The sequence below is a fragment of the Lycorma delicatula genome, chromosome 6 (assembly GCF_047948215.1).
Source record: "Lycorma delicatula isolate Av1 chromosome 6, ASM4794821v1, whole genome shotgun sequence".
Classification (NCBI taxonomy): Eukaryota; Metazoa; Arthropoda; class Insecta; order Hemiptera; family Fulgoridae; genus Lycorma; species Lycorma delicatula.
Genome location: NC_134460.1, coordinates 148,501,127 through 148,705,799, shown reverse-complemented (window position 1 = coordinate 148,705,799; position 204,673 = coordinate 148,501,127). Strand labels below are relative to the sequence as shown.

The following is a 204,673-nucleotide window of genomic DNA, read 5'->3' as shown; positions in this document are numbered from 1 at the left end:
TATTAAAAATTAAATGAGTTTTAAAAATTCAGTATATAATAATAAAAGAATAATACCTTTTACCTTCTTTAAACTTTCACTTTTGTAATAGTTGCAAATTCAAAATCTTGAAATAACATATTCTGATTCCAACTTAAAAAAGAACAAAATTTAAAGAATTTGATAAAAAATTACTATTTTTTTGTTCTTTGAAGCCACAAAAAGGATAAAAAATAAAGCTAACTTTATTTAAAAAGTTATTTTTAAGCAAATGGGGACTAGGTCTAATGTGTACAGCACAATAATGACGAAAGACTGCCTAGAATGCAGAAATTTTTATTATTTTTTTACTTAATACTTCTTACTAATTTTCTTAAATTAATTTACATTGAAAATCAAAATTACTAGAGCTATGAGCAATTTTTGCAGTAATAATTTAATATCAATTAACAATGATAAAAAAAAAAAAAACATATATGATACATTTAATTTTTTATTTAGAAAATTTTCCATTGATTATTGCAAAACCTTAAAAAAAATTCATGTACAAAATAAAAAACAATATTCAGTTGTGAATAATGCTGGAACACAAAGTTAAAAAATGTACACATAGGTAGAGCTTGAATCTTCTTTTTTTTAAATTACAGTTTTGATCAATTCATTGATCACACCTGATATTTGTTTATATCATAAATATAAAAAGCCATGTAAGCAAAAAGTTTACAATTTATTTCAAACAGTACCAGCTGAAAACTGTATAAAAATCTACAGAGTAATGGATTCACCTAAGTAGATTATCATAAGAGATTTCTATTTTAAATTAAGAAGCAGTTAATCTGTGAAATATAAGACTGTTGAGTAAAATGACGGTACAAGCTCATGAATATTTTTCACAAAAATAAATAACTCATGCGTTTTCAATTCGGTCACGGTCAGTTTTTTTGATTAATTTTAATTAATCTGTGCAAAAGTGATTTCAAAATTTTTATGTTTCAAGTAAAAGTTTGTAATTTATTTTTTATAAAAACTTTGTTTACTGTTAGTACTCTGTAATGGATATTCAGCAGATTTCTACATAGGAACAGTTGTTTTAGGAATGGTTAAGCGTAGTGCTGAAATTTCGACTCTACTAGAAATACCTACAGGTTTACTTGTATAGAAATAATGAACCTGATCTCTTAATACATTCCAAAATGGCGGCCATGTAAACTTTTTAATTGTTAATATCTTTGCAGTCAATGGTTTATTTAAATTATGTTATAAAAAAAAAATTGTTAAAAATTTTATGACAAAGAATATGACACCTTATTTATTCATATCCGTTATTTTTTTTTGTCTTCAGTCATTTGACTGGTTTGATGCAGCTCTCCAAGATTCCCTATCTAGTGCTAGTCGTTTCATTTTAGTATACCCTCTACATCCTACATCCCTAACAATTTGTTTTACATATTCCAAACGTGGCCTGCCTACACAATTTTTTTCCTCTACCAGTACCTCCAATTTTATTCCAGGATCCCTAAATATGTGGCCTATAAGTCTGTTTCTTCTTTTAACTACATTTTTCCAAACGCTTCTTTCTTCATCGATTTGCCGCAACACCTCTTCATTTGTTACTTTATCAACCCATCTGATTTTTTAAATTTTCCTGTAGCACTGCATTTCAAAAGCTTCTAATCTTTTCTTCTCAGGTATTCCGATCGTCCAAGTTTCACTTCCATATAAAGCTACGCTCCAAACATATACTTTCAAAAAGCTTTTCCTGATGTTTAAATTAATTTTTGATGTATGCAAGATATAGTTATATCTCTGACTGAAGGGTCGTTTCGCCTGTGCTATTCGACATTTTATATCGCTACTGCTTCGTCCTTCTTTAGTAATTCTACTTCCCAAATCAAAGTAGAAATAACTTCCTCGTTATTTCTACTAGATTTCATTACTTTCGTTTTGTTCTTGTTTATTTTCATGCGGTAGTTCTTGAGTAGGACTTATCCATGCCGTTCATTGTTTTTGTTCTAAATCCTTTTTAATCTCGCTAGAATTACGATATCATCAGCAAACGGTAGCATTTTTATCTTTTCACCTTGTACTGTTCCAAATCCGTTCATAAATAACAAAATTATGGCAAAGTTTCTTGAAGCGAGTCACTCGAGATTAAAAATTTTATTAATGTTATCGTGTAATAAATTATAATAATAATGTAATAATATTGAAAATTCGAGAATACTTTTAATTTAATTTTTTCTGTATTTAACGTCGGTTGAAAATTTATTTAAGGGTTTCCATGTTCTATTAACACCCTAAATATCATTTTAAAAATTGTATCTCTAAGTTTTAAATATATTAAAAAAATCCAAGTACGGTCGTATACACGATACGTTTAATCAAATTTGTTGACTTCTTTATATTTTTTTCCGTTGCTGTGCAATAATTAATTCTGCACTAATAATAATGCAACAGTGTAAATATCAGAACGGTAGTGAAATATTGTTTGTCACACTTTGTTGACAAAAGGGTAACTTCACATTGTTTAATTGATGATATTGCATTAGTTAGGAATTGTAACCAGACTGTGCTACAGCTGGAGGGTGGGAGGTCGTGAGAGACAAACTACGTTAACATTATTACAGCGTATAATAGAAGTCAGGAATAAGTGACCCCTAGACGTAACAATACGGGAAGATTTACACGCTTTCAACTCGCCTTAGACGTAAACCTGGACCTTCGTCCTACATAATACATATATTAGGAATGAGATAAAACCTCATTCCTACAAAATTCAATCAGAGCATCAATCGAAGATGACGATAAACACGCCATTATAATTTTTCCGTGGACATTCTTGATGAAGTGAACAAAGATAATGCGTTTTTGGAGATAGTAATTTTTCCGATGAAACTACCTTCCATGCTTCTGGTCACGTTAACCATCATAATTATCGGATTTCGGGTAGCAAGAATCCTCATGCCGTTCGACAAACACAATCTGATAATCTGAAAATTAACGTTTGGTGAGCGCTGACTGCTTATGAAGTGATTGGATCATTCTTCTTCACCAAGCCAACGGTTACTAGCGTTACTTATCTAAACATGATAACAGGAGTATGCAGTACCACAAATTGAATAACGGCGACCAAACGTTAATTCCAATAAGATGGTGTTCCACCACACTGAAGTTTACATGTTAGGGACTACCTACATCAACGATTTCCTCAATGTTGGATTGCACGTGATGGACCGATTCCCTGGTCAACTCTCTCTTGACGTTACCTCATTCGATTTCTTTTTTGGGGGGCTTTGGAACTTCCGGATCCACCGTTAAGCATTCTTCAGAGGATGAGATGAATGATTTGTAGCGTGTGTGAAAATACCATGTCTGACCGGGATTCGAACCCGGGACCTTCGGATGAAAGGTCGAGACGCTACCACTCGCGTCATGGAGGCCGGCTTTTTTGGGGGTTTGTCAACGTCAAGCTGTACGCAATGAAGGTTGTCAACATCAATGAAATAAAACGAAGAATCGAAAGTGTGATTAATGAAATAACTCCAGATACTCTTCGAAATGTATGTTATGAAACTGAATATCGTCTAGACATTTTACGCACCACAAAAGGTTCTAATGTGGAACTTGTTTGAAGTTAATAAATATATAAACAAAACTGTTTGAAATGCACAGTTCAACAATAAAACATGCGTGTAAGTTCATTACTTTATTATTTTTTTTTATTAACACCTAAAATGCGCTGAATAATTTATAATAATCCTGTAATATAAAGAGTGAAGAAAAAAATCGGTACAAAATTATTTCTAATTCTCGTCTAGACCAGTGGTCTCCTTTGTGTGGGGTGCGCCAAAGTAGTATAAATATAAAATAATTTAATTTTAGACTACACACTCGCGCACATACAAATATAACATATATATATAAATATAAATATACCATCCGGCCTGTCTAGCCAGAACCTGGACCTTCGGGACTCAGGTCAGCTCAGGCGAATCCCAGAGCCAACAGAGGCTTATATGGCCATCTCGGCTTCACAGCTCGCTTCGATCGCCATTCTCATTTACCAAAGGACTCCAACCCCTGGACTCTAGCACTATACGTTATCCTCATGGTTAACCTGAAAAATAGACTAAATTACAAAATACAGAATAATAGTAACTATGGTAACAAAGTACACACACCTTTGACGACGAAAAATTTTCATAACTTGTTTCTTTGCCGTGCTCGCAAAAATATAATAGTGAAGTAAACGGATTAATCTATTTTTTCCTTAATGAATATCTTTAATTCACAACTTCACCTTCCTTGGGGGCGAAGGAATAATGAGTATTTTTAGCATCTTAACCTTCATGGGAGCTAGGATTTCGGTCGATGGCTTAAAACCTTCCCTGGGATAACACGAATCTATCCAAGTTTGAAAGCAATCGGTCAGTTGGTTTTCGTGTGATGCGATAACAAACAAACTATATATAGTGATCTATAACCTAAGTAAACTTATATATATATATATATAAACATTTTATGTATATACATATACATTGATCAAGAGTGATCTGTTACATAGAGATTGTACTGACGCATGCAAAAGTTAGCCTTCAACCTAGTAACAAATACCCCGTTTGAAATCGGACGATTGTTTGCAGAGATATTATAAGATCATAACATTGAACCTCCCGAAAGAGCGCCCCAGGGGCACCCCTTGTTAACAATTTACGGTGATTATTGGTCTAGCCTCCCACAAGGGGTTCGCATACTTCACCAGTCTTGCCTCACACGCAGTCCCCACGGGAAGCCGATTAGTATTAAAAAAAAACCATTATTGTTAAAAAAAAAATTAAATTTTTTCAGTATTATTTTAACGTAAATATAATTCTATTATTTTTGTAATATTATTCATACAATTGATTAGAATTATTCAGTTCAAACCCAGCTCAGGCAGTGATAGACTCACAGTTCACAATTTATTAATTCAATTTTTTAAGTTTGTGCTGCTTCAACCGGCAAATACATGTTATATATATTATACGGGATCCAACTTATAATTATTTCCGTCTAAGGGATACGCGATCAAAAAAGTGTGGAGATCGCTGGACTAGACTCAAACTAACGTTTTCCATTATAATTCAAACGCTTGAAGTCCGATTTGAAAAAAAAAACAAGCGTCATTTTGTTTAAAAAGCATTTTATTATAATTGTAGCACTTTGTGTTTTGTAATTTTGTTATAATTTTAGCTAAAATCAGCTAACAATCAATTATTTCCTAATACTATTTCTTCTTGAGTTATTGTGAAGTGAAAAATTAAGATGGCCGCCACTTGGAAATTTATAAACGCATAAAACTTTCATATTTATTTATTTCGTGGAGAATTTTAGTTTAACCCGTCCGTCATCCACAAATGACAGACTGACGGTAAGGGGTCGATCCCAGACTGTTTATAGGAACTGTACTGTACTGTTGGAAGAGACTATTTCTCTAATATTACTGGATGAAATCATTCGTATTTCCCGTTTTAAACATTCATTATCTAATAATTACTGAGCATTAGATGTTCAAGATAAAAATTCAAACGGTTCAATTTAATTGGTTAAAGTCAAAATAAAATTTTTTATTAATAATATCATTTTTTCAGAATGCGAAACTACATTAGATACGGCAATAAAGTGTCTCATAAAATAACTCCAGCTAAAGGAAGTAAGTTTTAACACAAAATGTTCACCGTATCAAGTACAGCGCTCCAAATAAAATTCCAAACTGGGACAAAATGCACATCATAAAAACAGTTTGTAATTTTATGTAAAAAAAAAAAAGTTATAAAATATGTTTCAACTGTTAACTTGAAAAATGGTTTCAAAATACTTCAATCTGTAATCTTTTTATTTTAGCGTCATATACTGAGATAAAGCTGCCGGTACATACAATAAACTACGTACAAGATATCGTTAAAGCTTAGTGATTACTTTAATACAAATCGGCTATAAAAATATAATTTTTATATTTACAAACAAATGTTGAAAGGTATTACGCGAAACATAAAAAAATTTAACGATTTTTGTTTACTGTTAGTAGGATTTTGTTAATCACGTCAATCGTGTAATTGAACGCACGATCTTCTTACAGGTACTATTTCTTTCTGATAAGAAACGTCACATCAAATGAACTTAAAGCCGCTTACTTGATCGCGTAATATGTTGCTCTATTTTTCGATTTAATAAAGTCCAACCCAAAAAAACCTTAGTTGATACCTTTAATAAATTTATCGATATCTTAAGATTATTTTTTAGATATTCCTCTAATTTAAGTACTCCAAGCGAAGTGTTTTCTTGTGATCGTCTTTTAGCAAATAAAAATAAATAATCTGCTGTCTCTTCACAACTTAATTGTTAAAAAGATAATCTTTTTTACATTTCTACAGAAGATCGTTATTGTATATAATGAATAGAGAAATTGGAAAACAATAACCTTTTTATAATCCTAAATTTATGTTTGCTTCCTTTTTATTTTTGTTCTTAATTAGGCACATACCTGTACAAATATGTATACATTAAAAATTATTTTCAAAGCGTGTTTAGGGTCGATGATAAGATGACTAGATCATTTTAAATCATCTAAAAAAAATTAAAAGAAAAAATCTGATGTGGACAACACGTGACTTTCATGTACGCCTATTTAATTACATTTACATATTTTTTTTGTTTTTTGTTTTTTTTTTTAAATGAGGAGCATATACGAGTAACATTTTTTCATTAAAAACTTCTGATATTTTTTCATATTTTTTTTTTATTGTTATTATTGAATTATTATTCATCGTAAATATTTTTTTACAATGACAGGTTAATAAATATTAATAAATCAATGTATTTAAATTAAAAAAAAAAGTTAAAAATAGGAGACGAAGTATGATTCGAACCGATGTGCCTCCTCTAAGATCCAAATATTTCATTAATTAAAATTTTATTTGGTTATAACTCTGGAACCAATAAAAACATGTAGCACTTATGGTATATCGTTGAAAAACCCTCAATGAGGGCTTACTAATGCAGTTAAGAAGAAGTCCAATTCAAATTTCTTTTGGATTTGGGCTTTTTTGAACACTTTTGGTTCAGTCGATTGGAATCAAAAGGGGCGGTATACAACCCCCCCTGATAGATGTTATACCAGTCGTAAATCCAAAATGTCAACATCCTACGGCTAATCGTTTCTGAATTATGCGAAATACATACATACATACGTATGTACGTACAGATGTCACGCCGAAACTAGTCTAAATAGATTCAGGGGTGGTAAAAATGGATATTTCTGTTGAAATCTGGAAACCGAAATTTTTCGCGATCACAATTCTTTCTTTACTTCGTGCAAGGAAGTAATAATACATATTCTGTACACCAAAAGTCTTAATTCACACTTGGTAGTAATTTCCTTATGTCGTTCTTTTTTACTTTTATCAAGACGCAGTAATACGGGGTAAGTAACTTTAAACCGAACCGCTACAAAATAAACAAAGTTGCGACTTGTAATATTTTATCAAGGAAATGAAAGCGTAAATTAAATTGGATTTGTATTTTAATCAGTAAAGATTTACGTTTTACAAAACGAACAGTTTTGTTCGAAAAGTCGGTTTTACAAAAACTGTTCGAAATGAACGCTACTTTTGTGCACGAATGATAATATTTAGTCAACTGACACAAAACGTTGTTGTCATTGCCGTCGTCGATTTCTTGTCGACTGTTCCGCTTCAGTTTATCGGTAGATGGGATTTGATTCATAAAATATCCTTTAAATAGCTCTGAAGGAAAAAGAATACCAACTAGACAAATCTGTGGAACGCGGAGGCTACCGCTCTCTGCCCGACAGCTCATTAACATCCGCAAGAACGCGTGCTAGTGACAAGTTGTCTTTTTGGAAGAAGATGTACTATTTTTCACGATCTGTTAACCGAACGTAGAATTCTTCGAAAATTGTAAGGGTCCACTTCTGTATTGACAGTTCAGTCAAAAAACATCGCCCCACTATACGATTACCAGAAACAAAACGCTATACACAGATTTTCTCATTGTTAAGCGGACGCTTAACTTTTGGCAAGTCTTTTCAGTCATCCGATACCTAATGTTGTGCGAATTAACATACCTACATAAATAAAACCGTGCCTAATCTGACATGAAATACAGTATCAGGTCTATCTGTCCATCGAATGTTTTTGAGATACCAGTCGCAATAATTATGACGTTTCTATTTGTCTGTTCTCTTAAGTTGCACAGTTGAAATTAAGAATAAAATGAGGCATTATGTGTATTTTACACCGCTTTGTTGTGATAATTTACATATAAATTTTTTCAAACCGGCAAAATGCTTCTTTGAATACCAGCTATAGACTGTACAGTCCTAACGGAAGGTTTTTAACCATACCATTTTTAACCAAATTGGGTACGGTACACTTTGTTGGGATTATGATATTAGGCAATTTGTCGGCGAATATTTGATTCGTTTCTTAAAAGGATTTAGAAATTCCACTACAGAAATCCTTTCCTCGATCAAATAAGCCATTTAAGAAAAACGCGACTACAAAAACTAAACTATTCTGCACTGAACGATGAACAACTTACAATTGAAGTATAGGCAACAGTATTAGCATACACAACCAATAGCTAGAAGTAGTAGCAACTCAAATAACTGTAATTCAAGCTGGCTCAGTTCGGTTTTTAGTTTCCCATCCATTATAATACTATTATAATATTTTTTCTCTATCCGTACTTTTAAAAACTAAAACATTAAAACCTACACAACGGCTGCATTATTAAATAGAAAAAAGCTAACAATTCATTTTTTATATTCAATTCATCGAATGAATTCATTTTGATTATATTTAAATGTTTTAATTTTTAAAGTCAAGACGCTGAATAAAGAAAAAGCAATAACCAAGATTTTTTAATATAGTATATTAGAATCACAATTTCGAAAAATATGTTTTCAACTTATTGAAAATTTGCGGCTCAAGCATCAGGAGGATTTTTTAATGATTAAAACATTCACTAAAATTGAATTTAAATAAAATAAAAATTTGGGAGCTTCCCCATCAAGGGTATAAATTATTTTAGTGACTTCATTATTTAACAAAATCGTTTTGAGCATTAAAAATGTGAAAATCTGAATTTTTTTTCATTTTAAGAACTACCATATTCAAGGAAAAACATTAAATTAAAATTAATTTTTAAGGTAATAATCCCCAAATGATAATAAATTTAAAAAAGTTTTTTAAAAAATTGTTTAAAAAATAACAAAGATACAACCATAATTCTAAATAAACAACGTTGCCATTTTCTAGTAAGGTACTGAAACTTTTTGGCTATATTTTTTCTTCAAGATATACTAAAAAGTAAGGGATATAAAAAAAAATTAGGATTTTTACATTTTACATGCATTGCGTAACTTGCAAGATGGATTTAAATATAAAATATATTTAAAAAAAAATATTTTTGTTATCAGAGATCATTGAAGTGAAACGGGCAAAAAATCTTTTATAGTGGTTTAAAGGACTATTGTGATGTAGAGAATTTAGATGAAAAAACTTCCATTAACTCCTTTTTTGATGCAAAGTACAGCTGAAAAAATAAAAATACACACTCATTTTTTGGAGAATAGTGAATAAAAATTTTTGGTAATTTGTAATCTCCATAAAAAACTTCAACTCTTGTAAGAAAATTTTTTCTTAAATGCCCAAATGGAAATTTTTAATTTTACTTCGGCCAAAACACCTCAACTCCTTTTTTCAACTTTTTTAAAAATTTAACTTTTTCCACACCAAAAGCAATACATGTTTACAAAGTTTAAAGAAAACCGGTCAACGGGGTCCAGTTATAAGATCAAATAAGGGCCAACAAATATACGAATACATACCCTCAACCGTCCGTCTGACAAAAATAAATTTTTTGGACTTGGAGCATTGGAATAAAAATTTTAATTGAAAATTATTTATAATTTATTTCAATCTAAATCTACTTTTTGTTTTTAAAAGAACTTTTTTTTAAATATCTCCTTAAGGCACAAAATGAAAAAAACAATTCTTTTAGATTCTGTTTTGACCGGTCTATACATTTTCCCGTGACAATTATAGCACCATTATCGCAATAGCTGGGAAAGTAAAAATAATACTTCTAAAATCCTTTTTTAAGTTTGAATTTTATGAAGAGGTGCTAAATTAACAGGTAGTTATTTTTAAAGGGACCATCTTTTGAAATTCAAAATAAGAAAAAGTATTATTCTCTTTTTTCATTGCGCTTTTTAAAATTAATTTTATTATTTTTTTTTAAAGTTTATATTATTTAATTTATGGTGGAAAGAGAATTTTATTTGAACTAGAAGAAAAAGAGGAAGCAAAACATTTTATTCGGTTTCTTGTTTTTAATTAAAATTCAGCATATAATAAATAATTTGATTTATTATTTATAATAATTTGTCCAGTTTTAGTAACAAAAATATGTTTTAATAAGGTCTAAAAATAACTAACTTTTGTCTGCAACTTGTGAACTAATTCTGACTCGGAAAATTCGTACCGCTTTTAACACTAATATTAAAATTACGGTAACTAAACAGAATTAACTGATTTGTGATACAATACAATTAATCTTATAACGTGTGACGCATTAATAATATGAGTTATAAAGGGGGTTTGACAGTTATATGTAAGGGTTTGTACAGGAACGAGCAAACGAACGGGATTCAGAGTAGGACGAACAAGAATTACAGGATGAAGATGATGAAGAGTACAGCCATCACCGCATCACCAATAGTGATCGCAAGTTCCAGCATACAATGAGATGAGGAGGGATAGATTTTGATGAGATTACGAGAGAACTGTGGAAGCCAATCAGTGCTCTGTTTTAACCACTTCCCCCGAACTAAACCGACCAGATTATTTCATAATGAATAAACAACCGGGAGTATAACCTCACTGATAAACAATAACAATATATTTCCAGACTATAATGTAATATTATTTGTACCATAAATGAATACCAAACACTATCGTTCCACGTTCAAGAAACCTGTGATAAAGTGACATAGCGAGAGAGAGAGAGAGAGAGAGAGAGAGAGAGAGAGAGAACAAGAGAAGTTTCTACATTGTATATATAAAAGTTTGTCTGTACAAGCCAGAATCAACCAACCGATTGATTTGAAATTGTCAGGATACATTCGTGTTATTCCAGAGAAGGTTTTAAGTAACAAATTGAGGCCCTAGTCCCCTTGGGATGAAGTTGTGAATTAAAGATATTCATTAAAGAAACAAAAATGAATCTTTATATTTCTGTCACCATGGCAACAAAAATAAAATTACTAATTCTTTTTTCTTTATTGAATATCTGTAAAATATTTAATATTCTAAAAACCATAAGGATAAAGAATGCGTCGGGGGCCCAGCGGTCCCCCTACAAGATCGGGCGAGCGAAACGGGAGCCCTGACTGGCCAGAGTATATAGGGTGTTTCATTTTAATCGCTCCAGGCGATTTTTTCCCGTAAAATACGCACAATACAAACAAAAGATATAAATACAATTTATTCAGACTGAAAGGGGACACCTTACGGTTAGTTACCTTGAACTTGACCATGACTGTTATTTCAAGGTTAACACGATTTTATCGAATGACCTATTTTTGATCCCACCTATGAAAAGAGCAGAAAATTATACCGTTGGAATATGTAGTGACACATATGACCTTGGACCTTTTTTGAACGTCATTACGACTAACAATGAAAGATAGTGTAAAGTTATTTTTATGCTCTTACCCATAGTTTGCGAGATAAACGGCCTGGAATATAAATATTTCAGGAATATTTGATGACCTTCAAAAATATGTAACTGTATAACACTATCTTTGATGGTTAGCCGTATGACCTTCAAAAACGATACAAGCTAATATGTGTGACTAGATATTTCAATGTAGAATTTTCTACTCTTTTCAGTGGTGGGGTTAAAAAACAGGTTATTCCATTTGAAAAAAATTGTGTTAATCTTGAAACAACGTCAAGGTCAAGTTAAAGGTCAAATACAAGGTCACCGTGAGGTATCCCTCTCCAATCTTATTAAAATAAATAATAAATCCGAAAAATAAAATTTGTTATTAAAAATCCGAATACCAACTATAAAGTAAGAACTTTTAATTATATAAATAGGGTTTATTCAGAAGAGGATCGTAAAGCAAGATTATTAAGAATGACTAAATATTGGGAGAAAGTAAAACTTTAAGCTAAGAACTTAAAGGCCAAAAGATCGGCAAAAAAAAATTGAATTATTCTGACTAAAGTGGTGCTTTGCGGCCTTAGAAGTAAAAAAAAAAAAAAAAAAAAAAAAAAAATTGTTACATTTAAAGTAAATAATATCAATTGATGTAGCTGTTTAATTTCTTGTGTTGTTAATTATTAGTTATTGTTTACTATTATTAACATTATTATTATAGCACTGTTCGTTATTGTATAAATTATGAATGTAAAATGCAATAAAAGTGTGCATGCGCCGCGTTTTACCTAGTTTTATTGTTAACGTGATTTTTTCGTCATTGCAATTTTTATGTTTATAACTCGATAACGAAGGCATTAACAGAAAAACAGGTTTCACCATTATTTTTCTTGTAAAATTTTAAATCGAAATCACGTGTCATATGTCCACTTTCCTATTTAATAAAATTAAGTCTGATTCAATATGGCGGAGAGAAATTAAAAACCTACCATAATGCAGATTTTTTAACTATGCAGAACCCCATTTCTTTCTGCCTCCAAATACCTTTCAAATATGCAGAATAAAGCTGTTCCCATATTTAAATATCACCCTGTGATATAAACAAAAACACGCAGTTCATCAAAAATTGACAAAAAAAAGTCGGCAGTGACGTGGTTATTAATTTTAATAATTATAATTTTTGGAAGTAAGACGTTTTCGTATCTTTTTGTTAAAAGTGCTCATACCTTATACAAAAATCAAATACTTATATTGTATCGAGATTTTAAAGCATTATAATAACGATAAAAAGCGTTTCAAATCCTCGGAATTGTGTATATCAAACGACAAAGCCAATATTTCAGTCGCTAATATCAAGACTTCACTTTGTATTGTATTTTCACGTTATTGAATTTCAACAATTTTTTAGATTTTCTTTCAACAGTAGATTAAAACATTTTCTATAATATATTAATAAAGAATAGCATTATTAACATTATTAATTTAATCTCCTAACAATTAAATTCAATAATAAAACAATTATAAATAAATAAAAAATTAATAATCTAAAAAATTGAATTTTCTGAATTTATAGTTCAACAAATAAAAGTAAACATTTCATTAAATTTTTTTAGTAATTTTTCTACATTATTTATTGGTTGTAAGATTACATATTCAATATTATTACAGAAGATAGCTCTACCACCATCAATAAATATAAAAATTATATAACTTTATTTATAAATATACACATAACCATAATGAATAAATATTTTGGCTAATTAAGAATACAGTGTCCGGTAAATTATATTCAATTATTACTCCATAAAGCTTAGAAAGCTCAATTGATGGAATGTTTTTCTGGACTGACGGGAATTCATGTATACATAAACGTGAATGTACTGTACAGCGAACAATGATTAATAACATATACGGTCATCAGGAAAAATTATCGATCAACTGCCCGTGAAATGTCAGAAGACGTGAAGATTTGTGAAAGTTTGTGTCACTTGCTGCTGATCTAAAAACTGAACGTTATGGCAAAATCTTTACTACAGCTGCTAACAAAACAAAATAAAAACGACACAATATATACTGTTGTGAACGTTTGAATAAGTGAAGTGACAAAAGAATGTTAATAAAAAAATGTCATAACAGATAAAGAAACACGGGTATAGAGTTGGGAAAACTATCCTTTCGGTCAAAAAATAATTCGACCAATCATTCCAAAATTAAGGTCATATTGCCTTCATATTGTTTATCAATTCAACGACAAAAAATCTTATTTAACCATTATGTATAGGATATGACAACAAATGAAAAAGAAATCTCTTGGAAGGCAATGAGAAAAGGATTTAGGAAGATGAAACAACATTTGATGGGTAGTTTACCAACATTTTTTTGCAAAATACAATGCAACTGTTATTCCTTAATTCTCCTTCTCTGGATGAATCTTTTCCCGTAACATTTTTTTAAAACTTAAACTTCAAGGCTGCTATTTAAAAAATAGAGATGCAACGTGAAGGGCAGCCATTGCAGAAGTGGATGAAGATCTTCTCATTATCCATTCCTTAAAATACCTTTATACTTACAATTAATTAAATTAAGTTAAATCAGCAATTGCGACTCTCTCCGGAGAAGGGGGCGCATTGCTCCCTCCAAACAATTAGTGCCCCGTTGTGGCGTATTCATGCTAGCCTATGAAGCGTTAGCACTGAAACGATAATTTCAGACCGAAGTGGACAATTTGAAGAGGAATTACGTCGGGAGGACAGGTTTTAAAAGTCTAGCCTCCCGCGGTCGGACCCAGAAATGAGTTTGAGAACGCTGGTACAAACGGATATGGAATGCTAATAAATCCGTCCGTAAAATATAATAAAACATTAAAACTTAGACCCGTTATTAAAAATAAACCCTTAAACACGCCCGATTACAGAATAATACAGCAGCAAGGGACACTGTCCAGGCTCTGCGATTCGAAGGGAGAATTTGTGAAACTCCCGCCACATTTGCATTCCATTCCAGGAAAGTTACCAAAGATAAAAAAGAAAAATTGCTAAAAGTGTGATAATAGCGTCGGGAAGTAATTCGAAACAAGACAAGCTGGAATAACAAATTATCAAATATTTAAAAAATGAAGTTTGGTTTACTAATTGACATTTTGTGGAGAGGAAAAGCAAAAGTGAACGACAAAGACTGGAGAATGCGTGAAACAGATAAGTGATAATGTTTTATATAGAATATATATTGAGATTAAGGTTAATACAAAACAGAAAGGAGAGTAAGATTAAATCACTTTAAATGACAGGTGATCTAAAAGAAGATTTTTACTGCTGTTACTCACTCACTTCTGTGATTAACAACATAAATGAAAGTGGAAGTAAATTGTATGATGAGATAAATGGCCACAATGAACATACAATGTCATATTAGCTTGATACTATATATAAAATATGATTCAAAAAAATTAACAAAGAAAATCTTTTTTAACGATGTTTGCAGTAACATAGCAACTGTCTGATATTTTAATATCATTTCTATTAGAACTTCCAGTAATTTTATCTGCTCAAAATCAAACCATCTCACAAAGCTTTCTAGATTACTTTCTCAATTAACGATTAAAATGATGTTATGTTTTAACAAATTTCAATTGAAAGTACGAAAGAAAAATGAATAATTGAACGTTAAAAAACGATTGCTGCCGCGCCTTTAATAAGCTGTTGAAATCATCAGTGCCAGGAAGTCGCCTTGAATTACGAACTCAACTTTTGTTTTTTGTTTACGAGGTAAAACCAAAGGTGAATTTCTTATGAACTACGAATGCACTAACATTATCAAATGGCTGTATCGCGTAATACTTCGTCTCATCAAAATTAAGTATAGTGAAAAATACGTATAAATTAACGTACGGTTCAGACTTAAAATTAGAAGTATTTGGGGGAATGGGAAGAAATTATGTAAATTGTTAAAGTTTTAACCGTCTTTAGGATCTATATTTAATACAGGCTTTCTTCACCCGCCTGCAAGAAGGTATCTTTTTTCCTATTTATAACCAAAATCTATCGTACGGGCAAATAAGTTTACTTTTCATAAACGAGAAAAGAATCTGGTGGAATCTTTAAAAAAAATCGTAATTCTTCATGATCTTGGGTAAGTATTTTATTATTTATTTTTCTTACTTTTATTTTCTATACAGATGTAGCTAAGACAACGATAAAGTACATTAATTTGTAATAAAGATATTTTATATTAAAATATAGCCGTTACAAACGAATAAAGGAAATTTTTGGACAGAAAGAGTGAACAGAAAGATTTCCTCTAGAAAAAGAAATACAACTTAAATAGCTCTTGTGAACAGTAGACATCACTAACTTTGTACCGAATTAAAAAAAAAATTGAACCCTAAAACAAAAACTGAATTAATAAGTGAAAATAAATTATAAAACGGAATATTCAGAAATCGTAATTAATTTTGAAATTTTAGTCAGTACCAGAAATAGCATCTTTTATTAACGACATCATACATTAAAACGTAAAGAGTGAAATATCCAACTGCGGGGAGACAGAGTAGAAATGCTACGGAACAGAACATAACACGTTTGGCAAGAGGTGCGTTACTCTCTCTCTATATGTATAGTAGAACCTGGATATATGTCCGTTTAAGTGGATAAGTTTATATGGATTAACTGACGGGCATTCATACTGTTTAAGTGGATGGATAGTGTCATTAAGTGATAGATAGTGCCTACCTCCGTGGCGCGAGTGGTAGCGTCTCGGTCTTTCATCCGGAGGTCCCGGGTTCGAATCACGGTCAGGCACGGCATTTTCACGCTCTACAAATCATTCATCTCATCCTCTGAAACAATGCCTAACGGTGGTCCCGGAGGTAAAAAAAAATGTGGCCGAATAGGACTGATTTTTTAAAGTTATAGAACCTTAAGGTAGAACCGTAGAAGTTAGTAGAACCAACTACCCATGGTAGTTATAGAACCATAGAATTTAAGGTTATGCAATGGAAGAGTTAAAAACGTTTCACTATTCTCCCAGCCCTCTTCCTTTTCAGTACATTTAGTCGTTTTAATGCTATAACCTTGGACGGTCTATCAGGAATTAATCTTATTAGGTTATATAATCTGTTCACGATGAGAGGTGAATGCGGTGGCTGAAGGTCCGTATGTGGAAGCTGCCTGTCAGTAAGATTTGGGATCATTAGGGACTGGTAACCACAACGTTGCGTTGTCAGAAAAGTGGTAGCCGAATGAATGATCTTTTTATAAAGGAGTAAGGAAAGGAGAGTGTAGTGGAGTTTGAAGAAGGGAGCACGCATTGGGGTGTAACAGTACGGTAACGATATCAACACCATACACCATGTCGGTTGAAGGTAGAACCAATAAGACAGTGCAATTACTGAACAGTGCCTATAATACCCGTTAAAGAGAGCCTAGTGGCTAAGGTCATGTCAGGAATGAAGAGGGAACCGCATGGGCGTTGGTTTGACAATGGCAACTTCCCATGGCCTCTACGTCACTAATATTATAAGATAGCAACCGCCATTGCTTATTAATAGCGATATTGAAAAATCGTTAATACGTTTATGATTACATTTTTCTGCTTAATATCATGGAATCTTTCCGGGAAAATCTCATAATGTTCGGAAAACTGTTTAATGAACACAAATACCAAAAGATCGAGTTAAAACAGACCCCACGCTTCGCACGTCAATAAGTAACAAATAACAACATTAAATAATAATAATAACCGATACAATTACACAAACACAACTCTACGAGGTGTGACTATTAAATAACGAGGCTAATGCTGCTAAAAAACTGTGCATGCGCCAATTCGTAACACCGACAGCTGTTAGCGTGAAACCTTCTCTTTCGATTGTTGCCACTCCAGTTTCTGTAGACATATTAGTCTAGCTGTGGCCTTCGTGTGGATAACATCTATTTTTTTTGTTTTGCCAAAAAAATAAGTGTTTTATTAGAACAAAGAATTGTCGTGAAATTTCGTATGAAACTTGGAAAAACCGCTACTGAAACTGATCATTTATTAAAAAAAGTTATGTCAATGAATGTTTATCACGTGCACGGTTTTTTGAGTGGTTTAAGCGTTTCCAAGATGGCCGAGAAGCCGTTGAAGTGATGTTCGTTCGGGTCGCCGTTCCATGTCAAAAACGGATAAAAATATTTAAAAAATTGGTAATCTGACCGTCGGTTAACTATTCGTGCGATTGCTGAAACTATAAGAACTAACAAAGAATGCGTAAGGCAAATTTTAACATGCAAAAAGTGCTCGCGAAAATGATGCCTAAAATTCTCACCATCCTAAAACGAAGCTCGTGAACATGTTTGTTCTGACACTTTGAATGACACCGAAAATAACCCAAACGTCTTGGAAAGAGTGATAACATGATGAATTTTGATTTTTCACTTATGATCCAGAAATTAAGCGTCAATCCCTGCACTGGAAGGCCCGAACTTTACGGAGAGTTTAAAAAGCTCGAATGAGCTAATCAAAATTCAAAGAGTTGAAGATTGTTTTTTTCGATATTAATGCAACTTCACAACTTCATTAGTAGTTGGAGGATTATAGCGATCCCTATGCTGATTAACAGTTACAAGAACAGCATTACCTAATTAATTTATAATCTACCGCATTACCCAAAGGTATGTTGCCAATATTGAGAGAAAGGTATGTTGTCAATATTGAGTGGGGGGAGGGGGGATTCAAAAACGTAGAAAACAAAAATAACTTGTAAAAAGAGATTTTTATCGTATAGAGAAAATTATAAGAAATAATCACAAAAATACGAATGAAGGAAACCTTGAACGAAGAATAACATTCTTCTCAAAGCAGTTAGTTGATCAGAAGTAAAAGTACTACTCCATAATATAAACGTGATGCACTAATGGCGTATAATTATGTAAGAATAATTTTATAGAAATTATTGTAAAATATAAAGAACTCGCAGTTTTTAAAAATCATATGAAATTATATCCGTAGAAATTCAGGTGAATTTGGCGTAGGTTGGTTTTCAATTCTGAAGAATAAAGCAGTTGAGAGGCAAACAGGTCTGAAAGAATACAATTTATAACTTAATAAAAAGACCAAAGGATCTGAACGATGTAAGAAACGTTCAAAGAAAAAAAAAATACGCTATAAATGTAATAAAAGAAAACTTTTTAAACTTGAAAGTTACATTTTTTTTTAATCTTCAACAAAGTTTAACATTTGACGAGTAAAGGAATTAAATGGTTATTAAATGAAAATTACACATTTAAGGTATTTTTTAGTAAAAATTGTAACTTTATAAAATCTGAACAGAAAACCTTTTTTTAACTCACTGAGAAGAGATTTTCGTATCAAACACCAGTGATCGGAGATACAAGTAATAAATAATGTTAGGAAATATTTAAATTATATTTAAAAATTTGCGCCGGGGTGGGGATAAGTATGAATGTTTATAATTTTTTCCCTGAATAATAAGCTATTTCCCTGATTTTTTATAGAAAATCCATACAAAAAATTTTGTTCACTTACTACGACTACTTAAAATTTTGACTGCAAAAAAAGTCAAGTAAAAAACTGATAATTTTTTAAAATTTTTAGTGTATTTTTTAAGTCTGTTAATATTTAACAGAGTTATACATGGTTTGTTAAACGTGTTTAATACAATCGCGAATAATTTCAGTTTTCAGATTTCAACAGAAATATCCATATTGACCATCCCTGAATCAATTTTGACTATTTTCGGCGTGACGTCTGTCACGAATGTATGTATGTCACTATATTCGAATGTATGCACATACAAAATTTGGATTTTGGACATTTTAATAACTTCAGATAAGCCCTGATTAAGATCTTTTCAACGATATATAATAAGTGTAAAATTTTAATTAATAAAATATTTGGATGTTACAAGGGGAAGGGTACATCAGTTCGAATCCGACTATGGTGCGGTTTCAGTAATTCATAGGAAGATTGTAGGGAAATTTCTAGATGTTATATTGGTATCCCTGAAAGCCTCCAACCCAAAAGTTTATCAGCAGTTGTAACCACTACGTCAGTTCTTGTATTGTTGTTGCGGTAAGTTTAGCGAGTTACTATGTTCTCGGAAAGACAAAGCAAAGTGTGTTTTATTGATGGCTGAATTAAAATCCGTAATTTTAGTTCAACGTGCGTTTCGACGTGAATTCGGAAGAGATCCACCGCACAAAAATAACATAACACGTTGGTTCAAACAATTCGAAGAAACCGGATCGGTTAAGAAACAGAAATCAACCGGCAGACCAAGTGCACCAGACGAAACAGTTGAACTAATTAAACAATCGGCAATTAGAAGTCCTGGGAAGTCCATCCCCCGACGAAGCGTCAAATTAGGTATTCGAAAATCAACGGTTCACAAAGTTTTACATAAAAAACTGAAATTACACGCTTATAAAATCCAGATACTTCAGGAATTGAAACCCGATGATATATAATTTTTACAGACGAAGCTACATTCCATGTGAATGGATGTGTTAACAGACACAATTCACGAATATGGGGCTCTGAAAACCCACACGCAATTATTGAGGAACAACGCGAGTCGCCTAAAGTTAATGTTTGGTGTGGTGTGATGAAAAATCGTGTAATAGGGCCTTTCTTCTTTGCTGTAAAAACAATTAATGGAGTTGTGTAACTTGACATGTTAACCAATTATTGCTTTTCTCAGCTGGATGAACTCGAAAACATTCATCGACTTTATTTCCAACAAGATGGTACTCCTCCGCACTTCAATGCATCGGTCACGGACGCTTTGAACGAAAAATTTTGAGTTCGATGGATAGGCCTGCAAGGACCCATACTTTGGCCTCCAAGGAGTCCAGACCTGACACCTTGCGATTTTTTCTTGTGGGAGTACATCAAAAGCGTTGTTTATACACAAAATATTCGCGACCTAAACCGCTTAAAAAACAGGATTAATGAAGCAATGATAACCATTAACGAAGAATTGTTAACTAATGTTTGGAGAGAAGTTGAGTATCGTTTGGACATTTGTCGAGCGACTAAGGGCGAACATATTGAAATTTATTAATTATGTTAAAAAAATGTTTGAGACGACAAATTTGAAAAATAAAAAACAAACTGTTTGTAATTCTGTTTTAATTTAAACCATGTTCAAAACCGCACCATTCTTTTATGATAACTCTGTATAATGATTTATTAATAATTATTAACTTCTCATTGTAAAAAAACGATTTACAATAAATAATAATTCAATAACAATAAAACAAATATGAAAAAAATCAGGCGTTATTAGTGAAATAAAATGTACTTTTCATTTTGATTCAAACATTTTTACAGAAGTAAATACATAAATATTTAATATAAAATTATCACAATAATTTTATAAATCAAAATGTACACGGTCTACTTATCACGAAATCAATCATTTTTGTGATAATTGAGCAATCAAATTTAAAATTAAGTAGATCGCCATTAACAGAAACCAAATAATTTTCAACCAAAATTAATAAAATTAGTACTGCAGATAATGAAGGAATGAAATTGAAGATTTTTAACAAATAAAATATTTATCAGGTCAAAAAAAAAAAAGGATAAATCGTATGAAAACAGCGCTAAAGACATTTGACATTATGAAAACATAACAGAATTACCAAAATTAAACAATTTAAGAATAGGTAAAAGAAAGGGAAAAGTAATGAAATAGACGATGAAAAATATTTGAAAATAGAATTTGATCCTTGGAACACTCAGCAAGGAAACGTTTCACTCAGACAAAGTGACTGGGTAAACACAAACAAGATTGATCGAATTGCGATCTTGATCCCAGCTCCAAAATTCTAATGGTATTTACAGGAAAAAGTAGAAGAAAACGCATAGGAAAAGGTTTTTGTTTCATCTTCTTTACGTAAGATTTATCTTGTTGGAAACCAATATTATTTTAGATTTACAGTCTTATGTTGACTTTCTATCTTTTCTTTGAGTACCCTATGATCTGCTTCTCAAAATTCGACCTCTACAAATCACAATATAGTCTTTCTTAATCGATTTCTGTTTAACCGGCCACTCGTGGTCGGATAACTTTTTTTACCTGTTGCTTTGTTAGATTTTATTAAACATCTCATTATCGAGTTTAACAATAGAAATTAAACTGTTCTACAGCAAAAAATAATTCGATTTTATTTCTATAAACAAAACAAAGAAAATAGATGAAAAACGAAAATGTTTAACCGAAAGCTTTTACAAGAAAGCTTTTTCTTTAAAAGAACTTCATAAAATAATATTTTAATTACAGAAGACATACGTAACAAAAAAAAAATTGTTTTTTACTTTATGAATTCATTCTACGCTAATGTATACTGCTTACCGACAAGTTACTATAGTACGTTCATAAAAACTCCCTGCCGGAAGGGGGAGGTAGGATTTCACCGGTGCTAAGTAGGAAATAAAAAAGATTTCCACCTTAAAGTTTAAGAAAAACTTCAAATTTACTCAAGTGGACTAACGATCACTTTAAAACGATTCGATACTGTGCCTATTAAGGGACGTATTTTTTTGTCTTCGAAACCTCATTTTTTTCCATCCTCCGAGTTGGTGATTACAAAAAACTTTACTTAGATAAGTTTTACTATCCGAAGAATAGTAGGAACTATAACGAATTGGATATTTTACTTAATAAGAAAGTTACAGCGATATTTTGTTTTTTTCGAAAAAGTCCCCCATTTCCAATTCCATGGCCCATTAACAAATTCTACCGAGATTTTGGGTCGTTATATTTTATGTATCAATTTGAAAGTGATTGTCGAAAAATTACAGCAGTTATCGTGTCCACATGAAAGTGAAATATATATATAATTCTGATTACCACAATGTTTTTATAGAAATTTTTCTCGATAGAGCAATACCAAATAAATCTTATTATTTTTCATTTAGTCTAGATTTCGTGGAACAAAAATGTAGAGGTTGTCCGTCTATGTTACATGTTGACAATTTGAAGATTCATAAATTGTTTTTATGTTCTCGAGGAAAGTCGTTCGTAAACCTTTTCGAGAAACTGGAATTAAAAAAAAAAAACCTGATGTGGACACAACATGACTTCCTTGTACGCCTATTAAATTATATATACATAGTTTTTTAAAATGAAAAGTACATAAAATTTTATTTCATTAATAACTTCTATTTTTTTTATGGTTATTATTGAGTCATTATTTATTGTACAATTTTTTTAGAATTATTACTGCAGTTAAGAAAAAGTACAAAATCCAATTTTTTTGGATTTTGGCTTTTTCAACACTTTTTGGTTCAATTGATTACAATAAAAAGGGGAGATGCACAACTAAATGTTACACAGTCCTAAATCCAAAATTTCAACATCCTACGGCTAATCGTTTTTGAGTTATGCGAGATACATACGTACGTACAGACGTCATGCCAAAACTAGTCAAAATGGATTCAGAGATGGTAAAAATGGATATTTCCGTTGAAATCTGAAAATCTAAATTTTTCGCGATCACAACACTTCCTTTATTTCGTACAAGGAAGTAAAAAACACAAGTTACGTCCGGACTGAACGATGAACGGGTAGCGCAAGTTGAAAACCTAACTTTAATAGACTATATAAATATTGAAGTTGGTTCAAATTTCGTTCGAGATGGTGAGCACGTTTTGCATTATGTTTTTTATTCAGGTAAAGCGTAGTTTCATGTTTTTTTTGTTTTTTTTTAACATTTAACAGACAAAACTGGAGAGTATGGAGTTCAGAAACTCCTCACATTTATCATAAAAGTCCACTGCGTTGGTGTTCAATGCGCGCGAATTCGCAACGAAGAGTGATCGGGTTTTATATATACTCGTATGTATATAAAATAATCTATCCACCAGAACCTTTACATTCATCAGAAGATTAATTCTATAAAATAAAAAATTACTAAATGATATATTCAAAAAGAATTTTCTCTCTCACTCGATTCGCAAAAGTAAATTTTTAAGAGATTCTATAATACGCAGGTGTGAAATTATACAAAACCTTTATTCTGATAATTTGAAAAGGAATATGTAAATGTAAACATTTACATATTCCTTTTCAAATTATTCTTCCTTAAGTACAACACACTGCTCCCAGCGTTTGATCAACTTCTCAAAACGAAGTACAGGCCATCTTTGGAAAGTATTTTGAATTTCGCCTCCACAGCTTTTACGACTTGTAGATTGGTCTCAAATTTTCGCTTTTTTAAATCCTTTTTCACATCTGGAAACAGCCAGAAGTCGCACTAGCTAGATCCGCGCTTACGGTGGATGAGGAAAGTTTCATTTTTTTTTTTCAAATAATTTTTTTTGATTTTTGTTTATAAGACAGCATTATTTTCAGTACAACGATGTACCAGAAAGCATCTACAGTCATCCAAGTAGGTATCTGAGTAGGTAAGTAAATCCTTCATGATGAAAACCGATGACCATCATGATTATAACTGCGCTGGGTGAAGATTTCGCTTTTGTCGGAGCTGATGAAGACGTCAACTTCCATCGGGAACTTTGTTGTTTCATCTTAGGGTCATAATATTGATTCTATTGATATTACGAATATCTCCAGACTTATAATCCAGGATTTGTTGTAAATTAGAACCGCTAACCACACGAGAACAATAAGATTAATATAGTTTTGGCAAGTTTACTTGTAATTGGTACATCTTTATTTTATATAGGTTGTAGATTCGTTACTGCGTATAGTAAATTTCAAAACGTTTTTAAAACTTTTTAAAGACGATGTATTATTTAAATACATACTTAATATAAATATAAATAAGTAATAATTTAATCTAATAATTATCTCTTTGATAACATGGTTCCGTTTGGTTTCATTTTAATCCAAGAGAATACATACATATATTCCTTCAGTAGTAACTAGCAGGACCGGAGGACAGTCATGACTGTTTTTAAATTTTAACTATGATTTTTAAAACTTTAACTTTAATGCATTAATTTTAACTCCTGACGATGGCTTCCAAGTAAGCCGAAATATGTAGAGAACCTATCATCAACGTGCTGGTAAAGTGGGTTACATTAATTGTTTATTTATTTATTTAACATATCAGCGGTACCATGTTTGAGAAATTAATTCCTTTATTTATTGTATTTTGTAACGCTTTAAATTTATTAATATTAGAATCGGTGGCCCAGTTAAAACGAACATTCGTTATGACTAAAACTAAAGTACAACTTAGAATTTCATTCCATTATATTATTAATAAATGGAAATAAAATTCAGAATAATTGCATATTTATTAAGTTATGATATATTGATTACACAGATTTACTTGTTTTAATAATAGTAATAATAAAAACAACAAATGAACATATTATATAATAAGTGGTAAATGAATTAACTATTAACATAGATTATTCAGTTTATATGCTACAGAAAATAACGTAAAACCCTATCCTATAAATTCAATTACTCTAGTCACATTAAAATTTGATTTAAATAACTGAAAATAAAGGAATAGTTACTATATATCATTTATGCGACCTCCATTAATTAATCATTTTGGGATCGGCTCAAATATTTCTATATAAGGGGCATTGATCACGTTATTTTTTTCCAAAATTCAGTGAGCGGGTGGGAGGATATCAAGAAAAATCAATTTTGATTTTATTCAGAAACAATTTGGAGAAAACTTTATTAAAACAAAAGTAGTACGGAAATGGTGGTACTGTCGCCTTTTGTGACGTCATTCCAAGATGGCGGCCGTCCGCCATCTTGGAAACGTCACTTCTGACGTCACTAATTCAAGATGGCGGTGGTCAGCCATCTTGGATTGTGACGTCATTGGCGCCGGTACCCCGTCAGTGTTGCCAACTTGATTTATTTTGTGTCGATGTGAGTCAGTGTTACCAACTTGATTTATTTTTTGTTGACATGTTTATATATTGAAGAAATATTTCAAAGGTTGGTATCACTGTTGTGTGGCGGTCGATTTGAATTAAATAAATAATATTTAAAGTGAAAAAAATTCTGTCGGCTAGAGGATTCGAACCCGGTCATGACGGGACGCGACCGACTGACGCCTTAAACCAATCGGCTGCGGTGACTCCCTGATGTAATGAGTGAAAAATGTTCTACGTAAGCTGTGAATTTTAACGTAACATCAGCCTGTACACACACACACACACGCGCACACACATACATATATACACACAAGTGAATATAGACGTACCTCGAGGATGATCCTGGTCGTCCAGGCGATGGCGTCGGGAGGCGTTACAGGTTCTCGTCGTAGATCGTGCACCGGGAGGCGGTGGCGGTAATGTCTGCTACGACACACACACACAAACACACACGCACACACACATACATATACACACAAGTGAATATAGACGTACCTCGAGGATGATCCTGGTCGTCCAGGCGATGGCGTCGGGAGGCGTTACCGCGACGGAGAGAGGTTCTCGTTGTGGATCGTGCACCGGGAGGCGGTGGCGGCGATGTCTGCTGCAACACACAAACACACACACACACACGCGCACACACATACATATACACACAAGTGAATATAGACGTACCTCGAGGATGATCCTGGTCGTCCAGGCGATGGCGTCGGGAGGCGTTACCGCGACGGAGAGAGGTTCTCGTCGTGGATCGTGCACCGGGAGGCGGTGGCGGCTGTGTTTGCGTGCGTGCGTCAGCGGAGTGACGTAGAGGTGTTTACCGTGCGAGATGCGGCGCTCGACTGAAGAATTGTGGGACCGACGTGGTCTGAAGTTGTCCGATTGACCAATCGCAGCGTTGGAATTCGAATCGGCGCATGCGCACTAGCCGTTAGTGCGTACGTGCGAACTCGAACGTCGTCTCTAATAAGAGCGGATTCGATAAGGAAAATATTTTTTTTTAAATAATTAAAACCACAAGCCAATTATTTTTTTTTGTTCTTATCGACACGATAAATAATTCCACGAATCGTATTTATTTTAATTTCTTACCTATAACTTGCGTCGGTTAAATCCGGTTGTGTTTGTAAATAAGTGAAAAAATTTGTGTGATTTCATCATTCGCAATCTGTTATTGAAAGTGAATACATCGATCGGAGAGAGATCATTACATTTTCATCTTAATTAGCAAGGTAAGTTTTACTTTAATTAATTAAAAAAATAAATACTAATGGAACAGTATGGTATTATCAAATAACTTTCAATCAAATCAAATCAAATAAATTATTTAATTAAATTTAAAAAAAATACTTTATAAATTAAAAAAAAATAAATACAATTAAAAAAAAATAAATACTTTTAAACAATTAAAATAAATACAATTAAAAATACTTTATATAATTAAAAAATACTTTTAAACAAATAATATATATAATGAAAAAAATGTCTTCTTCTTCTTCTGTTATTCACTGACACACACAAAAAAAAACAATGTTACGATATATGTTATTTTAATTTGTTTCAGATATTACAAAAAAATGGTATCACCGGTAGTTATCCATGCAATAAATAACAACGTCATCCGTCTTCGATGGGACCTGTCTGACTCTGAGGAGATGTATCTCCTTTCAACCCTTCTACGGTATCAGAAGAACATCCTGAACTGTTTGAAGGAAGAAGGCAGACGCTTTGATGGCAACATAAAATGGTAATTAAAAAAACGTTAATATTTTTTTTTTGTAAATGTACTGTTTTTTTTAAAAGTAGTCAATATGTACTAAAATTATTCTGTTTCTACAGGTACGTTGCAGCAAATGTTGAATTGATGAAGCGGACACATCTCGAAGACGGAGTAGAAACAACATTCATCAATTTGTACTTGCATGGAAAAACTAGAACGGTGATAAATTTGGACGATAACACCGACGTTGTTGAAGAATCATGGATAGAATCAGTGGAGAAAATTATAGAGACACTGACCAAATTCATCAACAACGGCAGCGGATGGGTAATGAATAAAATAATTTATATTGATTTAAATATTATCCGTTACCGTCCGTTATATGGCGCCTCTAGTTCATTTATAAAAACACCAAAAAAACTTGTAAAAAGAGAGGCAATAATTAATGTAAAAAATCCGCATGATGAAAAGTGTTTCCTATGGTCCGTACTAGCATACCTGCATGACCAACCAGGGCGTCACTATCGTCAGAGTTGGTATGGACGCTTTGAACATGAAATTAACATGACCGGGATATCATATCCAGTAAAGGTAAAAGACATTGATCGCTTCGAGGTGTTGAACCCCACAATAAGCATCAATGTCTACGGATATGAGGAAGATAACGATCGCGTGTACCCGGTGCGTGTTACCGAAAACCGCGATCGTACCCACTGCATACACCTATTGCTGCTTGCAGGGGAGACGAGAGATAAATTTCACTACTGCCTTATAAATACCAAACCAGGTAAAAATGGGCTATCTCGTCTCCTTTCAGGTCTTACAAAACATGGCGGTAGCAGCCAATATTGCCCTTACTGTTTGCACCGTTTCAGTTCATCAGACCCACATGTCGCTACACAAAACCTAAACCAACATTTGATCGAGTGTAAGCGACACGGTGCACAAAGGATAAGAGTACCCGATCCCGCTAAAGAAAAGGAATGCGTGATGAAGTTCAGGGACTACTCGTCCACACTACGCGTTCCGTATACAGTGTATGCAGACTTTGAATCATTTGTACATCCGATGGACACTGCCACCCCTAAACCCAACACTAGTTTTACCGATAAGGTAGCCCATCATCTTCCGTCCGGTTACGCCTATGTAATCGTCGACGAGGAAGGGGAGATTTGTGAAGGTCCTGTAGTCTACCGAGCAGGAACCGATGGTGAAAATATCGTTGAAAAGATGCTGGATGAATTGCCCGATCACGCCGATAGATTGCACAAAATTATGATTTCCGAAAAACCGATGGTGATGACTCCCGAAGACACTGAAACATTTCAAAGGGCTACCGAGTGTTTTCTTTGTCATTGTGAGTTGAACGACGATTGTGAGTTGAACGACGATCGTGTACGTCATCACTCGCATACCACAGGACGGTTTCTCGGTGCATGTCATAACGAGTGCAATTTAAATTGTAAGCGCACCGAGCATATTCCAGTATTTTTTCATAACTTCCGCGGTTACGATAGTCATCATATAGTTCAAGCTCTGGGAAAATATAAGGACGATGTAAAAATAAACTGTATCGCCAACACCTCCGAGCGATTACAGTCACTGTCTGTCGGTCCGTTGAGGTTCTTGGACTCTTTACAATTTCTTTCGTCATCGCTCGAAAAACTTGTGGAAAATCTTGTAAAAGATTGTCAGGACAAAGACACCGTATTTAAACGTCTCACAAACTGTTACCCGCTACCCGAGAAAAGAGATTGTTTAATCCGTAAAGGCGTTTACCCGTACGAGTACATGACCCATATAAACAAGTTTTTCGAAACCCAACTTCCACCGCAGACGGCATTTTACAGTACGCTAAGAAGAGAGAACATAACGGTAGTTTATGTACTATTTTTTAATTGCAGTGTCAGCGATAACAAGTACGCGGTTACCAATTAATTTTATACAAAAAAGAAATATTAAGTAAACTGCAATCTTATCAATTTAGTTTATGTACTGTTTTTAATTGCAGTGTTAGCGATAACAAGTACGCAGTTACCAATTAATTTTATTAAAATACAATTTTAACTGCAGTGTGAGCGATAACATTTATGCGGTTTTGATAACACTTCTTATAACAAACAAATATAATTATTATCATCAAGAGAGAGACGTAATGCATTTCATAATAAAGAAATAATTATTGCACATAACAATAAATAAAATTATGAAAATAAACTAAATTTTATATAACTTATCAGCGGAAGTTGCATTCAGATAATAAATAATTGGAAAATAAAATAAATTGCATACGATAATTTAATCGCGGTTACAAAGTCAACTCTTTGTATAAATTTTATTTTCGGAACTTGCATTCAGATAAAAAAATAATTGGAAAATAAAACAATTTAATTTTATAAGAGATAAAAAATATTATTCGAAACTTTATTCATTCTTGCGTTAACACTCAATCATAATGGAACGTTCTTTTTATGATAGAGTCCATACATTTTACAGGGTTACTAGAAACGGTAACAAAAAGATTTATACACCCTTATGGCCACATATGGACAATCCGTTACTTTCCCCCCTGATCCTAGCTATGCATGGATTCAGGTATGAAGGTATCGACGATGTGGTCAGATGTGACTATTGTCGTATACGTTTGTTTAAATGGGAAGAGACAGACAATCCGTATGTGGAACATACACGGCGTATGCCATCTTGTCCGTTTTTTCGGTAACCGTTTAAAATGTAAAACGACCCTTTATGTAAAACGGTCCTTTTCAGGACCACCCTAAACCCCCCGAATCGATCACACATTAAATCTTTAACCGATCTGTACATGTGCAGATCGATTAATGATTTATCATTGTTATCGATACGGCCGGTGCCAAGGCCGGGATATAAGAGTGGTGAGGCGGGTAAAAAAAAAAAAAAATAAAGAAATAAAGATCCTTTTTTTCTCTTCCTATTCCTATCCAAACAAACACACACGAAATACGGTCAGTACAACAATGAACGTCAAGGCGTCAATAGCTAAAGAGCTCCATCGACAGGCGCGTCGAAACTACCCCACAAGACGCGTTGAACTTAAAGGTATTTCAGACCTATATCAAGCTGACCTTGTTGAGATGATACCGTATGCTAAATCGAACAAAAGTTATCGTTACATACTGACGATGATAAATTGTTTTTCTAAACTAGCATTTGCCGTACCGATTAAAACCAAAACCGGTACGGAGATCGCTAAAGCCCTCAAACCCATATTGGATAAACACAAGATGCGACATTTTCAAACCGATTTGGGTAAAGTTTTACAATCCGTCGGTTAAACGACTATTACAGTCGTACAATATAAATCACTATTCCACACATTCGGATAAAAAAGCGTCGATAGTCGAACGGTTTAATCGAACACTGAAAACGATGATGTGGAGAAAATTTACCGAACAAGGAACCTACAGGTGGTTAGAATTACTACCGAAATTGATCGCAAAATACAACAACACCAGTCACCGGACTATCGGAATGAAACCGAAAGATGTAAATAAGCGAAACCAAGCCGCTGTTTTACAGCGGTTAAATACGGTACTCTATCGTAAACCTACTTTACCGAAATACAATGTCGGCGATCGAGTGCGTATAAGCAAATTTAAAAAGACATTCGCCAAAGGATATCTACCGAATTGGACGAATGAAATATTTATCGTACATAAGGTACATGATAATACGCGTCCGTGTACTTACACGTTGATCGATGTTCACGGTGAGGTGGTGAGCGGTAAATTTTACGCTGAAGAGCTCACTAAAACTAACGTTACAAATAATGTTTATTTAGTCGAGAAAGTCTTACGAAGAAAAGGCGATAGGCTATTTGTAAAGTGGCAAGGGTTCGATGGAAAACACAACAGTTGGATACATAAGGCGGATTTGGTGTAGTGAATCGATCAGTCATAAACATGAAGTTGGAACGTCAACAGGTCGGTAATATTACGCTAGAAAACTTCGACGAATATACAGGAGCCGGGTGTGGAGAAGGAAAACGGACTCGTCATGGACCTCTTCTACCGAATACAATCAGATGTATTATCTGTGGACCGTCTAATTGCGGAAAAACAAATGTTCTATTCAACTTGCTGTTCTCACCGGACGGTTTACGATTCAGAAATATTTACGTGTTTTCTAAATCGCTGTACCAACCGAAATATAAGTTTCTAGAACAAGTCATGACTGGTGTCCCGGAAATCGGCTTTTTTGCATACTCAGAAAACGATCATGTGATGGCACCCGACGAAGCGGAACCGAACTCGATAATGATTTTCGACGATGTAGCTTGCGAAAAGCAACATAATATTCGCAAGTACTTTGCGATGGGGCGACACAACAACATAGATAGCTTTTATTTGACACAGACATATTCCAGTGTCGGGAAGCACCTTGTACGGGACAACGCAAATCTCCTTCTTATATTCAAACAAGACGATCTCAACTTACGTCACTTATATCAAGATCATGTAAATACCGATATGAAATTCGATCGGTTTAAAAGTCTGTGTGGTGTTGCATGGAGAAAACCTCATGGATTTTTGGTTGTGGATAAGGAGAGCGATATCGACCGTGGACGATATAGAGTAGGCTTTGATGTTTTTGTAAAAGAGATCAGTTGATAGTCGGTAACAATGGCAAGCATACACACCTACGAGGACGGAACACCGTACGCTAACGCGATACGTTTTAGGCAAAAACCGCAAAACAACTTGTGTTCCAAATATTTTAGCGACCGTCAGAAGTTTTGCGGTAACTACGTCTGTCGTAAAGTGAACTACTGTGAAAATAAAGACCGACGATGTTGGCGACATGTAAAAAGAATGAATCGTGACTATCCGTTGGTCGTTCTGTTGATGATTACTAGCGAAGGTACGATTTTCAATAAGCGTATATGGTTAAAATTTTTAGAAGAATGTGACAAATACGAGATGCCAATTGAACTGGTGATATACGATAAAAACATGTTCAACACCACAATTCGACACGGATGGAACTTTATTTCAAGATTTAGACCCTCTCCGCTTGTGTACAAAAAGCCTTTATTGGAACTTCGAAACCGACATGCATCTATGGACTACACAAACGTTTACATGCACATGTTGGAATACGGTAATCGTCTAGAAGGAGCGAGATGCTGTATAGTGATCACGGAACGAACTATTCCGATCAGGTCGCCAAAAACGTTGTACCGCTTAGCGTTATCATACGGTAGAAAATGTTTTGTGGACACGGCTTACGGAGTACAATTTACCGACGACGTACCGGAAACATTACCGATAAGACGAGGAGGATTACCGTTCGACATCGTGAACAACAGGGCGCAGGCGCTCTTTTCTGGCGAATTTCTAAATGAAGCGCTACCTACGTTGCGATTATACGCCGATTCGTTCGGATTGAGGTACAACGAACGACGCGAACTGTTTGAAATCCAAAACGAAGATCTGCTGCGAAAATGGTGCGAATATGCAGGAGCGAAACCGGACGAATTTTGGTTGTTGAATAGCTATCTGTTGCATTTACATTCGGAAGGTGACCGTCATCCGATCAGACGACTTTCCACACGGTACTTGACAAAGGTACCACAACGCGATCACTCAACGGTTGTGGATATTCCGCTGTGGGTTGGAAATGTAAAAAGGGCTGCTGTCTTTAAAGACACAAGCACGAAACTCATGATACCGTCTATCGATCAGGGTGTGACACAATATTACCGCGAATTGTGCAATACCAATCGTCGTCTGACAAGAATGAATGTTTCGTTAATCGATGTTATACGTTTTCTACGCAGAACCAAAAAACATGCAGTGTTCTTTAGATCGGTGGAACTAGGATGGTGATGTGATCGACTGTTTTCCGATCATTCGTAACCACGATGTCGAACAAGAACGAGGTCGATATGCCATCCTCATCGTCGTCTGCGAAGTTGGTAATGAAAATCGATAGAATACGAGATTCGATTAAACGAAAACATCGCGCTATTACGCAAGGAATAACAGAATCGGAACAAGTTATTGAAAAGCAATTTAAGCCTATTGTCGAACCGCTCCGAGAACTTAATCAATCGTTTAAACAAAAGTACGATGTTAAAAAAGAACAGGAAGAGAATGCAAAGGAGGAGGTGGAAGAGACACCAACGGTTATGAGAAGACTCTTTAAAACACCGACGTCGGAAAAACAGTTCGTTAAACCTGTAGACCCGTCGACACCGAAAACGATGGGGTATCGTGCAAAACAATTCTTGGATCTTACCGTAACGGATAAAGGTAAAAAAATAGACAACGTCTACGGAGTTAAAAACATTGACGATCAATGGATGATCGGAACAAAACCACTCCAGTTCAAAGGAAATAAAATAGTTATCGACAACAAGACGTATAGCGGTTCCAAAGGTTTATATCAATTGATTTTTTTGAATGAGCCTGTAGATTATACAACCAAAGATTTAAATAACTATAAGAAAATATTAGAAACTACTGAGGCGCATAAAAGTCAAAACACCGGTCGCATAATTTCCAGTCGATCGTTAAAGTACAAGAATATTATCAAAAGACTGTTTCCTCGTACGCATCTTTCGTCGGAAAGCGGTCATGACGACGAAAGTCCAATAACCGGATCGGGTCTGTTGATGAGAGCGAAGAAAACGGCTAGACCGGATTACGTTTACTGGGACGATCCGAATGAACTGTGCGATAGACTGCGACTTTTATTGGCTTCGAAACGTGCGGGTCATACCGGTCATAATAACGAAATAGTTTCAATCGTAGAAGAACTGCAAGAAGGCGGATACATAAAGGAAGGTAGTACAGGGAACCTTTTATTTTAAACAGTCTGAAGATGAGTATCGACAAGTTCGGACGTTCTCGCGTTGGGAGTGCAACCGCCCAACCACCACCAACTCGGATTGTTGAAACGTTTGACAAAACCGCCGATGGAGATTTCGATATCAAAAAAAGACGTTTGTGCAACGTCGGACCGCCTGTTGAAGATGATGATGGTGCAACAATCGGTCACGTTAAGAAAATGTTCGTAAAGCAAAGCGAGTTGAATAATAAATACTTACCGACGGTTTCACCGATGGACAACAACGCACTCTACTTTTCAAAGAGGCGATTGTGCGATATCGCCGATCCAATTGTAAAAACAGACGCCGTAACTGTCGACTATTTACGGAAAAACCTTTTCGGTACAAATGAGAGAATTAACGCGAGAGGGTGCGTTATCGCAAATGCTGGTGCACCAATTAATAGCACAGATCTCACTACAAAGTCATACGTAGACAAATTGACAAATGGGATTTTAACGATTAAAAACGGTGTTGTGGATATCCAAAATAAGCGAATATGTAGAGTCGGTGATCCTGTCGAAAAGACGGACGTTGTTACTGTCAACTATTTACAAAAAAAAACTTTTCGATGAAAAGCAAATAATTAATTTGCTTTTAACACGCGCACTATTTAATTTTTACAAATTTGTATTAAACATTAACGACAGCGCTAACAGAAACTTAAATCAAATATCGCTTATGCGTATATTAACCGCTGACAATCATCACCAAAGCGATTCCGCAAACACAGATCTAAATAGTAAAGATACAAAGGAGAATGAGGATGCGACAAAAAATATGGTGCGTCCTCCAATCGCTGATAAGACAATGACCGCTGACAATCATCACCAAAGCGATTCTGCAAACACAGATCTAAATAGTAAAGATACAAAGGAGAATGAGGATGCGACAAAAAATATGGTGCGTCCTCCAATCGCTGATAAGACAATGAAGAATGATGATGTGAATAAAAATATGATACGTCTCCCGGTTTCGGAGGACGAGGATGTGACAAAAAATATGGTGCGTCCTCCGATCACTGATAAGACATTGAAGAATGAGGATGTGAATAAAAATATGATACGTCCCCCGGTCTCGGATGATGTGAATAAAAATATGGTATGATTGTCGAACATGGATCCAATGTAAGATGGTAGAATGTTGTAAACAAGTTCATTGTCTATCCGACATGGCAAGAGTGAGGAGGTCAAAATGTTCTCCCGTTCAAAAGGGTACGGTGAGAAGATCTAAACGAATAGCCAGTCTTAAACGAGGCGGTGGACTGTTAACAACTCTAACAGCAGGAGCTGCAGGAGCGTTAGGATCGTATATCGGTGATAAAGCATTAAAAGGTGTCAAAAAGGTGGTGGGTACGGTCGTAAACAAAGGGGTCGATTTATTACCGATAGAGTTACATATTCCGGGATATCAGTACTGCGGACCTGGAACGAATTTAAAAAAACGATTAAAGAGAGGCGATCCCGGTGTAAACAAGTTGGACGCCGCTTGTAAAGAACACGATATCGCATACGCAACGTACAGCGACAACGAAAGAAGAGCGGCAGCAGATCGTAAATTAGCCGATAGCGCTTGCCAAAGAGTTAAAGCTAAGGATTCGAGTATCGCGGAAAAAGCTACGGCATTGGCGGTTACAAACGCGATGAAATTAAAAGCAAAGTTCGGCGGTGGAAGAGTACGAAGACGAAGAAGACGAACAAAAAGGAATAATATAAAACGCCTTGTCGAAATGATGAAACGAAAAGCGGACGCTGCAGGGCAGGGATTATACCTTAAGCCCTACCCTTTGACCGGATCGGGGATGGGCGGTAAAAAAAAACGTCGTCGCCGTCGTCGTCGTCTCCAATAAAGGGAATACCAGTGCGACCACTATCGAACATAGAACTAATGTGGTACGCGAGAAGACTAAATATAACCGATTTTCGAGGGGTCATCATGTTGGACGCATTACCTACACAACCGAAGATTAACGAAACTGCGATAGTTAATCTTGACCGCAGTACTGGTCATGGAACACACTGGGTATGTTATAGAAAACGTGGACGGATGGTGGACTATTTCGACAGTTTCGGTAATCTGCGTCCACCTAACGAATTGATACGTTATTTTCCACTCGATTCGATTATAAATTTCAATTATAACGCCAGACAGAGTATAAACACGGTTATCTGCGGTCATTTATGTCTTGAATTTCTCAGTCGTGATTCGTCAGCCTACAGGTAAACATGTTTTGCATAAGTGGAACTACGTCGTTCTTACACGCTACATTCTTTCCGCCATTGGATTTGTCTGATGGCGATTGGGAATTGGCGTTGATAAACAACCACATACAACTCGATTCCAAATGTCGAAGAGGGAATAAACAACACATTTACTGTTATACCAAAGAAACCTCAAAAACCGATTAAGCTGACACTAGCGACCGGATCGTACGAAGTGGATGATATCGCCAAACGCTTGAGCGATGAACTCAAAGACAAAAGCAAAATAGATTTACTTATGCGTCCGAATAACAACACGTTAAAATGCGAACCTTAATGCAGCGCTGCCATCGATTTGACATCAACGGATAGTTTAGCACCGTTGTTGGGGTTCGAGAAAACTAATCTGACGGCGAATATATGGCACGAGTCATCGAAGCCAGTTGCCATTAACAACGTGAACACCGTACGGGTCGAATGCAACCTTATACGAGGCTCCTACACGAACGGATCAGAGGGACACGTGTTGCACGAATTCACGCTAAGCGTACCGCCTGGTTTCAAAATAATCGAATCGCCGAAGAATATAATCTATCTACCGGTGAATACGAAGAGCTTAGACGATATCGCTATAACGTTTACCGATCAAGACGGAAAACCGATTAATTTTCGCGGTGAAACCGTTACGGTGAGATTGCATTTACAAAGGAAAACGAAGTAAAAAAGAAAGCCAATAGATGGGGTTAATATACAACAGCGTTGGTACTAGTAGCGAAACGACACGCAAACCGATCAGTCGACGTGCAAACACCAAAGCGTTAACATCGCGTAACGTGTTGTTTCTTCGTAAACTTGGTTTTACAGTTTGGGTGAACAGTAATGGCAGGAGCGAATATGTTGGACGTCGGTGAAAGTGTTTCGTTCGATAACACGATCACACAGTACGAATATCATACCCATCTACCGTACGCTTCGTCGACTTACAACAACAACGATGAAATCCGGATTCCGATACACCAACAAGATGTGTACACTTTACCGCATAAAAGCTATTTGATGGTCGAAGGTGCGTTAACTACTAAAGCAGGCGATAAAAAGGCAACGGAATCGTGGTTAACAAACAACGCGATACCGTTTCTCTTCGAAGAGATACGATACGAGATAAACGGTACGGAAATGTGTCGCGTACAAAAGCTAGGAATAACGACAACGATAAAGAATATTCTTTCGTTGCGTAAAAGCGAAGAAAATATTTTGGAAAATTTCGGGTGGAAGTTCAAAGCGTCGGATAAGTTCGATTTGGAAGAAAACACGGGAAGATTTTGCTTCTACGTACCGCTGCGTATGCTTATGGGTTTCGCCGAAGACTACAGACACATAATATTGAACGTCAAACAAGAATTGGTTTTGCTTAGATCTTCCAACGACGTGAACGCATTAGTGTCTTCAAAAGAGGCGCCTGATTCCAAGTTGAAAGTGACTAAGATAGCGTGGAAAATTCCGTATGTTCACGTTGCCGATACGATGCGATTGCATTTGTTGAAGGTAGTAGAACGAGATAGACCGTTAGCTATTGCTTTTCGTACATGGCAGATCCACGAATATCCGGCTCTACCACAAACAAACATACATTCATGGACGGTAAAAACATGTGCGCAAACGGAGAGACCGAGATACGTGATATTCGGTTTACAGACCGACAGAAAAGATAAAGCTACAAAATCATTGACGAACTTCGATATGTGCGACTTGGTAAACGTTCGTCTGTATTTGAATTCGCAGTACTATCCGTACGACAATCTACAGGGAGATGTGAATATGATGTATGAAATGTTCGCCAGCTTTCGGACCGGGTATTATAACAAACCGCTGGACGAATGTCCCGCTTACAGTTTGGCGGATTTCAAGACCAGTGTACCGTTAATAGTTATCGACTGTTCCCGTCAGAACGAATCGCTTAAAACAGGAACAGTAGATGTACGTATCGATTTCGATACTAAAAACAATATACCGGCCAACACGACTGCCTACTGTCTCATTATACATGATAGCATCGTCACGTACACTCCGCTCAGTGGAATAGTGAAAAAACGTATGTAATGCCGGTAGTATTTGAGATGGATCAATTAGGTGGTGGACGGGGAGAGGAAGGTAAAAAGCAAATATTAGCTACGTGGCGACAGTTTACGAAATGGTTGATAACATTTAGCATATTTAAAACGGGTATTGCAGTTGGAATAATCGTAACACTGTTACTGGGCGACTTTTCGCATGAATCTTGTACAACGATCAAACCGATACGGTGTAGAGTGACTTTTTCTACACAATCACCGGTTAACATACCGTTAGTATGGTGTAATTCATCGTCTGTGGAGGTGTTGTCCATTTTTTACAACGCTACCGTATCACCACCATCATCTTCAAAAAACCTGTCTGCTGACGTAGTTAGCAACATCACTACATCGTTACCTTCAGCGAAGACGACAGTATTACCAAAGGTAATCATCGACAAAACCGCATTGAAGAGGAAAAACATAGTGAATGTAACATCATTACCTTCAGCGAGGACAACAGTGTTACCAAAGGTAAACGCTACCAAAATCTCATTACGTAACATGACGTTACATGCACATGGTGATGATGACTATGATGGTCCTCTAAACGAGGAAGAAGAAGATGTGGAGGGGGTAACCCCCACCACTTCTTTTTTGAAAGTATAAAAAGGCTTAATCCGACTGCGCGCATACAAATCAGTAGTTGTTGAGCATCCGTCATGGAAGGAAGTGGTGTATATTCGCCAGACGACGTTCAGTCATTTCTATTCATGAACGATTCTTTGCATAACATCAATCACCATCCTGAAGTTACGAAACCGACTGAGAAGGAAGTTAAATCGAAACCAACGAAGATCCGCAAAAGGAGAAATCCGCGTAAAAAATCTTATGATAAACCTTCTTCAGTTGAACACACGATCACAAAGACCAAGACCAATAAGAAGCAGAAGAAGAAGGACAAAAAGTAGGCGGATAAGGGGAACGAAGGGATATCCCCCACCAACATTGTGATTTCATAGACATCGTTGGTGGTTACATATCGCCATCCTCATACACGGATGAGCGATCGTCATGGAAGGAGTTATCGAGTATCACGGCTTTCTCGGCAAACGAGGTGAGTTTATAGTTAAAGAACTTGCTGTTGTCGGTGATGGAAACTATATGATTCTTCACTTTCGATCACCGTACCCAAAGTCTGAGTTGACATCTAAATACAAACGGATGGTCGGAGAGGAATTTTCACAAAATCGATTGGAATTACGGCGAAGTCGTATACAACGACGATATCATGAAGGCGTTATGTTCGCAGTTTGCCACAATACACACCAAAGGGTTGGAGAAAGTGGAATTTTTGCGACGGTTTCATAACAATGTTCGTCAGATACCGGACGGCGCACCGAAACCTAATTCAAATTATATCGTAAATTGTCCGTACCACACGCACAAGGAGAGTGGAAAATGTGCGTTACAAACCGGTTGTTTCTACATGGAGTGGTTGAAGATGTGTAAAAAGCCGTTGGATCTGGTGAGAGAAGCCGATCGATTGCGATCGTTTGCGAACACAAACGCGGAAAACAAAGAGGAATTGGCAAAAAACGGTTATTACTATTCCTTCAACGAATTGTGTGTAAAATGTTGTTGGTGTAACGAAAGGATGGATGTGCATCACCACTCAACTCGTTGTCAAAACTGCATCAAGGAAAACGTACCGCTTTCGTTTGAACATGTTGTTCCACGTCGAATACCGCTGTAGAGCTCAATCTGCTGCAAGATGTATATGAAAAAAAAAATATATAAAAAAAATAAAAAAAAAATATATAAAAAAAATAAAAAAAAAATATAAAAAAAGATTCGAGTGTTTTACAGTAGGCCTATTGGGGAGAGATTTCACTCATGTAAAAAAAAAATCTCAACGCGCCATGGTTGCTACCTCGTGGGTGGTGTGGAAATGTAACCGTTTTTTTAAATTTAAAATAACAAGCGGGAAATAACAGGAAGTACAGGGTCCATAGCGCTGATAAGGTATATATATTTGTCGCTCTGCTCACTACATCATTCATTTCACAACACAGCTGCACATCAGACGAACATGGGTGAGAGAACATCGACATCATTCGAACTTGCTAAAGCAAGAGTGGTTACCAGTATTAGAAACTTGGTGCGTAGTATCTCAAGTGTGAAGGGTGCAGATGTACCCTTTTTAGAATCGCTTAGTGAGGCATTAAGAAATGTGAAATGTGCAGTAGAACGAGGTGTTATACGGGATGAAGATTTGACCAGTACACTGCGATGTAAAATATGTCTGATTGCACGTGTAGGAGCAACGATACTACCGTGTGGTCACACATTCTGCATAGATTGTGTACGGTATTTAATACAACACAACCTTCCATGTGGGATGTGTAGACAAGCGGTGACTGGCTATATAAAAATCTATTTCAACTAGTCACCTCATCGTCTTTCCCAAACTGTCCTTTTCAGGACAACAACACATTACACAAACAACACAAAATTACACGTGTAGACAAAACAAAAAACACTTTAAACCCCCATACAATAAATTGTAACTAATTATTGTTTTTTTTAATTTAAAAAAAAACGATATTTATTTACATTTATTGAATGTAGTGGTTCCAAGGCCCGTGACACGATATGATATTGGATTTATCCACTATCAATTGTGTTACAAACGGTGAGGAGAGTGTTTTATAGTAAACCTATTTTTTCCCCTTAAAAAACCTTCCGATGTGTAATTCCATCCGCAGTTTAGCGATGGACGTTGACATAGCCGCATCGGTGTGGACGATTAGATTTTTTCCAAATCGTCGCGTAAGAACGTTGCGTCATCTTATGAAACTTACAATTGCTGCGTTTCCTCACGCAACAAGTATTACCGCAGACATACACCGTTTCAATACGGTTAGAGTGGTTTTCAATTACGACGCCACTTACGCTGAACTTCACGACGGTTTACAAGAATATTTAGACAGTTTAAAAATAGATACTGTAGACGGCTTGTGTAGACATTATATTCACTATAGTGACGACCCGATATAGCAGCGATGAAAACGTTTAGCGATTCGGTAAACGAATTGAGGTTTATTGCATCGTATATTTGCAAATATTGTTTTATGATGCTTACCACCCACTACGATGTTAATGATGAAATACATGCTTTCGATTGTAAGAAATTCGACTACTGCGGTCGTGGTCTACCAGAATACTTATGTTCGTGCGAATTGATTATTGAAAACGTGAAAAGAATGCACGCTATGGTACGTGCAAATAAATACGAAGTGTTATGGGAAAGTCCGTTCGCCTGTACAGTTATCGATCGTAACGAACTCTATCGGTTGTTTTGCAAAATTGTCGTGGAAATAGGGGGTAAGAAGGTAAATCACACTTGTTATTGCCATTCGAGTGTGAGCACTGCGAATGTTAAGATGGACACCGTAGCGTTTATTAACATTTTCAACGATGAATATTGTTTTCTAAAGAAGATACCGTTCAGGAGGTTGACCGATCTTGATATCGGTGTTAGCTACGTACTGTTGGAAATGAGAAAGATATTTACTCAATACGGCGAACTCCGTATTTGCGTAATATTGTTCGACAGCGAATCGGATGAACCGGACAGCTTTCAAACCTTATTACCAAAGACGTATACAAACAGATTTACCGACGATGAATTGAACGTTGTAAAAAATCATTCGATGAAATTAACTTATTATGGAAAGAAAAAACTCGCCAACGGTGACGTTGACGAGTTCAACGAGGATATAAAAATCAGTTTGTAAAATTTTGCACGAGTGTTTGTAGGCCTATTGGGGAGAGATATCACTCGCATAAAAAAAAATCTCAACGCGCTGCAGTTGCTACCTCTTGGGTGGTGTGGAAACGCAACTCAAACAAATGTATTTTTTTTTTTTGGTGGTGGTAAATGTTTGTTTATTTGTGATTACTGTTTTATAAGGAAAATATAATTTTTAATTGGCACGTGGGATTATTTATCGTAACGATAACAATAAAAAAAAATATTTATAGCGATGATAAGAAATAAAAATAATTTATGGCTTTGATAAGAAAAAATAATTGGTTCAATTCGCGGAATTAATTATAATGACGATAACAATAAAAAATTATTTATAGCGTTGATAAGAAATAATTGGCTCGACCGGATGTGATTAGTAGATAAGAACTTAAAATAAAAATAATTTATGGCTTTGATAAGAAAAAATAATTGGCTCAACCAGATGTTGTTAAGCAATTAAAATAAATATTAATTGTCGATTTAAAATAAAAAATAATTTATGGCTTTGATAAAAAAAAATAATTGGTTCAATTCGTGGAATTAATTATCGTGATGATAACAATAAAAAATTATTTATAGCTTTGATAAGAAATAATTGGCTCGACCGGATGTGATTAGTAGATAAGAACTTAAAATAAAAATAATTTATGGCTTTGATAAGAAAAAATAATTGGCTCAACCAGATGTTGTTAAGCAATTAAAATAAATATTAATTGTCGATTCTTGGAATACCGATTGCGGATGTTGATAAGCAGATGTGTGGGTATAAATAGCCATTTGTAATCGCTCTAGTCTCATTCTAAAGCTAACGTTTGAAGAAATAACATCATCATCATGACTGACGGTAACAGAAAAGATTTTATTCATCAATTGAATAAGCGACTTGTTGCAACCAACCTAGAGACGAAGAGCGTTGGTGATCTTACGATTGGGAAACCGTACGAGGTTGTATGGTTAAGAAAAATTTCAACGCGGTATGGAAAAAGTATCGTGTGTCGTTTACGTGAAGGTGAGGAAACGATGTTTAATGTTTACTTGCCGAGACGGTTTGCGGAAACATTGAAAGAGGACGAATTTGACACAATAACTGAAATGAAGCTGAAACTCGTCTTCAAAGGACGCATCGGAAAAGCCTTCGATGTGGTATTCGAGTAATACCAGGTAGCTATTCAAACTGTCCTTTTCAGGACAACAACACATTAAACAAACAACACATTAAACAAACAACACATTAAACAAACAACACAAAATTACACATACATACACAAAACAAAAAACACTTTAAACCCCCATCAATAAATTTGTAACTAATTATTGTTTTTTAAAAATGTTTTTTTTAAAAGTAAACAAGATAGAAAACGATATTTAGTTACGTTTATTGAATGTAGTGGTTCCAAGGCCCGCGACACGATCTGATAATAGATTTATCTACTATCGGATTTTGTTGCAAATGGTGAGGAGAGTGTTTAACAATAAAATGAAAAATTGTAGCTTCAAATCATACAAAATGCACTTGTCAGGATATCACCATACCTATCAGATGAATATTTTTCGAATTGTGGAGGGGAGGTTGTGACATTCTGATTCGTTGATAGTAGGGTGTGGTAGTTGTGGTGGTGGGGAGGAGCTTATAAATACAGTGTAACTGAGTGAAGCAGTTTATTTGTTGAGAAACGTTCGAGTTGTAAACATGATTCAGTTTAGTGAAGAAGATGTACGCGTGCGCGTTGGTGACCAACAACTGACGACTATGTGTTTTAAATTAAAACACAGTTACGTATATATTGTCGATTTATCTGATCATGATTTTGATAAAAACGGTGATAACTTGACCATAAGAGTGGTTTTCAATGATGATGATTTTGGATATGGACGAAAATATTATTGCGAATTTGAATGCGGTGAACAAGCTATCGCACTTATTCACAGCAAAGAAGTACTGTTTTCTGGATTCTACGGTGACGACGGTAACGTAAAGGCGTTCAAATTAAATCGTTCGTCGAATATGAAGTTGAATGCGTCCGTGTTAAAAAATCTCAATACGTCGCATCGAAAAAATAACGTACTCGCTGTAAACGTGTTTGCTGCAAACGAAAGAAGAAGAGTAACAGCTAATGTAGCGACGGACGGAGGACTTTTCTTCAGAGGTCGTGATGAAGTAGATTGTTCTGCCGATGGTTGTGACGATGATACCCAACCGCTGTTGGTGGCGTACGACACAAATGAAAATTCAGAATTCGATTACGTTAAAACCAATCGATATATGAAAGGACGTCACATCGCTTCTCTTTATTTTATTTTATACAAGAATACGAAACGCAAAGAAGAGTATAAAGAAAACCGTCAACGAATTTTTTAATTTCTACGATGTTTAAATAAGTCCTTTTAAGGACTACAACATAAATTAGAGTTATCTTGGGATTTTTTTTTTGTTTAACATAGATGTTCTTTCTTGTAAAGAAGTATCATGAAGACGTTTCTTAAGATATATATATAGTCGAGTGTTTTGTAGGCCTACTGGGGAGAGATATCACTCTAAAAAAAAATCTCAACGCACCGCGGTTGCTACCTCTGGGGTGGTGTGGAAATGCAACAACACTCTAAACCCCCATACAGTAATGTAAAACTATTTTTTAGAAATAAAATTTAGTCGATCGGCATTACTGGATGAAGGTTCCAAGGCCTGCGGTGTAATCCGATGTCAGATTCACCATCTGTTGTCGAATTACACTTGCGAATGGTGAGGAGAGTGTTCCAACACATAAATTCATTTCATAACTTTTTTTTTCCTTTTACAGATCCAGACACAACCGGATTTAACCAGTTACAACAACTCAAGTCACTTTTGTATTAGTGATCCGATAATTATTAAAAAAAAAAAAAAAATTTTCCTTATCGCATCCGCTCTTATTAGAGACGACGTTCGAGTTCGCACGTACGCACTAACGGCTAGTGCGCATGCGCCGATTCGAATTCCAACGCTGCGATTGGTCAATCGGACAACTTCAGACCACGTCGGTCCCACAATTCTTCAGTCGAGCGCCGCATCTCGCACGGTAAACACCTCTACGTCATTCCGCTGACGCACGCACGCAAACACAGCCACCACCGCCTCCCGGTGCACGATCCACGACGAGAACCTCTCTCCGTCGCGGTAACGCCTCCCGACACCATCGCCTGGACGACCAGGATCATCCTCGAGGTACGTCTATATTCACTTGTGTGTATATGCATGTGTGTGCGCGTGTGTGTGTGTGCGTGTGTGTTTGTGTGTGTGTGTCGTAGCAGACATTACCGCCACCGCCTCCCGGTGCACGATCTACGACGAGAACCTGTAACGCCTCCCGACGCCATCGCCTGGACGACCAGGATCATCCTCGAGGTACGTCTATATTCACTTGTGTGTATATATGTGTGTGTGCGCGTGTGTGTGCGCGCATGTGTGATTGTGTGTGTGTGTGTGTGTGTACAGGCTGATGTTACGTTAAAATTCACAGCTTACGTAGAACATTTTTCACTCATTACATCAGGGAGTCACCGCAGCCGATTGGTTTAAGGCGTCAGTCGGTCGCGTCCCGTCATGACCGGGTTCGAATCCTCTAGCCGACAGAATTTTTTTCACTTTAAATATTATTTATTTAATTCAAATCGACCGCCACACAACAGTGATACCAACCTTTGAAATATTTCTTCAATATATAAACATGTCAACAAAAAATAAATCAAGTTGGTAACACTGACTCACATCGACACAAAATAAATCAAGTTGGCAACACTGACGGGGTACCGGCGCCAATGACGTCACAATCCAAGATGGCTGACCACCGCCATCTTGAATTAGTGACGTCAGAAGTGACGTTTCCAAGATGGCGGACGGCCGCCATCTTTGAATTTGACGTCATTTTTGGCGCCGTACCACCATTTCCGTACTACTAACAAATTTGTTACCTACAACCATCCACTTATATAAAGATTCAAAAAACGTTTTTTCCCAAAAAATCAAACCCTCCTTGATCGTGGTAAAGGAAAACAAAATTATGCAATACTTTGCCAGTTTTTTTATGTACTTATGTACCGATGATTACGAAATAAGATCGATCTGATCTCACCCTTGATCAGGATATATGGTAAAGATGCATATAAAAATTACTGATTTTAAATAAGGGTTCCATTATAATTCACACAACTTCCACAAAAAAATAACTAAAATAGGTTAATTTAATTTTAAAAAACAGATCAGAACATCTGACCGATGGACACTTGATTAATAAGGACACATTATCGACAATTTTGTATAAAGGATTTTCAGTGTTCTTTAAGAGCGATTTTTAGGCCGTTTCTCATAGTCATATATTATTGTAGATATTATGAAAAAGCATTTACAGTTTACGAAAAGTAAAAGTAAAAATTTAATTTTTATTAATTTTCGTGTATATTCCTTTACCTGTCAAAAGTTATTAGGTTATTTAAGTAAAAATAATGCAAAAAAATATTCTTTTCTTTCATCAATGAAATATATGTCCCCCTCGGTCAAACGTTAATTAATCATCTTAAAAGAAAAACATGAAACAACAAAAAATAAAGAATAATGCCTAATCATTTTTCAATTTTTTAAATCGAAGCAAAAAATTTCAAGCAACAATCTTAATTTGGCAGCGAATTAAAAAATATGATATTTTAAAAAATATTTACAAAGGATATAATTTTTTTTTATTTTAGTGTTTTTTTAATTTATCTTAAAATATTCGTTTTATTTTTAATTTACAAAAAAAAAATGTTTTTTTCTTCATACGGTCCCGTATGAAGAAAAATCCATTAACAACAAACGAAAAAGGTGAAAAACCCATTTAAAAAATAGTTTTATTTTATTAATAAGGGTGATCAGTCATTATTGTGTGAAAAACCGTGACCAACATAATAATATACCACAGACAAAAATGAATTATAATGTAAAACAAATTTAATGCAATTAAAAACATATAACATTTCTAATATACGAGTACAACCCCAAACAAAATTAGAGGTTGTAAAAGAACCCCGACAAATAAAATAAATTCAACCATGATAAGTGAAATTCATTATGAAGAAAAATGTAAATTAAAAAAAAGTTGGCAATTCGTTACGTGGAGTTCTTCATTCTATATATAACTCTGGCTACCAAGGGCTTATCCTCGATGTCAATATTTGAAACGAAAATTAACTGCAATATTAAAGCATGCAATTAAGAATTATCTAAAAAAACATTTACCTATCCCAACGACTCGTATTCAAAAATCATAGTACGAAAAATTTCATAACTTTTAAATCAGTCTGAAGATATGAAGTAAAATGGTAACCGATGAAAAAAGCAATGAAATAGAAATAACACTCTCATCTCTGAATGATATCGCCCAATAAATAAAGTTAAATACTACCGTTGAGTTCACAGACGACAAAAAAAATTTTGTTCCTCCTTTTTATTGTGATTTGCATAAGACCAAACGTCCGATGCTTACAAATATATTATCTGATATAACGTAACCGAATATTTTTAATATTGTTTTTCTTTGATACGTTGAAATGTAGTAAAGCATTTGTTGCATTAGGTAGATTTCATAAGAAAGTTACCTATTGTAATGCGTACCACGATTCGACTTCCGGAAAATTTCGACATATCTTAGCGTTTCAGATCCCCCAGAACCCCAAAACCACCGTCAGTTCAAAAGTTTATATATATATTTCACTTTCTTGTGGACACGATAACTGTCGTAATTTTGCGCCAATCACTTACAAATTGATAAATAAAATATAACGACCCAAAATCTCGGTCGAGTTCGTTAATAGGCAAAATCGGACTATGGGAGGTGGAAGTGGGAGAGCTTTTACGAAAAACCAAAATATCGTTATAACTTTCCTGTTAAGTAAAAATTCGAATTCGTTTAAAGTTCCTACAAATCTTTAGATAAGGGCGTAAAACTTATTTAAGTAAAGTTTTTTGATATCACGAACTATTGGCCAGGGGGTGGAAAAATGGGGTTCGAAGATAAAGAAAATTTTACCTCCCTTAATGGACACAGGATAGAATCGGTTTAAAGTAGTCGTTCGACCTCTAAACATAAAATAAAACTGTTTTCTGAAACAATTTTTGATATGACCAACCCTTATGGCAAGGGATGACCAAAATGTTTCTGGAATTGTAAGCTGGCGCTGCTAAACATGTGAAACTTTTTTTTCACATACAACCAATGTCATATTGAGTAAATTGAAGTTTTTCTTAATTTTAAGGTGGAAATCTTTTTTATCACCTATTTAGAAACGGTGAAATCCGTTACCGGCGTGCCGAAAGGGATTTTTTTATTGTATATAAAGTGGTGTTGTATTGGCACGATTGATATAGTCGTTTCAGTTAAAGACGAACTAACTACCGATTTATATAGTCTATTGAAAATGCTGATTTAAATTTCCAAGAGAATTTATGGAAACGCTTGTATTTACATATAAAATTAATTGTAAATGATTATATTACTTAATGTTTAAATATATAATTATTTAAATAATACCAGTGAAAATACAACATTTGTTTGTAATTAAAAAAAAAAAAAAACTTAAAAGTGAACAAGACCAATACACTTATAACTTAAAAGGAATTTACTGACCACATGATCGAATGAAGTCAGGGAATCTGACCTCATTCTAATTTAAATATATTTATGCGCAATACTCTGCCCGTAGTGCGCATAAATGCATTTAAAAGAGCGCGTTACTTTTTGTTCGGCAGAGATTCTGATTTGAAGAGCACTTGTGATACGACATAGACTAAAACTCCGATAACATCGATTTTGAACGTTCGCCAAGTCCAATATTATGGAATATTTGTTACTATACTTAAAAATAAATTCTGCATACAATAAGTTTATTGTGCGCGTTTAGCCTAACAATATCAATTTTATTAAAACAAACATAATCCATTATGGAAATATAAAAGGAAACAAGTATACTTGCCACTCTCATAAGCAGTATTTTTCAAACTATCATCTCATGATATCATAATCGTAAAAATTTAGTTACCTCGAGGGACCAAATTTGAAACGATACCCGTGAATTTCCGCTTTACACCACAAGAAACTAAACTACAAAACAATTTATACTAAGTTTATTCTAAAAGTAAAACTAATAAGCGACTTAAATATCCACGGAAAATTATTTTACGTTGGCAAAACCGGTTATCCAACAAGAATTGAGGTTAAATATATTATTATCATCATTGTGTTTAGGTAAGTTTTTATTTTAATAAATTATAAAAATAATGAAATAAAATATTCAGTATTTTACAAGAATTGTCGAGAATTGAGTCAAGCAAATTCGATCGAGGCGAAGGATCAATACAGATTCAAAAAACTGTTTTATCATAGTTAAAAAAATAAAAGTTTCTCGGTAACTGATATGAAGACTGGGAAAACTACGGCATTCCTAAAAAAAAATCCTATAAAAGCTTTTATGCAGTACAGTGCAACACGTTTCGCAAAAAGACAAATCTTTTTACTTCCTTGTATGAAGTTAAAAGAAGTATTGTCATCGTAAAAAATTTAGGTTTTCAGATTTCAACGCAAATATCCATTTTCACCATCCCTGAATCCATCTTGATTAGTTTCGGCGTGACGTCTGTACGTACGTATGTATCTCGCATAACTCAAAAACTATAAGCCGTAGGATGTTGAAATTTTGGATTTAGAACCGATGTAACAACTATTTGTGCACCACCTCCCTTTTTGATTGCAATCGACCGGGCCAAAAGGGTCCGAAAAGCCGAAAATCCAAACAAATTTTGAAGCCCTCATGAGAGCTTTTAATCATAAGTGATACTTATTTTGATTGGAGTTATAGCCAAATGAAATTTTAATTAACGAAATATTTGGATCTTACAAGCAGAAGGCACATCGGTTCGAATTCAGACTTCAAATATTGTTTTACCTTATTTTTTAAATTTAAATATATTGATTTATTAATAATTATTAACCTGAGATTGTAAAAAAGGTTTACAATAAATAATTTAATAATAATAATAATAAAAAAATATATATATATGAAAAAAATCAATAGTTGTTGCTGAAATAAAATTTTATGTACTTATCATTTTAATTCAAAAGATTAATAAATCATTATATTTAAATTAAAAAAAAGTATATTTATATGAAATCGGATTCGAACCGATGTGTGCATGATTACGGATCCGACACGTTCTCACTTACACACATAACTAATTATAAAATACACATAACTAATATAAAATGTTGATACGGGTACCAGAAAAAAATGTGATGCAATGTGGTGTCCACCACCAATGCAATTGTGTAACTGTCCACTTTATTGAAGAATTGGAGGATCGTATCTCACTTTCAAATGAAATAAGTTTAAATGTAGTGCAGCAAAAAATGTGTATATGTAATTTAATAGGCGTACAAGGAAGTTATGTGGTGTCCACATCAAAATTTTTTTACAACGTATATTTTTCCTAATGCCGTTTTCTTTAATTAGATCTTTTTTTCATTACCAAAAAATCGAAATTATTTAAAAACGAAAATTATTATAGAATAATAGGTAGATTTTACTACCAACAGCTTTATAGTACAGTACGTCCAAGAAGTCCCCGTACTTCCTCCGATCTACATTTTGATATTTTAAAAGTCGCGAGATATTTTTAAGAAATTATTTCTTTCTCGCAATCCGTAGGTAACCCTCCTCTCACAAGGGCACAAAGGACATTTATTCGTTAAATTTCAGTCGCAAAGCCATTAAACTAATATTTTAAGTAAGAAGAAGAAATAACAAATGAAATAAATAAGAAGGATCATGACTATATGATCGAACAAGGAGAATCCTCACTTTATATGTTTGTGAAACGGAAAGGAATCCATCCACATGTCATACTTGTTCGTACCATATTTTTCCATAGAATACGCGACTCTTATTTGGAAATGTTCGAAGATAGTTAATACTTTGACTTCGAGAAAAGGGTATCGCGGAACATGTTAGGGTACAGCAAGACAAAGCCGCAGTTCATTTTCCTTTTCGAGAGAGCGCAATTTCCAGGCCACTGGATCAGCCGTGGTTCACAATTATCACCGGCTCATTATAATTTTTTTTTTTTTGTTTTTCCGGACGAAAACACTTCAGCGTTATCATCACCCGAACACGATGTTTTAAGAACTATATAAAAAATTCACAATTAAAAATTTAAAAGAAACGCCCAGAAAACAAAACATGTAATATAAAAACAAAACAGTAGTATAAAAAAAATTAAAACAGCAAAAACTGAAAGGAGAAGTTTAAAAACAAAATCAAAATAAACTAAAATATTAAAATAAAGACAAAACAAAAATTTACATTAAATGTTAAAACACAAAAACATACTAATACAAAAAAACTACAGTATTAAAAAATGTGTAAAATATTAGCTTCCCGAAGAAATAAAAAAAACACCGGTCTAAAACTTTTTTATTGCCCAGGATTTGACGAAAATTTCCGGGAAATTAAAATTTACGACGCAAGGCCGCATATCGTATGCATTCCACAAGAATGTGGCGCACAGTCAAGCGGCAGTTGCATCGCATGCGTAATGATGCGTTTACTGCTGACATCAGATACCCGTAGCTCTGGTATGCCCTATTCGCAATTCGCAGAGGATCACTTCGTCTCGGCGAATTTTCCTGCGGGAAGAATCCCATGGCCACAGAGCATCTTTAATCCAGTCTTGCCACCTCGAGCGAAGTGCGTGTTCGATATAGTTAAGTCGGATGTAGTAACACGGGTAGTGAAGGATGGTTGCCTACATGCGTCTTTAGCGGCGAAATCTGCACGTTCATTACCCGGAATACCCATATGGCTAGGAATCCAGCAGAAACTCACTTTGTTTGTTGTGAAGGTTCAACTCGACGATTGCATTCTAGATTTCGATGACGATAGGATGAGGCTTGCAGAGCACTACTCCAGTCGCTAAAAATAAGGATATGACTATATTTAGAGTTAGCGATATTTAAAGCCTTATGAATAGCGTACAGTTCAGCAGTAAACAAACTCGTAAGACCGGGTAGACCAAACATGTAGGTTCGGTCATCAACAATAAACGCGCATCCAAAGGTATCGTGCTGCTTCGAACCATCTGTGTATACTACCGCGTCAGTGTTCGTCTCGGAGAGAATATGGTAAAACATTTACTGAAAGAAAACTGGCGAAGTTGATTCTTTATTATACATAGTGAGGTCAAAAATAATATTAATGAGGTTGATTCTTCACGGAGGATACGAACACGGATAAATCGGGAAAAATGGAAGGTGCGTTAACATTTATAAGGCGTAGGAAACGCCGGGTACGAATACCTACAGGTGCAGTATAACGTGGATGGTTTTCTTATCTTTGAAGATAAGGATTTCCAAGGACTGCGTCAAAAGCCGGGTGATTTGGTCGTCCTTTAAGACGGGCCCATTGTAATGGCCACCACGAAGCCCCGACCTTACCGACACAACTCATTATGGTAAATACGCAAAGCGTATTTACGACATGGTAAATGGTATGTCGATAACATCTTTAGGAGGACGGTGATACATAGCTCTTTAGGTTTAGCACGATAGAGCACGCACAGATTTAATAGATAACTTACTCCTAAGTATAATTTATAAAATAATGATTGATGAAAGAGTGGATTCACTGAGAATTATTTTGGTAGCCGGAATTCCGTTTCGCTCGCGCTAGAATCTCGAGAACGGTTGGACCTAGATGCATGGGACTAGGGGACCTATCGTTCCGGGTGATCGCAAAGTACTCTTTGGTTAAGCCTTTAAAAATCTCTAGGACGCACCGTTAAATTAAAAAAGGAGATTAAGTCGGATTTGAACGGATGTGCCTTCCCCCTGTAATATCAAATATTTCATTAATTTCATTAGGCTATAACTATGAAACCAACGAATATAAGTAGTACCACTTATTACATATCGTTCAATAGCTCTCAATGAGAGCTTGTTACTGCAATTAAGAAAAAATTAAAAATCCAGATTTTTTGGATTTTGGGCTTTTTTGGACACTTTTGGTCCAGTCGATTGGAGTCAAAAGGGGAGGTGCACAACTAGACGTTATAACAGTTCTAAATCCAAAATTTCGACATCCTACAGCTAATCGTTTTTGAGTTATACGTGATACATACGTACGTACGGACGTCACGCTGAAATTAGTCAAAATAGATTCAGGGATGGTCAAAATGGATACTTCCGTTGAAATCTGAAATTTTCTATGATCACAATACTGCCTTTACTTCGTACGAAAAGTAAAAATGAGAGTATCTTGCATTCCCATTTTAATAAAAAATATTGTATTAGAATGATAAAGTTAAAAAATATACAAACATCCTACATGAGTTAAATAACCAAAACCGGCTTGTATTGAAAAATTTGAAATACAATAAGCTAAACAAAAAATAATGTATATAACACATACGTAGATTAAAAAAAAAAGAAGAAAATTCAACTAGGTTACCGAACCCCCTCTCAAACTCTCTCTTTATTTTCAATAAAAATGACATTGGAGGTTATATTAATTAAATGTGAAAATAGACTAGGTTGCATAATATTAACAGATCAAAATTATTTAATAACTTTACAAATAAATTAAAAAAATAATAACCATTTTTTTATTATATAAGAGAATACTTATGTTTATGATAAAACACAAATGTTGAAATCAGATGGTGTTATATTCAAAAGCTAAATATTTTTTATAAAAAAGAAAATTGCGAACAAAATCGGTAAAGAGGATACGATGTAAAGATTTATTTTTAATATAAAATTCTACGATAATCGATTAAAAAAAAATAATCAAGGCAAGTGGAAAAAGTCGTCGATTTCGGAACAGTTTCTACGAGACGTTTCTAAAATTCTGTCTCACTGGAAACCACATACTACATTCATTCCAAAAAAGTGGATTATAACCCCTTTAAATCCCCGATTCAATAATTTTTTGGTTGTGTGTATCAACTACAATATAAAATTAATTTTTCAGCAGATTTTTTAACATTGTCACGAGTCATTACCCACAATTGAAGAAAAAAATTAATATAACCACACTACATTAAAACTGAAAATAATATTTGAAATTTAATTAATTTTTAGTATAATTAGGTCTAATTAATTAATTTATAATAACACAATAAGAATTTAATACCTTTATGTAGATAGTTCTTTAGATGTTAGTTTACCTTTATTGTGTACAATACGTAAACTGCCTAAAATAAATTAAAAAGCATGAAACATATGACCGTAGTAGGTTACCAGGCTAAACTGATTACGGTATTTCTTCGAAAGATGTATATTTTAAAAATATTTTTATTTAATATTGTTTGCTATTTATATTTTTAATTTTATTTATTAAATTTTCTATTGTAAAAAAAATTAATATTACAAATAATTGTACACGTTAAGTAAAACTAAATAATTGTAAACGTTAAGTAAAACTGATGAAAAAAACAGCTGTTTCTATTATTCCAACTTTGATAGATTGATATTTAAAATAGTACCTATTTGTGTGAATAAATAAACAAATAAATCTACTAACTAATTATAATTAAGACATTAATTAATATATATTATTTAGTTGTATTTAAAAATATTATTTATTTAAGAGTTATAAACGTATTTCTAAAAAATTAATGTAGTAAACAAAAATAGTTAACCGCGGACGATTATTACGCGACTCAAATCGTTTGTCGACGCACAAACCTGTTGTAACACGTTCATATTATACCATGTAAATGAAGTGAACAGATCAGATCGTTTTGTATTAGGTTAAATTGTTAATTTCCTATTTTAAGGTAAAATTGGGTAATTTTATTGAAAAGCGGCATATTTATTCGAGGAATAATAATTTGTAAGTATTTAAATTAATTATACAAATTAATATTCAGTTTTGACTGGTTACTGATTATTAATTATAAAGCCACGTGCTGTGCCTGTGTAGTAATGATAAAAAATTAGAAAATTTATTTTTCTGAAATAGGTAAATCATTTAAATTGTGTATTTAATATAATATTTATTGCTATGACATTTATACTTTAATATAATTTTCTCATTTTTAAAATTTGACATTATTTTTATAAAAAATGGTTTATAAAAATGCATGGTTTGTCCATGCCTTCATGGCCACATTTTAGTTTTTATAAACTGAAATCTCTAATCATTTTTTAATTTGTTAAATATACTGCTTTTGTTATTTAGATACTATGATTGATATTCTAAAAAAATAAAATGAATTCTCACAATTTAAAAAAAAAAATGATGCAATCGGTTGAAATTTGCTACAGTATAAATTAGGTGAAGATTATGCAATATAGTCTATTGTAAAATGCCAGTTATTTTTACACGGATTTGAATACTAGATCGTGGATACCGGTGTTCTTTGGTGGTTGGGTTTCAATTAACCACACATCTCAGGAATGGTCGAACTTCATTTACACTCATACATATCATCCTCATTCATCCTCTGAAGAATTATCTAAATGGTAGTTACCGGAGGCTAAACAGGAAAAAGAAAGAAAAGTCTATTGAAAAATAGCCATACAATCTAATTTATTAGTAAAACGTTTATCAATTTATTTATTAAATAACTAACCGATAATAGTAAAATGTATGCATTAGGGATTATGGCATATACTGAAAAAGGGTGTGTGTAGAAAGATTAATTAATGTTGAAATTAAAAAAAAGCATGCACCAAGGATTATTGCATACACCGACTATTTCAGTTAATGTAATGAACCAATTTGCATTGACAGCTTTCATATCAAGGCAGTTGTGAATAAACTGCTGCTTGAAACTTTGATGTGCATCTATAGCTTGAGAATTTTTTTTGGAGTAATGACTGGTTCATTTCCTCAAAAAAAAGAAAAAAATTAATTATTCTATGTATTTAATCTGGGATCCATTGTTCTGGATCTACTTCTGAGAATATTTCATCTATTTCTTCACAATTGAGTAATTTCCAAAATATTCTGCCAGGTTTTTATATTCCTTTTTTTGTTATAGATTTAATTAATTAATACATTATAATTGACTGAGGACATAAATACAGTTTAAATATAATTTTTGGTGGCATTTTTATCCAACAATTGTTACATAAGACACTGCTTCTCTTAAGTAATTTTTTTGTTATATCTTATAAGTATAATTTCAACTTATCCCTTTGTTTTTTATTATTATATGGCCAATAAAATAACAGTTCTTTTTGTTTTCCATGAATGTCCTGATCTGTTAGTAATCCAATTTTGTGGTTTTTTGTATAATTTATTTGTACTTACAAACCGTTCCTGTAAGTTAAAATTTTACAAATTGTAAGAAATTTTTATATATTGCTATATATTTTTATTGTCTTTTTATTAAGTGTTAATTGGCCAGTTTTTGTAATTTTGGTTTGAATCAACATTCTCAGATTATATAATTGACTATACATATATATATAATAATTATTATTTAACCCCTCAATCAGATTAAATTTTTAATTTCTTTGGAGAAAAGTTGTTGACTGCTATTTTCTCTATGAAGTGTTTAAAACAATTTTCTTTGCTTAATTATGGTTACATTAATATATACATAAAAAAATCTGTGTCTTGACAACTAACTACTAATCATATACTAACTTGCTAACGATTAATCATTAACATTAACAATTTGGGTACTAATTATAATAATTATAAACAAATTAACTGGTGGTGGATTTTTATGTATATTATTTATGTTGCTATAATAATATTTAATTAATAATAATAATTATTTTTATTTTTTGTTACAATAATATCTAAATCAAATCATTAAGTTTAAGCATAACTATTGGTGAATTTATTTGCTGATCAACAAAGTATTCAAAGAATTAACTAAAATCTGATTGTTTGAGGTTATGATAAATTAATTATATGAGAAACAGTTTGAGGGATGTTTTCTTTTTTCCCTTATTTGGATCACAAATCCTTTAATGTAAAGGATTAAAATCCTTTAATGTAAATTGGAAGAACAAGATTATCTTGTTAACTGACTGATTTCTTTATCTAAACCATTAATTTAGATTATTTCTTAGAAATATTTAAATTTATTAACTTTGTTGATTTTCCATATTTTGAATTGAATCTTTGTCATGAATTGGTCATGAATTCCGCCTTATTGAACAAAATTTTTAGCTCTACTTTTTCTGCGATTTCTTTTATGTGGTTTGTTGTTCTGCTACTGTGAGAGATTTTTTGAGAAAATTGCAGTGTCATTAGCAAAGGTTTGGCAGTTAATTCAAATAATTTTCAATTTCAGACCTAGTTTTATTTCATGATGTATTCCAATTTTTTTCACCTTCTTCTCCCATTCTCTTACTTTTTCTAAGACAAAGTTAAAAAGAATTGGTGATAAACTATCCCTTTGCTTTACTCCTGTTTTAATTTTAGATTCTTCTGAGAATTCTCCTATGAACATCTCTTATGAATCTATTTGTACAAATTATTACCCTTATTGTACAAAGTAAATGGTTGTATTTATTTCAGAATAATTACATGATATTTGAAACTGTTTTGAACCAGTTCCTATTATTGAATGTGTTACATCGTATTACAGGCCAGTAATTCTTTCAAATATATTGCCCAAGTACTCGTTTAATCTACCAATATATTTCAATATTACTGGTGTTATCAACCCCCAATGCAACAATATTCTTTTGTTCACTTCTATTCTGATACGGTGAATGAATTATATCTACTAATATTATTATAAAAATATTTTTGCTACTGTTAATAATTTTTTTGTCTTCATAATTTCATAATTAAATTGTGCTTTAATTTATGTTACTTTTCATTGTGAATCACCTTCAGCCTACTGTTGTAGCTCAGAAGTTATAACTTTCATTCTTTTTTAACAGTCAATTTAATGTATTTATGTTGTGGAATCAATCAGTTCCAAATCTTTAGGAAAGCATTTTCGAAAAATGTTTAACCTGTTTTCATCATGTTGGTTTGTTTATTGTTCTGAGTGTAAATTTAATAAAATTTTATTATTTTTTCAAAATCTTGTTCTGTTTCATGCCATTTTATTACTACATTATCATTTCTGTTTCATTCTTATCACAGAGTATATGGGTTTTATCTTTTTTCTAGATATTTAAATAATAACATTGAGCTACAACTTTTCTAACCCAGTAAACTGACTGTCTGGGAAATATTATATTGCCCTATATCTTTGCTCGCCTAATAATTTTAAGAAGGGAATATTCTTCCTTCTTATAGTATTACAGTTTTCTTACTTTAGCTTATGTAGATAAAATATATTATAATAAAAATTCATTTGTTCTTAAAATATATTGTAGACATTGTTATTTGAGGAGAAAATTGAAACGATTTGGGTGGCGATGCATGAAGCTATATTTGAAAGCTTCAAGAATGACTGGAAATGTTGAAATATAAAAATATAAATTTATTTTTGATTAGCAACTCCCTGTATAATATATTGATACGAGTACCATATTTTCATAGTATAACTTCTGACAATAATAATATCTACTTCTACATGAAACATAAAATAATACTTAGAAAATTTCCATGTGATGACGAATGTATAACAAAATAAAGATGAAAAACTTAATTTCAACAAGGTCAAGTGAAGATGATCAGTTTAACAATAACAGTATCAACATCTAAATGACATAAGTGAGTAAAATTTTCAATTTATTAGATTATAAAAAAAGAATATAAAACCTTATGATCAGATTTCTTTATGTAAAAAATTGAAGGATTTTTTTTTGTTTAAGACAGTATTAATTTTGACAACATTAATGTTACATCATTTCATGGAACTGTGCATTAGAGGTTTTAATAAAAACGATCAATTATAGTTATTTATCCTTAAACATTAATAAGAAGCTTTTTGTAAACTTTTACTACATTGAACATTTTTTTTTTCTAAAGTTGAATCAATGGTATTAATTTTATATTTAATTTTTAATAATTATTTGTATATGATTTGGTTCGTGTTACTATATTTCTAATAGTAAATCTTTTGTTGTATTCTCTGTAGACACATTATGTTTATCAAGCAACATATCTAACCTCAATTGTTGTAACCACTGGACCAGTTGTGTGAGCTTCTAACCACCAGCTAAAATATTAATCTGGTAAGTATTTATTTAACAAAGTCACTAAATTATCTCTTACACGTAGTCGGTTATGGTTTGCATTCTGTTGCAAGAGTTTTTTGTTAGTATTACATTAAAGATTTCTAATCTGAGAAGAACTTTTTATATATTAACCACTGTATACGTGAAAACATAACTGATTTTTATTGAAGTATATCAAGAAAAAAAAAATTATTAATTTATCTTTCCCTCCTTATTGTTATGAATGTTTAATTTGCATATTTTAAAATGAAGTTAGGGAAAAAGTATGGGCTTTGCAGAAAATTTCTGCAGAAAACTTTATACAGTCCCCTATACAAGGGATTCATTAATCATGGTATTCTGTATATGACATAAACAGTGTGAAAATAAATCTTTTTTTAATTTTTTTTGTAAAATGTGATTTAAAAAAAACATTATTCACTTCATTGACTGGCCATTGAAATCAATGTCTGTGTTTTATGGTCAGGATAACACCTACTTCTACAATTTATTTTGTGCTTCCATGCAATAAAATTTCATTCCTGTTCTTGATCGTTTGATACTGTAAAATAATTTATGATCAAAGCACACTCTCTTGTTATTCATTCAAAGAAGTCAAAAGCAGTGGTTCCTAAACGTTTCAGACTCGCGTCGCCGTTTTTAATTACATTTTCCTATGTGCCATTCGCAACGAAAATCTATGACTGCCCGTAAGTAAGGGATTAAAATAAATACAATCTATTATGGGTTCATTGCAAAAATTATTAACTATAAAAATCTTTTAAAATTTTATTATGAAACTTTAACAATATTGCGCGACAAGCGAGTGAAGAAGCATCTCGTATCATTTGTTGCAGGTACGACAACGATTAGATAAGTAGGTTTAGAGTGAACAGCATTAATATGACAACAATGAAATTGATAATGCAAATTGAAAGGAGGATGGTATTATATTGCAACAGGTTCTCCATTTTTAGTAAGATTAGTTTCTTCTTCAGGTAATTATGTATTCTTTATTGGATGCATGTGCATAGTGGAGTAATTTAGCGTGTTAGGACATTGGAAAAAATCGCATTTTTCAGGTAATCATCTCAGTAGTTAGTAAATTTTCTTCATGTTAACTGGGTCATTAAGTATTATAAGTTAGAGATATGTTCAGTCGCGTTCCCATTCCATAACCCATCATCTCGCTGCCCCTAAAACGGTTGTAATTGTTTTTTAATTATGTTTATTACTGTTTCATTATGCATTTTACTTTGGAATTAGTTATGCTAATTCGCGTTCACGTCCCGAAATACCCGCCCCAAAGGTAAGTCTCTGTGTATGTTGTAAATGTTTTTAATTATGTTTTTGCATGTTGTGTTTATTACAGGTGTATTTTGTGTTTTAGGTTTTGACTTGTATTTTTTTAAGTCGCGTTCACGTTCCATAAACTAATTCCCCTTAAGCCCCTCAGTGGATTTTAAATGTATTTTATGTTATGTGTTGTATGTTTTTTGTAGTGTTTTTGTGTTTCATTAGAATTATTTTTGTTTAGTATGTTGGTCATTGTGTTAAGTAGTGTTATATGTGTTTATTATTTTTACAAGTGCATTATGTTATTTAAGTTAAAATTAGTTATGTTTATTGTCCTCGCGTTTCATAAACGAAACATCAAATCTCCCTATTTTGAACTCCGATATAATTTTAAAAAGTTTTTGTTACTTATATTTAAAATTAAAGTGAATGCTCGGAAGCCAGGTAAAGGTATGGGTAATTTTCCTATGTTTTTTTAAATTTTATTATGCAATATATTTTACATACATGTAACCGTGTTTTTACGAATTGATTTGATATTTTTAATAATTTTGTTTCAGATTGTTAAACTAATCAGGGATAAAAACTATGGTGTGATGAAGAGAAGAAATGAATAATTTGATTCCAGAAGACTTAATATATTATTAGTTTGTTAATTTATTTTACAATTTTTATACTAATATTATTTTAATTTGTTTCATGGTTTTTTCAGGCACAAAAATATTTGTATATTTAAAAATTAATGTTGGAACAAGAAAACTAAAATAATACTTAGAAAATTTCCATGTGATGATGAATGTATAACAAAAAAAATATGAAAAATGTAATTTCAACAAGGTCAAGTGAAGATGATCAGTTTAAGAATAACAGTATCAGCATCTAAATGACATAAGTGAGTAAAATTTTCAATTTATTAGATTATAAAAAAAGAATATAAAACCTTATGATCAGATTTCTTTATGTAAAAAATTGAAGGATTTTTTTTTGTTTAAAACAGTATTAATTTTGACAACATTAATGTTACATCATTTCATGGAACTGTGCATTAGAGGTTTTAATAAAAACGATCAATTATAGTTATTTATCCTTAAATATTAATAAGAAGCTTCTTGTAAACATTTACTACATTGAACATTTTATTTTTCTAATTGAATAAATGGTATTAATTTTATATTTAATTTTTAATAATTATTTGTATATGATTTGGTTCGTGTTACTATATTTCTAATAGTAAATCTTTTGTTGTATTCTCTGTAGACACATTATGTTTATCAAGCAACATATCTAACCTCAATTGTTGTAACCACTGGACCAGTTGTGTGAGCTTCTAACCACCAGCTAAAATATTAATCTGGTAAGTTATCATTTATTTAACAAAGTCACTAAATTATCTCTTACACGTAGTCGGTTATGGTTTGCATTCTGTTGCAAGAGTTTTTTGTTAGTATTACATTAAAGATTTCTAATCTGAGGAGAACTTTTTATATATTAACCACTGTATACGTGAAAACATAACTGATTTTTATTGAAGTATATCAAGAAAAAAAAAATTATTAATTAATCTTTCCCATATTTTAAAATGAAGTTAGGGAAAAAGTATGGGCTTTGCAGAAAATTTCTGCAGACAACTTTATACAGTCCCCTATACAAGGGATTCATTAATCATGGTATTCTGTATATGACGTAAACAGTGTGAAAAAAAAGCTTTTTTTAATTTTTTTTGTAAAATGTGATTTAAAAAAAACATTATTCACTTCATTGACCGGCCATTGAAATCAATCTCTGTGTTTTATGGTCAGGATAACACCTACTTCTACAATTTATTTTGTGCTTCCATGCAATAAAATTTCATTCCTGTTCTTGATCGTTTGATACTGTAAAATAATTTATGATCAAAGCACACTCTCTTGTTATTCATTCAAATTAGTCAAAAGCAGTGGTTCCTAAACGTTTCGGACTCGCGTCGCCGTTTGTAATTACATTTTCCATTGTGCCATTCGCAACGAAAATCTATAAATGCCCGTAAGTAAGGGATAGAAATAAATACAATCTATTATGGGTTTATTGCAAAAATTAATAACTATAAAAATCTTTTAAAATTTTATTATGAAACTTTAACAATATTTCGCGACAAACGAGTGAAGAAGCATCTCGTATCATTTGTTGCAGGTACGACAACGATTAGATAAGTAGGTTTAGAGTGAACAGCATTAATATGACAACAATGAAATTGATAATGCAAATTGAAAGGAGGATGGTATTACATTGCAACAGGTTCTCCATTTTTAGTAAGATTAGTTTCTTCTTCAGGTAATTATGTATTCTTTATTGGATGCATGTGCATAGTGGAGTAATTTAGCGTGTTAGGACATTGGAAAAAATCGCATTTTTCAGGTAATCATCTCAGTAGTTAGTAAATTTTCTTCATGTTAACTGGGTCATTAAGTATTATAAGTTAGAGATATGTTCAGTCGCGTTCCCATTCCATAACCCATCATCTCGCTGCCCCTAAAACGGTTGTAATTGTTTTTTAATTATGTTTATTACTGTTTCATTATGCATTTTACTTTGGAATTAGTTATGCTAATTCGCGTTCACGTCCCGAAATACCCGCCCCAAAAGTAAGTCTCTGTGTATGTTGTAAATGTTTTTAATTATGTTTTTGCATGTTGTGTTTATTACAGGTGTATTTTGTGTTTTAGGTTTTGACTTGTATTTTTTTAAGTCGCGTTCACGTTCCATACACTAATTCCCCTTAAGCCCCTCAGTGGATTTTAAATGTATTTTATGTTATGTGTAGTGTTTTTGTGTTTCATTAGAATTATTTTTGTTTAGTATGTTCATCATTGTGTTAAGTAGTGTTATATGTGTTATATGTGTTTTACAAGTGCATTATGTTATTTAAGTTAAAATTAGTTATGTTTATCGGCCGCGCGTTTCATAAACGAAACATCAAATCTCCATATTTTGAACTCCGATATAATTTTAAAAAGTTTTTGTTACTTATATTTAAAATTAAAGTGAATGCTCGTAAGCCAGGTAAAGGTATGGGTAATTTTCCTATGTTTTTTTAAATTTTAAAATGCAATATATTTTACATACATGTAATTGTGTTTTTACGAATTGATTTGATATATTTAATAATTTTGTTTCAGATTGTTAAACTAATCAGGGATAAAAAGTATGGTGTGATGAAGAGAAGAAATGAACAATTTAATTCCAGAAGACTTAATATATTATTAGTTTGTTAATTTATTTTACAATTTTTATACTAATATTATTTTAATTTGTTTCATTTTTTTTTCAGGCACAAAAATACTTGTATATTTAAAAATTAATGTTGGAACAAGAAAACTAAAATAATACTTAGAAAATTTCCATGTGATGATGAATGTATAACAAAAAAAATATGAAAAATGTAATTTTTCATATGAAAAGTGTCAAGTGAAGATGATCAGTTTAAGAATAACAGTATCAGCATCTAAATGACATAAGTGAGTAAAATTTTCGCTTTTATTAGATTATAAAAAAAGAATATAAAACCTTATGATCAGATTTCTTTATGTAAAAAATTGAAGGATTTTTTTTGTTTAAGACAGTATTAATTTTGACAACATTAATGTTACATCATTTCATGGAACTGTGCATTAGAGGTTTTAATAAAAACGATCAATTATAGTTATTTATCCTTAAATATTAATAAGAAGCTTCTTGTAAACATTTACTACATTCAACATTTTATTTTTCTAAAGTTGAATAAATGGTATTAATTTTATATTTAATTTTTATTAATTATTTGTATATGATTTGGTTCGTGTTACTATATTTCTAATAGTAAATCTTTTGTTGTAATCTCTGTAGACACATTATGTTTATCAAGCAACATATCTAACCTCAATTGTTGTAACCACTGGACCGGTTGTGTGAGCTTCTAACCACCAGCTAAAATATTAATCTGGTAAGTTATCATTTATTTAACAAAGCCACTAAATTATCTCTTACACGTAGTCGGTTATGGTTTGCATTCTGTTGCAAGAGTTTTTTGTTAGTATTACATTAAAGATTTCTAATCTGAGGAGAACTTTTTATATATTAACCACTGTATACGTGAAAACATAACTGATTTTTATTGAAGTATATCAAGAAAAAAAAAATTATTAATTAATCTTTCCTATATTTTAAAATGAAGTTAGGGAAAAAGTATGGGCTTTGCAGAAAATTTCTGCATACAACGTTATACAGTCCCCTAAACAAGGGATTCATTAATCATGGTATTCTGTATATGACATAAACAGTATGAAAATAAATCATTTTTTAATTTTTTTTGTAAAATGTGATTTAAAAAAAACATTATTCACTTCATTGACCGGCCATTGAAATCAATGTCTGTGTTTTATGGTCAGGATAACACCTACTTCTACAATTTATTTTGTGCTTCCATGCAATAAAATTTCATTCCTGTTCTTGATCGTTTGATACTGTAAAATAATTTATGATCAAAGCACACTCTCTTGTTATTCATTCAAAGAAGTCAAAAGCAGTGGTTCCTAAACGTTTCGGACTCGCGTCGCCGTTTTTAATTACATTTTCCTATGTGCCATTCGCAACGAAAATCTATGACTGCCCGTAAGTAAGGGATTAAAATAAATACAATCTATTATGGGTTCATTGCAAAAATTATTAACTATAAAAATCTTTTAAAATTTTATTATGAAACTTTAACAATATTGCGCGACAAGCGAGTGAAGAAGCATCTCGTATCATTTGTTGCAGGTACGACAACGATTAGATAAGTAGGTTTAGAGTGAACAGCATTAATATGACAACAATGAAATTGATAATGCAAATTGAAAGGAGGATGGTATTACATTGCAACAGGTTCTCCATTTTTAGTAAGATTAGTTTCTTCTTCAGGTAATTATGTATTCTTTATTGGATGCATGTGCATAGTGGAGTAATTTAGCGTGTTAGGACATTGGAAAAAATCGCATTTTTCAGGTAATCATCTCAGTAGTTTGTAAATTTTCTTCATGTTAACTGGGTCATTAAGTATTATAAGTTAGAGATATGTTCAGTCGCGTTCCCATTCCATACCCCATCATCTCGCTGCCCCTAAAACGGTTGTAATTGTTTTTTAATTATGTTTATTACTGTTTCATTATGCATTTTATGCATTATGCATTTTTTTTTTCGCGTTCACGTCCCGAAATACCCGCCCCAAAAGTAAGTCTCTGTGTATGTTGTAAATGTTTTTAATTATGTTTTTGCATGTTGTGTTTATTACAGGTGTATTTTGTGTTTTAGGTTTTGACTTGTATTTTTTTAAGTCGCGTTCACGTTCCATACACTAATTCCCCTTAAGCCCCTCAGTGGATTTTAAATGTATTTTATGTTATGTGTAGTGTTTTTGTGTTTCATTAGAATTATTTTTGTTTAGTATGTTCGTCATTGTGTTAAGTAGTGTTATATGTGTTATATGTGTTTTACAAGTGCATCATGTTATTTAAGTTAAAATTAGTTATGTTTATCGGCCGCGCGTTTCATAAACGAAACATCAAATCTCCATATTTTGAACTCCGATATAATTTTAAAAAGTTTTTGTTACTTATATTTAAAATTAAAGTGAATGCTCGTAAGCCAGGTAAAGGTATGGGTAATTTTCCTATGTTTTTTTAAATTTTAAAATGCAATATATTTTACATACATGTAAAATATATTGTGTTTTTACGAATTGATTTGATATATTTAATAATTTTGTTTCAGATTGTTAAACTAATCAGGGATAAAAAGTATGGTGTGATGAAGAGAAGAGATGAACAATTTAATTCCAGAAGACTTAATATATTATTAGTTTGTTAATTTATTTTACAATTTTTATACTAATATTATTTTAATTTGTTTCATTTTTTTTTTCAGGCACAAAAATACTTGTATATTTAAAAATTAATGTTGGAACAAGAAAACTAAAATAATACTTAGAAAATTTCCATGTGATGATGAATGTATAACAAAAAAAATATGAAAAATGTAATTTTTCATATGAAAAGTGTCAAGTGAAGATGATCAGTTTAAGAATAACAGTATCAGCATCTAAATGACATAAGTGAGTAAAATTTTCGCTTTTATTAGATTATAAAAAAAGAATATAAAACCTTATGATCAGATTTCTTTATGTAAAAAATTGAAGGATTTTTTTTGTTTAAGACAGTATTAATTTTGACAACATTAATGTTACATCATTTCATGGAACTGTGCATTAGAGGTTTTAATAAAAACGATCAATTATAGTTATTTATCCTTAAATATTAATAAGAAGCTTCTTGTAAACATTTACTACATTCAACATTTTATTTTTCTAAAGTTGAATAAATGGTATTAATTTTATATTTAATTTTTATTAATTATTTGTATATGATTTGGTTCGTGTTACTATATTTCTAATAGTAAATCTTTTGTTGTAATCTCTGTAGACACATTATGTTTATCAAGCAACATATCTAACCTCAATTGTTGTAACCACTGGACCGGTTGTGTGAGCTTCTAACCACCAGCTAAAATATTAATCTGGTAAGTTATCATTTATTTAACAAAGCCACTAAATTATCTCTTACACGTAGTCGGTTATGGTTTGCATTCTGTTGCAAGAGTTTTTTGTTAGTATTACATTAAAGATTTCTAATCTGAGGAGAACTTTTTATATATTAACCACTGTATACGTGAAAACATAACTGATTTTTATTGAAGTATATCAAGAAAAAAAAAATTATTAATTAATCTTTCCCATATTTTAAAATGAAGTTAGGGAAAAAGTATGGGCTTTGCAGAAAATTTCTGCATACAACGTTATACAGTCCCCTAAACAAGGGATTCATTAATCATGGTATTCTGTATATGACATAAACATTGTGAAAATAAATCATTTTTTAATTTTTTTGGTAAAATGTGATTTAAAAAAAACATTATTCACTTCATTGACCGGCCATTGAAATCAATGTCTCTGTTTTATGGTCAGGATAACACCTACTTCTACAATTTATTTTGTGCTTCCATGCAATAAAATTTCATTCCTGTTCTTGATCGTTTGATACTGTAAAATAATTTATGATCAAAGCACACTCTCTTGTTATTCATTCAAAGAAGTCAAAAGCAGTGGTTCCTAAACGTTTCGGACTCGCGTCGCCGTTTTTAATTACATTTTCCTATGTGCCATTCGCAACGAAAATCTATGACTGCCCGTAAGTAAGGGATTAAAATAAATACAATCTATTATGGGTTCATTGCAAAAATTATTAACTATAAAAATCTTTTAAAATTTTATTATGAAACTTTAACAATATTGCGCGACAAGCGAGTGAAGAAGCATCTCGTATCATTTGTTGCAGGTACGACAACGATTAGATAAGTAGGTTTAGAGTGAACAGCATTAATATGACAACAATGAAATTGATAATGCAAATTGAAAGGAGGATGGTATTACATTGCAACAGGTTCTCCATTTTTAGTAAGATTAGTTTCTTCTTCAGGTAATTATGTATTCTTTATTGGATGCATGTGCATAGTGGAGTAATTTAGCGTGTTAGGACATTGGAAAAAATCGCATTTTTCAGGTAATCATCTCAGTAGTTTGTAAATTTTCTTCATGTTAACTGGGTCATTAAGTATTATAAGTTAGAGATATGTTCAGTCGCGTTCCCATTCCATACCCCATCATCTCGCTGCCCCTAAAACGGTTGTAATTGTTTTTTAATTATGTTTATTACTGTTTCATTATGCGAATTACTGTTTTACTTTGGAATTAGTTATGCTAATTCGCGTTCACGTCCCGAAATTCCCGCCCCAAAAGTAAGTCTCTGTGTATGTTGTAAATGTTTTTAATTATGTTTTTGCATGTTGTGTTTATTACAGGTGTATTTTGTGTTTTAGGTTTTGACTTGTATTTTTTTAAGTCGCGTTCACGTTCCATAAACTAATTCCCCTTAAGCCCCTCAGTGGATTTTAAATGTATTTTATGTTATGTGTTGTATGTTTTTTGTAGTGTTTTTGTGTTTCATTAGAATTATTTTTGTTTAGTATGTTGGTCATTGGGTTAAGTAGTGTTATATGTGTTTTACAAGTGCATTATGTTATTTAAGTTAAAATTAGTTATGTTTATCGGCCGCGCGTTTCATAAACGAAACATCAAATCTCCATATTTTGAACTCCGATATAATTTTAAAAAGTTTTTGTTACTTATATTTAAAATTAAAGTGAATGCTCGTAAGCCAGGTAAAGGTATGGGTAATTTTCCTATGTTTTTTTATATTTTTTATTATGCAATATATTTTACATACATGTAACTGTGTTTTTACGAATTGATTTGATATATTTAATAATTTTGTTTCAGATTGTTAAACTAATCAGGGATAAAAAGTATGGTGTGATGAAGGGAAGAAATGAACAATTTGATTCCAGAAGACTTAATATATTATTAGTTTGTTAATTTATTTTACAATTTTTATACTAATATTATTTTAATTTGTTTCATTTTTTTTTTCAGGCACAAAAATACTTGTATATTTAAAAATTAATGTTGGAACAAGAAAACTAAAATAATACTTAGAAAATTTCCAGGTGATGATGAATGTATAACAAAAAAAATATGAAAAATGTAATTTCAACGTGGTCAAGTGAAGATGATCAGTTTAAGAATAACAGTATCACCATCTAAATGACATAAGTGAGTAAAATTTTCGCTTTTATTAGATTATAAAAAAAGAATATAAAACCTTATGATCAGATTTCTTTATGTAAAAAATTGAAGGTTTTATTTATCTAATTAATAATTATTTGTATATGATTTGGTTCGTGTTACTATATTTCTAATAGTAAATCTTTTGTTGTATTCTCTGTAGACACATTATGTTTATCAAGCAACATATCTAACCTCAATTGTTGTAACCACTGGACCAGTTGCGTGAGCTTCTAACCACCAGCTAAAATATTAATCTGGTAAGTTATCATTTATTTAACAAAGTCACTAAATTATCTCTTACACGTAGTCGGTTATGGTTTGCATTCTGTTGCAAGAGTTTTTTGTTAGTATTACATTAAAGATTTCTAATCTGAGGAGAACTTTTTATATATTAACCACTGTATTCGTGAAAACATAACTGATTTTTATTGAAGTATATCAAGAAAAAAAAAATTATTAATTTATCTTTCCCTCCTTATTGTTATGAATGTTTAATTTGCATATTTTAAAATGAAGTTAGGGAAAAAGTATGGGCTTTGCAGAAAATTACTGCAGAAAACTTTATACAGTCCCCTATACAAGGGATTAATTAATTATGGTATTCTGTATATGATAAAAACAGTGTGAAAATAAATCATTTTTTAATTTTTTTTGTAAAATGTGATTTAAAAAAAACATTATTCACTTCACTGACCGGCCATTGAAATCAATGTCTGTGTTTTATGGTCAGGATAACACCTACTTCTACAATTTATTTTGTGCTTCCATGAAATAAAATTTCATTCCTGTTCTTGATCGTTTGATACTGTAAAATAATTTATGATCAAAGCACACTCTCTTGTTATTCATTCAAAGAAGTCAAAAGCAGTGGTTCCTAAACGTTTCGGACTCGCGTCGCCGTTTTTAATTACATTTTCCTATGTGCCATTCGCAACGAAAATCTATGACTGCCCGTAAGTAAGGGATTAAAATAAATACAATCTATTATGGGTTCATTGCAAAAATTATTAACTATAAAAATCTTTTAAAATTTTATTATGAAACTTTAACAATATTGCGCGACAAGCGAGTGAAGAAGCATCTCGTATCATTTGTTGCAGGTACGACAACGATTAGATAAGTAGGTTTAGAGTGAACAGCATTAATATGACAACAATGAAATTGATAATGCAAATTGAAAGGAGGATGGTATTACATTGCAACAGGTTCTCCATTTTTAGTAAGATTAGTGTCTTCTTCAGGTAATTATGTATTCTTTATTGGATGCATGTGCATAGTGGAGTAATTTAGCGTGTTAGGACATTGGAAAAAATCGCATTTTTCAGGTAATCATCTCAGTAGTTTGTAAATTTTCTTCATGTTAACTGGGTCATTAAGTATTATAAGTTAGAGATATGTTCAGTCGCGTTCCCATTCCATAACCCATCATCTCGCTGCCCCTAAAACGGTTGTAATTGTTTTTTAATTATGTTTATTACTGTTTCATTATGCGAATTACTGTTTTACTTTGGAATTAGTTATGCTAATTCGCGTTCACGTCCCGAAATACCCGCCCCAAAAGTAAGTCTCTGTGTATGTTGTAAATGTTTTTAATTATGTTTTTGCATGTTGTGTTTATTACAGGTGTATTTTGTGTTTTAGGTTTTGACTTGTATTTTTTTAAGTCGCGTTCACGTTCCATAAACTAATTTCCCTTAAACCCCTCAGTGGATTTTAAATGTATTTTATGTTATGTGTTGTATGTTTTTTGTAGTGTTTTTGTGTTTCATTAGAATTATTTTTGTTTAGTATGTTGGTCATTGTGTTAAGTAGTGTTATATGTGTTATATGTGTTTTACAAGTGCATTATGTTATTTAAGTTAAAATTAGTTATGTTTATCGGCCGCGCGTTTCATAAACGAAACATCAAATCTCCATATTTTGAACTCCGATATAATTTTAAAAAGTTTTTGTTACTTATATTTAAAATTAAAGTGAATGCTCGTAAGCCAGGTAAAGGTATGGGTAATTTTCCTATGTTTTTTTAAATTTTTTATTATGCAATATATTTTACATACATGTAACTGTGTTTTTACGAATTGATTTGATATATTTAATAATTTTGTTTCAGATTGTTAAACTAATCAGGGATAAAAAGTATGGTGTGATGAAGAGAAGAAATGAACAATTTGATTCCAGAAGACTTAATATATTATTAGTTTGTTAATTTATTTTACAATTTTTATACTAATATTATTTTAATTTGTTTCATTTTTTTTTTCAGGCACAAAAATACTTGTATATTTAAAAATTAATGTTGGAACAAGAAAACTAAAATAATACTAAGAAAATTTCCAGGTGATGATGAATGTATAACAAAAAAAATATGAAAAATGTAATTTCAACGTGGTCAAGTGAAGATGATCAGTTTAAGAATAACAGTATCACCATCTAAATGACATAAGTGAGTAAAATTTTCGCTTTTATTAGATTATAAAAAAAGAATATAAAACCTTATGATCAGATTTCTTTATGTAAAAAATTGAAGGTTTTATTTATCTAATTAATAATTATTTGTATATGATTTGGTTCGTGTTACTATATTTCTAATAGTAAATCTTTTGTTGTATTCTCTGTAGACACATTATGTTTATCAAGCAACATATCTAACCTCAATTGTTGTAACCACTGGACCAGTTGTGTGAGCTTCTAACCACCAGCTAAAATATTAATCTGGTAAGTTATCATTTATTTAACAAAGTCACTAAATTATCTCTTACACGTAGTCGGTTATGGTTTGCATTCTGTTGCAAGAGTTTTTTGTTAGTATTACATTTAAGATTTCTAATCTGAGGAGAACTTTTTATATATTAACCACTGTATACGTGAAAACATAACTGATTTTTATTGAAGTATATCAAGAAAAAAAAATTATTAATTAATCTTTCCCTCCTTATTGTTATGAATGTTTAATTTGCATATTTTAAAATGAAGTTAGGGAAAAAGTATGGGCTTTGCAGAAAATTTTGCAGACAACTTTATACAGTCCCCTATACAAGGGATTCATTAATCATGGTATTCTGTATATGACATAAACAGTGTGAAAATAAATCTTTTTTTAATTTTTTTTGTAAAATGTGATTTAAAAAAAACATTATTCACTTCATTGACCGGCCATTGAAATCAATGTCTGTGTTTTATGGTCAGGATAACACCTACTTCTTCAATTTATTTTGTGCTTCCATGCAATAAAATTTCATTCCTGTTCTTGATCGTTTGATACTGTAAAATAATTTATGATCAAAGCACACTCTCTTGTTATTATTTCAAAGAAGTCAAAAGCAGTGGTTCCTAAACGTTTCGGACTTGCGTCGCCGTTTCTAATTACGTTTTCCATTGTGCCATTCGCAACGAAAATCTATAAATGCCCGTAAGTAAGGGATTGAAATAAATACAATCTATTATGGGTTTATTGCAAAAATTAATAACTATAAAAATCTTTTAAAATTTTATTATGAAACTTTAACAATATTTCGCGACAAACGAGTGAAGAAGCATCTCGTATCATTTGTTGCAGGTACGACAACGATTAGATAAGTAGGTTTAGAGTGAACAGCATTAATATGACAACAATGAAATTGATAATGCAAATTGAAAGAAGGTTGGTATTACATTGCAACAGGTTCTCCATTTTTAGTAAGATTAGTTTCTTCTTCAGGTAATTATGTATTCTTTATTGGATGCATGTGCATAGTGGAGTAATTTAGCGTGTTAGGACATTGGAAAAAATCGCATTTTTCAGGTAATCATCTCAGTAGTTTGTAAATTTTCTTCATGTTAACTGGGTCATTAAGTATTATAAGTTAGAGATATGTTCAGTCGCGTTCCCATTCCATAACCCATCATCTCGCTGCCCCTAAAACGGTTGTAATTGTTTTTTAATTATGTTTATTACTGTTTCATTATGCGAATTACTGTTTTACTTTGGAATTAGTTATGCTAATTCGCGTTCACGTCCCGAAATTCCCGCCCCAAAAGTAAGTCTCTGTGTATGTTGTAAATGTTTTTAATTATGTTTTTGCATGTTGTGTTTATTACAGGTGTATTTTGTGTTTTAGGTTTTGACTTGTATTTTTTTAAGTCGCGTTCACGTTCCATAAACTAATTTCCCTTAAACCCCTCAGTGGATTTTAAATGTATTTTATGTTATGTGTTGTATGTTTTTTGTAGTGTTTTTGTGTTTCATTAGAATTATTTTTGTTTAGTATGTTGGTCATTGTGTTAAGTAGTGTTATATGTGTTTATTATTTTTACAAGTGCATTATGTTATTTAAGTTAAAATTAGTTATGTTTATTGTCCTCGCGTTTCATAAACGAAACATCAAATCTCCCTATTTTGAACTCCGATATAATTTTAAAAAGTTTTTGTTACTTATATTTAAAATTAAAGTGAATGCTCGGAAGCCAGGTAAAGGTATGGGTAATTTTCCTATGTTTTTTTAAATTTTATTATGCAATATATTTTACATACATGTAACTGTGTTTTTACGAATTGATTTGATATTTTTAATAATTTTGTTTCAGATTGTTAAACTAATCAGGGATAAAAACTATGGTGTGATGAAGAGAAGAAATAAATAATTTGATTCCAGAAGACTTAATATATTATTAGATTGTTAATTTATTTTACAATTTTTATACTAATATTATTTTAATTTGTTTCATTTTTTTTTTCAGGCACAAAAATACTTGTATATTTAAAAATTAATGTTGGAACAAGAAAACTAAAATAATACTAAGAAAATTTCCAGGTGATGATGAATGTATAACAAAAAAAATATGAAAAATGTAATTTCAACGTGGTCAAGTGAAGATGATCAGTTTAAGAATAACAGTATCACCATCTAAATGACATAAGTGAGTAAAATTTTCGCTTTTATTAGATTATAAAAAAAGAATATAAAACCTTATGATCAGATTTCTTTATGTAAAAAATTGAAGGTTTTATTTATCTAATTAATAATTATTTGTATATGATTTGGTTCGTGTTACTATATTTCTAATAGTAAATCTTTTGTTGTATTCTCTGTAGACACATTATGTTTATCAAGCAACATATCTAACCTCAATTGTTGTAACCACTGGACCAGTTGTGTGAGCTTCTAACCACCAGCTAAAATATTAATCTGGTAAGTTATCATTTATTTAACAAAGTCACTAAATTATCTCTTACACGTAGTCGGTTATGGTTTGCATTCTGTTGCAAGAGTTTTTTGTTAGTATTACATTTAAGATTTCTAATCTGAGGAGAACTTTTTATATATTAACCACTGTATACGTGAAAACATAACTGATTTTTATTGAAGTATATCAAGAAAAAAAAATTATTAATTAATCTTTCCCTCCTTATTGTTATGAATGTTTAATTTGCATATTTTAAAATGAAGTTAGGGAAAAAGTATGGGCTTTGCAGAAAATTTTGCAGACAACTTTATACAGTCCCCTATACAAGGGATTCATTAATCATGGTATTCTGTATATGACATAAACAGTGTGAAAATAAATCTTTTTTTAATTTTTTTTGTAAAATGTGATTTAAAAAAAACATTATTCACTTCATTGACCGGCCATTGAAATCAATGTCTGTGTTTTATGGTCAGGATAACACCTACTTCTTCAATTTATTTTGTGCTTCCATGCAATAAAATTTCATTCCTGTTCTTGATCGTTTGATACTGTAAAATAATTTATGATCAAAGCACACTCTCTTGTTATTATTTCAAAGAAGTCAAAAGCAGTGGTTCCTAAACGTTTCGGACTTGCGTCGCCGTTTCTAATTACGTTTTCCATTGTGCCATTCGCAACGAAAATCTATAAATGCCCGTAAGTAAGGGATTGAAATAAATACAATCTATTATGGGTTTATTGCAAAAATTAATAACTATAAAAATCTTTTAAAATTTTATTATGAAACTTTAACAATATTTCGCGACAAACGAGTGAAGAAGCATCTCGTATCATTTGTTGCAGGTACGACAACGATTAGATAAGTAGGTTTAGAGTGAACAGCATTAATATGACAACAATGAAATTGATAATGCAAATTGAAAGAAGGTTGGTATTACATTGCAACAGGTTCTCCATTTTTAGTAAGATTAGTTTCTTCTTCAGGTAATTATGTATTCTTTATTGGATGCATGTGCATAGTGGAGTAATTTAGCGTGTTAGGACATTGGAAAAAATCGCATTTTTCAGGTAATCATCTCAGTAGTTTGTAAATTTTCTTCATGTTAACTGGGTCATTAAGTATTATAAGTTAGAGATATGTTCAGTCGCGTTCCCATTCCATAACCCATCATCTCGCTGCCCCTAAAACGGTTGTAATTGTTTTTTAATTATGTTTATTACTGTTTCATTATGCGAATTACTGTTTTACTTTGGAATTAGTTATGCTAATTCGTGTTCACGTCCCGAAATTCCCGCCCCAAAAGTAAGTCTCTGTGTATGTTGTAAATGTTTTTAATTATGTTTTTGCATGTTGTGTTTATTACAGGTGTATTTTGTGTTTTAGGTTTTGACTTGTATTTTTTTAAGTCGCGTTCACGTTCCATAAACTAATTTCCCTTAAACCCCTCAGTGGATTTTAAATGTATTTTATGTTATGTGTTGTATGTTTTTTGTAGTGTTTTTGTGTTTCATTAGAATTATTTTTGTTTAGTATGTTGGTCATTGTGTTAAGTAGTGTTATATGTGTTTATTATTTTTACAAGTGCATTATGTTATTTAAGTTAAAATTAGTTATGTTTATTGTCCTCGCGTTTCATAAACGAAACATCAAATCTCCCTATTTTGAACTCCGATATAATTTTAAAAAGTTTTTGTTACTTATATTTAAAATTAAAGTGAATGCTCGGAAGCCAGGTAAAGGTATGGGTAATTTTCCTATGTTTTTTTAAATTTTATTATGCAATATATTTTACATACATGTAACTGTGTTTTTACGAATTGATTTGATATTTTTAATAATTTTGTTTCAGATTGTTAAACTAATCAGGGATAAAAACTATGGTGTGATGAAGAGAAGAAATAAATAATTTGATTCCAGAAGACTTAATATATTATTAGATTGTTAATTTATTTTACAATTTTTATACTAATATTATTTTAATTTGTTTCATTTTTTTTTTCAGGCACAAAAATACTTGTATATTTAAAAATTAATGTTGGAACAAGAAAACTAAAATAATACTAAGAAAATTTCCAGGTGATGATGAATGTATAACAAAAAAAATATGAAAAATGTAATTTCAACGTGGTCAAGTGAAGATGATCAGTTTAAGAATAACAGTATCACCATCTAAATGACATAAGTGAGTAAAATTTTCGCTTTTATTAGATTATAAAAAAAGAATATAAAACCTTATGATCAGATTTCTTTATGTAAAAAATTGAAGGTTTTATTTATCTAATTAATAATTATTTGTATATGATTTGGTTCGTGTTACTATATTTCTAATAGTAAATCTTTTGTTGTATTCTCTGTAGACACATTATGTTTATCAAGCAACATATCTAACCTCAATTGTTGTAACCACTGGACCAGTTGTGTGAGCTTCTAACCACCAGCTAAAATATTAATCTGGTAAGTTATCATTTATTTAACAAAGTCACTAAATTATCTCTTACACGTAGTCGGTTATGGTTTGCATTCTGTTGCAAGAGTTTTTTGTTAGTATTACATTTAAGATTTCTAATCTGAGGAGAACTTTTTATATATTAACCACTGTATACGTGAAAACATAACTGATTTTTATTGAAGTATATCAAGAAAAAAAAATTATTAATTAATCTTTCCCTCCTTATTGTTATGAATGTTTAATTTGCATATTTTAAAATGAAGTTAGGGAAAAAGTATGGGCTTTGCAGAAAATTTTGCAGACAACTTTATACAGTCCCCTATACAAGGGATTCATTAATCATGGTATTCTGTATATGACATAAACAGTGTGAAAATAAATCTTTTTTTAATTTTTTTTGTAAAATGTGATTTAAAAAAAACATTATTCACTTCATTGACCGGCCATTGAAATCAATGTCTGTGTTTTATGGTCAGGATAACACCTACTTCTTCAATTTATTTTGTGCTTCCATGCAATAAAATTTCATTCCTGTTCTTGATCGTTTGATACTGTAAAATAATTTATGATCAAAGCACACTCTCTTGTTATTATTTCAAAGAAGTCAAAAGCAGTGGTTCCTAAACGTTTCGGACTTGCGTCGCCGTTTCTAATTACGTTTTCCATTGTGCCATTCGCAACGAAAATCTATAAATGCCCGTAAGTAAGGGATTGAAATAAATACAATCTATTATGGGTTTATTGCAAAAATTAATAACTATAAAAATCTTTTAAAATTTTATTATGAAACTTTAACAATATTTCGCAACAAACGAGTGAAGAAGCATCTCGTATCATTTGTTGCAGGTACGACAACGATTAGATAAGTAGGTTTAGAGTGAACAGCATTAATATGACAACAATGAAATTGATAATGCAAATTGAAAGAAGGTTGGTATTACATTGCAACAGGTTCTCCATTTTTAGTAAGATTAGTTTCTTCTTCAGGTAATTATGTATTCTTTATTGGATGCATGTGCATAGTGGAGTAATTTAGCGTGTTAGGACATTGGAAAAAATCGCATTTTTCAGGTAATCATCTCAGTAGTTTGTAAATTTTCTTCATGTTAACTGGGTCATTAAGTATTATAAGTTAGAGATATGTTCAGTCGCGTTCCCATTCCATAACCCATCATCTCGCTGCCCCTAAAACGGTTGTAATTGTTTTTTAATTATGTTTATTACTGTTTCATTATGCGTTTTACTTTGGAATTAGTTATGCTAATTCGCGTTCACGTCCCGAAATTCCCGCCCCAAAAGTAAGTCTCTGTGTATGTTGTAAATGTTTTTAATTATGTTTTTGCATGTTGTGTTTATTACAGGTGTATTTTGTGTTTTAGGTTTTGACTTGTATTTTTTTAAGTCGCGTTCACGTTCCATAAACTAATTTCCCTTAAACCCCTCAGTGGATTTTAAATGTATTTTATGTTATGTGTTGTATGTTTTTTGTAGTGTTTTTGTGTTTCATTAGAATTATTTTTGTTTAGTATGTTGGTCATTGTGTTAAGTAGTGTTATATGTGTTTATTATTTTTACAAGTGCATTATGTTATTTAAGTTAAAATTAGTTATGTTTATTGTCCTCGCGTTTCATAAACGAAACATCAAATCTCCCTATTTTGAACTCCGATATAATTTTAAAAAGTTTTTGTTACTTATATTTAAAATTAAAGTGAATGCTCGGAAGCCAGGTAAAGGTATGGGTAATTTTCCTATGTTTTTTTAAATTTTATTATGCAATATATTTTACACACATGTAACTGTGTTTTTACGAATTGATTTGATATTTTTAATAATTTTGTTTCAGATTGTTAAACTAATCAGGGATAAAAACTATGGTGTGATGAAGAGAAGAAATGAATAATTTGATTCCAGAAGACTTAATATATTATTAGATTGTTAATTTATTTTACAATTTTTATACTAATATTATTTTAATTTGTTTCGTGGTTTTTTCAGGCACAAAAATATTTGTATATTTAAAAATTAATGTTGGAACAAGAAAACTAAAATAATACTTAGAAAATTTCCATGTGATGATGAATGTATAACAAAGAAAATATGAAAAATGTAATTTCAACAAGGTCAAGTGAAGATTGCAGTTTAAGAATAACAGTATCAGCATCTAAATGACATAAGTGAGTAAAATTTTCAATTTATTAGATTATAAAAAAAGAATATAAAACCTTATGATCAGATTTCTTTATGTAAAAAATTGAAGGATTTTTTTTGTTTAAGACAGTATTAATTTTGACAACATTAATGTTACATCATTTCATGGAACTGTGCATTAGAGGTTTTAATAAAAACGATCAATTATAGTTATTTATCCTTAAATATTAATAAGAAGCTTCTTGTAAACATTTACTACATTGAACATTTTATTTTTCTAAAGTTGAATAAATGGTATTAATTTTATATTTAATTTTTACTAATCATTTGTATTATGATTTGGTTCGTGTTACTATATTTCTAATAGTAAATCTTTTGTTGTATTCTCTGTAGACACATTATGTTTATCAAGCAACATATCTAACCTCAATTGTTGTAACCACTGGACCAGTTGTGTGAGCTTCTAACCACCAGCTAAAATATTAATCTGGTAAGTTATCATTTATTTAACAAAGTCACTAAATTATCTCTTACACGTAGTCGGTTATGGTTTGCATTCTGTTGCAAGAGTTTTTTGTTAGTATTACATTAAAGATTTCTAATCTGAGGAGAACTTTTTATATATTAACCACTGTATACGTGAAAACATAACTGATTTTTATTGAAGTATATCAAGAAAAAAAAAATTATTAATTAATCTTTCCCTCCTTATTGTTATGAATGTTTAATTTGCATATTTTAAAATGAAGTTAGGGAAAAAGTATGGGCTTTGCAGAAAATTTCTGCAGACAACTTTATACAGTCCCCTATACAAGGGATTCATTAATCATGGTATTCTGTATATGACATAAACAGTGTGAAAATAAATCTTTTTTTAATTTTTTTTGTAAAATGTGATTTAAAAAAAACATTATTCACTTCATTGACCGGCCATTGAAATCAATCTCTGTGTTTTATGGTCAGGATAACACCTACTTCTTCAATTTATTTTGTGCTTCCATGCAATAAAATTTCATTCCTGTTCTTGATCGTTTGATACTGTAAAATAATTTATGATCAAAGCACACTCTCTTGTTATTATTTCAAAGAAGTCAAAAGCAGTGGTTCCTAAACGTTTCGGACTCGCGTCGCCGTTTGTAATTACGTTTTCCATTGTGCCATTCGCAACGAAAATCTATAAATGCCCGTAAGTAAGGGATTGAAATAAATACAATCTATTATGGGTTTATTGCAAAAATTAATAACTATAAAAATCTTTTAAAATTTTATTATGAAACTTTAACAATATTTCGCGACAAACGAGTGAATAAGCATCTCGTATCATTTGTTGCAGGTACGACAACGATTAGATAAGTAGGTTTAGAGTGAACAGCATTAATATGACAACAATGAAATTGATAATGCAAATTGAAAGAAGGTTGGTATTACATTGCAACAGGTTCTCCATTTTTAGTAAGATTAGTTTCTTCTTCAGGTAATTATGTATTCTTTATTGGATGCATGTGCATAGTGGAGTAATTTAGCGTGTTAGGACATTGGAAAAAATCGCATTTTTCAGGTAATCATCTCAGTAGTTTGTAAATTTTCTTCATGTTAACTGGGTCATTAAGTATTATAAGTTAGAGATATGTTCAGTCGCGTTCCCATTCCATAACCCATCATCTCGCTGCCCCTAAAACGGTTGTAATTGTTTTTTAATTATGTTTATTACTGTTTCATTATGCGAATTACTGTTTTACTTTGGAATTAGTTATGCTAATTCGCGTTCACGTCCCGAAATTCCCGCCCCAAAAGTAAGTCTCTGTGTATGTTGTAAATGTTTTTAATTATGTTTTTGCATGTTGTGTTTATTACAGGTGTATTTTGTGTTTTAGGTTTTGACTTGTATTTTTTTAAGTCGCGTTCACGTTCCATAAACTAATTTCCCTTAAACCCCTCAGTGGATTTTAAATGTATTTTATGTTATGTGTTGTATGTTTTTTGTAGTGTTTTTGTGTTTCATTAGAATTATTTTTGTTTAGTATGTTGGTCATTGTGTTAAGTAGTGTTATATGTGTTTATTATTTTTACAAGTGCATTATGTTATTTAAGTTAAAATTAGTTATGTTTATTGTCCTCGCGTTTCATAAACGAAACATCAAATCTCCCTATTTTGAACTCCGATATAATTTTAAAAAGTTTTTGTTACTTATATTTAAAATTAAAGTGAATGCTCGGAAGCCAGGTAAAGGTATGGGTAATTTTCCTATGTTTTTTTAAATTTTATTATGCAATATATTTTACATACATGTAACTGTGTTTTTACGAATTGATTTGATATTTTTAATAATTTTGTTTCAGATTGTTAAACTAATCAGGGATAAAAACTATGGTGTGATGAAGAGAAGAAATAAATAATTTGATTCCAGAAGACTTAATATATTATTAGATTGTTAATTTATTTTACAATTTTTATACTAATATTATTTTAATTTGTTTCATGGTTTTTTCAGGCACAAAAATACTTGTATATTTAAAAATTAATGTTGGAACAAGAAAACTAAAATAATACTAAGAAAATTTCCAGGTGATGATGAATGTATAACAAAAAAAATATGAAAAATGTAATTTCAACGTGGTCAAGTGAAGATGATCAGTTTAAGAATAACAGTATCACCATCTAAATGACATAAGTGAGTAAAATTTTCGCTTTTATTAGATTATAAAAAAAGAATATAAAACCTTATGATCAGATTTCTTTATGTAAAAAATTGAAGGTTTTATTTATCTAATTAATAATTATTTGTATATGATTTGGTTCGTGTTACTATATTTCTAATAGTAAATCTTTTGTTGTATTCTCTGTAGACACATTATGTTTATCAAGCAACATATCTAACCTCAATTGTTGTAACCACTGGACCAGTTGTGTGAGCTTCTAACCACCAGCTAAAATATTAATCTGGTAAGTTATCATTTATTTAACAAAGTCACTAAATTATCTCTTACACGTAGTCGGTTATGGTTTGCATTCTGTTGCAAGAGTTTTTTGTTAGTATTACATTAAAGATTTCTAATCTGAGGAGAACTTTTTATATATTAACCACTGTATACGTGAAAACATAACTGATTTTTATTGAAGTATATCAAGAAAAAAAAAATTATTAATTTATCTTTCCCTCCTTATTGTTATGAATGTTTAATTTGCATATTTTAAAATGAAGTTAGGGAAAAAGTATGGGCTTTGCAGAAAATTTCTGCAAAAAACTTTATACAGTCCCCTATACAAGGGATTAATTAATCATGGTATTCTGTATATGATAAAAACAGTGTGAAAATAAATCATTTTTTAATTTTTTTTGTAAAATGTGATTTAAAAAAAACATTATTCACTTCATTGACCGGCCATTGAAATCAATGTCTGTGTTTTATGGTCAGGATAACACCTACTTCTACAATTTATTTTGTGCTTCCATGCAATAAAATTTCATTCCTGTTCTTGATCGTTTGATACTGTAAAATAATTTATGATCAAAGCACACTCTCTTGTTATTCATTCAAAGAAGTCAAAAGCAGTGGTTCCTAAACGTTTCGGACTCGCGTCGCCGTTTTTAATTACTTTTTCCTATGTGCCATTCGCAACGAAAATCTATGACTGCCCGTAAGTAAGGGATTAAAATAAATACAATCTATTATGGGTTCATTGCAAAAATTATTAACTATAAAAATCTTTTAAAATTTTATTATGAAACTTTAACAATATTGCGCGACAAGCGAGTGAAGAAGCATCTCGTATCATTTGTTGCAGGTACGACAACGATTAGATAAGTAGGTTTAGAGTGAACAGCATTAATATGACAACAATGAAATTGATAATGCAAATTGAAAGGAGGATGGTATTACATTGCAACAGGTTCTCCATTTTTAGTAAGATTAGTTTCTTCTTCAGGTAATTATGTATTCTTTATTGGATGCATGTGCATAGTGGAGTAATTTAGCGTGTTAGGACATTGGAAAAAATCGCATTTTTCAGGTAATCATCTCAGTAGTTTGTAAATTTTCTTCATGTTAACTGGGTCATTAAGTATTATAAGTTAGAGATATGTTCAGTCGCGTTCCCATTCCATAACCCATCATCTCGCTGCCCCTAAAACGGTTGTAATTGTTTTTTAATTATGTTTATTACTGTTTCATTATGCGTTTTACTTTGGAATTAGTTATGCTAATTCGCGTTCACGTCCCGAAATACCCGCCCCAAAAGTAAGTCTCTGTGTATGTTGTAAATGTTTTTAATTATGTTTTTGCATGTTGTGTTTATTACAGGTGTATTTTGTGTTTTAGGTTTTGACTTGTATTTTTTTAAGTCGCGTTCACGTTCCATAAACTAATTTCCCTTAAACCCCTCAGTGGATTTTAAATGTATTTTATGTTATGTGTTGTATGTTTTTTGTAGTGTTTTTGTGTTTCATTAGAATTAATTTTGTTTAGTATGTTGGTCATTGTGTTAAGTAGTGTTATATGTGTTTATTATTTTTACAAGTGCATTATGTTATTTAAGTTAAAATTAGTTATGTTTATTGTCCTCGCGTTTCATAAACGAAACATCAAATCTCCCTATTTTGAACTCCGATATAATTTTAAAAAGTTTTTGTTACTTATATTTAAAATTAAAGTGAATGCTCGGAAGCCAGGTAAAGGTATGGGTAATTTTCCTATGTTTTTTTAAATTTTATTATGCAATATATTTTACACACATGTAACTGTGTTTTTACGAATTGATTTGATATTTATAATAATTTTGTTTCAGATTGTTAAACTAATCAGGGATAAAAACTATGGTGTGATGAAGAGAAGAAATGAATAATTTGATTCCAGAAGACTTAATATATTATTAGATTGTTAATTTATTTTACAATTTTTATACTAATATTATTTTAATTTGTTTCGTGGTTTTTTCAGGCACAAAAATATTTGTATATTTAAAAATTAATGTTGGAACAAGAAAACTAAAATAATACTTAGAAAATTTCCATGTGATGATGAATGTATAACAAAGAAAATATGAAAAATGTAATTTCAACAAGGTCAAGTGAAGATTGCAGTTTAAGAATAACAGTATCAGCATCTAAATGACATAAGTGAGTAAAATTTTCAATTTATTAGATTATAAAAAAAGAATATAAAACCTTATGATCAGATTTCTTTATGTAAAAAATTGAAGGATTTTTTTTGTTTAAGACAGTATTAATTTTGACAACATTAATGTTACATCATTTCATGGAACTGTGCATTAGAGGTTTTAATAAAAACGATCAATTATAGTTATTTATCCTTAAATATTAATAAGAAGCTTCTTGTAAACATTTACTACATTGAACATTTTATTTTTCTAAAGTTGAATAAATGGTATTAATTTTATATTTAATTTTTACTAATCATTTGTATTATGATTTGGTTCGTGTTACTATATTTCTAATAGTAAATCTTTTGTTGTATTCTCTGTAGACACATTATGTTTATCAAGCAACATATCTAACCTCAATTGTTGTAACCACTGGACCAGTTGTGTGAGCTTCTAACCACCAGCTAAAATATTAATCTGGTAAGTTATCATTTATTTAACAAAGTCACTAAATTATCTCTTACACGTAGTCGGTTATGGTTTGCATTCTGTTGCAAGAGTTTTTTGTTAGTATTACATTAAAGATTTCTAATCTGAGGAGAACTTTTTATATATTAACCACTGTATACGTGAAAACATAACTGATTTTTATTGAAGTATATCAAGAAAAAAAAAATTATTAATTAATCTTTCCCTCCTTATTGTTATGAATGTTTAATTTGCATATTTTAAAATGAAGTTAGGGAAAAAGTATGGGCTTTGCAGAAAATTTCTGCAGACAACTTTATACAGTCCCCTATACAAGGGATTCATTAATCATGGTATTCTGTATATGACATAAACAGTGTGAAAATAAATCTTTTTTTAATTTTTTTTGTAAAATGTGATTTAAAAAAAACATTATTCACTTCATTGACCGGCCATTGAAATCAATCTCTGTGTTTTATGGTCAGGATAACACCTACTTCTTCAATTTATTTTGTGCTTCCATGCAATAAAATTTCATTCCTGTTCTTGATCGTTTGATACTGTAAAATAATTTATGATCAAAGCACACTCTCTTGTTATTATTTCAAAGAAGTCAAAAGCAGTGGTTCCTAAACGTTTCGGACTCGCGTCGCCGTTTGTAATTACGTTTTCCATTGTGCCATTCGCAACGAAAATCTATAAATGCCCGTAAGTAAGGGATTGAAATAAATACAATCTATTATGGGTTTATTGCAAAAATTAATAACTATAAAAATCTTTTAAAATTTTATTATGAAACTTTAACAATATTTCGCGACAAACGAGTGAATAAGCATCTCGTATCATTTGTTGCAGGTACGACAACGATTAGATAAGTAGGTTTAGAGTGAACAGCATTAATATGACAACAATGAAATTGATAATGCAAATTGAAAGAAGGTTGGTATTACATTGCAACAGGTTCTCCATTTTTAGTAAGATTAGTTTCTTCTTCAGGTAATTATGTATTCTTTATTGGATGCATGTGCATAGTGGAGTAATTTAGCGTGTTAGGACATTGGAAAAAATCGCATTTTTCAGGTAATCATCTCAGTAGTTTGTAAATTTTCTTCATGTTAACTGGGTCATTAAGTATTATAAGTTAGAGATATGTTCAGTCGCGTTCCCATTCCATAACCCATCATCTCGCTGCCCCTAAAACGGTTGTAATTGTTTTTTAATTATGTTTATTACTGTTTCATTATGCGAATTACTGTTTTACTTTGGAATTAGTTATGCTAATTCGCGTTCACGTCCCGAAATTCCCGCCCCAAAAGTAAGTCTCTGTGTATGTTGTAAATGTTTTTAATTATGTTTTTGCATGTTGTGTTTATTACAGGTGTATTTTGTGTTTTAGGTTTTGACTTGTATTTTTTTAAGTCGCGTTCACGTTCCATAAACTAATTTCCCTTAAACCCCTCAGTGGATTTTAAATGTATTTTATGTTATGTGTTGTATGTTTTTTGTAGTGTTTTTGTGTTTCATTAGAATTATTTTTGTTTAGTATGTTGGTCATTGTGTTAAGTAGTGTTATATGTGTTTATTATTTTTACAAGTGCATTATGTTATTTAAGTTAAAATTAGTTATGTTTATTGTCCTCGCGTTTCATAAACGAAACATCAAATCTCCCTATTTTGAACTCCGATATAATTTTAAAAAGTTTTTGTTACTTATATTTAAAATTAAAGTGAATGCTCGGAAGCCAGGTAAAGGTATGGGTAATTTTCCTATGTTTTTTTAAATTTTATTATGCAATATATTTTACATACATGTAACTGTGTTTTTACGAATTGATTTGATATTTTTAATAATTTTGTTTCAGATTGTTAAACTAATCAGGGATAAAAACTATGGTGTGATGAAGAGAAGAAATAAATAATTTGATTCCAGAAGACTTAATATATTATTAGATTGTTAATTTATTTTACAATTTTTATACTAATATTATTTTAATTTGTTTCATGGTTTTTTCAGGCACAAAAATACTTGTATATTTAAAAATTAATGTTGGAACAAGAAAACTAAAATAATACTAAGAAAATTTCCAGGTGATGATGAATGTATAACAAAAAAAATATGAAAAATGTAATTTCAACGTGGTCAAGTGAAGATGATCAGTTTAAGAATAACAGTATCACCATCTAAATGACATAAGTGAGTAAAATTTTCGCTTTTATTAGATTATAAAAAAAGAATATAAAACCTTATGATCAGATTTCTTTATGTAAAAAATTGAAGGTTTTATTTATCTAATTAATAATTATTTGTATATGATTTGGTTCGTGTTACTATATTTCTAATAGTAAATCTTTTGTTGTATTCTCTGTAGACACATTATGTTTATCAAGCAACATATCTAACCTCAATTGTTGTAACCACTGGACCAGTTGTGTGAGCTTCTAACCACCAGCTAAAATATTAATCTGGTAAGTTATCATTTATTTAACAAAGTCACTAAATTATCTCTTACACGTAGTCGGTTATGGTTTGCATTCTGTTGCAAGAGTTTTTTGTTAGTATTACATTAAAGATTTCTAATCTGAGGAGAACTTTTTATATATTAACCACTGTATACGTGAAAACATAACTGATTTTTATTGAAGTATATCAAGAAAAAAAAAATTATTAATTAATCTTTCCCTCCTTATTGTTATGAATGTTTAATTTGCATATTTTAAAATGAAGTTAGGGAAAAAGTATGGGCTTTGCAGAAAATTTCTGCAGACAACTTTATACAGTCCCCTATACAAGGGATTCATTAATCATGGTATTCTGTATATGACATAAACAGTGTGAAAATAAATCTTTTTTTAATTTTTTTTGTAAAATGTGATTTAAAAAAAACATTATTCACTTCATTGACCGGCCATTGAAATCAATCTCTGTGTTTTATGGTCAGGATAACACCTACTTCTTCAATTTATTTTGTGCTTCCATGCAATAAAATTTCATTCCTGTTCTTGATCGTTTGATACTGTAAAATAATTTATGATCAAAGCACACTCTCTTGTTATTATTTCAAAGAAGTCAAAAGCAGTGGTTCCTAAACGTTTCGGACTCGCGTCGCCGTTTGTAATTACGTTTTCCATTGTGCCATTCGCAACGAAAATCTATAAATGCCAGTAAGTAAGGGATTGAAATAAATACAATCTATTATGGGTTTATTGCAAAAATTAATAACTATAAAAATCTTTTAAAATTGTATTATGAAACTTTAACAATATTTCGCGACAAACGAGTGAAGAAGCATCTCGTATCATTTGTTGCAGGTACGACAACGATTAGATAAGTAGGTTTAGAGTGAACAGCATTAATATGACAACAATGAAATTGATAATGCAAATTGAAAGAAGGTTGGTATTACATTGCAACAGGTTCTCCATTTTTAGTAAGATTAGTTTCTTCTTCAGGTAATTATGTATTCTTTATTGGATGCATGTGCATAGTGGAGTAATTTAGCGTGTTAGGACATTGGAAAAAATCGCATTTTTCAGGTAATCATCTCAGTAGTTTGTAAATTTTCTTCATGTTAACTGGGTCATTAAGTATTATAAGTTAGAGATATGTTCAGTCGCGTTCCCATTCCATAACCCATCATCTCGCTGCCCCTAAAACGGTTGTAATTGTTTTTTAATTATGTTTATTACTGTTTCATTATGCGTTTTACTTTGGAATTAGTTATGCTAATTCGCGTTCACGTCCCGAAATTCCCGCCCCAAAAGTAAGTCTCTGTGTATGTTGTAAATGTTTTTAATTATGTTTTTGCATGTTGTGTTTATTACAGGTGTATTTTGTGTTTTAGGTTTTGACTTGTATTTTTTTAAGTCGCGTTCACGTTCCATAAACTAATTTCCCTTAAACCCCTCAGTGGATTTTAAATGTATTTTATGTTATGTGTTGTATGTTTTTTGTAGTGTTTTTGTGTTTCATTAGAATTATTTTTGTTTAGTATGTTGGTCATTGTGTTAAGTAGTGTTATATGTGTTTATTATTTTTACAAGTGCATTATGTTATTTAAGTTAAAATTAGTTATGTTTATTGTCCTCGCGTTTCATAAACGAAACATCAAATCTCCCTATTTTGAACTCCGATATAATTTTAAAAAGTTTTTGTTACTTATATTTAAAATTAAAGTGAATGCTCGGAAGCCAGGTAAAGGTATGGGTAATTTTCCTATGTTTTTTTAAATTTTATTATGCAATATATTTTACATACATGTAACTGTGTTTTTACGAATTGATTTGATATTTTTAATAATTTTGTTTCAGATTGTTAAACTAATCAGGGATAAAAACTATGGTGTGATGAAGAGAAGAAATGAATAATTTGATTCCAGAAGACTTAATATATTATTAGATTGTTAATTTATTTTACAATTTTTATACTAATATTATTTTAATTTGTTTCGTGGTTTTTTCAGGCACAAAAATATTTGTATATTTAAAAATTAATGTTGGAACAAGAAAACTAAAATAATACTTAGAAAATTTCCATGTGATGATGAATGTATAACAAAGAAAATATGAAAAATGTAATTTCAACAAGGTCAAGTGAAGATTGCAGTTTAAGAATAACAGTATCAGCATCTAAATGACATAAGTGAGTAAAATTTTCAATTTATTAGATTATAAAAAAAGAATATAAAACCTTATGATCAGATTTCTTTATGTAAAAAATTGAAGGATTTTTTTTGTTTAAGACAGTATTAATTTTGACAACATTAATGTTACATCATTTCATGGAACTGTGCATTAGAGGTTTTAATAAAAACGATCAATTATAGTTATTTATCCTTAAATATTAATAAGAAGCTTCTTGTAAACATTTACTACATTGAACATTTTATTTTTCTAAAGTTGAATAAATGGTATTAATTTTATATTTAATTTTTAGTAATCATTTGTATTATGATTTGGTTCGTGTTACTATATTTCTAATAGTAAATCTTTTGTTGTATTCTCTGTAGACACATTATGTTTATCAAGCAACATATCTAACCTCAATTGTTGTAACCACTGGACCAGTTGTGTGAGCTTCTAACCACCAGCTAAAATATTAATCTGGTAAGTTATCATTTATTTAACAAAGTCACTAAATTATCTCTTACACGTAGTCGGTTATGGTTTGCATTCTGTTGCAAGAGTTTTTTGTTAGTATTACATTAAAGATTTCTAATCTGAGGAGAACTTTTTATATATTAACCACTGTATACGTGAAAACATAACTGATTTTTATTGAAGTATATCAAGAAAAAAAAAATTATTAATTAATCTTTCCCTCCTTATTGTTATGAATGTTTAATTTGCATATTTTAAAATGAAGTTAGGGAAAAAGTATGGGCTTTGCAGAAAATTTCTGCAGACAACTTTATACAGTCCCCTATACAAGGGATTCATTAATCATGGTATTCTGTATATGACATAAACAGTGTGAAAATAAATCTTTTTTTAATTTTTTTTGTAAAATGTGATTTAAAAAAAACATTATTCACTTCATTGACCGGCCATTGAAATCAATCTCTGTGTTTTATGGTCAGGATAACACCTACTTCTTCAATTTATTTTGTGCTTCCATGCAATAAAATTTCATTCCTGTTCTTGATCGTTTGATACTGTAAAATAATTTATGATCAAAGCACACTCTCTTGTTATTATTTCAAAGAAGTCAAAAGCAGTGGTTCCTAAACGTTTCGGACTCGCGTCGCCGTTTGTAATTACGTTTTCCATTGTGCCATTCGCAACGAAAATCTATAAATGCCCGTAAGTAAGGGATTGAAATAAATACAATCTATTATGGGTTTATTGCAAAAATTAATAACTATAAAAATCTTTTAAAATTTTATTATGAAACTTTAACAATATTTCGCGACAAACGAGTGAATAAGCATCTCGTATCATTTGTTGCAGGTACGACAACGATTAGATAAGTAGGTTTAGAGTGAACAGCATTAATATGACAACAATGAAATTGATAATGCAAATTGAAAGAAGGTTGGTATTACATTGCAACAGGTTCTCCATTTTTAGTAAGATTAGTTTCTTCTTCAGGTAATTATGTATTCTTTATTGGATGCATGTGCATAGTGGAGTAATTTAGCGTGTTAGGACATTGGAAAAAATCGCATTTTTCAGGTAATCATCTCAGTAGTTTGTAAATTTTCTTCATGTTAACTGGGTCATTAAGTATTATAAGTTAGAGATATGTTCAGTCGCGTTCCCATTCCATAACCCATCATCTCGCTGCCCCTAAAACGGTTGTAATTGTTTTTTAATTATGTTTATTACTGTTTCATTATGCGAATTACTGTTTTACTTTGGAATTAGTTATGCTAATTCGCGTTCACGTCCCGAAATTCCCGCCCCAAAAGTAAGTCTCTGTGTATGTTGTAAATGTTTTTAATTATGTTTTTGCATGTTGTGTTTATTACAGGTGTATTTTGTGTTTTAGGTTTTGACTTGTATTTTTTTAAGTCGCGTTCACGTTCCATAAACTAATTTCCCTTAAACCCCTCAGTGGATTTTAAATGTATTTTATGTTATGTGTTGTATGTTTTTTGTAGTGTTTTTGTGTTTCATTAGAATTATTTTTGTTTAGTATGTTGGTCATTGTGTTAAGTAGTGTTATATGTGTTTATTATTTTTACAAGTGCATTATGTTATTTAAGTTAAAATTAGTTATGTTTATTGTCCTCGCGTTTCATAAACGAAACATCAAATCTCCCTATTTTGAACTCCGATATAATTTTAAAAAGTTTTTGTTACTTATATTTAAAATTAAAGTGAATGCTCGGAAGCCAGGTAAAGGTATGGGTAATTTTCCTATGTTTTTTTAAATTTTATTATGCAATATATTTTACATACATGTAACTGTGTTTTTACGAATTGATTTGATATTTTTAATAATTTTGTTTCAGATTGTTAAACTAATCAGGGATAAAAACTATGGTGTGATGAAGAGAAGAAATAAATAATTTGATTCCAGAAGACTTAATATATTATTAGATTGTTAATTTATTTTACAATTTTTATACTAATATTATTTTAATTTGTTTCATGGTTTTTTCAGGCACAAAAATACTTGTATATTTAAAAATTAATGTTGGAACAAGAAAACTAAAATAATACTAAGAAAATTTCCAGGTGATGATGAATGTATAACAAAAAAAATATGAAAAATGTAATTTCAACGTGGTCAAGTGAAGATGATCAGTTTAAGAATAACAGTATCACCATCTAAATGACATAAGTGAGTAAAATTTTCGCTTTTATTAGATTATAAAAAAAGAATATAAAACCTTATGATCAGATTTCTTTATGTAAAAAATTGAAGGTTTTATTTATCTAATTAATAATTATTTGTATATGATTTGGTTCGTGTTACTATATTTCTAATAGTAAATCTTTTGTTGTATTCTCTGTAGACACATTATGTTTATCAAGCAACATATCTAACCTCAATTGTTGTAACCACTGGACCAGTTGTGTGAGCTTCTAACCACCAGCTAAAATATTAATCTGGTAAGTTATCATTTATTTAACAAAGTCACTAAATTATCTCTTACACGTAGTCGGTTATGGTTTGCATTCTGTTGCAAGAGTTTTTTGTTAGTATTACATTAAAGATTTCTAATCTGAGGAGAACTTTTTATATATTAACCACTGTATACGTGAAAACATAACTGATTTTTATTGAAGTATATCAAGAAAAAAAAAATTATTAATTAATCTTTCCCTCCTTATTGTTATGAATGTTTAATTTGCATATTTTAAAATGAAGTTAGGGAAAAAGTATGGGCTTTGCAGAAAATTTCTGCAGACAACTTTATACAGTCCCCTATACAAGGGATTCATTAATCATGGTATTCTGTATATGACATAAACAGTGTGAAAATAAATCTTTTTTTAATTTTTTTTGTAAAATGTGATTTAAAAAAAACATTATTCACTTCATTGACCGGCCATTGAAATCAATCTCTGTGTTTTATGGTCAGGATAACACCTACTTCTTCAATTTATTTTGTGCTTCCATGCAATAAAATTTCATTCCTGTTCTTGATCGTTTGATACTGTAAAATAATTTATGATCAAAGCACACTCTCTTGTTATTATTTCAAAGAAGTCAAAAGCAGTGGTTCCTAAACGTTTCGGACTCGCGTCGCCGTTTGTAATTACGTTTTCCATTGTGCCATTCGCAACGAAAATCTATAAATGCCAGTAAGTAAGGGATTGAAATAAATACAATCTATTATGGGTTTATTGCAAAAATTAATAACTATAAAAATCTTTTAAAATTGTATTATGAAACTTTAACAATATTTCGCGACAAACGAGTGAAGAAGCATCTCGTATCATTTGTTGCAGGTACGACAACGATTAGATAAGTAGGTTTAGAGTGAACAGCATTAATATGACAACAATGAAATTGATAATGCAAATTGAAAGAAGGTTGGTATTACATTGCAACAGGTTCTCCATTTTTAGTAAGATTAGTTTCTTCTTCAGGTAATTATGTATTCTTTATTGGATGCATGTGCATAGTGGAGTAATTTAGCGTGTTAGGACATTGGAAAAAATCGCATTTTTCAGGTAATCATCTCAGTAGTTTGTAAATTTTCTTCATGTTAACTGGGTCATTAAGTATTATAAGTTAGAGATATGTTCAGTCGCGTTCCCATTCCATAACCCATCATCTCGCTGCCCCTAAAACGGTTGTAATTGTTTTTTAATTATGTTTATTACTGTTTCATTATGCGTTTTACTTTGGAATTAGTTATGCTAATTCGCGTTCACGTCCCGAAATTCCCGCCCCAAAAGTAAGTCTCTGTGTATGTTGTAAATGTTTTTAATTATGTTTTTGCATGTTGTGTTTATTACAGGTGTATTTTGTGTTTTAGGTTTTGACTTGTATTTTTTTAAGTCGCGTTCACGTTCCATAAACTAATTTCCCTTAAACCCCTCAGTGGATTTTAAATGTATTTTATGTTATGTGTTGTATGTTTTTTGTAGTGTTTTTGTGTTTCATTAGAATTATTTTTGTTTAGTATGTTGGTCATTGTGTTAAGTAGTGTTATATGTGTTTATTATTTTTACAAGTGCATTATGTTATTTAAGTTAAAATTAGTTATGTTTATTGTCCTCGCGTTTCATAAACGAAACATCAAATCTCCCTATTTTGAACTCCGATATAATTTTAAAAAGTTTTTGTTACTTATATTTAAAATTAAAGTGAATGCTCGGAAGCCAGGTAAAGGTATGGGTAATTTTCCTATGTTTTTTTAAATTTTATTATGCAATATATTTTACATACATGTAACTGTGTTTTTACGAATTGATTTGATATTTTTAATAATTTTGTTTCAGATTGTTAAACTAATCAGGGATAAAAACTATGGTGTGATGAAGAGAAGAAATGAATAATTTGATTCCAGAAGACTTAATATATTATTAGATTGTTAATTTATTTTACAATTTTTATACTAATATTATTTTAATTTGTTTCGTGGTTTTTTCAGGCACAAAAATATTTGTATATTTAAAAATTAATGTTGGAACAAGAAAACTAAAATAATACTTAGAAAATTTCCATGTGATGATGAATGTATAACAAAGAAAATATGAAAAATGTAATTTCAACAAGGTCAAGTGAAGATTGCAGTTTAAGAATAACAGTATCAGCATCTAAATGACATAAGTGAGTAAAATTTTCAATTTATTAGATTATAAAAAAAGAATATAAAACCTTATGATCAGATTTCTTTATGTAAAAAATTGAAGGATTTTTTTTGTTTAAGACAGTATTAATTTTGACAACATTAATGTTACATCATTTCATGGAACTGTGCATTAGAGGTTTTAATAAAAACGATCAATTATAGTTATTTATCCTTAAATATTAATAAGAAGCTTCTTGTAAACATTTACTACATTGAACATTTTATTTTTCTAAAGTTGAATAAATGGTATTAATTTTATATTTAATTTTTAGTAATCATTTGTATTATGATTTGGTTCGTGTTACTATATTTCTAATAGTAAATCTTTTGTTGTATTCTCTGTAGACACATTATGTTTATCAAGCAACATATCTAACCTCAATTGTTGTAACCACTGGACCAGTTGTGTGAGCTTCTAACCACCAGCTAAAATATTAATCTGGTAAGTTATCATTTATTTAACAAAGTCACTAAATTATCTCTTACACGTAGTCGGTTATGGTTTGCATTCTGTTGCAAGAGTTTTTTGTTAGTATTACATTAAAGATTTCTAATCTGAGGAGAACTTTTTATATATTAACCACTGTATACGTGAAAACATAACTGATTTTTATTGAAGTATATCAAGAAAAAAAAAATTATTAATTAATCTTTCCCTCCTTATTGTTATGAATGTTTAATTTGCATATTTTAAAATGAAGTTAGGGAAAAAGTATGGGCTTTGCAGAAAATTTCTGCAGACAACTTTATACAGTCCCCTATACAAGGGATTCATTAATCATGGTATTCTGTATATGACATAAACAGTGTGAAAATAAATCTTTTTTTAATTTTTTTTGTAAAATGTGATTTAAAAAAAACATTATTCACTTCATTGACCGGCCATTGAAATCAATCTCTGTGTTTTATGGTCAGGATAACACCTACTTCTTCAATTTATTTTGTGCTTCCATGCAATAAAATTTCATTCCTGTTCTTGATCGTTTGATACTGTAAAATAATTTATGATCAAAGCACACTCTCTTGTTATTATTTCAAAGAAGTCAAAAGCAGTGGTTCCTAAACGTTTCGGACTCGCGTCGCCGTTTGTAATTACGTTTTCCATTGTGCCATTCGCAACGAAAATCTATAAATGCCCGTAAGTAAGGGATTGAAATAAATACAATCTATTATGGGTTTATTGCAAAAATTAATAACTATAAAAATCTTTTAAAATTTTATTATGAAACTTTAACAATATTTCGCGACAAACGAGTGAATAAGCATCTCGTATCATTTGTTGCAGGTACGACAACGATTAGATAAGTAGGTTTAGAGTGAACAGCATTAATATGACAACAATGAAATTGATAATGCAAATTGAAAGAAGGTTGGTATTACATTGCAACAGGTTCTCCATTTTTAGTAAGATTAGTTTCTTCTTCAGGTAATTATGTATTCTTTATTGGATGCATGTGCATAGTGGAGTAATTTAGCGTGTTAGGACATTGGAAAAAATCGCATTTTTCAGGTAATCATCTCAGTAGTTTGTAAATTTTCTTCATGTTAACTGGGTCATTAAATATTATAAGTTAGAGATATGTTCAGTCGCGTTCCCATTCCATAACCCATCATCTCGCTGCCCCTAAAACGGTTGTAATTGTTTTTTAATTATGTTTATTACTGTTTCATTATGCGAATTACTGTTTTACTTTGGAATTAGTTATGCTAATTCGCGTTCACGTCCCGAAATTCCCGCCCCAAAAGTAAGTCTCTGTGTATGTTGTAAATGTTTTTAATTATGTTTTTGCATGTTGTGTTTATTACAGGTGTATTTTGTGTTTTAGGTTTTGACTTGTATTTTTTTAAGTCGCGTTCACGTTCCATAAACTAATTTCCCTTAAACCCCTCAGTGGATTTTAAATGTATTTTATGTTATGTGTTGTATGTTTTTTGTAGTGTTTTTGTGTTTCATTAGAATTATTTTTGTTTAGTATGTTGGTCATTGTGTTAAGTAGTGTTATATGTGTTTATTATTTTTACAAGTGCATTATGTTATTTAAGTTAAAATTAGTTATGTTTATTGTCCTCGCGTTTCATAAACGAAACATCAAATCTCCCTATTTTGAACTCCGATATAATTTTAAAAAGTTTTTGTTACTTATATTTAAAATTAAAGTGAATGCTCGGAAGCCAGGTAAAGGTATGGGTAATTTTCCTATGTTTTTTTAAATTTTATTATGCAATATATTTTACATACATGTAACTGTGTTTTTACGAATTGATTTGATATTTTTAATAATTTTGTTTCAGATTGTTAAACTAATCAGGGATAAAAACTATGGTGTGATGAAGAGAAGAAATAAATAATTTGATTCCAGAAGACTTAATATATTATTAGATTGTTAATTTATTTTACAATTTTTATACTAATATTATTTTAATTTGTTTCATGGTTTTTTCAGGCACAAAAATACTTGTATATTTAAAAATTAATGTTGGAACAAGAAAACTAAAATAATACTAAGAAAATTTCCAGGTGATGATGAATGTATAACAAAAAAAATATGAAAAATGTAATTTCAACGTGGTCAAGTGAAGATGATCAGTTTAAGAATAACAGTATCACCATCTAAATGACATAAGTGAGTAAAATTTTCGCTTTTATTAGATTATAAAAAAAGAATATAAAACCTTATGATCAGATTTCTTTATGTAAAAAATTGAAGGTTTTATTTATCTAATTAATAATTATTTGTATATGATTTGGTTCGTGTTACTATATTTCTAATAGTAAATCTTTTGTTGTATTCTCTGTAGACACATTATGTTTATCAAGCAACATATCTAACCTCAATTGTTGTAACCACTGGACCAGTTGTGTGAGCTTCTAACCACCAGCTAAAATATTAATCTGGTAAGTTATCATTTATTTAACAAAGTCACTAAATTATCTCTTACACGTAGTCGGTTATGGTTTGCATTCTGTTGCAAGAGTTTTTTGTTAGTATTACATTAAAGATTTCTAATCTGAGGAGAACTTTTTATATATTAACCACTGTATACGTGAAAACATAACTGATTTTTATTGAAGTATATCAAGAAAAAAAAAATTATTAATTAATCTTTCCCTCCTTATTGTTATGAATGTTTAATTTGCATATTTTAAAATGAAGTTAGGGAAAAAGTATGGGCTTTGCAGAAAATTTCTGCAGACAACTTTATACAGTCCCCTATACAAGGGATTCATTAATCATGGTATTCTGTATATGACATAAACAGTGTGAAAATAAATCTTTTTTTAATTTTTTTTGTAAAATGTGATTTAAAAAAAACATTATTCACTTCATTGACCGGCCATTGAAATCAATCTCTGTGTTTTATGGTCAGGATAACACCTACTTCTTCAATTTATTTTGTGCTTCCATGCAATAAAATTTCATTCCTGTTCTTGATCGTTTGATACTGTAAAATAATTTATGATCAAAGCACACTCTCTTGTTATTATTTCAAAGAAGTCAAAAGCAGTGGTTCCTAAACGTTTCGGACTCGCGTCGCCGTTTGTAATTACGTTTTCCATTGTGCCATTCGCAACGAAAATCTATAAATGCCAGTAAGTAAGGGATTGAAATAAATACAATCTATTATGGGTTTATTGCAAAAATTAATAACTATAAAAATCTTTTAAAATTGTATTATGAAACTTTAACAATATTTCGCGACAAACGAGTGAAGAAGCATCTCGTATCATTTGTTGCAGGTACGACAACGATTAGATAAGTAGGTTTAGAGTGAACAGCATTAATATGACAACAATGAAATTGATAATGCAAATTGAAAGAAGGTTGGTATTACATTGCAACAGGTTCTCCATTTTTAGTAAGATTAGTTTCTTCTTCAGGTAATTATGTATTCTTTATTGGATGCATGTGCATAGTGGAGTAATTTAGCGTGTTAGGACATTGGAAAAAATCGCATTTTTCAGGTAATCATCTCAGTAGTTTGTAAATTTTCTTCATGTTAACTGGGTCATTAAGTATTATAAGTTAGAGATATGTTCAGTCGCGTTCCCATTCCATAACCCATCATCTCGCTGCCCCTAAAACGGTTGTAATTGTTTTTTAATTATGTTTATTACTGTTTCATTATGCGAATTACTGTTTTACTTTGGAATTAGTTATGCTAATTCGCGTTCACGTCCCGAAATTCCCGCCCCAAAAGTAAGTCTCTGTGTATGTTGTAAATGTTTTTAATTATGTTTTTGCATGTTGTGTTTATTACAGGTGTATTTTGTGTTTTAGGTTTTGACTTGTATTTTTTTAAGTCGCGTTCACGTTCCATAAACTAATTTCCCTTAAACCCCTCAGTGGATTTTAAATGTATTTTATGTTATGTGTTGTATGTTTTTTGTAGTGTTTTTGTGTTTCATTAGAATTATTTTTGTTTAGTATGTTGGTCATTGTGTTAAGTAGTGTTATATGTGTTTATTATTTTTACAAGTGCATTATGTTATTTAAGTTAAAATTAGTTATGTTTATTGTCCTCGCGTTTCATAAACGAAACATCAAATCTCCCTATTTTGAACTCCGATATAATTTTAAAAAGTTTTTGTTACTTATATTTAAAATTAAAGTGAATGCTCGGAAGCCAGGTAAAGGTATGGGTAATTTTCCTATGTTTTTTTAAATTTTATTATGCAATATATTTTACATACATGTAACTGTGTTTTTACGAATTGATTTGATATTTTTAATAATTTTGTTTCAGATTGTTAAACTAATCAGGGATAAAAACTATGGTGTGATGAAGAGAAGAAATGAATAATTTGATTCCAGAAGACTTAATATATTATTAGATTGTTAATTTATTTTACAATTTTTATACTAATATTATTTTAATTTGTTTCGTGGTTTTTTCAGGCACAAAAATATTTGTATATTTAAAAATTAATGTTGGAACAAGAAAACTAAAATAATACTTAGAAAATTTCCATGTGATGATGAATGTATAACAAAGAAAATATGAAAAATGTAATTTCAACAAGGTCAAGTGAAGATTGCAGTTTAAGAATAACAGTATCAGCATCTAAATGACATAAGTGAGTAAAATTTTCAATTTATTAGATTATAAAAAAAGAATATAAAACCTTATGATCAGATTTCTTTATGTAAAAAATTGAAGGATTTTTTTTGTTTAAGACAGTATTAATTTTGACAACATTAATGTTACATCATTTCATGGAACTGTGCATTAGAGGTTTTAATAAAAACGATCAATTATAGTTATTTATCCTTAAATATTAATAAGAAGCTTCTTGTAAACATTTACTACATTGAACATTTTATTTTTCTAAAGTTGAATAAATGGTATTAATTTTATATTTAATTTTTAGTAATCATTTGTATTATGATTTGGTTCGTGTTACTATATTTCTAATAGTAAATCTTTTGTTGTATTCTCTGTAGACACATTATGTTTATCAAGCAACATATCTAACCTCAATTGTTGTAACCACTGGACCAGTTGTGTGAGCTTCTAACCACCAGCTAAAATATTAATCTGGTAAGTTATCATTTATTTAACAAAGTCACTAAATTATCTCTTACACGTAGTCGGTTATGGTTTGCATTCTGTTGCAAGAGTTTTTTGTTAGTATTACATTAAAGATTTCTAATCTGAGGAGAACTTTTTATATATTAACCACTGTATACGTGAAAACATAACTGATTTTTATTGAAGTATATCAAGAAAAAAAAAATTATTAATTAATCTTTCCCTCCTTATTGTTATGAATGTTTAATTTGCATATTTTAAAATGAAGTTAGGGAAAAAGTATGGGCTTTGCAGAAAATTTCTGCAGACAACTTTATACAGTCCCCTATACAAGGGATTCATTAATCATGGTATTCTGTATATGACATAAACAGTGTGAAAATAAATCTTTTTTTAATTTTTTTTGTAAAATGTGATTTAAAAAAAACATTATTCACTTCATTGACCGGCCATTGAAATCAATCTCTGTGTTTTATGGTCAGGATAACACCTACTTCTTCAATTTATTTTGTGCTTCCATGCAATAAAATTTCATTCCTGTTCTTGATCGTTTGATACTGTAAAATAATTTATGATCAAAGCACACTCTCTTGTTATTATTTCAAAGAAGTCAAAAGCAGTGGTTCCTAAACGTTTCGGACTCGCGTCGCCGTTTGTAATTACGTTTTCCATTGTGCCATTCGCAACGAAAATCTATAAATGCCCGTAAGTAAGGGATTGAAATAAATACAATCTATTATGGGTTTATTGCAAAAATTAATAACTATAAAAATCTTTTAAAATTTTATTATGAAACTTTAACAATATTTCGCGACAAACGAGTGAATAAGCATCTCGTATCATTTGTTGCAGGTACGACAACGATTAGATAAGTAGGTTTAGAGTGAACAGCATTAATATGACAACAATGAAATTGATAATGCAAATTGAAAGAAGGTTGGTATTACATTGCAACAGGTTCTCCATTTTTAGTAAGATTAGTTTCTTCTTCAGGTAATTATGTATTCTTTATTGGATGCATGTGCATAGTGGAGTAATTTAGCGTGTTAGGACATTGGAAAAAATCGCATTTTTCAGGTAATCATCTCAGTAGTTTGTAAATTTTCTTCATGTTAACTGGGTCATTAAATATTATAAGTTAGAGATATGTTCAGTCGCGTTCCCATTCCATAACCCATCATCTCGCTGCCCCTAAAACGGTTGTAATTGTTTTTTAATTATGTTTATTACTGTTTCATTATGCGAATTACTGTTTTACTTTGGAATTAGTTATGCTAATTCGCGTTCACGTCCCGAAATTCCCGCCCCAAAAGTAAGTCTCTGTGTATGTTGTAAATGTTTTTAATTATGTTTTTGCATGTTGTGTTTATTACAGGTGTATTTTGTGTTTTAGGTTTTGACTTGTATTTTTTTAAGTCGCGTTCACGTTCCATAAACTAATTTCCCTTAAACCCCTCAGTGGATTTTAAATGTATTTTATGTTATGTGTTGTATGTTTTTTGTAGTGTTTTTGTGTTTCATTAGAATTATTTTTGTTTAGTATGTTGGTCATTGTGTTAAGTAGTGTTATATGTGTTTATTATTTTTACAAGTGCATTATGTTATTTAAGTTAAAATTAGTTATGTTTATTGTCCTCGCGTTTCATAAACGAAACATCAAATCTCCCTATTTTGAACTCCGATATAATTTTAAAAAGTTTTTGTTACTTATATTTAAAATTAAAGTGAATGCTCGGAAGCCAGGTAAAGGTATGGGTAATTTTCCTATGTTTTTTTAAATTTTATTATGCAATATATTTTACATACATGTAACTGTGTTTTTACGAATTGATTTGATATTTTTAATAATTTTGTTTCAGATTGTTAAACTAATCAGGGATAAAAACTATGGTGTGATGAAGAGAAGAAATAAATAATTTGATTCCAGAAGACTTAATATATTATTAGATTGTTAATTTATTTTACAATTTTTATACTAATATTATTTTAATTTGTTTCATGGTTTTTTCAGGCACAAAAATACTTGTATATTTAAAAATTAATGTTGGAACAAGAAAACTAAAATAATACTAAGAAAATTTCCAGGTGATGATGAATGTATAACAAAAAAAATATGAAAAATGTAATTTCAACGTGGTCAAGTGAAGATGATCAGTTTAAGAATAACAGTATCACCATCTAAATGACATAAGTGAGTAAAATTTTCGCTTTTATTAGATTATAAAAAAAGAATATAAAACCTTATGATCAGATTTCTTTATGTAAAAAATTGAAGGTTTTATTTATCTAATTAATAATTATTTGTATATGATTTGGTTCGTGTTACTATATTTCTAATAGTAAATCTTTTGTTGTATTCTCTGTAGACACATTATGTTTATCAAGCAACATATCTAACCTCAATTGTTGTAACCACTGGACCAGTTGTGTGAGCTTCTAACCACCAGCTAAAATATTAATCTGGTAAGTTATCATTTATTTAACAAAGTCACTAAATTATCTCTTACACGTAGTCGGTTATGGTTTGCATTCTGTTGCAAGAGTTTTTTGTTAGTATTACATTAAAGATTTCTAATCTGAGGAGAACTTTTTATATATTAACCACTGTATACGTGAAAACATAACTGATTTTTATTGAAGTATATCAAGAAAAAAAAAATTATTAATTAATCTTTCCCTCCTTATTGTTATGAATGTTTAATTTGCATATTTTAAAATGAAGTTAGGGAAAAAGTATGGGCTTTGCAGAAAATTTCTGCAGACAACTTTATACAGTCCCCTATACAAGGGATTCATTAATCATGGTATTCTGTATATGACATAAACAGTGTGAAAATAAATCTTTTTTTAATTTTTTTTGTAAAATGTGATTTAAAAAAAACATTATTCACTTCATTGACCGGCCATTGAAATCAATCTCTGTGTTTTATGGTCAGGATAACACCTACTTCTTCAATTTATTTTGTGCTTCCATGCAATAAAATTTCATTCCTGTTCTTGATCGTTTGATACTGTAAAATAATTTATGATCAAAGCACACTCTCTTGTTATTATTTCAAAGAAGTCAAAAGCAGTGGTTCCTAAACGTTTCGGACTCGCGTCGCCGTTTGTAATTACGTTTTCCATTGTGCCATTCGCAACGAAAATCTATAAATGCCCGTAAGTAATGGATTGAAATAAATACAATCTGTTATGGGTTTATTGCAAAAATTAATAACTATAAAAATCTTTTAAAATTTTATTATGAAACTTTAACAATATTTCGCGACAAACGAGTGAAGAAGCATCTCGTATCATTTGTTGCAGGTACGACAACGATTAGATAAGTAGGTTTAGAGTGAACAGCATTAATATGACAACAATGAAATTGATAATGCAAATTGAAAGAAGGTTGGTATTACATTGCAACAGGTTCTCCATTTTTAGTAAGATTAGTTTCTTCTTCAGGTAATTATGTATTCTTTATTGGATGCATGTGCATAGTGGAGTAATTTAGCGTGTTAGGACATTGGAAAAAATCGCATTTTTCAGGTAATCATCTCAGTAGTTTGTAAATTTTCTTCATGTTAACTGGGTCATTAAGTATTATAAGTTAGAGATATGTTCAGTCGCGTTCCCATTCCATAACCCATCATCTCGCTGCCCCTAAAACGGTTGTAATTGTTTTTTAATTATGTTTATTACTGTTTCATTATGCGAATTACTGTTTTACTTTGGAATTAGTTATGCTAATTCGCGTTCACGTCCCGAAATTCCCGCCCCAAAAGTAAGTCTCTGTGTATGTTGTAAATGTTTTTAATTATGTTTTTGCATGTTGTGTTTATTACAGGTGTATTTTGTGTTTTAGGTTTTGACTTGTATTTTTTTAAGTCGCGTTCACGTTCCATAAACTAATTTCCCTTAAACCCCTCAGTGGATTTTAAATGTATTTTATGTTATGTGTTGTATGTTTTTTGTAGTGTTTTTGTGTTTCATTAGAATTATTTTTGTTTAGTATGTTGGTCATTGTGTTAAGTAGTGTTATATGTGTTTATTATTTTTACAAGTGCATTATGTTATTTAAGTTAAAATTAGTTATGTTTATTGTCCTCGCGTTTCATAAACGAAACATCAAATCTCCCTATTTTGAACTCCGATATAATTTTAAAAAGTTTTTGTTACTTATATTTAAAATTAAAGTGAATGCTCGGAAGCCAGGTAAAGGTATGGGTAATTTTCCTATGTTTTTTTAAATTTTATTATGCAATATATTTTACATACATGTAACTGTGTTTTTACGAATTGATTTGATATTTTTAATAATTTTGTTTCAGATTGTTAAACTAATCAGGGATAAAAACTATGGTGTGATGAAGAGAAGAAATGAATAATTTGATTCCAGAAGACTTAATATATTATTAGATTGTTAATTTATTTTACAATTTTTATACTAATATTATTTTAATTTGTTTCGTGGTTTTTTCAGGCACAAAAATATTTGTATATTTAAAAATTAATGTTGGAACAAGAAAACTAAAATAATACTTAGAAAATTTCCATGTGATGATGAATGTATAACAAAGAAAATATGAAAAATGTAATTTCAACAAGGTCAAGTGAAGATTGCAGTTTAAGAATAACAGTATCAGCATCTAAATGACATAAGTGAGTAAAATTTTCAATTTATTAGATTATAAAAAAAGAATATAAAACCTTATGATCAGATTTCTTTATGTAAAAAATTGAAGGATTTTTTTTGTTTAAGACAGTATTAATTTTGACAACATTAATGTTACATCATTTCATGGAACTGTGCATTAGAGGTTTTAATAAAAACGATCAATTATAGTTATTTATCCTTAAATATTAATAAGAAGCTTCTTGTAAACATTTACTACATTGAACATTTTATTTTTCTAAAGTTGAATAAATGGTATTAATTTTATATTTAATTTTTAGTAATCATTTGTATTATGATTTGGTTCGTGTTACTATATTTCTAATAGTAAATCTTTTGTTGTATTCTCTGTAGACACATTATGTTTATCAAGCAACATATCTAACCTCAATTGTTGTAACCACTGGACCAGTTGTGTGAGCTTCTAACCACCAGCTAAAATATTAATCTGGTAAGTTATCATTTATTTAACAAAGTCACTAAATTATCTCTTACACGTAGTCGGTTATGGTTTGCATTCTGTTGCAAGAGTTTTTTGTTAGTATTACATTAAAGATTTCTAATCTGAGGAGAACTTTTTATATATTAACCACTGTATACGTGAAAACATAACTGATTTTTATTGAAGTATATCAAGAAAAAAAAAATTATTAATTAATCTTTCCCTCCTTATTGTTATGAATGTTTAATTTGCATATTTTAAAATGAAGTTAGGGAAAAAGTATGGGCTTTGCAGAAAATTTCTGCAGACAACTTTATACAGTCCCCTATACAAGGGATTCATTAATCATGGTATTCTGTATATGACATAAACAGTGTGAAAATAAATCTTTTTTTAATTTTTTTTGTAAAATGTGATTTAAAAAAAACATTATTCACTTCATTGACCGGCCATTGAAATCAATCTCTGTGTTTTATGGTCAGGATAACACCTACTTCTTCAATTTATTTTGTGCTTCCATGCAATAAAATTTCATTCCTGTTCTTGATCGTTTGATACTGTAAAATAATTTATGATCAAAGCACACTCTCTTGTTATTATTTCAAAGAAGTCAAAAGCAGTGGTTCCTAAACGTTTCGGACTCGCGTCGCCGTTTGTAATTACGTTTTCCATTGTGCCATTCGCAACGAAAATCTATAAATGCCCGTAAGTAAGGGATTGAAATAAATACAATCTATTATGGGTTTATTGCAAAAATTAATAACTATAAAAATCTTTTAAAATTTTATTATGAAACTTTAACAATATTTCGCGACAAACGAGTGAATAAGCATCTCGTATCATTTGTTGCAGGTACGACAACGATTAGATAAGTAGGTTTAGAGTGAACAGCATTAATATGACAACAATGAAATTGATAATGCAAATTGAAAGAAGGTTGGTATTACATTGCAACAGGTTCTCCATTTTTAGTAAGATTAGTTTCTTCTTCAGGTAATTATGTATTCTTTATTGGATGCATGTGCATAGTGGAGTAATTTAGCGTGTTAGGACATTGGAAAAAATCGCATTTTTCAGGTAATCATCTCAGTAGTTTGTAAATTTTCTTCATGTTAACTGGGTCATTAAATATTATAAGTTAGAGATATGTTCAGTCGCGTTCCCATTCCATAACCCATCATCTCGCTGCCCCTAAAACGGTTGTAATTGTTTTTTAATTATGTTTATTACTGTTTCATTATGCGAATTACTGTTTTACTTTGGAATTAGTTATGCTAATTCGCGTTCACGTCCCGAAATTCCCGCCCCAAAAGTAAGTCTCTGTGTATGTTGTAAATGTTTTTAATTATGTTTTTGCATGTTGTGTTTATTACAGGTGTATTTTGTGTTTTAGGTTTTGACTTGTATTTTTTTAAGTCGCGTTCACGTTCCATAAACTAATTTCCCTTAAACCCCTCAGTGGATTTTAAATGTATTTTATGTTATGTGTTGTATGTTTTTTGTAGTGTTTTTGTGTTTCATTAGAATTATTTTTGTTTAGTATGTTGGTCATTGTGTTAAGTAGTGTTATATGTGTTTATTATTTTTACAAGTGCATTATGTTATTTAAGTTAAAATTAGTTATGTTTATTGTCCTCGCGTTTCATAAACGAAACATCAAATCTCCCTATTTTGAACTCCGATATAATTTTAAAAAGTTTTTGTTACTTATATTTAAAATTAAAGTGAATGCTCGGAAGCCAGGTAAAGGTATGGGTAATTTTCCTATGTTTTTTTAAATTTTATTATGCAATATATTTTACATACATGTAACTGTGTTTTTACGAATTGATTTGATATTTTTAATAATTTTGTTTCAGATTGTTAAACTAATCAGGGATAAAAACTATGGTGTGATGAAGAGAAGAAATAAATAATTTGATTCCAGAAGACTTAATATATTATTAGATTGTTAATTTATTTTACAATTTTTATACTAATATTATTTTAATTTGTTTCATGGTTTTTTCAGGCACAAAAATACTTGTATATTTAAAAATTAATGTTGGAACAAGAAAACTAAAATAATACTAAGAAAATTTCCAGGTGATGATGAATGTATAACAAAAAAAATATGAAAAATGTAATTTCAACGTGGTCAAGTGAAGATGATCAGTTTAAGAATAACAGTATCACCATCTAAATGACATAAGTGAGTAAAATTTTCGCTTTTATTAGATTATAAAAAAAGAATATAAAACCTTATGATCAGATTTCTTTATGTAAAAAATTGAAGGTTTTATTTATCTAATTAATAATTATTTGTATATGATTTGGTTCGTGTTACTATATTTCTAATAGTAAATCTTTTGTTGTATTCTCTGTAGACACATTATGTTTATCAAGCAACATATCTAACCTCAATTGTTGTAACCACTGGACCAGTTGTGTGAGCTTCTAACCACCAGCTAAAATATTAATCTGGTAAGTTATCATTTATTTAACAAAGTCACTAAATTATCTCTTACACGTAGTCGGTTATGGTTTGCATTCTGTTGCAAGAGTTTTTTGTTAGTATTACATTAAAGATTTCTAATCTGAGGAGAACTTTTTATATATTAACCACTGTATACGTGAAAACATAACTGATTTTTATTGAAGTATATCAAGAAAAAAAAAATTATTAATTAATCTTTCCCTCCTTATTGTTATGAATGTTTAATTTGCATATTTTAAAATGAAGTTAGGGAAAAAGTATGGGCTTTGCAGAAAATTTCTGCAGACAACTTTATACAGTCCCCTATACAAGGGATTCATTAATCATGGTATTCTGTATATGACATAAACAGTGTGAAAATAAATCTTTTTTTAATTTTTTTTGTAAAATGTGATTTAAAAAAAACATTATTCACTTCATTGACCGGCCATTGAAATCAATCTCTGTGTTTTATGGTCAGGATAACACCTACTTCTTCAATTTATTTTGTGCTTCCATGCAATAAAATTTCATTCCTGTTCTTGATCGTTTGATACTGTAAAATAATTTATGATCAAAGCACACTCTCTTGTTATTATTTCAAAGAAGTCAAAAGCAGTGGTTCCTAAACGTTTCGGACTCGCGTCGCCGTTTGTAATTACGTTTTCCATTGTGCCATTCGCAACGAAAATCTATAAATGCCCGTAAGTAATGGATTGAAATAAATACAATCTGTTATGGGTTTATTGCAAAAATTAATAACTATAAAAATCTTTTAAAATTTTATTATGAAACTTTAACAATATTTCGCGACAAACGAGTGAAGAAGCATCTCGTATCATTTGTTGCAGGTACGACAACGATTAGATAAGTAGGTTTAGAGTGAACAGCATTAATATGACAACAATGAAATTGATAATGCAAATTGAAAGAAGGTTGGTATTACATTGCAACAGGTTCTCCATTTTTAGTAAGATTAGTTTCTTCTTCAGGTAATTATGTATTCTTTATTGGATGCATGTGCATAGTGGAGTAATTTAGCGTGTTAGGACATTGGAAAAAATCGCATTTTTCAGGTAATCATCTCAGTAGTTTGTAAATTTTCTTCATGTTAACTGGGTCATTAAGTATTATAAGTTAGAGATATGTTCAGTCGCGTTCCCATTCCATAACCCATCATCTCGCTGCCCCTAAAACGGTTGTAATTGTTTTTTAATTATGTTTATTACTGTTTCATTATGCGTTTTACTTTGGAATTAGTTATGCTAATTCGCGTTCACGTCCCGAAATTCCCGCCCCAAAAGTAAGTCTCTGTGTATGTTGTAAATGTTTTTAATTATGTTTTTGCATGTTGTGTTTATTACAGGTGTATTTTGTGTTTTAGGTTTTGACTTGTATTTTTTTAAGTCGCGTTCACGTTCCATAAACTAATTTCCCTTAAACCCCTCAGTGGATTTTAAATGTATTTTATGTTATGTGTTGTATGTTTTTTGTAGTGTTTTTGTGTTTCATTAGAATTATTTTTGTTTAGTATGTTGGTCATTGTGTTAAGTAGTGTTATATGTGTTTATTATTTTTACAAGTGCATTATGTTATTTAAGTTAAAATTAGTTATGTTTATTGTCCTCGCGTTTCATAAACGAAACATCAAATCTCCCTATTTTGAACTCCGATATAATTTTAAAAAGTTTTTGTTACTTATATTTAAAATTAAAGTGAATGCTCGGAAGCCAGGTAAAGGTATGGGTAATTTTCCTATGTTTTTTTAAATTTTATTATGCAATATATTTTACATACATGTAACTGTGTTTTTACGAATTGATTTGATATTTTTAATAATTTTGTTTCAGATTGTTAAACTAATCAGGGATAAAAACTATGGTGTGATGAAGAGAAGAAATGAATAATTTGATTCCAGAAGACTTAATATATTATTAGATTGTTAATTTATTTTACAATTTTTATACTAATATTATTTTAATTTGTTTCGTGGTTTTTTCAGGCACAAAAATATTTGTATATTTAAAAATTAATGTTGGAACAAGAAAACTAAAATAATACTTAGAAAATTTCCATGTGATGATGAATGTATAACAAAGAAAATATGAAAAATGTAATTTCAACAAGGTCAAGTGAAGATTGCAGTTTAAGAATAACAGTATCAGCATCTAAATGACATAAGTGAGTAAAATTTTCAATTTATTAGATTATAAAAAAAGAATATAAAACCTTATGATCAGATTTCTTTATGTAAAAAATTGAAGGATTTTTTTTGTTTAAGACAGTATTAATTTTGACAACATTAATGTTACATCATTTCATGGAACTGTGCATTAGAGGTTTTAATAAAAACGATCAATTATAGTTATTTATCCTTAAATATTAATAAGAAGCTTCTTGTAAACATTTACTACATTGAACATTTTATTTTTCTAAAGTTGAATAAATGGTATTAATTTTATATTTAATTTTTAGTAATCATTTGTATTATGATTTGGTTCGTGTTACTATATTTCTAATAGTAAATCTTTTGTTGTATTCTCTGTAGACACATTATGTTTATCAAGCAACATATCTAACCTCAATTGTTGTAACCACTGGACCAGTTGTGTGAGCTTCTAACCACCAGCTAAAATATTAATCTGGTAAGTTATCATTTATTTAACAAAGTCACTAAATTATCTCTTACACGTAGTCGGTTATGGTTTGCATTCTGTTGCAAGAGTTTTTTGTTAGTATTACATTAAAGATTTCTAATCTGAGGAGAACTTTTTATATATTAACCACTGTATACGTGAAAACATAACTGATTTTTATTGAAGTATATCAAGAAAAAAAAAATTATTAATTAATCTTTCCCTCCTTATTGTTATGAATGTTTAATTTGCATATTTTAAAATGAAGTTAGGGAAAAAGTATGGGCTTTGCAGAAAATTTCTGCAGACAACTTTATACAGTCCCCTATACAAGGGATTCATTAATCATGGTATTCTGTATATGACATAAACAGTGTGAAAATAAATCTTTTTTTAATTTTTTTTGTAAAATGTGATTTAAAAAAAACATTATTCACTTCATTGACCGGCCATTGAAATCAATCTCTGTGTTTTATGGTCAGGATAACACCTACTTCTTCAATTTATTTTGTGCTTCCATGCAATAAAATTTCATTCCTGTTCTTGATCGTTTGATACTGTAAAATAATTTATGATCAAAGCACACTCTCTTGTTATTATTTCAAAGAAGTCAAAAGCAGTGGTTCCTAAACGTTTCGGACTCGCGTCGCCGTTTGTAATTACGTTTTCCATTGTGCCATTCGCAACGAAAATCTATAAATGCCCGTAAGTAAGGGATTGAAATAAATACAATCTATTATGGGTTTATTGCAAAAATTAATAACTATAAAAATCTTTTAAAATTTTATTATGAAACTTTAACAATATTTCGCGACAAACGAGTGAATAAGCATCTCGTATCATTTGTTGCAGGTACGACAACGATTAGATAAGTAGGTTTAGAGTGAACAGCATTAATATGACAACAATGAAATTGATAATGCAAATTGAAAGAAGGTTGGTATTACATTGCAACAGGTTCTCCATTTTTAGTAAGATTAGTTTCTTCTTCAGGTAATTATGTATTCTTTATTGGATGCATGTGCATAGTGGAGTAATTTAGCGTGTTAGGACATTGGAAAAAATCGCATTTTTCAGGTAATCATCTCAGTAGTTTGTAAATTTTCTTCATGTTAACTGGGTCATTAAATATTATAAGTTAGAGATATGTTCAGTCGCGTTCCCATTCCATAACCCATCATCTCGCTGCCCCTAAAACGGTTGTAATTGTTTTTTAATTATGTTTATTACTGTTTCATTATGCGAATTACTGTTTTACTTTGGAATTAGTTATGCTAATTCGCGTTCACGTCCCGAAATTCCCGCCCCAAAAGTAAGTCTCTGTGTATGTTGTAAATGTTTTTAATTATGTTTTTGCATGTTGTGTTTATTACAGGTGTATTTTGTGTTTTAGGTTTTGACTTGTATTTTTTTAAGTCGCGTTCACGTTCCATAAACTAATTTCCCTTAAACCCCTCAGTGGATTTTAAATGTATTTTATGTTATGTGTTGTATGTTTTTTGTAGTGTTTTTGTGTTTCATTAGAATTATTTTTGTTTAGTATGTTGGTCATTGTGTTAAGTAGTGTTATATGTGTTTATTATTTTTACAAGTGCATTATGTTATTTAAGTTAAAATTAGTTATGTTTATTGTCCTCGCGTTTCATAAACGAAACATCAAATCTCCCTATTTTGAACTCCGATATAATTTTAAAAAGTTTTTGTTACTTATATTTAAAATTAAAGTGAATGCTCGGAAGCCAGGTAAAGGTATGGGTAATTTTCCTATGTTTTTTTAAATTTTATTATGCAATATATTTTACATACATGTAACTGTGTTTTTACGAATTGATTTGATATTTTTAATAATTTTGTTTCAGATTGTTAAACTAATCAGGGATAAAAACTATGGTGTGATGAAGAGAAGAAATAAATAATTTGATTCCAGAAGACTTAATATATTATTAGATTGTTAATTTATTTTACAATTTTTATACTAATATTATTTTAATTTGTTTCATGGTTTTTTCAGGCACAAAAATACTTGTATATTTAAAAATTAATGTTGGAACAAGAAAACTAAAATAATACTAAGAAAATTTCCAGGTGATGATGAATGTATAACAAAAAAAATATGAAAAATGTAATTTCAACGTGGTCAAGTGAAGATGATCAGTTTAAGAATAACAGTATCACCATCTAAATGACATAAGTGAGTAAAATTTTCGCTTTTATTAGATTATAAAAAAAGAATATAAAACCTTATGATCAGATTTCTTTATGTAAAAAATTGAAGGTTTTATTTATCTAATTAATAATTATTTGTATATGATTTGGTTCGTGTTACTATATTTCTAATAGTAAATCTTTTGTTGTATTCTCTGTAGACACATTATGTTTATCAAGCAACATATCTAACCTCAATTGTTGTAACCACTGGACCAGTTGTGTGAGCTTCTAACCACCAGCTAAAATATTAATCTGGTAAGTTATCATTTATTTAACAAAGTCACTAAATTATCTCTTACACGTAGTCGGTTATGGTTTGCATTCGGTTGCAAGAGTTTTTTGTTAGTATTACATTAAAGATTTCTAATCTGAGGAGAACTTTTTATATATTAACCACTGTATACGTGAAAACATAACTGATTTTTATTGAAGTATATCAAGAAAAAAAAATTATTAATTAATCTTTCCCTCCTTATTGTTATGAATGTTTAATTTGCATATTTTAAAATGAAGTTAGGGAAAAAGTATGGGCTTTGCAGAAAATTTCTGCAGACAACTTTATACAGTCCCCTATACAAGGGATTCATTAATCATGGTATTCTGTATATGACATAAACAGTGTGAAAATAAATCTTTTTTTAATTTTTTTTGTAAAATGTGATTTAAAAAAAACATTATTCACTTCATTGACCGGCCATTGAAATCAATCTCTGTGTTTTATGGTCAGGATAACACCTACTTCTTCAATTTATTTTGTGCTTCCATGCAATAAAATTTCATTCCTGTTCTTGATCGTTTGATACTGTAAAATAATTTATGATCAAAGCACACTCTCTTGTTATTATTTCAAAGAAGTCAAAAGCAGTGGTTCCTAAACGTTTCGGACTCGCGTCGCCGTTTGTAATTACGTTTTCCATTGTGCCATTCGCAACGAAAATCTATAAATGCCCGTAAGTAATGGATTGAAATAAATACAATCTATTATGGGTTTATTGCAAAAATTAATAACTATAAAAATCTTTTAAAATTTTATTATGAAACTTTAACAATATTTCGCGACAAACGAGTGAAGAAGCATCTCGTATCATTTGTTGCAGGTACGACAACGATTAGATAAGTAGGTTTAGAGTGAACAGCATTAATATGACAACAATGAAATTGATAATGCAAATTGAAAGAAGGTTGGTATTACATTGCAACAGGTTCTCCATTTTTAGTAAGATTAGTTTCTTCTTCAGGTAATTATGTATTCTTTATTGGATGCATGTGCATAGTGGAGTAATTTAGCGTGTTAGGACATTGGAAAAAATCGCATTTTTCAGGTAATCATCTCAGTAGTTTGTAAATTTTCTTCATGTTAACTGGGTCATTAAGTATTATAAGTTAGAGATATGTTCAGTCGCGTTCCCATTCCATAACCCATCATCTCGCTGCCCCTAAAACGGTTGTAATTGTTTTTTAATTATGTTTATTACTGTTTCATTATGCGTTTTACTTTGGAATTAGTTATGCTAATTCGCGTTCACGTCCCGAAATTCCCGCCCCAAAAGTAAGTCTCTGTGTATGTTGTAAATGTTTTTAATTATGTTTTTGCATGTTGTGTTTATTACAGGTGTATTTTGTGTTTTAGGTTTTGACTTGTATTTTTTTAAGTCGCGTTCACGTTCCATAAACTAATTTCCCTTAAACCCCTCAGTGGATTTTAAATGTATTTTATGTTATGTGTTGTATGTTTTTTGTAGTGTTTTTGTGTTTCATTAGAATTATTTTTGTTTAGTATGTTGGTCATTGTGTTAAGTAGTGTTATATGTGTTTATTATTTTTACAAGTGCATTATGTTATTTAAGTTAAAATTAGTTATGTTTATTGTCCTCGCGTTTCATAAACGAAACATCAAATCTCCCTATTTTGAACTCCGATATAATTTTAAAAAGTTTTTGTTACTTATATTTAAAATTAAAGTGAATGCTCGGAAGCCAGGTAAAGGTATGGGTAATTTTCCTATGTTTTTTTAAATTTTATTATGCAATATATTTTACATACATGTAACTGTGTTTTTACGAATTGATTTGATATTTTTAATAATTTTGTTTCAGATTGTTAAACTAATCAGGGATAAAAACTATGGTGTGATGAAGAGAAGAAATGAATAATTTGATTCCAGAAGACTTAATATATTATTAGATTGTTAATTTATTTTACAATTTTTATACTAATATTATTTTAATTTGTTTCATGGTTTTTTCAGGCACAAAAATACTTGTATATTTAAAAATTAATGTTGGAACAAGAAAACTAAAATAATACTAAGAAAATTTCCAGGTGATGATGAATGTATAACAAAAAAAATATGAAAAATGTAATTTCAACGTGGTCAAGTGAAGATGATCAGTTTAAGAATAACAGTATCACCATCTAAATGACATAAGTGAGTAAAATTTTCGCTTTTATTAGATTATAAAAAAAGAATATAAAACCTTATGATCAGATTTCTTTATGTAAAAAATTGAAGGTTTTATTTATCTAATTAATAATTATTTGTATATGATTTGGTTCGTGTTACTATATTTCTAATAGTAAATCTTTTGTTGTATTCTCTGTAGACACATTATGTTTATCAAGCAACATATCTAACCTCAATTGTTGTAACCACTGGACCAGTTGTGTGAGCTTCTAACCACCAGCTAAAATATTAATCTGGTAAGTTATCATTTATTTAACAAAGTCACTAAATTATCTCTTACACGTAGTCGGTTATGGTTTGCATTCTGTTGCAAGAGTTTTTTGTTAGTATTACATTAAAGATTTCTAATCTGAGGAGAACTTTTTATATATTAACCACTGTATTCGTGAAAACATAACTGATTTTTATTGAAGAATATCAAGAAAAAAAAAATTATTAATTTATCTTTCCCTCCTTATTGTTATGAATGTTTAATTTGCATATTTTAAAATGAAGTTAGGGAAAAAGTATGGGCTTTGCAGAAAATTTCTGCAGAAAACTTTATACAGTCCCCTATACAAGGGATTAATTAATCATGGTATTCTGTATATGATAAAAACAGTGTGAAAATAAATCATTTTTTAATTTTTTTTGTAAAATGTGATTTAAAAAAAACATTATTCACTTCATTGACCGGCCATTGAAATCAATGTCTGTGTTTTATGGTCAGGATAACACCTACTTCTACAATTTATTTTGTGCTTCCATGCAATAAAATTTCATTCCTGTTCTTGATCGTTTGATACTGTAAAATAATTTATGATCAAAGCACACTCTCTTGTTATTCATTCAAAGAAGTCAAAAGCAGTGGTTCCTAAACGTTTCGGACTCGCGTCGCCGTTTTTAATTACATTTTCCTATGTGCCATTCGCAACGAAAATCTATGACTGCCCGTAAGTAAGGGATTAAAATAAATACAATCTATTATGGGTTCATTGCAAAAATTATTAACTATAAAAATCTTTTAAAATTTTATTATGAAACTTTAACAATATTGCGCGACAAGCGAGTGAAGAAGCATCTCGTATCATTTGTTGCAGGTACGACAACGATTAGATAAGTAGGTTTAGAGTGAACAGCATTAATATGACAACAATGAAATTGATAATGCAAATTGAAAGGAGGATGGTATTACATTGCAACAGGTTCTCCATTTTTAGTAAGATTAGTTTCTTCTTCAGGTAATTATGTATTCTTTATTGGATGCATGTGCATAGTGGAGTAATTTAGCGTGTTAGGACATTGGAAAAAATCGCATTTTTCAGGTAATCATCTCAGTAGTTTGTAAATTTTTTTCATGTTAACTGGGTCATTAAGTATTATAAGTTAAGGATATGTTCAGTCGCGTTCCCATTCCATAACCCATCATCTCGCTGCCCCTAAAACGGTTGTAATTGTTTTTTAATTATGTTTATTACTGTTTCATTATGCGTTTTACTTTGGAATTAGTTATGCTAATTCGCGTTCACGTCCCGAAATACCCGCCCCAAAAGTAAGTCTCTGTGTATGTTGTAAATGTTTTTAATTATGTTTTTGCATGTTGTGTTTATTACAGGTGTATTTTGTGTTTTAGGTTTTGACTTGTATTTTTTTAAGTCGCGTTCACGTTCCATAAACTAATTTCCCTTAAACCCCTCAGTGGATTTTAAATGTATTTTATGTTATGTGTTGTATGTTTTTTGTAGTGTTTTTGTGTTTCATTAGAATTATTTTTGTTTAGTATGTTGGTCATTGTGTTAAGTAGTGTTATATGTGTTTATTATTTTTACAAGTGCATTATGTTATTTAAGTTAAAATTAGTTATGTTTATTGTCCTCGCGTTTCATAAACGAAACATCAAATCTCCCTATTTTGAACTCCGATATAATTTTAAAAAGTTTTTGTTACTTATATTTAAAATTAAAGTGAATGCTCGGAAGCCAGGTAAAGGTATGGGTAATTTTCCTATGTTTTTTTAAATTTTATTATGCAATATATTTTACATACATGTAACTGTGTTTTTACGAATTGATTTGATATTTTTAATAATTTTGTTTCAGATTGTTAAACTAATCAGGGATAAAAACTATGGTGTGATGAAGAGAAGAAATGAATAATTTGATTCCAGAAGACTTAATATATTATTAGATTGTTAATTTATTTTACAATTTTTATACTAATATTATTTTAATTTGTTTCATGGTTTTTTCAGGCACAAAAATACTTGTATATTTAAAAATTAATGTTGGAACAAGAAAACTAAAATAATACTAAGAAAATTTCCAGGTGATGATGAATGTATAACAAAAAAAATATGAAAAATGTAATTTCAACGTGGTCAAGTGAAGATGATCAGTTTAAGAATAACAGTATCACCATCTAAATGACATAAGTGAGTAAAATTTTCGCTTTTATTAGATTATAAAAAAAGAATATAAAACCTTATGATCAGATTTCTTTATGTAAAAAATTGAAGGTTTTATTTATCTAATTAATAATTATTTGTATATGATTTGGTTCGTGTTACTATATTTCTAATAGTAAATCTTTTGTTGTATTCTCTGTAGACACATTATGTTTATCAAGCAACATATCTAACCTCAATTGTTGTAACCACTGGACCAGTTGTGTGAGCTTCTAACCACCAGCTAAAATATTAATCTGGTAAGTTATCATTTATTTAACAAAGTCACTAAATTATCTCTTACACGTAGTCGGTTATGGTTTGCATTCTGTTGCAAGAGTTTTTTGTTAGTATTACATTAAAGATTTCTAATCTGAGGAGAACTTTTTATATATTAACCACTGTATACGTGAAAACATAACTGATTTTTATTGAAGTATATCAAGAAAAAAAAAATGATTAATTTATCTTTCCCTCCTTATTGTTATGAATGTTTAATTTGCATATTTTAAAATGAAGTTAGGGAAAAAGTATGGGCTTTGCAGAAAATTTCTGCAGAAAACTTTATACAGTCCCCTATACAAGGGATTAATTAATCATGGTATTCTGTATATGATAAAAACAGTGTGAAAATAAATCATTTTTTAATTTTTTTTGTAAAATGTGATTTAAAAAAAACATTATTCACTTCATTGACCGGCCATTGAAATCAATGTCTGTGTTTTATGGTCAGGATAACACCTACTTCTACAATTTATTTTGTGCTTCCATGCAATAAAATTTCATTCCTGTTCTTGATCGTTTGATACTGTAAAATAATTTATGATCAAAGCACACTCTCTTGTTATTCATTCAAAGAAGTCAAAAGCAGTGGCTCCTAAACGTTTCGGACTCGCGTCGCCGTTTTTAATTACATTTTCCTATGTGCCATTCGCAACGAAAATCTATGACTGCCCGTAAGTAAGGGATTAAAATAAATACAATCTATTATGGGTTCATTGCAAAAATTATTAACTATAAAAATCTTTTAAAATTTTATTATGAAACTTTAACAATATTGCGCGACAAGCGAGTGAAGAAGCATCTCGTATCATTTGTTGCAGGTACGACAACGATTAGATAAGTAGGTTTAGAGTGAACAGCATTAATATGACAACAATGAAATTGATAATGCAAATTGAAAGGAGGATGGTATTACATTGCAACAGGTTCTCCATTTTTAGTAAGATTAGTTTCTTCTTCAGGTAATTATGTATTCTTTATTGGATGCATGTGCATAGTGGAGTAATTTAGCGTGTTAGGACATTGGAAAAAATCGCATTTTTCAGGTAATCATCTCAGTAGTTTGTAAATTTTTTTCATGTTAACTGGGTCATTAAGTATTATAAGTTAAGGATATGTTCAGTCGCGTTCCCATTCCATAACCCATCATCTCGCTGCCCCTAAAACGGTTGTAATTGTTTTTTAATTATGTTTATTACTGTTTCATTATGCGTTTTACTTTGGAATTAGTTATGCTAATTCGCGTTCACGTCCCGAAATACCCGCCCCAAAAGTAAGTCTCTGTGTATGTTGTAAATGTTTTTAATTATGTTTTTGCATGTTGTGTTTATTACAGGTGTATTTTGTGTTTTAGGTTTTGACTTGTATTTTTTTAAGTCGCGTTCACGTTCCATAAACTAATTTCCCTTAAACCCCTCAGTGGATTTTAAATGTATTTTATGTTATGTGTTGTATGTTTTTTGTAGTGTTTTTGTGTTTCATTAGAATTATTTTTGTTTAGTATGTTGGTCATTGTGTTAAGTAGTGTTATATGTGTTTATTATTTTTACAAGTGCATTATGTTATTTAAGTTAAAATTAGTTATGTTTATTGTCCTCGCGTTTCATAAACGAAACATCAAATCTCCCTATTTTGAACTCCGATATAATTTTAAAAAGTTTTTGTTACTTATATTTAAAATTAAAGTGAATGCTCGGAAGCCAGGTAAAGGTATGGGTAATTTTCCTATGTTTTTTTAAATTTTTTATTATGCAATATATTTTACATACATGTAACTGTGTTTTTACGAATTGATTTGATATTTTTAATAATTTTGTTTCAGATTGTTAAACTAATCAGGGATAAAAAGTATGGTGTGATGAAGAGAAGAAATGAACAATTTGATTCCAGAAGACTTAATATATTATTAGTTTGTTAATTTATTTTACAATTTTTATACTAATTATTTTAATTTGTTTCATTTTTTTTTTCAGGCACAAAAATACTTGTATATTTAAAAATTAATGTTGGAACAAGAAAACTAAAATAATACTAAGAAAATTTCCAGGTGATGATGAATGTATAACAAAAAAAATATGAAAAATGTAATTTCAACGTGGTCAAGTGAAGATGATCAGTTTAAGAATAACAGTATCACCATCTAAATGACATAAGTGAGTAAAATTTTCGCTTATATTAGATTATAAAAAAAGAATATAAAACCTTATGATCAGATTTCTTTATGTAAAAAATTGAAGGTTTTATTTATCTAATTAATAATTATTTGTATATGATTTGGTTCGTGTTACTATATTTCTAGTAGTAAATCTTTTGTTGTATTCTCTGTAGACACATTATGTTTATCAAGCAACATATCTAACCTCAATTGTTGTAACCACTGGACCAGTTGTGTGAGCTTCTAACCACCAGCTAAAATATTAATCTGGTAAGTTATCATTTATTTAACAAAGTCACTAAATTATCTCTTACACGTAGTCGGTTATGGTTTGCATTCTGTTGCAAGAGTTTTTTGTTAGTATTACATTAAAGATTTCTAATCTGAGGAGAACTTTTTATATATTAACCACTGTATACGTGAAAACATAACTGATTTTTATTGAAGTATATCAAGAAAAAAAAAATTATTAATTAATCTTTCCCTCCTTATTGTTATGAATGTTTAATTTGCATATTTTAAAATGAAGTTAGGGAAAAAGTATGGGCTTTGCAGAAAATTTCTGCAGACAACTTTATACAGTCCCCTATACAAGGGATTCATTAATCATGGTATTCTGTATATGACATAAACAGTGTGAAAATAAATCTTTTTTTAATTTTTTTTGTAAAATGTGATTTAAAAAAAACATTATTCACTTCATTGACCGGCCATTGAAATCAATCTCTGTGTTTTATGGTCAGGATAACACCTACTTCTTCAATTTATTTTGTGCTTCCATGCAATAAAATTTCATTCCTGTTCTTGATCGTTTGATACTGTAAAATAATTTATGATCAAAGCACACTCTCTTGTTATTATTTCAAAGAAGTCAAAAGCAGTGGTTCCTAAACGTTTCGGACTCGCGTCGCCGTTTGTAATTACGTTTTCCATTGTGCCATTCGCAACGAAAATCTATAAATGCCCGTAAGTAATGGATTGAAATAAATACAATCTATTATGGGTTTATTGCAAAAATTAATAACTATAAAAATCTTTTAAAATTTTATTATGAAACTTTAACAATATTTCGCGACAAACGAGTGAAGAAGCATCTCGTATCATTTGTTGCAGGTACGACAACGATTAGATAAGTAGGTTTAGAGTGAACAGCATTAATATGACAACAATGAAATTGATAATGCAAATTGAAAGAAGGTTGGTATTACATTGCAACAGGTTCTCCATTTTTAGTAAGATTAGTTTCTTCTTCAGGTAATTATGTATTCTTTATTGGATGCATGTGCATAGTGGAGTAATTTAGCGTGTTAGGACATTGGAAAAAATCGCATTTTTCAGGTAATCATCTCAGTAGTTTGTAAATTTTCTTCATGTTAACTGGGTCATTAAGTATTATAAGTTAGAGATATGTTCAGTCGCGTTCCCATTCCATAACCCATCATCTCGCTGCCCCTAAAACGGTTGTAATTGTTTTTTAATTATGTTTATTACTGTTTCATTATGCGAATTACTGTTTTACTTTGGAATTAGTTATGCTAATTCGCGTTCACGTCCCGAAATTCCCGCCCCAAAAGTAAGTCTCTGTGTATGTTGTAAATGTTTTTAATTATGTTTTTGCATGTTGTGTTTATTACAGGTGTATTTTGTGTTTTAGGTTTTGACTTGTATTTTTTTAAGTCGCGTTCACGTTCCATAAACTAATTTCCCTTAAACCCCTCAGTGGATTTTAAATGTATTTTATGTTATGTGTTGTATGTTTTTTGTAATGTTTTTGTGTTTCATTAGAATTATTTTTGTTTAGTATGTTGGTCATTGTGTTAAGTAGTGTTATATGTGTTTATTATTTTTACAAGTGCTTTATGTTATTTAAGTTAAAATTAGTTATGTTTATTGTCCTCGCGTTTCATAAACGAAACATCAAATCTCCCTATTTTGAACTCCGATATAATTTTAAAAAGTTTTTGTTACTTATATTTAAAATTAAAGTGAATGCTCGGAAGCCAGGTAAAGGTATGGGTAATTTTCCTATGTTTTTTTAAATTTTATTATGCAATATATTTTACATACATGTAACTGTGTTTTTACGAATTGATTTGATATTTTTAATAATTTTGTTTCAGATTGTTAAACTAATCAGGGATAAAAACTATGGTGTGATGAAGAGAAGAAATAAATAATTTGATTCCAGAAGACTTAATATATTATTAGATTGTTAATTTATTTTACAATTTTTATACTAATATTATTTTAATTTGTTTCATGGTTTTTTCAGGCACAAAAATACTTGTATATTTAAAAATTAATGTTGGAACAAGAAAACTAAAATAATACTAAGAAAATTTCCAGGTGATGATGAATGTATAACAAAAAAAATATGAAAAATGTAATTTCAACGTGGTCAAGTGAAGATGATCAGTTTAAGAATAACAGTATCACCATCTAAATGACATAAGTGAGTAAAATTTTCGCTTATATTAGATTATAAAAAAAGAATATAAAACCTTATGATCAGATTTCTTTATGTAAAAAATTGAAGGTTTTATTTATCTAATTAATAATTATTTGTATATGATTTGGTTCGTGTTACTATATTTCTAATAGTAAATCTTTTGTTGTATTCTCTGTAGACACATTATGTTTATCAAGCAACATATCTAACCTCAATTGTTGTAACCACTGGACCAGTTGTGTGAGCTTCTAACCACCAGCTAAAATATTAATCTGGTAAGTTATCATTTATTTAACAAAGTCACTAAATTATCTCTTACACGTAGTCGGTTATGGTTTGCATTCTGTTGCAAGAGTTTTTTGTTAGTATTACATTAAAGATTTCTAATCTGAGGAGAACTTTTTATATATTAACCACTGTATACGTGAAAACATAACTGATTTTTATTGAAGTATATCAAGAAAAAAAAAATTATTAATTAATCTTTCCCTCCTTATTGTTATGAATGTTTAATTTGCATATTTTAAAATGAAGTTAGGGAAAAAGTATGGGCTTTGCAGAAAATTTCTGCAGACAACTTTATACAGTCCCCTATACAAGGGATTCATTAATCATGGTATTCTGTATATGACATAAACAGTGTGAATATAAATCTTTTTTTAATTTTTTTTGTAAAATGTGATTTAAAAAAAACATTATTCACTTCATTGACCGGCCATTGAAATCAATCTCTGTGTTTTATGGTCAGGATAACACCTACTTCTTCAATTTATTTTGTGCTTCCATGCAATAAAATTTCATTCCTGTTCTTGATCGTTTGATACTGTAAAATAATTTATGATCAAAGCACACTCTCTTGTTATTATTTCAAAGAAGTCAAAAGCAGTGGTTCCTAAACGTTTCGGACTCGCGTCGCCGTTTGTAATTTCGTTTTCCATTGTGCCATTCGCAACGAAAATCTATAAATGCCCGTAAGTAAGGGATTGAAATAAATACAATCTATTATGGGTTTATTGCAAAAATTAATAACTATAAAAATCTTTTAAAATTTTATTATGAAACTTTAACAATATTTCGCGACAAACGAGTGAAGAAGCATCTCGTATCATTTGTTGCAGGTACGACAACGATTAGATAAGTAGGTTTAGAGTGAACAGCATTAATATGACAACAATGAAATTGATAATGCAAATTGAAAGAAGGTTGGTATTACATTGCAACAGGTTCTCCATTTTTAGTAAGATTAGTTTCTTCTTCAGGTAATTATGTATTCTTTATTGGATGCATGTGCATAGTGGAGTAATTTAGCGTGTTAGGACATTGGAAAAAATCGCATTTTTCAGGTAATCATCTCAGTAGTTTGTAAATTTTCTTCATGTTAACTGGGTCATTAAGTATTATAAGTTAGAGATATGTTCAGTCGCGTTCCCATTCCATAACCCATCATCTCGCTGCCCCTAAAACGGTTGTAATTGTTTTTTAATTATGTTTATTACTGTTTCATTATGCGAATTACTGTTTTACTTTGGAATTAGTTATGCTAATTCGCGTTCACGTCCCGAAATTCCCGCCCCAAAAGTAAGTCTCTGTGTATGTTGTAAATGTTTTTAATTATGTTTTTGCATGTTGTGTTTATTACAGGTGTATTTTGTGTTTTAGGTTTTGACTTGTATTTTTTTAAGTCGCGTTCACGTTCCATAAACTAATTTCCCTTAAACCCCTCAGTGGATTTTAAATGTATTTTATGTTATGTGTTGTATGTTTTTTGTAGTGTTTTTGTGTTTCATTAGAATTATTTTTGTTTAGTATGTTGGTCATTGTGTTAAGTAGTGTTATATGTGTTTATTATTTTTACAAGTGCATTATGTTATTTAAGTTAAAATTAGTTATGTTTATTGTCCTCGCGTTTCATAAACGAAACATCAAATCTCCCTATTTTGAACTCCGATATAATTTTAAAAAGTTTTTGTTACTTATATTTAAAATTAAAGTGAATGCTCGGAAGCCAGGTAAAGGTATGGGTAATTTTCCTATGTTTTTTTAAATTTTATTATGCAATATATTTTACATACATGTAACTGTGTTTTTACGAATTGATTTGATATTTTTAATAATTTTGTTTCAGATTGTTAAACTAATCAGGGATAAAAACTATGGTGTGATGAAGAGAAGAAATGAATAATTTGATTCCAGAAGACTTAATATATTATTAGATTGTTAATTTATTTTACAATTTTTATACTAATATTATTTTAATTTGTTTCATGGTTTTTTCAGGCACAAAAATATTTGTATATTTAAAAATTAATGTTGGAACAAGAAAACTAAAATAATACTTAGAAAATTTCCATGTGATGATGAATGTATAACAAAGAAAATATGAAAAATGTAATTTCAACAAGGTCAAGTGAAGATTGCAGTTTAAGAATAACAGTATCAGCATCTAAATGACATAAGTGAGTAAAATTTTCAATTTATTAGATTATAAAAAAAGAATATAAAACCTTATGATCAGATTTCTTTATGTAAAAAATTGAAGGATTTTTTTTGTTTAAGACAGTATTAATTTTGACAACATTAATGTTACATCATTTCATGGAACTGTGCATTAGAGGTTTTAATAAAAACGATCAATTATAGTTATTTATCCTTAAATATTAATAAGAAGCTTCTTGTAAACATTTACTACATTGAACATTTTATTTTTCTAATTGAATAAATGGTATTAATTTTATATTTAATTTTTAATAATTATTTGTATATGATTTGGTTCGTGATACTATATTTCTAATAGTAAATCTTTTGTTGTATTCTCTGTAGACACATTATGTTTATCAAGCAACATACCTAACCTCAATTGTTGTAACCACTGGACCAGTTGTGTGAGCTTCTAACCACCAGCTAAAATATTAATCTGGTAAGTTATCATTTATTTAACAAAGTCACTAAATTATCTCTTACACGTAGTCGGTTATGGTTTGCATTCTGTTGCAAGAGTTTTTTGTTAGTATTACATTAAAGATTTCTAATCTGAGGAGAACTTTTTATATATTAACCACTGTATACGTGAAAACATAACTGATTTTTATTGAAGTATATCAAGAAAAAAAAATTATTAATTTATCTTTCCCTCCTTATTGTTATGAATGTTTAATTTGCATATTTTAAAATGAAGTTAGGGAAAAAGTATGGGCTTTGCAGAAAATTTCTGCAGAAAACTTTATACAGTCCCCTATACAAGGGATTCATTAATCATGGTATTCTGTATATGATAAAAACAGTGTGAAAATAAATCATTTTTTAATTTTTTTTGTAAAATGTGATTTAAAAAAAACATTATTCACTTCATTGACCGGCCATTGAAATCAATGTCTGTGTTTTATGGTCAGGATAACACCTACTTCTACAATTTATTTTGTGCTTCCATGCAATAAAATTTCATTCCTGTTCTTGATCGTTTGATACTGTAAAAAAATTTATGATCAAAGCACACTCTCTTGTTATTCATTCAAAGAAGTCAAAAGCAGTGGTTCCTAAACGTTTCGGACTCGCGTCGCCGTTTTTAATTACATTTTCCTATGTGCCATTCGCAACGAAAATCTATGACTGCCCGTAAGTAAGGGATTAAAATAAATACAATCTATTATGGGTTCATTGCAAAAATTATTAACTATAAAAATCTTTTAAAATTTTATTATGAAACTTTAACAATATTGCGCGACAAGCGAGTGAAGAAGCATCTCGTATCATTTGTTGCAGGTACGACAACGATTAGATAAGTAGGTTTAGAGTGAACAGCATTAATATGACAACAATGAAATTGATAATGCAAATTGAAAGGAGGATGGTATTACATTGCAACAGGTTCTCCATTTTTAGTAAGATTAGTTTCTTCTTCAGGTAATTATGTATTCTTTATTGGATGCATGTGCATAGTGGAGTAATTTAGCGTGTTAGGACATTGGAAAAAATCGCATTTTTCAGGTAATCATCTCAGTAGTTTGTAAATTTTCTTCATGTTAACTGGGTCATTAAGTATTATAAGTTAGAGATATGTTCAGTCGCGTTCCCATTCCATACCCCATCATCTGGCTGCCCCTAAAACGGTTGTAATTGTTTTTTAATTATGTTTATTACTGTTTCATTATGCATTTTACTTTGGAATTAGTTATGCTAATTCGCATTCACGTCCCGAAATACCCGCCCCAAAAGTAAGTCTCTGTGTATGTTGTAAATGTTTTTAATTATGTTTTTGCATGTTGTGTTTATTACAGGTGTATTTTGTGTTTTAGGTTTAGACTTGTTTTTTTTTAAGTCGCGTTCACGTTCCATAAACTAATTCCCCTTAAGCCCCTCAGTGGATTTTAAATGTATTTTATGTTATGTGTTGTATGTTTTTTGTAGTGTTTTTGTGTTTCATTAGAATTATTTTTGTTTAGTATGTTGGTCATTGTGTTAAGTAGTGTTATATGTGTTATATGTGTTTTACAAGTGCATTATGTTATTTAAGTTAAAATTAGTTATGTTTATCGGCCGCGCGTTTCATAAACGAAACATCAAATCTCCATATTTTGAACTCCGATATAATTTTAAAAAGTTTTTGTTACTTATATTTAAAATTAAAGTGAATGCTCGTAAGCCAGGTAAAGGTATGGGTAATTTTCGTATGTTTTTTTAAATTTTTTATTATGCAATATATTTTACATACATGTAACTGTGTTTTTACGAATTGATTTGATATATTTAATAATTTTGTTTCAGATTGTTAAACTAATCAGGGATAAAAAGTATGGTGTGATGAAGAGAAGAAATGAACAATTTGATTCCAGAAGACTTAATATATTATTAGTTTGTTAATTTATTTTACAATTTTTATACTAATTATTTTAATTTGTTTCATTTTTTTTTCAGGCACAAAAATACTTGTATATTTAAAAATTAATGTTGGAACAAGAAAACTAAAATAATACTAAGAAAATTTCCAGGTGATGATGAATGTATAACAAAAAAAATATGAAAAATGTAATTTCAACGTGGTCAAGTGAAGATGATCAGTTTAAGAATAACAGTATCACCATCTAAATGACATAAGTGAGTAAAATTTTCGCTTATTTTAGATTATAAAAAAAGAATATAAAACCTTATGATCAGATTTCTTTATGTAAAAAATTGAAGGTTTTATTTATCTAATTAATAATTATTTGTATATGATTTGGTTCGTGTTACTATATTTCTAATAGTAAATCTTTTGTTGTATTCTCTGTAGACACATTATGTTTATCAAGCAACATATCTAACCTCAATTGTTGTAACCACTGGACCAGTTGTGTGAGCTTCTAACCACCAGCTAAAATATTAATCTGGTAAGTTATCATTTATTTAACAAAGTCACTAAATTATCTCTTACACGTAGTCGGTTATGGTTTGCATTCTGTTGCAAGAGTTTTTTGTTAGTATTACATTAAAGATTTCTAATCTGAGGAGAACTTTTTATATATTAACCACTGTATACGTGAAAACATAACTGATTTTTATTGAAGTATATCAAGAAAAAAAAAATTATTAATTTATCTTTCCCTCCTTATTGTTATGAATGTTTAATTTGCATATTTTAAAATGAAGTTAGGGAAAAAGTATGGGCTTTGCAGAAAATTTCTGCAGAAAACTTTATACAGTCCCCTATACAAGGGATTAATTAATCATGGTATTCTGTATATGATAAAAACAGTGTGAAAATAAATCATTTTTTAATTTTTTTTGTAAAATGTGATTTAAAAAAAACATTATTCACTTCATTGACCGGCCATTGAAATCAATGTCTGTGTTTTATGGTCAGGATAACACCTACTTCTACAATTTATTTTGTGCTTCCATGCAATAAAATTTCATTCCTGTTCTTGATCGTTTGATACTGTAAAATAATTTATGATCAAAGCACACTCTCTTGTTATTCATTCAAAGAAGTCAAAAGCAGTGGTTCCTAAACGTTTCGGACTCGCGTCGCCGTTTTTAATTACATTTTCCTATGTGCCATTCGCAACGAAAATCTATGACTGCCCGTAAGTAAGGGATTAAAATAAATACAATCTATTATGGGTTCATTGCAAAAATTATTAACTATAAAAATCTTTTAAAATTTTATTATGAAACTTTAACAATATTGCGCGACAAGCGAGTGAAGAAGCATCTCGTATCATTTGTTGCAGGTACGACAACGATTAGATAAGTAGGTTTAGAGTGAACAGCATTAATATGACAACAATGAAATTGATAATGCAAATTGAAAGGAGGATGGTATTACATTGCAACAGGTTCTCCATTTTTAGTAAGATTAGTTTCTTCTTCAGGTAATTATGTATTCTTTATTGGATGCATGTGCATAGTGGAGTAATTTAGCGTGTTAGGACATTGGAAAAAATCGCATTTTTCAGGTAATCATCTCAGTAGTTTGTAAATTTTCTTCATGTTAACTGGGTCATTAAGTATTATAAGTTAGAGATATGTTCAGTCGCGTTCCCATTCCATACCCCATCATCTGGCTGCCCCTAAAACGGTTGTAATTGTTTTTTAATTATGTTTATTACTGTTTCATTATGCATTTTACTTTGGAATTAGTTATGCTAATTCGCATTCACGTCCCGAAATACCCGCCCCAAAAGTAAGTCTCTGTGTATGTTGTAAATGTTTTTAATTATGTTTTTGCATGTTGTGTTTATTACAGGTGTATTTTGTGTTTTAGGTTTAGACTTGTTTTTTTTTAAGTCGCGTTCACGTTCCATAAACTAATTCCCCTTAAGCCCCTCAGTGGATTTTAAATGTATTTTATGTTATGTGTTGTATGTTTTTTGTAGTGTTTTTGTGTTTCATTAGAATTATTTTTGTTTAGTATGTTGGTCATTGTGTTAAGTAGTGTTATATGTGTTATATGTGTTTTACAAGTGCATTATGTTATTTAAGTTAAAATTAGTTATGTTTATCGGCCGCGCGTTTCATAAACGAAACATCAAATCTCCATATTTTGAACTCCGATATATTTTAAAAAGTTTTTGTTACTTATATTTAAAATTAAAGTGAATGCTCGTAAGCCAGGTAAAGGTATGGGTAATTTTCGTATGTTTTTTTAAATTTTTTATTATGCAATATATTTTACATACATGTAACTGTGTTTTTACGAATTGATTTGATATATTTAATAATTTTGTTTCAGATTGTTAAACTAATCAGGGATAAAAAGTATGGTGTGATGAAGAGAAGAAATGAACAATTTGATTCCAGAAGACTTAATATATTATTAGTTTGTTAATTTATTTTACAATTTTTATACTAATTATTTTAATTTGTTTCATTTTTTTTTCAGGCACAAAAATACTTGTATATTTAAAAATTAATGTTGGAACAAGAAAACTAAAATAATACTAAGAAAATTTCCAGGTGATGATGAATGTATAACAAAAAAAATATGAAAAATGTAATTTCAACGTGGTCAAGTGAAGATGATCAGTTTAAGAATAACAGTATCACCATCTAAATGACATAAGTGAGTAAAATTTTCGCTTATATTAGATTATAAAAAAAGAATATAAAACCTTATGATCAGATTTCTTTATGTAAAAAATTGAAGGTTTTATTTATCTAATTAATAATTATTTGTATATGATTTGGTTCGTGTTACTATATTTCTAATAGTAAATCTTTTGTTGTATTCTCTGTAGACACATTATGTTTATCAAGCAACATATCTAACCTCAATTGTTGTAACCACTGGACCAGTTGTGTGAGCTTCTAACCACCAGCTAAAATATTAATCTGGTAAGTTATCATTTATTTAACAAAGTCACTAAATTATCTCTTACACGTAGTCGGTTATGGTTTGCATTCTGTTGCAAGAGTTTTTTGTTAGTATTACATTAAAGATTTCTAATCTGAGGAGAACTTTTTATATATTAACCACTGTATACGTGAAAACATAACTGATTTTTATTGAAGTATATCAAGAAAAAAAAAATTATTAATTTATCTTTCCCTCCTTATTGTTATGAATGTTTAATTTGCATATTTTAAAATGAAGTTAGGGAAAAAGTATGGGCTTTGCAGAAAATTTCTGCAGAAAACTTTATACAGTCCCCTATACAAGGGATTAATTAATCATGGTATTCTGTATATGATAAAAACAGTGTGAAAATAAATCATTTTTTAATTTTTTTTGTAAAATGTGATTTAAAAAAAACATTATTCACTTCATTGACCGGCCATTGAAATCAATGTCTGTGTTTTATGGTCAGGATAACACCTACTTCTACAATTTATTTTGTGCTTCCATGCAATAAAATTTCATTCCTGTTCTTGATCGTTTGATACTGTAAAATAATTTATGATCAAAGCACACTCTCTTGTTATTCATTCAAAGAAGTCAAAAGCAGTGGTTCCTAAACGTTTCGGACTCGCGTCGCCGTTTTTAATTACATTTTCCTATGTGCCATTCGCAACGAAAATCTATGACTGCCCGTAAGTAAGGGATTAAAATAAATACAATCTATTATGGGTTCATTGCAAAAATTATTAACTATAAAAATCTTTTAAAATTTTATTATGAAACTTTAACAATATTGCGCGACAAGCGAGTGAAGAAGCATCTCGTATCATTTGTTGCAGGTACGACAACGATTAGATAAGTAGGTTTAGAGTGAACAGCATTAATATGACAACAATGAAATTGATAATGCAAATTGAAAGGAGGATGGTATTACATTGCAACAGGTTCTCCATTTTTAGTAAGATTAGTTTCTTCTTCAGGTAATTATGTATTCTTTATTGGATGCATGTGCATAGTGGAGTAATTTAGCGTGTTAGGACATTGGAAAAAATCGCATTTTTCAGGTAATCATCTCAGTAGTTTGTAAATTTTCTTCATGTTAACTGGGTCATTAAGTATTATAAGTTAGAGATATGTTCAGTCGCGTTCCCATTCCATAACCCATCATCTCGCTGCCCCTAAAACGGTTGTAATTGTTTTTTAATTATGTTTATTACTGTTTCATTATGCGTTTTACTTTGGAATTAGTTATGCTAATTCGCGTTCACGTCCCGAAATACCCGCCCCAAAAGTAAGTCTCTGTGTATGTTGTAAATGTTTTTAATTATGTTTTTGCATGTTGTGTTTATTACAGGTGTATTTTGTGTTTTAGGTTTTGACTTGTATTTTTTTAAGTCGCGTTCACGTTCCATAAACTAATTTCCCTTAAACCCCTCAGTGGATTTTAAATGTATTTTATGTTATGTGTTGTATGTTTTTTGTAGTGTTTTTGTGTTTCATTAGAATTATTTTTGTTTAGTATGTTGGTCATTGTGTTAAGTAGTGTTATATGTGTTTATTATTTTTACAAGTGCATTATGTTATTTAAGTTAAAATTAGTTATGTTTATTGTCCTCGCGTTTCATAAACGAAACATCAAATCTCCCTATTTTGAACTCCGATATAATTTTAAAAAGTTTTTGTTACTTATATTTAAAATTAAAGTGAATGCTCGGAAGCCAGGTAAAGGTATGGGTAATTTTCCTATGTTTTTTTAAATTTTATTATGCAATATATTTTACATACATGTAACTGTGTTTTTACGAATTGATTTGATATTTTTAATAATTTTGTTTCAGATTGTTAAACTAATCAGGGATAAAAACTATGGTGTGATGAAGAGAAGAAATGAATAATTTGATTCCAGAAGACTTAATATATTATTAGATTGTTAATTTATTTTACAATTTTTATACTAATATTATTTTAATTTGTTTCATGGTTTTTTCAGGCACAAAAATATTTGTATATTTAAAAATTAATGTTGGAACAAGAAAACTAAAATAATACTTAGAAAATTTCCATGTGATGATGAATGTATAACAAAGAAAATATGAAAAATGTAATTTCAACAAGGTCAAGTGAAGATTGCAGTTTAAGAATAACAGTATCAGCATCTAAATGACATAAGTGAGTAAAATTTTCAATTTATTAGATTATAAAAAAAGAATATAAAACCTTATGATCAGATTTCTTTATGTAAAAAATTGAAGGATTTTTTTTGTTTAAGACAGTATTAATTTTGACAACATTAATGTTACATCATTTCATGGAACTGTGCATTAGAGGTTTTAATAAAAACGATCAATTATAGTTATTTATCCTTAAATATTAATAAGAAGCTTCTTGTAAACATTTACTACATTGAACATTTTATTTTTCTAATTGAATAAATGGTATTAATTTTATATTTAATTTTTAATAATTATTTGTATATGATTTGGTTCGTGTTACTATATTTCTAATAGTAAATCTTTTGTTGTATTCTCTGTAGACACATTATGTTTATCAAGCAACATATCTAACCTCAATTGTTGTAACCACTGGACCAGTTGTGTGAGCTTCTAACCACCAGCTAAAATATTAATCTGGTAAGTTATCATTTATTTAACAAAGTCACTAAATTATCTCTTACACGTAGTCGGTTAATGTTTGCATTCTGTTGCAAGAGTTTTTTGTTAGTATTACATTAAAGATTTCTAATCTGAGGAGAACTTTTTATATATTAACCACTGTATACGTGAAAACATAACTGATTTTTATTGAAGTATATCAAGAAAAAAAAAAATTATTAATTTATCTTTCCCTCCTTATTGTTATGAATGTTTAATTTGCATATTTTAAAATGAAGTTAGGGAAAAAGTATGGGCTTTGCAGAAAACTTTATACAGTCCCCTATACAAGGGATTAATTAATCATGGTATTCTGTATATGATAAAAACAGTGTGAAAATAAATCATTTTTTAATTTTTTTTTGTAAAATGTGATTTAAAAAAAACATTATTCACTTCATTGACCGGCCATTGAAATCAATGTCTGTGTTTTATGGTCAGGATAACACCTACTTCTACAATTTATTTTGTGCTTCCATGCAATAAAATTTCATTCCTGTTCTTGATCGTTTGATACTGTAAAATAATTTATGATCAAAGCACACTCTCTTGTTATTCATTCAAAGAAGTCAAAAGCAGTGGTTCCTAAACGTTTCGGACTCGCGTCGCCGTTTTTAATTACATTTTCCTATGTGCCATTCGCAACGAAAATCTATGACTGCCCGTAAGTAAGGGATTAAAATAAATACAATCTATTATGAGTTCATTGCAAAAATTAGTAACTATAAAAATCTTTTAAAATTTTATTATGAAACTTTAACAATATTGCGCGACAAGCGAGTGAAGAAGCATCTCGTATCATTTGTTGCAGGTATGACAACGATTAGATAAGTAGGTTTAGAGTGAACAGCATTAATATGACAACAATGAAATTGATAATGCAAATTGAAAGGAGGATGGTATTACATTGCAACAGGTTCTCTATTTTTAGTAAGATTAGTTTCTTCTTCAGGTAATTATGTATTCTTTATTGGATGCATGTGCATAGTGGAGTAATTTAGCGTGTTAGGACATTGGAAAAAATCGCATTTTTCAGGTAATCATCTCAGTAGTTTGTAAATTTTCTTCATGTTAACTGGGTCATTAAGTATTATAAGTTAGAGATATGTTCAGTCGCGTTCCCATTCCATACCCCATCATCTCGCTGCCCCTAAAACGGTTGTAATTGTTTTTTAATTATGTTTATTACTGTTTCATTATGCATTTTACTTTGGAATTAGTTATGCTAATTCGCGTTCACGTCCCGAAATACCCGCCCCAAAAGTAAGTCTCTGTGTATGTTGTAAATGTTTTTAATTATGTTTTTGCATGTTGTGTTTATTACAGGTGTATTTTGTGTTTTAGGTTTTGACTTGTATTTTTTTAAGTCGCGTTCACGTTCCATAAACTAATTTCCCTTAAACCCCTCAGTGGATTTTAAATGTATTTTATGTTATGTGTTGTATGTTTTTTGTAGTGTTTTTGTGTTTCATTAGAATTATTTTTGTTTAGTATGTTGGTCATTGTGTTAAGTAGTGTTATATGTGTTTATTATTTTTACAAGTGCATTATGTTATTTAAGTTAAAATTAGTTATGTTTATTGTCCTCGCGTTTCATAAACGAAACATATAATCTCCCTATTTTGAACTCCGATATAATTTTAAAAAGTTTTTGTTACTTATATTTAAAATTAAAGTGAATGCTCGGAAGCCAGGTAAAGGTATGGGTAATTTTCCTATGTTTTTTAAATTTTATTATGCAATATATTTTACATACATGTAACTGTGTTTTTACGAATTGATTTGATATTTTTAATAATTTTGTTTCAGATTGTTAAACTAATCAGGGATAAAAACTATGGTGTGATGAAGAGAAGAAATGAATAATTTGATTCCAGAAGACTTAATATATTATTAGATTGTTAATTTATTTTACAATTTTTATACTAATATTATTTTAATTTGTTTCATGGTTTTTTCAGGCACAAAAATATTTGTATATTTAAAAATTAATGTTGGAACAAGAAAACTAAAATAATACTTAGAAAATTTCCATGTGATGATGAATGTATAACAAAGAAAACTAAAATAATACTTAGAAAATTTCCATGTGATGATGAATGTATAACAAAGAAAATATGAAAAATGTAATTTCAACAAGGTCAAGTGAAGATTGCAGTTTTAGAATAACAGTATCAGCATCTAAATGACATAAGTGAGTAAAATTTTCAATTTATTAGATTATAAAAAAAGAATATAAAACCTTATGATCAGATTTCTTTATGTAAAAAATTGAAGGATTTTTTTTGTTTAAGACAGTATTAATTTTGACAACATTAATGTTACATCATTTCATGGAACTGAGCATTAGAGGTTTTAATAAAAACGATCAAATATAGTTATTTATCCTTAAATATTAATAAGAAGCTTCTTGTAAACATTTACTACATTGATCATTTTATTTTTCTAATTGAATAAATGGTATTAATTTTATATTTAATTTTTAATAATTATTTGTATATGATTTGGTTCGTGTTACTATATTTCTAATAGTAAATCTTTTGTTGTATTCTCTGTAGACACATTATGTTTATCAAGCAACATATCTAACCTCAATTGTTGTAACCAAGGGACCAGTTGTGTGAGCTTCTAACCACCAGCTAAAATATTAATCTGGTAAGTTATCATTTATTTAACAAAGTCACTAAATTATCTCTTACACGTAGTCGGTTATGGTTTGCATTCTGTTGCAAGAGTTTTTTGTTAGTATTACATTAAAGATTTCTAATCTGAGGAGAACTTTTTATATATTAACCACTGTATACGTGAAAACATAACTGATTTTTATTGAAGTATATCAAGAAAAAAAAATTATTAATTTATCTTTCCCTCCTTATTGTTATGAATGTTTAATTTGCATATTTTAAAATGAAGTTAGGGAAAAAGTATGGGCTTTGCAGAAAATTTCTGCAGAAAACTTTATACAGTCCCCTATACAAGGGATTCATTAATCATGGTATTCTGTATATGATAAAAACAGTGTGAAAATAAATCATTTTTTAATTTTTTTTGTAAAATGTGATTTAAAAAAAACATTATTCACTTCATTGACCGGCCATTGAAATCAATGTCTGTGTTTTATGGTCAGGATAACACCTACTTCTACAATTTATTTTGTGCTTCCATGCAATAAAATTTCATTCCTGTTCTTGATCGTTTGATACTGTAAAATAATTTATGATCAAAGCACACTCTCTTGTTATTCATTCAAAGAAGTCAAAAGCAGTGGTTCCTAAACGTTTCAGACTCGCGTCGCCATTTTTAATTACATTTTCCTATGTGCCATTCGCAACGAAAATCTATGACTGCCCGTATGTAAGGGATTAAAATAAATACAATCTATTATGGGTTCATTGCAAAAATTAGTAACTATAAAAATTTTTTAAAATTTTATTATGAAACTTTAACAATATTGCGCGACAAGCGAGTGAAGAAGCATCTCGTATCATTTGTTGCAGGTACGACAACGATTAGATAAGTAGGTTTAGAGTGAACAGCATTAATATGACAACAATGAAATTGATAATGCAAATTGAAAGGAGGATGGTATTACATTGCAACAGGTTCTCCATTTTTAGTAAGATTAGTTTCTTCTTCAGGTAATTATGTATTCTTTATTGGATGCATGTGCATAGTGGAGTAATTTAGCGTGTTAGGACATTGGAAAAAATCGCATTTTTCAGGTAATCATCTCAGTAGTTTGTAAATTTTCTTCATGTTAACTGGGTCATTAAGTATTATAAGTTAGAGATATGTTCAGTCGCGTTCCCATTCCATACCCCATCATCTCGCTGCCCCTAAAACGGTTGTAATTGTTTTTTAATTATGTTTATTACTGTTTCATTATGCATTTTACTTTGGAATTAGTTATGCTAATTCGCGTTCACGTCCCGAAATACCCGCCCCAAAAGTAAGTCTCTGTGTATGTTGTAAATGTTTTTAATTATGTTTTTGCATGTTGTGTTTATTACAGGTGTATTTTGTGTTTTAGGTTTTGACTTGTATTTTTTTAAGTCGCGTTCACGTTCCATAAACTAATTTCCCTTAAACCCCTCAGTGGATTTTAAATGTATTTTATGTTATGTGTTGTATGTTTTTTGTAGTGTTTTTGTGTTTCATTAGAATTATTTTTGTTTAGTATGTTGGTCATTGTGTTAAGTAGTGTTATATGTGTTTATTATTTTTACAAGTGCATTATGTTATTTAAGTTAAAATTAGTTATGTTTATTGTCCTCGCGTTTCATAAACGAAACATATAATCTCCCTATTTTGAACTCCGATATAATTTTAAAAAGTTTTTGTTACTTATATTTAAAATTAAAGTGAATGCTCGGAAGCCAGGTAAAGGTATGGGTAATTTTCCTATGTTTTTTAAATTTTATTATGCAATATATTTTACATACATGTAACTGTGTTTTTACGAATTGATTTGATATTTTTAATAATTTTGTTTCAGATTGTTAAACTAATCAGGGATAAAAACTATGGTGTGATGAAGAGAAGAAATGAATAATTTGATTCCAGAAGACTTAATATATTATTAGATTGTTAATTTATTTTACAATTTTTATACTAATATTATTTTAATTTGTTTCATGGTTTTTTCAGGCACAAAAATATTTGTATATTTAAAAATTAATGTTGGAACAAGAAAACTAAAATAATACTTAGAAAATTTCCATGTGATGATGAATGTATAACAAAGAAAACTAAAATAATACTTAGAAAATTTCCATGTGATGATGAATGTATAACAAAGAAAATATGAAAAATGTAATTTCAACAAGGTCAAGTGAAGATTGCAGTTTTAGAATAACAGTATCAGCATCTAAATGACATAAGTGAGTAAAATTTTCAATTTATTAGATTATAAAAAAAGAATATAAAACCTTATGATCAGATTTCTTTATGTAAAAAATTGAAGGATTTTTTTTGTTTAAGACAGTATTAATTTTGACAACATTAATGTTACATCATTTCATGGAACTGAGCATTAGAGGTTTTAATAAAAACGATCAAATATAGTTATTTATCCTTAAATATTAATAAGAAGCTTCTTGTAAACATTTACTACATTGATCATTTTATTTTTCTAATTGAATAAATGGTATTAATTTTATATTTAATTTTTAATAATTATTTGTATATGATTTGGTTCGTGTTACTATATTTCTAATAGTAAATCTTTTGTTGTATTCTCTGTAGACACATTATGTTTATCAAGCAACATATCTAACCTCAATTGTTGTAACCAAGGGACCAGTTGTGTGAGCTTCTAACCACCAGCTAAAATATTAATCTGGTAAGTTATCATTTATTTAACAAAGTCACTAAATTATCTCTTACACGTAGTCGGTTATGGTTTGCATTCTGTTGCAAGAGTTTTTTGTTAGTATTACATTAAAGATTTCTAATCTGAGGAGAACTTTTTATATATTAACCACTGTATACGTGAAAACATAACTGATTTTTATTGAAGTATATCAAGAAAAAAAAATTATTAATTTATCTTTCCCTCCTTATTGTTATGAATGTTTAATTTGCATATTTTAAAATGAAGTTAGGGAAAAAGTATGGGCTTTGCAGAAAATTTCTGCAGAAAACTTTATACAGTCCCCTATACAAGGGATTCATTAATCATGGTATTCTGTATATGATAAAAACAGTGTGAAAATAAATCATTTTTTAATTTTTTTTGTAAAATGTGATTTAAAAAAAACATTATTCACTTCATTGACCGGCCATTGAAATCAATGTCTGTGTTTTATGGTCAGGATAACACCTACTTCTACAATTTATTTTGTGCTTCCATGCAATAAAATTTCATTCCTGTTCTTGATCGTTTGATACTGTAAAATAATTTATGATCAAAGCACACTCTCTTGTTATTCATTCAAAGAAGTCAAAAGCAGTGGTTCCTAAACGTTTCGGACTCGCGTCGCCGTTTTTAATTACATTTTCCTATGTGCCATTCGCAACGAAAATCTATGACTGCCCGTAAGTAAGGGATTAAAATAAATACAATCTATTATGGGTTCATTGCAAAAATTATTAACTATAAAAATCTTTTAAAATTTTATTATGAAACTTTAACAATATTGCGCGACAAGCGAGTGAAGAAGCATCTCGTATCATTTGTTGCAGGTACGACAACGATTAGATAAGTAGGTTTAGAGTGAACAGCATTAATATGACAACAATGAAATTGATAATGCAAATTGAAAGGAGGATGGTATTACATTGCAACAGGTTCTCCATTTTTAGTAAGATTAGTTTCTTCTTCAGGTAATTATGTATTCTTTATTGGATGCATGTGCATAGTGGAGTAATTTAGCGTGTTAGGACATTGGAAAAAATCGCATTTTTCAGGTAATCATCTCAGTAGTTTGTAAATTTTCTTCATGTTAACTGGGTCATTAAGTATTATAAGTTAGAGATATGTTCAGTCGCGTTCCCATTCCATACCCCATCATCTGGCTGCCCCTAAAACGGTTGTAATTGTTTTTTAATTATGTTTATTACTGTTTCATTATGCATTTTACTTTGGAATTAGTTATGCTAATTCGCATTCACGTCCCGAAATACCCGCCCCAAAAGTAAGTCTCTGTGTATGTTGTAAATGTTTTTAATTATGTTTTTGCATGTTGTGTTTATTACAGGTGTATTTTGTGTTTTAGGTTTAGACTTGTTTTTTTTTAAGTCGCGTTCACGTTCCATAAACTAATTCCCCTTAAGCCCCTCAGTGGATTTTAAATGTATTTTATGTTATGTGTTGTATGTTTTTTGTAGTGTTTTTGTGTTTCATTAGAATTATTTTTGTTTAGTATGTTGGTCATTGTGTTAAGTAGTGTTATATGTGTTTATTATTTTTACAAGTGCATTATGTTATTTAAGTTAAAATTAGTTATGTTTATTGTCCTCGCGTTTCATAAACGAAACATCAAATCTCCCTATTTTGAACTCCGATATAATTTTAAAAAGTTTTTGTTACTTATATTTAAAATTAAAGTGAATGCTCGGAAGCCAGGTAAAGGTATGGGTAATTTTCCTATGTTTTTTTAAATTTTATTATGCAATATATTTTACATACATGTAACTGTGTTTTTACGAATTGATTTGATATTTTTAATAATTTTGTTTCAGATTGTTAAACTAATCAGGGATAAAAACTATGGTGTGATGAAGAGAAGAAATGAATAATTTGATTCCAGAAGACTTAATATATTATTAGATTGTTAATTTATTTTACAATTTTTATACTAATATTATTTTAATTTGTTTCATGGTTTTTTCAGGCACAAAAATATTTGTATATTTAAAAATTAATGTTGGAACAAGAAAACTAAAATAATACTTAGAAAATTTCCATGTGATGATGAATGTATAACAAAGAAAATATGAAAAATGTAATTTCAACAAGGTCAAGTGAAGATTGCAGTTTAAGAATAACAGTATCAGCATCTAAATGACATAAGTGAGTAAAATTTTCAATTTATTAGATTATAAAAAAAGAATATAAAACCTTATGATCAGATTTCTTTATGTAAAAAATTGAAGGATTTTTTTTGTTTAAGACAGTATTAATTTTGACAACATTAATGTTACATCATTTCATGGAACTGTGCATTAGAGGTTTTAATAAAAACGATCAATTATAGTTATTTATCCTTAAATATTAATAAGAAGCTTCTTGTAAACATTTACTACATTGAACATTTTATTTTTCTAATTGAATAAATGGTATTAATTTTATATTTAATTTTTAATAATTATTTGTATATGATTTGGTTCGTGTTACTATATTTCTAATAGTAAATCTTTTGTTGTATTCTCTGTAGACACATTATGTTTATCAAGCAACATATCTAACCTCAATTGTTGTAACCACTGGACCAGTTGTGTGAGCTTCTAACCACCAGCTAAAATATTAATCTGGTAAGTTATCATTTATTTAACAAAGTCACTAAATTATCTCTTACACGTAGTCGGTTAATGTTTGCATTCTGTTGCAAGAGTTTTTTGTTAGTATTACATTAAAGATTTCTAATCTGAGGAGAACTTTTTATATATTAACCACTGTATACGTGAAAACATAACTGATTTTTATTGAAGTATATCAAGAAAAAAAAAAATTATTAATTTATCTTTCCCTCCTTATTGTTATGAATGTTTAATTTGCATATTTTAAAATGAAGTTAGGGAAAAAGTATGGGCTTTGCAGAAAACTTTATACAGTCCCCTATACAAGGGATTAATTAATCATGGTATTCTGTATATGATAAAAACAGTGTGAAAATAAATCATTTTTTAATTTTTTTTTGTAAAATGTGATTTAAAAAAAACATTATTCACTTCATTGACCGGCCATTGAAATCAATGTCTGTGTTTTATGGTCAGGATAACACCTACTTCTACAATTTATTTTGTGCTTCCATGCAATAAAATTTCATTCCTGTTCTTGATCGTTTGATACTGTAAAATAATTTATGATCAAAGCACACTCTCTTGTTATTCATTCAAAGAAGTCAAAAGCAGTGGTTCCTAAACGTTTCGGACTCGCGTCGCCGTTTTTAATTACATTTTCCTATGTGCCATTCGCAACGAAAATCTATGACTGCCCGTAAGTAAGGGATTAAAATAAATACAATCTATTATGAGTTCATTGCAAAAATTAGTAACTATAAAAATCTTTTAAAATTTTATTATGAAACTTTAACAATATTGCGCGACAAGCGAGTGAAGAAGCATCTCGTATCATTTGTTGCAGGTATGACAACGATTAGATAAGTAGGTTTAGAGTGAACAGCATTAATATGACAACAATGAAATTGATAATGCAAATTGAAAGGAGGATGGTATTACATTGCAACAGGTTCTCTATTTTTAGTAAGATTAGTTTCTTCTTCAGGTAATTATGTATTCTTTATTGGATGCATGTGCATAGTGGAGTAATTTAGCGTGTTAGGACATTGGAAAAAATCGCATTTTTCAGGTAATCATCTCAGTAGTTTGTAAATTTTCTTCATGTTAACTGGGTCATTAAGTATTATAAGTTAGAGATATGTTCAGTCGCGTTCCCATTCCATACCCCATCATCTCGCTGCCCCTAAAACGGTTGTAATTGTTTTTTAATTATGTTTATTACTGTTTCATTATGCATTTTACTTTGGAATTAGTTATGCTAATTCGCGTTCACGTCCCGAAATACCCGCCCCAAAAGTAAGTCTCTGTGTATGTTGTAAATGTTTTTAATTATGTTTTTGCATGTTGTGTTTATTACAGGTGTATTTTGTGTTTTAGGTTTTGACTTGTATTTTTTTAAGTCGCGTTCACGTTCCATAAACTAATTTCCCTTAAACCCCTCAGTGGATTTTAAATGTATTTTATGTTATGTGTTGTATGTTTTTTGTAGTGTTTTTGTGTTTCATTAGAATTATTTTTGTTTAGTATGTTGGTCATTGTGTTAAGTAGTGTTATATGTGTTTATTATTTTTACAAGTGCATTATGTTATTTAAGTTAAAATTAGTTATGTTTATTGTCCTCGCGTTTCATAAACGAAACATATAATCTCCCTATTTTGAACTCCGATATAATTTTAAAAAGTTTTTGTTACTTATATTTAAAATTAAAGTGAATGCTCGGAAGCCAGGTAAAGGTATGGGTAATTTTCCTATGTTTTTTAAATTTTATTATGCAATATATTTTACATACATGTAACTGTGTTTTTACGAATTGATTTGATATTTTTAATAATTTTGTTTCAGATTGTTAAACTAATCAGGGATAAAAACTATGGTGTGATGAAGAGAAGAAATGAATAATTTGATTCCAGAAGACTTAATATATTATTAGATTGTTAATTTATTTTACAATTTTTATACTAATATTATTTTAATTTGTTTCATGGTTTTTTCAGGCACAAAAATATTTGTATATTTAAAAATTAATGTTGGAACAAGAAAACTAAAATAATACTTAGAAAATTTCCATGTGATGATGAATGTATAACAAAGAAAACTAAAATAATACTTAGAAAATTTCCATGTGATGATGAATGTATAACAAAGAAAATATGAAAAATGTAATTTCAACAAGGTCAAGTGAAGATTGCAGTTTTAGAATAACAGTATCAGCATCTAAATGACATAAGTGAGTAAAATTTTCAATTTATTAGATTATAAAAAAAGAATATAAAACCTTATGATCAGATTTCTTTATGTAAAAAATTGAAGGATTTTTTTTGTTTAAGACAGTATTAATTTTGACAACATTAATGTTACATCATTTCATGGAACTGAGCATTAGAGGTTTTAATAAAAACGATCAAATATAGTTATTTATCCTTAAATATTAATAAGAAGCTTCTTGTAAACATTTACTACATTGATCATTTTATTTTTCTAATTGAATAAATGGTATTAATTTTATATTTAATTTTTAATAATTATTTGTATATGATTTGGTTCGTGTTACTATATTTCTAATAGTAAATCTTTTGTTGTATTCTCTGTAGACACATTATGTTTATCAAGCAACATATCTAACCTCAATTGTTGTAACCAAGGGACCAGTTGTGTGAGCTTCTAACCACCAGCTAAAATATTAATCTGGTAAGTTATCATTTATTTAACAAAGTCACTAAATTATCTCTTACACGTAGTCGGTTATGGTTTGCATTCTGTTGCAAGAGTTTTTTGTTAGTATTACATTAAAGATTTCTAATCTGAGGAGAACTTTTTATATATTAACCACTGTATACGTGAAAACATAACTGATTTTTATTGAAGTATATCAAGAAAAAAAAATTATTAATTTATCTTTCCCTCCTTATTGTTATGAATGTTTAATTTGCATATTTTAAAATGAAGTTAGGGAAAAAGTATGGGCTTTGCAGAAAATTTCTGCAGAAAACTTTATACAGTCCCCTATACAAGGGATTCATTAATCATGGTATTCTGTATATGATAAAAACAGTGTGAAAATAAATCATTTTTTAATTTTTTTTGTAAAATGTGATTTAAAAAAAACATTATTCACTTCATTGACCGGCCATTGAAATCAATGTCTGTGTTTTATGGTCAGGATAACACCTACTTCTACAATTTATTTTGTGCTTCCATGCAATAAAATTTCATTCCTGTTCTTGATCGTTTGATACTGTAAAATAATTTATGATCAAAGCACACTCTCTTGTTATTCATTCAAAGAAGTCAAAAGCAGTGGTTCCTAAACGTTTCAGACTCGCGTCGCCATTTTTAATTACATTTTCCTATGTGCCATTCGCAACGAAAATCTATGACTGCCCGTATGTAAGGGATTAAAATAAATACAATCTATTATGGGTTCATTGCAAAAATTAGTAACTATAAAAATTTTTTAAAATTTTATTATGAAACTTTAACAATATTGCGCGACAAGCGAGTGAAGAAGCATCTCGTATCATTTGTTGCAGGTACGACAACGATTAGATAAGTAGGTTTAGAGTGAACAGCATTAATATGACAACAATGAAATTGATAATGCAAATTGAAAGGAGGATGGTATTACATTGCAACAGGTTCTCCATTTTTAGTAAGATTAGTTTCTTCTTCAGGTAATTATGTATTCTTTATTGGATGCATGTGCATAGTGGAGTAATTTAGCGTGTTAGGACATTGGAAAAAATCGCATTTTTCAGGTAATCATCTCAGTAGTTTGTAAATTTTCTTCATGTTAACTGGGTCATTAAGTATTATAAGTTAGAGATATGTTCAGTCGCGTTCCCATTCCATACCCCATCATCTCGCTGCCCCTAAAACGGTTGTAATTGTTTTTTAATTATGTTTATTACTGTTTCATTATGCATTTTACTTTGGAATTAGTTATGCTAATTCGCGTTCACGTCCCGAAATACCCGCCCCAAAAGTAAGTCTCTGTGTATGTTGTAAATGTTTTTAATTATGTTTTTGCATGTTGTGTTTATTACAGGTGTATTTTGTGTTTTAGGTTTTGACTTGTATTTTTTTAAGTCGCGTTCACGTTCCATAAACTAATTTCCCTTAAACCCCTCAGTGGATTTTAAATGTATTTTATGTTATGTGTTGTATGTTTTTTGTAGTGTTTTTGTGTTTCATTAGAATTATTTTTGTTTAGTATGTTGGTCATTGTGTTAAGTAGTGTTATATGTGTTTATTATTTTTACAAGTGCATTATGTTATTTAAGTTAAAATTAGTTATGTTTATTGTCCTCGCGTTTCATAAACGAAACATATAATCTCCCTATTTTGAACTCCGATATAATTTTAAAAAGTTTTTGTTACTTATATTTAAAATTAAAGTGAATGCTCGGAAGCCAGGTAAAGGTATGGGTAATTTTCCTATGTTTTTTAAATTTTATTATGCAATATATTTTACATACATGTAACTGTGTTTTTACGAATTGATTTGATATTTTTAATAATTTTGTTTCAGATTGTTAAACTAATCAGGGATAAAAACTATGGTGTGATGAAGAGAAGAAATGAATAATTTGATTCCAGAAGACTTAATATATTATTAGATTGTTAATTTATTTTACAATTTTTATACTAATATTATTTTAATTTGTTTCATGGTTTTTTCAGGCACAAAAATATTTGTATATTTAAAAATTAATGTTGGAACAAGAAAACTAAAATAATACTTAGAAAATTTCCATGTGATGATGAATGTATAACAAAGAAAACTAAAATAATACTTAGAAAATTTCCATGTGATGATGAATGTATAACAAAGAAAATATGAAAAATGTAATTTCAACAAGGTCAAGTGAAGATTGCAGTTTTAGAATAACAGTATCAGCATCTAAATGACATAAGTGAGTAAAATTTTCAATTTATTAGATTATAAAAAAAGAATATAAAACCTTATGATCAGATTTCTTTATGTAAAAAATTGAAGGATTTTTTTTGTTTAAGACAGTATTAATTTTGACAACATTAATGTTACATCATTTCATGGAACTGAGCATTAGAGGTTTTAATAAAAACGATCAAATATAGTTATTTATCCTTAAATATTAATAAGAAGCTTCTTGTAAACATTTACTACATTGATCATTTTATTTTTCTAATTGAATAAATGGTATTAATTTTATATTTAATTTTTAATAATTATTTGTATATGATTTGGTTCGTGTTACTATATTTCTAATAGTAAATCTTTTGTTGTATTCTCTGTAGACACATTATGTTTATCAAGCAACATATCTAACCTCAATTGTTGTAACCAAGGGACCAGTTGTGTGAGCTTCTAACCACCAGCTAAAATATTAATCTGGTAAGTTATCATTTATTTAACAAAGTCACTAAATTATCTCTTACACGTAGTCGGTTATGGTTTGCATTCTGTTGCAAGAGTTTTTTGTTAGTATTACATTAAAGATTTCTAATCTGAGGAGAACTTTTTATATATTAACCACTGTATACGTGAAAACATAACTGATTTTTATTGAAGTATATCAAGAAAAAAAAATTATTAATTTATCTTTCCCTCCTTATTGTTATGAATGTTTAATTTGCATATTTTAAAATGAAGTTAGGGAAAAAGTATGGGCTTTGCAGAAAATTTCTGCAGAAAACTTTATACAGTCCCCTATACAAGGGATTCATTAATCATGGTATTCTGTATATGATAAAAACAGTGTGAAAATAAATCATTTTTTAATTTTTTTTGTAAAATGTGATTTAAAAAAAACATTATTCACTTCATTGACCGGCCATTGAAATCAATGTCTGTGTTTTATGGTCAGGATAACACCTACTTCTACAATTTATTTTGTGCTTCCATGCAATAAAATTTCATTCCTGTTCTTGATCGTTTGATACTGTAAAATAATTTATGATCAAAGCACACTCTCTTGTTATTCATTCAAAGAAGTCAAAAGCAGTGGTTCCTAAACGTTTCGGACTCGCGTCGCCGTTTTTAATTACATTTTCCTATGTGCCATTCGCAACGAAAATCTATGACTGCCCGTAAGTAAGGGATTAAAATAAATACAATCTATTATGGGTTCATTGCAAAAATTATTAACTATAAAAATCTTTTAAAATTTTATTATGAAACTTTAACAATATTGCGCGACAAGCGAGTGAAGAAGCATCTCGTATCATTTGTTGCAGGTACGACAACGATTAGATAAGTAGGTTTAGAGTGAACAGCATTAATATGACAACAATGAAATTGATAATGCAAATTGAAAGGAGGATGGTATTACATTGCAACAGGTTCTCCATTTTTAGTAAGATTAGTTTCTTCTTCAGGTAATTATGTATTCTTTATTGGATGCATGTGCATAGTGGAGTAATTTAGCGTGTTAGGACATTGGAAAAAATCGCATTTTTCAGGTAATCATCTCAGTAGTTTGTAAATTTTCTTCATGTTAACTGGGTCATTAAGTATTATAAGTTAGAGATATGTTCAGTCGCGTTCCCATTCCATACCCCATCATCTGGCTGCCCCTAAAACGGTTGTAATTGTTTTTTAATTATGTTTATTACTGTTTCATTATGCATTTTACTTTGGAATTAGTTATGCTAATTCGCATTCACGTCCCGAAATACCCGCCCCAAAAGTAAGTCTCTGTGTATGTTGTAAATGTTTTTAATTATGTTTTTGCATGTTGTGTTTATTACAGGTGTATTTTGTGTTTTAGGTTTAGACTTGTTTTTTTTTAAGTCGCGTTCACGTTCCATAAACTAATTCCCCTTAAGCCCCTCAGTGGATTTTAAATGTATTTTATGTTATGTGTTGTATGTTTTTTGTAGTGTTTTTGTGTTTCATTAGAATTATTTTTGTTTAGTATGTTGGTCATTGTGTTAAGTAGTGTTATATGTGTTTATTATTTTTACAAGTGCATTATGTTATTTAAGTTAAAATTAGTTATGTTTATTGTCCTCGCGTTTCATAAACGAAACATCAAATCTCCCTATTTTGAACTCCGATATAATTTTAAAAAGTTTTTGTTACTTATATTTAAAATTAAAGTGAATGCTCGGAAGCCAGGTAAAGGTATGGGTAATTTTCCTATGTTTTTTTAAATTTTATTATGCAATATATTTTACATACATGTAACTGTGTTTTTACGAATTGATTTGATATTTTTAATAATTTTGTTTCAGATTGTTAAACTAATCAGGGATAAAAACTATGGTGTGATGAAGAGAAGAAATGAATAATTTGATTCCAGAAGACTTAATATATTATTAGATTGTTAATTTATTTTACAATTTTTATACTAATATTATTTTAATTTGTTTCATGGTTTTTTCAGGCACAAAAATATTTGTATATTTAAAAATTAATGTTGGAACAAGAAAACTAAAATAATACTTAGAAAATTTCCATGTGATGATGAATGTATAACAAAGAAAATATGAAAAATGTAATTTCAACAAGGTCAAGTGAAGATTGCAGTTTAAGAATAACAGTATCAGCATCTAAATGACATAAGTGAGTAAAATTTTCAATTTATTAGATTATAAAAAAAGAATATAAAACCTTATGATCAGATTTCTTTATGTAAAAAATTGAAGGATTTTTTTTGTTTAAGACAGTATTAATTTTGACAACATTAATGTTACATCATTTCATGGAACTGTGCATTAGAGGTTTTAATAAAAACGATCAATTATAGTTATTTATCCTTAAATATTAATAAGAAGCTTCTTGTAAACATTTACTACATTGAACATTTTATTTTTCTAATTGAATAAATGGTATTAATTTTATATTTAATTTTTAATAATTATTTGTATATGATTTGGTTCGTGTTACTATATTTCTAATAGTAAATCTTTTGTTGTATTCTCTGTAGACACATTATGTTTATCAAGCAACATATCTAACCTCAATTGTTGTAACCACTGGACCAGTTGTGTGAGCTTCTAACCACCAGCTAAAATATTAATCTGGTAAGTTATCATTTATTTAACAAAGTCACTAAATTATCTCTTACACGTAGTCGGTTAATGTTTGCATTCTGTTGCAAGAGTTTTTTGTTAGTATTACATTAAAGATTTCTAATCTGAGGAGAACTTTTTATATATTAACCACTGTATACGTGAAAACATAACTGATTTTTATTGAAGTATATCAAGAAAAAAAAAATTATTAATTTATCTTTCCCTCCTTATTGTTATGAATGTTTAATTTGCATATTTTAAAATGAAGTTAGGGAAAAAGTATGGGCTTTGCAGAAAATTTCTGCAGAAAACTTTATACAGTCCCCTATACAAGGGATTAATTAATCATGGTATTCTGTATATGATAAAAACAGTGTGAAAATAAATCATTTTTTAATTTTTTTTGTAAAATGTGATTTAAAAAAAACATTATTCACTTCATTGACCGGCCATTGAAATCAATGTCTGTGTTTTATGGTCAGGATAACACCTACTTCTACAATTTATTTTGTGCTTCCATGCAATAAAATTTCATTCCTGTTCTTGATCGTTTGATACTGTAAAATAATTTATGATCAAAGCACACTCTCTTGTTATTCATTCAAAGAAGTCAAAAGCAGTGGTTCCTAAACGTTTCGGACTCGCGTCGCCGTTTTTAATTACATTTTCCTATGTGCCATTCGCAACGAAAATCTATGACTGCCCGTAAGTAAGGGATTAAAATAAATACAATCTATTATGGGTTCATTGCAAAAATTAGTAACTATAAAAATCTTTTAAAATTTTATTATGAAACTTTAACAATATTGCGCGACAAGCGAGTGAAGAAGCATCTCGTATCATTTGTTGCAGGTATGACAACGATTAGATAAGTAGGTTTAGAGTGAACAGCATTAATATGACAACAATGAAATTGATAATGCAAATTGAAAGGAGGATGGTATTACATTGCAACAGGTTCTCTATTTTTAGTAAGATTAGTTTCTTCTTCAGGTAATTATGTATTCTTTATTGGATGCATGTGCATAGTGGAGTAATTTAGCGTGTTAGGACATTGGAAAAAATCGCATTTTTCAGGTAATCATCTCAGTAGTTTGTAAATTTTCTTCATGTTAACTGGGTCATTAAGTATTATAAGTTAGAGATATGTTCAGTCGCGTTCCCATTCCATACCCCATCATCTCGCTGCCCCTAAAACGGTTGTAATTGTTTTTTAATTATGTTTATTACTGTTTCATTATGCATTTTACTTTGGAATTAGTTATGCTAATTCGCGTTCACGTCCCGAAATACCCGCCCCAAAAGTAAGTCTCTGTGTATGTTGTAAATGTTTTTAATTATGTTTTTGCATGTTGTGTTTATTACAGGTGTATTTTGTGTTTTAGGTTTTGACTTGTATTTTTTTAAGTCGCGTTCACGTTCCATAAACTAATTTCCCTTAAACCCCTCAGTGGATTTTAAATGTATTTTATGTTATGTGTTGTATGTTTTTTGTAGTGTTTTTGTGTTTCATTAGAATTATTTTTGTTTAGTATGTTGGTCATTGTGTTAAGTAGTGTTATATGTGTTTATTATTTTTACAAGTGCATTATGTTATTTAAGTTAAAATTAGTTATGTTTATTGTCCTCGCGTTTCATAAACGAAACATATAATCTCCCTATTTTGAACTCCGATATAATTTTAAAAAGTTTTTGTTACTTATATTTAAAATTAAAGTGAATGCTCGGAAGCCAGGTAAAGGTATGGGTAATTTTCCTATGTTTTTTAAATTTTATTATGCAATATATTTTACATACATGTAACTGTGTTTTTACGAATTGATTTGATATTTTTAATAATTTTGTTTCAGATTGTTAAACTAATCAGGGATAAAAACTATGGTGTGATGAAGAGAAGAAATGAATAATTTGATTCCAGAAGACTTAATATATTATTAGATTGTTAATTTATTTTACAATTTTTATACTAATATTATTTTAATTTGTTTCATGGTTTTTTCAGGCACAAAAATATTTGTATATTTAAAAATTAATGTTGGAACAAGAAAACTAAAATAATACTTAGAAAATTTCCATGTGATGATGAATGTATAACAAAGAAAACTAAAATAATACTTAGAAAATTTCCATGTGATGATGAATGTATAACAAAGAAAATATGAAAAATGTAATTTCAACAAGGTCAAGTGAAGATTGCAGTTTACGAATAACAGTATCAGCATCTAAATGACATAAGTGAGTAAAATTTTCAATTTATTAGATTATAAAAAAAGAATATAAAACCTTATGATCAGATTTCTTTATGTAAAAAATTGAAGGATTTTTTTTGTTTAAGACAGTATTAATTTTGACAACATTAATGTTACATCATTTCATGGAACTGTGCATTAGAGGTTTTAATAAAAACGATCAATTATAGTTATTTATCCTTAAATATTAATAAGAAGCTTCTTGTAAACATTTACTAGATTGAACATTTTATTTTTCTAATTGAATAAATGGTATTAATTTTATATTTAATTTTTAATAATTATTTGTATATGATTTAGTTCGTGTTACTATATTTCTAATAGTAAATCTTTTGTTGTATTCTCTGTAGACACATTATGTTTATCAAGCAACATATCTAACCTCAATTGTTGTAACCACTGGACCAGTTGTGTGAGCTTCTAACCACCAGCTAAAATATTAATCTGGTAAGTTATCATTTATTTAACAAAGTCACTAAATTATCTCTTACACGTAGTCGGTTAATGTTTGCATTCTGTTGCAAGAGTTTTTTGTTAGTATTACATTAAAGATTTCTAATCTGAGGAGAACTTTTTATATATTAACCACTGTATACGTGAAAACATAACTGATTTTTATTGAAGTATATCAAGAAAAAAAAAATTATTAATTTATCTTTCCCTCCTTATTGTTATGAATGTTTAATTTGCATATTTTAAAATGAAGTTAGGGAAAAAGTATGGGCTTTGCAGAAAATTTCTGCAGAAAACTTTATACAGTCCCCTATACAAGGGATTCATTAATCATGGTATTCTGTATATGATAAAAACAATGTGAAAATAAATCATTTTTTAATTTTTTTTGTAAAATGTGATTTAAAAAAAACATTATTCACTTCATTGACCGGCCATTGAAATCAATGTCTGTGTTTTATGGTCAGGATAACACCTACTTCTACAATTTATTTTGTGCTTCCATGCAATAAAATTTCATTCCTGTTCTTGATCGTTTGATACTGTAAAATAATTTATGATCAAAGCACACTCTCTTGTTATTCATTCAAAGAAGTCAAAAGCAGTGGTTCCTAAACATTTCGGACTCGCGTCACCGTTTGTAATTACATTTTCCATTGTGCCATTCGCAACGAAAATCTATAAATGCCCGTAAGTAAGGGATTAAAAAAAATACAATCTATTATGGGTTTATTGCAAAAATTAATAACTATAAAAATCTTTTAAAATTTTATTATGAAACTTTAACAATATTTCGCGACAAACGAGTGAAGAAGCATCTCGTATCATTTGTTGCAGGTACGACAACGATTAGATAAGTAGGTTTAGAGTGAACAGCATTAATATGACAACAATGAAATTGATAATGCAAATTGAAAGGAGGATGGTACTACATTGCAACAGGTTCTCCATTTTTAGTAAGATTAGTTTCTTCTTCAGGTAATTATGTATTCTTTATTGGATGCATGTGCATAGTGGAGTAATTTAGCGTGTTAGGACATTGGAAAAAATCGCATTTTTCAGGTAATCATCTCAGTAGTTTGTAAATTTTCTTCATGTTAACTGGGTCATTAAGTATTATAAGTTAGAGATATGTTCAGTCGCGTTCCCATTCCATACCCCATCATCTCGCTGCCCCTAAAACGGTTGTAATTGTTTTTTAATTATGTTTATTACTGTTTCATTATGCATTTTACTTTGGAATTAGTTATGCTAATTCGCGTTCACGTCCCGAAATACCCGCCCCAAAAGTAAGTCTCTGTGTATGTTGTAAATGTTTTTAATTATGTTTTTGCATGTTGTGTTTATTACAGGTGTATTTTGTGTTTTAGGTTTAGACTTGTTTTTTTTTAAGTCGCGTTCACGTTCCATAAACTAATTCCCCTTAAGCCCCTCAGTGGATTTTAAATGTATTTTATGTTATGTGTTGTATGTTTTTTGTAGTGTTTTTGTGTTTCATTAGAATTATTTTTGTTTAGTATGTTGGTCATTGTGTTAAGTAGTGTTATATGTGTTTTACAAGTGCATCATGTTATTTAAGTTAAAATTAGTTATGTTTATCGGCCGCGCGTTTCATTAACGAAACATCAAATCTCCATATTTTGAACTCCGATATAATTTTAAAAAGTTTTTGTTACTTATATTTAAAATTAAAGTGAATGCTCGTAAGCCAGGTAAAGGTATGGGTAATTTTCCTATGTTTTTTAAATTTTTTATTATGCAATATATTTTACATACATGTAACTGTGTTTTTACGAATTGATTTGATATTTTTAATAATTTTGTTTCAGATTGTTAAACTAATCAGGGATAAAAACTATGGTGTGATGAAGAGAAGAAATGAATAATTTGATTCCAGAAAACTTAATATATTATTAGTTTGTTAATTTATTTTACAATTTTTATACTAATATTATTTTAATTTGTTTCATGGTTTTTTCAGGCACAAAAATATTTGTATATTTAAAAATTAATGTTGGAACAAGAAAACTAAAATAATACTTAGAAAATTTCCATGTGATGATGAATGTATAACAAAAAAAATATGAAAAATGTAATTTCAACAAGGTCAAGTGAAGATGATCAGTTTAAGAATAACAGTATCAGCATCTAAATGACATAAGTGAGTAAAATTTTCAATTTATTAGATTATAAAAAAAGAATATAAAACCTTATGATCAGATTTCTTTATGTAAAAAATTGAAGGATTTTTTTTGTTTAAGACAGTATTAATTTTGACAACATTAATGTTACATCATTTCATGGAACTGTGCATTAGAGGTTTTAATAAAAACGATCAATTATAGTTATTTATCCTTAAATATTAATAAGAAGCTTCTTGTAAACATTTACTACATTGAACATTTTATTTTTCTAAAGTTGAATAAATGGTATTAATTTTATATTTAATTTTTACTAATCATTTGTATTATGATTTGGTTCGTGTTACTATATTTCTAATAGTAAATCTTTTGTTGTATTCTCTGTAGACACATTATGTTTATCAAGCAACATATCTAACCTCAATTGTTGTAACCACTGGACCAGTTGTGTGAGCTTCTAACCACCAGCTAAAATATTAATCTGGTAAGTTATCATTTATTTAACAAAGTCACTAAATTATCTCTTACACGTAGTCGGTTATGGTTTGCATTCTGTTGCAAGAGTTTTTTGTTAGTATTACATTAAAGATTTCTAATCTGAGGAGAACTTTTAATATATTAACCACTGTATACGTGAAAACATAACTGATTTTTATTGAAGTATATCAAGAAAAAAAAATTATTAATTTATCTTTCCCTCCTTATTGTTATGAATGTTTAATTTGCATATTTTAAAATGAAGTTAGGGAAAAAGTATGGGCTTTGCAGAAAATTTCTGCAGAAAACTTTATACAGTCCCCTATACAAGGGATTAATTAATCATGGTATTCTGTATATGATAAAAACAGTGTGAAAATAAATCATTTTTTAATTTTTTTTGTAAAATGTGATTTAAAAAAAACATTATTCACTTCATTGACCGGCCATTGAAATCAATGTCTGTGTTTTATGGTCAGGATAACACCTACTTCTACAATTTATTTTGTGCTTCCATGCAATAAAATTTCATTCCTGTTCTTGATCGTTTGATACTGTAAAATAATTTATGATCAAAGCACACTCTCTTGTTATTCATTCAAAGAAGTCAAAAGCAGTGGTTCCTCAACGTTTCGGACTCGCGTCGCCGTTTTTAATTACATTTTCCTATGTGCCATTCGCAACGAAAATCTATGACTGCCCGTAAGTAAGGGATTAAAATAAATACAATCTATTATGGGTTCATTGCAAAAATTAGTAACTATAAAAATCTTTTAAAATTTTATTATGAAACTTTAACAATATTGCGCGACAAGCGAGTGAAGAAGCATCTCGTATCATTTGTTGCAGGTACGACAACGATTAGATAAGTAGGTTTAGAGTGAACAGCATTAATATGACAACAATGAAATTGATAATGCAAATTGAAAGGAGGATGGTATTACATTGCAACAGGTTCTCCATTTTTAGTAAGATTAGTTTCTTCTTCAGGTAATTATGTATTCTTTATTGGATGCATGTGCATAGTGGAGTAATTTAGCGTGTTAGGACATTGGAAAAAATCGCATTTTTCAGGTAATCATCTCAGTAGTTTGTAAATTTTCTTCATGTTAACTGGGTCATTAAGTATTATAAGTTAGAGATATGTTCAGTCGCGTTCCCATTCCATACCCCATCATCTCGCTGCCCCTAAAACGGTTGTAATTGTTTTTTAATTATGTTTATTACTGTTTCATTATGCGTTTTACTTTGGAATTAGTTATGCTAATTCGCGTTCACGTCCCGAAATACCCGCCCCAAAAGTAAGTCTCTGTGTATGTTGTAAATGTTTTTAATTATGTTTTTGCATGTTGTGTTTATTACAGGTGTATTTTGTGTTTTAGGTTTTGACTTGTATTTTTTTAAGTCGCGTTCACGTTCCATAAACTAATTTCCCTTAAACCCCTCAGTGGATTTTAAATGTATTTTATGTTATGTGTTGTATGTTTTTTGTAGTGTTTTTGTGTTTCATTAGAATTATTTTTGTTTAGTATGTTGGTCATTGTGTTAAGTAGTGTTATATGTGTTTATTATTTTTACAAGTGCATTATGTTATTTAAGTTAAAATTAGTTATGTTTATCGGCCGCGCGTTTCATAAACGAAACATCAAATCTCCATATTTTGAACTCCGATATAATTTTAAAAAGTTTTTGTTACTTATATTTAAAATTAAAGTGAATGCTCGTAAGCCAGGTAAAGGTATGGGTAATTTTCCTATGTTTTTTGAAATTTTTTATTATGCAATATATTTTACATACATGTAACTGTGTTTTTACGAATTGATTTGATATTTTTAATAATTTTGTTTCAGATTGTTAAACTAATCAGGGATAAAAACTATGGTGTGATGAAGAGAAGAAATGAATAATTTGATTCCAGAAAACTTAATATATTTTTAGTTTGTTAATTTATTTTACAATTTTTATACTAATATTATTTTAATTTGTTTCATGGTTTTTTCAGGCACAAAAATATATGTATATTTAAAAATTAATGTTGGAACAAGAAAACTAAAATAATACTTAGAAAATTTCCATGTGATGATGAATGTATAACAAAAAAAATATGAAAAATGTAATTTCAACAAGGTCAAGTGAAGATGATCAGTTTAAGAATAACAGTATTAGCATCTAAATGACATAAGTGAGTAAAATTTTCAATTTATTAGATTATAAAAAAAGAATATAAAACCTTATGATCAGATTTCTTTATGTAAAAAATTGAAGGATTTTTTTTGTTTAAGACAGTATTAATTTTGACAACATTAATGTTACATCATTTCATGGAACTGAGCATTAGAGGTTTTAATAAAAACGATCAAATATAGTTATTTATCCTTAAATATTAATAAGAAGCTTCTTGTAAACATTTACTACATTGAACATTTTATTTTTCTAATTGAATAAATGGTATTAATTTTATATTTAATTTTTAATAATTATTTGTATATGATTTGGTTCGTGTTACTATATTTCTAATAGTAAATCTTTTGTTGTATTCTCTGTAGACACATTATGTTTATCAAGCAACATATCTAACCTCAATTGTTGTAACCACTGGACCAGTTGTGTGAGCTTCTAACCACCAGCTAAAATATTAATCTGGTAAGTTATCATTTATTTAACAAAGTCACTAAATTATCTCTTACACGTAGTCGGTTATGGTTTGCATTCTGTTGCAAGAGTTTTTTGTTAGTATTACATTAAAGATTTCTAATCTGAGGAGAACTTTTTATATATTAACCACTGTATACGTGAAAACATAACTGATTTTTATTGAAGTATATCAAGAAAAAAAAATTATTAATTTATCTTTCCCTCCTTATTGTTATGAATGTTTAATTTGCATATTTTAAAATGAAGTTAGGGAAAAAGTATGGGCTTTGCAGAAAATTTCTGCAGAAAACTTTATACAGTCCCCTATACAAGGGATTCATTAATCATGGTATTCTGTATATGATAAAAACAGTGTGAAAATAAATCATTTTTTAATTTTTTTTGTAAAATGTGATTTAAAAAAAACATTATTCACTTCATTGACCGGCCATTGAAATCAATGTCTGTGTTTTATGGTCAGGATAACACCTACTTCTACAATTTATTTTGTGCTTCCATGCAATAAAATTTCATTCCTGTTCTTGATCGTTTGATACTGTAAAATAATTTATGATCAAAGCACACTCTCTTGTTATTCATTCAAAGAAGTCAAAAGCAGTGGTTCCTAAACATTTCGGACTCGCGTCGCCGTTTTTAATTACATTTTCCTATGTGCCATTCGCAACGAAAATCTATGACTGCCCGTAAGTAAGGGATTAAAATAAATACAATCTATTATGGGTTCATTGCAAAAATTATTAACTATCAAAATCTTTTTAAATTTTATTATGAAACTTTAACAATATTGCGCGACAAGCGAGTGAAGAAGCATCTCGTATCATTTGTTGCAGGTACGACAACGATTAGATAAGTAGGTTTAGAGTGAACAGCATTAATATGACAACAATGAAATTGATAATGCAAATTGAAAGGAGGATGGTATTACATTGCAACAGGTTCTCCATTTTTAGTAAGATTAGTTTCTTCTTCAGGTAATTATGTATTCTTTATTGGATGCATGTGCATAGTGGAGTAATTTAGCGTGTTAGGACATTGGAAAAAATCGCATTTTTCAGGTAATCATCTCAGTAGTTTGTAAATTTTCTTCATGTTAACTGGGTCATTAAGTATTATAAGTTAGAGATATGTTCAGTCGCGTTCCCATTCCATAACCCATCATCTCACTGCCCCTAAAACGGTTGTAATTGTTTTTTAATTATGTTTATTACTGTTTCATTATGCGTTTTACTTTGGAATTAGTTATGCTAATTCGCGTTCACGTCCCGAAATACCCGCCCCAAAAGTAAGTCTCTGTGTATGTTGTAAATGTTTTTAATTATGTTTTTGCATGTTGTGTTTATTACAGGTGTATTTTGTGTTTTAGGTTTTGACTTGTATTTTTTTAAGTCGCGTTCACATTCCATAAACTAATTTCCCTTAAACCCCTCAGTGGATTTTAAATGTATTTTATGTTATGTGTTGTATGTTTTTTGTAGTGTTTTTGTGTTTCATTAGAATTATTTTTGTTTAGTATGTTGGTCATTGTGTTAAGTAGTGTTATATGTGTTTATTATTTTTACAAGTGCATTATGTTATTTAAGTTAAAATTAGTTATGTTTATTGTCCTCGCGTTTCATAAACGAAACATCAAATCTCCCTATTTTGAACTCCGATATAATTTTAAAAAGTTTTTGTTACTTATATTTAAAATTAAAGTGAATGCTCGTAAGCCAGGTAAAGGTATGGGTAATTTTCCTATGTTTTTTGAAATTTTTTATTATGCAATATATTTTACATACATGTAACTGTGTTTTTACGAATTGATTTGATATTTTTAATAATTTTGTTTCAGATTGTTAAACTAATCAGGGATAAAAACTATGGTGTGATGAAGAGAAGAATAGAATAATTTGATTCCAGAAAACTTAATATATTTTTAGTTTGTTAATTTATTTTACAATTTTTATACTAATATTATTTTAATTTGTTTCATGGTTTTTTCAGGTCACAAAAATATTTGTATATTTAAAAATTAATGTTGGAACAAGAAAACTAAAATAATACTTAGAAAATTTCCATGTGATGATGAATGTATAACAAAAAAAATATGAAAAATGTAATTTCAACAAGGTCAAGTGAAGATGATCAGTTTAAGAATAACAGTATCAGCATCTAAATGACATAAGTGAGTAAAATTTTCAATTTATTAGATTATAAAAAAAGAATATAAAACCTTATGATCAGATTTCTTTATGTAAAAAATTGAAGGATTTTTTTTGTTTAAGACAGTATTAATTTTGACAACATTAATGTTACATCATTTCATGGAACTGAGCATTAGAGGTTTTAATAAAAACGATCAAATATAGTTATTTATCCTTAAATATTAATAAGAAGCTTCTTGTAAACATTTACTACATTGAACATTTTATTTTTCTAATTGAATAAATGGTATTAATTTTATATTTAATTTTTAATAATTATTTGTATATGATTTGGTTCGTGTTACTATATTTCTAATAGTAAATCTTTTGTTGTATTCTCTGTAGACACATTATGTTTATCAAGCAACATATCTAACCTCAATTGTTGTAACCACTGGACCAGTTGTGTGAGCTTCTAACCACCAGCTAAAATATTAATCTGGTAAGTTATCATTTATTTAACAAAGTCACTAAATTATCTCTTACACGTAGTCGGTTATGGTTTGCATTCTGTTGCAAGAGTTTTTTGTTAGTATTACATTAAAGATTTCTAATCTGAGGAGAACTTTTTATATATTAACCACTGTATACGTGAAAACATAACTGATTTTTATTGAAGTATATCAAGAAAAAAAAATTATTAATTTATCTTTCCCTCCTTATTGTTATGAATGTTTAATTTGCATATTTTAAAATGAAGTTAGGGAAAAAGTATGGGCTTTGCAGAAAATTTCTGCAGAAAACTTTATACAGTCCCCTATACAAGGGATTCATTAATCATGGTATTCTGTATATGATAAAAACAGTGTGAAAATAAATCATTTTTTAATTTTTTTTGTAAAATGTGATTTAAAAAAAACATTATTCACTTCATTGACCGGCCATTGAAATCAATGTCTGTGTTTTATGGTCAGGATAACACCTACTTCTACAATTTATTTTGTGCTTCCATGCAATAAAATTTCATTCCTGTTCTTGATCGTTTGATACTGTAAAATAATTTATGATCAAAGCACACTCTCTTGTTATTCATTCAAAGAAGTCAAAAGCAGTGGTTCCTAAACGTTTCAGACTCGCGTCGCCGTTTTTAATTACATTTTCCTATGTGCCATTCGCAACGAAAATCTATGACTGCCCGTAAGTAAGGGATTAAAATAAATACAATCTATTATGGGTTCATTGCAAAAATTATTAACTATCAAAATCTTTTTAAATTTTGATTAGAAACTTTAACAATATTGCGCGACAAGCGAGTGAAGAAGCATCTCGTATCATTTGTTGCAGGTACGACAACGATTAGATAAGTAGGTTTAGAGTGAACAGCATTAATATGACAACAATGAAATTGATAATGCAAATTGAAAGGAGGATGGTATTACATTGCAACAGGTTCTCCATTTTTAGTAAGATTAGTTTCTTCTTCAGGTAATTATGTATTCTTTATTGGATGCATGTGCATAGTGGAGTAATTTAGCGTGTTAGGACATTGGAAAAAATCGCATTTTTCAGGTAATCATCTCAGTAGTTTGTAAATTTTCTTCATGTTAACTGGGTCATTAAGTATTATAAGTTAGAGATATGTTCAGTCGCGTTCCCATTCCATAACCCATCATCTCGCTGCCCCTAAAACGGTTGTAATTGTTTTTTAATTATGTTTATTACTGTTTCATTATGCGTTTTACTTTGGAATTAGTTATGCTAATTCGCGTTCACGTCCCGAAATACCCGCCCCAAAAGTAAGTCTCTGTGTATGTTGTAAATGTTTTTAATTATGTTTTTGCATGTTGTGTTTATTACAGGTGTATTTTGTGTTTTAGGTTTTGACTTGTATTTTTTTAAGTCGCGTTCACGTTCCATAAACTAATTTCCCTTAAACCCCTCAGTGGATTTTAAATGTATTTTATGTTATGTGTTGTATGTTTTTTGTAGTGTTTTTGTGTTTCATTAGAATTATTTTTGTTTAGTATGTTGGTCATTGTGTTAAGTAGTGTTATATGTGTTTATTATTTTTACAAGTGCATTATGTTATTTAAGTTAAAATTAGTTATGTTTATTGTCCTCGCGTTTCATAAACGAAACATCAAATCTCCCTATTTTGAACTCCGATATAATTTTAAAAAGTTTTTGTTACTTATATTTAAAATTAAAGTGAATGCTCGGAAGCCAGGTAAAGGTATGGGTAATTTTCCTATGTTTTTTTAAATTTTATTATGCAATATATTTTACATACATGTAACTGTGTTTTTACGAATTGATTTGATATTTTTAATAATTTTGTTTCAGATTGTTAAACTAATCAGGGATAAAAACTATGGTGTGATGAAGAGAAGAAATGAATAATTTGATTCCAGAAGACTTAATATATTATTAGATTGTTAATTTATTTTACAATTTTTATACTAATATTATTTTAATTTGTTTCATGGTTTTTTCCGGCACAAAAATATTTGTATATTTAAAAATTAATGTTGGAACAAGAAAACTAAAATAATACTTAGAAAATTTCCATGTGATGATGAATGTATAACAAAGAAAATATGAAAAATGTAATTTCAACAAGGTCAAGTGAAGATTGCAGTTTAAGAATAACAGTATCAGCATCTAAATGACATAAGTGAGTAAAATTTTCAATTTATTAGATTATAAAAAAAGAATATAAAACCTTATGATCAGATTTCTTTATGTAAAAAATTGAAGGATTTTTTTTGTTTAAGACAGTATTAATTTTGACAACATTAATGTTACATCAATTCATGGAACTGAGCATTAGAGGTTTTAATAAAAACGATCAAATATAGTTATTTATCCTTAAATATTAATAAGAAGCTTCTTGTAAACATTTACTACATTGAACATTTTATTTTTCTAATTGAATAAATGGTATTAATTTTATATTTAATTTTTAATAATTATTTGTATATGATTTGGTTCGTGTTACTATATTTCTAATAGTAAATCTTTTGTTGTATTCTCTGTAGACACATTATGTTTATCAAGCAACATATCTAACCTCAATTGTTGTAACCACTGGACCAGTTGTGTGAGCTTCTAACCACCAGCTAAAATATTAATCTGGTAAGTTATCATTTATTTAACAAAGTCACTAAATTATCTCTTACACGTAGTCGGTTATGGTTTGCATTCTGTTGCAAGAGTTTTTTGTTAGTATTACATTAAAGATTTCTAATCTGAGGAGAACTTTTTATATATTAACCACTGTATACGTGAAAACATAACTGATTTTTATTGAAGTATATCAAGAAAAAAAAATTATTAATTTATCTTTCCCTCCTTATTGTTATGAATGTTTAATTTGCATATTTTAAAATGAAGTTAGGGAAAAAGTATGGGCTTTGCAGAAAATTTCTGCAGAAAACTTTATACAGTCCCCTATACAAGGGATTCATTAATCATGGTATTCTGTATATGATAAAAACAGTGTGAAAATAAATCATTTTTTAATTTTTTTTGTAAAATGTGATTTAAAAAAAACATTATTCACTTCATTGACCGGCCATTGAAATCAATGTCTGTGTTTTATGGTCAGGATAACACCTACTTCTACAATTTATTTTGTGCTTCCATGCAATAAAATTTCATTCCTGTTCTTGATCGTTTGATACTGTAAAATAATTTATGATCAAAGCACACTCTCTTGTTATTCATTCAAAGAAGTCAAAAGCAGTGGTTCCTAAACATTTCGGACTCGCGTCGCCGTTTTTAATTACATTTTCCTATGTGCCATTCGCAACGAAAATCTATGACTGCCCGTAAGTAAGGGATTAAAATAAATACAATCTATTATGGGTTCATTGCAAAAATTATTAACTATCAAAATCTTTTTAAATTTTGATTAGAAACTTTAACAATATTGCGCGACAAGCGAGTGAAGAAGCATCTCGTATCATTTGTTGCAGGTACGACAACGATTAGATAAGTAGGTTTAGAGTGAACAGCATTAATATGACAACAATGAAATTGATAATGCAAATTGAAAGGAGGATGGTATTACATTGCAACAGGTTCTCCATTTTTAGTAAGATTAGTTTCTTCTTCAGGTAATTATGTATTCTTTATTGGATGCATGTGCATAGTGGAGTAATTTAGCGTGTTAGGACATTGGAAAAAATCGCATTTTTCAGGTAATCATCTCAGTAGTTTGTAAATTTTCTTCATGTTAACTGGGTCATTAAGTATTATAAGTTAGAGATATGTTCAGTCGCGTTCCCATTCCATAACCCATCATCTCGCTGCCCCTAAAACGGTTGTAATTGTTTTTTAATTATGTTTATTACTGTTTCATTATGCGTTTTACTTTGGAATTAGTTATGCTAATTCGCGTTCACGTCCCGAAATACCCGCCCCAAAAGTAAGTCTCTGTGTATGTTGTAAATGTTTTTAATTATGTTTTTGCATGTTGTGTTTATTACAGGTGTATTTTGTGTTTTAGGTTTTGACTTGTATTTTTTTAAGTCGCGTTCACGTTCCATAAACTAATTTCCCTTAAACCCCTCAGTGGATTTTAAATGTATTTTATGTTATGTGTTGTATGTTTTTTGTAGTGTTTTTGTGTTTCATTAGAATTATTTTTGTTTAGTATGTTGGTCATTGTGTTAAGTAGTGTTATATGTGTTTATTATTTTTACAAGTGCATTATGTTATTTAAGTTAAAATTAGTTATGTTTATTGTCGTCGCGTTTCATAAACGAAACATCAAATCTCCCTATTTTGAACTCCGATATAATTTTAAAAAGTTTTTGTTACTTATATTTAAAATTAAAGTGAATGCTCGGAAGCCAGGTAAAGGTATGGGTAATTTTCCTATGTTTTTTTAAATTTTATTATGCAATATATTTTACATACATGTAACTGTGTTTTTACGAATTGATTTGATATTTTTAATAATTTTGTTTCAGATTGTTAAACTAATCAGGGATAAAAACTATGGTGTGATGAAGAGAAGAAATGAATAATTTGATTCCAGAAGACTTAATATATTATTAGATTGTTAATTTATTTTACAATTTTTATACTAATATTATTTTAATTTGTTTCATGGTTTTTTCAGGCACAAAAATATTTGTATATTTAAAAATTAATGTTGGAACAAGAAAACTAAAATAATACTTAGAAAATTTCCATGTGATGATGAATGTATAACAAAGAAAATATGAAAAATGTAATTTCAACAAGGTCAAGTGAAGATTGCAGTTTAAGAATAACAGTATCAGCATCTAAATGACATAAGTGAGTAAAATTTTCAATTTATTAGATTATAAAAAAAGAATATAAAACCTTATGATCAGATTTCTTTATGTAAAAAATTGAAGGATTTTTTTTGTTTAAGACAGTATTAATTTTGACAACATTAATGTTACATCATTTCATGGAACTGAGCATTAGAGGTTTTAATAAAAACGATCAAATATAGTTATTTATCCTTAAATATTAATAAGAAGCTTCTTGTAAACATTTACTACATTGAACATTTTATTTTTCTAATTGAATAAATGGTATTAATTTTATATTTAATTTTTAATAATTATTTGTATATGATTTGGTTCGTGTTACTATATTTCTAATAGTAAATCTTTTGTTGTATTCTCTGTAGACACATTATGTTTATCAAGCAACATATCTAACCTCAATTGTTGTAACCACTGGACCAGTTGTGTGAGCTTCTAACCACCAGCTAAAATATTAATCTGGTAAGTTATCATTTATTTAACAAAGTCACTAAATTATCTCTTACACGTAGTCGGTTATGGTTTGCATTCTGTTGCAAGAGTTTTTTGTTAGTATTACATTAAAGATTTCTAATCTGAGGAGAACTTTTTATATATTAACCACTGTATACGTGAAAACATAACTGATTTTTATTGAAGTATATCAAGAAAAAAAAATTATTAATTTATCTTTCCCTCCTTATTGTTATGAATGTTTAATTTGCATATTTTAAAATGAAGTTAGGGAAAAAGTATGGGCTTTGCAGAAAATTTCTGCAGAAAACTTTATACAGTCCCCTATACAAGGGATTCATTAATCATGGTATTCTGTATATGATAAAAACAGTGTGAAAATAAATCATTTTTTAATTTTTTTTGTAAAATGTGATTTAAAAAAAACATTATTCACTTCATTGACCGGCCATTGAAATCAATGTCTGTGTTTTATGGTCAGGATAACACCTACTTCTACAATTTATTTTGTGCTTCCATGCAATAAAATTTCATTCCTGTTCTTGATCGTTTGATACTGTAAAATAATTTATGATCAAAGCACACTCTCTTGTTATTCATTCAAAGAAGTCAAAAGCAGTGGTTCCTAAACGTTTCAGACTCGCGTCGCCGTTTTTAATTACATTTTCCTATGTGCCATTCGCAACGAAAATCTATGACTGCCCGTAAGTAAGGGATTAAAATAAATACAATCTATTATGGGTTCATTGCAAAAATTATTAACTATAAAAATCTTTTAAAATTTTATTATGAAACTTTAACAATATTGCGCGACAAGCGAGTGAAGAAGCATCTCGTATCATTTGTTGCAGGTACGACAACGATTAGATAAGTAGGTTTAGAGTGAACAGCATTAATATGACAACAATGAAATTGATAATGCAAATTGAAAGGAGGATGGTATTACATTGCAACAGGTTCTCCATTTTTAGTAAGATTAGTTTCTTCTTCAGGTAATTATGTATTCTTTATTGGATGCATGTGCATAGTGGAGTAATTTAGCGTGTTAGGACATTGGAAAAAATCGCATTTTTCAGGTAATCATCTCAGTAGTTTGTAAATTTTCTTCATGTTAACTGGGTCATTAAGTATTATAAGTTAGAGATATGTTCAGTCGCGTTCCCATTCCATAACCCATCATCTCGCTGCCCCTAAAACGGTTGTAATTGTTTTTTAATTATGTTTATTACTGTTTCATTATGCGTTTTACTTTGGAATTAGTTATGCTAATTCGCGTTCACGTCCCGAAATACCCGCCCCAAAAGTAAGTCTCTGTGTATGTTGTAAATGTTTTTAATTATGTTTTTACATGTTGTGTTTATTACAGGTGTATTTTGTGTTTTAGGTTTTGACTTGTATTTTTTTAAGTCGCGTTCACGTTCCATAAACTAATTTCCCTTAAACCCCTCAGTGGATTTTAAATGTATTTTATGTTATGTGTTGTATGTTTTTTGTAGTGTTTTTGTGTTTCATTAGAATTATTTTTGTTTAGTATGTTGGTCATTGTGTTAAGTAGTGTTATATGTGTTTATTATTTTTACAAGTGCATTATGTTATTTAAGTTAAAATTAGTTATGTTTATTGTCGTCGCGTTTCATAAACGAAACATCAAATCTCCCTATTTTGAACTCCGATATAATTTTAAAAAGTTTTTGTTACTTATATTTAAAATTAAAGTGAATGCTCGGAAGCCAGGTAAAGGTATCGGTAATTTTCCTATGTTTTTTTAAATTTTATTATGCAATATATTTTACATACATGTAACTGTGTTTTTACGAATTGATTTGATATTTTTAATAATTTTGTTTCAGATTGTTAAACTAATCAGGGATAAAAACTATGGTGTGATGAAGAGAAGAAATGAATAATTTGATTCCAGAAGACTTAATATATTATTAGATTGTTAATTTATTTTACAATTTTTATACTAATATTATTTTAATTTGTTTCATGGTTTTTTCAGGCACAAAAATATTTGTATATTTAAAAATTAATGTTGGAACAAGAAAACTAAAATAATACTTAGAAAATTTCCATGTGATGATGAATGTATAACAAAGAAAATATGAAAAATGTAATTTCAACAAGGTCAAGTGAAGATTGCAGTTTAAGAATAACAGTATCAGCATCTAAATGACATAAGTGAGTAAAATTTTCAATTTATTAGATTATAAAAAAAGAATATAAAACCTTATGATCAGATTTCTTTATGTAAAAAATTGAAGGATTTTTTTTGTTTAAGACAGTATTAATTTTGACAACATTAATGTTACATCATTTCATGGAACTGAGCATTAGAGGTTTTAATAAAAACGATCAAATATAGTTATTTATCCTTAAATATTAATAAGAAGCTTCTTGTAAACATTTACTACATTGAACATTTTATTTTTCTAATTGAATAAATGGTATTAATTTTATATTTAATTTTTAATAATTATTTGTATATGATTTGGTTCGTGTTACTATATTTCTAATAGTAAATCTTTTGTTGTATTCTCTGTAGACACATTATGTTTATCAAGCAACATATCTAACCTCAATTGTTGTAACCACTGGACCAGTTGTGTGAGCTTCTAACCACCAGCTAAAATATTAATCTGGTAAGTTATCATTTATTTAACAAAGTCACTAAATTATCTCTTACACGTAGTCGGTTATGGTTTGCATTCTGTTGCAAGAGTTTTTTGTTAGTATTACATTAAAGATTTCTAATCTGAGGAGAACTTTTTATATATTAACCACTGTATACGTGAAAACATAACTGATTTTTATTGAAGTATATCAAGAAAAAAAAATTATTAATTTATCTTTCCCTCCTTATTGTTATGAATGTTTAATTTGCATATTTTAAAATGAAGTTAGGGAAAAAGTATGGGCTTTGCAGAAAATTTCTGCAGAAAACTTTATACAGTCCCCTATACAAGGGATTCATTAATCATGGTATTCTGTATATGATAAAAACAGTGTGAAAATAAATCATTTTTTAATTTTTTTTGTAAAATGTGATTTAAAAAAAACATTATTCACTTCATTGACCGGCCATTGAAATCAATGTCTGTGTTTTATGGTCAGGATAACACCTACTTCTACAATTTATTTTGTGCTTCCATGCAATAAAATTTCATTCCTGTTCTTGATCGTTTGATACTGTAAAATAATTTATGATCAAAGCACACTCTCTTGTTATTCATTCAAAGAAGTCAAAAGCAGTGGTTCCTAAACGTTTCAGACTCGCGTCGCCGTTTTTAATTACATTTTCCTATGTGCCATTCGCAACGAAAATCTATGACTGCCCGTAAGTAAGGGATTAAAATAAATACAATCTATTATGGGTTCATTGCAAAAATTATTAACTATAAAAATCTTTTAAAATTTTATTATGAAACTTTAACAATATTGCGCGACAAGCGAGTGAAGAAGCATCTCGTATCATTTGTTGCAGGTACGACAACGATTAGATAAGTAGGTTTAGAGTGAACAGCATTAATATGACAACAATGAAATTGATAATGCAAATTGAAAGGAGGATGGTATTACATTGCAACAGGTTCTCCATTTTTAGTAAGATTAGTTTCTTCTTCAGGTAATTATGTATTCTTTATTGGATGCATGTGCATAGTGGAGTAATTTAGCGTGTTAGGACATTGGAAAAAATCGCATTTTTCAGGTAATCATCTCAGTAGTTTGTAAATTTTCTTCATGTTAACTGGGTCATTAAGTATTATAAGTTAGAGATATGTTCAGTCGCGTTCCCATTCCATAACCCATCATCTCGCTGCCCCTAAAACGGTTGTAATTGTTTTTTAATTATGTTTATTACTGTTTCATTATGCGTTTTACTTTGGAATTAGTTATGCTAATTCGCGTTCACGTCCCGAAATACCCGCCCCAAAAGTAAGTCTCTGTGTATGTTGTAAATGTTTTTAATTATGTTTTTACATGTTGTGTTTATTACAGGTGTATTTTGTGTTTTAGGTTTTGACTTGTATTTTTTTAAGTCGCGTTCACGTTCCATAAACTAATTTCCCTTAAACCCCTCAGTGGATTTTAAATGTATTTTATGTTATGTGTTGTATGTTTTTTGTAGTGTTTTTGTGTTTCATTAGAATTATTTTTGTTTAGTATGTTGGTCATTGTGTTAAGTAGTGTTATATGTGTTTATTATTTTAACAAGTGCATTATGTTATTTAAGTTAAAATTAGTTATGTTTATTGTCCTCGCGTTTCATAAACGAAACATCAAATCTCCCTATTTTGAACTCCGATATAATTTAAAAAAGTTTTTGTTACTTATATTTAAAATTAAAGTGAATGCTCGTAAGCCAGGTAAAGGTATGGGTAATTTTCCTATGTTTTTTGAAATTTTTTATTATGCAATATATTTTACATACATGTAACTGTGTTTTTACGAATTGATTTGATATTTTTAATAATTTTGTTTCAGATTGTTAAACTAATCAGGGATAAAAACTATGGTGTGATGAAGAGAAGAAATGAATAATTTGATTCCAGAAAACTTAATATATTTTTAGTTTGTTAATTTATTTTACAATTTTTATACTAATATTATTTTAATTTGTTTCATGGTTTTTTCAGGCACAAAAATATTTGTATATTTAAAAATTAATGTTGGAACAAGAAAACTAAAATAATACTTAGAAAATTTCCATGTGATGATGAATGTATAACAAAAAAAATATGAAAAATGTAATTTCAACAAGGTCAAGTGAAGATGATCAGTTTAAGAATAACAGTATCAGCATCTAAATGACATAAGTGAGTAAAATTTTCAATTTATTAGATTATAAAAAAAGAATATAAAACCTTATGATCAGATTTCTTTATGTAAAAAATTGAAGGATTTTTTTTGTTTAAGACAGTATTAATTTTGACAACATTAATTTACATCATTTCATGGAACTGAGCATTAGAGGTTTTAATAAAAACGATCAAATATAGTTATTTATCCTTAAATATTAATAAGAAGCTTCTTGTAAACATTTACTACATTGAACATTTTATTTTTCTAATTGAATAAATGGTATTAATTTTATATTTAATTTTTAATAATTATTTGTATATGATTTGGTTCGTGTTACTATATTTCTAATAGTAAATCTTTTGTTGTATTCTCTGTAGACACATTATGTTTATCAAGCAACATATCTAACCTCAATTGTTGTAACCACTGGACCAGTTGTGTGAGCTTCTAACCACCAGCTAAAATATTAATCTGGTAAGTTATCATTTATTTAACAAAGTCACTAAATTATCTCTTACACGTAGTCGGTTATGGTTTGCATTCTGTTGCAAGAGTTTTTTGTTAGTATTACATTAAAGATTTCTAATCTGAGGAGAACTTTTTATATATTAACCACTGTATACGTGAAAACATAACTGATTTTTATTGAAGTATATCAAGAAAAAAAAATTATTAATTTATCTTTCCCTCCTTATTGTTATGAATGTTTAATTTGCATATTTTAAAATGAAGTTAGGGAAAAAGTATGGGCTTTGCAGAAAATTTCTGCAGAAAACTTTATACAGTCCCCTATACAAGGGATTCATTAATCATGGTATTCTGTATATGATAAAAACAGTGTGAAAATAAATCATTTTTTAATTTTTTTTGTAAAATGTGATTTAAAAAAAACATTATTCACTTCATTGACCGGCCATTGAAATCAATGTCTGTGTTTTATGGTCAGGATAACACCTACTTCTACAATTTATTTTGTGCTTCCATGCAATAAAATTTCATTCCTGTTCTTGATCGTTTGATACTGTAAAATAATTTATGATCAAAGCACACTCTCTTGTTATTCATTCAAAGAAGTCAAAAGCAGTGGTTCCTAAACGTTTCAGACTCGCGTCGCCGTTTTTAATTACATTTTCCTATGTGCCATTCGCAACGAAAATCTATGACTGCCCGTAAGTAAGGGATTAAAATAAATACAATCTATTATGGGTTCATTGCAAAAATTATTAACTATAAAAATCTTTTAAAATTTTATTATGAAACTTTAACAATATTGCGCGACAAGCGAGTGAAGAAGCATCTCGTATCATTTGTTGCAGGTACGACAACGATTAGATAAGTAGGTTTAGAGTGAACAGCATTAATATGACAACAATGAAATTGATAATGCAAATTGAAAGGAGGATGGTATTACATTGCAACAGGTTCTCCATTTTTAGTAAGATTAGTTTCTTCTTCAGGTAATTATGTATTCTTTATTGGATGCATGTGCATAGTGGAGTAATTTAGCGTGTTAGGACATTGGAAAAAATCGCATTTTTCAGGTAATCATCTCAGTAGTTTGTAAATTTTCTTCATGTTAACTGGGTCATTAAGTATTATAAGTTAGAGATATGTTCAGTCGCGTTCCCATTCCATAACCCATCATCTCGCTGCCCCTAAAACGGTTGTAATTGTTTTTTAATTATGTTTATTACTGTTTCATTATGCGTTTTACTTTGGAATTAGTTATGCTAATTCGCGTTCACGTCCCGAAATACCCGCCCCAAAAGTAAGTCTCTGTGTATGTTGTAAATGTTTTTAATTATGTTTTTGCATGTTGTGTTTATTACAGGTGTATTTTGTGTTTTAGGTTTTGACTTGTATTTTTTTAAGTCGCGTTCACGTTCCATAAACTAATTTCCCTTAAACCCCTCAGTGGATTTTAAATGTATTTTATGTTATGTGTTGTATGTTTTTTGTAGTGTTTTTGTGTTTCATTAGAATTATTTTTGTTTAGTATGTTGGTCATTGTGTTAAGTAGTGTTATATGTGTTTATTATTTTTACAAGTGCATTATGTTATTTAAGTTAAAATTAGTTATGTTTATTGTCGTCGCGTTTCATAAACGAAACATCAAATCTCCCTATTTTGAACTCCGATATAATTTTAAAAAGTTTTTGTTACTTATATTTAAAATTAAAGTGAATGCTCGGAAGCCAGGTAAAGGTATGGGTAATTTTCCTATGTTTTTTTAAATTTTATTATGCAATATATTTTACATACATGTAACTGTGTTTTTACGAATTGATTTGATATTTTTAATAATTTTGTTTCAGATTGTTAAACTAATCAGGGATAAAAACTATGGTGTGATGAAGAGAAGAAATGAATAATTTGATTCCAGAAGACTTAATATATTATTAGATTGTTAATTTATTTTACAATTTTTATACTAATATTATTTTAATTTGTTTCATGGTTTTTTCAGGCACAAAAATATTTGTATATTTAAAAATTAATGTTGGAACAAGAAAACTAAAATAATACTTAGAAAATTTCCATGTGATGATGAATGTATAACAAAGAAAATATGAAAAATGTAATTTCAACAAGGTCAAGTGAAGATTGCAGTTTAAGAATAACAGTATCAGCATCTAAATGACATAAGTGAGTAAAATTTTCAATTTATTAGATTATAAAAAAAGAATATAAAACCTTATGATCAGATTTCTTTATGTAAAAAATTGAAGGATTTTTTTTGTTTAAGACAGTATTAATTTTGACAACATTAATGTTACATCATTTCATGGAACTGAGCATTAGAGGTTTTAATAAAAACGATCAAATATAGTTATTTATCCTTAAATATTAATAAGAAGCTTCTTGTAAACATTTACTACATTGAACATTTTATTTTTCTAATTGAATAAATGGTATTAATTTTATATTTAATTTTTAATAATTATTTGTATATGATTTGGTTCGTGTTACTATATTTCTAATAGTAAATCTTTTGTTGTATTCTCTGTAGACACATTATGTTTATCAAGCAACATATCTAACCTCAATTGTTGTAACCACTGGACCAGTTGTGTGAGCTTCTAACCACCAGCTAAAATATTAATCTGGTAAGTTATCATTTATTTAACAAAGTCACTAAATTATCTCTTACACGTAGTCGGTTATGGTTTGCATTCTGTTGCAAGAGTTTTTTGTTAGTATTACATTAAAGATTTCTAATCTGAGGAGAACTTTTTATATATAAACCACTGTATACGTGAAAACATAACTGATTTTTATTGAAGTATATCAAGAAAAAAAAATTATTAATTTATCTTTCCCTCCTTATTGTTATGAATGTTTAATTTGCATATTTTAAAATGAAGTTAGGGAAAAAGTATGGGCTTTGCAGAAAATTTCTGCAGAAAACTTTATACAGTCCCCTATACAAGGGATTCATTAATCATGGTATTCTGTATATGATAAAAACAGTGTGAAAATAAATCATTTTTTAATTTTTTTTGTAAAATGTGATTTAAAAAAAACATTATTCACTTCATTGACCGGCCATTGAAATCAATGTCTGTGTTTTATGGTCAGGATAACACCTACTTCTACAATTTATTTTGTGCTTCCATGCAATAAAATTTCATTCCTGTTCTTGATCGTTTGATACTGTAAAATAATTTATGATCAAAGCACACTCTCTTGTTATTCATTCAAAGAAGTCAAAAGCAGTGGTTCCTAAACGTTTCAGACTCGCGTCGCCGTTTTTAATTACATTTTCCTATGTGCCATTCGCAACGAAAATCTATGACTGCCCGTAAGTAAGGGATTAAAATAAATACAATCTATTATGGGTTCATTGCAAAAATTATTAACTATCAAAATCTTTTTAAATTTTGATTAGAAACTTTAACAATATTGCGCGACAAGCGAGTGAAGAAGCATCTCGTATCATTTGTTGCAGGTACGACAACGATTAGATAAGTAGGTTTAGAGTGAACAGCATTAATATGACAACAATGAAATTGATAATGCAAATTGAAAGGAGGATGGTATTACATTGCAACAGGTTCTCCATTTTTAGTAAGATTAGTTTCTTCTTCAGGTAATTATGTATTCTTTATTGGATGCATGTGCATAGTGGAGTAATTTAGCGTGTTAGGACATTGGAAAAAATCGCATTTTTCAGGTAATCATCTCAGTAGTTTGTAAATTTTCTTCATGTTAACTGGGTCATTAAGTATTATAAGTTAGAGATATGTTCAGTCGCGTTCCCATTCCATAACCCATCATCTCGCTGCCCCTAAAACGGTTGTAATTGTTTTTTAATTATGTTTATTACTGTTTCATTATGCGTTTTACTTTGGAATTAGTTATGCTAATTCGCGTTCACGTCCCGAAATACCCGCCCCAAAAGTAAGTCTCTGTGTATGTTGTAAATGTTTTTAATTATGTTTTTGCATGTTGTGTTTATTACAGGTGTATTTTGTGTTTTAGGTTTTGACTTGTATTTTTTTAAGTCGCGTTCACGTTCCATAAACTAATTTCCCTTAAACCCCTCAGTGGATTTTAAATGTATTTTATGTTATGTGTTGTATGTTTTTTGTAGTGTTTTTGTGTTTCATTAGAATTATTTTTGTTTAGTATGTTGGTCATTGTGTTAAGTAGTGTTATATGTGTTTATTATTTTTACAAGTGCATTATGTTATTTAAGTTAAAATTAGTTATGTTTATTGTCGTCGCGTTTCATAAACGAAACATCAAATCTCCCTATTTTGAACTCCGATATAATTTTAAAAAGTTTTTGTTACTTATATTTAAAATTAAAGTGAATGCTCGGAAGCCAGGTAAAGGTATGGGTAATTTTCCTATGTTTTTTTAAATTTTATTATGCAATATATTTTACATACATGTAACTGTGTTTTTACGAATTGATTTGATATTTTTAATAATTTTGTTTCAGATTGTTAAACTAATCAGGGATAAAAACTATGGTGTGATGAAGAGAAGAAATGAATAATTTGATTCCAGAAGACTTAATATATTATTAGATTGTTAATTTATTTTACAATTTTTATACTAATATTATTTTAATTTGTTTCATGGTTTTTTCAGGCACAAAAATATTTGTATATTTAAAAATTAATGTTGGAACAAGAAAACTAAAATAATACTTAGAAAATTTCCATGTGATGATGAATGTATAACAAAGAAAATATGAAAAATGTAATTTCAACAAGGTCAAGTGAAGATTGCAGTTTAAGAATAACAGTATCAGCATCTAAATGACATAAGTGAGTAAAATTTTCAATTTATTAGATTATAAAAAAAGAATATAAAACCTTATGATCAGATTTCTTTATGTAAAAAATTGAAGGATTTTTTTTGTTTAAGACAGTATTAATTTTGACAACATTAATGTTACATCATTTCATGGAACTGAGCATTAGAGGTTTTAATAAAAACGATCAAATATAGTTATTTATCCTTAAATATTAATAAGAAGCTTCTTGTAAACATTTACTACATTGAACATTTTATTTTTCTAATTGAATAAATGGTATTAATTTTATATTTAATTTTTAATAATTATTTGTATATGATTTGGTTCGTGTTACTATATTTCTAATAGTAAATCTTTTGTTGTATTCTCTGTAGACACATTATGTTTATCAAGCAACATATCTAACCTCAATTGTTGTAACCACTGGACCAGTTGTGTGAGCTTCTAACCACCAGCTAAAATATTAATCTGGTAAGTTATCATTTATTTAACAAAGTCACTAAATTATCTCTTACACGTAGTCGGTTATGGTTTGCATTCTGTTGCAAGAGTTTTTTGTTAGTATTACATTAAAGATTTCTAATCTGAGGAGAACTTTTTATATATTAACCACTGTATACGTGAAAACATAACTGATTTTTATTGAAGTATATCAAGAAAAAAAAATTATTAATTTATCTTTCCCTCCTTATTGTTATGAATGTTTAATTTGCATATTTTAAAATGAAGTTAGGGAAAAAGTATGGGCTTTGCAGAAAATTTCTGCAGAAAACTTTATACAGTCCCCTATACAAGGGATTCATTAATCATGGTATTCTGTATATGATAAAAACAGTGTGAAAATAAATCATTTTTTAATGTTTTTTGTAAAATGTGATTTAAAAAAAACATTATTCACTTCATTGACCGGCCATTGAAATCAATGTCTGTGTTTTATGGTCAGGATAACACCTACTTCTACAATTTATTTTGTGCTTCCATGCAATAAAATTTCATTCCTGTTCTTGATCGTTTGATACTGTAAAATAATTTATGATCAAAGCACACTCTCTTGTTATTCATTCAAAGAAGTCAAAAGCAGTGGTTCCTAAACGTTTCAGACTCGCGTCGCCGTTTTTAATTACATTTTCCTATGTGCCATTCGCAACGAAAATCTATGACTGCCCGTAAGTAAGGGATTAAAATAAATACAATCTATTATGGGTTCATTGCAAAAATTATTAACTATAAAAATCTTTTAAAATTTTATTATGAAACTTTAACAATATTGCGCGACAAGCGAGTGAAGAAGCATCTCGTATCATTTGTTGCAGGTACGACAACGATTAGATAAGTAGGTTTAGAGTGAACAGCATTAATATGACAACAATGAAATTGATAATGCAAATTGAAAGGAGGATGGTATTACATTGCAACAGGTTCTCCATTTTTAGTAAGATTAGTTTCTTCTTCAGGTAATTATGTATTCTTTATTGGATGCATGTGCATAGTGGAGTAATTTAGCGTGTTAGGACATTGGAAAAAATCGCATTTTTCAGGTAATCATCTCAGTAGTTTGTAAATTTTCTTCATGTTAACTGGGTCATTAAGTATTATAAGTTAGAGATATGTTCAGTCGCGTTCCCATTCCATAACCCATCATCTCGCTGCCCCTAAAACGGTTGTAATTGTTTTTTAATTATGTTTATTACTGTTTCATTATGCGTTTTACTTTGGAATTAGTTATGCTAATTCGCGTTCACGTCCCGAAATACCCGCCCCAAAAGTAAGTCTCTGTGTATGTTGTAAATGTTTTTAATTATGTTTTTACATGTTGTGTTTATTACAGGTGTATTTTGTGTTTTAGGTTTTGACTTGTATTTTTTTAAGTCGCGTTCACGTTCCATAAACTAATTTCCCTTAAACCCCTCAGTGGATTTTAAATGTATTTTATGTTATGTGTTGTATGTTTTTTGTAGTGTTTTTGTGTTTCATTAGAATTATTTTTGTTTAGTATGTTGGTCATTGTGTTAAGTAGTGTTATATGTGTTTATTATTTTAACAAGTGCATTATGTTATTTAAGTTAAAATTAGTTATGTTTATTGTCCTCGCGTTTCATAAACGAAACATCAAATCTCCCTATTTTGAACTCCGATATAATTTTAAAAAGTTTTTGTTACTTATATTTAAAATTAAAGTGAATGCTCGTAAGCCAGGTAAAGGTATGGGTAATTTTCCTATGTTTTTTGAAATTTTTTATTATGCAATATATTTTACATACATGTAACTGTGTTTTTACGAATTGATTTGATATTTTTAATAATTTTGTTTCAGATTGTTAAACTAATCAGGGATAAAAACTATGGTGTGATGAAGAGAAGAAATGAATAATTTGATTCCAGAAAACTTAATATATTTTTAGTTTGTTAATTTATTTTACAATTTTTATACTAATATTATTTTAATTTGTTTCATGGTTTTTTCAGGCACAAAAATATTTGTATATTTAAAAATTAATGTTGGAACAAGAAAACTAAAATAATACTTAGAAAATTTCCATGTGATGATGAATGTATAACAAAAAAAATATGAAAAATGTAATTTCAACAAGGTCAAGTGAAGATGATCAGTTTAAGAATAACAGTATCAGCATCTAAATGACATAAGTGAGTAAAATTTTCAATTTATTAGATTATAAAAAAAGAATATAAAACCTTATGATCAGATTTCTTTATGTAAAAAATTGAAGGATTTTTTTTGTTTAAGACAGTATTAATTTTGACAACATTAATGTTACATCATTTCATGGAACTGAGCATTAGAGGTTTTAATAAAAACGATCAAATATAGTTATTTATCCTTAAATATTAATAAGAAGCTTCTTGTAAACATTTACTACATTGAACATTTTATTTTTCTAATTGAATAAATGGTATTAATTTTATATTTAATTTTTAATAATTATTTGTATATGATTTGGTTCGTGTTACTATATTTCTAATAGTAAATCTTTTGTTGTATTCTCTGTAGACACATTATGTTTATCAAGCAACATATCTAACCTCAATTGTTGTAACCACTGGACCAGTTGTGTGAGCTTCTAACCACCAGCTAAAATATTAATCTGGTAAGTTATCATTTATTTAACAAAGTCACTAAATTATCTCTTACACGTAGTCGGTTATGGTTTGCATTCTGTTGCAAGAGTTTTTTGTTAGTATTACATTAAAGATTTCTAATCTGAGGAGAACTTTTTATATATTAACCACTGTATACGTGAAAACATAACTGATTTTTATTGAAGTATATCAAGAAAAAAAAATTATTAATTTATCTTTCCCTCCTTATTGTTATGAATGTTTAATTTGCATATTTTAAAATGAAGTTAGGGAAAAAGTATGGGCTTTGCAGAAAATTTCTGCAGAAAACTTTATACAGTCCCCTATACAAGGGATTCATTAATCATGGTATTCTGTATATGATAAAAACAGTGTGAAAATAAATCATTTTTTAATTTTTTTTGTAAAATGTGATTTAAAAAAAACATTATTCACTTCATTGACCGGCCATTGAAATCAATGTCTGTGTTTTATGGTCAGGATAACACCTACTTCTACAATTTATTTTGTGCTTCCATGCAATAAAATTTCATTCCTGTTCTTGATCGTTTGATACTGTAAAATAATTTATGATCAAAGCACACTCTCTTGTTATTCATTCAAAGAAGTCAAAAGCAGTGGTTCCTAAACGTTTCAGACTCGCGTCGCCGTTTTTAATTACATTTTCCTATGTGCCATTCGCAACGAAAATCTATGACTGCCCGTAAGTAAGGGATTAAAATAAATACAATCTATTATGGGTTCATTGCAAAAATTATTAACTATAAAAATCTTTTAAAATTTTATTATGAAACTTTAACAATATTGCGCGACAAGCGAGTGAAGAAGCATCTCGTATCATTTGTTGCAGGTACGACAACGATTAGATAAGTAGGTTTAGAGTGAACAGCATTAATATGACAACAATGAAATTGATAATGCAAATTGAAAGGAGGATGGTATTACATTGCAACAGGTTCTCCATTTTTAGTAAGATTAGTTTCTTCTTCAGGTAATTATGTATTCTTTATTGGATGCATGTGCATAGTGGAGTAATTTAGCGTGTTAGGACATTGGAAAAAATCGCATTTTTCAGGTAATCATCTCAGTAGTTTGTAAATTTTCTTCATGTTAACTGGGTCATTAAGTATTATAAGTTAGAGATATGTTCAGTCGCGTTCCCATTCCATAACCCATCATCTCGCTGCCCCTAAAACGGTTGTAATTGTTTTTTAATTATGTTTATTACTGTTTCATTATGCGTTTTACTTTGGAATTAGTTATGCTAATTCGCGTTCACGTCCCGAAATACCCGCCCCAAAAGTAAGTCTCTGTGTATGTTGTAAATGTTTTTAATTATGTTTTTGCATGTTGTGTTTATTACAGGTGTATTTTGTGTTTTAGGTTTTGACTTGTATTTTTTTAAGTCGCGTTCACGTTCCATAAACTAATTTCCCTTAAACCCCTCAGTGGATTTTAAATGTATTTTATGTTATGTGTTGTATGTTTTTTGTAGTGTTTTTGTGTTTCATTAGAATTATTTTTGTTTAGTATGTTGGTCATTGTGTTAAGTAGTGTTATATGTGTTTATTATTTTTACAAGTGCATTATGTTATTTAAGTTAAAATTAGTTATGTTTATTGTCCTCGCGTTTCATAAACGAAACATCAAATCTCCCTATTTTGAACTCCGATATAATTTTAAAAAGTTTTTGTTACTTATATTTAAAATTAAAGTGAATGCTCGGAAGCCAGGTAAAGGTATGGGTAATTTTCCTATGTTTTTTTAAATTTTATTATGCAATATATTTTACATACATGTAACTGTGTTTTTACGAATTGATTTGATATTTTTAATAATTTTGTTTCAGATTGTTAAACTAATCAGGGATAAAAACTATGGTGTGATGAAGAGAAGAAATGAATAATTTGATTCCAGAAGACTTAATATATTATTAGATTGTTAATTTATTTTACAATTTTTATACTAATATTATTTTAATTTGTTTCATGGTTTTTTCCGGCACAAAAATATTTGTATATTTAAAAATTAATGTTGGAACAAGAAAACTAAAATAATACTTAGAAAATTTCCATGTGATGATGAATGTATAACAAAGAAAATATGAAAAATGTAATTTCAACAAGGTCAAGTGAAGATTGCAGTTTAAGAATAACAGTATCAGCATCTAAATGACATAAGTGAGTAAAATTTTCAATTTATTAGATTATAAAAAAAGAATATAAAACCTTATGATCAGATTTCTTTATGTAAAAAATTGAAGGATTTTTTTTGTTTAAGACAGTATTAATTTTGACAACATTAATGTTACATCATTTCATGGAACTGTGCATTAGAGGTTTTAATAAAAACGATCAATTATAGTTATTTATCCTTAAATATTAATAAGAAGCTTCTTGTAAACATTTACTACATTGAACATTTTATTTTTCTAATTGAATAAATGGTATTAATTTTATATTTAATTTTTAATAATTATTTGTATATGATTTGGTTCGTGTTACTATATTTCTAATAGTAAATCTTTTGTTGTATTCTCTGTAGACACATTATGTTTATCAAGCAACATATCTAACCTCAATTGTTGTAACCACTGGACCAGTTGTGTGAGCTTCTAACCACCAGCTAAAATATTAATCTGGTAAGTTATCATTTATTTAACAAAGTCACTAAATTATCTCTTACACGTAGTCGGTTATGGTTTGCATTCTGTTGCAAGAGTTTTTTGTTAGTATTACATTAAAGATTTCTAATCTGAGGAGAACTTTTTATATATTAACCACTGTATACGTGAAAACATAACTGATTTTTATTGAAGTATATCAAGAAAAAAAAAATTAAGTAATCTTTCCCCCCTTCTCGTTATGAATGTTTAATTTGCATATTTTAAAATGAAGTTAGGGAAAAAATTATGGGCTTTGCAAAAAACTTTATAAAGTCCCCTATACAAGGGATTAATTAATCATGGTATTCTGTATATGATAAAAACAGTGTGAAAATAAATCATTTTTTAATTTTTTTTGTAAAATGTGATTTAAAAAAAATATTATTCACTTCATTGACCGGCCATTGAAATCAATGTCTGTGTTTTATGGTCAGGATAACACCTACTTCTACAATTTATTTTGTGCTTCCATGCAATAAAATTTCATTCCTGTTCTTGATCGTTTGATACTGTAAAATAATTTATGATCAAAGCACACTCTCTTGTTATTCATTCAAAGAAGTCAAAAGCAGTGGTTCCTAAACGTTTCAGACTCGCGTCGCCGTTTTTAATTACATTTTCCTATGTGCCATTCGCAACGAAAATCTATGACTGCCCGTAAGTAAGGGATTAAAATAAATACAATCTATTATGGGTTCGTTGCAAAAATTATTAACTATAAAAATCTTTTAAAATTTTATTATGAAACGTTAACAATATTTCGCGACAAACGAGTGAAGAAGCATCTCGTATCATTTGTTGCAGGTACGACAACGATTAGATAAGTAGGTTTAGAGTGAACAGCATTAATATGACAACAATGAAATTGATAATGCAAATTGAAAGGAGGATGGTATTACATTGCAACAGGTTCTCCATTTTTAGTAAGATTAGTTTCTTCTTCAGGTAATTGTATACAAACTGATGATGTGGGATCCCACGAAAGTTGATTATTGGTGTTAGTTTTTTATATTTACATCTGCTACTGTGTTTTGGTGATTTAAATTTTCAGTTAATAATGACTATATATATACAGAGTATATATAATAGTTAATTTTTCAGTTAATATTGATTTAATTAGCACAGTAGTCAATATGTTAATGAATTACTTGATTTTCAAAAAAAAATTAATAAAAAAAATATATATACATTTGTGTAGTGCTCTATATATATATATATATATATATATATATATATGTGTGTGTGTGTGTGTGTGTGTGTGTGTGTGTGTGTGTGTGTAGGTTTTTATTTATAGTAATCATAAGTTAGAATGCTGTAATGCAAACTGTACATGAATCCTAAGGAAAAAATTATTTTTTATAAAATTCAGTTTCTTATACCTCAGGCAAAATTTATTCAACCACAAAAAATTATGTTCTGTATTTATTTTTTTTATACCTGTATTTATATCTTTTACAGATAAAACATTTAAATCAATTGTTCATTACAAATTTTTGTACACACTATTATCAAACCTTTATAAATTTTCAATATATGAAAATTGCAGAAGAGTTGCTCAATTAATCAAATTCATTATTTTGCATTTGTTAACATTTTACAGGTAATAAACACAACTTCTGTTAACCCACAAACTCTCACAGAAGGGTAAAAAATTATTGTAAAGAGGGAACAAAAAGACTACATCTATATTAACTTAAACACAAAATTTCAGTCCTTATTTAAAGAGAAAACACATTTTTTATAAGCAGTGAGTTAATTGATCCATTACTATAAAAAACTGAGAGATACGATCACCATACATTAACACTTGTTGCTAAACACCTGTAGAAATTAAATTATGTAAACACATAAAAGTGAAAAATTTCATTACTTCAAAGTATAGCTCATAATAACAGTCTCATTAAATAGCTGAATTTATTCACAATAGTCCCAATTCCTTAAAATCAGTAATAATATTAAGCTTCTGCAGTTAGTCAACAAACTATTCAAAAATTACAAGAAATAATTTCTAATATTCATACGAACTACTAACTTTGCTACTAACATCTTTGCCTTTCATGTAGAAGGTTATCGGTTTGACATCTGGTCAGCCTTGCCATTTTTCATTTGCCACAATTATATACTGCATTCTAACATAAAATGCTAGAGCTTAAGAAACATAGTAAACTTAAAAAAACAATTAATCTTATTATTACTAAACTCTAAAAATAAACACTGTTAATCTAGTACCTTATCATGAAGTGCCATAACGATATTGGGAAATGTTGCAAACTGGAAGAGGACAAAATATATAAGCTGACTAGACAAATGCAACCACAACCAGTGACTGTTGGTCATATCTTCTCCTTCAACCGGAGCAGTTTCAGCTTCACTTCTTTCCATGGCTAATATCATAAGCTCTACAAGTTGTTCTTCTAAAGCAACACACCTCTGCTTATGCTGTAATGAAAAATCCAAAAGTTAATCGTAATACAACAGCATTAGATATTATAGAATTAAAGCTGAAAATAATTATAAAAATTACTTACATAATTAAAAATAAATTAAACAAATTCTTTAATTATGTAAATTCATTTTATAGGAATTTCCTTCTTTCATGTAATTATTAAATTTAGTTGTGTTTATTTAAAAATCACAATTCTAAGAGGTTATATAACAAGCATTTTGGTATAGATGTTCTGTATAAAGTTAAAAGAAAGTTTATCATCTATTCTTAAAGTATAGAAAACAATTGTAGAATATGTGGCCATTTAATGGACCCTGTCTTTCTTGAATAAGCAAAAAAATTTCATTTCATACAATTAAATCTCTTCTTTTTTTTAAATTTCTTAACCCTTCACAGGCGGTGATGTTTTATGGGTGTGGGCGGAAGATATTTTCAAAAAAAAAGTTCATGCAAAAACTATTTTAAGCAAGTTAAAACATGCATTCATGCATAAAAACAACATATAACTTGTGTTTTTGCTGAATTCTGCCACTAATCTGGTTAAGAAACACTGTTTAATTATCTCGCGGGACAACGTTTATGCAAAAACGGCCCAAGTCTCAATGAGTGCACTAGAATTTGCAAACTATAGGTAATTATTTTGGTTATGTTTTACATTGAGTTCTTTTCATGTAAAAGACACTGAACAATAATGGTAACATTGATAGTAATATAATAACAATAGCAATTTTGAAGAAGTAGTGCACCTAGGCAGGGAATAATCTAATATGGTTTTGTTATAATTATAATAATATAAATATTTTTATTTATTTCCTTCTGAATTTTTGTCTCAAAAATTTTGTTTGAATTCAAACAAGGCAAGCTAAAAATGAAGTTTTGGAAGGAACAGTTTGTAAATAAATTATTTAAAAAAGAGCGAAAAACAGAGAAAAATAATATATGCATCTTGTTACATACGCATGGTCATTGAATTCATCTGATAACTGAAGTAAAGTGGTTCCCAATCACATTGTATCAGGAATTCCCACCTCAAAATGATTGAAAGAACACCTCCTGCCATCTCTTGGAATTTATATGTAACTACGTGAAGACAAATAGCTGGTTACATTCAGAGACTCATATATGGGTTTCTGCCTGTGAAGGGTTAACATATCTATTTAAAAAAATGAAGTGTCAATTATTATTTTAAATTTAAAAATAATAATACATAAATTAAATAAACAAGCTTAAACAAAACATGTAGAAACAAATACACAGCGAAAGAGTTGACATGCAAACATATACAATTTAAAAAAATAGTAATACCTGTTTCTGTAATCCTAACATAGAACAGACCATATCACGAGAGTAAGGCTGTTCTAATACCCATCTCAATAAACCAGTTTGTGGTTCAAGTAATGACTTTTCATAAGGAAGATTTCCTTTCAATGAAAATTTAAGAGTAGTTGGATCTAACTTCCATGAATTAATTAAATGATTTGCATATCCTGAATGTTCAACAACAGGCAGCATCTTCGAATGACCTATAATAGATACCATCTGTGCAGTAGGACGAAAACTTTCAACAAAACTCGAAAGTAAATTTGCTAATTTCTGAAACAAAATCATCAAAGATATTGTACATCAGGGAAATAAATGTGGAATAAATAACAAGTACAGTAAGTATATTTTATTAATTATGACTGTAGTCAACTTATGTAGCCATGTAATCATAGCTGTAGCCAAGTTAAGTTTGCCATGTAGGGAAAAAACAGGGTAATACTTTCATTTATCCTAATTTTTTTAACAATATCAGAAACTTCAGCAAAAAGTTGATCACTTTTGTGATCATTAGCAAACATTACATTTAGCTTTAAAAACCGAAACTATTTAGTACTTTTAAGAAATAACATTTAAATAGCACAATTAAGAAATTAATAATATAGCATTATTTACTCAATAACTAAATTTATGATCAAAATTTGTCCTGTTCCAATTAAAATTTATTAATTACTGAATTATACAAATCCTTACAGTGTGTGAATCCATTCAATGGAATCATATACTTGAACAGGAATTTCCTTTTTTTCATTTATTTATTTAATAATAAACAATTGATTAATATGAAATATGCTTGTAGAGTGTGACTGTTTCCTAGCTGCTAGCATGAAGCATCACAAAAATATACTTGTTCCTATGGCTTGCTTGAACTTCAGATTATTCACTTTTAATCTACACTTTATTTTAGAAAACCAAAAAAAGACATACATATATATTTTGTCATTGGTTTTAATTTTTTTCTTAAACATCAATCAGTATTTCATCATAACTAGACTGTATCCAAGTTTTACAGTCCACAATTTGGTTTTAAAATCTCTGCCTAACTATTAGATAGTCTTAACCCACCGGGTTGGTCTAATGGTGAATTCATCTTCCCAAATCAGCTGATTTGGGAAGTCGAGAGTTCCTGCATTCAAGTTCTAGTAAAGGCAGTTACTTTTATATGGATTTGAATACTGGATCGAGGGTACCGATGTTCTTTGGTAGTTGCGTTTCAATTAACCACATCTCAGGAATGGTCAAACTGAAACTGTACAAGACTATATTTCATACATATCATCCTCATTAATCCTTTGAAGTAATACCTGAACTGTAATTACCGGAGGCTAAACAGGAAAAAGAAACTATTACATAGTCTTAATCTGCATACGTTTATATATTTGATTTACATTTACATTAAATGTTAAGTTTTAAAAGCCTTCTTTGTTTGTATTCAGTTCATAATTCCTGAAAATTTTCTCTTCCCTACTTTCTCTTATTATGGTAATCCAGTGTTCTATTACCATCATTCCAAATTAACTAACAAATAATTAGTATTTTTGATTTTTTTTTAGATTCTGCTGAATAAAAGGTTTTTTTTTATTGTGAATCTTTTAATTGATTTTTGTTATTTTCAGTCGGATATTTGATTCTTTTTTTCTTTCTGGTCTTATTTTTGTTTTATTTTACCAATGCACACTTTTTACAAGTATGTATTAAATAATAATGAGTACTAAATGACATATTATTCTGTTAGGTTACTAACATAAACTATTCTCTTTTCATTTTAAATTACTCTGTTTTGATACTCATTCCATCCAACTCACATAGTGTCATGATTATATATATTCTAGTAAATACACATCCTCTCAACATCCACTATCTAGAGATCTGACTAATCTATGAACATTTTACAATGAGAATACTACCATATTATGCAAAAAAAAGAGACTGGAATGAAGTTTATAAAAAAGGATTGCCTCAGAAAATATAGTAGTTTTCACTACTTTCAGTTGAGCATACACAATAAAATAAATCTTTTATTCTGAACAGTAAATAATATATATTGTAGAGATTTCTTCCAGAATGGGTAGATATGCTACTCAACGGATAAAAAAGAAACTCCCCCAGTATTTGGTTCAGTGGATAAAAAAAAAAACTGTGATAAAACCTTGATTACAGCAGCATCATAAATTCAAAATTAATTACAAAATAAAAAAATAGATGTGATTAAGATTAATTAATTATTTAAATATAAACACATTAAATAATGTTAAGGTAAGTAAATTAAAATATCAGATATAAAAAATAACTATAAAAGAATTCACAATTCAATAGTATTAATGAAAATTATTTGAGCACATATTTATGTAAATGTTAAATAGAGATGGCAAAAATTCTGTTTTTTTTTTTAATTTTTAATTAGTATTATTTAAAAATTCATTAAGAAAGTAATATTGTTCTTATAAAAGAAAATCTTTTAATAGTACTTAAAATAAATTGGTAGGTAGATTTTTTTAACATTAGGTAATTTATTAAAAATGGCAAGAAAAGCACAATAAACTCCTTTCTCGTAAGCCAGAGTATTGTGTTGTTGAGTTACATGAAATCACATCTCTTGTTCTGATTTAATGGAGGTGGATATTGTTACTTTTTAAGAGTAAGTGACTATTCTTTTTATTAAAGATTGCACATTCATAAGTACAAATACATTGATAAAGTTAAGAAGCTTAATTTTCTAAATGCTGGTCTACGTGATTCATTATTATGGATGCATACCATCAATTTAACAGCCCATTTTTATATCTTGTAAACACATTTTGACTTTCTAACAGATCCTCAAGAGATGATTTTATATTTCAGATAGGATTATACTTAAGCATAATAAATACTTATAAATTTGATTTTAACACAAACCTTGGTTTGGTTTATTATTAAAAAAATTAATGATAATTCTCTCCATATGAAACAATGTTATGTCTACCTGCGAAGAAGAATGTAAGTTTTAACCTATTTAAAGTTAGCTGCTACAATCCTCTTGAATAATTTTCTGAACAGTTAACATAGGAATTTACACATCCTATTAAATAGTTATCTTCAGATATATAATCAAAGTTTTTAAAATGTAAAATTTACAAAGCTTTAATCTTTTTTTATTAAAGCAGTACCATCTTTAGATAGATAGCTAAAAAACTACTAAAAGTTAGACTGCTATCATCTTTCAATAGTCCAGCCTCTCTATAGTTATCTATTATTGTAGCATGTAACAGCTACACTTTCTTTTCAAAACTAATCCAACAATTACAGATTTTCATGATTTTTAGACAGTATATTCATTTTTTTAAGCATGTAGAAAATAAGTCACTATAATATTTTTTGTAGTCCACTTCTTTTGGACGGTCGTTCATATCTCAAAGTTCTAAACTCAATTCTAAAATTCTGACCTACCTCACTTCCTTTATTTTTTTAAAGTTTCACGATTGTGGGAAAATTTGACAACTATGAACTACATGAATTTATATTTTTATTTAATTTGCATAATAAATATATGCAATACATGTTACATTATCCACTCAAATTATATTAGAGTGGTTTAATCATTTGTAATATATAAAAACAATCTACCCAATGAGGCCATGTTTTATTATCAGGATATCCTTTCTGAACTTCATTCACAATAAAATAGCCAGGAAGTAAGCATGCATTTCTATTAAATATATATTCAATGACATTTTCTAATGCCTTCAACTGAGGTAATATTGAGGTAATATTGTTTAAGGCATTTAAAAAAAAATGATGTTAATGGTATCTATAACTAAAATCTGTATCTGTAATAATAATCTGTAATCTGTAATCTGTAATCTGTAATAATTTTCTGAACAGTTAACATAGGAATTTACACATCCTATTAAATAGTTATCTTCAGATATATAATCAAAGTTTTTAAAATGTAAAATTTACAAAGCTTTAATCTTTTTTTATTAAAGCATGGTTATCTCTAACTAAAAAAACATCAAACTAATTACCATAGTTTACATTTTGTATTTCAAACTCACCTTGGTTGAAGTGTGTTACTGGACACCAAGCTTTCCAACAAACTGAACAAAAGTTGTAGTCTACTATGATTCTTCATAGTACCGGCCATCGTCAGAAACTGTTTAACACCAGGTTCTTGTTGTTCAGGAGAGAGTTCATTTAGCGCAGACTGTAATTCTTGTAACACTGTCTGAATTTTATCAGTTTCCGGGCGATGAACAAGGAAACAACTAAATGCCTCCTCAATAGCTTCAACCCTCTAAAATGAACATTTAAAATCAAGTATTTAATAATAATGTATTAAAAAAGGAAGTATTATGCTTACTGTAATATTAAATTCTATTATATTATTTAAAGATATAATGTAAAACAAAGTATTAAATATCATTAATTACTATTAATTATGTAGAATATAAATGTGAGTGACAATTGTGAATAAATGTAAGAGGTGGAAAAAAATTCATTAAGTTTCTGTCAGCTGATAAATTGTTACCAAAGTGATACACTAAGGTTGCCAGTTGACCAGCATACAAGAACATCATAAATCATGCACATGCAATCAAACAGTATTAGATATCTGTCAAAAGTCAACACTATTTACTATGTGTAGTGTAAATAGTAAGAATGTGTTACAACTAAATAAAACGCCTAAAATCAGTAACTGAATCCCTTTCCCTAACATAATCTACTTCTATTTTCTAACATTGTACTGTGTGATTTGGTAGCTTCATATCTCTGCCAACTCGGTCATTTTCTCAGATCATACAATATTTCTAAAATAAACAACTTAAATTTGGTAATACATATTTGAACTACTTTATCACAATCTAATAATTAAATTAAACATTTTTTCATGTTACCTACTTTTAATTTCACAATATATGTTGAAAATAATATCCTTTGACCTGGATGCAAGGTTTTATCTATTTCATGGCATTTGCAACAATTACAATTAAAATCTCACTTTTAATGTGAGTTTTCCATTCATCAAATCTGTAGCTTTTCTATTCTTGTTTAGGAAAGTGCTGTTCTAAAAAACTATAATTTTTTTAAGATCTCCAAAGACAGCAAAATGTATATAATCTAAATGTATAGTCTAGATATAATAAAGACCACAAATTTTTTGGCATCGAATGATAAAAAAACGTTCTTTCAACATAACATATTTAAAAATATAAGTAAATATTTTATTTTGATTGTTACATAATAATATATTATATAGATATCATGAATGGGTAGATACACTACTATATGGATAAAAAAAATTTAACTGCCCCAGTATTTGCCTGGATGGACCAAGGGAACAATGAAAAAAAAACGCACAAAATAAAATATAATCCAGGATTTAATGAAAATTAACACATCCTTATATTGTAGGTATTGAACAGGATGCAAAAAATTCAGGGGTTTTAAATTGCACTATTTAAAAATTTGATGGAGAAACATTGCTTCTGTAAAAATACTTTTTTTAATTATATTTGCAATAAATTGTCATGAAGATCTTTTAATTGGTTTGGTATTTATAAAAAATTGCAACTTTATATAAAATAAGGATCTTTGTCATAAGCTGAAATATTGTGTTGAGTTATACAAAAACAGTTCTGTTGTCAAATTTGATAGATTTGGGAATTATTATTTTTTAAGAATAAGGTGTTTATTCTTTACAGCAAAGATTGAGATTCATATATATAAATAACCTGGATAAGTTAACATGTTCAATTTTCAGTTTACATGATGCATGATTATGGATACACAAAAATGATGTGAAAGTCCATTTTTATATTTTGTAAACACATTCTTCACTTTTTGAGAAAGCCAAAGATATTAAGACTTCAGACAAGAATTTATGTAAGCATAAGAACATTGCAATTATAATATTAACTTAAGCTTATACTTATTATACTTATTATAAAAAAGATAAGTTTAGCATTTTATTAAGGCGCTTCAAGACAAAGAGTATGATTTGAAGCGAGTTTATCTCAAGTGAATTTGATCATCTCAAGAGAATCTGTCATTTAACAAAACACTCAGAAATCTTTCATTATGGACAAAAGAAACATTACCATTATCATTAATGAGAGTTCTAACCATTGAATAACAATGTTGTCTCCTTGGCAAGCAGAATGCAACAGTTTTATTCACATTTGAAGTTAGATGGTTACAATCTATTCAGTCAATAAATTTTTGAAATGCTAACATAAATTTTTGAGTCCTTTAAAATAATTACCTTCACATATAGATACAGATATGTCATCAGCGAAGAGGATAACAATGAATAACTCAAGAATTTTAGGCAGGACATTAATAAAAAATAAGCAATGCAAGAAATCAAGAACACTTCCCAGTTTTCTTATCTTGAAGTGAGGATCTACATTTTACTTTGTATTGTTATTAAAAGATGAAACTTTAACTGTCTGTTTAATATTGGTAAGGCAATTGGTTGAAATTATAACTTTAACTAATAGTAAACAGCTCTTCCAATGCCACAGATACATAGTTTTTCATTAGTAAAAAGTGTGAAACTAATTCAAATGCTTTACTGAAAACTCAAAAAATTTTAAATGGAATATTTTTGCTATCTATGCAACATAAAATATCTTCTAAAAATGGGAAATGGCTGTGCCAGTACAGAAGTTTTTCCTAAAAATCTGCTGAAACTTTGACGGATAGTGCCACTTTCCTGAAACTAACATTTTCATTTGTTTTCCTCAAACAGCGAACAAAATTGCTGGATTAATTTCTACGATTAATTTCATCATTTACAATCTGATAAAATAACACAAAAGATCGATCAATTCCCTACAGCAAGAAATTGCACAGCAAACATCAATTTTATGCACATATAATGACTACTTAGGATAAATGTGGATATAGTAAGAATTAGTGAGGTTCGGTGGGAAGAGGAAGGCGACTTTTGGTCAGGTGATTTTAGGGTAATTAACTCAGCGTCAAATAATGGGTAGGCAGGAGAAGGTTTCGTGATGAACAAGAAGATAGGGAGGAGAGTGGAGTATTTCAAGACGCATAGCGATAGAATCGTTGTAATAAGGATAAAATCAAAACCTAAACCGACAACGATTGTTAATGTATATATGCCTACAAGCGCCCATGATGATGATGAGGTAGAGTGTGTATACGAAGAGATTGATGAAGCAATTAAACACGTAAAAGGAGATGAAAATTTAATAATAGTTGGAGATTGGAATGCAAGCATTGGAAAAGGCAAGGAAGGAAATATAGTGGGTGAATACGGGCTGGGCAAAAGGAATGAAAGAGGGGACCGACTTATAGAGTTTTGCACGAAGTATAATTTAGTAATTGCCAACACCCAATTTAAAAATCATAATAGAAGAATTTTGTATTAATGTTGTATTCTTTCGTAATTAAGATAGATCTGTTACAGAAATACGTTATTAGAGTTAATTTTTACACTTGTAACTTAAAGAGATCTTTGTAAATTTGGCATGAAATCCTACGTCCCGATTCAAATCCCAGCTAGGCATGGCATTTTCACACGCTATTTGTCATTTATCTCATCTTCTGAAGAAATACCTTACGGTGGTCCCGGAGATAAAAAAAAAACATTTTATTACCGGCGTAAAACAACACCAAATTTAAACACCCAACTTAAATGCCAACACCTAATTTAAAAATCATAATAGAAGAATATACACTTGGAAAAAGCCAGGCGATACTGCAAGGTATCAGATAGATTATATCATGGTTAAGCAAAGATTTAGAAATCAAATCGTTGACTGCAAAACTTACCCTGGAGCAGACATTGATAGCGACCATAATTTATAGCGGTCATAATGAAATGTAGATTGGGGTTTAAAAACCTGAAGAAAAGGTGTCAGATGAATCAGTGGAATTTAGAGAAGCTTGAGGAAGAGGAGGTAAAGAAGATTTTTGAGGAGGACATCGCAAGAGGTCTGAGTAAAAAACATAAGGTAGAAAATGTAGAAGAAGAATGGGAGAATGTTAAAAAGGAAATTCTTAAATCAGCAGAAGCAAACTTAGGCGGAATAAAGAGAACTGGTAGAAAACCTTGGGTTTCAGACGATATATTGCAGCTGATGGATGAACGTAGAAAATATAAGAATGCTAGTGATGAAGAAAGTAAAAGGAACTATCGGCAATTAAGAAATGCTATAAACAGGAAGTGCAAATTAGCGAAAGAAGAGTGGATTAAAGAAACTGTTCAGAAGTGGAAAGAGAAATGAACATTGTTAAAATAGACAGAGCATACAGGAAAGTTAAGGAAAATTTTGAGATACATAAATTAAAATCTAATAATGTGTTAAACAAAGATGGTACACCAATATATAATGCGAAAGGTAAAGTCGATAGATGGGTGGAATATATTGAAGAGTTATACAGAGGAAATGAATTAGAAAATGGTGTAATAGAGGAAGAAGAGGAAGTTGTGGAGGATGATATGGGAGAAACAATACTGAGATCTGAATTTAATAGAGCATTAAAAGATTTAAATGGCAGAAAGGCTCCTGGAATAGACAGAATACCTGTAGAATTACTCCGCAGTGCAGGTGAGGAAGCGATTGATAGATTATACAAACTGGTGTGTAATATTTATGAAAATGGGGAATTTCCATCAGACTTCAAAAAAGTGTTATAGTCATGATACCAAAGAAAGCAGGGGCAGATAAAAGTGAAGAATACAGAACAATTAGTTTAACTAGTCATGCATCAAAAATCTTAACTAGAATTCTATACAGAAGAATTAAGAGGAGAGTGGAAGAAGTGTTTGGAGAAGTCAAATTTGGTTTCAGGAAAAGTATAGGGACAAGGGAAGCAATTTCAGGCCTCTATTAATAGTAGAAGGAAGATTAAAGAAAAACAAACCAACATACTTGGCGTTTATAGACCTAGAAAAGGCATTTGATAACATAGACTAAAATAAAATGTTCAGCATTTTTAAAAAAATTAGGGTTCAAATACAGTGATAGTAGAACAATTGCTAACATGTACAGGAACCAAACAGCAACAGTAATAATTGAAGAACATAACAAAGCAGCCGTAATAAGGAAGGTAGTCAGACAAGGATGTTCCCTATCTCCGTTACTTTTTAATCTTTACATGGAACTAGCAGTTAATGATGTTAAAGAACAATTTAGATTCGGAGTAACAGTACAAGGCGAAAAGATAAAGATGCTACGATTTGCCGATGATATAGTAATTCTAGCCGAGAGTAAAATTCTTGCCGATGATATAGTAATTCTAGCCGAGAGTAAAAAGGATTTAGAAGAAACAATGAACGGCATAGATGAAGTCCTACGCAAGAACTATCGCATGAAAATAAACAAGAACAAAACAAAAGTAATGAAATGTAGTAGAAATAACAAAGATGGACCGCTGAATGTGAAAATAGGAGGAGAAAAGATTATGGAGGTAGAAGAATTTTGTTATTTGCGAAGTAGAATTACTAAAGATGGACGAAGCAGGAGCGATATAAAATGCCAAATAGCACAAGCTAAACGAGGCTTCAGTAAGAAATATAATTTGTTTACATCAAAAATTAATTTAAATGTCAGGAAAAGATTTTTGAAAGTGTATGTTTGGAGTGTCGCTTTATATGGAAGTGAAACTTGGACAATCAGAGTATCTGAGAAGAAAAGATTAGAAGCTTTTGAAATGTGGTGCTATAGGAGAATGTTAAAAATCAGATGGGTGGATAAAGTGACAAATGAAGAGGTATTTCGGCAAATAGATGAAGAAAGAAGCATTTGGAAAAATATAATTAAAAGAAGAGACAGACTTATAGGCCACATACTAAGGCATCCTGGAATAGTCGCTTTAATATTGGAAGGACAGGTAGAAGGAAAAAATTGTGTAGGCAGGCCACGTTTGGAATATGTAAAACAAATTGTTAGGGATGTAGGATGTAGAAGGTATACTGAAATGAAACGACTAGCACTAGATAGGGAATCTTGGAGAACTGCATCAAACCAGTCAAATGACTGAAGACAAAAAAAAAATGAATGTTTGAATTAGAATTCAAACATTCATAAAATGAATATATTAAAAGTGTATAAGAAAAAGCAATGATAAACAGCTCATGAAATGAAAATTTAAAAAGAATATATTCAAAAACAATAAAAATCCAAAACTATAAGTACATTTTGAATACATCAAAAATTATCTCCAATACATATAGACCTATTAGCAAAGGTAGATTTAAATAAAATGGAAGTTAACAAATAAAAAGTAAAAATTAATTACTATGATATAATAGTAAATTGATTATAAAAATCCAAATTTACAAAACACAAATGAGTATTTTATCCCCATTTGCAAAAATAAATTACCATAAATGGATAATGTTAAAAAAAAAAACAGTTTACTAATCAATCCTTAATTTGACAAATTTAAGAATTTAAAATGAATTACTTTCTTGTACAAATTAGAATTGTTAAGTCTTTCAATTTTATCATTATTTATAACTTTATAAAAAAAAAACCCAGCATATATGAGAAACTAAAAATGAGAACATGCATCTTGATAAAAGGAAAAAAATAGTCTCGTTATGAAAAGGAAGCACACAGAACACTTATTTTGTTTGCACTAACAATTTTTTTAGAATAATTTTCTTCCCAAACTTTTATACTAATTTTCTTGAATTTTTTATGAAAATCCTTTGATTATTAAAATGAAATTTGCTTTGTTTTTGCCTATGACCGTTGGTGATGAAAAAACTGTGCAATTTTTATTTAATAACTTTTTTTATAAAATGTTTCATGATCCTAATGACAATTTTCAGTAACTTTAGTCACTGATGATAGTTGAAAAATTGAAAATGTTTTGAAGTTAAGTTATTCACTGAATTTGCTCATAAGGGTAACTGAAAACATTTTGAAGTCATTTAAAGCAATGCATTTGTAAAATTTTGTTTGCTTTATTATTTCAAAAATTAATAATTTTAAATATTAGAGTAACAACAGGATATTTTTCAAAATAAAAATCTTCAAATAATTTATACAGACAATGTAATTTGTCATTTAAAAAGTCTACTTTCATAAACTAGAAAAAACATATACCACCAGAGGCATTTAAACACCTCTACAAAACAAAAAACAAATCAACAATTTTAATGTTATGTAGTTTTATGAAAAATTTAGACGTGAATAAAAACGATTAAACTGGGAACTGTTTTCTTTTATTATAATTCTTTTATTATAATATATAAATCTAATGACCTAAGGTAACAAAGTAACTTTAAACATTATATTCAAATATTTTGTTAGGACTGATTCTTTTTTTGGAAGTATTGTATTATATTAATTTCAAAAAAGAAAAAACTGTAAACACTGTTCTTAATGTTATGGGTGGTTAGTACGATTTGCTTACATGAGCAACATAAAGTAAATAAAAACATGATCACAATGTTCAGAAATATATATATATATATATATATATATTTTCCTTTGTTCCAAAGAAAACGAGTTGATCCAGCAGCTTAGTACCACTCAAGACTAACTACCTTCAGCAAGTAGACTACCATATTATTAAACTATTTTGTAATTAAACAATAACAATAGAACAAAACAAGAAAAATTATATGTATGTAAATAAAGCGTTACTACATTAACACTGCGGCTTCGATCATTAAATAACACTTAAGATGTATAACTATTTTTACTATAATTAAATGCAAATAGCAAAATTAATATCTAAAATAATTTTCTACAAAAATGAAATTAAATACTACCAATATATCATTAACGATATTAGTTATTTGAACTTCGGCTCCCATTTTGAATTAATAGCTGATTTAGCTAACAAAATATACTAACATTGTACAAATTAGGTTAAGTTTACACCGTTAAATGTAAGCAACTAATCCTACACACCAATTCAAACAACAACACCTTCTAGCGGCCGTAATAATATTGTCAACAGTATGTGTCAATGAAATATAATAAACTTCAAAAAATAATAACAGACTTAAAGGTAAAAAAATATTTATTTTTTTCAATTCTTCTCTAATTTTGACTTTTTGGAGTAAATGCACAATTAAAAACAATTATACTATCCCTTGATTTGACGCCAACTTTAAAAAAATTGACTTTTAAAGAATAATTGAAAAAATGTATCTTGCGATTTTATTTTATAATGACTATTTTATTTCAATTTCTTAATTTATACTTCTATTTCAAATACGAAATGGTCTATAAAAAACGGAGCTCTTTTGGAAAAATGAGGTCACTATATTTGAAATGGAAAGGTGAGAATATTTTTTCAATAAGTTTACCTACTAATATTCTTGAATTTTCACATTAAATACTTTAATTAAAAGATCAACTTCAAAGTATATATTATTACTCTACAACTATCCGGTCAAGATTCGCTTTGCTCGTCCACCGTTTAGCCAGCGGGCGGTATATATATATATATTGAGTCCACTATAGATATATAGGGGAGAGGATTCTGGTAAACTTCATAAACGTATTTTTCACATTAAAATAATGAAAAAAGTTCCAAGTTACGGCTAACGAAAGATTTCTTTGAAAATAACTTTGTTAATTGGCAACAAACAAATAAAACTTGTATTTTAAATTGATAACAAATTTAATTCTGAAAAAATTGGTGTAAATTATCTATAAACATCCTGCAACAGCAATTTAGTTTTATGTGAAACATAACAGAAAAATTACGCTAATATGTATTTGTCTGCCTGTAGTATTATGTATTAGTTTTTAATTATTGGTGCACTAATTCCCCACTAGGGATGTTGCAATGCTGTACAATATTAGTGTGCTCTACAAATAAAATTTTCAAACTGTTGTGGTTGTGATTCAGAATATTTCTTCAGTGTGCTGTATTTGTTATTGAAAAATTAATTCAGTATAAAATTTTATTTCATTTGTTAAGTATGCATTTGTGTTTATTAATGTGTATTTAACTAATTCATTTGCACTGATTTTAAAAGCTATTGACAATAATTATTAAGTTATTTGTTCTGTTGTAAAAGAGAAATGCCATTTAAGTTTACAAATTAGGAATATGCCGACATTCATTTCATCTATAGTTTTTGTAATGGCAATCCTACATGAGCTGTTGAAAAGTATCATTGGAGATTTTCTGATCAAAATATTCCCAACTGACAAGTTTTTGTAGATACTTACCAGCACCTTAGGGAAAGTGGAATATTTAATGTAGCATTTGAATGGGAAACAAATGTGAATGAGCAGATTTTACACATGACAAAGTGAAGTACAACTACTAGTATGTGGATTATCTGCACGTTTTGCAACGCAACAGTATATGGCAGACATTACACAATGAAGGTCTTTCTAGCCATATCATCCTCAAACAGTTCAATGTCTTGAAGAAGGTGATTACAATCTGTGGCTGAATTATTATCAGTGGTTATTACAAAACTATGTGCATCCATTGCTGATATTATTTACAGATGAAGCAACATTTACGTGAGGTGGAATAAACAATACTTGAAACAAACATTTCTTTAAGAAAATCTTCATGAAACCACTGAAACTAATTTCTAGCACTGTTTTTCAATAAATGTCTGATGTGGAATAATAGGTAATGTTTATTGGACCTCACATTTTTAACGGTAGACTCACAAGTAATGGTAACCTGAACTTTTTTCAAAAAGAGCTGTCAGTACATTTAGAGGATGTTCCACTTAGTGGATTTCCAACACGATGGTGCACCAGCCCATTTTTATGGTTCTATTATTCATTTTCTGAACTAAACATTTTCTAACCACTGGGTTGGTCAAGGTTGACCTGAATTATGGCCAGCTAAATCATTTGATATGAATCCCTTGGATTTCTTTTTGTGGGGATATATGGAAATCTTTAGTGTATGCACAAAAATCAGAAAATGGAAATGAACTCTTACAAAGAATCACATGGAACATTGAAGAAATCAAAAACAACCCAAGGATGCTAGAAAATGCTATCTCATCTGTAACTCACCATGCTGAGATATGTTTTCAGGTTGATGGCTGACATTTTGAACAGTTGGACGCTATTTCAGGCTCCTTACACAAGTTTCTTATCTCTCTGTTTTCCTAATCCATCATAAAGGAAATTTTTACGATTTACAATTTTAATTATTAGTTTTCTAAACGAAGTTCTAATAAAGATTTTTCAAAAACTATATTTTTTTATTTATTTAGTTTTAATGAATTTTCATTAATATATATGTTTCTTCCTGAAACTTCTTGAAAATAGAATAAAGGAACTTTTGACTTAAAAATATAAAATAGAAAAAGTGGCTGTAGCCCAGAATTACCTGAAAACTAATCACCAGATTAGTTTATTAGAAATGCATGTAATGAACAGGAATTAAATCGACTTAATACTTAATACTTAATCAACAGTGATTAGAACTTCATTGTAAGATTCTACTATAATTATTCTTTAAATTATTAAATTTAATAAATATTATTCTGTGAAAATAATATCAGATGAGTAATTTTTCTCATGGGCGGGAATATCTCTTTCACTGGTTTAGTATAATGGTGTCTATTTTTCTTGAGATAACTATTATCTATTCAAACTATATAAGAGGCGTGCATTAAGTCGTGATAGACAGATGAATCGGAAGTTCAGATGGTTAAATATTTTAAGCTGTATATACATTTTTTATCACGCTGCCTCAAGCGACACACTTACTTTATAATGTGTTTTGGTGTAACACTATTTGTTAATTAATATTTATTCTTTTCTCATTTGTTTATTTGCTTATTTATGTTTATTTATATTTCTTTCGCAGAATCTACTGATAATTGTTTAATAAACAGAATGCCCATCTAGGATTATATTTTATATTAAAAAATTGTATTAACTGTTTTTGAGCATAATTCTCCCCTTCCAGATTATTTCAATAATTGTTTAGGGTAGATCAACATATCGAATTTACTTTCTCCATGTTAATTCTTTTCCGTTGTAATTATTTTCTCCTCGTTACTTCTGACTAGTTCAATATGAATAGATAAATTACACAACAGGTATAATATAATAGGCGCTCATGAAGTTTAATGACCTATATTTTTTTATCTATGTTTCTTTAACTCAAAATTAGTAGACATGTGTGCAATCCATCGTTTCTAACAGAAAGGAGTTCATTAATTTGTCATATCATTATCTTTCATATTTTTTTTAATACTGTTGTACATGTGTCATACAAGTAACACTAGTCAGAGTTGTTTTTACTGAGAGTATTGATGTTCAATCTACAGCCTGTGATGAACAGTGTTGTATTTCTTGTAGGGCTGAATATCGCTTGTAAATGTCAAAATGGGCTTTGAAAGCTATGGAACAGTTCATTCATCAGATATTCATGATAATAACAACGAGAATCCCTTTCATTCCTAATTCTGTTTATTAAGCCTGACATGGGATGTATTATCCTTTGAGAATAGCAATGCCATTTTTTTTATTTAGTAAATCTATGACGTATAACCACTACTGTTGTGGAACTTTACATACATTAATACGTAACAGTTTTTCTGTGTCAAACCAACTGACTCTAGTTGATTCTATAAAGCAGGGCTTCTTAAACTGTGGGTCGCGACCCCCAGGGGGGTCGCGAGACTACTGAAAGGGGGTCGCAAAGATCTGATACTTTTCAATCATTATAAATAAAATTTTAAAATTAGTATACACACTACGTACAAATATAAATACAAATAAAAATCATACAAAATACTATTGTAGTTTTATTATAACTATTTTTTGAAAAAAGTGGCAATGCAAAACTGTTATGTAGGGCCTATAAATGAAAATATGGAAGTAGCATTTAAAATAATAAATACAACGCGCTCCTCGATTTTCAACTGAACGTTCGACATTGATGTCTGGCCGCCGGCGTCAGTGTTTGCAAGATAACTTAGTGATTATAAGTACCCAGACGCCGCGTCGCCTTACAGCTTACACATACAATACGGAAGCATAATCAAGCTAGGCTAGGCGAATCGGCATATTATTTTTATAAAAGAATAATAAAAAAAATTAAATGAAAGCTTCTTTTTCGGCGTCTTTGTGATACGGTGCCTTTGTGCGCTGCACACTTTGAACACGCCATGCGTCGGGGTTGATCTGATCGTAATTTGTTGTCATTGCACTGGTAAAGATTCGAGTGTAGTTATTTTTCTGTTTGTACTTCAGTTTGGACTCAGCTTTGTCTTCGTAGTGACATGTGTGTATTTACTGTGTAATTTTCAGTTGGTGTTTTTAATTATTACGTTAAAGTTCAACTACATTTTGTTTAATTATTTATTATTATTTAACCATCATGGATAAATGGCTAATTAAAATTCCAACTAATAAGTCTGCCACGCCGTCACAACCAAGTTGCAGTGCTTCAAATCCGACTTCTAGCAAAACAAAAAAAAGAAAATATGACGAATCATATTTGCAGTATGGCTTCACATGCTCTTCTCACAACAATGAAGAACAACCAGTGTGCTTAATTTGCAAAGAAGTTTTGGCTGCAGAAAGCATGAAACCGTCAAAACTGCAACGACATTTGAATACTAAACATGCAACGTTATCAAAAAAGCCAATAGAATATTTTGAGCGTCTTTTGCAAACATCAAATAAAGAAAAGAACACTTTGGAGAAGTATGTTACTTTGAATGATAAATATCTATTGGCATCGTATGAAGTTTCGTATTTGATAGCAAAAACGAAAAAGCCTTTTACTATTGGAGAGCAACTTTTACTACCTGCAGCTATAAGAATGTCTGAAATTGTTCATGGAAAACAGTATGCTGCTGAAATTAGTAAAATTCCATTATCAAATGACACTGTTTCCAAAAGAATTTCAGACATTAGCAATGATCAATTTCAACAGCTTCTTATGAGGCTTAAAGACAGCTCAAAGTTTGCAATACAACTGGACGAGTCGACAGACATTTCAAAAATGGCACAGTTGTTACTTTTTGTAAGATATATTTATGAGGGAAGCATTCATGAAGATATACTGTTTTGTCGTCCTCTGGAAGGTCATACTCGTGGAAAAGATATATATAAAAAAGTAAATGAGTTTTTTGAAAAAGAAGGATTAAATTGGAAAAATTGTGTTGGTGTGTGCACGGACGGTGCTGCAGCAATGACCGGACAAGATCTGGTTTTACAGCATTTGTTAAAGCTGGAAATGATCATATTACATTTACACATTGTATGATTCACCGAGAGGCACTTGTTAAAAAAATTGCACCAGAATTAAACACTGTGTTTTTTTGATGCAGTCAAAATCATTAACTTTATTAAAAGTCGAGCACTTAATAGTCGATTGTTTAAAAATTTGTGCATTGATATGGATTCGGATTATACAAGTTTATTGTTATATGCTGAAGTTAGGTGGCTATCAAAAGGTCGAAGTTTGAAACGATTATTAACTTTAAAAGATGAAGTTCTTATATTTCTAACAGAGCAAAATTCTAATTTGGCCGATTATTTTCAAGATAATTTATGGCTTCTCAAGCTATGCTATTTGGCAGATATTTTTGATAAAATCAATGATATGAATTTATCAATGCAGGCAGTCTGCGTTAATATGTTTATGTTAAAAAATAAACTTGAGGCCTTTGTTAAAAAAATTCTTATTTGGAAGAACAGAGTGGAAAGTGGATCGCTCGAAATGTTTCCATTTACTGACGAGTATATAATTAGTAACAATATTTCAAAAAAAGATACTCCTATAACAAAAATTATAGTTAATCATTTGAAGGATATGGAAGTTTACATGCATAGGTATTTTCCCAATGATATCGATACACAACAATGGATTTGCAATCCATTTTCAATTGAAATGGAAGAAATTAATTTTTTAAACTTAAAAGCACAAGAAGAATTTGCCGAATTAACAAGTGATTACTACCTTGCGACTTAGATTTTCTCAAGTGCCTGTGCATGAATTTTGGATAGAAATCAAATCAGAATATCCCCTACTATCGGAAATGGCAATGAACAAATTACTGCCATTTTGTACAACATATTTATGTGAATCAGCCTTTTCCACATTAACTTACATAAAATCAAAATACCGTTCAACTTTAATAAACGTTGAAAATTTATTACGATCTGCACTAACTCAAATTGAGCCTAGATTTAATTATTTGTGTAAAAATAAACAATCACATCCGTCACATTAATATTGTTTGATGTTAATAATATGTTTTTATTAAAAAAATTGTTACAAAAGTTTATTTTTTCTATTGAATATATAGATATAGTTTTATGTTTTCTTATAAAAAAATTGTTACAAAAGTTTATTTTTTCTATTGAATAAATATATATATAGTTTTATGTCATTCTATTTATTGTGTTTTATTACGACCGATATCCCATCAACGTTTCCAATTATATATATGTGAAATGAATGGGTACGTATTCTTTAATCCTTATTTTATTTACATTGTAAAATAGTGCGATATTACATCTACATCTACGGTTAATATATATTTCATTATATGGAGGAGGGGGTCGTTTAAAATTTCCTAAGCTTGAAGGGGGTCGCTATATAAAAAAGTTTAAGAAGCCCTGTCATAAATCATACTTATTTTCACAGGTTTCAGAGTTATAGCCAAATAAAATTTTAACTAATGAAATATTTGGATCTTACAAGGCTCCGACTTCATCTCCTTTTTCTGTTTTTAACTTTTTTTTTTAATTTAAATATATTGATTTATTAATAATTATTAATCTCTGATTGTTAAAAAAAAAAAATACAATAAATAATAATTCAATTATATATATATATGAAAAAATATAAGTTAAAATTTTATGTACTTTTCATTTCATGAGTATGAACTGTTATCATTTTTATTTAATAATGAAAAGATGTAGATAATTTTAAGTTTAATGTTAAATGCGACTAAATGGACATATTAAAGTTGGACAATCCAAATTTAAAAAACAATATTAATTCCCTTTACATCACCAAAATGTCTTTGTGGAAATGTTCACAGTGTTAGTCACTTGCGTCTCCGAGGTTGTCCGGGAAAAAATCCAGATGTGAATGGAGGAAATTTATTTTCAAAGACATATTACATACCACAGCTCTCTGTATGAAGTAAGAAGTTGATTTACAGTATTGTGGTAATTGTCGGATTTTTGTTTGCCGAAAAAATGTTTGCAAACGTCTTTAAATGAAGTCAAGCTGCACTACCTACATTATTTAACATCGAGTTAAATACATCATCTTTGACCAACACTCTTATTTGAAGATCAACAAATATTCCTTGTTTAATTTTTCCTTCACTTACATTCGGAAATTTCTGTCTTACAAAAATTTACAAAATTTTTCATTAGTCCTAGTTTGATAAGCAGGGCTCATGAATAATATTTTTCCCATTTGGAGTTAAAGTTGTTTCGTTTCTTCTACTCTTTGGTAACATAATGTTTATTATCCCTACTCGCCTATCCCATTCGCAAAGAAAATGTTTTTTATAATTTACTTTTTCAAGAACGTCTTTCATCACATTGCATGTCTCTTTCAAATTAATACCATAAGCGATTGGTATTGAAGGATATTTGTTACTGTTGTGTAGTAGAACCCACTTTTAAACTATACTTGGATGAATCTATGAAAAGGTGCCAGTCCTCAGGCACCAACATAAGCTCATCAATATTTGTGCAATAAACCAAATTATTTTCATTAATAAAGTAGAGAAGTTCTTTTTGTTGGCTTCAAAAGCCCAAAATTTTTGTATTTTTTTGAAGTAAATTCCAACCTTGCAGTCTTGATCATAACAGTTCAGCTTATCATTTAATTCACCTTGTGATATAAGACGTGGCTTATTGGAAGATAATTCAAAATCAAAATCATAATTATCTTCTTCAGTACTGTCTGATTCTTCGTTGCTGCTTTTGAAACATACATTCACAGGTGGCTCAGGAACTGGAATAATTTCACTGTGAGGTACAGGTCTGATTGGAGATTACAATGAAGTATATTTTACAGTATGTTTAGATTTTTTAGAAATGCCAGACACCTTTTAAACAAAAGTAACAATAGGTTACATGATCCTTTGGTTCGTGCCAAATCATAGGTACATCAAATGACAAAGCCTTCCTTGAACCTTTCAGCCATCCTCTTAAATATACAGAAAAATTAGTGCATACTATATGAGGAGCCCATGTCATATCCTGATCACCAATTTTACACTGGAAGTACAAATGATATGCTTTTTTAATTAAAGGTGTAATGTTTTTTCTATTTGATTTTGTGGTAAACTCACCACATACATAACAAAAGGCATCCATGTCATTTACCCAATTTCGAGGGATTATGTCACTCCACTGTTAACAAACTTAAGATAGCAATAAGACCGAACAAAATTAATTCATTCCTAAATCCAGTGCTTAATACAGACAACACAGCTGTCTTTTCAGCTACATGTTTTGACCTGCATAGACATGATTAATCTTGTCCATAAAGGCTCAGTCTTCAGTATTAGATATGATGTCATAATGTGTGACTATGATATGATTTAATTCTTTGTCTAGTATTAGTTATTTATTGCTTACAAATTATATTAACAAAGTTAAACAATAAAAAAGAGCTAACAAAATACAATATAGG

The 204,673-nt window shown here is 29.6% G+C and overlaps 1 protein-coding gene across 1 annotated transcript; it reads right to left on the bottom strand.

Moving 5' to 3' along the window:
• Nucleotides 1-553: 553 nt before the first annotated feature.
• Nucleotides 554-198,090, bottom strand: LOC142326956 (mediator of RNA polymerase II transcription subunit 23-like). Its single transcript, XM_075369688.1, has 6 exons — nucleotides 198,055-198,090; nucleotides 188,142-188,354; nucleotides 187,685-187,807; nucleotides 184,067-184,354; nucleotides 182,545-182,754; nucleotides 554-4,096 (listed from the first exon to the last, which is right to left on the bottom strand). The coding sequence occupies exons 1-6, from the start codon at nucleotides 198,088-198,090 to the stop codon at nucleotides 4,073-4,075; spliced, it is 894 nt and encodes a 297-aa protein (XP_075225803.1). The 3' UTR covers nucleotides 554-4,072.
• Between the last annotated feature and the right edge of the window lie 6,583 nt (nucleotides 198,091-204,673).

Coding starts and splice junctions, on each gene's coding strand:
- LOC142326956 (XM_075369688.1), bottom strand. CDS start 198,090: ATGTCAGCCATCAACCTGAAAACATATCTCAGCATG. Junction 188,355..198,054: donor TGAAAACATATCTCAGCATG/GTGAGTTACAGA, acceptor TGTTCATTTTAG/AGGGTTGAAGCTATTGAGGA. Junction 184,355..187,684: donor ATAAAACATGGCCTCATTGG/GTAGATTGTTTT, acceptor ATTTTGTTTCAG/AAATTAGCAAATTTACTTTC.